The following is a 266,467-nucleotide window of genomic DNA, read 5'->3' as shown; positions in this document are numbered from 1 at the left end:
TTTAATGCTTATTTATTTTTGAGAGACAGAGCATGAGCAGGGGAGGGGGAAAGAGAGAGACGGAGACACAGAATCCAAAGCAGGCTCCAGGCTCCGAGCTGTCAGCACAGAGCCCCACGTGGGGCTCGAACCCACAAACCACGAGATCATGACTCACTTGAGTTGAAGTCGGATGCTCAACCGACTGAGCCACCCAGGCGCCCCTGCATAATATATATTTTTGACTTGATTAATTGTCCAGATGCTTTTGTTGTACTGTAATTTGTTTCTATTGAGCCAGATACCGTTATCCCTAATTTAATAAATATTTTATTGTCACCTTTAACTTTTTGTAAATTTGAACCTCTTATAAAAAACTTGGGCTGTCAGGCTTCTGTAACAATTTCCAGGGGGTTGTCACTTCCCTTCTTTAATCTGTGTAAGATTAAAAGAATAAAGCCTCTTGGAGATAGTTGAGGATGACACTCAGTGTGAGCGACTTTGAAGAAACAAGTCTGGAGAAATGCCTTGCAGTTATGCCCGGCCAACACATCCACTGCCATGTGCTTTGGGTTTGGGTTTGAGGCCCATAGAAAGCCATCTCCTTCAACAGAGCCGTCTTGGACGCCATTTCGCCTCTCATTTCAATCTGTGGAAGGGGAGGGGTGAGTAAGAATTATGCTTCTTTCATCAATGATCACTTTGGTGACATCAAAGGATTAAGGGAAGTGTGTGTGTGTGTGTGTGTGTGTGTGCGTGTGTGTTTTCTGGGCCTCTCACCTACCTCCCATCCTCTCCGCTCTCCATAAAGCTTATCTTGGAAGCCAGGCACCATTTGCCTTGTGACAGTAAGGTGTGCATAATACATGCTCTGGTAGGTTTGTGTTTGTAGCACAAATACATGGAGTTGTCACCGAGGCAGGAACTGCTTGTTATCAAGAGGCACATCCTGAATGGGGATTGCCCAGGGCTGGAGTGTGGTCAGGGTGTCTTCTTGACATAGCTTTCCCTCCCCCTTTAACACCTATGTCTTCACTGAGGAGATTCTCCCTTTTTCGGATACAGTTATTGTTCATTTTCGTCTCTAATCTCAACCTATGTGTGCATAAATTTTTGTTTCATACCCCTCCCCCTGCCCCACAGCCTCTTCCAGTTTCAAGGGGATGGAGGTGAAAACAAAATAAAACGGAAAGCTGGTCAGATAACCCAGGAGGATTTTAAGACCCCTTTGTTATAACAATCCTTTTATGTTTGAAATATTTATTGGGCCTCTTCCTGGTCATGATCGGAAGGGAAACCTGAATTGGTGCCCTCTAAGCAGCCTGGGCAGACAGAGGAGTACGTGTTTACAGTCAAGATGGTGCTTGATCTCCGAACGACAGGAAATGATTTTGCAAATCCAGATAAACCATTTTATCCTAGAAAGCATACATGCAAACACAGTTTAAAGTAAACACATGAGAATCCTTATGTTGTGCCCTGTGGGTGGAGCGTAGGGAGAAGCTAACGCTTCTCCAAATTAAGGACAATTTGGTGAAATGGTTGCCTCTAAGTGACTTGTTTTGCCTGTGTGGCCTCTTGCGGGTGTAAGCGCTTAGATTTCCATAATGGAGCAATGCATAGTGAAACGGTGGAATTTGTTTGAAGGAATGAATGGGATAGCTCCTCCTTCAGATAAACACTATGGGAGATCACCAAGAAACTATGAAAAGAAAGATTAGGGAGAGGGACTTGCCTCATCAGATTTTAAAATTTGCTGTAAAGCTAACAATAAAACAATACGCTATTCATATATGCATCAGTAGAACACAACAGAGTCTGGAATAGATCCAAATATACATATGTCAACTTTATATTGCTAAAAAAAAGGCACTTTTATTTGAAAAAAGTTTTTTTAATAAATGGTGACAGGGCCTTTCAACTGGGTCAGTTAACAGCTAGCATTTAGTGAGCATTTACTATGGGCCAGATATTATTCCAAGAGCTTTTCATGTATTAACTCAATCCTCATAACAACCTTTTGAGGTAGAAACTCCTAGTATCCCCATTTGAAGAAGAAAAAATGGAAACACAGGGAAGTTTAGTAACTGATTCAAAGTCACACAGCTAATAAATAAGTGATGGAGTCAGTATTTGAATTTGGGTAATTCAATTAGATCACTACCTGGTTTATGCCATATCAAAACTAAATTTCTTTTTTTATTTTTTTTATTTTTTTTAACGTTTATTTATTTTTGAGACAGAGAGAGAGAGAGCATGAACGGGGGAGGGTCAGAGACAGAGGGAGACACAGAATCTGAAACAGGCTCCAGGCTCTGAGCGGTCAGCACAGAGCCCGACGCGGGGCTCGAACTCACGGACCGCGAGATCATGACCTGAGCCGAAGTCGGCCGCCTAACCGACTGAGCCACCCAGGCGCCCCACAAAACTAAATTTCTAATGGATTAAAAATCTAAATGTATAAAATAACATTTGTATAACATTAATGCACTGTAAGAAGATAATCCAAAGGAGCAGTTATATAGTCTTGAAATTAAGGAAACTTTCTGAAGCAAGAAAGAAATCCCAAAAGAAATAAAGGAAAACATTGATCTGATATTAAACAAACAAACAAACAAAAAACAAAACAAAACAAAACAGGGGCACCTGGGTGGTTCAGTCGGTTAAGTGTCCGACTCTTGGTTTTGGCTCAGGTCATGATCTCATGGTTTTGTGAGTTTAAGCCCCATGTGGGACTCTTTACTGGCAGCAGGTACTGTTTGGGATTCCCCCTCTCACCCTCTCTCTCTGCCGCTTCCCCACTCATGCTGTTTCTGTCTGTCTCAAAATGAATAAACTTTAAAAACAAACACATAAACAAACAAAAAAGCCAAAAACCAAAACTTGTTGACAAGATACCATAAGCAAAATCAAAAGTCCAATGATTAACCAAGAGGAAATATATTTGTAACCCACTTAATAGAAGACTTTGTATGTATAATCTACAAAGAACTTTTGTAAAACTTATTTTTAAAACATCCAATTAAAAATGGGCAATAGATATAAACTGGCAATACACAGGAGGTAAAGTACAAATGGTCAATAAATATTTAACAGGGGCAATGTATGTGGTACTAATTGGCTTTTAGGGAAACTCCCAGTTTTTCTGTTTGGTTTCACTATGGTCAGGAAACTAAGGTTTTCCTTTAAGTTCTTCTCCCCGCTCCAGCTTTCTGACAACACCCTACCTTCCACCCCTATTACCTTTCAAGATGTGTAAGTTCCTTATCCTGTGTTTGGAGAGTCCAGGACTGTTGGGTGGAGAGTGGTGTGGTCAGTGGTTGGGGAGTGAGCTGTTGAAAGTACATTCTTGAGAACCACGGTGCAGTGATTTCCTGCTACTCTGTTTCCTTGTTCTCTTTGTGGAAGATATTTCTCCTTTCTACTCTGTGATATGGAATCCTAGTCTTTCCATCCCTTTCTCTGCCCCTAGTTAGGATGGATCCTCTGTTCCTAATTTCCGCTTTTTCTTTATTCTAGCCACAGTCCTATCTAGTCTTTGGGAGAGAAAAGCAGGCATTAAAGCCCCCTTACTCTGCCTTTAGGCAGGAGGTTTCTTTGAGTCTTTGTTTCATCTTAGATTGGGGGTGAGAGTGAGTGATGGAAAAACAGCCAGCAGAATCCAAAGGTACCAGTGAGAGAACGTGGAACGCACGTACACTAACATAACCCTCTGAGATATTATCTAGCTGTAGGTCTGTGTTTTTAACTTCTCCAGTACTCAGGAAATGCAAATAACAATGAAATGACCTCCCCCCCCCCCCCCCCCCCCCCCCCCCCCCCCGCCGCCGTTAGATTGCTCAGAGTTTAAAATATAATGAATCCAGTACAGGCCCGAGCTGGGGGGAAACATGCTCTTGCTATATTGTTGGGTGATAATATGCTGAAATTTCTTAGGAATTGCTAAAACATGTCTATACCCATTAAAATTTAAATTGACATAGATTTTGACCTAGAAGTACACGACTAAGAATTTAGCTTGAAGAAACAAAAGTGCCAGATACATAGGCTGACTTACAAGGATATTTATTGCAGAATTATTTACCACGGGGCTGTAGACAGCCCAAATACTTATCAAGGTATAACTGAACAAATTCTAGTGCATTCGTATGATAGAATATCATGCAGCTACTAAAAAGGACGTTAGTCATCAATCTACTTTCTGTCTCTATATAGATTTTGCCTATTCTGAACGTTTCCTGTAAATGGAATCATGCAATATGTGGTCTGTTGTGACTGGCTTCATTTGCTTAACATATGTTTTAAAGGTTTACTGTAGCACATATCAGTACGTCATTCCTTCTAATTGTTGAATGATATTCCGTTGTATGGATATACCACTTTTTATCTATGTATTCATCAGTCGATGGACATTTAGAGTGTTTCAACTTCCTGGCTATTATGACTAATGCTGCTGCTAACATTCTTGTACAAGTTTTTGTGGACATGTTTTCATTTCTGTTGGGTATATATATACACCTACAGGTGAAACTTGCTGGATCATATGCCTAGCCTTTTGAGAAACTGCCAGGCTGTTTGCCAAAGTGACTGTGGTCATAGAATTTCAGAACTTAGATAGAAGCACAGACATTATTAGAGATATTTAAGGCATTACTAAGTCTTCCAGGGAAGTAACTTAACCACAGTCACAAAACTAATTTCAGTAGGTAAGAACCTAGATTTTGATTCTTTGGCTTATTGTGTGTGTGTGTGTGTGTGTGCACACACGCTTATGTTTTATTCCTTTAACTTTTTTTATCTGAAACATTTGAAATAAAAAAAAATTATACATGTACTCACACATATGCATTGATTTCCATTAATATGATTATAAACATGCTATTTTTAGTATAAACTTTTCCATTCCTCCCCTTTAAAAAAAATTTTTTTTAATGCTTATTTATTTTTGAGAGACAGAGTGTGAGTGGGGGGGTAGGGCAGAGACATAGGGAGACAGAATCTGAAGCAGGCTCCAGGCTCTGAGCCGATAGCACAGTGCCCGACGTGGGGCTTGAACTCACGAACCGTGAGATCATGACCTGAGCCGAAGCTGGATGCTTAACCGACTGAGCCACCTGGATTCCCCCCCTTTTTAGTGCTTATCTTCTTCCTCCCTCCCACAATACCTTTGCCCCCTCCACAAGGTAATTAATACTAAAACCCTAAAAAATTATCTCATATATTCTCTATGATAATTAAATCCTACACATGCACATACACACATACACAAATGGGATTTTTGTCACTACTTTACAAGAACAGAATCATGTTAGGGGTGCCTGGGTGGCTCCGTCGGTTGAGTGTCTGACTTCGGCTCAGGTCACGATCTCCCGGTTCACGAGTTTGAGCTCCACGGGCTCTGTGCTGACAGCTCGGAGCCTAGAGCCTGCTTCGGATTCTATGTCTCCCTCTCTCTCTGCCCCTCCCCTGTTCACGCTCTGTCTCTCTCTGTCTCAAAAATAAGTAAACACTAAAAAAAAAAAAAGAACAGGACCATGTTTTACTATTTTTCTGTATGTTCCATGTGGAAGTCTCTCCAAGTCAGTGTTCCTTTATTTCAATATCTTAAATGCCTGAGTAATACTCAATGATATGGATATTTTGTAATTTTGGAGCCTATTGATGAGTGTTCACTCATTATTTCTGGTGATTAATTTACTTTTTTAATGGACGGTGCTATAATAAACAGCCTTGCTGCTCAGGTGTGGTCCATGGCTTAACAGCCTTGGCATCACCTGGGAGATTTACAGATCTCTGGAATCTCAGGTTCCAGCCCCAACCTACTGAATTTCAATCTGTATTTTAACAAGATCCCGGGTGATTCCTATCACATTGAAGACTGTGCACTGACCTAGTGCACACGACCTTTCATACTAGTGCTAGTGTTTCTGTAGTCAGATCCCAACGAGTGAATTCTGGGGCATACTTTAATTACAATAATTTCCTGGAGGTGCTGTTTCACGGTTGTAACTTAGCTCATCAGTTTTTAGAGACTCCCTTCCTCCGACTCTTCCATTTTCAAAGTTTCTCTTGCTGTTAAACAAGAAAAGCAGCTTGGCAACATGGTAAGGCGATGATGTGGCCAACAAGGGCTAGACACGATGCGAATGATCTGCAGAAGATGTGGGCAGACTGATGAAGTGCAAAAATGGGTCCAGGACACGGAGATGGGCAGGAAGTCATTGTCAGCGATGCTCATGTGCAGGTGACTGCCCTTGGACAGAAAAAAAAGGTCAAGGGTCAGGAAACATGTGGACCCTGAGGAGAGCAGAGAAAGTACTGAGTCTAAACCACTTTTCCTGACTTGATTCAAGCCAAGAGGAAGGCAAAGGGCTGCGTCAACTAACTTTCCCTGAACTGGTGCATCAGCAGAACGGGCTGAGCCCCTCCCATCTACCTCCAGATCCCAGACTCGGGGTTTGAGCCCATCTGGCCGCCCTGCTCAGAGCTCCAGCACACAAAGAAGTAGAAAGGCCACGTGGACATCTAGCACTCCTCAATCTTGTTCAAGGCCGGCAACCGTCACAGAGTGTCTTCAGCCAACAGAGCATCATAGCAGCATGTTTCCCGGTTTAAGACTGTCGCCTGTCAATTTGTGATCAGTTCCATGATCCACGTGTTGTTTCAGCTTTGAAATTCACGCTTCTGAGGTTTTGAACTCTTTCTTATGGCCAAGAAGTCAAAATATTCATTCATATATTGCTTGAGGGAAACTTGATCTTTTGTGAGGCAGTGACCAATACTCTCAAATTAAAATATCTGTGTGTAATGACCATTCTTCATGCATAATGTTTCTTTTAATGGCCCTTTTGTGGATCTTCTGCCTCACTCTGAGTGGACGATTCTAGGTCATTTGTTGATCAAGCACAGTATCTGAAAGGCCAAAAGGTAAATATTACACATGTACATACGTGCGTATTAATAACTATTTTCTTAAACGTATAAATGTAACATATATTTAACATCTCCAGCAGCACAGAAAATAATAAAAAATAAAAGGCAGCTGCCAAGCTCACAGATATCAGCATTGTTAACAATTTCTCATATTGCCTTCTGGACCTGGTGTGTGTGTGAAATGTGTTCATGAGGTACAGATGTCCTTCTTTGTTTTGACTAACTGGGATCATATGAGACGCATGTGCTTGGCAGTTGGCTTTTTCCATTAGCGATATAGTTAACTCCTCCCTGTTGATAGATATCGAGGTTGTTTCCATTTTTTAAGCTTTCAAATCATCTAATACCATAACGAATATCCTTGTTATAGAAACTTTAGACCTGTACGTGTATATCTTTAAATCCCTACATTCTGGTGTTTGTTCCACAACTCTGGTAATAGTTTTAAAAACTGGAAACAGAGTCTGGTGGCAAAAATAAAGGGTACGACATATCCCTAGAATTGTCCTCTTTAGTCTCTGTCCTTAACTGCTATAAGTAATTGAAAGCTGAGTATAGGAAAAGAAGAGAAGTGGAAAATAAATACATTTAGGAAATATGGACAAAGTTTTCTTGGATGCCCTGAGGTTCAGCTCTTAAGAGATATGTGACTTGGTACTTTTCATTTGGTAAACTAAAAAAAGTGATTTCATTTGTCACAAAATGAGTTATTTTTATTTTCTTCAAGTGTCTCCGCTGAAGGTTTACCTGTCATCTCAGCCCCACTTTTGCTCCTTCTAAGGAATGCCTGGGATGCTTATTACTCGTCCTGTAAATTTGATATGCGATGTATTTAGCCTTACATGTTTATCTTCTAATGCTATGTGTTCTGACGTGCTCATGTTATAAACATTTTGATGGCAAGCTTTCTATCTCTGTATACTTTGTAGCACCTCCAGGGTAACGCGCAGTGCTTTGGAAATGATAGTGAACACTTACTCACTTTACAAATTGATTTCTCTGGACTCCAGTCCTACCTTATTCTCTGTTAACACCAGCAGATGAATAAGGGACATTTTTCCCCCCCATAGCTCCTTCCTAAGGTGGACCAATGCTTGACATCTCATTTGAGTTTCCCAACCTGTGTTTCTAGGGTCTGGGTGGACCACAACATTTGGTAGACATTTTGGTAGACAATGACCATGAACCCATGAACCCATGAACCTTTGTTTTGTTTCTTTTCACAGGTCAGGCGGCCTTGGCTGGCACAGAAGTAGAAACAGATGTTGAGAAGGGCAAGGAGGTATGTGGTGCCAGTGTCTCAGTTCTGGGAAAAGGAAGCACTTCACAGGGAGTAGGTGCCACCCATAGGGGTTGTCGGCTGCCAAGCGAAACCAGTTTGGCTGAGATAGCTAAAAATAATTCCCAAGGGCATAAGGTGATGTTTGTTTATACATGTAATTGAATGAAGGGGTGTATGTGTGTACGTGTCTCTTTCTGTGTGTGTACTTGGTCCATGCTCCACTCTGGCGGAGCCTATTGACCTATTTATGAATCCCAAGTGCAGAATTGTTTTTAATTTAATGTTTGACCTGTTCAGAAGACTAGAGTTGTTAAATCTGTTATTAACAGGCAGAGAAGGAAGAATTTGAAATTTCCTTTGGTTTTCAACTATCTCACTGAGATTTGTTAAGCTTTCCAAAAAGGACTTGGGGCTTTGAAGAACTATGCAACTCCACAGAATGGTTGTTACTTAATTCCTCCTCCTAGCAGAGTTACGTTACATTTGGGGGATTCGTTATGCCCAAGACCATTAGATGCAGTTTCGTGCACAAGCTGTGTCTCTTTGGATAATTTACTAAACTTATTTGTGCCTCAGTTTTGTCATCTGTAAAATGGGTACCGTAGTGGTACATAACTCATGGGGTTATTGAGAAGAGTGAATGTTCTAAGAAAGTCTCAGTAAGTAGCACCTAGGAAGTTATCTGCTACTGTTACTATTTTACGACCATACAAATGCCGTTGCTATGACTACCACCACCACTCCATCCCTTCATCTTTCTCTCTCTCTCTTTTCTCCTTTAATTCACAAGGTTCTTCAATAGTTTAATTTAATTGTGACATTCCACTGAAATTTGTGAAACATCCTTGATAATGGGAATCTATAATTTTTTCTTTTTCTTTTTTAAAAGTTTATTTATTTATTTGGAGAGAGAGAGAGAGAGAGAGAGTGAGCATTAGAGGTGAGAGAGAGACAGAGTGAGAATCCCAAGCAGGCTCTGCGCTGTCAGCACTGAGCCTGAAGTGGGGCTCTAACTCACAAACTGTGAGATCATGACCTGAGCTGAAATCAAGAGCTGGATGCTTAACTGACTGAGACAGCCAGGCTTCCTTCCCATTTTTTTTTTTGAAAGAGAGAGAGAGAGAGAGAGAGAGAGAGAGAGAACATGTGGGTGTGTGAGCCAAGGAAGGCCAGAGAGAAAGGGAGAGAGAGAATATCAAGCAGGCTCCATGCTCAATGTGCAGCCCAAAGCAGGGCTTGATCTCACAACCATGAGATCATGACCTGAGCTGAAATCAAAAGTTGGATGCTTAACCAACTGAGCCACCCAGGTGCCCCTATAATTTTTTTGATGTTGACATTTAACTCATGAGTCAAGATATCATGGAAAGATCACTATATTAGAAGCCCAGGGACTTATGGATTTAGTTCTAGCCTGGCTACTTACCAGCTTAGTCACTCTGGGAAAGTTACCTTATTTTTCTAAGCTTCTGCTTCCTCAACTGTAAAATGAGGGTGGGTGAATGAATGAGATGATTTCAAAAGGTCCCTTCTGAGAGAAACGAGGAGGTCTTGGACTATGTTTTAAGATCAAGATGTGGAAAAGCATTGTAATATTTTATACTAAAAGCAGAACTCAACTGTTAATTTATTTTGCAGAAGGAAAGTTAAAATGATCTATTACAAATGAAACAGCCTATTAGAATTGAACAAAATATTTTCTAAAATTAATAAACAAGACTAAAGATAAGGACACCAGACTATAAAATCTTCAATGGCAAGGAAAATGCAATATATATGTATTCTTGTTATCTCTAGGAGCTAACAGAGGGCTTGGTACATGGTATGTATTCAAACAAAATTTGCCAAAATGAATCAAGCAGAACTTAGAGTCATTGCGGCTTGTGAACTAAATAATATTCTGTTTAGATTGAACCCAGGGTTTAAATTGGAGAAAGCTTGAAATCTCTAATGTTGGAGGCTTTACATTAAAACAGGAATTCTCTTGTGGTTGCTGGACCAGCATCATCATGATCACCCAGGAGCTCGTTAGAAATGCAGATTCTTGGGCTCTACCTCAAACTTACTGCATGAGAAACTGAGATGGAGTTTAACAACCTGTGTTTTCATTGTCAGTTTTTAAATGGATTTTATTTTTACAAGTGCATAAACAAACAAAAAGCAGAATCAAACCTATAAATACGGAGAACAAAGTGATGGTGGTTAGAGGGGAAGAGGGTGGGGGATGGACAAAATAGGTGAAGGGAAGTGGCAGATACAGGCTTCCAGTTATGGAATGGAGAAGTCATGGGGATAAAAGGTAACAACATACAGAATACAGTTAATGGTATAAAATAGCATTGTGTGGTGACAGATGGCAGCTGCACTTGTGATGAGCATAGCATAACGTATGAGTTGTTGAGTCATTAGGTTGTACAACTGAAAGTAACGTCACGTTGTGGGTCAACTACACTCAAATTAAAAAAAGATAGATTTTTTTTAAACAGCAGTTTTAGGTTCACACTAAATTGAGCAGAAAGTAGAGGTCCCATATACCCCCAGCTTCCATGCGCAGCTTCCCCCACTATCAACCTCCCAGCCAGAGTGGTACATTTGTCACAAATGGCAAACATTGACACATCATTACTATCCAAACTTCCTAGTTCACATTAGGGCAACACTTTTGGTGTTGTATGTTGGATGGGTCTTGACAAATGTATGCCATGTATCCACCGTTATAGGACCATGCAGAATTTTTTCACTGACCTAAACAGTCTCTGTTTTAAGAGGTCCTTCAAGTGATTCTCATGCATGTTAATATTTGACAACCATTGCATTATATGATAATATATATGATAGAATTTGTTAAGCCATTGCATTATATATGATAGGATATCATATATATATAATAGAATAAATATATATAATATAGAATATATTATCGAATAATATATTATTATTTTAGATAGAATAATATAGAATATAATATAGAGTGTGTATATATATATATATATATATGATAGAATGTGTTAAAGCTAGTTGAAATAGCCAAGCAATTAAGACTGTCTTAAGTCGCACATCTACATTGAAGTTATAATTGATTTATCCTACTCTCCTCTCAGTACATATTTGGATACTAATGACCAGTCCAGTCTTTAAAAGAATTGGGAACCCTCAGTGTCTAAGCCTCTGCTTCCCTCTTTGCTCAAATTTTAGGACACCCTCCTCTCTCAGCATACTAACTGGAAAGTAGGATAGAGCTGTGGAAAGGACACTGATTTATTTTTAAGAGGAAATATTGTATTATTGAAAATTTCATACATGTACCAAAGAGCAGAGACAAGTGTAACAAATCCCCATATACCTATTGCTAAACTTATTATAATAATTATCAACTTGCAGCCTATCTTCTTTTATTTACATTCACATTCATCCCTCCCTCTATCCCAAATTAATTTTGAGTATCTAAGATAATAATACCATTTCACTTGTAAATATAAATGATACAGAAAAATAGAAGAAAAGGGAACACTTCCCAACTAATTTTATAAGACTACCATTACCGTGATAATAAAACCAGAGAAAGATACTCCAAGGAAAGTAAACTATAGACCAGTGTTCCTCTTGAACATGGATTAAAAAAATCCTTAACAAAATAATTTCAAATCATAGCTAGCCAAATGTAAAAAAATAGCACATCATATCCAAGTGGAATGCAAGGTTGGTTCAACGTTAAAAAATCAATCAATGCAATTTGCCAGTACAATCATATGATTATCTTAAATAGATTCAGGAAAAGCATTTGACAAAATTCAACATCCATTCATAATAATTTCCAATAAATTATGAATAGAGGGGAACTTCCTTGGCTCTATAAAAGGAATCTATGAAAAATTTATAACATTATAGTTAATAATAAAAGACTGTGCTTTTTTCCTCATGTATGGATATGAGGTAAAGATGCCCTCTTCCATCATTTCTATTTGACATTACATAGGAGATGCTAGCCTAGGTAATAAGGCCAACAAATAAAAGCAGAAATGTAGAAATAAAACTGTCTTTATTCACAGAAACATGATTATCATAGAAAATTCCAAAGAACTTACCAGAAAGCTACTGAAACTAACATGTGAATCTAGCAAGGGCAGAGGTTACAAGGAAAATATAAACATTAATTGCACTTTTTATATAGTAGCACAAAATAATTATATATTAAAACTTAATAGTATTATTTACAATGGCATCAAAGAACATGAAATCCTTTGGGATATATCTATCAAAATATGATCAAGATTTGGATGCTGAAAACTATAAAGCACTGATGAGAGAAACGATACTCAAATCCATGATGATCCCCAATGACCTTGATCTCCTGATATTCAAGCCCTGGTATTAATGTCCTCCCACAGTGAATAGGGCCGAACTACGTAACTAGTAGGATAGTGTGCACATGACAGTGTATGACTTCCAGTTCTAGATCATAAAACACACTGTGGCTTCCACCTTGCTATCTTGGATCTCTTGCTCTAGGAAAGCCGACTTCCATGTCATGAGGACACTTCCGTAACCCTATGGAGACTGCCAACATTCTTCATACTGAAGAGTCCTTCTTCAGTAGTCATGTGAGTGAGTCACATTAGAAATGGATTCTTCAGCCCTAGTCAGACCTTCCCAGGACGGTATCCCTGGCTGACATCTTGACTGCAACCTCTTTAAAATTCCGGAACTAGAACCACTCAGCTAAACTACTCCCCAACTCGTGAACCACACTCATGAACAACAGAAACTTTGCAATAATGAATGCTTATTGTTTGAAGCCACTAGACTTTGGAGTAATTTGTCACGCACTGATAGAAAACTAAAACAGCTTTTGGTGCCTAGAAGTGAGGTGTTGCCATAATAAATATTTTAAAATGTGCAAGTGCCTTTTGAACGGGATGGTCAGAAGAGGCTGTCAGGACTTTGAGAAGTATATTAGTGAAAGCCTAAAGAATATTGAAGACATGATCCTTCATTCTGTTAATGTGGTGCACCACATTAATTGATTTTTGTATGTTGAAACATCCTTGAGTCCCAGGGATAAATCCCACTTGGTCATGCCGTATAATCCTTTTAACGTGCGGTTGAATTCAGTTTGCAAAATGAATTTCACTTTGTTGAGGATTTGTGCATCAATACTCATCAGGGATACTGGGCTGTAGTTTTCTTTTCTTGTGGTATCTTTGTTTGGCTTTGAGATTCTATCTTGGTTCATCTGGCACCAAAGCTCCCGGTCCCTCCACTATAGTACTATACTTCTACTTCCCTTTTAAACAAATATGGAAGACTGGAAAGAGAAAAATGTCTTTAGGACTGGCCATTCAAGACTAAATATTCCTATGTTGCTCCTATAAGAAATTAATTAAACAACAATTAATTATTGGCAGCCTTTACATGTAAGTTAATGTGAATCCCCTATATATTTTGAGGAAACTCCTCCCTTCAAAGTCATGCAGAATATATTTTAAGGAATTTCCCCCCTTTCCAGTCATGGGGATAGTTATTTAGGAGCTTATAATGAATAAAGGACCTATGCTGAAGAATTGAACAGGCATCAATAAAAAAAAATTGCAACCGATCAGCCAATATAAAATAAAAAATATAATATAGACCAAACCTTATATATTGAAGCTTTCCCACATAAAATTTTTGTTAAACCATTAAAATATATACATGTAGGAGGAATTGTATTTTTTTTTTTAAAAAGGAATATTGATGACATTGGAACAAAAGCTTACTGGCATTTGAGAATGCTGTCAATGTGAGCCTAAAGGAAAATATTGCTGGACATTAGAGGCAGAAAGTTTAGCAGAAAGATCTAAGATGTCTCAGAGCTTATTCAGTCAAACAACTGAGCTTCTGGGGCACCTGGGTAGCTGAGTTGGTTGAACATCTGACTCTTGATTTCCGTCCAGGTAATGATCCCAGGGTTGTGGGATGAAGCCCCATGTTGGGCTCCAGGTTAGAGGTGGAGCCTGCTTAAGATTCTCTCTCTCTCTCTCTCTCTCTCTCCCTCTGCCCCTCTCTCCCACTTGTGCTCTCTCTCTAAAACAAATTAAAAAAATTTTTTTAAATAATTCAAATAATGATCATAAAACAGAACAACAACAACTGAGCTTCTAAGAAACTTCAAGGCTATTATTTCCCAGCAATCTCAACAGAAGCCCAAGGTAGAGAAATATTCACCTCAAAGAGATTCGTGGATGTGGATTTTGACGAATAGAGTGAATCTCAAGAAGCGTTGTAGGAGAACTACACAGTGTTTAAGAAAATTATGTCGGCAGAAATATTGCCAACTTAGAAAGATATCCAGTTACTATTCAAAATTCTTGATTGTTTTGTAATTTTAATTTCTGTCCACTTAAGGACACAGATTTGTGAAGCCAAAAGATATAGATTTAAATCCCAGTTCTTCCACTTACCAGTGATGTTGGCTGTCAAAGATGCTTAAATTTTCTGAGCCTCATAGGATTGTTTTGAAGAGAAAATACAATAGTATATTTAAATTTTTTTTTTTTAACGTTTATTTATTTTTGAGACAGAGAGAGACAGAGCATGAACAGGGGAGGGGCAGAGAGAGAGGGAGACACAGAATCTGAAACAGGCTCCAGGCTCTGAGCGGTCAGCACAGAGCCTGACGCGGGGCTCGAACCCACGGACCGTGAGATCATGACCTGAGCCGAAGTCGGACGCCCAACCGACCAAGCCACCCAGGCGCCCCAAAAATACAGTAGTATATTAAAAAAAGTTTGTACAGCAGGAGCATGATACATTTCAACTTTTAAAGTGAATTACTAATGATAATTTATGAGTCCTCTGAGGTCAAGATTCTGCTTCGGCATTACCATGGAACACAGGAGGAAAGAGAGAGAACTATTCCATTCCCTGTAGGCATAAGACCTTGCGCTTATGTTCACATTCTCTTACCCACCTGGGCAAATGGAATGTTAATAAAGACACTTGCAGATTAGAGAGGATGAGTATGGTCTTAGGCCGCTTTTTAAAAATTCAGAATTTATTATCAAGTTTATTGTTACTTCAATTATAATGTAAAATTACAGGGTCGCCTGGGTGGCTCATTCAGTTAAGCATCTGACTCTTGATTTCGGCTCAGATTCGTGGCTTCAAACCCGGCGTTGGGCTCCATGCTGATGGTGCAAAGCCTGCTTGGGATTCTCTCTTTCCCTCTCTCTCTGTCCCTCTCCCACTCGTACCCACCGTACGGCCATACACATGCTCTCTCTCTCTCTCAAAATAAATACACTTAAAAAACTAAAAAAAAAAATAACTTACCAATGAAAATATTCATAAAGTGTAAGAGTTTAGTGTAACAAATGAAATCTCTTCTCTGCCCCCATCGTCATCCTGGTCCTCAGGGGTAATTATTTTCAAGTTTCATGTGCAGCCTTCAGGACTTCTATGCATACATGTATGAAAAGGATTATGTGATTCTTGAAGAAAATATAAATCATCCATATTTTTCTTACTGAGGAATAATCACTGTGAAAACATGATGTGTAATTTTTTGTCTGTTTGCACACAAGCACGCACATACAGACATTTTAAAACTTGTTTTTGGACATTTTAAAACTTTTTGAAACACAAGCTCAAAAAGAATTTTAAAGATTGTTGTAGTCTGAGGTTCTCATTTTAGACCCTGGAGAATTCTTGTAACTGGATATAAGAGCCAGCACTACAGATCGCTCCCATTCATTGGGATTTAGCTTTTGACTTTAGGAGCTAGGCAGGGGGAGCTACATTGCATTTAGCAGTGTTTCTAGATCAGAGAGTCTGATTGGAATGATTCATCTTTGTTAAAACTCAGTTTTGGTGTCTGCCTCCCTCCCAACCTCCCCCAAGCAGTTCTTTCATTCAGTATAGCTTTAACAAAAAGCATAACTCAGAAAAAATGGGAGAATTGCTTTGGCAAATGTAAAAAGCTTATCTTCTGTTTGAAGCTAAGACCCGGAGAGTTGTAATTCTTTCTATCAAAATGAATTGTTCTTACCAGACTGTTGACTTCAGACCCCCACTTTCTTGGTATTTTCTTCAGCCATAGATAGGACCATTTCATATAGTAAATATATTGAATTGTAATGTGAAATATTCAAGGGTGTTTTAAGACTTTCTAGTATTGTGGATATTCTTACTTTCGGAAGCTTCATGCTGGATCATGGCCGACACATTAAAATGCACTTACATTTCACATTAAATATATATATTTTTTTGCTACGTTTAGCTATTTTCTGTAGTTAGTTTTTTGTTGAATATTTTTAAAAATTATTTTGAGTTTGCTAAGAATAAGTTATTTTGTCCTGAGTCATACCTTTACAATTTCTCACATATTTTTGGTACTCTTTAGAAAGCTCCCTGTGACGATAGGATTCAATGGCTGAGGTGTTCTGGAGCTATAATGTTTTTGCTTCTAAGTTGCGGAAGAATATTTTCTGTCCTCACGAACGAGAGTTTAACAAGATGAGAATGATTAGAATCACATTCGAACACACAAAACAGTCTGTTGGCCAGGTTTTCCTCGTAGAGATTCTGATTCATTTGATGTAGGATAGTGCCAGGTACCAGTTTTTTCAAAGCTCCCTGGCCTCAGGAGATTCTAAGGTGAAGTCAGGATTGAGAACTCCTGGTTTGACATTGATAAATAGCCTAAGAAATGAATTAAGAAACAACATTTTGAAATAAAAATAAAATATATTACGTAAGTATATAAATAAATGTAAAAAATATAACATAAATAACACATAAATATATAATTGTATACAAAAAAATGTAAATATATACCATGTAAATGGTACATTTACTGTATACAAATAAATGTAAATATATACCGGGCAAAACCTCCCGGTATGGACATCTTGGGAAGACTCTGTCACAGTCACATGCTAGAAGAAATTCTGTGTTGCCCAGTGTGGCTGTGGAGAAGCACATGGCTCAAGACGCACATACAAATCTCTCTTTAAAAGTTCATGACTCATTGACTGAAGATAGGAGACTGGGTTGTATAATCTCTTGAGGGCCCCCATTGCTCTATGAGTTTCATCTCACAAGATGAATGGCATTAAGGAGTCAACTGACACACTGTCCCATGAGAATGATTGTTAGAAGGAACTCCAAATATGACCCAGCATTATTTCCTCATGGTTCTAATCTCTCATGGTTATGAGATGAAAGACATGAAACATTTGATATTGGACACTATGTCAGGAAGAAGAGTCTTGACGCACAGAGGATAGTTTGGGGTGAACATCTGAGATTGATTGATCCTCAAATATATTTTTCTAGAAGCCTAGTCAAGAGATGGTCAAAACTTAGATGGTCGATTTAATATAAGAACAAACTAGAAAGAACAGATATGTTAGAAAAGAGTAATCGACAAGAGTGTGAGATGTTCTGAATGGGGGAGTTGAAAGACAGGAAGTAGCTTTTGTGACTATTTACCCAGGAGGTGTTTTATTGAGTGATGAACAAGTGTAAGAGTCTTCTCTTATGTGTAACTTTGGATTCATTCTGCTCTCACTCAAGCCCTGGTTCTACCACACAAGCTACATGGTATTGGGCAAGTTACTTAACCTCTCTGAGCCTTACTTTCCATATCTATGAAATAAAGAGAGTAATAGTACCTACCTTGTAGGTTGGTGGTGAGGATTAAATGAGTCAACACATATAAAGTGCTTACAACAAGGCTGACACATGGTAACTTAGTAAATGTTGATTATTGCTATGATAATACCATTGGATGAGGGGGATGTATTTCAGTGCAAGAATGAAAAGTCATGTCTTCAATTAATTGGAAGTTTAGAGAAAACAATTATGAAAACTGCACTAAGCCTGACCTCTATCTCACAATATGTTGGGGAAGACAAGACACACATAACCCAAATAAATCTGATGTAAAGTAGAGTATCACATACGCTACAACAGATACTGAATAATGGGTTCTTGGAGCATGAGGAACATTGTCATTGGTTGGTTGTCTCCTTAACAACCATTCCCCCTTGCTCTTTAAAAATCCTTGAGATTTTTCTTTCAGAAATAATCCCTTCTCCATTTCAATGATATGTTTTGATGTTATCAACCCCACTCTGAATTGCAGGGGTGGACTCTAATTGATCTAAGCCTACTGGCATTCTTCCTGCCTCCTCCAACCTGAATGTTCAGGTCCTCCCATCCCTCCATATCCATATGTTGAAATTCTTACTTCCAAAGTTGACGGTATTGGTAGGTGGGGTCTTTTAGGGGTGATTAAGTCATGGGGGTGGAGCTCTCATGAATGGGATTAGTGTTTTTATAAAAAAGATCCCAGAGGGCCCTCTCAACCTCTTCCACCCTGTGAGGTTGTAGCAAGAAGATAGTTCCGTATGAAGCAGGAAGTGGGCCCTCCCCAGACATCAGCATCTAGAACTGTGAGAAATAAGTTTCTGTTGATTAAGAGCAACCCAGTCTATGGCGTCTTGTTCTAGTAGCCTGAATGGGCTAAGACATGGCCCCTGGTAACTGGTGTAGGGATGTAGGCAAATAAGATGCACGGAGACACTTGCTGAAGACAAAGAGTCTTCCTCAGTATTTCTCAAGCACTTCCGGCAAAGAACTTTCTCTTTCTACAGACAGTGTGTTGTGAGGATGTGCAACCATTTTTTTTTTTCACAACTATGATGAGACTCTGAGAGTAGGATTGAGAAAATCACAGAAAAATGGCAGGATGACACGCTGAGACTCTGGAAAAAGTATCTGAAGCCACTCTAACTTAATGCGACATGATCCTATACATTTAAGCTAGCCCAGGTTGGCTTCTCTGTTGCTTGCAACCCAAGAAGTCTTACTGTTTAGGCAAAGAGACAGTAATTCACATGGGCAGGACAGGAAAGGAAGGAATGGAGGAAATTTTCAGGGCCTGGTTTTGAAGGGATGCCAGCCTCCTACGGGCAGATACCAGAATGCAGTACATTCCAAGCAAAGAGAACACCTTGGGCATAAGCCTGGTGGAGATAAGAGACTATAAGACATTTTCTGGAAGTAGTCAGTGGACCCTGTCTGGCTGGAATATACAATATGTATGTGGTATACTGGAAGGTAACCTGGAAAAACAGGAAGCAGACAAAGAATGAAGCCTTTGAACACCAGGCTTAGGGTTTGGGGCTTTATGCTGTGTGTAAATGCCAACTGTCAAAGATAAAAGACAGCTAAACCTTGTGTTTTAGAAAGATAACTCTGGCAGCAGAGTGATGGATGGATTGGAATATTCCAGGACAAAGAAAAAATGGTCATGAATTCATGAATCAGGGCAGTCTGATGAACAAAAAGTGGGGGTGGAATATGAGAGACGTAAAGAATGCAGACCAGATTGAATTTGGGTGGAAGGGGAAAGGCAGGGGAATATTCATGCTTGCAAGATATGAAGTATAAGTGTCTAGAAGGACTCTGCACTTGAGAAAGCTGGAGTAGAGAGACAAAGAGTTCAGTTTTAATACATTGAATTTTAGAGACCGGTGGAACATCCACTTGGAGATGTGTAGGAAGGGTTGGGGATGAGAGTCTGGAGTTACAGCAGGAAATCAGAGCTGGAAAACATAATTTTGCAAGTGATTCCCACAAAGGAGATAACTGATGGCACAAAGGAGGATGAGATCCCTGAGAAAGTCATGGAAAAGCACACAGGACAATGACCGAAGTAGATATGGAGATTCCCTATGTTTAGGGTGGAGCAAAGGAGCCCACTTCCCTGAAGGGGGTTGGATGGAGAGGTAGGCATGTACAGTATTAGGAACGTCCAACAAAGGCGGAGCTTCAGCAGGGGGTGGACAGGGGAATGGATGGTGTGGAGATGCTGGGCAAGGTCAAGACCTAGAAGAAGCTATTGTGCTTGAGAAGAGAAGGTGAAGGATGACCTCTGCTCTTTCAAGAGCTTCTCTGATGAAGGCAAGGTAAAAGTAATAGACCACAAAGTAGCTTTAGAGAAAAACAGGGTCAAGCTGTCTTAGGGTAAGAAAATGTATGTGTTTTTGTATACAATCCAAAGACCATTTTAATGTCTAATATTTTCGATGTGTTGCTTTGTTACTAGACTCATTTTCTCCACATCTGGAACTTCTATTTATATTATGTGGTCAGATGCATGAAATGACTCCCTTATGGCCTTTCATCTGCCTATAACCAGCCTGACCAATTTTTGGATGATTATCAGTTAGATCTGAGTTTGTATTTTTTATCTTATTTAAAAATTTCCCTCTGTGTGAGGTTTTCCTTGGTGAGTTGTTTCTTTCTTTCCTTCTTTTCCTTCCTTCCTTCTTTTTTCTTCTTTCTTTCTTTCTTTCTTTCTTTTCTTTCTCTTTCTTCCTTCCTTCTTTCCTCCCTCCCTCCCTTCTTTCTTTCTTTCTTTCTTTCTTTCTTTCTTTCTTTCTTTCTCTTTTATGTATACCAAGGTAGTGAAGAATTAGAAATGAACATTCAGAAACACTGCTCAGAGAATTTTTATTTGTGTCTCAAGGGACTACTCACCAATGTTTTGGAAAGTCTAGAGACTATATTTATATACAAAGAACATAAAACTTTTCTGCTGTCATTGACTAGCTCTTAATGCTGGTGAGGTGACATTACTGGGAAACACTCTCTTCTGTCAACATGTGAATAGGATTTTTCACGTTTGCAAACACATATAACTAGGTTGGAAGTGTATACATTTTTCCTGTGAAGGATGAGTGACTTGTAACAATTCTCTGGGAAACAAAGGCTTTTTTTTTTTTTTTAATTCACTCTTCAGTTCTTGAAAATTTCGATAAGCTTTCAAAGGGCGAGATGGTCTTAATTCACTGGAAAATGGTTACAATCTGCAAAAGGCACAGACGTGAAATTCAAATCACACATTTCTTGCACAGAACATGCAAATCTAATAAACACTTTTTTTCTTTCCCTCATTACTCAAAATCAAAAACGAAACTCCAGTCACCACGGCTTAATAAATTAAGACCTTTTTCATTCTGTTTGTGTCTATGCTGCCGTTGTAGAGTTCTCCTTATGTCAACGACTCACTCTCTGTAAAGATAACTGTGATGGATACCCAAGAGGCATGCGATTCTAGGGAGGAAAGCAAAGCAGAAACAAAGACCACCAGAAAAGAAAATGACAAAAATTATTTGGAATTTGTCCATGTTATGAGAAGTGAGTATGCACAGACGCTGTTAGGTGCTGACAATGCAAAATGAATTTGATCTAATTTCTGCTTTTGAGGGAGAATCATTCATATAAACATATGACTATATTATGTATGATATATCATATCATATAAGTGCTGTGTGTACATAGGACAAGGAAAGAAATTTCCTAGCTCTGTGAATAACAAAATATTATTTTGTCTAGGACAAAGTATAAACTCAGTATAGCTCTGGATATATTTATTAAATGTATGACCATTATTTAAATGTGAATTTAAGGGGCACCTGGGTGGCTCAGTCGGTTAAGCGTCTGACTTCAGCTCTGGTCACGATCTCACGGTTCATGAGTTTGAGCCCCGCATCGGGGCTCTGTGCTGACAGCTCAGGAGCTGCTTCAGATTCTGTGTCTCCTCTCTCTGCCCCTCCCCCACTCATGCTCTGTCTCTCTCTCTCTCTCTCAAAAATAAATAAACATTAAAAAAATAAAAAAAATAAATGTGAATTTAAGAATGATCATGTAAGATACATACTACATACATAGCTAGCACATATAATTTTCACCCCATAGTTTCTTTGACAATAGCTCTATTTAATTAGACATATCAGCGTAAGTCTGTAGTAGACAAGATATATTTTATTAAATAAGCATCATCATCATGGATTTCACCATTCTTATTAAAACTTAGCAACCATTCTTTTAAAGTTTTACTTTTAAGCTTATTTATTTATTTTTGAGAGAGATAGAGTGTGTGCACATGAGCGAGCAGGGTAGGGGCAGAGAGAGAGAGGAGAGAGAGAATCCCAAGCAGGCTCTGTACTGTCACAGAGCCCAACGTCGGTCTTGAACCCACGAAACCATGAGATCATGATCCGAGCTGCTTAATAGGCTGAGCCACCCAGGAGCTTCTTAACAACCATCCTTTTAAACTCAACTACCTGCTCAGGTAAGATTTAAACCCTGCCTATTTCTTCTGGGAAGATTTCAATTGAAGAAAACAGCTGAACAAAATACTAAAACATACCACTTGGGAAGGACATTTGAGCTGCGTGATGAAGGTTGAATAAAAGTTTCCTAGGAGACTAAAGGATAAAAAAATCCATGATGGAAAAGAAATGCCCCAAATGCACAAATGGTTATGTATATAGGAATAGCTACCTTTCTTTAGAGGAAAAGATCAGTGGTACAGAGGTTGGGTAGAAAGTGAAGATCAGTCAAGCTGGGACTCCTGGGGTGGGTGATGGGGAGATCTAATTACCTGCCTTTCATTCTTTCTTGGTCGTTTGTCTGAGAGTGATTCTCTAAGTCACCCTTGGCTTTCCATCTGCTCAGGAAAATGGAAGTGATCATCCTAGAGAGGCTGAGGAAGCCACTGGTGTTGACTGACTCAGTGTCATCCCTTGGAAGGGACCTGCCCTCAGTAAGAAGCTGTATCTATGTGCTTGGAGGGGTCTGCCTTAAATGTTTAATACCTCTCTGCCTTTCAGTTCTGATTCTACCATTTGTTGTCAAATTATAGAAGAGTTAAACCTCGTGAATCTCACTCCTCGCCCCTGCCACAAGCCACTATGAGAATAATTACAGCATCTTCTACATTGAGATGGCCTTCTTACTGTGAACATTAAAGTAAGATAATCCAAGGAAAGTACCTGGCACATAATAAGTGTTCCCCAAATCTCTTTCTCTTTCTCTTCTTTTTAAAAAAAAATTTTTTTTTACGTTTATTCACCCTTGAGAGACAGACATGGCAAGAGTGCTGGAGAGGCAGAGAGAGAGGGGGACACAGAATCTGAAGCAGGCTTTAGGCTCTGAGCTGTCGACATAGAGCCTGATGTGGGGCTCGAACTCATGACCTGAACTGAAGTTGGACATGCAATTGACTGAACCACCCAGGCGCCCCTCCTACTTTAAAAGCCCAAAAAACATCTTGACTTTTATCAGGTCATTAACTAATGGTGAGCAAACTATGCATCAATTGTTTGCAAACAAATAAGACAACTTTTTTGGCAAGACTTTTAGGAAGGCAAAGGAATACTCAAGTAGTTAAAAATAAATGATTTCTTGTTTTTACTTTTCTTCTTCACTAAGAATTGCTAATAGTGCTTGCTGCCCTCTTGGGAAGTTGTAAGGATAAAGCAAGGGATGAAGTATTCAGAACAGTGCCTGCTCAAAGGATGTGCTCAATGAGTGTTGTCAACTTTTGTTATTTTCTAACTTCCGTCTCCGTGCTGTGTGAATTTTCAGTTAATTATTTGAATTCCCTGCATGCTTTCTACATGTAAAAAAAGTGTATTAATCCTTATGTAAGATCTAATAAAAAACTATATGGGATAGTTTCAGGAGTGCACATAGACATCTATATTTAACTGGCATTTTTCCTTTGCAGGTGACAACTAATGAAATTCTGTTTCATGTTTCACAAAAAGGATGAGGAGTTTGCTTTATTTTATTAGGATGTAAGACTTTACGAATAAAGCCAACCAGTGATAGGAATATGCAATAGGATATGGCATATTGCATATTGCATATGCATATTGCATATCCACTGATAGGAATAGCCTGCTTTGTGGTGCCATAGCCTTTTTCCCTCGAACATACAAATTTATTTTGAGTTTAAGTTAAAGATATAAGTCACACAGACGGTGAAATAAATATAAGTGTGTAATGAAGGTGAATGAGAGATGAAGGGTATGATAGTCATGAGTACTGACAAGCTATGAAATCAAGCCAACATCTGGCAAGGTCGTCACAGGCTCTGGTAAGTTACAGCATAAATGAATATTGGAAACAAATTAAATGAAGTAAACACGAGAAAGTGTTATGCAAATATGTAATCAACAAATGGCAGTATTTGAAAATAGAACATAGAGTTGATCTTGATTTATATTTTTTATCTGTAAAAGTAACACTTTCTCCTTTTGACAAAGTGTTATAGAAACATACGAAGTAAAAAGTGCAAATTCTCATCCATCTGCCTCTTTGCCTCAACCGTTTCCTAGAAGTAATGTCAAGACACCGACAGTGGAAAAGTTAGTGATAATGTAATAGATCAGGCATCAATTTGGTTATAGCTACTTAAAACAAATTTTTTTTTATTACAGCAAATTTTAAATATGTAAAAGTAAAGGCAATAGTAAAATGAACCCATACATACTTGGCATCCAACTTCCACAATTATTAAACTTTGGTAGTCTTACTTTAACATATGAAGTCCAAAATACTTGTGGTGCCAGAACCAAATTTGGCATCACAGAGTATAATTTATGTAGGGTGCTCTGGTGATATGAACAATGTATACTCTGTGTACACAAAACCCAAAGAAGTGGCTGGAATACAGAGCACTCCGTGATTAAGTTAAATTTGCCCTGGATGGAGCTACGTGATGACCGCTCATTTATGCTCATATTGCCTTTATTTTCACCATTGTCACTCTAGTCTCTATTATAGTGCTAGCACATAGTAGGTGCTCAAAAATGGCCATTGCAGATTAATGAGCCTTATTTGCAGTGTAGAGCTCTGTAGCATGATGGAGGCCACGCACTGTGGTATGACTGACCTTCACAGACTGCTTCCCACTGTATCAGATGCTGACTATGTGCTAGGTCTGGGCTCACCAGCTGTTAGGTCCTATTCTAAGTGCCTTACATGCAGTAACTCATTGAATTCTTACCAAAAAAACCAACAAAGAAGGTACTATTATCATCCTTCATGTTTCATAGGTAGGCAACCAGTAAGTGGGTCAAGATCACATGGATAGTAAGGGGGCTTAAGTCCAGTTAGTGTGGCCCCAGGGTCTGCACTTAGTGACGCTCTGCTGCCTCACTCCCAAATGTGTCCGAATCCCATCTAGGAGCACTGAATACACTTGGGCACTTTGATAGGGGGGTGGGTGTACCTGTACTGCAGGATTAACTCACAAAATCACTCCAGTGGTACCACATAATGGGAGGGTGTTGCCCAATGACTAGACCTTTTTCAAAAAAAATAAAAAATAAAAGAGAAACAAAAAAACAGACTTTGTCATTTTTCATGAACATAAGGCACTTCTAAGTACTGTGTGGGAGGGAATGTGGTAGACTGATTTCATTGCAACCCTGCCAAATTCTGGTCTTGTGACCATCAAAGACGCATCATTTCCTCTAAGACTGCTAAAGGGGGCTATTACCATGGGCCTGCAGGTTCTGGTTTGCATTGGGAGGAGACACTATCTTCCTAAGTGAGACCTGGAAGAGGAAGTGTCATGAATTGTAAATAAGCCTGAGCCTAAAGAATTGTTTGGAGATAGAAATGGAAAGAAATGGCCTCCTTCAAACCAGTTTCCACCCCCCCTCCCCTTGCCCTCCCCCCACCCCCATCCAGCTTTGTCAGGTCCTGCTTTATTTGCTAAGTTTACTAGCAGGAAGGGAGGGGATTCTTTAAGGATACTCCTGACTCTGACAAATATAATTACCTCCTAGATTAAATATGAGTACATCTCTACAGTGGAGCATCGTGTCACTATTAAAAAGAATAAAATGGAACCTTATGGGTCAATGTAGAGTGAACTTCAAGTTCTAATTTAAAGTGAAAGATGTCAACATGGTATTTATACCAGGGCCACCCTTGGCGATACACCTATACCTATATGTGCATAACATTTGCTTGGGAAAAAATAAAAAGGTGAAAGTCTTGCCTCTGCTGAAGAAGGGCTTTTCAGTCTCAACTGTTTCATATGATAAGAAATCTTAAGCATATACATTCATTGTATTTCAGAATTAAAATGTTTCAGTTGTCGAGTCTGCAAAGCAGAAGAGTACAGCAAATATAAACATAGAAGAAGAAAAGCAACACTTCACGGTGTATATTTCAGGAAGCAGGGTTTGGCCTAGATGCAGAAATAATAATTCTACCTCTCCATCTCTCCTGAAGGATGGTGCCTTAAGACAGAGGGATCTGTAAGATCCCTATTTAATGAAGCTGGGGGTTGTTCGATGTCACTTGCTAAGTATGGGGAGGCATGGAGAGAAAAGAAGGAAAAAAAATGTCTAAAGGAATCTGCCTTCTCCAAACAGCTCCACAAGGAGTCGACACATGCGGAGAGAGTCGTGTGAGGAGAGGTTTGGTAAGCTGTTCTGGATGCCCCGGGTCTGGGACCAGGGAGCATTCTCTTCATTGCTTCAGTGAAGCCGGCCTTCTTCTCCTGGGCCTATGGGTATCTTGGCTAGGAGCTCTGTTCTGGAAAGGGGCCTGCTCAAAAGCCCAGAAAGAGTCATGTAGTCCTTGTCAGGTAACACGGTGGACAAAAGCCCTTTCTCAAGGAGAACTTCACTCACTCACGGATGGGTGGCTCTCATGCCACGATGCTAGGGCCCTGGCTACCGACAGCTCCCTGGAGTCCTGATGCAGGTTTTTGGTGAAAGCCAGGGTCTCAAATTTAAATGCCTTTGGGGGCTAGGCTGGTAACTTAAAAACATTTGAAGCTGCCAGGTATAAGAGGAAATAGGGGGAACTTTGGAGAACTGAGCATGTGTATATTCTGACTACAGACATTCAGATTCAGATTTTTAAACTACAATTTTGCTGGCCAAGCAAAACACTCAGTACTGGCTGGAGTCACTGCCTGCCGGTTTGCGATCCTGCATTCGCCTGGGTTCTGTATCTGCTTTTCCCTGGTTGCTTCAACCTGCTGCTGCTGATCCACAGCCTGTCGCCCAGTCACTACGGGAACGCGAGGGCGCTGAAGACGGTCCCAAATTCTGGCGCGCCTCCTGAAGGCTCGGTGTCCCTCGCCTGCGCTCACGGCGCTGTCCCCTCCTTCTGCACCCCTACCCTCATCTCGGAGGGCCTCAACCTACTGAAGCTTGGAGTTTCTCAGAAGCCGTTACGGGCTACATTTTATCTCTACGGAGATAAACAACGGAGTTGTTGCACCTGGGACGTTCTGCCTCGGGCGACCCGGGGCCAGATGCAGTCCCAGGCCAGCGGGGAGACGGGGAGATGCAGTGGGCAAGGGGAGCCGGGGATCCAGGCCCGGTACCCGGCTGAGAGGCGGGACCTGCGGCAGAGGGGAGCCCCGCCCCGGCCCCGCCCCTCAAGACCCCGCCCCCAAGCTCTAGAGTTTCGGCCTCCGCTCCCACCCGGCACTGAGTCCCGGGACCCCGGGAGAGCAGGCGGTGGATGGTTGTGTTTCCTCTGCCCGCGCGGGGCATCACTTGCGCGCAGAAAGCCCAGAGCTGTAGCGCAGCCGGGATTTCCTCTCCTCCTGGCACCCGCAGACGCCCCTGCAAGTCGTGGCCGGAGCCAGAGCACCCTCCCCTTTGCGCCTCACAGTCCTGCGCTGCGGCGCGCGTTCCACCTCCGCGCCTTCTTCGCCCGGCAGGCCCGGGGAGAAAGAACCGGCGCCCGAGTTCTGGGCAGGGCGCTCGGCGCGAGGTGCGGGATGGAGAGCAAGGCGCTGCTGGCCGTCGTTCTGTGGTTCTGCGTGGAGACCCGGGCTGCCTCTGTGGGTAAGGAGCCCACTCCCCAGAAGGAAGACGGAGAGGTCGGGTGCGGGCGGAGAGATGGGGATGCGGAGAGGTCCTGGAGGCCGGATCTAACTCAGACTCAGAGAGCTGGAGAGTTGGAAGTGACCTGACACTTTGTGGTTTTTCATTTACCAATGAGGAAACTGAGGCTCTTTGGTGGGCCCAAGATGATCCAGAGAGCCGGTAGTCTCCGGAGCGCAGTTCCTTTTCCACGACTTTGGTCTGCGACAGGGGCCTCGGCTGGAGCAAGTCCTGCGGAGCCGACACACCCTCGGGCTTTCGGGAGGCGGGGGTGGGAAGGCGGGCGCCCGGGGCTGGCAGGGGAGAGGTGTTCCCGCAGGCGGGAGCAGGCGCTGGAACGCTGTCCGGCTGGGCGCACCGCACTAGCCCGGACTCGGGGAAGGAAGCCTTGCAGGGAGCGCAAGCCGGTTCGCTCGGATCTAATCGTGCACTAGGCTCTGCCTCTGTAGGAGTTGAGCAGGGACCCCGGTGTGCCGTTCCCTTCTGGCTGGAACCCACAAACACACCCACTGTATGAGCTGCATTTCGGGGAGGGAAACTTTTTTTCCTTGCTTGGTGCGGGATGCCGCTCTCCTTGCAGAGAGAAGGTGAAATTGGGCTCGGACTCGGGATTGTGACAGCTTCCCAAAGTGTCTCCAAGAAACACTCACCTTCTTATGTAAAAGAGTGACATCTTTTAAAGCTTTGGTCTTTGGGATAAGCGCATGATCAGAAGTTCACGATCTGAAAACTTACTCTGCGGGACTCCGTACCTGGATACAGCGCCACTCGCCACTTTCCTTGCCACCTAAAATTTCAGTCCCCTTCAGGATTAGGAACACACATGCTCTTGGTGCAATGAATGTCTGTCTTTCTCTCTTCGCGTTCCCCGTCATCCCTGCCCGCTCTCTTCTCGTATCTCTTTTCTGTACCCACAGTTTGCGGATTTCCAGATTTCCACTCTTTGGAGGGTGAGAAAGGAGAGAGGGTGGAGAAAAGGAAAAAAAAGAAAAAGGTCAAATGATTCAGGGAAAGTTCCTTATATTGAAATAAAAGAGTCTTAAAAAAGACACACTCGTACACTGTTAAGATCATCTGTCTATAGTTATTGAATTTTCTTGATAATGACTTGGTTCATCAGGGCCAGCTTCGCCGTGGACACTCATTTGTCCCTGACAAGAAGTCTCTCTCCCCCTTTACAGTGTGGAACATGTGGTTGTTCTGTATCCCACAAAGAAGTGAGTTGCTTCTAAGCCCGGGGTGTTTCATAGCGCAGCAGTGTAACTGTAATCGGGTTGCCCTGAATATAATGATGAGGTTGCCCTTTTGGAGTGTGTGACTTACTTAATTGGATTGGACTATAATTGGTGCCATCAAATTCTAGAGACAGAGGCACTGTTGTTTTTCCTTCCTGTCTTTGAGCTGGAAGGGTAATAGCACACACATGAATTAATTTTGGTTAGGGGATTTGAACATAGAAGGGCTTTTTATGGACTAGCAACATATGCGCTTCTTAGAGTTATTTCTTCAGAATTTCTGAAGAGCGGAACTTAAACCTGCCAATGAAAATGAATGAAGCTTAAAGGAGCAAAACAAAATTGAATGTTGGTTGGTCTACGGATATGAATTTGAAATTATCATTATTGATACAGTCTTGCTGAAAAAGATTTTTGTTGTGTGCACGTCTCTAGAATAGTGTGGTGTTGTCTTAGCTTCCTGTGAATGGAGAACATATCTTTAATGAATTTTTTTAACATAAGAAAGTGTGGCTAGAGTGTGAGATAATCTGTGACGATAATTTATGAGAGATCTTCAAGAACTCTTGTTTTGGCTGTAGGGTGAACAGAACTATTTAGAACTTTGCCTTTACTACCGTTTTTTTTCCTCACATAAATGTGCCCAAATAATGGGCTCTTTCTCATTTGGATCATTGTACAAATTGTTTTAAGTTACTGTTTTCAACACGTTTCTCAACCTAGTGCTTCCCAGTCATGTTTGATATTTGTACGCATCCAACTGAGTTGTTTTCATTTTCCTTTTCTTAAACAAAGTGAGACTCCATTGTTGGGAGGCTTTTCTATTGCTTTTAAACACGTTGCTTTATTGTTTGTCTACTTTGGGACAATTATTTCCTTCCATATTGAAAAATGCTATGCTGATTAACTGATCCTGATATCCCAGATCAATAGCTGTCCAAGAGGGTCCCATAGACCATGTATGATCAAGTCACCTGAAATACTTGTTAAAATGCAGATTTGTAGGGCTAGGGATATCTTACACATCCTAAAGTTTAAGAATTACTACCCCAAACACAAGTCAGTACCAATACCAATTAGTTTCTGAGATTTATTGATATAACTTAATTTCTGGGTTTTTTTTTTTTTAAACAAGGATATTGATCAACAAATCTACAATTATATCAGCAACTATTTTGCACATCTGGGTGAGTGTGTAGAAATATGTGTGATCAGTTGTTCATTTTACCTGTAGCTGTTCACACTGGGGTCCACAGATTCAGTATATTGGGTATTTGCACTCAATATGTGCTCATTCTGTTTACTCATACTTTTTCATATTTGCTAATACTGTCTTATTTACCCAACAAGATCAGTGCCAGTTTAGGCTTAGAGAATCACTGGGTCTCTTTTGAAAATTATTTATTTATTTATTTTGAAAATTCTAGTGTAATTAACATACAGTGATATATTAATTTCAGGTGTACAATATAGTGATTCAATAATTCTATACATTACTCAGTGCTCATCATGATAAGTGTATTCTTAATCCCCTTTGCCTATTTCATCTACCCCCTACCAACCATCAGTTTGTTCTCCATATTTAAGAGTGTATGTTTATTTGTCTCTTTTGATTTTCCTTGTTTATTTGTTTTGTTTCTTAAATTCTACGTATGGGTGAAATCTTTGGTACTTGTCTTTCTCTGACTTAGTTCACTTAGAATAATACTCTGTAACTCCATCCATGTCCTTGCGCATGGCAAGATTTCATTCTTTTTTATGGCTGAGTAATATTCCTTTGTATATATACCACATCTTCTTTATCCATTCATCTATTGATGGACACTTGGGTTATTTCCATATCTTGGCTAGTGTAAATAATGCTGCAATAAGCATAAGGGTGCATGGATCTTTTTGAATTAGTGTTTTCATTTTCTTTGGGTAGAGACTCATTTGTTCTTAGCTGATGCGACTTAAGGACCATATTAAGATTGGTGCTTACCCAGCATCCATCACTTTTTAAGGTAGTGTTTTGGAGATCTGGATATTAGTTAAGGCCCTATCATGGTGGGCAGTTTTTCTTTCTCTGACAGTTTTTCAATACTTACTAGCTCTTTGCATTTTGTTCACAGAGAACTCTGTTTTTTCTTGTTGTGGAGTGACCCATGGTGAGAATCTGTCCCATTGTATTTGTAGGTAAAGACAGCTTTCTTGTGTTACAAGCTTGGTATCAGAAAGCTCAAAGTTTTGTTTAATAAGTTGAGATTCCTCAATTGTAATTCATTAGCATCATACTTTTTTAGTCTCATTCTCTGAGGAAAAGTATATTAATGGGCATGTTACATGGACACTGGCAAATGTTTTCTTTTCCTCAGTTCTTCTCATCTAGTTTTAAATTTTTCTTTTTTTTAACATTTTTATTTATTTTTGAGACAGGGAGAGACAGAGCATGAACAGGGGAGGGTCAGAGAGAGGGAGACACAGAATCTGAAACAGGCTCCAGGCTCCGAGCCGTCAGCACAGAGCCTGACGCGGGGCTCGAACTCACGGACCGTGAGATCATGACCTGAGCCGAAGTCGGCCGCTTAACCGACTGAGCCACCCAGGCGCCCCTCATCTAGTTTTAATGTACCTACCATCTTCCAACTCTGGCAGTTCATTTACCAGAGGAAGGGCACTAGAAAATTGATAAAGGAAAATGAGACAATGTCAGGGGCACTCCTCCCCCCTTCAGGGTACATAGACGAACTGTATAGAAATCTCTCTAAGTAGTATTCATTAATCAGCAATTTAGTCAAATGTGTGCATCCTATGCTTTATAAGAAATGTCAGTGGGTCCTTTCCCAAGGGAGTGAGATCATCAGATGAAGGTTCATTTGGTTTCAATGTCCTATATCCTTTTGTAAGACCTTGAAGTTGGCAATGCAGGAAAACAGGAACTCCACCCTAGCTCCGTGAATTGCAGAACTTTTGTGTTGGTTTATGACCATCTGCCCATTCTTCCTGTTATGACACAGCTTGTGAACTTTTACTGGGAATGGTGAAAAGTAAATTCACAGTTTTACACAATGAATTGCTGAAGAGGCCTTTTAAAGTATAGAGTGTGCATTGTTTATAGAAGGTGTTTCCTATTGGGTCTGACTCAATGGCAACTACATTCATTTATTTAATTTGTTTCTAGGTTTGCCTAGTGTTTCCCTTGATCCACCCAGACTCAGCATACAAAAAGACATACTTACAATTATGGCTAATACAACTCTTCAGATTACTTGCAGGTAAGGATTAATTTTAGATTCAGATTTCCTGTGTTAAGTAACTCAGTGTTTATTGAGGGAAAATAATTTCCTTAAGCAGAATTATAATAGAGATGTAATTATATATGATGAGGTTTCTAATAAATGATTTAATAATGAAAAAATGAGAACGCACTTCTCCCACAATTTTTGTATGATTTTGCTGGCATTTTTTTCTGCTGCCCTCTGCCAACACACACACACATACACACACACACATACACACACACACACACACACGCAGAATAGCACCTGGCATATAGTATATAATAGACGTTCATTAAATATTGGATAAACAAGTGGAATTGAGGACTTATCCTTAAGGGATGCAGTTGAAGGAATTTGGGCCCTATTTATTATATTCAGGATGGCTCTTGGACATTTTATTTTATGGTTTTCCGAGAATTTTATTTTATGATAAAATTATGACTGGGGTAGCAATTTAATATTCAGCCATTAATATTACTGAGTATGTGTTCTGCACAAGTAATGGACTTCATGCTTTGGCTTGATGTGGTGGAATGCCTCTCTTCTCATTTGGTAGCAAGAAGTCCTGCGCTTGATTTTTGCTAACTGGGGAAGCAGGCTTCTTTGAAAAGAAGAAGAAGCATTTAAGTTTGTCTTACAGCCCCTGCCCGGAAGGAAAGGTAGAAGACTTTGGTGTTTAACGTAGCGACCCAGAGGCTTTGCAGGAACCTCTCAGTGTGTCTTTGGCAGAGACAAACAGGTGGAGAGATGGCTGGAGGGGATGCTGCCCTCTGAGAAGAGAGCTGGGGGTCCACAAAGAATCTTGGGCAGCTTACCGCCATTGAGAATGCTTGATGAACACCAGGTGTTCACCACAATGACACAGATCTATTTTAGACTGCAGAGGTGTAAAGGATACCCTTGTCCCCTTATCAAGGGTGGGTCACCAATACCCAGCCCTCGAGTAAAAAACACGGTAACAGTGCTATTTCTCTAGCTTTGCTATTTGAAGACATATTTCTTAGATTTTCCTTGTAACCATCCTCAATAACAGAGCTTATTTAAAATCCCCACAGATCCCTCATTCCCTTTTAAAAGTCATTCAAAAAATTTTTCTTATGTCCTAAAAAAGCTATGGAGTGTGTTAAAGTAACTTCATTAATGTAGCTGCAACTTCATGGAAATTTCAGATTCTTTGAAAGAAGAATCAATGATGTTGCATTCTTCTTTATGTGGACCATCTTTCATAGGGCTTTGCAGGGAAGTGCTGCAGTGAAAATAACCTTTGTTTGAATGCAGCCTGCGTAAGATCTACGAGGCTCTTAGAAAGTTGCGCCCTCTTCCTTCAGAGCCTCACTTCTTACCGTCCTGTGTGCCCACTCTTATCTGACCACTCTGGCTTCCTTGCCATTCCCCTGATACTCCAGATACTCCTGCCCCAGGGTCTTTACGTTTTCTGTTCCCTCTGCCTGGAACACTGTCCCTCCTTACATTCAAATGGCTTCATCAAGCCCCATCCCTCCAGAACTCTTTACTCTTTGCATATTCTATATTTGCTCCATAATACTTATCACCGCCTTACATTTTATTTACACCATATATTTTACTTACTTTTAAAGAATTTCGGCTTTAAAGAGGTTTACTCACTAAGTCATTGCCTGTTTCTTCTAACTACACTAAAGTTCCATAACGGCATAGATTTTTGTCTGATTTGTTCACTGCTGTATCCCCAGACTTTGTCAACATGTGGCACGTAGCACATGTTGAATGAATATTTGTTGAGTGAATGAGTTAATTAATAGTAAACCCAGGAATTCTTATCAGTGATGTCTGAAGCTGAGTTCATGGCTTTTTGTCATTGGTGGCTCCAGCCTGTCATTGTTGGTAAAAAAGGCTGTGAATCTGTCTGTTGAGTTTATAGATGTTTGAGAACCAAAACCTTCTGTTTTCTTAGAAACAGTCTCCTAGTGTGGCATTTCACATGAATACTTCCCTGGAATTAATTTTTCAGGGGACAGAGGGACTTGGACTGGCTCTGGCCCAACAATCAGAGTGGCTCTGAGAAGAGAGTGGAGGTGACGGACTGCAGTGACAGCTTCTTCTGTAAGACGCTCACGATTCCAAAAGTGATCGGAAATGATACTGGAGCCTACAAGTGCTTCTACCAGGACACTGACGTAGCCTCGGTCATTTATGTCTATGTTCAAGGTAAGTGGGTAAATGGAATTCACTTCCCAAGTTGATTTGCCAGTTATAAAACACAAGAGGCGCAAAGCAGAATTGAGTACAATGGAGTACAACAAAAGGCTCACTCCAAAGGCTGTCTGCCAACAGGAATACACAAAATTCTCTCTCAAGGCTTCCCCCGAGGATAAGACTCACTGATTTGTTCTGGAACTTGGGCCCTGTTGACATCTCTGTTGCCCACTTGGTGTGGTTCTGATCTTTGTTTCTGAGGGAAATCTGTGTTCACAATTGGCTACGGGGATTTATACAAAGCCTTCTGATGTTTGAGAAAAAGAACCTGCAATCCTTGAAAAGGAAGATTCAGGAGTGAGTTATGGAGAGGTTTCAATGGAGAGATAGGTTATCTAAAACAGGGTAGGAGATTTTCCCAGGAATGCACCGGGAAACAGCCAAGGGCGCTGAAGCTTTTTTTCTACCTAAGAACTTTTCTTTTCCCACTTCTACTTTGTGAAAAACAATTTTCATCCTCTTGTGCAAATGAAGACACTACCTCAAAGAGCGTTTCGAGGACAGTGTTTCTTTCCTTCACTTGTGTGGTCTGAGATCTTGGATGATGTGCCACATCTTTCTAGAGTTTGCAGTTTGGGATTGACATCATGGAGGTCAATTTAACATCCGTGTAGAATAAAACACAATGTTACATGTATTAAGTATTTATGATATAAATGATTTTTTCTTTTGTGTTTCAAAAATCTTACACTACCTTAATTTTCCTATGCAAACCTAGTTATAATCCTGTCAGATAATTTTGGGGAAGGTAAGTGTTATGTAGTATTTTGCTTGGATATACTAAGTATTTTCCTTTACAGTGAAAATGAGCTGTTAAGACATTTTATTTATACATTTATATATATTTTTTATATCCCAGAGGATTTGAGGCAGGTGAAGATGGTTTAGACTTATTTTCAGAAGCATCTTTTACAGAACAGGAATTTCATTAGCTTTGGGAAACACACTTGTGTCTCTCCATTTACATTTCAATAGTTCAGTATGGTCAGTGCAATGGAAGACCGGAGACTACATCAAAATAACGTTATGTCACTCCTGGACTGCACAATATTTGAGAATTATTTTTGCCCAGTGTAAGCACAGTCCAAGGTAGATTTCTGTGCCCTCCTCCTTCCTTTGCAGAATTTGAGAGAGACAGGGCTCAGATCTTTGAGAATTTCTGGCTCCTTTTGATCTGGCAGTCTTGGGAGATCAGGCTTTCTCAGAAGATTGCAAGGATTTCCTGCTTTTGGCCTGTCTGGAAGTACTACAAGATGAACCTCTCCCATAATATCTCGTTATTTCCTTCTCCCTGAGTCAGGAAACCTGGAGACATGTGAAAATTCATTTCATGAGTTACAGTAAATATTTTATTTTGAGAGGATGGGTGGTTGTTTGGGTTTCTTTTGTTTATTTCCTTTTTTTGGAATACTGAAATAGAATTGATTTACTGAATAGCTTTATTCTTACGTAAAGGGTTAACTTAGCTTCCAAAGACTTGTTCTGTAAGCAAGCTTGGTAATATTTCATAGCATGTGGCTAAAAGGTAGGTAATATTAAGAAGTAGCAGTCTCTGGCACTGTTTATTTGTGCACTGCCTGTCTTTGAGTATACCATTAAATTCTGCTTCCTGTCTAAGTCTAATGTTCTAGGAGGTGAGCGGTCCAAGATTTTGGTCATGAGGTTTAACAATGAGAGAGAAAGGATTGAAGTATTCCCTATGGAAAGCCCTTTAATGCCCTCCCCCCCATCCCTACCTTACTTCCTTAGTCTTCTGACCCCATTCCCTCCAGCAATGGATGGAGCCAGGAAGTGGGTCTTGGCCTCATAAGATAATGGGTATGGCATGTGGTGGGCTGGATTGGCTGCCTTTCTGTGCTTTCCAGCTGGGAAGGAAATCAAACCTCTGCTGTTGCAGGGAATTAGCTGCCTTTCTCTCCTTGGTTTAATTAACTCTTTCTCTACTTGGACCAACCACCCTGAAGGGCCCCGTAAATGCTTGATCACGTTTGTTGGGCATAGCAGTATGAACCATTATCTCTGTGAGATTTCAAGCGCAGTTTCACACCACAGTGACTCTATCTCTGGGGAACGGAGTAGTTTCCCAGCAGTGTATTAACATTGTATGAACCGGGGCGCCTGGGTGGCCCAGTTGGTTAAGTATCCGACTTCGGCTCAGGCCATGATCTTGCAGTTTGGAGTTCAAACCCCGCGTCAGGCTCTGTGCTGACAGCTCAGAGCCTGAAGCCTGCTTCAGATTCTGTGTCTCCATCGCTCTATGCCCCTCCCCCACTTGTGCTCTGTTTCTCTGTCTCTCTCAAAAATGAATAAACATTAAAAAAAATCAAGAAAAAAACCCCCATTGTATGAACAATGTTTGAATGACATGAAAATCTCCTTTGTTTTCTTCCCACTTTTTGCCACGGTGGCTTTTTGAGTTTTTGTCATTGAAGATATTAATGACTGCTGAAATCTAAGCTAAATTCAATAACCATTGAACATTATTTTATAACTAATCTTATATCTAGTCTTCACAGTCTTAAATACTCACATAAATTTTTCTCTTGAGTAATTGAATCCAAAAATGGTTAGTTATTTTATGCTTATTTTAAAGATCCTTTGGAAGCCATTAGTTTATTTTCATGGTACTTAGACATTATTTGCCTAAAGAAAGACTATGAATTCTTTTTAACATCGGTAAAACTCAGTAGGTAAAGTGTACACATTTACCTTTAAAATTACTTTAAAATTAAAAAAAAATTACTTTAAGATTTATGTACTTGAAAAACGTTTAGTGTGTATGAGGAATGCATATGTGTATATGAAAGTATTTATGAAAAATGAAGTATGCTTCTTCATTTTGAAAAACATGGTACTGATCAATCTGTTTAAATGTGCAGCCTATAAAATATACTCCACTTGTTGACGATCCTAGGGAGAAGAGTCAATTTTATTCTGGGAGTTTTCTTTCAGATTTTTCACACACACACACACACACACACGCACACGCACACGCACACACACTCCGACAGCCACATATCCCTGGAGCTGGATAGTTGCCAGCAGACCAACCTGTGGATTCCTTTGCCTGGTGTGAAATGTCATTCTTAATCGTTCACTTCTCCGGTTAGAGTTTATGAACTTGAAACAAGACCAACTTTTCTAGTGAGTACCATTAACAAATGGAATTCGATTTTCTTTTAGATTACAGGTCTCCATTTATTGCTTCTGTTAGCGACCAACATGGCGTTGTGTACATCACTGAGAACAAAAACAAAACTGTGGTGATTCCATGTCTTGGGTCCATTTCCAACCTCAATGTGTCACTTTGTGCAGTAAGTTACATCTTCTTCAATCATCTCTCATATTTTCATAATAAGAAGGGCAGCCTCTATATAATATATTATCAATCATGTGTGTTAAAGATCCTTTGGGAAGGGCCAACATGATAATAAATAAAGCCGATCTGTATTCTTTACTGATGAATTCTTTAGTGATCATTTTACATGGTTTTCACTTTTGGGTAGCACTTCATTCAATATTTGGCATTTCTTTCTCTACCCAGAGGTATCCAGAAAAGAGGTTTGTCCCTGATGGTAACAGAATTTCCTGGGACAGTAAGAAAGGCTTTACTATCCCCAGCTACATGATCAGCTATGCTGGCATGGTCTTCTGTGAAGCAAAAATTAATGATGAAAGTTACCAGTCTATTATGTACATAGTTGTGGTTGTAGGTAAGTGGACAGTTTCTTTCCGTATCATTAATATTAGACATTAAAGATTGGCTTCCTATATTAAGATCCTGAAGATTAAAGTATAGGGGGAAGGACAAGGGATATTGAAAAAGATATTAATTCAAGATCTGGTATGGCGCAATTCATTATATCTGCTCTTCTCTACCAAATAAACCTCTGTGCAATTGAGTTTTTCGCCTCTCTTGCCAAGACCAAGGATGGAAAAGAGTGTTATTATCGGAGCGTATTTTATGGAAAATTCAATGTTCAAAGCATTGCTTGGCATCCGTTCTTTTAATTATACCTATTTTACGGAAAATTCAGTAATTTACTAAAGCTGGCTTCATTGGCTTTTGACTACTCAAATTTTACTGCTTTTCTATCCACCGGGCAACATCTTTGAGATTCCTGCAAGTCTGCTTTGTAAGCCTCTGTGGGTGATTTTGCTGGGAGTTACCAAGTATTGCTGAGGCCCTCAGGGAAAAATGATGTGGCACGTTTTGAAGCTGCATCATTTTTGAGAAAAAATCCATGCAAAGTTATATTTGTTTTCCCCCTCTTTCTCTGTGTTTTCAATTTACTTGCTCCAGGGTACAAGATTTATGATGTGGTTCTGAGCCCCCCTCATGGAGTTGAGCTGTCTGTTGGAGAGAGGCTCGTCTTAAACTGTACAGCGAGGACTGAACTAAATGTGGGGATTGACTTCAACTGGGAATACCCTTCTTTGAAGGTAACACTAACAGTTCAAAGCCAGACCTCTAAATACTTTGATAATAAGCTCCAATGGAGTTTGCTTGAGAGAGATAGGGACTTGTCTGGCCAGATAAAATGCAAGGGCCTTAACTCTGTCTCTCTCCTTCTGTCTGTCTGTCTGTCTGTCTCTCTCTCTCTCCCACACACACACACACACACACACACACACACTTACTTTAAAAGAACTACAGAACGCATAGCACCCATGGAAAACAGATGCAATGCCAAAAACTCGGTTCCACTCTGCTATAATCAGGCAGTGAAGATTAGTTTTTTCTAGGTGATTACATCTTTCCAGGTTGCATTATTTCTCTGTGCTCCAAAGTCTTTGATCTGTTTTCCCTTTAAGGGAATTTGTCTTTAAGAGGGGGCATGAGACATACTTCTCCTTAAACAGTGGTCATACTTGCTTGTGTTTCTGTGGTACCTGTCCATCTCATTCCCACTATGTGAGGCTTCCAAAATCTTAATTCAGTTGGTTGCATTTATTTCTCTTGAAACCAAATATATTGGTAGCCTAGATGGTGTTAAAAGTTCTGAAGTACCTCTTATTAGCACGAATCGCATTCACCAAGGGTCAAGACTTGGTCCTGTGGGCATCTAGAAGCTACCAGGGGATGTTATGCTGGACTTTGAAAGTTCAGTAAACTCTTTTTCAGCATCAGCATAAAAAGCTTGTTAACCGGGACCTAAAAACTCAATCTGGGAGTGAGATGAAGAAATTTTTGAGCACCTTGACCATAGATGGTGTAACCCGGAGTGACCAAGGGTGGTATACCTGTGCGGCTTCCAGTGGGCTGATGACCAAGCGGAACAGCACGTTCGTCAGGGTCCACGGTAAGCGACGCTGTCCTTTGGAATCATGCCATGCCTTGAAAAGCGAGATCGTCTAAATGACGTTAGGTCAGCTAGAGATTCCTGTTTTGTTCATTCAGAAGACATGTCTGAGCTCTTGCGAGGGAGGCCACATGCCCTAGAGATCAAGAGCACAGCTTGGGTTCAAATCCCAACTTTGATGATGAGATGAGCCGAGACAGCAAGTGCTCACTAACTTTTACTTGTTGCAGTGTTTGTGGCTGCCGTTACTACAGTATACTAAGCAGAGTGTTGTTATCTACGATAGTTTTTACATTTTCATTTTATTTCGAGGCTGAGGGGCCTGTGTGAATAAGCAAGGGCTTTGCAATTGAGGAAACCTGGATTTAATTACTATCTGTGGGGCTTTGAGCAAAATAACTTCGTTTCTTTTTTATTCGCCTTCGCTGATAATCATGTCACATAATAACACGTCAGTGTCCGCGGTTAGGTGGTAATTCATTTGGCACTCAACCTTGGGCCTGGGTAATGATTTTGGATTTTATAATACGGGCATTCATAGAAGGGCTGGAGCCGAGAGAGCCACGCTCTGGTTGACGTTTCCATAGGATTGCTGCGTCTTTTATGTGAAACACTTTAGGGAAGAAAGGGCAGCAGTAGGGAGACCAGATAGGAGGCTTAATTGCATTTATCCCGGTGAGAGCTGGTGAGTGGCTTGGACTGAGTGGTAGAGACAGAAGTGGGGAGAACTGATCTGGTTCTGGATATGGTTTTGAAGATAGAGCCAACAGGACCCACCCATTGACTCAATGGCTGAGGGGCCTAAGAGAAACAGAATGCAAGCTGAGTTGAATCGTTAGCGTGAGGAGGTGAATGAGTGGTGGCTTTATCGACCGAGATGGGGAAGACTGAGAGGGAAGTAAGATTTGGGGCGACGGTGTTGGGTGTGTTTATTTGGACAGGCCCATCAAACGTCCGAGTGGAGATAGTTGATATATAAGTCTGGAACCCGGAGAAGTCAGGGGTGAATGGCACTTTATGGCTGAGCCTGGAGGAAGGTGCAGATAAAGAGAAGGGGTCCAAGGACTGAGTCCCGGGGCAGATGGTGGGTAGGTATCGGGTGCAAGGGGGACGGAGGAGAAGGAGCACCCGAGGTTCCTGGAGGACTTAGAGAAAACTTCCCAGGGGAGCAAACGCTTGAACTGAGACTGGAGCAACGAGTAGGCTTGCAGTGGCCGCTCAGAGAGAGAGAAAGGTAAATCCAGAGGCCAGTTGATGGGGAGAAGCTGGACCGTGACCAAGGACAGGCAGTGTGGAGAATCCCTGAATTGTGGCAACTCACACTCCCTAGATCACGGACTCTTCATTTGAAATGAAAAACCAAACCAAATGACCATTCACTGAAGAAGTTGACATTCGTAGGAGTAATTATTTTTATCGTTTTCCAGAAAAACCTTTTGTCGCTTTTGGTAGTGGCATGGAATCTTTGGTGGAAGCCATCGTGGGAGACCGTGTCAGAGTGCCTGTGAAGTACCTTGGTTACCCTCCCCCGGAAATAAAATGGTAACTATTAGGAATAACGGCAAAGCATTGTTCCCCCTGAAAGCAAACCCTTAAATTATACTAATTCCCGAGATTTTTTTTTCCCCCACAGGTATAAAAATGGAAGACCCATTGAGTCCAATCACACAATAAAAGTGGGGCATGTACTGACTATTATGGAAGTGAGTGAAAAAGATACAGGAAATTACACTGTCATCCTTACCAACCCCATTTCGAAGGAGAAACAGAGCCACGTGGTATCTCTGGTCGTGAATGGTGAGTTTGTTCCGCTTTCCTTCTCGGCCCCAAACCGATTATAAAGGGTATGATTACGGCTTCCTACACAGCGCCACCAGTCCTTTGTCACACCTTCTGCTTCACTCACATCAGGAACAGGCTTCTACGTATAAAAATGATCCAGGGGCGCCTGGGTGGCTCAGTGGGTTTAGCGTCCAACTTCGGCTCAGGTCAGGATCTTGCAGTTCGTGAGTTCAAGCCCCGCGTTGGGCTCAGTGCTGACAGCTCGGAGCTTGGAGCCTGCTTCGGATTCTGTGTCTCCCTCTCTCTGCCCTCCCCTGCTCACTCTCTCTCTCTCTCTCTCTCTCTCTCTCTCAAAAATAAACATTAAAAAATTTTTTATAGAAATGATCCAGAGCAGTAGAGTTGAGGTGAGGTGTAGGACAGCACGCTCTGGATGTACGTGCTTAAGAGGCCACGCAACTGAACTGTTCAGCAGTCACATGCAGCATTGATGTAGATGATACATTCAATGGCTGTATGCTGTGAAATAAGCACCCCTCCGGGAACAGTTGTTGTATTGCCTTTGACCTTGTCTCACGGAAGTGTGCACCTGGCATGCAAATGTTTAAGAGCCTTTTTGAATTTTGTGGGAAGCTGCTACTTTGAGGCATAGGCAGATCCCAGCTCAGAAGGCTTTTGCAGGTTGACATTGGCTGGCTGGAAGTTAAAAAAAATTTTTTTTTTTTTTAAAAACAGGAGTCTAAGATCTATCTGACTCTGAGGCTATAAAGGGAAGATAAAAAGTTTTTGATCTAAGGATGATTTGAACTTTGTTCTTTCAAGCTGAAAGTGTCCTGGATGGGGAATAAAATGGTATTATGGTCAAGGAAGTGTTTGAGATGCTAAGTCAATGGACAACAGGTGTCTATATGGCAGGACTTATCAGGACCTTTAATATGCTTATGTATGTTGCCATTCTCCAGGGGGAGAGACATAGAGTATTGAGGGCTTAACAAAATTATTTGAGCCGAGCATCCCCCTCCAACCCGAGAAATCCACTCATCTCTTGCTCTAGACACAGTTTGGGAAATGCTTCTCTGTTGGCATTCTTTGTTCTCCCTATGGGCGCAGCGCATTACAACTTCAGGATCTTCTCTTACAACGTTAGGGTGCTTCCCCACATATCCTGCCGCTGCTCTGTATGTCTGCTGAGGTTGACTTCATTTCTTTGCTGGGACGTCAGCTTCAGGGAGTATTTTAAAGAAAATAGGTTGCAGAAATGTCATTTAGAAGCCACTCGGGAGGAGGGGATTTGGGAAAGGCGAGAAGCTAGAAAGCTCATAAGTAGGGTAGGGAGAAGCAAATGAGCACAAAACAAAGATGTAAAAATGGATAGTGTATAAGCCCATCTCGAGAATTCATGAAGCCACTAACCATTTGATTCACCTTAGCATTTACCCTGCCAGATAAAATGAACATAAAAAGTCAAAATTTGAGAGTATAATCCGAATCTTTAAGTTGATGATGATGGGAGAATAGTTTTGCATTAATGACTTTGGAGCCAAAAAAAGGAAAGAAAAAAAAAAGGGTGAGAAAAAGGAAGAGGGGGAGGGAAGAAAAGGAAGGAAAGGAGGGAGAGAGGGAGGAAGGAAGGAGGGAAAGAAGTGGAAGAAGGAGACGGGGAGGGAGGAGGAAGAGAGGTAGGTGATCTTGGGCAAGTCATTCGACTTTTCTGTTTCATTCTTCTTATGTGTAAAAGGGACAATGATAGTGGCTATGAGGATCGAATGGATTATTCTGGCTAGAGCACTTAGAACGATGCCCGGCACATAATAAGCGTATTTACTGTGCTAGTCACAATGATTTTATGCCTTTCCTGTCCTGATCTCTTGAGACTGGAAGCACAGGGAGAGCTATCCCCAACATGTAGGGATAACATGTAGGGATAACAAGGCAGAGAGAGGGTGTCCAGACTTGTGCAAAGTCCTCCGCTGGCGAGGAGGATGACTTTTGCTAGAAGTTCCGTGTCCTGTTTCCAAGTCTAGCTGTTCTTTGAGAAAGAAAATGGGAGTGGAATCATATGCTTATAGAAACATAGGCCTTGGTTGATGAAAGCTTCCCCCTTCCGCTCCTCCAAGCCGATTGACAATTCAAAAGTGACTTTTCCCGTCTCCAGTCCCACCCCAGATCGGCGAGAAATCCCTGATCTCTCCGGTGGATTCGTACCAGTACGGCACCACGCAAACGCTGACGTGCACGGTCTACGCGGTCCCCCCGCCACATCACATCCGCTGGTACTGGCAGCTGGAGGAGGAGTGTGCCTACAGGCCTGCGTGAGTAGGACCCCGTCCTCTTTTGCCCTGCTGTTCTGCATTTCATGCAGCCATGCTGCGGTGTGATTCCATTCCCCCTGAGAAGGCCCTTCCTAAGAAAGTTCTGCCCCAAGCGGTGCTTTCCATCTTTCTCCACGTCTTAACATTTTAGGAGATGTCTTTCGTTGGTGTCCCACTTTGAGATCAGCTAGCTCTCTATTCCTAGGTTGGCACACCTCTCCAAATGCAGGCCCTTCCCTCACATTGCCGATCGCCAATCTTTGTTTCTTTCCCTTACTCCAAGCAACTGGTGAATACCACGTCTCTCCTTATCTGGGAGAAGGTCCATCTCAGAGGAAGAGCTGATGGATGAGAGCCTTTGGCTTCTCAGGCCCAGCTTATCAGGTTCTAACACGAGTCCAGACATCCTTAGGAAAAAAAAAAACCAGGCCACCCACTATCACCCTGAGCCGTTCACTTCCTGTTGTTGTTTTTGAGACGGCCTCTACTAGTTTCTTCCTCAGATGCTGACCATTTCCTACACAAAGGCCACAGTCCCAGGGAGATTGCTTTAAGAAGCCCAATGACTTCTTAGTTTCCTTGTCTTCCTTTGAACTAAATTAACTTGAATTGTCTTGTCGATTCAATTTATGAATGGAGGTTTGTTCCCAGAATAGCTGTTTCCCTCCTGTATCCTGAATGAATCTACCTAGAACCTTTTCCTTCTTTGCTGAGGCCTATTTTTATTTGGCGCCAAGTCTTGTAACATGGCAGGGTGCGCTGAAAGTTATTTCTAAGAACGTAGTAACCAAAGTCTGACTCCTTTCCTCGCTATGGATCTGAACTAAAGGAAAGTTAAGTCCTAATAAGAGCTGTTATTTCTTCCTTATAGCCAAACTGTCTTAATGACAAACCCATACACTTGTAAAGAATGGAGAAATGTGGATGACTTCCAGGGGGGAAATAAAATTGAAGTCAACAAAAATCAATTTGCCCTAATTGAAGGAAAAAACAAAGTGAGTTTGAAGTTCTTTAAATTGAAAATCTCTCTCTCTCTCTCCCTCCCTCTCTCTCTCTCTCTCTCTCTCTCTCTCTTTGATGGAAGGGTGGGGGGATGGAGTAGAAGCATGGTGTAATCAAACGTGAGGGATGTTAGAGATTGATAGTCACATTAATTGTACGATAAAATACTAACATATTAAGTCAGTTTGAAAACACCATTGACTGTTAGAAGCACCATCGCCTTATTAGTATCTTATCAGAGAAAGATAAAACACATATGCTGTTAGCTCTGTACATCGATTGTAAGGTGATTCTGATTTTACGAGTATGGAAATGAGAAAATGTGTGCAGTGTTAGGCTAAAATACATGATTTCCCTTTTGGTTTCCAAAGTCTATTTTGTGTAATGTGTGAGCCACACCAGCATAATGATAATTGTGTGGATTTGAGAGAGGTCAGTGCAGGAGTATGAATGGAGTAGGCGGGTCTTACAGGTTGAATTTGAGTCTGAATGCATGCGCATGAACACAGCCTCCATCGTTTACAGCCTGGGATTTGTTTTTTTCATAGACTGTAAGTACCCTTGTTATCCAAGCGGCAAATGTGTCAGCTTTGTACAAATGTGAAGCCGTCAACAAAGCTGGGAGAGGAGAGAGGGTTATCTCCTTCCACGTGACCAGTGAGTACTGCTCTCTGGGGGGGAGGGGGAGTTGGATCTCTTGCCAAGGGGGTGCTAAGCTGTCTGATAGTCTGTGGTCCTTGCCATTCTTGAGTGGCATGGTGGTTTTGGAAAAGGCCTTGGACTGACACTGGGGATGCTTTTGTTCGTAAATGAAGACTTCTCAGGGAGCTCCTGGGCTCATGTGAAATCAGCACAACTGACTCCCGTTCGCTCAGGGGAGAGAATGGTTTTACATATGTTTTTTTTAATTTTTAAAAAACTTATTTTAGAGTGCGAGTGAGAGAGAGAGTAGGGGAGAGGGAGGGAGAGAGAAAGAGGGAGAGGGAGAATCCCAAGCAGGCTCCATGCTCAGCACAGAGCCCAACACGGGGCTTGATCCCATGACCCAGGGATCCCGAAATCAAGTGTCGGATGCTCAACCAACTGAGCCCCCAGGTGCCCCTGTTTCACATATTTTTAGCCACTAGTCCTGGGTACTAGTTATGTCCCCACCATCTGAGTCTAGCATAGTGTGTGGCTTCTTGGGGTTCAATCGGTGTTGGTGGGCTTGCTGCTGAGCAGCTGACAGCATTGACTGGAGGTAATTGTAATGACATAGGGACAGTTTCCTCCCAATGCTGCTGATTCTGCCTGTTCATCTTAGCTTTATGGATAAGCTTTAGCTGACTGCACTGGGTGAAATAGTTCAACGTGGGCTAATTCGTTGTCGTAATTATAGCCTTAATGTCATTGAGTGTGATGTGTTGATGAGGAACTCATTTTTAAAATTCCGTGTTATAATTATCTGCTGTAAATAGGTCTTGGATTTTTTATTTTCATCTCAAAAACTGTGTTTAGGGCTCAAAGTGGAGATTTGATACATATCTGAGGACTGCACCTTAGTAAAATAACCTATTTTGAGTCCCGAGCTGTCTCGTGTGGTTGTTTCCCTGTGTGACATCGTCTGGGATTGCGAGGGCCTCACTTTTCTTGGTGCTTTATAGCAGTCTAGGGGTGGCAAGAAGACAAAAGCGCGCTGCCCAAATTAAATCGCCATTTTCTAGCCATGGGTTTTGTATTTCAGGGGGCCCTGAAATCACTTTGCAGCCCGGCACCCAGCCGACCGAACAGGAACGGGTGTCTTTGTGGTGCACTGCAGACAGAACTACATTTGAGAACCTCACGTGGTACAAGGCTGGCTCTCAGGCTCTGCCAGTCCACGTGGGAGAGCTGCCTACACCCATCTGCAAGAACTTGGATGCCCTTTGGAAAATGAATGCCACCACGTTCTCTAATGGCACAAGCGACACTTTGATCCTGGAGCTCCAGAACGCATCCTTGCAGGACCAAGGAGATTATGTGTGCTTTGCTCAGGACAGGAAGACCAAGAAAAGACATTGTGTGGTCCGACAGCTCATGGTTTTAGGTAGGGAGGCAACTCTGGATCATCAAAGACTGTTGGAATGCCTTCAGTGTAGGGCTTTTGGGGACTGTGAGAAAATAACTATCGTATAGGAGCCTATGAAGTAGACGGGTACACACTCAGCTTATTCACTGAAAGTCCTTGAGGCAGAAAGAGGCGGATAGTGGTGAAATGATGTATTAAAAAGAGAAAATAGCATGGTTCCTGCCAGCTCTAATGATAGGATTTCATTAGGATTTCCGAGGGATGAGCCTAAACTGGGGAAATTTCTACTTTATCCTTGGACATTTATTTATTTTAGTAGACACATGTTCATGGAATGCCTACTGTGAGCTAAGAAGGTTCCAGGAATTCAGAGTGGTGAGGAGGTAGATAAGAACACAGGCAACCACCAGGCGGTCGTAGCACGTTGAGGTCTCGGTGTCCATGAGGAGAGGAATTGTTTTGTTTTACTCCTTGTAGTAGCTCGCGTCAGAGAACACAGTGGCACATGCTAGGTGCTCAGTAAGATACCTACTACATGAAGAGTGTGACAATGGGGTTGTTTAGGGCCTGTGAGAGCCCATGGGAGGGGTGCACCACTCACTGCTTGTCCCTCTGGGTCATCCCGTGTAGTCCAGCATAAGATCAATGGGATGATAATTTTAGTGAGCAGATAGCTTTGTAAATTCCGCATGGAGCCACTCTCCACACCTTATCTAACCTTGTGTCTTGCGCAAAAGCTATGCGGCCATGCCTCTGTCTCTGGGGAAATCAGACAAACTTGGGAAAGTCTCTTTGTGCCGACTCCCTCCATTTTCTCCTCTCTTTAGTGTCCCTTTCCAGTTTCTGGGATGTGTGCATTCTCTGATTTTACTGTTAAGATGGGGAACTGCCCAGGTGAATGAATCTATACTAAGGTTTTGGAGGAATAATGTCTTCTTCAGAGGCCTTGGCATATTTTAAGAGGTATCCTCAGATAGACACTAGGGTAGTGTTTGCTAGTGTTAAGACTTAGGTGTCAAAAGAAGGAATTTTTTTGGGGTGAAGTCATTCCCAGGGCCCTTTGTATCTTATCACATATATGACCATCTTGGGGACCGGTCCTGTTTCAAATTAAAGGAAGAATTCAGAAAGAGATATGAAAGAGACCATGCCCAGGAAATATGTGCTCACAATGACCTGGTTTGCTTCTCTAAGGACTCCTAAGTCGTTTTCCTAAAATTATCCTTAGAAATAGAATAGAGCCCAGGACATTTGCTTAAATCCCAGTGTAGTTCACCACTGAGGTGATCCCATTTTGCTAAATATTGCAGTGGATTCTTTCAGCAAGATTGCTTTCAATTGCTTTGGACAAGACATTTCTATAATGCTTTGATGAAAGGGTACATCTGAAGTTTTGCTGTACATTGAAACAAATACCCATGAGCTTAATTTTTGAAATCTTTGACTTTCTTTAGGGATTATTGTCTTGCTTGTTTGTGTTTTAGTGGAAATGGCACCAGACTAGTCTTATAAGCTCATTAGTTCAAATGTTCACTGAGTTATAGGGACTTGGAGAAGTTGTTTAACCCCCTTAACTACAGTTATTTCATCTGCAAAAGAAGGTTAATATTCTTGTCCATCGTATGATTGATAATGAGCAACAGAAATAGTGTAAGTGAGTTTTGTAAAAAGTGCCAAATATACATAAGGCATTCTTTGTTGAATTACACTGAAGGTTTGCACTTACCAAGAGAAACATGCAGAATTCAAGGGTGTCACTGTCTCGAACTTTCATGGGAGGGAAAGTTTCCCCTTGGGGAAGCTGTGTCTAGTTAGAAGAAAACCCCATAAAAGTGACAACCTTTATTTTGTGATGTGACGACCAGCTAGAATCACTAATAAGGATGTCCAAAGTGATCTCTCTCAACTGTCCTGACTTATTTCTTCCATTAACTTTATTCAGTGGCCAAGAGTAATGTTATTAGCTTCTATGTATTTTCAGCTTAGTAAATCAGTGGTTTACTGTTTATTAAGTTTAAACTATAAGTTTACTGATGCTAAAACCATTTCAGAAGTTTTAACTACATGTTGTATGATTTTTGTATGTGTGTGTGTGCACAGAGCGTGTGGCACCCATGATCACAGGAAACCTGGAGAATCAAACAACAAGTATTGGTGAAACCATCGAAGTTTCGTGCACCACGTCTGGGAATCCCCCTCCACAGATTACGTGGTTTAAAGATAATGAAACACTTGTTGAAGACTCAGGTGAATAGACTATGTCTATCTCTGGTTGGTTGCAGAATTCTCAGAGATAGGATCTAAAACCCACCTTATGCCTTGATTTGTTTTAGGTAGGAAAAAAGCAATATTAGTGTCCATGGTCTGGCTCATTTCATAGACTCAGAATTCAGAGCCTTGTTGAATTCTCATGGGAGCTGGGACTGGTGATGAGTCAGCAGTGCCTCCTGTATCACTCTTTGGAATTAGATGCTCATCCAAGAAAAGACATCATTTATATTTTTAAATTTTTTCCTAAACAACTCCACCACATCACCTCATAAATGGAAACAACCATTTTTCTTTTCTTTTAGGTATTGTACTGAAAGATGGGAACCGGAACCTAACCATCCGCAGGGTGAGGAAGGAAGATGAAGGCCTGTATACGTGCCGGGCATGCAGTGTTCTTGGGTGTGCAAAAGTGGAGGCATTTTTCATCGTGGAAGGTCAGTGGAAATTCATGGACACATCGGGTGTTTTTAGAAAATAGCTTGTGTTGTATATATGCTCATACACTTTGGGTGGGAGGATTATAGGTGATTTTTTTTGTTTATTTTTTTTTTTGAGAGAGAGAGAGAGAGAGAGAGTGCATACACATGTGAGTGGGGGAGGGGAAGAGAGAGAATCCCAAGCAGGCTCTGCGCTATTAGCATGAACCTGACTTGGGGCTTGATCCCATGAACCGTGAGATCATGACCTGAGCCGAAATCAAGAGTCAGATGTTCAACCGACTGAGCCACCCCAGTGGGAGTATTTTGGTGATTTTTTATATTCTTTGTACTTTGTAAATTTTCTGCTCTAAGTATATATTATTTCAACTAGAAAAAATAATCAATGTTATTTTAATTCTACTTGAATCATATTTCCCATCCTGGCAGTACTCACTATGGGAAAATTCTTAGCCAGGCAGGTAGAATATCCTCCTTTCCCTTGTTTCTTTTCTTCATTTGAATGGATCGATTAACTTGTTGTAGAAGTGATACCTCTATATTTTCTTGGGAAAACACTGGAATTACTGCTTAATCGTCAAAATCAGTGCTATCCAGACAATCACAAGGGTTCATAGTTTTCATTGGACTGCAGATAATTAAAATTGTGAACAACAGACCATTGCTCCAATGGCATGGAAATTTTAGGGTGTCTAAATGTGAAAGGAAACTCCTATGTGTGTGCAGGAGTGATGTGAAATCTGGCATTTTCCCAGATGGGAAAGGTAATTTGTGACAGAAAGGGGAAGAAAGAAGGATGGTGACAGAAGGAAAAACGGATGGATTTTTATGAACTCGTCCTCACTTGTCTCTCAAACTCTAGATTTTATTTCCCTCAATCTATCAAATCTTGCATCTTGGTGACTTGTTTTCACATTTGTAGGCTTATCACCATTTTATAGATTGCACTTGCAAATAAAGATTTCAAGTGTGTGAAATAAATAAAAATTTCAAGTGGCATGGTGCTTTTGTCACTTCCAGAGGGCTTCATGTTAAGGGCAGGTCCTAGTGGGGGCTTCCAGCTCTTTCTCATGCCCTGCCGCATCTCCCTGAGCTGTTTGCAGCGGGTTACCCCTGCCTAAGTAGGAAACATTGGCACAGAACTTACATTTACTTAGTTCCCAAAAAGAATAATACTGAGAAGGAGAGAAGTAGATATTTAATGTGTCGGTTAGTCTTCCTAATGTTAACATGGAGATAATATTAACATGGAAGCTTTAATTACAGTAAAACCTTGAATTGCGAGTAACTTGTTCTGCGAGTGTCCTGCAAGGTGAACAAACATTTCTAATAAGTTATTCAATAAGCGATTGTTTAACTTGATAAACGAGTGATGTCTTGCAATATGAGTGTCACATGATCACAACTGAACCAATGGTTCTTGAAATTCTCTTTGAGATACGCATGCTTTGGATTACAAGCATGTTTCCGGAATGAATCATGCTCGCAAACCAAGGTTTTATAGTGTATTAATTATTAATTATATTAATATTAATTATATAGACAATTGAATCTTTGAACTCTTTACTAGGTATAATGGACTTTAAAATCTGTGTGTATGGGGCGCCTGGGTGGCTCAGTCGGTTGAGCGACCGACTTCGGCTCAGGTCACGATCTCACAGTCTGTGAGTTCGAGCCCCATGTCGGGCTCTGTGCTGACAGCTCAGAGCCTGGAGCCTGCTTCGGATTCTGTGTCTCCGTCTCTCTCTGCCCCTCCTCTGCTCATGCTGTGTCTCTCTCTGTCTCAGAAATAAGTAAACATTAAAAAAAATTAAAAAGTGTGTATAAAAAGAAAGCCACGAGGTGCCTGTTTGCTGAGTCAGTTAAGGGTCTGACACTTGATTTTGGTTCAGGTCATGATCTCACAGTTGTGAGACTGAGCCCAGGTTGGGCCCTGTATTGGTCCCCACACTGGGCTCCACGTCAGGCTCCGTGCTGGGCATGGAGCCTGCTTTAGATTCTCTCTTCCTCCCTCTCCCCCTCCCCCTTCCCTGCTTGTGCTTACACTCTGTTTCTCAAAAAAAAAAAAAAAAAAAAAAAAATTAATAGAAAAAATTAAAGAAGAAAGTTTCTTCAATAGAACCACCAGAGAAACAAAATCTACTTCCAGGCATAGTTGGTACTTGTCTCCAGACTGTTAACTCTTATTCGGCTAACTAGTTACTTACTTGGACTTCTGCCTTTTTCAGGCTGCCTTGGGCCACTTGAACGGCTTATTTGATTCACTCTGCACTCATCCATCGGGAAGCCCCATGTGCTAATTGCTTCCTTATCACCTCTCTGCTAATCACTCCTAGCTCAAAAGCTCTGGCATTTAATTTCTCCCACTCAGAGCGTCCTCTGGAGCCCCGAGCATCTGCCGCTTCCTTGCTGACCTCTACCTTTCCTTTCGTGGGTGGTTTCAACTCATCTTGCCAGGCCATACGGGACACCCTCATCTTGGATTTCTCTCTTTTCTTCACTCAGACTCCTGCCAATCAAGGGCAGGGTAGTGTAATGGTTAACTGGTGTTGGACAGACTTGTTTAATTCTTCGCCATTCCACCCACTTGCTGTGTGCCCTTGACGGAGTAGCTTAACCTCTTTGAGCTTGTTTCTCCATCTGAAGCCTGAGAGTTGCTGAGAACATCAAGAGGGATGACATATTTAAAGGACTGAGCACCTAGGAGGTGCATGGTAGCCAGTACCTTGCTGACCACTTGTTTTCTTATATAATCCTTTCTCAAACTCCATTCAGATGAAAACAGACTCTCTGTGCAAAACCGGGTATTTATTCCATCCCCCGCCAAATAACTACTTTTCTCCCCTGTAGAATGGAATCTGTTTTCTTTCCATCGAAGACTGCTCTTCCTTCAACCCTTCTTATGATTTTTTTCTTTTAAGACATCAACATTTCTATCCTTGATATCCTTAATTCCTGTCTTTAACTTTAGAATTTTATCGTTGGAGGGGCGCCTGGGTGGCTCAGTCGGTTAAGCGTCTGATTTCGGCTCAGGTCATGATCTCACGGTTTGTGAGTTCAAGCCCTGTGTTGGACCTTGTGCTGACAGCTCAGAGCCTGGAGCCTGCTTCAGATTCTGTGTCTCCCCCTCTCTCTACCCCTTCCACGCTCATGCTCTGTCTCTCAATAATAAATAAATGTTAAAAAAATTAAAAAAAAAGAATTTTATCTTTGGAGGTTTTCATGAGCAGTGTTTTGCAAACTTTAAATTATCCATTAAGAATGTTATAGACTCAGGGCACCTGGGTAGCTCAGTCAGTTAAGCATCCAACTTCAGATTGGTCATGATCCTCCCATTTGTGAGTTTGAACCCCACGCTGGGCTCTGTGCTGACAGCTCAGAGCCTGGAGCCTGTTTCAGATTCTGTGTCTCCCTCACTCTCTGCCCCTCTCCCTTCCATGCTCTCTCTCTCTCTCTCTCTCTTTCTCTCTCTGTCTCTCAAAAATAAACATTAAAAAAATTTAAAAAAAAGAATGTTATAGATCCCTTCAAGTTAGATGCTTGTGACTATTATTATCTAGGATTTTTTCCAAGTTGGTAAACTTGAGATCTTGCTTTATTGTTGAACTTTGTCCTCTTATATCAAAAGGTATGAGTTTTCAGCATTCTGTTGTGTCTTTCTAGGTGCCCAGGAGAAGACGAACTTGGAGGTCATTATTCTAGTAGGCACAGCAGTGATTGCCATGTTCTTCTGGTTATTACTTGTCATCGTTCTACGGACCGTTAAGCGGGTAACAAAATCATTTCCCTTCCATCCCATGTACGTTGGTTTTCATGATTAATGAAAGCTGACTGGGGCTCTTTGAGTTGTTTCTTCCCATTGTTATTGGCTCAATGGGCACAATTTTATTTCAATACAATAACATTCTTTCCCACTTTCTTTTGGCTGGACCACTGGGCTTTAATTGATAGAAGCCACTAGAGGAGAAAAGGGCTTGGACTGTCCAATGTAATTAAGATTTAAGTACTTCATTTAGAGCTCATTTGGGGGTTGAGGGGACACTGGATGCAGGATTATAATAGGACTGACTCTCAAACTCCATGAATTTTATTTGAAAATGAGACATCAGGAATGGGGCTTCCATAAACAACAATAATAAGCACACAAAAAAACAACAGCCAGACAACAGAGTGTATGTGACTGGAAGGAATAATGATTTCCAGGCCAATGGAGGGGAACTGAAGACAGGCTACTTGTCCATCGTCATGGATCCAGATGAACTGCCCTTGGATGAACACTGTGAACGTCTGCCTTATGATGCCAGCAAGTGGGAATTTCCCAGAGACCGGCTGAAACTAGGTGTGTTTTCAAGTGATATTAATTTGGTGTTGGGTTTACCAAGCCATCTCTTCCTCCTTTTGGACAATGACAGATATAGTCTATTCACATGTTGGATTCAGGTTCAGAATATTCATTCTGTCTGTGGAATTTGAGTCATCATCCTTTTGGTCACTTAGAAGTAGGGGCCCTCTACAATAATCCAAAGTAGGGCATTTATCTCTAAGCTAAGAGTGAAGCGGGGGAGATATTATTCAATGATTAAGCCAAGACAAGGGAGTGAGCTGGACTCTCCAAGTTAAACTGGGGTGTGCGGGTGATCCGATCTAGTCGGAATCTCTGTGTCACTTTGATGCTGTAATAGTCCAAGTCTGTTTGGTTTGCTGTCGTTGTTGACTATAGGTAAGCCCCTTGGCCGTGGTGCCTTCGGCCAAGTGATCGAAGCAGATGCCTTTGGAATTGACAAGACAGCGACTTGCAAGACAGTGGCTGTCAAAATGTTAAAAGGTAAAAGCAAAATTACATGGTGATGTATCTCTCTATCTGTTTCATCTGGTCTGCAGACGTAATGCAAGGCTTGTATCAGCAGCCCTGCAGTTAAGTGAGCCCACTAGCCAAGCATGTAGCCAGCTTATGCCTTTGTGCAAACTGGGGACAAGTTCCTCTTTCATAGCGTCCTGCCAGGGTACATGGCCTTCCAGGCAAAGTTGAGGATGGGTTTCAGCTTCATCCACTTCCCCACTTTGCCTGGGAGCCCATGCACAGCTGTACTTTGTGGCCTGACTCTAGGAAAAAAAAAAATACCTTGATTATGTAAAAATTGTTCTTTAATCTCTTATGGTGCATTGGTAAGATAATTATAGACCATGTAGAGACGTGGAAAGAAACTTAATATAATAAGTAAAAATAGTAGAGTGCAAAAATAGCATGTCTCCTAGGATTGGAGTATGTAAAAGATTTTCTCCTATAAAAGATAATGGTTGCACTAGGGACAAAAGGACCATGGGTGACATTTTAAACATTAAAAGCCTTGTAAACAATTGTTAATCCTAATGGTAATGGTGTTCTGGCCTTGTCGTTTTAATTTGGGGAGGTGGTGTATGTAAAGCTCTTAGCTCCAGTTGTGATGTGCTTTCGTTGATGAGGCACACTGACCCTTGGCCCATAGGTCTTGTGCATTGCAAAGCCATCTCTCTCTCTCTCTCCCTCCGCCTCGTTGCCCTTGTGGCTAAGGGAGTGTGCCATTCTGAGGTGGCTCATCAGGGTCTGAGGTGTGGATCGTGTCTGTGAATTAGAGGGAAGTGTACAGGATCACTCTCGCAGTTTTAGCCTCATCGGCCTCATGGGCCAACTGGCCTTGCCAGCTGGCCCTTGTGAAATTTCCTGCTTGGCACCGATTGGCGGGAACTTCAGCATAGCCCCTAACACATAAGGATATTTAATACATGGTGTTGCTTCCTTACCAGGAAGCACTGAAATAATCAGGCCCTAAGAAGCATAGTCAACCTGATACATGAAAATCCAATTTTGTAAAGGAAAGAAAATCTGGGCGTGATTCCATTTGCAGATGTATTCTCTGCTTTGCAAAAGACTTCACAATGGATTCCTTTAAATGTCAAACATTCTGGGTGCACTTACAGTAAGAATTTGATTTAGAATTGGAAAATATAATTTATATTTGACTTTTAATGCACTTAATCTGTAAATTGGGTTGGTTACAGCTGTGTTGTCCCTGGAGGGTAAGTTGTACACATGCATGCAGTGGGGCACTGATCCTCTTAAGCTAATGCCCACATTTATGATTTCCCTGTTTGCTGTGTATTTGTAGAAGGAGCCACACACAGTGAACACCGAGCCCTCATGTCTGAACTCAAGATCCTCATTCATATTGGCCACCATCTCAATGTGGTCAATCTTCTAGGTGCCTGTACCAAGCCAGGAGGTGAGTATCTGTGGAGGGTTTTGGTTGCCTGATGATTCTGGCATTTAGTTCTCTGCTGGTGTTTCAAGGAAACCACTCAACTCCCATGGCCTTGATTTCCTTAACTTAGGATACTATGCCAGATTCCTAGATACGAATATATTTCATGGAGGTTTAATGGGCTCTATAAGTTCTTCTGGAACTTCCTGTGAGTTAAAAAATGCTGCCTCACTCTACTGCAGTTTGCTACTTGTGTAATAGATGTTCAGATGAAAAAAGTAAACCTCTCAAAAAAACTTGAAAGCAAAGACCTTAAGAGTAGTTCCCCCTGAAATGGAGTCCTCTTAGGTGATTGTGTTGAAAAGCAAGAGGGTGGATTTTCTTCTGAAATTTTGGTTGATCAGGTTGTGGGATTGCCTTTTGGAAAAAGAAAACCTACGCTGTAAGGGCATTGTGACCCACTGATTTCTGTGATCTTGTCCCCAGTGAAAGGTTGTAGCATCTTCTATGGTATTTTCTTGTTCATCAGTGTATTAAACACTTGATGAGATACATGAGCGGAAACATTTTTCTCTCTGACATGCTGTGCTGTCTGCAGGGCCACTCATGGTGATTGTGGAATTTTGCAAGTTTGGAAACCTGTCAACTTACTTAAGGGGCAAGAGAAATGAATTTGTCCCCTACAAGGTATGTCATTTCTTAACTCAGCTCTGGTCACATTGTAAAACGGAAGAAAACACAAAGTGATACAGGTTAATCTTCTTTTGTTAAAACCCTGTGAAGAACTTGTGAGGGGGCGCCTGGGTGGTTCAGTCAATTAAGTGTCCGACTCTTTTGGTTCAGGTCATGATCTCAACAGTTCATAAGATCAAGCCCTGACTCGGGCTCTGGGCTGATAGCACGGAACCTGCTTAGGATTTTTTCTCTCTCTCTCTGCCCCTCCCCTGTTTGTTATCTCTTTCTCTCTCTCTCTCTCTCTCTCTCTCTCTCTCTCTCAATAAATAAACAAATAAACTTAAACAAAAAAAGAACTTGTGAGGAATCTTCTTGGCTGTTGTAACCTCTTTTACCTACTGCGGAACATATCTTCTCATGTTTTATTTTTTTGTGATTCTAATTTACTGAGCCATTATAGATGGTGCCTGAGGGGGCAGGAGGAGGAGGAAAGGGAAGGATGGAGAGAAAGATGGCTTTGGATTATTTTCTCTCTCTCCTAGCAATATTTGGCCCCATGGAATGTCAGCCCCTCTGTAAAGAGCACCCTAATGTTGGAAGTGTATCTGGGATAGACTTGAAACAGGCATTTATCTCTAAGCTAAAGAAGGAGCAGGGTGCCTGGGTGGCTTAGTCGGTTAAGCGTCTGACTCTTGATTTTGGTTCTGGTCATGGTCTCATAGTCCGTGAGTTCGAGCCACGTGTTGTGCTCTGCCCTGATGGTGCAGAGCCTGCTTGGGATTCTGTCTTCCTCTCTGTCCCTCCCTGCTTGCTCTCTCTTTCAAGACAGGTAAAAATAAACTTAAAAAATAAAACATAAAGAAGGAGCTAGGCTTCATGGAAGAAAATTTATTATGTAGAACATTTGCCCAAAATTTCAGCCCAGAGATTCCATATTCTTGCAATTGATGTCCTTCTTGTCTGCTTTTAATAGTTACAATTATTTTTATAGTTTACTACATTTTAGACATCTTGTTTGCATTCAAAGAATTTGTTCATTTGCTTCATTGTAGACCAAAGGGGCACGATTTCGTCAAGGGAAGGAATACGTTGGGGAAATCACTATGGATCCGAAACGCCGTTTGGATAGTATCACGAGTAGTCAGAGCTCAGCCAGCTCTGGATTTGTTGAGGAGAAATCCCTCAGTGATGTGGAGGAAGAGGAAGGTACCTGTCATTGCTTTCTTCATACGTAACGCATGCTTTTGCAGAAAAGAGAAGGTGATAAGGTGTTATGAGGAATTTTGTCATGGGAAAAGTTCAGTACTCCCTAAAACTTGAAAGAGACCTGAATTTTGAGACTCCCACCATTCAGTCTTTTAAAAGTGAAGTGTGGAAGCGCTGAATAAGCAGCTGACTAGGTTGTGAGGCAAAGCGCAGAGAGCCTGAGAAATCTCAGGACCCCACGAGGGCTAAGCAGCCGACCATTAAACCAGTGCTTTGAAACTCCATTCAACATGGAGTAGCAGGAGGGGCTCAGCGCTCTGTTCCTGAGGGACAAAGGAGGCTCTCTGGTGGTTGATTAGCCTCCCCATTACCCTCAGCAGTTCAGCCCCATCCTGCCTAAGTCACCAGCACAACACAAGACTTTCAATTAAGTATACCCAACCTCTCTGAGGTGGTGTAGGGGTCACCTGCTGTTTCTACCCCAGTCCAGGTGACTTATCAACCATACTTCCTCAGAGGAGTCTTGGTAAACATATTTTTCTTTATCAGTTATGCTTCCAATGATATTTTAGTGCTCTCTGGGAGTAGAGCTGTATTCCCAAACTTCCAAGACTTCTTTCAGCTCCAGGATACACTATCTGCTTCCCTCAGAAGGAGCAGAGACATCTCCATAGATATAGAGATGGGGCTTCCTGACATCTGGCTCCTCTTGAGGCACGAGCTTAAAAGAACCCAGTCGTGAAATAGTGGAAGAAACCTGCTTCCATTTCCCTTGACGCGAGGCTACAGATAGACCTTAAATCTGGCTTCTTCCTCTTAGAAGCCAAATGGGCTGTGCCAAGCTGGAACTTGGCCTAGAGGAATGTGGAGAGGCTATCTGGACCTCATGCAACCTCTGTCCCATCTCTCTCACAAAATGGTGGTCAGGGCACAGGAAACCCAAAGGATTGAGGAATTAAGTTGGAATAGAAAGGGTGATGGCCTGGAATGTGTCCTCCCATTTCTTCATTTGGAAAATGGAAGGGTTTCGCTAATTGTTCACTGAGCGCCCTCTGGCCCTAAGCATAAAGAAATCCTTGAGAAAATGGTTCACGGTCTTTTTAATACTTACGAGATTATTATTTCAACGGAGTTTTCATTTACTCCGGTATTTGTCTCTAGGAGAGAAACCATGTCTTATCTTATCTGACCAAAGTTAAGAGATCATGTCAAAACACCCATTAATGTCTTCGTGTTTATTTGTACCAGTTGCACGGAAGTAAATACTACCAGTTTACGCAAATCCATCTTTCCCTCGAAGTTCCCGTCATCTCTCATTCATATCCTTGGAGGGAAAAAAAGCATCCTCTCAGCCCTGTTTTAAAGTGTTTACAGCACTTTCTCAGCTTGAAAGTGAGAGAAGTAAATATATTTCTGGTATTTTTAGTTATCTGTTGTCGATTATAATCCGACCTTTGGCCTTTGTCCCAGGACAAAGCCTGGAGAGAACAGATTCAATGACCCTGAATATTGTTGTTTTATTTTTAGAGTTCTTGATAGGAAACTATTGTTTATCCCTCTGGGTACATGAAAAAAAACCAACAGTTTGAAACAGCAAACTTGAAAAAGTCCTCTCTCACTCCCTGCTATCTTTGCCAAATTTACCTCCCTTCTGCCTCCTGGATCTGCTGGTTCCATTTGACTAAGATGGAAAAACCAACATTTTTTTGCTAAGGAGTATGATGCAAGCTAATAATACTGGGATTCAGCAACCTTGCAGAAGATACAGGCATTTTCTCTCTGCTTCTGTTTCCAGAAGCTTAACTCCCAAGTTTTCAAATGAAGATTTTTCTCACAAACTTAGAAACGCATAGTTTCTGGTGGCAATACTGATCTCTGTCCTTCTGCATCTTCCAACAGTTTCTGAAGATCTGTACAAGAACTTCCTGACCTTGGAGCATCTCATCTGTTACAGCTTCCAAGTGGCTAAGGGCATGGAGTTTTTGGCGTCACGGAAGGTAAGACTGCTCAGGGGGAAGCAAAGTGTGTCTTCAGATCACAGATTCGGAAGTAAGGTGTTCAGTGCCAGCCGCTGATGTGTGTTTCAAACTGTAATTCATCGTCCATTCCTGGGCCTATTGGAAGAGTTCTGTTGGGGAGACCCCACTTCTGCTAACTTCAGGAGGTGTAGGGATTTCATGATATCAGTTCATGTGATCAACACTTACTGAACATCTACGAAGGGCAGGCGGTCTTGTAGGTACTAAGAAGACTGTGTGAACAAACAGGCAAGATAGGAGTTCACATCCTATCGGGTGGAGCAAACGGTGAACAATGTAAACAAGTCAAATACATAGTAGGTTGGATGGGAATAAGCACTGTGGGGAAAAATAAGCAGGAAAGGGCTATAGAGTATACAGGACTGGTATGTTTGTGTGTGCATAGGCTTCTGTGTTTGTGTACATCAATTTTAAACAAAGTGAACAAGGAAGGCTTTATAAGAACGTGACATCTGAGCAGTGACCTGGAAGAGGTGAGGGACTGAGCCTTGCAGATATCTTAGCGTAGGAGAGTGTATTTTTAATTTATTTTACATTCATCACCATCCATCAAAAAGTATTTGTTAGTGGTATAATTAGAAACCAGGAAGGACAGGCCTTAGATGTGAGCGATTAAAAAAGCTAAAATTAGAAAAGTAGGCCAAACAAAGACTGAGGTGGGGACGTGACAAGTTACAAATATTCCAAAGGTTGTAAACACCACGGATTCCAGCCTCTGGAAAGGGTAGAATGGATGGTTTTATATTAAGCAAGAAAAATTCAAATTAAGTTTCAGGAAAAGGGATCAGTTGACAAAATGCATTTGCTGCACCCTCCTGGTGGGGGAAGAAAGACTTAACGTTTTTGTTTTTGTTTCTAAATTAGAGTGAAATCTCTAACCCATTTTTCTCTGAATCTGAGAGCTTGTCACAGCTTTTCGAGCCTCCAGATCTCAGATGTTTCTGTGGGGGGAGGTCTTGTCTCCTTTTTCCCAAAGGGAAGGATTTTCCTATGGAGAAAGGCCCTTTGCCTTTCTTGGAGATTCTGATTTTATTTCACTATTTTTTTTTTTTTAAAGGCCAGAGCCTGCCATTTGGTCAGGATATCTTTCGACTGGGAAGGGAATCAATCAGGCAAGGGACCTTTAACTTTCCTCACATCTGTCGGCTGGTTTCTTGAACACCACCTGGTTGTTAGAGTAAAAAAAGGAAGCTCTTTGGTTGGGGAAGAAGTAGGGAGGACTGCCTGTTTTTTGGAATCTCCTGTCTTGCTCAGTCATGCTTGCCAGTGTGCTTTTGAATATGCCTCTTTCATTAAAAAAAAAAAAATTTTTTTAATTATCAGTTTTTGAGAGAGAGAGAGAGAGAGAGAGAGAGAGAGTGAGTGTGAGTGAGTGCACAAGTGGGGCAGGGGCAGAGAGCAAGGGAGACACAGAATCCAAAGCAGGGTCCAGGCTCTGAGTGGGTCAGCACAGAGCCCAATGTGGGGCTCAAATTCAGAATCGGGTGACCGATTGAGTCATCTAGGTGCCCCTGAATATGCCCTTTTCAGAGGGGAGTACTATACAGACTCAAGGTGTGGGTGTTCAGCAATGCCTGGCTCCCATGGTCACTCCTGCATGGACTTCAGAATCCTCTGAGCCTTTCATTCATTTATAAGTGTTCCCTGAGACTCTATTTCCTCATGAATCTACCAGGTGGAGCTAAAGTTGCTCAGTAGTAGGAGGCTACATGACGATGTGGGATATCGGGAAGGGAGAAACAGAGCAAAGGAAAAGAGTAGAGAGAAAGCAAGAGGAACTCACTTTTCTTCTTTGGTGCGCCTGAGAGCCAACTTGACCATCGAGAGGCTGAAATGTCTTTTGTAGACCTTTATGATGATCCAACAATTTGAAAACAGGATGAGCCCCACGGGGCATGGTTTATCAGAGCTCCTCAGCTTCAGTTCCATGTGGAATGGGGAAACCAACAAAGGGCACCAAACCGATGAGAGCCCCTTGTTCCTGGTTTCCGTGCATTCATTCGAAATAACTTCCATTCTAGGGCCTCCTTAGAATAACAGGTTTTAGCCGTATATGGTGCCAGGCCAAAGGGATATGTGGATGTGACCAGAAACACATTCGTAATTGTGTCCAAGAGAAGTCTATTTATGACTCCATGATCATACTATAACTTAATTATTTAATTCCAGAGTCTGGGGCTGTTTATGGAATAAGCAGATGTGTGTGTCTCAGCGAAAGTCAGACTTTTTTCCTGAAGTGTTGATGAAAGACATTAGCCCAGTGCTTGTTAATCAGTTAGTTTTCTGATGTGGATTTTTTTGAGCATGAGGTCACAACAGATGCAGAAGAGATCAGCTGTTCTGAGACCTAACACACACACGATTCTTTTTGCAGTGTATCCACAGGGACCTGGCGGCACGAAATATCCTCTTGTCGGAGAAGAACGTGGTTAAAATCTGTGACTTTGGCTTGGCCCGGGATATTTATAAAGACCCAGATTATGTCAGAAAAGGAGATGTAAGTTTCAAAGATGAACCCATTGATCTGTTAAATTGCAGGATCCAAATTCCTCTTTGCAAGCTTCAGGACCTGTGTTGGGAACAAAGGAAGTTTTTTCTTCAGATATGTGCTAAGTTGGGTTCTGATTCCTTGTCTTCTACCCTCTTAGGCTCGCCTCCCTTTGAAATGGATGGCCCCAGAAACGATTTTTGACCGAGTGTACACAATTCAGAGTGATGTGTGGTCTTTTGGTGTTTTGCTCTGGGAAATATTTTCCTTAGGTAAGTCACTTCGTTTTGTCCCTCCATCCATATTCCAAATAGAATGATATAAGTCAGTGGCCTGACACACACACACACACACACACACACACACACACACACACACACATATATATATGATGTTCAAGAATTAGGCTGAGGGTTTTCTATAAAAGAAAATCAAATCAAATAATGTCCTATTCCTATTTTATTCTAGGTGCTTCTCCATATCCTGGAGTAAAGATTGATGAGGAATTTTGTAGGCGATTGAAAGAAGGCACTAGAATGAGGGCCCCTGATTATACCACACCAGAAATGTAAGACTTTGGAAGTGTCTTTCTATCCTTTCTTTTCTTACAAAAATTCTCCCTGCCCAGAAGACTTTTCATGATACAGACCTCTTTTATGACCCAGTCTGTGTCCTACTTCTCCCTGGAGGTCTTCCTTGATAATCTGAAGTAGAGAGTCATCTCTTCTTGAAACAACAACCCTATATCGATACCCACCAGTTAGCTCCTATTAGATGTTGATTTATAGCATTTTCTGTGCATGATACTCCAAGTGTAGGACTCTGTGTTTTATACAGTGCGGTGTTACTGTTTAGCATCTGGGCTCATGGTGGACGTTTCATAGATGTTTACTCGTTCAAGTGTTTATTTTCAACATCAGATGAGGAAGACGGAGGCAGTTAATGACATTAGTGTTTTGCTTCTCTAGGTACCAGACCATGCTTGACTGCTGGCATGGGGAGCCCAGTCAGAGACCCACGTTTTCTGAGTTGGTGGAACATTTGGGAAATCTGTTACAAGCTAATGCTCAGCAGGTTCGTGACCTCCACCCAAGAAGCGTATACAAGGGTTCCTCTCCTCCCTAGATCTCACCGCCACCACTCTGTCCTCTCAGCCACTGAAAAAGGAGCCATATTCTTGCAGATCTGAGCAGCAATGATTTTTTAAAATCTATAATTTCTCTTTTAGATAGATGAGATCCTAATGAGGTCCTAATCCATAACCTGGGAGCAGACCACTCGTTCCTCCTGATATATCTTTTTGTTGTCTTCAGATGCTCTCCTAAAGTTAAAAAAAAAAAAAAAAAATCGTTGACCCACAGAATATCAACAATGGGTGGGATTTCAAGGAATTTAATACACTGTGAAGGCAAAACTGCATCTGAACCCTGCAAAATACAAGGCATTTTTCTTAGTAAAATCCCAGGCCCCCATAACTTTCATTGGAGGATTTTAGAATTGTTAACCTTTACCATTAGAAAGTTATTTAATCTCCAGTCAATGCCTCTTACCACCAGGAATGGAAGCCAATTTCCTCCTGCTTTTCTTTTGAACAGGTAGGGAACAATGGGTCAAATCTGTTTTTATCAGTAAACCTTTTGAACGTTTAAAGGTATCAAATTGCCCTTTATTTCTTTCTCTTGATGAAATAATGTTAAATTGTGCAACCTTTTCTCAGAAGACCCATTTTCCTGCACATTTATTGCTTTTCTCTAGCCTGTCATCAGATTTTCCATTGCCTTGAAATGTAGAGGCTAAAATTGGATGATCTGCCCTTTAAAAGACCTGGCTCGCGTAGGTAGGGCTTTGTGAAGAAATGGTTCCTCAGCTCTCCGTGCTTTGCCGCTACGCGTATGGCCCCAACCTGCTTTGTCTCCCTTGTAACCACAGTCCTCTATGGCTCCCTTACTCATCTTGTTTTTATATTATCTCTTTTACCGTACTTTCATATACGTGTCCCTTTCAAGTGCCCTTTTGTTTTTGACAAACCATTTTGAATGTTGTCTTAAAGTTCTACAGTCAGATATGAAAGCGACCTGCCCGCTAGCCAAGAAGCCCCCTTGGCCTTTGTTTTTCATGAAAAGGCTCTTGAGGGGCTGAAGCCATAACAATAGCATCGCTGTGTTTGTTGTTTCAGGATGGCAAAGACTATATTGTTCTCCCGATATCAGAGACTTTGAGCATGGAAGAGGATTCTGGACTCTCTCTGCCTACCTCACCTGTTTCCTGTATGGAGGAAGAGGAAGTGTGTGACCCCAAATTCCATTATGACAACACAGCAGGAATCAGGTACTGTATATGGTCAACATCCCCTAGGGGAGCTGGCATGTCAAGGTTCTTTGGGGAGGGGATGGAAGGAAGGCGTTTTCTAAAGCTGCTGCACCCCACTTCCACATTTAACCTTAGCCCCAAGGCTGCTATAAAGGGAAGTGCTCCTTGAAGAGGGCCGGGGTAGGTGAGTTTCTTCCCATCTGTGGTCCACATTGCTGCCATAGCTGTTCCCTTAGAATTCTAAGCCCTGCAGCTGCAAATAGCTGGAATGCCATAGTTTGTTAATCTCCAGAAAAAGAGGCCAGTTTTATATAGACATCTGTATTTAAATTATCCCCATGTACTCTTTTATTAATGTGAATTAAACGGCTTAGGAAAGATTCAGGAAGGAAGAGTTTTATGCATATATGAAAACACACTTGTGCCTCTCTGGCTAGGGTGCAGTCTGCCAGGGGGATGTGTCCTGAATTTGACTGGACCGCACATCTTCCGAAGCCCCTCCCCAGTCTGATTTTCAGCATTTTATTTGCATAATGGGACTTCTGGGCTTATTTGAAACACATGCACTGCAGTCCTCGCCTGATTTGTAAAGGGGTTCTGAAGGCAGCTTCCTTTCTTCTCTCTCCCAGCACCTGTGCATGAGGCAAGAGTCGGTATGGTTTCTGCCATATAATAGTCAAATTGTCTTTTACTAAGCCTGGGACGTCGTGTCTTTGCTTTGTTTCTTTTCCCACTCTTTTGGGTGTTTTCTTCCTATCACTGGACCCCCTGACAGCACAGTCCAGCCTGCCCTCTTGAGTGTGCTGTGGCTGTAGGGAGGGGCGCGGAGCTCTAGGTCCGCCAGGCTGCCAGGGAGTGGGGGAGGAGGCCCCCTGGACCCCTTGACCCGTGGGATCCCACGGGGTGGCAGGAACACTGCCGGAGTGGGTAGAAGCTGACAGGCGAGCTGCCCGTTGAATCTGTGTCAAGAACTTTCAGCATTTCTCGAAGAACTTTTCCTTACATTATCGGATTTTGCTCACGGGATAACTCTCAGTGTTAGGCAAGGTAGAAACTCTGATCTTTTCTTGATGTAGATGTTGAATCTGAGGATTCAACACAATTGAGGATTGCTCAGGGCAATGGCTTGGTGGAAAGAAAACTTGGTGGTTAAAGATCCAGATTTTAGAGGCAGGTAGAACTGGTTGGACCCCAAGTATGCCTCTTAGTGACCTGGCGCGCATCTTCACTGGGACCCAGGTGAAGACACTGGTGTTCAAAAATTATTATTTTGAGAATTACATGGTATATTGTATTTCTAAGTGGCTGGCACTCAGAGCACTCAGTGCACGATAGCGATTAAGCAAGCTGCTTAAAATCGCATCTCCCAGACAAATCCAGTTCCTCTGATACCTGTCTGAGTCCTATTGTCTGCCACACCCAGTGGGACCCTCAGAGAGAAAAATTAATGAACTGAAAACCAGTAATTCCACTCTCATGCTTAAAAACCTTTAGTTCAAAGAGCTTGGGTGGCTCAGTCGATTAAGCGTCTGACTCTTGGTTCCAGCCCAGGTCACGATCTCACAGGTGATGGGATCGAGCCCTCTGTGCTGACAACGTGGAGAGACAGTCTGTTTCTCCCTGTCTCTCTGCCCCTCCCCCCCCCCCCCCCCCCAAAATAAATAAACTTAAAAAACAAAACAAAACAACACCAAAACCCTCTAGTTCAAGCTTGGCTGGCCTTCTGGGGGTGGTAGTTATTCCTGCAACACCACTGCCTTCTGCCCGATCAGAAAGCCATTTGATCATCAGCCATATTCCTTGGGTTTTTTGTGACCAGGTGGAGTGAGGACCTGAGCCGGCAGCCTCTTGGCTCGCTTGGACGCTTTGCATATGGTGCCAAGAGTCGATGAAGTCATGTTGGTGTAATGGAAGTGCCAAACGCAATGCCGGATCTAAGTCAGGGCTGCTAACACTTATCCCCAGAAGCATGGACAAATGTGACACCACACTCTGAGCATAGGCCTGGCTCCGATTTTCTGTCTGTGATTTTCGAATTGGCCTTTTCCAGTCCAGTTTCTCTTTTAGCCAGCCGTAATTTGAAAAATAAAATGGAAATTGGAATCTTTTGTCTGCACCCTCTCAGCTGCCTCCACCTTTTTTCCTTTTGTAAAAACAAGACTCCACAGTCACAGTCGAATCATCGGGGTTAAAAGAAACCCAGAATAGAGGCATCTGCACATGGCATACCTCATGTTGAGGCTCTCTTTGGGTTCTGCTTCCCTGGGGAAGACCAGAGATGAGGCTGGGGTGCTTCTCGGCGGACTTGTTCTCTCTCCTTTTTCACATTTCCAGTCAGGTCGGAAAGCTGAGGAGTCTTTCTCATTCGTTTCCTCTTTATAGTTTTCAGTCTCATTGCATTATAAATAGAGCTGGACAGAGGCACTGCTGTGGGCACCGACCTCCTGATCCGTGGCCCCTTTAAATTATTTAAAAATATTTGTTCAACATTTATTTGGGGAAGAGGCTGAGAGGTGTGTGGGGGAGGGGAGAGTGGGACGGATCGCTGGTGTCTAGACTCAGCTTTGCCTCTAATTTCCCGTGTGGATCAGCTCTGGCCCCAAGTTTGCATGCCTTCTGCAAGAAAACACATATTAATTGGACTCATCTTTCTATGAGGGCAGTTTGGGGACCATCTGTGCTTGCTCCATCATTTCCCCAGGGAGTTTCACCTCCTACTCCAAGCAGCTTATCAAAGATTTCTTTTCTCTCCCAGAGAAAGGTTTTGGCACATACCATTTTTCTTCATTGTGGTTAATTGCTGGTGATGATTAAGCGCTCCTGTGGATTGATGTCTGGGACTGCCTCCTGGCTAGATGTTCCTGAATTTGGCTGTGAGATCAGATTGCTTGAAATGAAACTGTCCTTTCTCCACCTTCTGTCTGTCCGCTCCCCCGCCCTGTTCCCACTGCGTGGTCAGTGGGTGCGTGGGAGAGAGCAGTGCTGTGCACATAGTAGGTGCTCAACAAAGACTCGAGCAATCACATCCATTGTTCTTTTCTACTTTTTCCTTCCTGCTACTTTTCCAAGGGAGTCAGTGTGGAGTAGGGTAGCAAAACAAAACGAAACAATGGGCTTTAGAATCTGAAGGCCAATTTCATATCCCAATTCTAGCCATTTCCTCCCTAAGTCTCAGCTTCCTCGACTTTTTTCTAAGACAGCTGCATTTTTGCCCAAGCTTACCCTCTCTAGTTGATTCTATATCCTGAATATCTCTGGGATATGTCTACTTCTCCAAACCCTGTCGGCATCACCTTTCTTAGTCTGCCCTACTTTCTCCTAGATAATACGTGGAAAAGAGCCCCCTAATTGGTCTCATGGCCTCTGTTTTCACCTTCCTGTACCCAGAGCCATCTTTCTAAAGGGCGCATCTGACTTTGTTAGTCTCAGGCTTCAAATCTTTCAGTGGCTGCTTATAACCCTCAAAATAATAATCCAGATATTTTAGTTTTGTGATTTTGGACAAGTTCCTTAATGTTTTGATGCTTCGGTTTCCTCATCTGATCTTGGGATAATAATATCCACCCCTGACAGGTACCATTTATGAAGGTGCTATGAGATAACAGTTGAGGAGCATTTTAGCACAGTGCCTGGCATGTGGTAGATTCTCAGTAAAGGATTCCTGGATCAGGGAATGAGCAAATGAATGATTAACTGTATGGTACCAATCGTTTTTGGCAATAGTCCGGACTGGACTCAGGAGAAGTGGGCTTTTCTCTCTCTCCTTATTTATTAGGTCCTCCTTTAGGTGGAGTTTCCTGAGGGAAGATGTCACTGGTGAACCTCATTCTCTTCTCTCCGTAAGGGGAGGAACCAGCCTCCTGGGGCAGGGGAGGGAGACTCGATTTCCATTCTCCTCCTTTGGCTCCAGCAAGTCCTCACTCCACTTGGTCACAGAAAACACAAGGAATACGTAACATGTCCAGGAGCCTGCCTGGAGGGGGTGGGCAGTATGCAGGGACGAGCGTGAGAGTGAATTTGCTGTCCCTTGCTGTGAAACAGACGGACTTCCTTTCTCTCCACTTGGGCTGTCGGTGATCTTAACAGGATCACTCAAGACTCACCCAAAGCCACATGGTAGGGAAGGAGCACCCCCAGAAAACAGGTGATATGGTGTCTGACAAGTCCCATTCTTTGAACTCCTGAAGGAAGCTGGTATCCTTTGGAATTCAAGGAGGAAAACAAGCTTTGGCTGATAGAGCGTCATTCCTTCTGAGAACATTTGCCACCCGCCTCATCAGTCCTCCAGATATCTTTGTGAGTGAGGGAGAGAAACCTATTACCAACACATTTCAGAGGCAGAGCCACCGAGGCAGAGAAATATTCACGACTTTCCCAAGTATGTGTAGTCAGTGGTAGACTTTGAAATAGACACAATATCTCATGACTCTTAAACCACACTGCCTTTTCCCAAGACCAACAATTCTGTGGGCTGAAAATAGGGGATTGTGAGACAGCCCGCCATCCCATCTATGCACTAAGCCTCAATTACATGCAGAAGGAGGAGGTTGTCTCCAGATCCCGCTGGGTTCAGCGTCCTTTCCGGAACCCAGGTGAGATTCAGTAAGATCTTCAGGTGTCTCCTCTGCCCATCTTTCACTGAATGGTTGCTCTGTGAGCGTTACCTAGAAAAACGTTTCTGGAGATGGCCAGAAAGATATGTAACACTCGGCAGTATGTTGAGAGCCCGGTGGAGGAACCTCAGGCCATCAGGAAGCCAAGCAGAAGGCAGTTGATCACTTGCTTTGCTGATGTTGTCTTTAGTCCAGCCCTGGTCCTCAGAAATATGATTCAAAGGAACGGGAGCTCATCTAGGCCCCTCACTTATATTATACTTTTAAATAGGCTTTTACAGGAAATTAAGCCTTCAGTGTGCACTAGCAGAGAAAGATTTTTGTTTTGTTTTGTGTTTCTTTTTCCAAAGGATGTTTTGAAGGTTGCTATTAAACTTGTGGTTGAAAGATAATGAACTTAGGTATCACTTTTGGTATCTGCAGCCAAATATACCACCACTAAAATATAAATATTTGTTCTTTTGCAGTCAGTATCTGCAGAACAGTAAGCGAAAGAGCCGGCCCGTGAGTGTAAAAACATTTGAAGATATCCCGTTGGAAGAACCAGAAGTAAAAGTAATCCCAGATGTAAGTACATCTTTTAAAAATAGTCTTAAAAACAATACAAAGGGTGAAATGTTAGCTAGATAAATATTAGCCTAAGCGTTAGAGTCTTGGGGCCTCATTATAAGGCTGTCCTTGAGGGTATGTGTCATGGGCTCATTATGGAGGTGGCACTGATCAGCGCCCCCCTTGCTTTTTACATAAGTACAGTTCCTGGCCCACGTTTCTAGACAGTCTAGCACCATGCACAATTCCACTCAAGTGTAAATAGTATCGTTGAGAAAAGAGGGATGGAAACAGGTCTCCTCAGCTGCTTCTTCCTAAATTCTTTTCTTCCGGGCCTGGGTTTACTACTAGGAAGTAGTTGTTCTCCTTGTAGCTTGTACAGTTTCGGGCTATGATATCTTTACCTCCCCCTGTTGAACCCTGGAGAGTATTGTCTGATAGATGGGTTAAGAAATCAATTTAATTGGAGCTCCTGGGTGGCTCAGTCGGTTAAGCGTCTGACTTCGGCCCAGGTCATGGTCCCACGCTTCGTGGGTTCGAGCCTTGCATCGGGCTCTGTGCTGACAGCTCAGAGCCTGGAGCCTGCTTCGGATTCTGTGTCTCCCTCTCTCCCTGCCTCGCCCCTGCTTGCACTCTGTCTCTCTGTCTCCCAAAAATAAATAAATATTAAAAAAAAAAAAGAAATCAGTTTAATTAATTGGTCAGTGTGCACACTCATCAATTGTGCCATCTCATTGTCTCTTAAAAAGGACAGCCAGACGGACAGTGGTATGGTTCTTGCATCAGAAGAGCTGAAAACCTTGGAAGACAGAACCAAATTAGCTCCATCTTTTAGGTAAGGCTCAGCCACATAGAAAAGACAAAGCTCAACAGGAATTTTTGGAAGGAACTTAGGACTTTTTGTCAAAGAGACAGTTTTCCCTTTTTGTGTCTTTGGTAGGTAGTCAGATTTGCATCAGCTGAACCAATAAAGAACTGAAACTAATCAAACAAATAAATTACCTGGCATACCCAAAAAAGAATCTGAAATTAATTAGGGTATTTGGTCAGTTTTTATGAGAATTTATGAATACCAGGGTATTTTTATATTTATATGGTCAGTGATTTGTATGGTACTGGCTAAATAACAAAGGTCATTGGATGCAATCCATCAAATTGAGATGATGAAAATCTTTGTGGACTCCGAAGAATTTTCAAACCTGTACATAAGTGAGTGCATCTGTCTTTAGAAGTATGATGTATAAAAAATAAGCCAGTATCTGTTTGTTTGAGATACTTAAATATTATTGGGTGGCTTATTTGGCTTATTGTTATTATTGGCTAATTTGTGGGGAAAATACAAAATTTTGTGTTGAATATGATTTCCCCCATGTGGTTTTGTAGGAATTTGTAGTTGTTTTGAATAGACGTGTCTGCTTTTAACCTAACAAATAAATGAAAATCTGTGTAAAAATAGCGAGATGAAGAGCAGTTACCTGTTTGTGAATGAGCTCACTCTAGGTAAGAATAGAGAAGACTTTGATCTACTTGTAATTGAACCATTTTATAAAATGGGAATACCTACGGGTTATGAGGGATGTTCACTTAAAGAAAACAAAAATAAAATGAGCCACTGTGCAATTTTTTGTTGGCTTTAGGCCCAAGGTAAGAAATTGTTCGAGCCAATCATGTGTTTCACTCATTGATTTAAAATGTGTTTATTCAGCAGTGACTATGTGCCAGCTACGATGCCATTGTTTGAGGCATTAACCTCATTTGACTGAGGTTGGATTGAAAGAGAAATTGTGTTTCTAGTTATTTGAAATAACTTTCAAACTATATATGAACATAGAGTGAATGAAATATTTTTTTGGTAGTTTTTAACACGGATAATTTGGTAAAACACGTATTCGGGGGGGAAAAGACCCGTACCTCAGAATGGTTTGAGAAAATGTAAATCCTGAAGTTTTCCGCTTTTAGGCTTTGACATGATTATGGTTTGTCGTGATGCCATGCCACTGAAAACATTCTCTAGTTGCTGCTGAGTGATCCAGGCCCCCAGTCCTTCCAAAGAATGTGGTTTTGATGAGTAAAAAGCAGTTTTTGACAGTCTGGCTTGATTGCACACACACGCTTCAACGTATTCAAGTTTAAAGTTGCTCAAGAACTTTATTAACACCGTGCACATGCCTTGTAATCCCTAATTGACAGTGTGAGGAAAGCAGAAGTGGACTTTCAGAACCTCCCAATTTCCTTTCCCATCATGAAAGAGTCCCTTTGGCTCCTATCATTGTATACAAACCTGTCAATCTGCAAGGCCATAAAAACGTTCCATTGGTTGGAGCCTTTGCATAACTCAGGAGAACTGCCTTTCATCTCCTTGCAGCCTTGAAAGACTTGGACCTGAATAAGAGGACTTATCTGAAACTACTAGCTCATGCTAGTACCTGAAAATAGACATCGTCCGAGTGAACCTGATACGCTGATTAACAAGTGGGAAAGATAGGGGTCGGTGTCTCCAGGGAGATTACAGCCCCCCAGCCCCACCCCCGGGGTCGAGAACGGGGTTAGGATGCGAGGGGCAAGGACTGCCTTCTCTCCACCAACTCATTTGGTTTCCATGTCTTCCACAGTGGACTGATGCCCAGCAAAAGCAAGGAGTCCGTGGCATCCGAAGGCTCCAACCACACAAGTGGCTACCAGTCCGGGTATCACTCCGACGACACAGACACCACCGTGTACTCCAGCGAGGAGGCAGAACTTTTAAAGCTGGTGGAGATTGGACCACAAGCTGGCAGTGCAGCCCAGATTCTCCAGCCTGACTCTGGACCCGCGTTGGGCTCTCCTCCTGTTTAAAAGGAGGCACCCACGTCCCCCACTCCTGGAAATCAAACGAGAGGTGCTGCTCAGATTTTCAAGTGTTGTTCTTTCCACCAGCAGGAAGTAGCCACATTTGATTTTCATTTCCTAAAAAAGGACCTCAGACTGCAGGGAGCCAGTCCCCTAGGCATTTCCTAAGAAGATGTTTGTGACTCAAGAATGTGTTTGTGTTTTCTCCCAGTGTTGACTTTCTGTTTATGCGTTGAGAAAGCATGTCTGATGCCTCTTACTCTGGGTCTCTCCGTGGGTTATAACAAAAGGAGTTCAAGGAGTGGCTGCATCTTTCATGAAGTGGCAGGACCTTGGCAGCTGACCCGTCTCTGTAAAACCAGAAGATAAACCAGGTGATGTGAGTGCTTTAGGTGTTGAAGATGGGAAAGACCTTGAGGGCTGAGTCCGTCCGAGAAGCTCTGTTTGGGACACGTATGGGTCCTCAGCCAAGTCTTACGTGTGGGGTTTGGGTTGGCAGAAAGGAAGATGTTGGCTTGCTCTGAGAGCGGACCGGAGCTTTCAGATGCATTGTGTCGGCCCTGGTGGAGGTGGGCACGGGGTCTGTTAGGAAATGTAAAGGCTTCAGACGAGGTTACTGGTTTTAGAAGGTTGCGTGCTCTTCCCCGTTGGGCTAAATGAGAGCTCCTTGGGCTGTTTCCGACTCCTAATGAGAGTTCCTTCCGGACTCTTACGTGTCTCCTGGCCGAGCTCCAGGAAGGAAATGACGCAGCTCTGGCTCCTTGTCTCCCAGGCCGATCCTTTATTCAGAATGCCACAAAGAAAGGACATTCAGACGGAGGCTCCCTGTCGTGTGGAAGCGTTCTGACTGTATAAACCAGCTTCTGGTTTCTTCTGGATGAATACCCACCTATCTGTCCTGATGCGATATGTCTGAGCCTGAATGCAGTAGGTTCCGTATCAAGCTGTGGTGTCAAAGCTTCAGGAAGGATTTTACTCTTTTGTTCCTTCTCCCCTCCCTGACCCTTCCCTCTCTTCGCACCCCTGATCGGTCAGCATTTTAGTAATTTGGCCTCTACACTCTAGTCAAAGCTGATTTGGTTTGTTCACTCTCTGAATGACTGTTAGCCAGATTTCAAAATCATTTTATCACCAAAGGTTTAACCCCATCTCTTGTATTATTTAGGCTTCTAACACGTAAAGCTATTTCTACTGGTTTCTGCCCTTGTTCTTTCCTTTTTAAAAAAGAAAATGTATTTTTCATTTGGTATCATAGTGTGAGATGCTGGAACCATGACTGTAAAACATGCTGTGGCACATATATTTATAGTCTGTTTATGTAGAAACAAATGTAATATATTAAAACCGTATATTATATATGAGGAACTTTGTACTATTCACATTTTATATCAGTATTATGTAGCATAACAAAGGCCATAATGCTTTCAGCAATAGTTGCCATTTTATTAAAAAAAAAAAAAAACTGAAAAACTCCAATGAGTCCCTTTGCAAGGTTGTGTTTCTGTTCTTCTCATTTTGCTCACTTCTAAAGTGGAGGAGGGGGCGTCAGAGATAGTTGCCATGTGGTTTTTCATTTTTGCTTGTTTCCTTATTCTGATAAAGGATATTTTCATAAAGTAGTTTATATTTTTGAAACCAATAAATGTATTCTCAGTAAAAAAATAACACAACAGTGTAATATGATCGCAGCTATTTGGAGGGAAAGCACTTCTGCCTTTACCCCTTCCTCTTTCATTGCACAAATAATTCACGCACATGTGAACTCTCATTATATTCTGAGCATTTTTGAGATTCTTAAAACATGGATGGAGAGATATGTTCTAAGCACTCTAACAGTATTTGTGGCCTTCCAGTAAACCCTGTGCCTGTCACTAAAGCCAACCATGAACATCAGAGAGTGAGAGATCCTGAGACAGGTGGCCAGACCCAGGCATTGGCGGGAAGTGTGGAGCCTATTTGTCGTTTTCAATGGTGTTTTACTCCATACTTAAAGTGTCAGGACATCAGACCCAGTGCCGCCATTTTGAGTGATTATTTTACCTGAATTCGTTGTGTGATTATCTAAAGATCACTGGCATCCATGAGTGTCCCTACTCTTTGAGGTATTTTTTAATACAAGAGTTGTAATGTTTAGATAGTCAAATACACCTATCATTTTTTGTGGCTTCTGGGTTTTTTAATCTTAGTGCAGAAGTTTTTCTCAATGCTAAAATAAGTTCTCAATGTTCTCCTATCACACTTATGTCCGTGTGGCATTCATTTTTGTATATGGAGTGAGGTAGGAATCTAGCTCTGTTTTCTTCAAGCGGTCGTCAATCATGGCAGGACCACATTAAATATACCTCTTGATTAAATAACCTCTTTTCCTCCATGGTTGGGGAAATACACGTTGTACCATTTTCAAACCCTATCATCTCATGGAGGCATTCTGTACAGCTTTATGATGGAGAAGAGGGTGGCCATGGGTGTCTGTGACTCCCGGGGCAGAGCTTACAGATGTGGGCTGTTGACCGGGATTAGTGGGTTAGGGTCTCTGAAAGACTTTGTTTCACTATCCATCAGGCCTGACCTCGTCTTTCCCGTTAGGACAGTGTCATCCAGTAAAGGAATGGAAGAAGAGTCTAGGCGGTTCAAGATAGAGACGACCTCATAGGAAAAGAGAATTTTCTTCATTTTAGGAAAAAAAGAGATTCTGTTTCTCATAAGCAGCCCCTGGCACTGTCTCCAATGCCTGGAATTTGGATTCAGCTGAAACTTCACACTTTATAAAGAAATGCTTTCAGCACCTCAGGCAGAATGATTAGGAGGTGAGGTTTGGCGCTCTCCTTCCTCTCTCCTCTGTCTTCCGAGACCCTTGTTCTCAGCTCCTTTTCTCTCCTCATTTGCCCCTGTATTTAAGGGAACCTTGTGGCCTTTTAAAGTGCTTCCTTCATGGTCTTATTTTCAGAGCTTGAATTGGAGACATTTGGTGTATTTTAGGTACGGCTCCGTCCCCACTTGGCTCCTGGCCCCTCTCCTTCTCTCCCTTTTCTTGCTTTGTTCTTCTGCCTCCTTTCAAACTCCTCTGGCCCTTCACCTTCTGTTTCTCTCTTTCCACTAACCTTCCTCTGCTCTGCTCCCTCCGGCTCCACCCCCTGCAGCCTTTCTCTTACATCATGGCAGGACAGAGAGAGGTGTGGGGGATTTAAGTTCATTACCCCACTAAGTTTTCCTATGAAGGCACATTCCTTTGTCTTCTTCAATGAAAGAAAAGAAGAAAAGTAAAAGTCCCAAACCCACAACTTCGTAGTTAACCCTATTTTCCTGTTTTCCCCAGCAAGTCTTTTTACCTCTTGCTCACGTATCAGTCTCCAAGATGATACAATGTAGGCAAACACAGAAAACTAAAGCCTTTGAGAGACTGGCTTTTCAGATACATCTTTGCACATTTGCATGCCCTTTTCCTGTAGGGGCAGTAGGCGTATAACGTCTATGCTTTCTCCCATATGTAGTAAGCACCGCTCAAAGGGGGTTCTAATCTGTTTTTATAACATTGCATTTTCTTTTTCTTTCCTCTCTTTTTTTAAAATTTAAATTCAAGTTATTTAACATGCAGTGCAGTCTTGGCTTCAGGAGTGGAACCCGGTGATTCATCTCTTACATATGACACCCAGTGCTCATCCTGAAAAGTGCCCTTCTTAATGCCCATCACCCATTTAACCCACCTCCCACCCCCCACCCCCTTCCAGCAACCCTGAGTTTGTTCTCAGTATTTAAGAGTCTCTTATATGATTTCACTCATATGTGGAATTTGAGAAATATAACAGATGAACATAGGGAAGGAAAGGAAAAATAAGACAAAAACAGAGAGGGAGGGAAACATTGCATTTTCTACATGAATTTCTTCCACATAAGGGCTTATACATAAGTGAAAATCTGGGCAGTCCTTTTTTTAAAAAAATTTTTAATGTTTATTTAATTTTGAGAGAGAGAGGAACAGAGTGGGAGCGGGGGAGGGGCAGAGAAAGAGAGAGAGAGAGAGAGAGACATAATCCAAAGCAATTTCTAGGCTCTGAGCTGTCAGCACAGAGCCCAAAGCGGGTCTTGAACTCATGAACTGTGAGATCATGACCTGAGCCGAAGTCGAATGCTTAACTGACAGCCACCCAGGCACCCCTGGGCAGTCTTTTTGAAAGCAGTTTTAAGTCCAGTTGTTTTGGAATATGTTACAGAACTCTCTTAGGTGATAAAGAAATTAAAAAAGGCAAAAAAAAAAAAAAAGTCATTTACTCTGGGTTTGGTGAGAATACAGAGAAGTGGAAGAATCTAGGAGGAGGACCCAGAGAGAAATCAACAGCCAGGATGGCCAGAAGCTCTGGAGCGACCCTAGTAGAACATACCAGTCCCAGCAGAGGTCTGCTCAGAGATAAGGGCTCTGAGTTAGAAAAAAGTAGTCTAGGGACGACCACGGAGAAGGCAACTATTACGGTAAACTGTGATTCATATCAAACAAATATTAGTGAGAAGACATCAAATTGTGCCTTAGATTTTATTTTCTTCAGAATACTATGTGTGACCTCTGTGTAACTTCTTGACACAATTAAATTGAGTAGTTTCACTCAAATGTGTTTGTTTAAAAATAGGAATGAAAATCTGTGATTTGGTTTTTTAACTTTGACTTCATTGGTTTATTTCAAGGACTTTAGAACCTAGGAACAGGGTACTTAACCGATGACAAACGTGCTTACTAACACCAATGAGCGCATACCCTCATACCTTAATTGTTTGAAGCTCAACTTTTAGATACATCACAGCAGAAAAAGGGCAGGGAAGAAGAAAACCGGACTTTGCTCCAGTATTGTTCCATTCTTTGCTGTGTTCGTCCTCTCCCTTCTTCAGGAAGTGACATTTAGGGAGAATAACCTCAGGAACGTGGGTGGGTTCTTCAGCATTACAGGTTCTCTCAACTGCCTGAGCCCATGTGGAGCTCACAGGATATGGGGCACAGAAGGACTCATCCAGAACCCTCTGTGCTATCATGGAGCATCTCTGAAGCTGACATGCCTTATCCCGACAAAGGAGGTTGAAAACATTCCATTCGTTGCCACAGAGAGAACTTGAATGGAAATGAAAACCCAGATGCAAAATAGGGAATTCTGACTAGATATAGGGTGAGCGATGATATCTCACCTTTGTCCCCTCTCGCTGACAAGAAAATTAGCAGATGGTATCTTGCAGCATAGTTGGCGGCAAGAAAATCGAACCCTTGCATAGAAATCAAGTACCAAGATTCAAGTACCTTGCTACTAAATTTTTAAAGCGAGTAATATTTTATTTATTTGTTTGTATTTAACTATACTTACAAGAAGCTTACAATGCGTCCGATACTCTTTTTTTAAAAGTTTATTAATATTAACTCGTGTATTTCAAAAGGACCTTAAAGAAAGATGGAGGCATCACAAGGGAGACTGGGAGATGTGCAGATCACCTAAGCAGGCAGTGGTCCTAACTATTCCCTTAGCTACATGGGTCAAGAGTTACCAACAGGACCATCGAGAGGAGGAACCCCAATCTTATTCCACAGCTCTCTGCATATCCTTATGATCTCGCCTTAAATTGAGTGCAGTTCTCATTATTGGCACATTCTTTATTCAGTCCTTCTTGAGTAAAGACCTGAGTTCAAAAACCTTTTCAGGTATTATAATACATTGATTCCACCATGGTGGGGGAGGGGGAACTCAACCTGACTTTAGAGTCAGGGTGCGCAAGAGAAAAACCAGGTAAGAAGCCATCTCACAGAAGGCTGAAGAAATTAGGTTTATATTTGTCTGGTTCTCCTCATGTTGCAAAATTTGCATTTGGCTTGTAAAGCGAGATAAGATTCTGATAGGGCTCCAGAATTCCATGTTGGCAGGCATTGTATAGCAACACAGAAGGAATCTTTGGTTTCATCATAAGTAACATTGCATTGTCCTTTATACTACTGCTCTACGTTATAAACTTTTCCAGGAGGTGAAAATGCAAAGTGCAGAGAGAATACATTCCATCACTGTTGTTAGTTTTACTAGGAATTCTTCAAGAGGGATTATTTTATATAATGACTTCTTCTTGGGCATTTCAAACTATTATCAGGTAACATGCAACATTTCATAAGCACATCTGTTTCACAGATCAAAGTGTACTCCTGCATAAACTGCCCTGAGAAGCTTTTAAGTAGCCTGTGCTTGAAGTCAATAGAAGTGAATTTTCTTTTTAGTCAATCATCGAATAGATGATTGTGCCTTTTCCCCCCCTCTCTCCTGTGTGGTATGGTTGGCAACTTGCCTTGAGGATCTGTCACGAAGAGAGAAAAAAAGATCCTCATTCTTCTCTTATCACCTTATTCATCAGTGAATTTCTGCGTTCTGCCCAGCTTTCGTTCTCGTAGTCGTTTGCACCAGAGGAGAGCTTTTCTTCTTTGACTGAAGACCAAGGCACCAGGAGGTCATGCCAGAAAACATTCCTGAGTCAGATCTGACAGAATTAGTTACTAATGTTAACTTAAAGTACAGTGAGAATTAGTTTTGGATGACATAGGAATTACAGTAAGTTTAGTCATGACGGAACAGAATTTCTAGATAAATATATATTAATGGATTTAACTCTCATTATGCTTCTCTGCTTCATGGTGATAGATGTTTCAAGTCGCCCTGCAGTCACTCAGACCCGAGTAGCTGGAAGAACAGAGAACTAACCTTTATCATCTACCGTGGGCCCAGCATGGAGCAATGCCCTCCTCAGATATTACCTCATTAAATCCTTGCCATAGGCCCTTGTGTTAGGTGCTATTATCAACATGTCACAATCGAAGATTGGCAGTTAAGATGCGAAGCCCCAGCAGGCAAGGTCATGCCAGGATTAAATCCAGGCTACTTATACCTTGGGGACACGTTCACATTTGAGATAGAAACTAGGATGGAATCTTCTATCTTGATGGAAGGCGGTGAGCTGACTCATCCTCTGATAAATCAACTGACCAAACGAAAGGTACATGTTAAGGTGACATGGTACCTTTAAATGTCTTAGTTAATATGTGCTGACTTCAATATTCCCATCTTTCAGGCAGCTTTATCTGTAAGATAAATCCAGGAGACAATGACTGAATGTAAAAGCTTAGTGTTGCAATAAACTTCTAACTGCCAGAGGAAAGAAAGTGCTTTACTTAGTAGCTGTATGGCCTTGGGTGATTTACTTCACCTCTTTAGCCTTACTTTCCTCATCTGGATGAGGCTTGAAGGAGATAATGTGTGCAAAGCACCTATCACCCTACCTGATAGGTGGAAGGCATTCAATAAAAGTTACCATTATTTTATTCTTATGATGATGCTGGTGATAGGTAAGTTAGGTAGATTGATAACTTGTTGAATGACGTTTCTCAAAAACTTTTAGTTAATTTACCATCGACAAACTCGATGAGGGTCTAATGGTACTCACTGCTCTCCCTGGTACCTTATGTTTTAAAGCTTGCATAAGGATTCTCATAGCATGACGAACAAGTTGCTGGATGACAAGTGCCTGGGAAGACTGTAATGTGATAGAGTCAGGATTCGGAAAGAAGTCACCGGTCAGAATTGAAAGGCTGAGTCAAATAAGTCAATTTGATTTTTCTGCACCGTGTTTGGGATGGGGCACCATGGCTCAGCGACAGCTTTAAATTGGTTAACAAGTATCAGTTTGGCAAAATTGGTTAGACAATGAATGACCAATATGCTAAAACTCCGTTTGTCAAATGATCGGTTTGCCCGGTGATTAACTCATCAAGCTATATGCACCACTAAACGCAAATCTTTCAGTATTACTTATAAAGTTGACAACAATTTATATTGAAGATTTGTATAGGTGATTTCTGTGACGCTGTAATGGACTGGTTGTTACTCTGTCTTCATAGCAGAATTTTGTAGAATGCTCAATTTTTGAAAAGTTGATGGGCATAGGCTTAAATTTCCCATGGATATATTTAACTGTTTTTCAATTATTCATCCAAACTCACCGATTTCAGCAAAGATTCTATTATATGTTGCCATTAATATGAAAATTCTGTGAAGGGATCCAAGCTAATCATATCAGTAGGAAATGATGAAATTTTCTTACCAATTACTAGAAATGCCAAATTAAGGTTTGTATGCCAGTTGAAGCATTGTTGAAATGATATTCAAAAGGAACCAGAAGAACTCAAAAGTGGCTGGCGTGATTCCATTATATTAAGAATGTTACTTCCATCCAGACAGACATTTTTGTCTATTTTGTTCACGGCTTTATCTCCAGGGCCTTGAAAAGTGCCTGACAATAGTAGGTTCAATATTTGGAATGCAAAGATAATATCAGTCATTTGGTAAATAGAATTTCAGCCAACTGGTCCTCAGCAAATTGATTTTTAGCACTTTAGCTCACACACCTAGGCACCAGCAGGGGCAAAAAAATGCAGGGCTTTTTGTTGACTGTGTTTTCAGGGTATGTTGGGATTTTCAAAGAGGTGAGGAAAATTTTAAGCTGTGTAACTAAGCAAATACGTGGAGACCAAGGGAGGGAGTCATCCCGCTGTCTCCAAGCTGGTCAGATCCACTTGGATTCTGATGCTCCATTCGTGTAACCACATTTAAGAGGCAACTTGACAAGTGGTAGCATACCCGGAGGAAGGTTACCGGGATAATCTTATATAGAGAATGGTTGGGAAACTGGATATAATTAGATTGGAGAAGATTTAAGGAATATGCTCTCTTTTAATATACGAAGAGGCTTTCATGGAAAGTACTCTGACTTTCTTCGGTCTTCCAAAAGGGCAAATTCACTCAATGGATAGAAACCATGAGAATGGCAGGCACTGTGTTAGCAGGTTCCCAGTCATATGCCCTTTCCTTTGTGCTTCATGGATTCTCCCTTCCCTGGAGTAAGTAGATATTGTTCTGTTCTGTAAGGTTGTCAGAGAGGGGTTAAGAAGTTGTAAGGAGTTAAGGGATCAGAGCACCAGTTGGACAAGGTGACCTCCAAGTTCCCTTTCACCCCAGTGTATCAGAGACCAAGAAGCAGTGCTCTCAAGTAATACAGCGTCAGTTTCCTCGTTCATAAAATAGAGATAATAACACTGCATATCTCATAGGGTTATTGTAAATATTAAATGATGTAATGGATGTAAAGCACTTAGTTCAGTGTCTGGCACATAGTAAGCACTCAACAAATGGCTGACCTATTATTCTGAATCAACGAGAAGGAATGTACTATATCTCTACCTTTCTTTTTTCAAGGGGTGATAACCAAGGTTTTAGTCTCAAATGGTTAAGGTGGACGCTTCTAAGAGCTCGCAAAGTTCTTCTGAGGGCAGGGAAGTTATTTTTTTGTTTTCAAAATAGCTGCTTCCACAGATGACGCCAAATATATATACAACACTTCAGTCTTTGCCGTGGACTCCAGACTTCTGCTTTGTTCAGTGGTCTGGGCGGGATGGAGACAGGAAGAGGCACTGAGACACAGTGGCCAAGGAGTTGCAATCCAGGCTGGGTTAAGCAGGGAAGCAGTCCCGTGAGTCACAGGCTGGAAAGCGCCGGCAGGGCCCCTCTGGCTCCTGAGCTCCTCACACTGGGAGACATTTCCTGCTCTTTGCACTCCCAGGCCCTCCCCTCACCCAAGAGTTCCTTAAGACAAGGTCTTTAACAGAATCGTTACAACCCAAGGGAAGGAGTGTTTTTAGCGTCTGCCAAGGCTGGGAATCTCCCAGGCCTTGAGAAAACTGTTTGAGGCCAGATGATTCTCCTATTGGGGCCTGCATTGCCATCTTGGCCAAAGGAAGATGGGAGCATTCCCTTGTTTCCTCAGGGGTTGGAGAAGCTTAGCTAGCCTGTAAGTTAAAAAGCCAAGTGTTACTACCAAAGTAGTCCTTCCACAGCACCCTTGGAAAGGGCGAACACTTCACTTTGGCTTTGGATAAGGTACCCCATAATCCCCTGGGATTTGCACACTCCAGCTCCATGTTGCATGAAGGTCAAAATAGGAAGCCCATGTCACCTGGGGAGAGGAGCTAATGTGGGTCATCTTGGTCCAGACTCAACCTTTGACAGGTTTATGGAGGGTGGAAGGCTTTGGCCTCCCAGCTGGTTCAGGGGACTCTGTTCAGTCCCCTCTTTAGGCCTGCAGACGGATTAGGCTGCAGACTTTCCTGTGGTCATTTGGAAACTGCACAGGACCTCTAACATATGGCCCTGATAAGGATCTCCCTCTCAGAGATAAGGAACTGTTTAAGGGAATCCGGGGAAGCCTGGGGACTTGTTTCCATAAAGCTGGACAATGTAAAGTGTAATCCCTACACCGATGTAATTAGCTGTTAAGCATATTAAGTGGTGAGGAAGGGGTGCTTTTCTGGTTTACAAATTCATGCGAGTCCACACTATCCACACTGGGGGAACTGAGGGCAGGTATCTTTTCCTGCCAGATCATTAGAACTGCAACCTGATGATGGACCAAGAGGCTGAGCTGCTGGTAGCTGCAGGCGACCGCGAGACTCCATCGGACCTGGAGAGCCACAGCCAAGAAACATGTTTCTGTAATTTATAATACATGCAACATAATACGTGTAATTTATAAAACATGTAATATTACGTGTTCCTGTAACACTGGGGGTCCAGAGAGTCATCTCTGAAGGAGGTTTCCAATAAGTCATACCAGGGTTCACTATGGCGGCCAGCTCACTTAGTGTTTTCTGCTCACCCAAGAGCGGTGGCCCTGTGGTTAGGTTGCCAGATGGTCGCAGTGAAGGCTGAGAGCCCCACCAGAACCGTCAGTTGGACGAAGCTGCAGCCTGTCAGATGGAAGTCTCATTTGTGGCCAGTTAGCTCCAAAATGTGACCTCGCTGCATGTCCTGATGGCACCTCCATGTTCCTTCTGTTGATTCAATATAAATAATAACACCAGCAACACTAATAATGGATAATTATCAAGAGCTTGCTCTGTGCTGGGCAGAGTACTTAGCAGTTCTATATCTATTATCTGCTGTATTTCTCATAACAACCCTCTGAGTTACGTACTAATATTATCACCTCTTTACAGATGAGGACACTGAGGTTTAGGTAAGCTAAACTTATTTGTACAAAGCTCTACAGGTAGTAAGTCGTGGATGCAGGTTTTAATCCCAGAAGCAGATTCAGAGCTAAAATTCATAACAAATACTTTAAGGCTCATTCGAAACCTCTCTCTGTAAGCCTTGTAGAGGAATCTGCCATTTTTCAGACTCCAGTTGATATCAAGTTCCACCAAAAATAAAATGTACTAGAAAAATATGTTGGTAGAGTCTATGACGATACGCTCTTCTGTATCGCCTCTTTGTCTGCCTGGTCTAGCCTGATCTTTGGAAATTCCTTTGGGGATTTTCTGTCATAGTTGACCGAATGTTGTTTGGGACCTTTTCGAGATGATGAGAGAGCAAAGTGATCAGAAAAGCAATTGTAATCGTGTCTTTTGAGTGTCTTCAAATTTTATAGAGAGAGGGCATTTTAGGCAAATAACCAGCAGTTGGAGCGGGATGCTAGGGAGAGCCCTGCAAGCTAGAATTTGGGACTGGTAAGCAAAATCCAGAGAAAGTCTCTTTCCTTTGAAATGGCCCACTAGCCCTCCAATGGTCAGGCTCTCCAGAGGTCGTGTGCCTGGGGAGGATAAGATGCTTAAGGGTGGTGGTTGGCAGGCTACCTTTTTCGAGTTGACATTCTCTTTCTCTTCAGGCCTCCTTTATGCACCTTCCAATGAGAAATATTTGAACACTAAAATTGTCCAATCTGAGAATCCAATTTGTATTCACTGCAGAGGCAAAGTGCAATGTGACTGTTTAGTGACACAATTGCTCTCTTAAAGATGTTGGCTGGATCTTTGATCCACTGACTTGTGTCGGGAAATTCCTAGGGACCGAATCACTATAAGGGGAATGATTTCTCTGAAATGTCAGAGATTTTCCCACCAGGCACTTAATTACAGTTTAGTCCCAGGCTACTTCTGACCTCCGCCACAACCTGCGGGAGTTCTCAGTCCACGGTCTTGCTCGGGCCCTGCACTGTAAAGCACTGAGTTCACACAAGGGGGCAGTGGGCTATCCTGAGCCTTTAGCACAACAGGTAACAGACTTGGGATGGAGAGGAAGTGGCTTTGTGGACAGCAAGAACCAGGTGGGCCCGGAGTAGAGTGACCAGGTCAGCCAGGCTATGCCGAGACGAAAACACAGCTTACTCCGTATCTTATCAATTGCCATTTTGCGTGATTTACGACAGCCCAGTATTAAACGTAAGAAGTGCGTGTGGGGGCGAGGTAGGGCAGGCATGGAGGGAAATCTAAATGCCGAGGTACTCATTTCCAGAGCCTTCAGGAGATAACGTCCCACCAGGCGCTGCGTGGGGCACTTAGGGTAGCCTTGCCCTAAGGTGGAGTAATAATCACAGAGCGATCTTAACATTTTCTGATAAAGCTCTCCCTCTTGCCTACTGGCAGAAGCTGATGAACATTACATTTGAGTTAAGCGCTAAAAGCAGCAGGGAGCCTTGAGATAAACCACTGCAATTATTAACTCGCTTGCTGTTTAATGGCACGAAAACCATCAGTAGTGTGGTAAGCCCGACCGGGTTCCCACAGCGATCCTGCCTTCTCGTGGGCCTGGCTTATTATGTTTTATTGGCAACCCACAGCTTGTGTTAATTGTGCGGCCATCTCCATGAACAGTCAGTCGCTGACAGGGGCAGGGTTGTCTCTACTCAGACCACTTTGCTTCCTGGTTAGAGAGAGCGGTGGGTCAGTCGGAAAGCTGCCATTCTCACTTGAGGCTCTTCGGTTCCTCCACCCCCTTCCCTCCCTGTACCCACCAACTGTTGGCACACACATGGCGCTTTTGATAACCTGTGCTGAGATTGGATGCCGTGGCAGATTTTATCTCTGAGAGCTTGTGGAACTCCTCTCTTAAGCAGGCACTATGTGTAACAGCCTTCTCGCTAAGAGTGATTTTACGAATATTCTTGCGTGAGAAAAGCTTTTTGAAGCTTGTTGGCAATTTATAAAAACAGAATGTGTGAAGATTCCAGAGCCCTGTACCTACCACAATGTACCAACCAAACACATAACATATTTAAACATTGTATTCACTTGATAGTTATAACTAAACTCGATAGCCACTAAATACAGTGACATCGCTGTGCGAAAGATAACTCTAAACAAAATAATTTTTGAAAACAAATAAACACTTTCATAAAATGAGCAGATTTAGCCACATCCTTGATCCTTAACGTGTAACAAGTAGGCAGTCACATGGACAGGCTCTGGGTGGGTTTTCTTAGCCCCCCCCCCCCCACCCCCCACCAAAACAAAACAAAAACAAACAAACAAACACAAAAACCAGACGTCAGTAATAGTTTATTTTAGAAGCAAAGTCCTCAGTCTCAGGAGAAACCTGTGTGGGAAAACCCCCAAGCAAATCCTTGCCTCGAAGGTTTAAGGAAAACAACGATGGAGATGTCCGCGAAGGTGTCTTTATCAGTCAAAATACGTTCAGGTGACACTAACAGAAAACTCTGATGCTGCTGGGTTTGCCCCTGAAGACCCTGACTTGACTTTAGAATAATCTGGGGATCAGTAGTTTTTAAAATCTCCCTAGAGATTCTGCCACACAGTGAAAGATAAGAACCACCGGTTTAAACCACAAGAAATTGATTACCTCACATGACAAGTCTAGTGAAAGAGGGGGGCTTCAGCAGCACTACGATGCTCCCCACTCCAAAGGGCCCAGATTGTCTCCATTTCTCAGCCTTCCCATCTTCAGCGGCTGGTTCAGCGTTTACAGGAAGCAAGATGGCTGCAGCTGGCCCAGAGGAGTGTAAGACAGTGCTAGTGTAAGAAAGTGCTACTGTTAAGACAGTGCTAGTGTAAGAAAGGAGAGGAGAAATTATCTCATCCCGGGAGTCCCTCTTAGCAGTAAGCAAATGGTCCCCAGTGGTTCCCCACTCCCAGCAAGACTTTACCTGACAGCTCATTGGTCAGAGTTGGCCCATTTCTGAATCAATCACTGGCAAGGACCAATCAGGATCCAGCCCCCTTGGAACGGGAGGCGGGATGGTGAAGCCCAGAGCTTTGCCGGGAAGCCCCATTGTCCCTGTAAACCCGGTTTGTTACCAGGGAAAACGAAGTATGGATGAGTAGGAAATTCAGACTATACTCACTACGGTATATTTCTCTCTGAGTGATGAGGTGAACTAGAGTGACATGTTTGGCTTTATTTTTCATTTTACTACTTTGTTTTTCCGTCACAAAAGTAATGTATGTTCTTGGTGCAAACATTTTAATATACAGAAAATCGAAACCACATTGCTTTCTACCTGATAACATTATTAAATTTTGATTTCTACCCATGTATGTATTCTAAATACATGTATTTAAAATATATACATATGGTTCCTGTATATATAGTATATATATACGTGTATATATATATATATATATATACATGTACCATATATATATGTATATATATATACATATATATCCTACATATATATATATATATGCATGTATATATCCATATACGTGCATATATATATAGGATATATATGTATATATATATAGGATATATATATATATATATAGGATATATATGTATACATGTATATATAGGATATATATGTATATATATACATATATATATGTATACAGGATACATATATATTCAGAGTACAGATATGATTAGAAGCAAAATATATATATGGTTGCAAGTCAAATGTTAATATTGATAGCACACACATGTATTTTTTGTGTATATGTGTGTATGTGTATTTTATATATTTACACATATATATGTGTGGATATAATGGAATTATAATAAGCACGGTGTTTTGTAAATCTGCTTTTACACTAAAAACATACTGTGAACATTTCCTCATTTTATTAAATACTCTTACAAATTCTGATTTTTGATGGTCACAATATTCCATTGTTAAATGTACCATAACAGCCTATTATGATATTCGTTTTTTGACATTCGTTTCCCTTCCACATTTTCTTTATTATAAATAGTAATTTGATAAACATCATCGTGCTGCTCTTTCTTTCTTTGGGGGGGTCTATTCCCAGAGGTGGAGTGGCAGACTTCATTCAGATTCAGAACATTGTTCAAAGCCTTTAATAACTATTGCCAATTTATCAACTGATATGATTGGTACAATCTAGGAAAGCAATTTAAAGAATGTATTCGGTCAATTGTATCGAAAGCCTTAAAAATGTTTACATCTATTAATCCTGTTCCTGGGAATTTGTCCTGAAAAAGTAATCTGAATTAAGCAAAAGTAGGGGGAGGCTATCCGTACAAAGATGTTACCGGCAGGATCCTTTATAACAGTAAACTTTTGGAAACACTCTAAATGCTTTAGAAACACATTACTGGAAGAATTCTTGAAATCATATGACTCTTATCTTCCTGATGTGGAAAAGTAACATCCAAAGAATTAGAGTGAGTTTCCTAAGGTCACACCCAAATTTAAGGTGTTCTGACTTCCATTTTGGATTGTAGCAGGAGACTTCTACAACTTACACTTTTCAAAAAGTTACAACCTTTTCCATAATGAATACTCAGCCCTTATTGACCGAATCTCTTTTTGGGGGGAATTAGAGAGAGCTTTACCAAAAGTTTACCAATTTTTTTTTGTTTGCCATTATTATACACATTCATTTCTTATTTCTGGTTTCAATTTCTTCTTGCATCCATTCTTTCCTGTGAGGATTTAGGCATTAAAAATTTCCTCAAACATTGTTAGTCTGAAGATGTCTATCTCACCGTCAGTCTTGAATGATAGCCAGTTATAGAATTTTCTTCACAGTTTTTCATAACTATGAACATATTATTCCATTATCTTCTGGTACTTATTGTTGCTGATGAGGCTTTGCTATCTAACAGCCATTTCTTGGGAGGTAATTGGTTTTTATCCCATGCAGCTTCAACGCTTTTGTTTTTTGAATTTAATATTTGTAGCTTCACTACAAAGAGTCTAGGTCTGTAAATTTAGATTTATCTATACTCTCAGGACCTAGGGTGCTCCTTCAGTGTGAGGCCTCATTTATTTCTTCATTTCCAGAAAATTCTCAGTTATAATCTCTTTGGATATTGCCTCTCTTCCACTCTCTCTGTTCTTTCTGGAATTTTTTATAGATGCTTTGGAGATTGGAGATTTTCATTCTATCTTCCAAATTTCCCAGATTTTTCTCTCAGGTCTCTGATCTCTTGGCTGTCTGTATTGCATTAAGGCAATTAACATTTCTGTGCTTTAGTTTCCTCATCTGCAGCTTATGGATCAAATAGTTCTCACATATGATGGGTTTGTGGGAGGATAAAATAAGTTGCAGTAGGCAGCCTCGAAAATGGTCTCCTGTGATCTTTCAGGAGGAAAGGAAGGAGAAGGGGATGAAGGAGAAAAAGGACAAGAAGAGAGAGAGAGAGAGAAAATAAAATTATTACTCCCAACATTTTCTTTTTAAAGACATTCCTACAAGTCAAAGATGCAACAAAAATGTTCAAAACAGTGTGTAGCAATAAAGAATATCCATACTTACTATTTGGAGATTTACCCACAAAGATGAGGTCTTCAGTCCATCTATGCCAATATAGGAAGAAAAAAAATATGGAGGGGAACATTTACAAAATAGCTCAACATTAATATTTTAAAGCATTATTTGAGCCACAACACGGGTGAATTCCATCTGTAGATATAATGAGAGGCAGGCCCAAGTGACAAAAGGCTACCTATGGTGAGAATTCTTTTTGGGTGGCTCAGTTGGTTAAGCATCTGACTTTGGCTCAGGTCATGATCTCGTGGTTTGTGGATTTGAGCCCCACGTAGGGCTCTATGCTGACAGCTTAGATCCTGGAGTCTACTTCGGGCTCTGTGTCTCCCTCTCTCTACCTGCTCTCTCTCTCTCTCTCTCAAAAATAAATAAACATAAAAAAAAGATTTCTTTTGGTTCAAGTCCATTTATATGAAGTTCAAAACCAGTCCAACCCAAATTCATTGATTTGGGACATATACATACATACTAAAACTGTGAAGAACAACCAGGAATTTTTATCACTAAAGATTGTATAAAGATTATCTCTGATGAGGAAACAGGAGAATGTGACTGGGGAGAACCATGTCGGGGACTTTGGGGCACTGGATATACTCAATTTCTTGAATTGGGTAATTGTCCTCAGAAGTGGATCTCTTTGGGGATTTGGGTCCTAAGACAGGTATTAACTTTATAATGATTATTTTAGCTACATGTAAGTCTTGTGCAGTATTCTGGATTATGAGAGATCTCATATTAAGAAGAAAATATATAGGAATTTTATTTTATATTTATTTTTTGAGCAATTTTCCTATCTAGTGATATGTGTTTTCAGAAGTGGAACCCTGATTTATGATATTAAATCTGTACTTATAATAGCTTGACAGCATTTTCACTGTGGCTTAGAAATGGCTTGTCCTACCTCAGACCCATGTATTAGTAGGTATTCATTTCTAAACAAGGTCCAGTTGGATAGGAAGGGTTTTCAACATGGAGACCATGATGAGGAGTAGTGGATTGCTCTGGATACTTCTTGATTCTCTGCAGGATGAGCTTCTTCACCTGTTCTATGGTTCTTATGTCCCCATAGGGTACTATCTTAGGCTGTTCCTTGGGGGTGGTTATGAGCAGAGCAGGAACATTTATACCTGTCCAGTGTTCAAAATGACCTTCAGTGGGGAGAGACACAGGGCTCTGGAGTGGCTGTGAAGGGAGTGAAGAATCAGCAAATCCCAGGAGCAGTCCTTTCATGAGAACAGATATCCAAAACAAAACAACAACAACAACAACAACAAAAACCATAAAACTCTGCTGGGTGGAGAATAATAATGCTGGAACAACTATGTCTATTATGGGTAGGAAGAGCTTTCTGGTTTGGACAGGCTCATATTTACTAGAGGGTGAGGAAGGGAGAGGTCAAAGGCCAGGGAGGATGTGCTTCCTTCCTCCTTTTAATTGTTCAGGCAGTTACTACACACACACACACACACACACACACACACACCATGGTCAAAAGTATGTGCTTGCCAAGGGTAGACTCTCCATATATGTACATGGGGAAAAGCAAGCTAACTATATACTACTCTTTCTACTTATATTTATATGTTGTATTGCACAGAACACGTTTACCTGTGCTAGGCGCTGCTGCTGGTAAGCTTTGGTGTTAGGCATCTTATGTTTGAATGGTTTGGGTCTTACTAGCAGTATATACTTTGGTAAATTATTTATCTTGGCTAAGCACTGTTTTTCTCATCTCATTCTTAGTTTCTAGGATTATTGCAAGGATCTGCAATAAGGTAAGGTACTTAACACAGTCCCTAGCTTTATAGTACGTGCTCAATAAATGGTGAGCAACTAAATCATTTTAGTTGTTCTCTTATCGGCAGAACATACTAACCATTTAGACAAAGATATAAAATTGTAAATTTAATCAAGACCTTCCTGGGAAGTCCCCTGCCCCCCCCCCCCCAGCCACCATCACTGGAGCTGAGAGGGCGGTTGAAATGTACGGATCATTTATTTTGAAAGTTACCCCAAGATTTCCAATAGGAGGGATCATCATTCATTTGTTGTTAAACAAATATTTAACAAGACTTTATTTTGTGCTAGACATAATACTAAGTGCTAGAGATAAAATGGTGGACAAGACAGATACATTTCTTCCCTCATGGGACTTATAGGAGATTTTTTTTCTTCTTGTATCCTTTTTAGGGACATATAGGAAACAGTCTCTGGGCTATATTAGAATAACAGATCTTTTGAGATGCCCATTTATAGACCTTTTCCTTTCAATAGATCTCTTAGTCTGAGGATTTTGGGAATCTAATGCTTGCTGCATTTGGGGATCCCTAGTTCAATCCCAAACAGGCCACCAGCCATGAACTGGCCATGGCAAATTCAGGCAAGGAAATCTACAACCTCAGGAACCTGGACATTTCCGACCAATTCTGGAAGGATTTGAAAACCACTTAATATAGATATCCTGTAAAATTCTGTTCTCCTGGGATCTCCTTTTAGTCAGTTTTTATAGAAGCATTTTCTTCTCTGTGTAAAGCAAGAGTCCCAGCAAAGGAGTGACTCCCTAACTGCTCCCTGCCTGCCTGCCTGCCCCCTTCCCATTTTCTAAAGAATTTCTTGGGCTTCTTTTTTCCTTTTTTAAATTTCCAGGATTTGAACTATGAATATTTCATAGCTCAATTAAATATAATACTTAATTATATTTGCTTTCTTGTGTATCTATCCATCTGTTTATTTCTCAATCTATCCATTAATCCATTTTTCTATATTGCAAAGTAAATTACAGCAACTGTAGGCTTCCCTATAAATATTTCAGTTTGCCTAACATTAAGTAGAGTTCAGTATTTGTTTGTAGTTTCTCTTTTGATGCCAAATATACAAATAAATCTTAGTAAGTGTTTAGTATATATTTGCCAATTTTGACAATTCATGAACCTGTATAACCCAAACGTCTTTCAGGGAAAAAGGCAATACTATCAGGCCCAGGAAATTATTTTATGCCCTTCCTAGCCAATTTCTGCCAACTCCTGCTCCCACCAAAGTCAACCCTAGTTCTTATTTTTTCCTACCATAGAATACTTTTTTCCCTATTCTAGAATTTGGGATGAATGGATTTGTATAGAATATGCTCTTTGTGTAAGGCTTTTTTCCACTAAGCATAATATTTTTAAGATTCATCACATTGATGTGTGTGTCAGTAGTTCATTCCTTTATATTACTGTGTAGTATTCATTTTATTAATATGTCATAATCTATCTCTTTTCCTTTTATTTTTTTAAGTTTCTTTCATTCATTTGTTTATTTATGTAATGTTTATTTGATTTTTGAGATAGAGACAGAGCATAAACATGGGAGGGGCAGAGAGAGAGGGAGACACAGAATCCAAACCAGGCTCCAGGCTCTGAGCTGTCAGCACAGAGCCTGATGTGGGGCTTGAACTCACGAACCAGGAGATCATGACCTGAGAGAAAGTTGGATGCTCAACCGAGTGAGAGAGAGAGAGAGAGAAAGAGAGAGGGAGGGGCAGAGAGGAGGAGGGAGAGAGAGAATCCCAAGCAAGCTCTGCGCTGTCAGAGCAGAGTCCAATGCAGAGCTTGATCCCATGGACCGTGAGATCATGACCTAAGCCAAAATCAAGAGTCAGGCACTGAACCGACTGAGCCCCCCAGGCATCCTTCTATCCTCCTGTTGATGAGCACTTGGACTGTTTCCAGTTTGGGGCTATTTTCAATAAAGCCCCTGTGAACATTCTTGCACAAGTCCTTTGCGAACATGTTATTTCTTTTGGGTAAATACCTAGGAATAGAATTGTCACATCAAAGACAAGTTTATGTTTCACTTTACTAGACATTGCCAAACTGTTTTCCATAGTGGATGTACAATTTTACCCTCCATCAATAAATGCACGGGAGTTGTAGCTGATTTACATTGGGGGTCGGCACGTTTTTTTTGTTAAAGGCCAGAGAGTAAATATTTTAGGCTTCGTGAGCTATATGGGCTCTGTTGCAACCAATCAACTCTGCTGTTGACAGTTTATGAACATATGAGTTTGCTTGCGTTATAGTAAAGTTTATTTACAAAAACAGGGTGCGCTGGCTTTGACCTGCCAGCAGGAGTTTACCAATCCACCTTCAGATCTTCACTAGCCCTGGTGTCGGTCTTTTTAATTGTAGCCATTCTAATTGGTGTGAAATGGTACCTCAATTTAGTCTCAGTTTTAATTTGCATTTTCCTAATGACTAATGATGTATTTAATGAAGTGTCTGTTTCAGTCTTTTGCCCACTTTTTAACCATACTATTTATTATCGAGTTGTATGAGTTCTTTATATTCTAGATGCAGTCCTTTGTTAGATCAGTGAACTAAAAATATTTTCTACAAGTCTGAGCATTGCCTGTTTATTTGCTTGATCGTTCTACTTGGCATGTAGTAGTGTCTCATTGATGTTTTAATTTGTATTTCTCTGATGAAATTTGATGTGAAGTATCTGTATATCTTCTTTGGTGAGGTGTCTGTTAAGATATTTGGCCCATTTTGGGGAGGCACCTGTGTGGCTCAGTCGGTTACGCATTTGACTTCAGCTCAGGTCATGATCTCACGGTTCCTGAATTTGAGCCCACATTGGCTCTGTGCTGACAGCTCAGAGTCTGGAGCCTTCGGATTTTGTGTCTCCGTCTCTCTCTGCCCTTCCCCTCCTTGCTCTCTGTCTGTCTCTCAAAGATAAAAATTAAAAACAATTAAAAAAGATATATGGCCCATTCTTAATCATGTTTTTTTTTTCTTGTTGAATATAAGAGTTCTTTGTATATTTTGGGTAATAGTCCTTTATCAGGTGTTTCTTTTGCAAATATATTCTTTCAGTCTGTGGATTGTCTTCTCATTCTTTGACATTGTTTTTCACAGAGCAGAAGTTTTTAATTTTAATGGAGTTCAGCTTCTCAATTCTTTCTTCCATGCATCACGCCTTGGTGCTGTATCTAAAATGTCACTGCCATAACCAATGCGATCAAGGTTTTCTCCTATGTTCTCTTCAAGGAACTTTATAAGTTTTGCATTTTACATTTAGGTCTGTAATCAATTATATTGAGTTAATTTTTGTGAAGGGTGGAAGCTCTGTGTCTAGGGGTCTTTTCTGAGGGTGGATATTCAGTTGTTTCCACACCAGTTGTCAAAAAGACTATCTTTTTCTGTTGTAGTGTGTCAAAGATCAGTTGAGTAGAGTTGGGGCTTTATTTCTGGGCTCTTTGTTCTGTTCCATTGATCTACTGTCTATTCTTTTGCCAGTGCTACACTGTCATGATTGTTGTTGCTTTTTTTTTTATTTTTTAATGTTTATTTTTGAGAGAGAGAGAGAGAGCAGGGGAGGGGTAGAGAGAGAGGGAGACACAGAATCTGAAGCAGGCTCCAGGCTCTGAGCTGTCAGCACAGAGGCTGATGTGGGACTCGAACCCAAGAACTGGGAGATCATGACCTGAGCTGAAGTCAGAAGCTCAACTCACTGAGCCACCCAGGCGCCCCTATTGTTGCTTTATAGTAAGTCTTTTTAAAAAAAAAATGTTAATTTATTTTTGAGAGAGAGAGGGAGAGAGAGAGAAAGGACAGGACAGAGAGAGAGAGAGAGAGAGAGAGACAGAATTCCAAGCAGGCTCCATGCTGTCAGCACAGAGCCTGATGTGGGACTCCATCTCACAAATCATGAGATCATGACCTGAGCTGAAACCAAGAGTCGGACACTTAACTGACTGAGCCACCAGTGTCTCTATAGTAGGTCTGGAAGTTGAGTAGTTTTGGTCCTCCAACTTTGTTCTTCTCCTTTAATATTGCGTTGGCTATTCTGTTTCTTCTGCCTCTCCACGTAAACTTTAGATTCCGTTTGTTGATATCTGTAAAATAACTTGCTGAGATTTTAATTGGGATTGCATTGAATGTATAGTTCAAGGTGGGAATAACTAACATCTTGACAATATTAAGTCTTCCTATATATTAACATGGAATATCTCTCCATTTATAGTTCTTTGATTTTGTTAATCAGCTTTGCAGTTTTCTTCAATACAGACCTTGTACATATTTTGTTACATTCATAGGTATTTCATTTTTGGAGGCGATAATGTAAATAATATATTTTAAGGAAGTATGCACAACTTCGAAAAGGATCTTCTGAGATGTTCTTGGTCACCTGATGGAAGCAAGATAGCAGCTGGCTTAGCTGACAGGTTTGTGTATGTGTGGGATACCACAAGCAGGAGGATTTTGTATAAGCTGCCTGACCACACTAGCTGCATCAATGGAGTGGCTCTCCCCCAATCCCCATGAGCCCATCACTCTCTCTGCTTCCAGCGATAAGAAACTGCATATGGGGGAGAGTCAGTGAAGATATGAAATGGAAGACTGTAAGCCTGCTTGACCGTGAGACCTCAGAATGCATAAGCAGCATCAAATGGTGCCCAGGGCAGCATCCTCCCTTTGGACAAAGAGCATTACTAGCAAGAAACAAAGGGTGGCCATATTCCAATGGCCACATGTATCCCATTTCATCAAGTTGGTTAAAGCAAGCTTCCAGTGGCCTCTAACAACCACCTGCCATATTTCACGGACTGTTTTTTTTTTCCTCTTCTTTTTTTTTAAATAAAATTTTTTCAAAGGAACAAACATTGGCTGGTTCCTGTTTTCTAATCTAGGCTGAAGACAGGGAATTTGACTGAAATTTATTTGTTGGGAATTTTTTTTTCATTAACTGGCTTGTATGATATTTTCTTTCTATGCCTCTCTGACTTTGTATTAAAAGCCAATTAGATCCGTTTACAAGGTGAAAAAAATGTATTTTCAATTCAAGTTTCATTTACTCATTGTTGGTTTATAGGAAAGCAATTGACTTTTGTTTTTAACCTTATATTCTGCAAACCTTCAATGATTGCTTATTAGTTACAGGAGTGTTTTTGTTAATTCTTTCGGATTTTATACATAGAAAAACATGTCATCTGAGAACAAAGGAAGTTTTATGTCTCCTTGTCAATCTGTGTAGCTTTTATTTCTTTTTCTTGCCTTATTGCATTAGTAGGACTTCCAGTATGACGTTGAAAGGGAGTGGTGGAAAAGGCCGTCCTTGTCTTGTACCTGATCTTAATGGGAAAGCTTTGAGTTGCCTACCATTAAGTATGATGTTAGCTATAACGTTTTGTAGATAGCTTTTGTCAAGCTGAGAAAGTTCTCCTTTATTCTTATTTTATCAAACATTTAAAACATTCCTTTCTCGTGAATAGAGGTTGGATTTTGTCAAATGTTTTTCTGTATCTGTTGATATGATCTTGGGATTTTTCTTTTTTAGTCTGTTGAGGTGTTGAATTACAGTAATTGATTTTTGAATGCTGATCTAGCCTTGAGCGACTGGGACCCCTGGAGTTTTTAACTCTCAGAGTTGTCCACACTCAGCCTCCAGCAATTCACCAATTACACAGTTCAGGTGTTTTTACCTTGCCACCGGTTCCCAAGGAGGCTTCTGCTTTGTGAGTAGCTGGCCCAATAAGTTATGATTCTCTGTATTCACCTGTTTCTCCACTTGAAGGGGGCAGTGTTTTGCCTGTGACCTCAATTCTCTGACAGATCTGAAAAGAGTTGTTAATTTTTCAGTTTGTTCAGCTTTTAACTTGGTAGGACAGAGTGACAACCTCTAAGCCCCTTGCTGGAATAGAAACTGGAAATATGTTACCTACTTTCCTCTTTTTTTCTTCTTTCCCATATATCCAAGTTCATATCTAGTATCTTTAGTTTGAATTTTTTTTTAGCATTTATTGTAATATATGTGTGCTTGCAGCAAATTATCTCAGTCTTCTTTCACCTGAAAATGTCTTGAGGTTACCTTCATCTTTTAAGAATCTTTTAGTTGAGTATAGACTTCTATGGTAATAGTTTTATTCTCTTTAAAAATGCTGTTCCAGGGGCGCCTGGGTGGCTCAGTCGGTTAAGTGTCCGACTTCAGCTCAGGTCACCATCTCGCGGTCCGTGAGTTCGAGCCCCGCGTCGGGCTCTGTGCTGATGGCACAGAGCCTGGAGCCTGCTTCCCATTCTGTGTCTCCCTCTCTCTCTGCCCCTCCCCTGTTCATGCTCTGTCTCTCTCTGTCTCAAAAATAAATAAAACGGTAAAAAAAAAAATTAAAAAAAAATAAAAATAAAAATGCTGTTCCATTATCTTCTGACACATTTTCTGTCTTGCATAATTGCTAATGAAAAATCAGCCACTGTTCATATTACTGTTCCTGGTATGTATGTCTTTACATTTCCGTTTATTTTTAAGATGTTATCTTTCTCTTTATGTTTCAACAATTTGATTATCATGTGTCCAGGAAGGGTATCATGTGTCAAGCAAGAGTATTCATCTTGCATGAGACTTGTTGAACTTCACAGATCCATGGTTTGATGTTTTCATCAAATTTGGAAAGTTTCAGTTATTATTTTTTCAAGTATTTTGTCTGCCCAATTCTCTTTCTTCTCACCTTCAGGGACTCCAATTACATATAGGTTAGAATTTTGATATTATTCCATGCTTATCAATAACCTATCTACTTTCCTTTTTTCTCCTCTTTCCTCTTATTTGAATAATTTCTATTGATTTTTCTTCCCATTCACTGATCTTTTCTTCTCCAGTGTCACTTGCTACTTGTAGGCTCCCAGATATCTTAGATATATATTTTCAGTTCTATATTTGTAATTTTTTTTACTGTTTGAATTATTTAATTTCTTTACATATTATATCCATATTTTCTATAAATTATTTAACATATTTATAATAGTCGTTTTAAAGTCTTGGTCTGAGGGGCTCCTGGGTAGCTCAGTTGGTTAAGCGTCCAATTTTAGCTCAGTTTACGGTCTTGTGGTTCGTGGCCCCACATCAGGCTCTGTGCTGACAGCTCAGAGCCTGGAGCCTGCTTTGGATTCTTTATCTCCCTCTCTCTCAAAAATAAATAAACATTAAAGTCTTGGTCCGACAATTCTCATAATTTGGCCATCTTTGGATCTGCTTCTGTTGACTGCTTCTCCATCCTAACCTGAAGTATAAGCTCCCTCGTGCCATTTTAAAAAATGCCAATTCTGCTAAAATGAAGCCTTTTCATTGGTGTCAGCAAGACTCCAACACGATCTGAAATGTCAATGAAGTTATGGCCCAGAACTTACCGAGGAGGTAGAAAGAAACAGAGTGGGCCCAGAGATGGTGGAGGTATTTGAGTGGCTCTAGGCCTCTGAACAGTACTGGCTTGTAGATTCCTGGGTTCAGTTTTAGACCCCACCCTTTTCTAACTCTACATACCTTTACTGGACGATACATTCTTATGACTCAAATTACCATATATATTCTATTGAATTCCAAATCTGTACCTGTAGTTTGAACCTGTCTCCTGAGTTCCAGACCCACATACCCAGAGATGTACATTTCCACTTGGAGATCATGAAGGTAGTTCTAACTAAGTATGTTGAAGACTTGACTCACATACATATTCTCTCTCTCATTCTTTCTCTCTTTCTCTCCTGCTAGACTTTAGGCTTTCACAATAAAAAATTGATAAAATATTTTGCATAAAATTGTACATAAGATGTTTATGTTTACTAAAAATATTCGGGTACCAATACTAGATTCGTACAGTGTGCACTTTAAAAATTAAACCGACATCCTATTTTTACATTATTTTACATTAGAATTTTTTCATTATTTAACCTTTGAATATCTGTTACATTATCACAAATTTAAAAAGTCTATTGAATGAAGTTATTGGCCAGGAGGAAAAATGATTTGCAAGGAACATAAACAAATGATTGTTTTTGAGTGTGTAAAGGGATTATGTGCAGAAATGCAATATCTCTCTGCCACTTCATCCAAAATCAATAAAACAGTTCTGCTAACCTTATTGAGTTGGTGTGAGTTGGTAAATACTACGAAAGTAGAATGCGAGTATCAGTAACATCTTTATCACTGAAACTTGAAAAAACAAGATTTTGTTAGGTACGTCCTAGGAAACCAAAGGGCATGTGTCACATTCCTCAGCCTGGGATATGACATAGTGCCCCAAAATGTGACTGCTAATGTGATATTTACAGGTAAAACCATCATGCATTTCTTTCAGTGTGAGATTACTAGAAAAGACATTCTTTAAACAACACAGGTGGCAATTTGAGGCTCTGTTGGCAGTAGTTGGATTAGGCTGTTAAAACAAGGGTACTTAAAAAAAAAATCTTTAAAAGCCTTTTCTGAGATTCACTTCTGATTTCCATGCTCTTCTCCTATTGTACATCTTAAATGAGCGTGACAACAGAGACGTGGTGTTTGTCTCAAAACTGCCTCTAAGAAATTGCAAGTCTTGCATCCAGGAAGACTCTTCTTTTTCTCTAGAGAAATCCAGTGTGTATCTCTACACATTCCAATCCAATTAGACAATTAGATAATCCAATGTGTATCTTTTGGAAGGCCAGCCCCAAGGGACCAGACTGAGCCTGTACCCATGTGTCCAGAACTGGGGCCACAGTTGGACTTTGTTTTTCTAGAAGTCAATGAAGTAGTAGAAAAAGCACAAAATCAAAAAAATTTTTGAGCATAAAAATCTGAAGTCAGAGACCTGTATTCATAAAGCATTTTTAAACTTTTTTTTTTAATGTTTATTTATTTTTGAGAGAAAGACACAGAGCATGAGCCAGGGAGGAACAGAGAGAGAGGGAGACACAGAATCTGAAGCAGGCTCCAGGCTCTGAGCTGTCAGCACAGAGCCCGACGCGGGGCTCCAACTCACAAAAGGTGAGATTATGACTTGAGCGGAAGTTGGATGCTTAACCGACTGAGCCACCCAGGCGCCCCCCCCCTCCCCCCGCGAGACCTGCATTCGTATTACAGTTCCAATACCCACTAGCTGGGTAACCTTAGGTAATACTTGCCTTTCCTTCTCTAAAAAAATGGAAATAATAGCACCTCCTTTGTATGGTTGCTGTGGTAATTCAATAAGACATTCTCGTACCTCAAAGTTGGTAAATGCTAATTTTCTCCCCCATCCCTTTTCCTTCTAGCCTCTAGGTAACTTATGGGAAAGAGTGGTGAAAATCATTAGTGACAACCATCAAGACATTAGTGAAAGAAAGTCCTGTGGAAGTGAATATCGCATATGTTTGCAGTTTTATTCCCCTTTATTCTTTGTTACTCCTACAGTTTGGGACAGAAAGAAAGAAAAGAATTATGCTCTCCTACTAAGGTTGGCTCCGTTCACCTACACGCAATCTGTTTGGCAAAATTCCTCCAGGCAGAGAGCGGCATCTTGTTGCCTCTTTTGTACAGATACCTCAAGCTCTGAGGATATACCCCTTGCAGAAAAATTGCTTTCCTTAGGCATCCTCTCTACCAGCGGAGAGTAGAACTTGGGAACCACTCGTGGGAAAAACAATCCTGTTAGCAATGCCAAGGATATAACATCGACTCAGGTTTTTCTCGGTTCAGTAGCAGCAGCTTTCCACGTTCAGCCTCCAAGAAAAAAGAGGCTATATGAGGAAGGTGAATTTGGACTAGAAAAGCAAAAATTTCTGAGATTTTTACACACATAAACTGTTTTTTTTTTTTTTTTCCCCGCAGTTCACACGGAAATTCAAGAACAACACTGCTCTTCTGAAAGCTGTTTCAGGATTCCACGCATCTTGTTGACGTTTGGATACAAGCTTAAGGGGTGGTGTGTACCTGCTGGCTCTCTGGAAGGACATAAAGCCCTATTTGTGGCACGTGCTGACCCCCGTGGTAAATACTGACACCATGGCTGGTTGCAAGCTACCAGCATGACATCACTGAGAGTGGAGTTGGGAACAGCCATGAGTAATTGGCTCTCTTGAGTTGGTGCAAGCTGGCTCTGGCACCCCACGGAGCTTGAGGCTCGTGTTTAGGGATAATAGCTACTGGCACATTCAACACTTGTTGAAAATAGACATCATCCAGTTCTAGAATTCACTGCCTTTCCCTCTGTGGCCAACATTTTGGTCATTGTTTCTCCCGCTTTTGGAGGCAGCTCAGTAGATTTCACGGCCACGGACCCCAGACTCATTGACTTAATGAAGATTGATGTCTTCATCAGGTTTTGAAAAGGAGTGCTCGAACATTTTATTACCTGGTTGCTGGTGCCTAGTACTCTCTGTTCCATGGCCCATCTCCCCCACCTCCTGTGACACATTCCTGAAAGGGCTCCAGGAAAAAAATGTTACGGCCTTGGCAGATCGGCGTTTTCTGATTGTGCAATGTCCTTCCTGAGAAACCCCATTCTCCAAAGACAGTCATTCTGAAATAGGAGCAAGAAATGGGGATACAGGTCAGCTACTGAGGGGACAGCAGAGGAGGCCAGATAACAGTGAACTGGGACAGAAGAAATATGTGGGAAATGGCATCCGTGTCTGTCTCACCAGTTTTATAGGTTAACTGTCAGTATATATGTAATATAATAAATATTAATAATAACATGATAATATGATAATTTTCCCTGTCAGATGAAGACATTGAGACTCAGAGGACATAAATTATTTGCACAGAGTCACATAAATGTCAGTGACCGTGGAGGAACTTGAACTCTGTGTCCGATGCCCGTCTAGAGCTCTTTCCATCAGACTGTGTGTATATATGGTTATCGGAGCTTTCTGTCAGCTCTGATTATTCAATCGCTTGTGCTAGGTGGAATCAGAATGGTCAGAACATTTAAAAAGGCTGAGGTTGTATGGAAACCAATTTGGCGATAAATTTCATATATTGAAAAAAAAGGGGGGTGGGAGGGGGGAGGGCGGGTGATGGGTATTGAGGAGGGCACCTTTTGGGATGAGCACTGGGTGTTGTATGGAAACCAATGTGACAATAAATTTCATATATTGAAAAAACAAATAAGTAAAAAAAATAAATAAAAAGGCTGAGGTTATGCTACTGTCTAAGAAGTTTCAATAGGCTCCTGGGGGTCAGATGTTGTCCACGGTGTATTTCAGTGACACATCACTTATCTAGGGCTGGCAGGGAAGGAGAGATTCTGCAAAAATAAAATGTCTATGTAATTGTTCACATACCTAAAGCTTCCACATTTCAAATGAAATCTTCTAAAATTACATTGCACATCACCCTGTGTTCTTCAACATAGAATGCCAAACATAGCTTATTTAACCTTTTCTTGTTGACTTAGGGCATCATTGTAAATCTCAATGTTTTTGGACTTTAATTTACAACCCTCCTAGGGCTTTACACTGTAAGGTTCCAGACTGCAATATTTTTTGGAGTTCCTGTTTGTTTTTTGCTTCTCAATTGGTGCATTTACCTTTAAGAGTTTCTGCACTCTCTTCTCTCTTGCTGTTTCTAATCTGTTAAAGAGTGAGGCTCCAGTCCAAAGAGACTTGTTGACCAAGTAGGAGTAGATAGGTTTTAAATAAAGTCTTGGATAATCCTTCTAGGAGTAAACACTGTCTACTCTCTTTATTTTTAGGGGTGTGGTAAGGGCTTTTGCTGTGCTGTTCAGATTCTTTCACCAGACTAGTTCTCTTGCCACTCAGCTGCTCTGAGTGTTGGTGACCAATGGCTTACAGCTGCACCCTTCCCTGAAGACTTGCTCTTGGCCCATGGGAGCTGCTCCACCCAAAACTGCCTGCAGGTTGTCCCCTGACCTCTGGGTGTAGCTTGCAGACAACTACTGATGAAGCAATATAAAAGCCCAGCCCCTTTGCCTCCAGGTAGGACAGTTCCATGAAGCCACCCTTGTCCCAGAATTTCCCATGGGATTGAGTTAAGGGTGGAATACAGCTGAACCCATGTCCTCACTTCGCTTCTCACACGCCCTTTCTTCCCCCCCCCCCCGCCCCCCCTTACAAGGTCTTGCGGTGAGAATTTGCCCAAGACCGCTGTCTCAGCCTTATTCCAGGGACTGTAATCTGAGACAGGCTCCCCCTCCTCCTGCTTTTCATATTCTCGGCTATACCCTGGATGGGTAAGGTAACAAAAGATTTCTGATCTCTTTCCTGTCCCTTCCCTCCACCCAACACTAATTGAGGACAGGCTAATCATGCAATAAAGAAGGCATAATGAGAAAAAAATAACTTCCCCAGAAGATATATTAGAAATTCACTAATTTGTCAAACTTTGACTTGAAGCCTACCTTATGAGTCACTGGGCTAGGGTCGGAGACACCAGATATAAAACACACAATTTCTTGTTACCTCACCCTTCTGAGAAGTTCACTGTTGGATGAAACCAACAAGTAAGTAGGACACTTACCACATATTGCAATGAATGCCGTTATTGAAGTCAGAACTCATTCATTCATTCAAGAAATATTTCTTTTTTTTTTTAATTTTTTTAAGTGTTAATTCATTTTTGAGAGAGAGAGACACAGAGTGTGAGTGGGGGAGGGTCAGAGAAAGAGGGAGACACAGAATCTGAAGCAGGCTCCAGGCTCTGAGCTGTCAGCACAGAGCCCAACACACGAGCCTACAAATGGTGAGATCAGACCTGAGCCGAATTCGGATGCCCAACCAACTCAGCCATCCAGGCGCCCCCAAGAAATATTTCTTAAGCATCTATTGTGTGTCAAACTTTTGGGATCTAGACAACCTGGAACAAAGGACCGTAGAGTCCAAAGGTTGGAGACCATCTGATCATTTTTAGTTTGGAATTGATATTGGAGTTGTTCTGGTAGAGTGAGCAGGAGTTTACCGGGAAGGTTAGGGAAAATGTCCTGAAAGAGTGTGGTGTTTGGGAGAACCGAGGAGAAGTTTATTGTGGCAGGAGATGAGTAGGAGGCAGAGAAGACAGGGATGGATGTGAAGACCTTTATCTGCCAGGCTAAGGAGTTTGGGTTTTATTCTGTAGGTAATTTGCCAAGAGAACCTTATGAACCTAGGGATATGGCCATGAGGAATATGATTGTCATATATAGGGTGAGTTGAGCAGGAAGAAGGATGGAGCTCTCAGCTGGACAAGCAGAAGCCTACATCAGGCTTTTGTGTGTGGTGCCCAAACTGCACAACAGTCTAATGGCCTGTGACATCATGGTTTCGCTGTGGTGCCTGTGGCCCAAGGGGTGTCACTGCCAGGGAAAAAATGAATTCTTTCAGTTCTCCTGAAACTTTGAAACTCTTCAAAGTTTGATCTGTGAAGGAACTCATAATTTTCCTGCTGAGTGCTCCTTATGTTAGAGGAGGTTGGCTATCTATTTAAGACCTGATAGGATCAAGAAACATCCAAGAGAATCTCTTTCCCCAGACCCCTTACACTGTCATTGTTGCCAGAAAGGCTAAAATTGCAGAGTCCTTCCTTATGACTCACCAGGCTCTCGTCCAGCCCTGGGCAAGGGGGCAGGGGAAATCAGTGGCAGAGGGAGGGCAAAGAAGAGGGATGATGCGCTCTCTGTGGCACAGTGGGGATATGGAGGCAGTGGGGGGTGGGGGAGGTGCTGACAGAAGGAAATTAGAGCTTGAGGAGGTAATATACATTTTTCTTCCTTCCAGTGGGCAAGTTCTGTCTGCTTGAATTCATATGAATCACACTTGAGACCAAGTATATTGATTATTTTATTACAGACTAAGTGATTCCTGCCTTTGTTCGCATTTTTTCCTGATGGTAACAACAGCAACAACAAGTATTGTTTGAGCCGCACTACAGGCTCAGCAATGTGCTAAGAGCTTTGACTATATTTACCTCATTCAATTCTCCCCCAAACCAATGCTCGAGGTGTTCTTAGTACTCACTTATCATGGAAGAGGAAATTAAAGCTTAGGGATGTTACTGAACTTGCTCAGAAACACAGCTGGGGTGTGGCATACCTGGGTCAACCCGCCTCACTCCACAGTCAGTACTTAAACTACTGTGCTACGTGGCTTTTCCAGCCATGGCTATCTGCTCCTTCTTCCGCCATTTCAAATGCTTTTTGTCTTTCAAGGCCCAACTCAAGTTTCTTTCATTTACTTAACTGACATTATTGGGCACCTTCTGTGTGTATTGTGTCCTTGTCCTCCAAAGAGCTTCCCCACATGGATTTCTACATTCTTTAAACACCTTTGAGTTTTTAATGTAGAAAGCGAATCCTATTATGAATAGATACGTACTGTTCACTAAATGTTTTCCGTGACTTTGTTTTGTTTTCTTTCACCAAAGATTGTAAACAATCGCCAGGTCAGGATCAAGTCTTCAAGGTCCCTGTTTTTCTCAGCAGCACCCAATCCCGTGCTGGGTGGATGTGGTAGGAAGCCCCTGGCTCTTAACCAATCCAGTGACTGCATTTTAAGGAAAAAGAAATGCATTTGTGTGGATCTGATAAGATCTGAATGTTATCTGGAGAAGAAGATGCCCCTTAAGTGACAATCAGCTATGTTTACCATTGAAATCCATAGCAGCAAGCCAAGATAACTGTCACAGAGTCTGTGGACAGAAGTTCATGAAGATCACTGCTTGACAGGTCAGGGTAAAGGTCCCTTTCTTTCAAAATATGTGAAGGGGCAGGAAACGTGTGCACCAGGTGTTTCGCGTTCATGGCTGCCTGGGAAAGATAATTCTGTCTGCTCGATAAGAACATTGTGCTCTACACACCAGGTTGTTTTTCCAGCAGCTATTTTCTGCCTATAAAAAAGAGCATCGCTGGCTCTCAACTTCTTTCCGCAAATCCCTTGGGCTATAAACAATAACAAAAGGTATCTTATATTTATACAAAGCTGTCCTCAGAAAAGCTCAAGGACCCAAACGAAGCTTGTTTTCATATATGAGTTCTTATATAATCCCCAAGGGGGAAAGAAGAAGAAGGTGACAATTTAGTTAGGAATGCTGTCATTCCCAGCTAACAAAAGGGAAAAGTGAGTTCTGCACAACGCGCTCACGGTCATGACAAGGACAGGAAGTCCTTCTTCCCCACTTCCTGTCCAGGGTTCTGCAAACTGGGCCACTGCCTTGTCCAAAATCTGAAAGACACTGGAGGGGAAATATTGGGAGAGAAAGCCCAGACACACAAGAAGCGTTGCTGCAGTCTCACTGCCTTTAGTGACTCTGTCTTCCCTGGTCAGGATTTTGCAGCTGCAACGGAGAGTGTCCCTCTTGTCCTTGGTAGAACTCATCCTGGGGAGAAATTTCATCACCCTCATTAGGAGTTATAGCTGTATCACAGTAGATTTAGGAGGTCTGGGTGGTTTGGGGAAGAAGAGCCATCTGAGCAAAGGGCATTCTGTAAATATTTATTGCATGCTTGGATACAGAGATGAGTAAGGCATAAGCCCTGCACTCAGTAAATGCATCGTCTAGGAGGGGAGATAAACACAGGATAAAAAGCTCTAGGAGTGCTGGATGAATACAATAATGGGAAGGCAGTTATTTTGGACTCTGAATTTGAGTCAGGATGCTGTCGGGCAAGGAGGGAGGCATTTTGGTTGGAGCTTGAAGGGGAAGCAGGAATAGTTTTAAGGGATATCTTCTACCCTGCATTGAGGTGGTCACTCTGCATTCAAATCAGCTGAGGAGCTTTTAGAACATACCCTACCCTTAACTAATTGGATGAAATTGATCTGAGTGTAGGCTGGATATAAGTCCAGAGCTCCTAGGTGATTTCACTGAGCAATCAGGATAGACAACCAGAGAAAGAGCACCAGCTTTGGACTTAGACAGCTCCGTCGTAGCACCTGGTGATCTTGGGCAAGGGCCACTGGGGAGCGGAGCAGCGTGGGTCTTTCACAACTTCACTGTTTATTTCCCCCTACTTCTACCCACACCTGTGAAGAAACTCTGCCATGGGAGAGTCCCTCTTTGACAAACTTTCCTTGACAGAAAAACTCTGGATTGGGCATCAGGAAATCTGGGCTCCATCCCAGCTCTGCCACTGAGGTGCTGCGTGGGTGTGCTGAGTCACATAAGGAAATACAACAAAGACACTTAGAATTACTATTTGCAAGACACTGTGCTAGGTACCCCAGGCATCTCTAGGTCTCAACTTCCCCATCTGTTGAGGTTTCTAGATCAGGATCTCTAGGTCATAAAGGTCTACTTAACAGGCCATAACCAGAATTATGTTAAAAGAAAGGTATAAAACATAGTAGAAAAACATAGAGTATGGCAAGTATTGTGAAGTAAAATTTCATTTCAGTTATTTATGCGTGTGTTTACTGGGTCACGATGTAAAATATGTCTCATGTTGTGGGTTGGAAGTTAAAAAGTTTGAGAGTGCTTGCTTCAGCAGCATGTATACTAAAGCTGAAATGAGAAGATTAGCATGGCCTCTCCACCAGGATGCCATGAAAATTCGTGAAACATTTCTGTCTTTCTTTATGTTATGTGATTTTTTTTTCACCACAATTTTTAAAAAATGTTTGAGAGGGGCGCCTGGGTGGCTCAGTCGGTTAAGTGTCCGACTTCGGCTCAGGCCATGATCTCGCGGTCCATGAGTGCAAACCCCGTGTTGGGCTCTGTGCTAACAGCCCAGAGCCTGGAGCCTGTTTCGGATTCTGTGCCTCCCTCTCTCTCTCTGACCCTCCCCCGTTCATGCTCTGTCTCTCTCTGTCTCAAAAATAAATAAATAAACATTAAAAAAAAAAAAAAAGATTTAAAAAAGTGTTTGAGAAATCTGGGGTTAGATGTTCTCTATGGACACCTCCCTTCTACTCGATAGCCCGTGACTACTCTAGCCTACGGAGAACTCTCCTTTCTGTGAGAAACCTCCTTTTACTTAGTATCATGTAGTTCTGGCCTATCATTTCTTTTTTAAAGAGGGAGACAATGTGGTGTAGTGGTGAAAAGCACCCTCTTGAGTTAGCCAAGTCTATGTTTGAAATGAATTGCTTCACTTATTAGTTGAACGACCTAGAAAATGTACCCAACCTTTCTCTGCCTCGGGTTTCTCATACGGATGATAGCACCGAGGACAGATGATGCTAATAAGATTAAATAAGATGGTGTAGGTGAAACTCTTAGTGCAAATGACCTCGTTCCCAGAAAGTGCTCCAGTGTATGGCAGCAATGATCTGACTTCTTGTCCCACTCAGATTTTAAGGCACAGTCTATAATTTAGTGCCTGGCATATACAAAAGTGTAAATACCGTATGCTTATCTGATTGGAAAAACAAGGATTTCGGCCTCATGGCCATCTCCCTGATGGTGGAGAACAGCAGTTCTCTGTTTGCAGCATTACCATACAGGTCTTGGGAGGAGGGGCAGGGCATTCTGTGTGTTCTCTGCCTATGCCTCCCTTCAGCCTTTTTCTCTGATATGGTCAGCTGGTCCTGGGAAGATAAGCAAAAGAAGGCACATCCTGGCTGTGATTTCTTTCAAGGATCCCAACGGCCTTGACATCTCAGTGCCATCAAAATGAACAGATAGATGGAAATTAAGGATCTACTGTACCACAGACGGGGGCATCTCTGTGAGAAGGCTTCAGAAAGAAGTACAGGAAAAAGAAATGAGGAAGAGCTGGTGGTCAAAACCCTGAGAAACGAGGTACAAGATTCAGATATTATACCAGAATCAATGGCCCTAATCAAACAGTCAACAAATAAGCAACTCATTAGGTCCTAATTGCCTCAGAAATAGGCTGGGAACCAAGGCTTTGTCTTGTAAATGATTCATTTCAGAAAATGCCCACTAATCAATTACTAGGACTTCTGTGTAATAGTTTCCCCAGATTTATAGGTGGTGAGCCTGTGAATTGGATCATTGATTCTAGAATGAGATAAGCAGTAACACTGGTAACCTAATCTACTTACTCGAAGTAGCTACCAAGAAATTAGGTGCCCTTAGTAGAAGCCAGCTCATTACCGAAGAGTGAAAAGAAACCCATTCATCATGGCAGAACCTCACACCAGCCCAGTCTCCCTGGAGCATTCAGCTATGCTGAGAAGATGTTGATGGAGAAGAGAGGATAATGACCCATAAATAGATATATGGGAACGGAGCAGGGGGTGATGAGGGGGATTGAGGGAAGCCTTATGAGATCACGCAGGAAAAAAATGGGCCTTAAAATCACAAGTACGTTAAAGTACAGTATTACAAGGACTATATAAATAGTGTTACAAAGAATAGGACTGTTGAAAGTAGCCCTCGATGCTAGTGTGGTTTTTATCTGGAAGAAAACTTCGATTGGAAACTAGCGAAAAAGAAAAGAAAATGTATGTGAATAATGCAGCCCCACCTAAAAATATGTTACAAACACAATGGTTTTTCAGGAAAGAAAAGGCAAGGATGCCTGGAAATAGCTGCATCTAATCAGCCCCCATCCCAAGCAATCAACTGAAGTCCAGGAAATTCCATATGTAACCAGAAGAATAGACATCCTGGAGCATTTTGCCACAGTTAAGATTAGCGGAAACAGACCCCCATCAGCACTAGTAACAAAAAAGAACTAAAGGTGAAGAAACTGCTGCAGATCCCTGTGCCTCCCTTCTGGGAAGGCGGTGGCCTCCAGGCGGCAGGGATGGGACAGAGGCCAGTCCTCGGGGCTGCACCAACAGCCCTTTGCCCTGAGACCACCCCTTCAACAGCAGTGCACATGGCTGTGGTTCTCTGGGGAAAATAAGAAAAAGTGGTGAGGGCTCAGCTTATCTTCCTGATTTATTCTAACAGTCCTTAAAAATGTTTGTTAACACAGCAATGACTTATGATAAGCACTTTTGGGGTCTTGTTTAAGAAATCATTCTCTCCCCAAAGGTCACAAAGGCCATTCTGCCATTTTTTCTTCTAAACAATTTCAAGTTTTCCCTTTCACAATGAATTCTTCCTTCTCTATGGGAATGAAAGACAAAAAGCGCAAACTAAAAAGGAAAAGATGAATAAGTTTCACTTCATTAAAATTAATAACTTTTGCTTACTGGAAACATCATAAAGACAGTAAAAAGATCAGCCACAAACTCTGAGAAAATCTTGACACCACATCTGACAAAGAAATAGGATCCAGAAAATATAATGCATGCCTGCAAACTATTAAAAAAAAATGTCCAGAAAACATGATGTAATTCACAAAAATAAATATAGATGACAATTCAAGATACTAAAAGATTCTCTACACTGTTAGTAATCGGGGAAATACAAATTAAGATCATAGTGAGATATCATTTTAAATCTACTAGATGGACAAAAAATTATGAAGTCTGATAATACCAAATGTTGGCGTGGATGTGGAAAAACAGAATCTTGTATACTACTAGTGGGACTGTAAAATAGCACAGTTTCATTGGAAAATAACTTAGCATGTGTAGCACAGGTAATGATGACATTTCTGTGGCCCAGCAGTCCCACTCCTGGGTGTGTACCCTCAAGAAACTCTTGCACGTGTGCATCGGAGACATGTATAAGACTGTTCATAAAAGCACTGTCCATATTTTCAAAAATAAGCAGAACTGAGCAAATATTGTTTGGGGAAAACTACATTGCAGTCAACTGTTTTTTTTTTTTTTTTTTTAATTTAATTTTTTTTTTTTAATTTTTTTTTTAACGTTTATTTATTTTTGAGACAGAGAGAGACAGAGCATGAACGGGGGAGGGTCAGAGAGAGAGGGAGACACAGAATCTGAAACAGGCTCCAGGCTCTGAGCACTCAACACAGAGCCTGACGCGGGGCTCGAACCCACGGACCGCGAGATGGTGACCTGAGCCGAAGTCGGACGCTCAACCGACTGAGCCACCCAGGTGCCCCTGCAGTCAACTGTTTTTAAAAAACAAGGGTATGATAGGGGCTCCTGGGGGGCTCAGTTTGTTAAACGTCTGATTCTGGATTTTGTCTCAGGTCATGATCTCAGTTCATAGGATCGAGCCTTGTGCTGTCTCTGGGCTAACAGTGCAGAGCCTGCTTGAGATTCTCTCCCTCTCCCTCTCTGTCCCTCTCCACTCGCACTCTCTTGAGCGCTCTCTCTCTCAAAATAAACATTAAAAAAAATAATAAAAACAGGGTATGATAAAGACAAAATTCAGGAAAGTGGTTATGTTTGAGGAGAAGGCAGGAGAATGGATATTGGGGAGGAGGGCGCAACTAATTTCAATTATATTGTCAATGTTGGGATCTTGTGTTTGCCGGTGGGCTTATGTATATTGCACATATTCCATTGCAGGCACAGAATATTACATAATAAATTGCTTTTCATTTGTAAAAAACAAACAAACAAACAAACATGGGTGAACAAAGAACAGAAGTTTCTACTGGCTCAGGGCCAGAAAAATGAGATCTTGGTAACATCAGTCTCACTAAAATACGGGAGGAAGGTCATTTGGGAAGTGATGGATTGCTCTGTGTCAGGGAGGGTCTGCCTAATGTGTGTGCCCCTGGAGGTCCTCCCAGAACATGGGCAGCTGGCCTTGTGACTAGGGCCTGTGCCCAGGCTTACACCCTATTATTCAGGTTGGCAAGTGGCCTGGGTGGACAAGTGGTGATCAGTTATGGAAAAGACTTGCCACTTAGCAGATGAGTGTTGTATGTGGTGAGATCTATTTTAGATAATTTTTCATGCATGAAAACTTTTTCATGCAGAAAAAGGGCTGTTCTGGGTGGAGCAAGCCCTTTTGATCCACTAGTGGGTATACTCTGCTTTTCACCTTGACTGCATAAATTTGACATTGAACTAAGGCTGTGTTTTTCAATAGTTATCATTTTGAATTGTTATTCTAAAGACTCAATACTTGGGGCTTGGTGCTCTTGGACTTTGCAACCCCAGAACTACTCATATAGCTGCAACCCTTTTTTGTTGCTATTTGTATCTTTAACATATTTGAGTCTTACCCACTCCCTTACAAGGAGTATAAAGTGGCAGGATTTTCTAAATCCGTATTTTGTTCGTCCTTGATGTCAAAACTTGGCAAAACAAGTGCTTAATAGGTTTTTTATTTTGAAAAAAATTAAAAATGCACAGGAAGTTGCAAAAATAGTACACAGAAATCTCAGATACCCTTTACTCAGTGATTATACCTTACATAACTATGGAACAATGTCAAAACTAGGAAACTGACATTGCTGCAATGTGTGTATACAGTCGAATGTCATTTTATCATGAGTGTAGATTCATGTAACCACCATCAGAGTCAAGACGCAGAACTGTGGCGTCATCGTAAAGATCTCCCTTTATAGTCATACCCAGTCCCTCCCCACCATCCCTAACCCCCGGCAGCAGCTAATCTGCTTTGTATTTTCATAATTTTGGCATTTTTAGGTTATATAAGTGGAATCGTTTGGTATATCACCTTTTGAGATTGGCTTTTTTTCACTCAGCAAAGTGACCTTGACCATAGAGTTAAGTCATGCTTTTTAATTGACTCTGCCAGCCTCTGTCTTTTATTTGGTGTATTCAGAACACTTATATTTAATGTTATTATTGATATGTTAGGGTTTAAGTTATGTTTTTATTTTAAATTTTATGTTTTTATTCTATTTTCTTTCTGCTATTCAGATTGTAATTGTTCTATCTCTAAGCACTAATTCTTTCGTCTGTCCTCTCTATTCTGTCATTGACCCCATCCAATGAGTTTTATTTTATTTTATTTTATTTTATTTTGAGAGAGAGCTAGCAAGAGCATGAGTCGGGGGAAGGGTACAGAGAGAGAGAGAGAGAGAGAAGCTCAAGCAAGCTCCATGCTCAGCATGGAGCCTGACACAGGGCTCGACCCCATGACCCTGAGACCATGACCTGAGCCGAGATCAAGAGTTGGACACTCAACTAACTGAGCCACCCAGGCGCCCCATCCAATGAGTTTTTAAATATAGATTATTATTTTCTTTAGTTCTAAATTTCTATTTGATTCTTCTTTATATTTTTTATTTCTTTACTGCAACTTCATATTTTTCATTTTTTCAGGTACGTTTGTAATTGCTTTTTGAAGCATTTTTGTGATAACTCCTCTAAAATCTTTGTCAGATAATGTCAACATCTATGTAATTTCTGTGTTGGCATCTGCTGTTTGTATTTTCTCATTCAAGTTGTGATTTCCCTGCTTTTTTCCCTCCCTGGTTTTTAGTATACTAAGTAGTTATTTTTTAAATTTTATCTTGGATATTTTGAATATTATGTTATCAGATGCAATATTATTTAAATCTTCTCTTTTAGCAGGCTGCCTCTGATACAGCGCTGGTAGAGGAAAGTGGACACTGTCCCACTGCTATCTGGTGGGAAGAAGACCAGGTTTTCCTCTTGACCTCTGTGGACACCGAGAAGCATGGTATCTCATTACTGCTGGGTAAAGGTAGAAGATCAGACTCCTTACCAGGCCTCCAAGTTGGCTGGGAGCCGAAGGGGCACCTTGATATTGTTCCACTTGGCCTTTGATAATGGTGGTGGGACCACAGTTTTTTCCAAGGTGTTTCCCTAGAGTGCAGTAGTTATTGTCTAAACATTTACTATCTTGTTAGGTTGTCCCTTTCCTGCTCCTTTGTAGAGAGAATAGACTTTGGGAGGACATTTTTTGTCGGTGCCCACTGGCACTTCCTGGTTGTCAGCTTCTCCACCACCCACCATAAACAGGAAAAAGAAAACCCTAGAAATTTACCCCTGTGTCATTCCTTGGGTCATGAGGTCCTTAGACAGTCTGCCTTTTCTCTAAAGTTCAAGTCTTCTTATATTTCTTTTACATATAATGTTCAGTGGTTTTAACTCTCTATTTAGTGGGAACAATAGGGAGACGTGCGTCTACTCCATTTTGTCCTGGAACTAGAAACAGTGAATAGGTTTTAGTTGAATGGATTGGTGAATCTCTGCCTTCTTTTCTATTTCCCAATGTTCATAGAATGGGAAAAAGCATACTAGAATACATACTAGCTTGGAAGAAGCAGAGGGTCACCTTTATAGACATGGTAAGAAGTTGATAGAAAGTCCCTTTTTTCATCCAGAGATAAGAAGGCCACATACTATTTTTTTGTTTGTTTCTCTCTTTAAACCATCACACTGCAAAAACAAAACAACAACAACAACAAAATCACAGCAGCTGGATCTATGTTGAGAAGTCCTATATCATTATAGTTCCTGATTCCCTGTATGTAACTGGCATAGTACACAAACAGCACAGGCACTTGTTCTAGTCACTAGGGATACAGCAGTGAGCATAACTTGGTATTTTGACATTTGGCAATAATGTGATGTGGTGTGGTCTTCATTTATCATAATGGATACTCAATGGGCTTTTTCAATCTGGAAACTTCTTTCTTTAGTTCTAGAAACGTTCTTATTTTATTTATTTCCTAATTGATTTCCCTCTATTTTCTCTTTTGGAACTTCTATTTGTGGGATATTGAACGTACTCTTTTGATTTTCTATTTCTTACCCTTTTAATTCTCTTTGGTTTTCAAATCTTTTCTTATCGTCTCTCTCATATTTTATAACTTTGTGTCTTTTGAAATATTTTTCTCAATTTTATTTTCAGATGTTTCATTAATTTTTTATTTCTGCTCTCTTACTTTTAATTTCTAAGATTTATTTCCTTATACTATCTTATACAAAGATAGTCTTACACCATCTTTTTCTGGTTTTGGTATCAGATTATAATAGTTTCATGAAATGATGTGAGTAGTTTTTCTTTCTTTCTTGTTCTCTGAGTCTGCGCAAGATGGCCATTATCTGTTCTTTGAATGTTTGTAGAATGCTCAAGTAAAATGTTCAAGGACTAATTTTTACTTTGTGAAGAGATTTAAAATTATTGATTTTATTTCTTTAATAAATGCAGGATTACTTAAGTTATCTATATCTTCTGGAGTTATTTTCTTTTTTTCCTTTAAATTTGTTCTTGTTATCTATGCTTTCAAATTTACTTGTTATTGATATTCACTGTTAACCTGCCAATCTATTCTGCATTAGTAATTACATTCACTTAGTTATTTTAAACATCGTTAATTAAGTCTTTTTTTTTCTCTTCTCAGTTTAGTCAGAAGTTTGTTGATTCGTTAGTGTTTTGAAAGAGTCAACTTTTGCTTTGATAATATTCTTTTTTATTTAATTAACTTAAGCTTGTACAGTTACTACTTCTTGCTTTCCACTTTACATATTTTATGTTTTTCTATTACCATGTTCCTAGGTTATGTGCTTAGCTAGTTAACTTTTCAGTCTTTCTATTTTAGAAAAGCATTTAAGTTTCTAAATTTCCCTCTAAGTTTTGCTGTGACTGTCTCACACGAGTTTCATTATCTTTTCATTATAAGTATTTAACATTTTTCCTTATAATGTTTTTGACTAAAGTTATTTAGGAGAATGTTTTTAAATTTCAAAACCAAAAGAGGTTAGTGTTCTTAGTTTGTGACATAATTATATTTTATTCAGATAACTGTTTTATATAAATTCTGATTCCTTGAAATTTATTGAGATTTATTTTATGCTCTTCCACATGGCCAATTTTCATATGTATTCTGTGTATATTTGAAAATAATGTAAATTTTCCAAAATTTATATGTATTGTTCTATAGATGTCCATTAGATGAGGACTGTTAATGACATTGCTCAAGTTGATATTTTTACTGGTTCTTTTGTTTATCTGGTCTCCCACTTACAGAGAAAGATATATTAAAATCTCTCATTGGGCTGATAGGTTTGTTAATTTTATAGTTACTACACCTTGCTAATAAATTTAACTTTTAAAAAAATTATGTAGTAACTCTTTGTCTTTAATATTGTTTTGTGCCTCAACGTTGATTTTATCTGATGTTGACTTAGCTTTTATTTAATATTTTCATGATAATGTTCTTTCATTCTTTTACTTTGAACCTTTTTGTGTCCCTAATTTTTATTTTTAAAAAATGTTTATTTATTTATTTTGAGAGAGAAAGTGCATGCAAGTAGGGGAGGGACAGAGAGAGAAGATCCCAAGCAGGCTCTGATGCAGAGCTTGATCTCACAAACCATGAGATCATGACCTGGGCCAAAGTCAAGAGTCGGATGCTTAACTGACTGAGCCACCCAGGTGCCCCTGAGTCCCTAACTTTTAGTTGGGTGTCTTGTAAATAGCATATAGGTGGATTTGTTTCTTTATCCAGTCTGACAGTCTTTGACTTTTAATTAAAGAATTTATGCATTTACCTTTATTGTGATTACTGGTATATTTGAATTTATTTTGCCACTTATATTGTGTTTTCTCTTTACCTGTTTATATGTCCTTTCTTTTTTATCATGTTATTTTGGATTTAGTTTTTTTTCCTCATTTAATTTTCCCTTAAATAATTGGAAATTATATCTCTATTTTTATTTTTAAATGATTCCCTAGAAATTATAGAATGGATTTTAATTTAGCAAGTCTAAATTTCATTCATTCATCTATTCCTTTCTCAAATGATATAAACAACCTAAAATGCTTTAATTTGGATTAACCTTTCCCAACTTAAGAGTATTTACTATAATTATCCAATACTTTACTTCTTCTAGTCATTAACCTCTCAAATTACAATGTTGTTTTAGATTTACCCACTTATTTAACATTTTTCTTGTCTCAGCATTTCTTCTTGCATCTCAGACTTTCCTGGGGCTCATTATTCTATCTTGTGTACATCTCCTAGAAATTCCTTTTGAAAAGGTCTTTCAATTTTTATTTTCTGAAAATGTCTTGATTTTATTCTTGTTATTGATGGACAATTTCTATGGTAATATCATTCTTGATGGTTATTTCCTTTCTGCTTAAAAAATTCCATTATGTTCAGATTTTTCATTGTACCTGTTTGGAAATCAGATGTCAATCTAACTTGTTCCTTTGCCAGCTGCTTTTAAGATTTTCTTTCTTTTTCTTTCTTTTTCACTTTCTTTTATTCTTTTTCCTTCCTTTTCCTCCATCTCTCTCTCTTCTCTTTCCTTTCCTTGCCTTTCTTTCCTTTCCCTTCCCTTTCCTTCCCTTCTTTCCTTCCTCCCTTCCTTCCTCCCTTCCTTCTTTCCTTCCTTTCTTCCTTTCTTCCTTCCTTCCTTCCTTCCTTCCTTCCTTCCTTCCTTTGATGCTCTGTAGTATCATTACAATGTAAATATAAGTTTATTTTTATATAAGAAATATAAGAAACTTTTATTTCTTTTTATTCATTTTTCATGGGATTCATTGATTCACCTGAGGTTTTCTGTCTTTTGTAAATTCATAAAAATTCTTAGTCAACATCTCTTTGAGTACTGCCTTCTTCTACATTTTCTCTATTATTTATTTCTTGTACTGTGATTCGATAATGTTAGATATCTTAATTATAGTCTCCATGTCTTCTTTCTTGAATATACATGTCCATTTTAATTTTTTTCTTTAAAGTTTAATAGCCTAAAAATTTCAGATTTATGTTAGTCTTATAAGTAAATGTATTCAAATATTTTTGATTAAGAGCATTTTAATCACAAACCAGCATATGTTACTGCAAATCCAGTTAAAATCTTGCACAATGGAACCAACGGCAGCAATAGTTGAGCTCTTACCCTAAATGTATTTGGTGCACACTTCTTGAACTTTCTCAGTATCTGCAGCATTGAGTCCAGATTTTCTTTTGGTATACCTTTGCATTGGGTCCAACTTCAAGCTCAGGGATGGGAATTCTTCCATTATAGCATAACATTTACCTACCAATATCTTTACAAATTGGACTTGAACATTAGATTTGCAACAACATGTTTGTTTTTAGAATAATTTTGGCTTGTACAATTTTACTTTCAGCGATATGTGTACACAGTCACATCTAATTCTTTTTGAACAATACATAACATGTCTGTAACAATGGCTGATTCACAACTCACATAGATGCCCCACAATCCTATATCTGTGTAGGAAGTATGGAAAGACTGGAAGCTATGGCAGAATTTGCCATGACAGATGAACTTGGCTGGCTGGCCAGATAAATTTATTCCTTCTCTGCAATGGCAATTCTTAGTTGCCAATCAGCGTATTTACAACTATGAAAGAGATTGTATCTGGATGTGCCCAACCAACAGCTTCAGAAACAGCTCTTGCAAGATGTGCCAAAGCCAATCTTATTATTCCTCATTCAATTCTTACTTCCTATGAATTTGCAAGTAGGCAGACTTTGTATTTCTCCTTTGTGTGTAGACAAAAAGTCACCAAAATGAAACCTTGCTAACTCAAGCTGTTCATCATAGGAAAATCCTCCAGTTACAGCAAGGACTATTCTTGGCCCTTTATAATATGTGGTTACATAGTTCACTAAGTCTTTATGATTTTTAGGTTTGATATTTTCCATTGGTCCCCAAATTGCCCATCCAAGTGCAGTATTTTGATAAGTCGTGACATGTAGATAATAAAAAAACAAGTTCTTATAAATTTGCTTTCACGTCCTTCCATACTTACGTTCAATCTCTGTTTCTCTGAATGTACTTTTTTTTTTTAATTATATCAACAAGAATGTCTAAGGCTCTTGGCAAATCTTTAAAGAATTTTTTGGCAAAGATGTGGTCTACTTTCTGGAGGTATAGGTATTGAAATAAACACCCATGTTTTCATTTGAAGTTCCAGATCTAATTTAAGTCTCTTTTGGATGCCCTTTAAATCCGTATGTTGTAGAGAATAAAATATTCCATTATTCATCTTATTTTAATTTAAGTTTCCAAGATCAATCAGTCAGAACCCAGCTGTATATGTCAAGAACCTAGAGCCTTCAGAGGCAAGTGAATCCATTTCCAAACATGTTATTCATGTTTTGTAAACACCTAAAACAACTTGTGTAGTGGCCTGTGTATTTCACAATCTGTTCTTTTCAAATTATAATGACTGCCCAATGGCACCTCTGACCAGGAGTTTCTCAGTGAAACACCAGAGCCATGGGCAACAGCAGTGTTCAGATGTCCACTGTTACCCTCCCCTCTCCATGGTTTAACTTCCAGTTAATTTTTTTTCAATTTTGCTTTCCCTCTTCTGCTCATTGAGTAACTCTCTAATTCTTTCTTCCAGTTCATTAATTCTCTCTTCCATTGTATCTAATGTTATATTTGTCTACTGAGTTTTTCATTTCATTCATTATGTGCGCTTTTTTTCATGTGGAAGTTCTATTTGGTTCTTTTATCAAAGCTATCTGATCATATTTCATAGTTTTCATACCTTGTTATACTTCAAGTATTCTTTTTAAAAAATAAGTATCAAACTTATTTATTTTATATTTCTTAATTGATAATTCCAACATCAGTCATTTTTTGTAGCTATATCCTGTTGTTTGTTATTTCTACTTATTCTCATTTAAATGACTTGTTTCCTCTTGTGTTTTATATTTTTATATTTCAACGCATTTATAATTACCTGAGGAAAATACTTGAGGCTTCAGTTTAAGGTATGTGTGTATACCTGGGAAAGCATTAGTAATCTTGAATTACTTTAAATTAAATTTTAAGTTAGGTATTTGGGGACCACATATGTAGTGTGAATTTTAGATTCTCATTCTAAACCCTCATGAGAACCATTTGTGAATAGGAATTTTAGACTCTACTCAGAATCAAGATTGAGACGAAAATATTTCTTTACTATTTTCCTTTGTGGGAAAGACTTTCTTCTTTTGGTTTACCCTTGCATTAAAAATGTCACCTTCTGGGTCCTGGCCTATTTAGGGATTTTTTTTTCCTCTCTCCACCCTGTTGAGAGCCTAGGGATTGCATCTTTACTCCTGCTTGGTTTATATTAAAATAAAGACTATAGGCTACCAGGAAAAAGTAAATGTCTTCAGGGTCCCATTGCTTCCAGTGGTCACCTCTGAAAACTTGTGCTTTCTTGTATTTTTAGATTTGATGATTTCCATTATTTTTCCTAACAGCTCATTTAAGCATTTTACATTTTTTATACAGCATTTTTAGGCACTGTAAACCAGGGGGATTCTTCATGGTATTTATTCCCTAATATTGTGGGAAGTGGAAGTTTGGGCAGTATTCTTAAATACTCTAATTCACAAAGTTTCTATTACAATTAAGCTAAATTGAGGAATTGATCAAGTTCTCCTCCTGCCTCAATAAAAAATCTTCTGAACACATCAGACACAAATACCTTAGCTTTTGGGGCCAAGTTATCATTGTACCTTATTATAGCAAGGTTGCTACTGTCCCAGTGCAACCCTGGACAACTTGTGCCATAGAAGACAGACTAAATATAGAGAGAATGATAGGGAACAGTGTCTGGTTCGTGGATAAGCACCCAGCATCAGTTACTTATTTGGAGCTTCAAAAACCTAATGAAGTGGGTAGCACTGCTTTCATTTATAAATAGGAAAACTAAATCTCAATGATGTTAAGTAACTCATCAGAAGGACACAGAAGGAGCTGGAATGTTCTGAAAGATCATCCAAGAATATCTTCTTAGAGCAGGCCTTCAGGGGATCCTGTAAGTCAAGAATTTACTCATTTATCAATACATCCAGCCACCCATTTGTGAATTCATTCAGTAAGCCCTTCCTGAGAATTTTCCTTGGGCGCGACACTGTGCTAGATACTGACATACAAAAATGAATAAGACAAAAAGCTTACGTTCTCATATGGGAAGACATATAAATAATCATAATATATTGCAGTGAGTTAAATGATAGGGATTATGAGAACATTGGGAGGGGCATCACCACTGAGAGCAGCTCATGTAGAGCTTTGGGGTGGGAAAAGGGAAAGTGGTTGCTGATTGAAATGGGTGGTAAGATAGAGGTAGGAACATCAATGGCAAGTAAAGAGGGAGCAGTCTTTTAGGAGCTGGCTGATAATTTTTCTCTAAAAAAGGGAGGGAAATAATAACTTCAAACTATTGCCTTTGAAAAAGATTTATTCTTTTTTTAAAAAATTTGCTTAATGTTTATTTATTTTTGACAGAGAGAGAGAGAGAGACAGAGCATGAGTGGGGGAGGGGCAGAGGGAGAGGGAGACACAGAATCCAAAGCAGGCTCCAGGCTCTGAGCTGTCAGCACAGAGCCTGATGCGGGGCTCGAACCCACAGACCGTGAGATCATGACCTGAGCCGAAGTCGGATGCTCAACCAACTGAGCCACCCAGGCACCCCGAAAGAGATTTATTCTTTACAGTTACCAGTACAAAAGCTGTTGCAGTTCAAGTTTAGCCACTTGCTAGATGGAACAAATCAGTAATGGTTTGGTTATCCACTTGTGATCTTTTCTGGAATTGAAACATCACACAGAGGAAAGACTTGTCTAGTACAACTGCTTATAATTGCACTTTCCTCTTGATTGTTCAAGCCCTTCTATCAGGAGTTCTAATCCAATTTTCTCATACCCTATCTCCCTACTGGCCAACAAAGTTTCCATGCTGGGTCTTGCAAAATTAAGCTATAAGCTTTTCTTCCACCAAAGGTTCAAATCTGAGCACGGATGTCAGAGTTAATCCAGTTACCCTGGCATTCTTAAACCCTTAGAAAAGTAGATTTGTCTTGCTGTCTTTTTAATGGTGTGGAGTTTTCCTCTACTCAGCAATTTTCTTCACTTTATTCATTATACCTAATTGGGTTTATCTTTGTCTGAACCAACATGATGGACAGACCTTTTGGCAAGTGGACTGTGTTTATTTCTAGGGCTTAAAGTGTGGGTCATAGACATTGCTAGAGACTAAATATCCACTGGGAATCCTTATCCCACTCTAGCTGTTTGTTCTGAAAACAAAACTGTCATCAATGACCCTGGAAAACAGAACCTGGAGTTTTAAGGATGTTGTAGAAGTTACATGATATTACAGCTAAACCGAGTATGCCCAGTGGTGTTAATTGGGGTCAACTTCCAACACGCTTTTGAGGTCTGATTGGTACCACTACAGCCTAAGTCTCTTAAAGGCTGCATACTTATCAGTAGTCTAACCCAATCCCTGGTCTTTTAGATAAGTCACTTACCATTATAGTTGAACATAGAATTTGATATTGAGGTCTTCCCTCCCTAAACTTTTGCTGAATGATTGGTAATGAGAACTTTATATCCATAATGCTTGGGAATACAGTTTGGACAGGACAGAAAGACATGTATCAAATCCTCACTCTAACACTTTTTAAAGATATGGTCTTGGGCAAATGACTCAACCTTCAATAACTTCTTCATGGGAAAAACTGGACAATAGTGTTCACCTCAAAGGTTTCTTGTGAGGACTAAGTGAAACGTATATAAAGCACCTAGCATGGGGCATGGCTTAGAGTAAGTGCTCAATAAGTAAAGTAAGGCATGTCATTCTGATTTCCTTACTAACAAGGGCATCATGTCTGAGGTTTTACCAAGAATAGATTGCTAACTGATTGCCAAGAAGAGAGAGACTACATATTTAGGTTTAAGTTTTTATGGAGAGTAAGAATGACAAGTCCACCTGGAAGCTGGTAGACTGATTCCCTCCACTCACCTCTGCCCAGTCTTTGGCAAACACTATGCAATATCGCAAGAAATATCAAATAAAGGGGAAGACCTTCAGAAGGTGAGAGAAGTTGAGATTATGCCATTGTTTTGCAGCCCTGGTCCTGTCTGTTGCTGCAGCCCAGGTCCATCATCCCCCATTGTGAACAGGTCTCTGTCACCTGTAGTGCCTCTTCGCTTCTCACTCCAGCATTCTTGAGATCACTTTGTCTTGTGTGCCTGAAGTTGGGTCCTACACTCAAGGAGCTCTGCTGGGGGTGGTGCCGAAGAGTGACGATAAGAAGAGCCCAGCCACATTTGTGTGCCGATGCCTAGGAACGATGGCCACGAGACAGCACCTCTGTCCTCAAATTGCTCACCACGGTTCACTACATGAGACAGACCAGCACACGGGCAGTGCCACACAGCTTTTATGTAAGATTCTAGGAGCCACAGCCTACCCTCTGGAGAGGCCAGAGATAGGAACGTCCATGCTCAGAGATAAAGGTGTGAATAAGGAGTCGACCAAAGGGGCTGACACGTGTGCCCATGCGTGCACGTGCCCCTGTGTGTTTAGTGGGATATAAAGCAGGGGTGGGAAGGTGAGGAAGAGACGAGAGAAGGAGCATTTGGAAAATGCTTCTGGTGTGGAGATACATGTTATGCAGTGGTACTCGGAGGTGAGAAGAGCAAGGGATGTTTGAGGAACTCTTTGCCCAAGTGCTTGGTGTCTCACCTCTCTGGTGGCTTGTGAGGGGGTTCTGTTGCCTATTGGAGATTCCCTGGTGACCTGCCCAGCAGCAGTGTGGAGGATCCCTCTTCTCTGAAGACCCACTGTGAGAGCCAAGTCCTTTTTTCACTTCGTCTCCTTGGTATTTGTTTCTTCTCTTCCCTCCTCCTCCTCCTTTGCTTCCCAAAATGTTTCTACTGCAATTCTGTGCTATGTCCAGGAGTTTTCTGCCACGTGGGGCTCTAAGGGAACCGCAGATCAGGTCTGATCTCACCATTTGTGGGCTCGTGTGTTGGGCTCTGTGCCGACAGCTCAGAGCCTGGAGCCTGTTTCAGAATCTGTGTCTCCCTCTCTCTCTGCCCCTCCCCTGCTCGTGCTCTGTCTCTCTCTGTCTCAAAAATAAATAAACATTAAAAAAATAATGATATAAAAGAAAGGTTTTTTTAGGGTGCCTGGGTGGCTGACTGTTTAAGCGTCTGACTCTATATTTCGGCTCAGGTCATGATCTCACAGTTTGCCAGTTCGAGCCCTGCCAAGCCTGCTTGGCATTCTTTCTCTCCCTCTCTCTCTGCCCTCTGCTACTTGTGGGTGCGCACGCTCTCTCTTCCCTCTCAAAATAAATAAATAAACATTTCTTTAAAGAAGGTTTTTCTTTAAGCTTCTGTGTTCAGAAAGAAACCAGTGTTTTTTTTCCCTATATCCCAGTTCTGTCTCTCAACTTCTGACTAAAACTGTTTTACAGTGACCTGAATCCTGGCTAAGAAAAGCATCCATAATCCACCATTCACAGAAATATCTCTGCAACAATGTCAATCTCCCTCCTTCTTTCATTTTCTCTTTCTCTTTCTCTTCCCAACCTCTCTCCCCTCTGTCTCCTTCTCTCTAGCTCTCCGTCTCTCTCCCCTTTTCTTCTCCCTCCCAACACATGCATAAGTTCGCTTTAACTGTCTCTCTCCTCAACTTTCAAAGCTTTTACAATGACCATTGTATGTCTTTCTAAAAGTGTAACCAATATGTATTGAGATTCTAATATGCCATGTACTATATATACATATATATTCATATATATAAACTCATTTAATCCTTGAAAAAATCATGAGAAGTAAATGTGATTATGTCTACTTTTTTAATGAGAAAATTAAAGATCAGGGGTATAAAATAATTTGGCTAAGATCACCAGCTAGTATCTAGCTGAGAATTCATTCGAGTCTGATTCAAAAGCCCAAATCAAGTCTGACTCAACAAGAACACAATATTTCTTTTGTATTTTATAAATTATTTTTTTCTGATTATGAAATGTTTATGTAGAAAAACTGAAAGATACAGAAAAACAAAGATACACTACATCCTAACTTACTATTAACATTTTATGGTTTGTGTTCGACTTTATCTTACACAGTCTTAAATATATATATTTACAAAATTAGCACATATAAGTGTGTGTATATATTTTTCCAGCTTGAGATATATATAACAATACACACACGTATAATCTTGTGTAAGTTTAGGGTATATAATGTGATAACTTGATACACATATATATTGCAAAATGATTACCAAAACAATGTAAGTTAGCACATCTATCACCTCACATAATTATCGTTTTTTGTACAAAAGTTTTGGTGAAAATATTTAAGTACTACCTTCTTATTAAGTATACAAAGTCTGTTGTTAATATACTAGTCGTTAGACCCCCAGAACTTATTCATCTTGTAACTGGAAGTTTGTACCCTATGACCAACATCTTTCCATTTACCCCAATCCTCAGCTCCTGGCAACTACAATTCTACTTTCTATTTCTTTTTTTTTTTTTAAGTTTATCTATTCATTTTGAGAGAAGAGAGAAAGAGGGTGCACACATGAGCAGGGGAGGGGCAGAGAGAGAGGGAGAGAGAGAGAATCCCAAGCAGGCCCCAAGCTGTCAGCATGGAGCCGGACATCGGGCTCAATCTCATGAAATTGTGAGTTTATGACCTGAACTGAAATCAAGAATTGGACCCTTAAGCGACTGGCGCCCCTCTACTTTCTGTTTATGAGTTTGGCTTTTTAATTCCACATGTAAATGATGTCATAAAATATTGTCTTTCTCTAACTTATTTTACTGAGCATAATATGTATGTATAGATTATACACATATATGCATAATTTCCTACAGATTAATTTCAAGCTAAATTTCACCTATTCACACTCTTATCTGAAGTATATAAAATCATCCCATTGAACCTCTTCTAATAATAACCTCTTAAGAAATGTTTGTCAGTAGTTTGTTGATAAACAATTACATCACTGTTTAGATTCGTAATTCTTGGATTCCTAGTAAATTGAATATTTTTCAAATGTTTATTGATCATTTATATTTCTTAATTTCCTTTTCTTTTAAAGCAGGGGTTGGCAAACTACAGTCCATGGGCCAAATCTTGTCCTCGGTCCGTTTTTGTAAGCAGAATTTTATTGGGACACAGCCACACCCCTTTCACATATGTATTGTCTGTGGCTGCTTTTGTGCCTTTTTGCAGAGTTGAGTAATTGTCACAGAAACAGTATGGTCTGCAAAACCTAAAGAAAAATTTCCATCTGGACCTTCACAAAAAAGTTTGCTCACCCCTGCTCTAGATAATAGACTCCTGTACTGTTAATCTCCTGTTCCCTTGATCTTGGATTTTCAAGACTTTTCTCCTATGTCTTGAGTTGATTTTTTTCATGCTGCTCATCCTCAGTAAGACAAATGTCTCCAGACTATGTGTTTGCCCATTAGCAGGATGCAGGGATTTCCTTTGATTGTCCTTGCTGAACACCAGCCTTCTGGTTGAGTCCTTTCTCAGGGCTACAAAAAAGTGATTGTACATTTTAGGCCTAAGTCCCAGTGTCCAGATGGTGCTCATATAACCTGGCTCTGGGATTCTAAGAGGAGATTTCCTATCTCCATCCACAGTTTGTTTCACTTATATAAACCATTTATGAAATTTCTATTACTTCTGAAAGGCATTAGAATATAATTTTTAGAAGCACAGATTCTGGAATCATGTTGTCTGGTGAAAGTATTAGGTCTACCACTTACTAACCGTGAATTTGGATAAATTGCTTTTACTTGTTTGTCAGTGTCCCATCAACTGTAAAAATCATGGGGATTGTGCTATTACCTTTCAAATAAGGCTTATAAGTAAAAGAGTGCTCAGTGGGATATCCATGGGCTCTTCAACATTTCCCAGCCTCCCTTGCTATTATTGGGGTCATGTGACTAGTTATGGCTAATGGCCTGGGAGTGCAAAGGTCACGTGTTATTTCAAGACTGCAGCAGGTGAGAGCTAGTTTGCCTTCTGCGTCCTTCTCCTTCTCTACCACAGTGCCCTTGAGTGGTATCTCTAGATGGAGGGATCCTGAATCCTTGAGTTCCCAGATGAAGGAGAGTCTCTGCTTACCCAAATCAAACTTTGAATGAGCAAGAAATAAACTTGTGCTGTGCCAAAGATGGAGATTTTGGAGTTATTTATTTTCTTTTTGCCACAACACAGCTTATGCTATTCTGACTAATGAAGGGTTGTTCTAAACACTAATTACTATATAAAAAGCACTTGAATGAATGTCTAGCATGTTAAGTGCTATAAAATGTTTTCCTTCTTACCCCTCTTCTTTTTATTAAAAAGACCATAATTCTTAGCATGGACTCTTTTGCTTTCCACTAACATCTTTATTCCTCTACTTACTGCTCTATTTATAAAGAACCACCTGCACAAAGATGCATTTAACACACACACACACACACACACACATTGAGTTGTCTTAGAGGTTAGTAGTCTACAAGTCCGTCTAGAATATGACTTAAAGTAAGTTTTAAGTAAGTCTTTTTTAATTTTTTTTTAACATTTATTTATTTTTGAGACAGGGAGAGACAGCATGAACGGGGGAGGGTCACAGAGAGAGGGAGACACAGAATCTGAAACAGGCTCCAGGCTCTGAGCTGTCATCACAGAGCCCGACGTGGGGCTCGAACTCACGGACCATGAGAACATGACCTGAGCCGAAGTCAGACGCTTAACCAACTGAGCCACCCAGGTGCCCCAGGTAAGTCTTAAATATGACTCTGTGTCTGTGTGTAAGAGAAAGAAATGTGAGTGTCTTGCTACCTTCTCTCAGGTTGCTAGGATTTCTCTGTTTCATGTGGGAATGCACAGGCAGACTACCATTTTGTTTTCCCAATACACTTCCATTCACCTTATGGTTAGTAGAAATTTCTCCCAGATGCTGCAGTAGGCTGTTTTTATCTCTCAGTGTTAATTATTTTCATCTTTCTCTGAGTCTTCATTGAGTCTTTATCAAACCATCAATCATGTTTCTGACCTCCACTGGTATTCTTTCACTCATGCCTCTTACACAGATTACATTCAGTCCATACATTCTTCATAAAGTTATTTTCATTCCAAAGCTGTTTGCTTTGATTACTCTTTCATTAGTTGGAACATGGAACACAGGAGAACAGATACGATTAAGAAAGTTGCTGAAGTTCAGTATTTTCTATCCCCTATATTGTTGCTCATTTCAAATAGCAAGCCATCCTTTGTTTCTTCTTGGACATATCAGGTATGCACAATCTAACTTTCTGGTTCTTGGAAAATGTGACCCTATTATTCACTGTCTACATCTGAACTCTAGCGTGCATCATCTCTCCATGCTGTTCTGGAGTCAGTAGATTTAAGGAAGTAGAAATGGGCCAACGATTTAATTTTGGGTGGAAAAATGAGCAGAGGGAAAATCATGAAAGTCTTTAAATGCCAAAGTAAGGACTTTGCATGAAGTAAGAAATCTAGAAACCTAGAAGACAGTAAAGAGGAGGAAAATGAGGAGGCCCAGAACAAGGTGAGTAGAAATGTAGGTGTCACCTCGCCCATGAGCACTTGGTTTACCCATTCACCCCTCAGGGAATAGAGAGGAATGACAGGACAGTTGTGGGGAAGGTAGAACTGATAATACTTGGCATCTGGTTGGAAAAACCACTGGGCAATTCTAGGTTTCTGGCTTGAGTCACTCTGAGTGCTGCTGTTATTGATCCATCAAAACTCAGCCCACGAGAGGCAAAGAAGATCTTTGGAGAAGACAGTTTCTCTTTCCGATGTGTTGTGTTTGAGATGTCTCTAGGACATCCTGTTGGGATGTCTGAAAGGTGTTTGGAGGTCAGAGAAGGTAGAGGAGGGAGGAGTGGAGAAGTAGCTCAGAAACCTGCAGTGTAGGCAAGACAGCTGAGAGACAGCAGTGCTGCTGATGGAGCCCTGAGGCATGAGAATAGGCTGCTGGGACCTGAGGAATAGCAGTGGTATTACTAAAGGATAGCATTAGTCTGCGGTGCCCATGACACCCTGGGGATCCCTGGAGATTCTAAAGGGGGAGAGAATCTTAATGGAGAAGAACTAGATGTTCAGCTGAGGTTGATATGCCCTGATGTTCACTGATGGGGCTCTGGAGCCAGCAAAAGCTGACATATTAAAGTGATCTCATTAGTACCTACATTCGGAATGGCTTACCCCCGGAACATTCGTTCCCCCGGGGATCATCTTCCTATTCAGTAACAGAAAAGGCCTCATGTTCTCTTCAAAGCACTATGCTGGTCTTCTTCCTCTTTCATGCACACAGGCTATTGCTCCATATGGAGGCAGCATGTTAGGAAAAAAACAGGGACTCTAGAAACGTTCAATTTAGATCTAAATTCTGGGGAGAAACTTACTAACTAGGTAACACTGGTAAAACTGCTTCGCTTCTCTGAGCCTCCATTTCCTCAATAACCTCACATATTGTTGAGAAGATTATAAGATAATATAAAAACATTTGACACAGCTGGCTTTCTTTCTTTATTTTAATTGACTGGTACTTTTATGATTTTGATGTCAGGTTGTCATCCAGGGACCTTTTTTCCCCCCACAAAAGAGCACCGATGTACCACCTTCTGGCAAAGGTTCCAGTGCTTTTCACTGGGGTCCAAGAACCTTACCTTCATTTTAATGAGTGTTGGTTTTAGCTTCTTTTCAGGTGTATATCTGATAGGCTCTGACTAATTAAACAGGATCCTCTTTCACTTTGATGAAGTTCCAGGAAAACATTTAACAAAACAGATGGATTCCTTCCCCCTTTTATGTGGACCTTGGAAACTGCATTCAAATCCTCTGATAGTTCAGTTTTGTCTGATGCAACTTCGTTTTTCTGAGCACCACGGACAGTGATCACTGCTGCCTCTGTTTCTCTTTCGGATCATGAAGGTCTTGTCTATCTCATTCATCTCTTTGAGACTTGTGATTTCAAATTCCTCTTTTATTTATCCCTGTGCTGATTGATTGAACTTTACATCTTCTCAATAGTTCTTGTTTTGGGGACTTCTGTGGATTCCTCTAATCTTTTGTAAATGGTATAGCCATTTTGTTGATAAAAGGTAGGGCTCTGTCCACCAAAACACTTGTGGTCATGGTTTGGTTGGCCTCATTGAGAAAACCAGTCTTCTAAATGTTCTCAGATGAATTTCAGTGGTTCTCATATTCTCTATTCAGGTTCTTCAAGCTGGATTCTTAAATTATGTGGCTCCTTCCCTTTGTCATTGTTAGTCTAGGACCAAGGGCATTGAGTACACTTGGGAAGGCTGACTCACAATCCCTGACCTTGGACCTCAGAGATACGATAAAGGTGAAACTTATGTATTGGAGGATTTCCAAAGCAATAGGGAAGAACCGTTATCTTTTGGCCAGTCTCGTCGATTTTCCAGGAAAATGAGCCATTACCACAACCTGTCTCATTCATGCCATTGTTTGATATCTCTTTGTCCCTTTCGAGAGTGAAATACTTAGTATTTTATATCCTAAAGTGACCTGTGTCAGACTATAGGGTACTTTGTTTTATCTTAACTACCTTTAGAAAAATGACTGAAGGTACTATCCTCCTGGGCATCTTTCCTTCCAAGTCCTACTGCTCTAAATTACTTTAAGATTAATAATCGGTGGAAAATTATTTTACAATTTCTGCAAACAGCACGATAGCCTACTGAAAGGCTTTTAACACAATCATGGCCTCCTTTTTTTTTTTTTTTCTGTTTTTTTTTTCTCTGGAGTTTCCCCTCTGTTTTCTGTAGTTACTTTAAGGATCATTTTTCAGAAGGAAAACAACATGGCCTATAAACCACTTCCAAGCCTGTTTATCCAGAGCTGAGAGTGAGGACACTATTCAGTGTGAAAAAAGGAATTAATTTCATGGGTATTAAGCAGTAGTTCCAGGATTCACCTTCTGGGACCAAGTATCTCAGGCCACTGTTGTACAAGAGGATATTGACACAGTGCCGCTGGAGAAGACAAGAGGTTGGATTGAATACTGCTGGATTTGTTTCTTGAATAAATATTTAGAAAGATGCACCCTTCACTTTTCATCTTTTCACCTGTACACCTGATTAAACATCTATAAAAATGACTGCAAAGTTGAATGATCACCACAATGAGGACCAGATGCATTGTACCTCCTGGTGGAGAGAAGAGGGGTGGGAGAATAGCATGGGGGATGACAAGGAAAAGGAAGACAAATGGGGCAGCTAGAGATGTGCCTCAGGAGAAGCCTGGGGAGATTATTCTGGAATCTCCTCAGTCTCTGAACTAGACCAGGCAGGTTCAGGGTAAGCCAAGAACTCATAAACACCACTGGTAAGTGAGTTAATCATTTATTTGAATACGGAAACTATGCACAGGCGGCAGGGTTAAAGGTTAACAGGCAGGGTTTCAAAAACAATTTCATTAAGTAGACAGTAGTGGGCTACAACTAATGTCTTGTGTTCCCATGTTAAAGCAAGAAATGGAGTCAAACAAATGAATGCATCCTGGATTCAAAATTATAAAAAAGCTATCATTGAGAAATCGAGGAAAGCTGAAATCTTAAAATAGAAATAAAAGCACCATATAGTATGAAATCAGTTCAACTCAATGTCATACTTGCATCGTGGCTGTACATGGTGTATGCATGGAAAAAAAATCAATGAAATTGTTTATAGTACCAAGAATTCCCTACAATGCAATTAATTCACCTGTACCTTCAAACTGGAAAGAGCAGGAAAAAAATGACACCTTCATTACTTACTAAAATTAAGGTATATGTTTTAAGGAACTGGAAGTAAATCCAGCTGTTACGTTTCACCCCAACCCCCAAAAATCAAGTGGACTGAAAATGGATTGCTAACCACCACAACCACCACAACAATAGCAAACACTCAGTAGAGACCCTATTCCAAGGTCGTTTTTTTTTTTTTAACATATTTGTGCATTTAATCTTCAAGCTAATCTTCAAGCTTCAATCTTCTCACATAAAACTCTGTAAGATAGGTAATTATTGTCCTCATTTTACAAAGAAAGAACAGAGGCACAGAGAGGTTCTTTTACTTGCCCAAGGTCATACAACCAGTTAGTGGCACGATCTGGATTTGAATCAAAGCACTTATGCTCTAGACTGCTGTGGACCCTTACTTCACTCCTTCACTATGGTACTGTGAAACGAGCTGAAGTGAGCTTAGGGAAAAAAATACCGTAAAATTACTAGATAAGGAGCATTTCATTCCACCTGGAGCATTCAAGGAAGACTATAAAGCAGGCACCATGTGAGTTGAATGAATGAGTTGGATGTCAGCAGGTAGAGAAGGAATGAGGTCATGAAGGATGGGGTGGGTCTGCATGGATGGATGGAAAAGAAGGAGGGTGTTTCAGAAGAGAGAAAAGGAGGAGAAATAATAGAGGAAGACAATTTGGGGAAATGGTGAATACACCAGTTTGGCTGCAGAAGACAAATGTAGTGCTGACACAGGAGATAACCTTGGAAAAGCACAGCCGGTAGAGGGATGAATTTGATCCCTAAGGCAGTGGGGAAGCTATTGAGAACTTTTGAACTGGTAAATGACATGAATAAAAAACCTTCCTGGCTTCCTCTAGATCGAGAATGGGCCTGGAGACTTGGAAGCCAATCCTGCCCCCAAACGGAATTTAATTAAAAGTCAAGCCCAAATATACAGCACGGTTTCAAGGGTCTCAAATCTTCATGGTACAGTGGTGTTATTTTATTTACTTTCCTTTTTCATGTAAAAGCATTGTGGTAGGTCCTAAGAAGATATTAACGATAAAAACAAACAAAAGTAGCTCTGTCCTCAGGGAACTAACAATCTAGTGGGAGAAGACATAATGCACAAGACAAAATAAGTAAAAATAATGTATGAATGTTAGATAGTGATAGATAGATAGATAGATAGATAGTGAAAGAAAGGGAGAAAAAAAAAAAAGAAGGGAAGGGGGACAAGAACAGTGAAGGTGTTGAATTTTGGACAGGGTTTCCAGAGCAGACCTCTCTAAGAAGATGACTTTTGTTTTTGTTTTTTAAAATTTTTTGTGGTTTATATTTTGAGAAGCAGAGAGACAGAGGGTGAGCAGGGGAGGGGCAGAGAGACAGGGTGACAGAATCTGAAGTAGGCTCAGAGCCTGACGTGGGACTCAAACTCACGAATTGTGAGATCAAGACCTGAACCGACGTCCGATGCTTAACTTCCTGAGCCACCCAGATGCCCCAAAAGATGACTTTTGAGTAAAGACTTAAAGAGATTAAGGAGAAAGCTGTGTGGAAGAAGAGCTTTCTAGGAAGAGGGAAGTACAAGTGCAAAGGCGGTTGAGTGGCTTGAGTACAGGGTATAACAAGGGTGAGATTAACAATGATATAGTAAGCAAGATAACTTAGAGGCAGATAACGTAGGTAGACCTACAGGTAATAATAAGAACTTAGGTTTACCTCTGAAGACACTTTGTTTTTTAAGCAGAGGATTGACATTATCTGAAAAGGTTTCAAGGAGAAGAAAGTTATCAACTTGGTCCTGTTGCTAGGGCAAGTCAGATAACTGAGAAATAAGCACTGGAGGTAGAAACACGGAGGCCATTGTGAACTTGAAGAGCAGCAAAGGTCAGAAGAAGAGAATGTAGCTGAGTGCGTTTGAGAGGCTGGACCAGTCTATTTTAGCAATTCCATTTTCTTGGCCTGACATCTTCTTAGGTAGGTACCGGGTGGAGAAAAGGTTCTTAAAAAAATAAATAAATAAAATGCTTTCATGGAGTCCTGCCTTTGCATGACTTTTATCATGTGTTCATTTGTGGATTCAAGGGTTTTCTTGCCAGTAAACTCATAAACTGATATCGATGGAGCCTTCCTTTGGGCAAAAGCATGGGAATGCAGAGAAATGGGAGATCTGACTCCAGGGGTCACTACAGTGACCTCTCCCCTCAGGCTGGAATCATGCGTCACTGTGGCGTGCATATGGCTTAGATTGCCTCACCTCCAACCAATAGTGGGCAGGTGACTTAGGCTTGGCCAATCAGAATGCTAAATTTCCTGTCACCATGATTGGTTCAAGGGCCAGCAGCCGCCATCATGCCAAAAGCTCCACCTTCTAGCTACTGAATCCAATAGTGTGCTTGGCTTGGGGTGGACGGGGCATGGGGCGCAGAGGAGGGAGTGGCTAGAAAGGAGAGAGATCTTTAGCTCCCCCTAGCGGCCCCAAACTGTCAATGTGCATAAGACAGGAGGCTGTGTGCCTTCCGAGGGCAAATGGCAGGTTCCATCAGCAAGCGGGCAGTTGTCACTGTGGGGAGATCCCTGGCAGAAGGGCAAGTCACACAGGGAACCTCCCTTTCCGACTTGGCCCCCAACAGCTGACTCAGTACTTTATGGGAGCGACCTCAAGAGCTGCTTGGCTGTTTTGCATTATCAGCATCCATTACAAAGCCACATGATAAATGATGGCCTGTTTCCTCGCTTCTGTTTTTGAGGGCACCACAAAAGGACATCACACTCAACAGTCATGCTGGCCCAGAGTTCCCCCTGCCCCTACCTTCCCACCCCCACCACGAGTAAGATTCCCTCCAGTGCATGATTGATCACAGGAATGGCAGGACTCCAGCTGAAGCTGGAGAGGGAGGAAGGATGGGCAGTGGGATTAAAGTAGATGGAAAAGTTAAAAGAGTGAAAATTTTTATTTTTGCAATGTGCCCCTCTGCTAACCATTATTTCAAAGCTTCCTGAATGGAAACGAATCAGGAAACAGCAGTGGGACTAATAAAACCTTACAGGGAACAGCTGGGGATAGCATCGGTGATCATTAATAATACCACTATTGTGTGGGGCCTTTGGTCATACATAAGCTTGACTAACATCCTTTTTTCCCCCCAAATGGCCTCAAGTTTATTTTTTTGCACAATAAAAGTGTAATTCAGAAAGTTAAGTGACTTACCCAAGATCACCACCACAGTGGATCAAGACAGAGCAAAAAGTTGAAATTATGTTCTTGTAATTTAGTTTCTTTACCCCTGCAAACTGGATGTGTTTAACTTTCCTGGTTGTGCCCTTGTGTTACCCCCTCAGCCCCAGGGGGGATCCAGCTCATTTTCAGTGTCAGCTAACATGGCTAACAATGTTACTTTTGACAGAAAGCCAGAAAATGAATGTCCTAGAACAAATCCCCATTGCTGTCTCTGGTGATTGACCTCATTGACCTAGCCTGAATATTGCCTTACGCAAAAGCACTTCAGACCTAAAGACTTCTTTTTCTTTGATTTTTCCATTCTTTCTCTTTGTCCTCCTGGTTCTCAATTTTTTTTAAAAAATTCACATTGATCTTAGCTTCTCTTTCTGATCATTTTCTCATTCATTCATCCATCAAATGAAGTCATAGGTAGCAATCTTTATTGAGCACTTACTATGGGCCAGGTGTTGTGTTAAATTCTGGAAGGACGGGGGCCCATTCTAGTTTAGGGACTAGGAAATCTTTCCCTAAGGAAGGATTGACTCAGCTGGCAGTTGAGTCATGAGTAGGCTTTAGCCAGGTGAAGACGGGGCTCGAAGAGTCTTCTGGGGTAGAAGGTACACATACCTGGAGACAGTAGAAAGCAGGGCCCCTCAGGGAAGTGTCAAGATATTCAGTTAGAAGAGGAGGACTCTGAAAGATAAACTATAGAGTCATAAAGACTGTTAAGGATTGTGAACTTTCTTCCAAGAATGATGGATAGCTGGGAGGGTTTTAAATACACATAGTTCTAGTTCCATCTCTCTCTCCCTCTCTCTCTCATCCTTGAACTGGAATGGCTATGGGAGAAAATCAAATGCTTTTTGATAAATACCTGAGTTCCCAGGCCCTGGCCACTCTCATGCCTCTTTAACCATGGGTATGAATTCCACCCCCCCCCCCCCAGGACCTCAGATTACAGTAAATTAATCTGCCTTCATAGAAAGAGGAGGGGGCAGTCTTAAGAGCTACTGATCATCCGATGGCTAGATCTAGTTTCAAGAGTGGCCCTGAACAGAAAATGATTAAGAGAACTCCAGGGACCAAGGCGATGCAGAGAAAGGGATTAGGGAATAAGCACAGCCAGGAAGAAACAACTCAGTCCTCAAATTCTGTGATCCAAGGCCAAATTCCACGAGTGCTTCAGAAGACACCAAGCAGGACTTGTAACTGCATGAGGAATCAAAACCCTGAGACTGGGGCTCCTTGTCTCCTGCTTATTTGTTTTGGGTGTGCCCTTTAGATTCTAGTTCTTACTCTCCACTCAGGGAGTGGAATCTTGGAACAGGCTCATTTTTTTTTTTTAAACTTCTTACTCCTCCTTTTCACCCATGCACACCCCAGTTCCAAAGAACCGCTCCTGTTAAAACCATCTTCATTATTGTTCCTACTGCTTCAAAATCATCCCTTCTGCTGCCCATGGAGAATAACTGTCTTGTCTGAGGCCTCCCTGACAATAGAAGAGAGGGAATTCAAGTTTCAGGGTGACTAATCACAATGGTTCTGCCTCAGGACCTTTGCTTGGGCTGTTGTGTCAGCCTGGACCCTTCTTGAGAGAGCTACCTAGCCACTTGCCTTTGTTTCTATATTACCTTCTTACCAAGGCCCACTTTACCTAATTTAAAAGCACCCACCTGCCAATCCTCCTTGCCCTACCTCCCTTGTCCTTTTTTTGCTATACATCTGTCTTATAATATGCTATGTCATTTACTGATTTACTATACTTATTGTTTATTGTCTGTTTTATCTAACTACAGTATAAGCTCACTGAGGGCACAGATATGCCCCAAGTGTGTAGAGCAGTGCCTGGCATGTAGGAGGTGCTCATTAAATACTCACTGAGTGGAGGAATGCTCTCTCGGCCGGATGATTTTTTCCATTGCTTCTTTCACACCATGTTGGCTGTGGATGCAGATTTCAAGGGGAATGGTGTTATGCCCAGGTACCATCTGTACTCCAGGCTCCTCTGAATGATTCTCAATATTCAGTGAATTCTCTTTAGACACAGCAGTGAAACAAAGGATAAGGACTTGATCTCTGATAGGCATTGAGAACTAAGGAGAAAAAGTTTGATGCCAATAGCCAAATTTATAAACAAATGCTTTTAAAATGGGGAGGGGGGATTTCTGAACCCTGGAGAACTGTCCCTTGGTATGAACCCTCATGAAGTCAGGGGGTGGCAGGCCAGCAAACATTGACCACACTCCAATCAACAAGGTCAGTGAAGAATTTACAAGCAGGAAGTCATCTATTTTTAATATTGCAATTGCTTTCCTGTTTTCCTTTATTCGGTATGTTACCGCAGGAGCCCAGTTCCAAGAGTTTTGTTTGAATGCTTTCCTCTCCAATTTTTCTTTTTTAAATTTGGATGCAGCCTGATATTTCCCGAGAGCAAATGCTTTCCCATTATTTAAAGAAAACCAGGAGGCTGGGTCATCTGTCAGGCTGAACAATGCTAGACTGATGCAAAGGGTGAGGGTCACAAAGGTGGTGATCCTAAGTGGTCAGGCCGAAAGTGAGCTCTTCTGGGGAACAGTGTGAAAGGTTGTACACGAAGCAGGGAAGGGTGGGATGTGGACAGGGTGAGCCAGCCCAGAGAAGCAGGAGACTCCTTGCTGAGCTGGCAGGACTTGAAGTGAGTCCCCAGTTGTCCAGCTCCCGCCCAGTCCTACCTCACCACACCCCGTGGTGCTGAAGGGAGGCATTCCTTACACACCCAAAGCAGTCCAAGCCCCTCCTGGATGTATGTTTCTGGCCAATTATCTGTTATTCAGCTGATATTTTGTAGACTTTGTATTTTTCAGGCCCCCAAATTGCAACGTTTCACAATTGTTTGATTGTAACTCAGCAATCGACCTTTGTTTGCTTTATCCTTTGGTTAGCCCTTCGCAGAGCCATGATTGGGGAACAGAAGCAAAAGCAGTCAAGAGATTTCCTGAACACAGATTCTTCACTGTAATTCATTTAATGGTGAGCTACGTCTTGGCCCTGATAATGCAATTCCCTGGGTCCCCAAATCCTAAGGCTTGTCCTCCCCTCTGTGTGGATGAAGGGCTTGGGGTCGGATTGATGGACTCTTGGTCCTTCCTGGCATCTACTCCCTGGTCTTCAGCAGGCCTCCCGGGCCCTGGGCTAGGCAGCATCTCAGCGCTGCCACATCGATCCCAAGAAAGGCACTTCCGTCTCTGAGAAGCAGCCCTGGACTTCCTGCTCTGACCTTGCAGATGTTTCCGTAACTTCTCCTAGAAATCTTGATGGTCCGGTGTCCCTGTGAGTCCTAGATTCTTGCCCCAACCTCTTTCTATGTCCCTTGTGTGGTGTCTCTGAGTCATATTCAGATGTCCAGATTGGGTTCCTTTTTGCCGATAGCTGGCTCTACCTAATTTTTCTGCTGGTGACTTCAGCAGACTTAAAAAGGAAATGGTTTCATAGAACTGAAGGACTTTAAACTCACTCATCTGTCACAAAGAGAAGGATCGACATTGCAACTCAAATAGGAATGACCCAGAATTTTTCACATTCAGAGTGATTACAGACATTAACTCACTGATCCCAATGGAGCTGAGCAATGAGCAACGCTAACCCCATATTAGAAAAGCGAACCTGTCAAGGTCGAATCACTTCTTGTTGCTCGGGTCAGCGCAGAAGCCCAGCAAAGACCCATTAGTACCACCCTCAGAACAGGAGTCCCATTCTGTGAAAACAAAGCATTCCACCTGATAAGAGTCAAGTGTCAATAGACACTCAGTGCTATTACCTCAAGCATCTACATACTTTGAAAAACTTGTGTTATTTGAGCTAGAATTGGCTTATTAATAACCCGTACCTTGTCCAAGAAACAGTATAGGAAAGATACACAATAAAATACAAGTTTAAAATTGAATAGCAGGGCCAGAGAAATGTAAATTAGAACAAGTTCAAAACGAAGATGAGAGAACTAAAAAGATCTTACAGAGTTACAACAATTGAGCAATACATTTGCTTTGGTGTCCTGATGGCCAAAGCAAAGAAGGAAAGATGGTCATTTGCAAAGATATTATTATCCACTAGGAAAAAATGCTCTTTCCTCAAGAAGCAAAGCATTTTGCCTTTAGTTCTGAAGATGTTTCATGGGAGGCTTCAGAAAATGAAGTACGACTTTCATAAAGTTATCGACTTAGGATGTATCCATGAAATGAAACCTTGGGTAGCTGTAGAATCTCTCAGACTAGTTTACCGTGGTGTTGATCTATTTTAGGGGATCCATCACCCATGTTCGGGCAGAGCTGAGGTTTACACATTTTGTTAAATGTATCTCAAGGTGTCATGTGTGCAACATGCTCTGGGAATATAAGATTTAAAAGAGAGAGAGAGAGATGTCGTCTTTGACCCCTGCATCCATAGCCCAGGGAGGGGGGGCACATAAACACATGAATAATTCTCATACAAAGGAGCTTGTTGTCTTAGTGGGTTTGGGTTGTTAAACAGAATGCCATAGGCTGGGTGGCTTATACAACAGACATTTATGTCTCACAGTCCTGAAGGTTGGTAAGTCCATGAACAGGACACCGACAGACCCAGTGTCTGGTGAAGACCTTCTTTCCGGTTTGCAGAGGGCCATCTTCTCGTTGTATCCTCACATGGCGGAGAGCAGAGAGAGGGAGCAAACTCTCCTATCTCTTCTTATATAAGGGCACTAATCTCGTTCATGAGGACTCCAACCTCCCAATCACCTCCGAAAGCTCAACTTTCCCCAATACCATCACATTAAGGGTTAGGATTTCAACATCTGACTTCTGGTGCACACAAGCATTCAGTCCATAACATAGGTCTTTAGTGTTTAGTGTTATGTTTAGTGTTGTCATAAAGTGTGAACAATAGAGCTTTGGGGTAATTCATTTTCATAAGAAATTTTTGATATACTTATGATATAACTATGTTATGAGGCTGGACTCAGACATTTCTGAAACCACTCTAGAATACTAGCAGCTACAGACTCCAGGGTTTCCTCTCACTGACTTGGTGAGAAATGTGCCGATCCCTAAACTAACCTCGCCAGCCAACGGTGCAGTCCTCTTGGATCTCTGGAAGCAACTTGGGCCACATGCCCACCCTGGTAGCCTGGGCTGACACCAGGGAGGTGCAGTTGTCCAAGGAAAGGTGTGGTTCGGTTGCCAAAGTAAAGGCTGCTGGGAAGCTCAGAGCCTCAAATGTCTACTACCTGCTGTTCCCTTCTTCAAACATGTCCCCTGTTTACTAGCCAGGACAATTTAGTTTCTTCTGAGATACCTATGACCTAGATTCAGCGGTTTATTTAAACCCGAATTTGGGGGAGACACAGTGGACATATGTCATTTACTTTTCTTCTTACTGGGAGAGAAACAGCTAACTATAAGGAAGCAACCGTTCTGCTTCCTTTTCTGGGTAAAGCAGCTTAATTTATAAAATGTTGGGCTTACCACCCTATCACCTCGCTGCGTTACCAGGGGAGCTCAGTGGAAACCCTCCGGCGTTTGTGCAATTCCTTAAATCCTATTCCCCTATTAGCCACCAAACCCCACTTGGGTCACTTAACCCCAGAAGAGCAAGACTGAAAAACAAATACACACAGAAAGAACCCCGCTGTGACAAATTAATCAGCTCTTGATGTGAATTATGGTGTAAGACCAAGGAAGACTCTCAAGTATGTCCTGGTAGGGTGGGGGGCAGGGCGACCCTCTGCACCCAGGGGGACTTGGGAGCTGAATCTTTGATATACATTCTTATTCTTCTCCCTGACGTGGCTTGGATGCTCGCTCTCATTCCGCTTCTGACTGCAGGTATAGGACAGGTGGCTGGACAAAACTTGTCCAAGGAGATTCAGCTCTCCATTCAGACCACACAGTGGTCCAGAATATTAGTACCAGTAGGGAATGTATGAGCAGGGGCGTGGGTAATGTGAAATAAAAGATACTGGTCAAACATCATTTCTTTCCAAAGCCAATTTTTTATGCTGCGTATGTCATAAGTGATCATGGCAGTGCCTGCTTGAGATGCGTTAGTCATCACACATTTATATAGAACAGGCTTAACTTGCCTAATTCCGCAGAACTAGAAATGATTTTTCCCGCATCTCCCAAAAGTTGTTGGAAAATTTCCCCCTGAGACATCCCTTTTGAACCTCAAATTCAGTATGCTGATAAGACTTCTGTATGACCCAAACCTCAGAAGTATTTTTATTATCTTCATTTCCTTTTCTCTATCAAATTACGCATCAGTCTGTTTATCTTCCCCTCAGTAAATATCCACTGAGCTCCTTCTCTTCAGCTGGCACGGGGCAGGGCTCCGGGTGTGTGAGGAGGGGAAATGGCAGACATATCCCTGCCTCCTGGAGGCCACTGTCTGACAGAGGAGACAGACGTCACTTAAATCATCACAGACACAAATAAGGGGTCCTAACCAATACAGGTGCTGAGAGAAGTAAGCTCAGTTGTTGTTTCTTACAGAATGACCCCTGAATCTCGTCCTTATTTCCCTTCCCCATGGCCACGTTTATCCTCCCGCGGCTAAGCTTTCTGCCTTAGCCCCCCTTCTCTCTCCCTCTCAGCAAAATCTGAGGACTCATCCTTGCCAACACCCCTGGGGTTTTTTGTTTTTTGGTTTTTTTTTTGCTTGGCTGCCTCAGTCTCTGAATGGCCTTTCCTATCTGACCCAACCCCCATTGTGATCTATCCCAATTGTAGCACCCAATAGAAGTGTGACAATTCTTCCAGTCTGTCCCATTATCTCCAGCCAGAACTGATGTCCTACCTCTCCCCACAAGTGGCACTCCTTGTCCACGTCATTTTGGTGGCATATCTTACATACAGTGGTCATTTGTATGCATCTTTTCTCCCGTCAGTTTGTAAGTGCCCAGAGGTCAAGGACACGATGTAGTGGTCACGCGCTATTGTTTTAGATATACCAGAATCTGAAGTCCCTTCCTCTATTTTGAGAATTCAGTCTTTGTTGAAGACCTATCCCACCTTCTACTGTAGAAGTTCGCACACACTCACGTCCCCAGCTTTCCTTGTATTTAGGATGTGTACATGTGACATATTATTCCAAACAGATGCCCCAAATGCGGCGTTGAATGGACAGCTAATGATAGAAACCGGCAAGGACAGGAGAGATTCTCTTTGCCAGAGGTGGCAGTCCAGCAGGACTGAGTCCCCAGGGTAGCAGTGGTCATGCTGTTGGTGGCATCTTCCACTGCCCATGATGGTGAAGTCCGTGTGACAGTTTCCTCACTGGATTCGGTCTGTGATGTGACTTTAGGCTTTGTCCCTGTTGGCATAACCACATCTCCCCAAGATTCTGTGAGCTACTTAATAATCTTATGAATCCCTTTCTCTTTTCAAGCCAGAGTCTGTTTTAGCCTCCAAAGATACTAACACAGACACTCAATCATTGCAGGAGATTTGTAAGTATGTGCTGCAAAAATAAATGAATGAATCTGTCATTGCTAGCTCTAGTAACCTGAGACTGTGTTTCTTCATCCATAAACAGGCCACTAATTCCTACTCCAAATGGATGTTGTAAGGATTGAATGAGATAATGTATGCAGAGCACCCGGTACTTAGTACATAAGCAGTAAAGAGTAGTTATTATTGGTAGATATATGAATCTGATGATGGTGGTAATAATAAATCAGTGAATAGCTCCTTGCTTGCTCAGGAGGAGAGAGTTTGAGTAGATTCTCCCTGTGGGATGCACGTCCTAGACTTCTAACCTTGCTTCATTCATTGCATATTTAGACGCCGGTAGCTTTTGTGTTCCATGAAATGTGCAAGTTGTATGTATGGACTTGTCACCTGGCTGGACAGGTGAGAATAGCTCTCTGTGAACAACTCACCTGAGAGTGAGAGTACATTAAAGCAGGCGATTCTTCTGACAACATTTCACCACCTTGAGAGCCTCAGAAAAAGCCAGCTGTTTGGTGCAGGAGTCTAACATCGGGAAAACCAAGTTTAAAGAATGAACCCTGGGCACCAAATCTTGAGCGAAAACAAAAGGCTTTTCAAAGAACCAGAGCGCCCCTTGCAGGACAGCAGAGAAACTTGAGGCAGGAAAGAATGGCCAGAAAGGCGACCGTGTAACCACAAGGAAGAGAGAGCCGGCTCAAGCACACGGCAAGTTCAGAACAGCTTCCAGCTGACCAGGCAGGGAGGAAGCACAAGCAGATGGCAACCTGGCTCTGAAACCAGTTGCTGAAAACAAAAAACAATCTTAAAATGGTGTGACGGTGCAAAGACCATTGGTCCAATGTCCTTGATGGCTCTACCAAATAGAGGATTATAACACATTCTCATACCCAGGGCGAGCAGTTTTGAGATTTTGTTCACATGGATTTTTTTTTTTTAAGTTTACTTATTTATTTTTAGAGAGATAGAGAAAGTACAAGCAGGGGAGGGCCAGAAAGAGAAGGAGAGAGAGAATCCCAGGCAGGTTCCATGCTGTCAGTATGGAGCCGGTCCCAGGGCTTGAACTCATAAACCATGAGATCATAACGTGAGTGGAGACCAAGAGCTGAGTCTTTCAGGTGCCCCATGTTCACACGGAGTTTCTTTTACATCAGGTTTGGCTTTTAAAACATATTGCATTAAGGGGCTCCTGGGTGGCTCAGTCTGTTGAGCATCCAACTTCAGCTTAGGTCATGATCTCACAGCTCATGGGTTCGAGCCCCGAGACGAGCTTTGTACTCATAGCTCAGAGCCTGGAGCCTGTTTTGGATTCTGTGTCTCCCTCTCTCTCTCTCTCTGCCCCTACCCTGCTCACACTCTGTCTCTCTCTCTCTGTCTCTCAGAAATAAAAAAATATTGCATTAAAATATTATGTATCTTGATTGCTGAAGTGCGGGGGAGGGGGGGAGGACTTAAATTTTGTTCCTCGCTCCCCTCACTTTGGTCCTGGTCTTGCTCACAGCAACTGAAGGGCAAACATTCACACGTGTGACCACATTCACTCCTCACACAGCCGGAGACGTAGGGATCACTCACTTCATTTTACAGACCGAGCCGCAGAAAGATGAAGCGTCTTGCCAAACCCTTAAATTGAAAAATTAAACCTGTTCAAGTCGAATTTGAACACACGCGGCATTCTTTCCACCAACACATAGCTGCAGTCCAGGACAATAATGTGAAAGACAGCAGAAGGAATCTAGTTATAATGGATTGCAATACAGGAATAAAATTCACTCTAAGGAGTAGGCTAATTGAAATTGAGATATCAGGATGCTCAAAGCAGTATGCCCCGGAGGGGTGAGGGTGGGGGTACAAGCCATTGTTTTCCAAGGGGGACTTGACCCACACCTCTCTAGTTCTGCCGAATCACCAGCTTCCTTGATATTCTTTGCTCTGAGCCACCACCTTTCTTAACACGTTCTTAAAGCCTTCAGCTGGATGCGGCATGCGAGCCAGTTCAGGGTCTTGAAACCCTGCTTGTGCTCTCCTAGCCCATCATAGCAACCTGCTTTAAGTATTCATTTCTTCCTTAGTTAAAACCAGGAATTGGTTTCCCTTGGATACACACCACCAAAGCCATTTTTAATTAAATTTCGGAGACACTTGGCAGGACGAAGGAGAAAACATTTGACTAGGCTGGCAGTCTTCATGGGAATGATATCCGCAAGTTCGGCAGAAAAATTGTTTTCATTATTTCATAATTACAGTTAACCCTCGAACAACACGGGTTTGAACTGCGTGAGTCCACTTACTTGCAGATTCTTTTCGATAAATACAGTACTGTAAATGTATTTTCCCTTCCTTATTTTTTTCATAACATTTTCTTTTCTCTAGCTTACTTTGTTGTAAGAATACAGTGTATAACATATATAACATACAAAACATGTTGATTGACTGTTATCAGTGAGTCATCCAGTCTATATGTAGATTTAAAAAAATTTTTTTTACATTTTATTTATTTTTGATAGGCAGAGAGAGACAGAGTACAAGTGGGGGAGGGGCAGAGGGAGACAGAGACACAGAATCCGAAGCAGGCTCCAGGCTCGGAGCTGTCAGCACAGAGCCCGACGCGGGGCTCGAACTCACAAACCCGGAGATGGTGACCTGGGCCGAAGTCAGACGCTTAACCGACTGAGCCACCCAGGCGCCCCTATATGTAGATTTTTGACTGCATGGAGGGGTCAGCACCCCAAACCCTTGTATGGTTCAAGTGTCAACTGTATAGTTTATTCTCATTCACATATTCATCTACAGAGAGCTCTCTGAAGCATATCGGCAACAACCTGCAAAAACTCCAGTCAGTTGGACTTTGACTAGACGTGGAAATATCCCTAAGGAGCCCATGCAGCTTAGACTTCAGCACTAAAGGTATCCAGGAAAGACAGAGTTCCCTTTCTAGGGCTTTCTTTGCAGTTTAAAAAGTGCAGCATTTTATTAGGGAGAGTAGTGGATAAATTTGCCATGGAAGGCCCCAGAAAAAGGACTTACCAACTCCTTCATGTGTGTGCTCTCAGTCTGGGTTTCAGTGATACTAAGAGATTTCAGAATTATATGTGGATTCTACGTGTATAGTCCAATTTTTGTGCAGACAGAACAGCCATTTCAATTAAGTGAATGAGTAAGAAACTATTTTTTTCAAGAGAAATGGTTGTGATAGTGATACTCTCTTCAGGTAGCTCTGGGGAAGACACTGTTATTAAATGCTCTTCAAAAATATAGTTCAATGTTCCCAAAGGAAAGGTTTGTATATATTAGATGACCCCAGTGAACTGTTCATTATTTATTTATGAAACAAATACTGATTGACATTCAGGCAGTGTTCCGAGAGCTGGGGACAGAGCAGTGATGAAGGCAGGCAAAATCCTTGCCTTCTGGAAGCTTACATTCTTAGGGCGAGACAGACTATAAGAGAACACACAATATAGTAATGTAAGTTCAGGTACTAATAAAAAACAATTAATCAGGGCCAGGGGATAGAGACTGATGTGGTGGTAGGGGCTGGCTATTGTAGATAGGATAACCAGGCAAGATGTTTCCAAGAAGGTGACAATTGAACAAATACCTGAATGATGTGAGTGAGTGAGCCATGTGAGAATCTTCAGGGAGAGTCTCCGAAACAGAAGGACCATCTAGAATGTGAATCCCATTAAAGTAGAAACTTTGTTTTGTTCACTATATCCCCAGATAGAGTGCCTGATACATATCAGGCATTTCATACATCCTTGTTGAATTTTTGCTAGTGCAACGGCCTCAATGTGGGAACCATTAAAAAAGAGCAACACAGCCAGCGTGGTTGGAACTGAGGGAACAAGGAAGGCTTAAGTGGTGATGTCACTTTTCCTGATGTCATTACTTGCAGAGCCTTCTGTTAGTCTCAAAGGTGCCTGGCTTGGATAGATAAATTACATGGTCAAGTTCCCACCAGGCTCGTTATGGAGTTTGGACATAATTGTGATGGGAAGGCAGTGGAAGAGTTTGAAGAGGGGAGCAGTGTTATTTCCTTTGTTAAAAAAGATATTTTTACCACACACCTATTAGAATGGCCAAATTCCAGAACACTGACAACACCAAATGTTGGTGAGGATATGCAGAGCAACAGGAACTCTCATTCGTTGCTGGTAGAATACAAAATGGTTCAGCCTCCTTGGAAAGATCGTTTGGCAGTTTCGTAGAAATTAAATATACTCTTACCATGCAGTTCAGCAATTGCACTTCTTTGTATTTCCCTAAAGGAAGAGAAAATTAATATCCACACAAAAACCTGCACACAAATGTTTACAGGAACTTTATTCATAATTGCCAAAACTTGGAAGCAAGCAAAATGTCTTTCAGAAGGTGAATGGATAAATAAACTGTGGTATATCCAGACAATGGACTGTTATTTAACACTAAAAAGAAATGTGTTTTCAAGCCATGAAATGTATATTTCTCAGTGTAAATGTATATCGAAATCTGAGAAGGCTACATACTGTATTATTCTAACTCTATGACATTCTGGAAAAGGCAAAGCTATAGAGAAAGTAAAAGGATCAGTGGTTTTCAGAGGTTGTTGTGGGGTGGGGGAAATAGGGGATCACAGGGGATTTTTGGATCAGTGAAAATACCCTGTGTGAGGGGTGCCTGGGTGGCTCAGTCAGTTAAGCACCTGACTCTTGATTTCAGCTCAGGTCATGGTCTTAAGGTTCATGAGATTGAACCCTGAGTTGGGCTCTGTGCTGACAGCCAGGGGCCTGTTTGGGATTCTCTCTCTCTCTCTCTCTCTCTCTCTGCCCCTCCCCAGAGACACTCTCTGTCTCTCTCTCTCAAAATAAATAAATAAACTTAAATTAAAAAAAAAGAAAATACCTTGTATGATACTATAATGATGGATACGTGTCATTATACATTTGTTCAAACCCACAGAATATACAATGCCAAGAATGAATTATAATGTAAACTGTGGACTTTGGGTGATTATGATGGGTCTGTGTAGGTTCATCAGTTGCAACAAATGTATTACTCTGGTGGGGAACACTGAGGATGAGGGAAGCTGTGCATATGTGGAGAGAGGAGACACATGGGAATTCTGTACTTTTTGCTCAGTTTTCCTGTGAAGCTAAAGCTGCTCCAAATTTTTTTTTGAAGAGTATCAGTGAGGCCAATCTAACTATATTATTATTAATAATAATAGTACTAATAGTCATAATAATTTACATTATGACAATGATAATATACCATTAAGAAACTCTTACCTCCAAAAAAGCAAGGATGATTCAATATCAGAAAATCAATTCATGTAACTCACCACACCAATAGACTAGAGGAGAAAAGCTATATGATTATGGTAATAGAATCAGGAAAAGTACTGACAAAATTCAATAACTATCTATGATTAAAAATTAAAACTCTTGGGGCACCTGGGTGGCTCAGCCGGTTGAGCGTCCAACTTCGGCTCAGGGGCGATCTCACGGTTCGTGGGTTCAAGCCCCGCGCTGGGCTCTCTGCTGTCAGCGCAGTTTGTTTCTGATCCTCTGTCCCTCTCTCTCTGCACCTCCCCCACTCATGCTCTCTCTCTCTCTCTCAAGAATAAATAAACATGTAAAATTAAATTAAGAAATATTCTTAGAAAATCAGATGTGGAAGGAAACATCCTTATTTTGTAAAGGTCATCTGCCAAATACCTACAGCGAACATTATGTTTGCTGGAGAAATTCTAGAATTCCATCCAAGACTGGGAACAAGATAGAATACTCACCATCACTGCCACTGCTTATGTTACTTTTGGAGCTCCTGGGCAAGTGCACTGCAAGAAAGTAAATGAAATAAGAGGCAAAGGATTTGAAGGACAGGGAAATAATTATGATTTGCCACGGATAAAATAATCTGTCTAGTAAAGGAAAAGAATTATCAACCATTAGAACAAGTAAGTTCAGCAAGGTGGCCAGATACTTCTTAAAACAAGCAGTAGCATTGCTCTATCAGTAACAACTATCTACTAAATATGTTTTTAAAAAATAGGTTACTCTTCACAATGAAAACAAAAGCTATAAAGTTCCTGGGGACTAATTTATCAAAGAACATTCAATGATCTCTCTGGTATATGACAATGTAGTGTTCATTTTATGAATATTCATCAAGATGTAAAAGTAAAATTTAGTGCACTCTTCTATATGGAGGTTATGTATAAATAAATAAGTATAAAAAATAATAGCTAGGAACATTCTGAAGAGAAAACAAATAAGATAACAAGAGGAAACTAGACGTAGCAGAAAGAAGTATTTTAAAACAATAGTTACTGAAACAATTCGATTAAGAAATGACTACTTAAGATCTCAGAGAAGAAAATATGCAACTCTATTAAGAGATATAGATAAGATGTGAATACATGAAAAATTATTCCATGCTCTTGGATGGGATGACTTCATATAATAAAGATGACAGTTCTTTCAGTGGAATCTATAAATTCAGTGCGATCCCAATTGAAATTCCAGCTAGATTTTCTTTTTAGAAACTCAACACGTGTATGTAAGGCTGCTTCTTTAGGAACCAAGTCAACTTAGAAAAAGAAGACCAAAGGGTAGGGGAACAGGGACTTGCTCTATCACAGAGTAACAGTAATAAAAATAGTACAGTTCTGATCAAAGAAAAATAGTTCAATGAAACACAACCGGGAACTCAAAGTGAAAACTATTCCTGCCTACCACCACGTACATAAGTGGTCCCTAGCTGGATTAAGACCTATTATATGAACAGTAAAGGCATAAAGTTAATAGAGGGTAGGTAGGAGAATATTTTTGTGACTCAGAGATGGGGATGAAATTCTAAAACAAGATCTTCAAAGGGCAAACCCTGAGGCTAAAATGGATTTGATTATATCACAAATAAGCTTTTCTGTTCGGTGAAAATAATCCCGAGAGAACAGATGGGGAATTATTATCAAGTAGAAACGTAACGACAGGAAAAGAACACTTGACTCATAAAAAGAGAAAACTTACAATGGTGCCAAGCCAATGATGGGCTGCCCAGACTCACTGAGGTTTACAAGGAATGCAAAGCAAAACAAAAATTATGACTTTACACGTATGAGATTAGCACAAATTACAAAGCTGGAGCTCAGGCCACGTGTCGTGGAGAGGTCGGGGTGTAAATATCCTCATGCCCTCCTGATGGGCCTGTGGACTGCGAAATATGGCGCCCCGTGCTGGAAAGCCAATGTCCTATTTGGTCAGATTATGAATATGCCGATATTATGACCAGCCATCCTGCTGTGGAGTCGAGGGGTTTGTTGTTGGGAAGGGTATCTGGGTGCCTGTCCCAGAGAAAGTCTGACATAAATCTCTAAGGGGACCTATGTGAAGATGTTCATTGTTTTTCAGGGAGGCGGAGGCAATGTGGGATCCCCCACTGAGAGAATAGAGAGGTACTTACACTACCAGGGAATTTATAAAGCAGTTGTACAAGACTTGACGGATGTGTAGCGACACGAAGACAACTTGAAGCCAGAACGCTGGGTGGAAAACACCCAGAGAAACAGAATGAGGTGTATGGCTAGCCTCTAGGAAGTTGTTTGTTGAAGAAATAACTGAAAGAGGGGCATTAGAGGCCGATCGATCCATAGAAGAGTCCAGCAGAAGGCGAGTGTAGAGAGGTAGTGGGGCAAAGTTTGGAAATCCTATTTAAGTAGGTGCCAGAAGCAGAGCAGCTCCTGCGTGATCTGAGATAGAGACGTGTGCAAAGTGGATCCATGGGATCTGGCAAAAGTGTCAAGAGACACGGGAAAGACACCTCAGGGCCAACTCCGCGGATGCTGTGCAGCACAGAAATCACTTCTTATTCACGGCGGCTGCAGAGGGGCCCAAACTGGCCAGATGCACTGAGGCTGAAAGGTATGTTATAGAAACAATAACTCAAAGTGAATTTAAAATGTAAAGTTGGGTGCACAGGGGCATAGTTGAGAGAAGTAATCAGGTGTAAAAAGAATTGATAAGGTTGTATATGTACTGAAACACTTCCCTAAAGGACCTGCAAGTCTTGTAAAGTGAGGCTCCAGATAACGCATCGAAACAATTCTCTGATATACAAATACTTATAGTCAATCACTGTATATTTTGATTATGCTATAAACAAAACCACGCCTGGATATTCCTTTCGAGCCTCCTTTTAGAGTCGTATATCTATCACTTTTGTACCAGAAGCAGAGGCTTTAACATTTCTTCTTAACTTAGATCCCTTTATCTAGGCCAGGCAGCCCTGAAATAATTTATTTTAATTATTCATGTAGTTGGTCTTAAGGACCAGTAAGTACTCCGCATATCACCATGGAAACCAGTGCAAGTGCTGTCAGATTTTATCAATCTTTTCGATCTAAAATCCTCCTGCTGATTTGACCATTAAAGACTGGAGACCAGGCAGTGGCCGGAATGAGCTCCAAATATAACCCAGTGATCTTGAGACCCTCGAAATGCCACCCGGGAAAGCAATGCGATCAAGGTGAACTGTTTCTCCTTCAGGGATGCCTAGACACATCGGAAATGGATCCTGTAAACACACTTTTCCTCTTTCCGTGATGGGGGCAGAATTTCTGGGCCACACCTAAACTTTCCTAGTCTATCTGGAGCTCTGTCTTCAGAGCGATTTCATTTTATGGCACACTACACATAGGGAGCCGATCAGTGCCTTGGACAGAGACCCTGGCCATGCTCAGGGTGGGGAGGGCTACGTGTTTTTAAAGTAATTCAATAGTAAAAGACATTCACTTATGCAACTTTTATTTTTTACTTATTTATTTTTATTTTAGAGAAAGAGAGAGCAAGCAGGGGAGAGGAGCAGCGAGAGAGAATCTTAAGCAGGCTCTGTGCTCAGCGCAAAGCCAGATTCGGAACTGAATCCTACGACCCTGGGATCGTGAGCTGAGCTGAAATCAAGAGTCGGATGCTCAACTCACTGAGCCACCCAGGCTGTCTCATGTACTCGACCTTTTGGAAGAAAAAAACACACCATTCATCCCAAGCTGGCTTAAAAAAAAATAATAAAGTGCTGAATTTTACAGAAGATGATAAAAATTAACCCACATGCAACCACAAGGATTGTGGACCCCATCATCCTCAGTATGGTCCTTCCCTTTGGCAGGGGCCTTCCAGCCTTCTCTCTGCCTCATCCTTTCTTGCTGGATGACACCCACTCACAGGAGGGACTCAGCAAGTATTTGTTGAATACATGAACGAAGAACACCTAGCTATTCCTCTCTTAAACAGGTTGTTGCCACAGTAGTTCTCAGACTTGTAGATTTCTCAGACCAGCAACAATTCCAAAAATATGTTTCAGGGGCCCCACGGTCCCAACTTAGAGTGAGGATGAACTACAAACCAATAAAATAACATAAACAGCTCTGTGATGACCACGTCATAGAAGTAAGACTTTTTTTTTTTTATTATAGAAAGACAGGAAAGATGTAAGAATAAAAGCACATTATTTAAATTCAGTGTATTTAGCTTTTTTGTTTTGTCTTTTAAGAGAGAGAGAGCACAAGTAGGGGAGGGGCAGAGGGAAAGAGAGAAAGAGAATCCCAAGCAGGCCCCGTGCTCACTGCAAAGCCCCAGGGGGGGCTCCATCCCATGACCCTGGGATCACAACCTGAGCCAGAATCAAGAGTTGGACATTCAACTGACTGAGCAACCCAGCCCTATAAAGTACTTAGTCTTTAAAAAAACTTTTTACAATGTCCTTCTTGATCCCTTTTCATCACAGTCAAGTGAAAACCTTGTCGCAGATCAGGACTGGTTCTGACATCAATGTCTGGAAACCATATAGAATTGACCTGCTTGCCGAAAATATTATCAGGAATAAAACATGTTCTCCTTTTTTATTTTCTGCCTGGTGTCTTGCATTTATTCTCTGCCTGGTTGGCTTCTTGTTTGCAGCATTAAACAAATGTCCCATCCCTTTTACATACAATGAGATCTACACTCCTCTCCCCTATAATTTACCTGTTTGCCTAAAATACTTGCAGCTGTAATTATTTCCTTCTTTGTTCTTCTTTTCCTTGTGCTATCAGATTCTTGCTGCTTTATGAGAATGGCTTTAAGAGGTTAGGTCTCCCCCTTATCTTTGTCATCTTTGAGACTTACTGCTAACATCTGGTGTTCTCATAATTTGTTTAATTCAAGGAGCTTAACGTGCTTTGCATAGTATCCCCTAATCCTCTCATATAGCATTTTTCTCCTTAGCAGAGTGGGAGGCAGGCATTCTGTATCACCCAGCCTCGGTGATTTGAGTGTTTAAGTTTTTCTAACCACTTTTCCCAAGTTGCAAGCTTCTCCCCAGAGACTATGAAGTTGAGTGATTGGTCAAAGTTGCCTGAAGGACCTTTAAATATGAACTCTTGGGCTTTATTATACAGAGGCATTGCTACCTTTACAGAACAGCTGGGCTGAAAGGGCCTGAGAGAATTTTTCCCCGCTAGGGGTCCACCTCAGTATGCAAGGAAAATGTGACCACAAGAAAACATTTACTGTTAGTATAAGGTACATTTATTGTTCATTGTAGGGAAAGGATACCAGAAAGCTATTATTTCTTCCTATAAAATCAGTTTCATAATGGCTGTACTCAGAGTGTGTTTTGTTTTGTTTTGTTTTGTTTTTCCTGGAAAGAGTGAACCTTCCGTGGCTGGCTCTTTCCCTGAGATGTGACAGCAAACTATGCTAAGAACGCCACCTAGCGTTTAACTTTGAAGTTAACCGCTATGGGGGAAGAGACCACTAATTTTTTGTTTTGCCCGTCGGCTGAGAGGAGAGTATGTTTTGTGTGCTCAGCTGTGTTGATTTTTCCTTTTGATCCTCGCCTTGAAACTGAATTTGCTCATGACCTGGGATTTTGCTTACCCATATTGTGTATGCTTTTATTGTCCAGGTGGGTGCATTAACACATGATTTGCTTTCATTGGTTTCAATTGAGGATTGATTGATTTTAAAGTGTGGGTAAAATGCTCCTGATGGCTGATCCTTCAGGACTCATTTACTTCGCCACTTCCAAGAAGGCTTCCACGATCTTTCCTCCAATTCTATTCTCTGCTGGGTGGTTGCACCGTCTTAGCCTTTTTAGGATGGTGCGGGTATATCACAGCTCTTGTCATTCAGGATTACAATGGGCTACTCACCTGTTTCTCGTCCAGTAGATGCAAGTTCCTCTAGGACAAAAACTGGGTCTCATAGTACGTTGTATACCCTGAACCTAGCACATGGGGGCGTTCGATCAATATTTGTCCAATGAAATGAATAAATGAGTTAAAACAGTTTTCTAAATAAAATGAAAGGGCGAGCCTAATCTTTTTCCTTGAGACTCTCAGCTTTCTTCTGTGCTCAGTAAAATATCCTGTCTTGAAATGGCTGTGTTTAGCAAAACTAACCACCCTATGTAAGATCTGACAGCATAATAAAAATCCTGATTTGAAGGCAAAATCTTGAATTAAAGGCGAATGCAATTCTGATGACAATTAGGATACGTTTGCCTTCCAAAATGAGATTCCTTGCTTGCTGTAGTAACATTTAAAGGTGGGACATGACTTTCCCCCTTATACCAAGGTCCTGATCAGCCCTGACTTGTTTAAAAATGTGCATTTGTTCGTTTGAAGCAGGGATCAGAGCCTGAATGAGAAGAGAGTGGAAGAAATGGGGGAGGCTGGCACAGGAGGAGGTCTCTAAGCAATGTCCAGGTCTCCTTCGTGGAGACCCTCTGCTGATCCGGTATGAGTTCCTACATCATTCTCCCAAATTAAAAAATTCAATCCTCCTGTTTCTTAGGAGAGATGCTCCTGTGCTAAGCTTAAGGTAGTTAATCCCATGTGTGATACTGGGTAAAATGTCCTGATCCCGAGGAGCAAGGGTCCTGGGGCCTCCAATCTACGATTTGGGGTACACAGTTGAGTAAAACCACATACTCGGATTCATTAATGGAAGACTATATCTCCCCATCCTTCTTGCAAGGGAGAGGTAGTTTAGAATATGAGATTTTGAGTCATATTCCCTGGGGCTCAAAACCTGGATCTCTTATATATTTGCTCTATGATTTGATAAATCATTTAAATTACGAAGCCTGTTCCTTTGTCTGTCAGATGGGGTGTATACACACAGTACCAACTCATAGGATAGCTGTAAGGATTAGGTGAGGTTTACTGCATATCACATGCTTAGCAGAATGTCTGGCCTATGAGTAAGTGCTTAATACAAATGTGAATCCCAACAAGGACCTGCCATGGGCAGTTCTGTTCCCAAATCCTCCACCGTGTCCACGAGACAGCCAGTTGATCCCTCAGGATCTGTTGACATGTGGCTACTAGGAAAATGGCTCCCGAAGGCCTACTCTCCTGGCTCTTGCTCTGCCAGACGGCACCACCACTGCGCATGTCATGGGCTCTCAAGCCTCTGCCTAGCTGTTCAATTTGCCTCAGGCAAAGCCTCTCTTCATCTCCACCCCTGGTTTCTTATTCTTCAAGAGCTCAAGTCACGTGATGCTTCCTTTCTGTAGCCTTATGTTGGCACCCAAGAATGACAGGCGAGTCCTTCCCAGAATACACTCGGCACGCTTTATCCAAGTTAAGAAGGTAACAAGGCTTTTCTCTGTCTCCGCTGCCAGTCTGTGACCACGTCTCTTCTTTATCTCCCAGTACTTATTTTGCGCTTGGCATTTAGTAGGCCACCAGCAAGTGTTTCGAAGAACAGAGTGTTCAGTGTTGTGAACATTTATTACACCTCGATGGAATTTGAGGGACTCCTTCCACCTCTCAGCCTCCACTCCTCCGTTTTAGTCAAATCCCTAAGAAGAACAATGCAAAGGGAATGGAGTGCAGGGAGCGATGGCCTTTCAACATAGTCTAAGAACGTAAGTGAGCAGCAGAGAGGTGTTAACTGGTAAGTCATCGATCCAAATGGCCCTGGAAGAGAGACATAAGGGAAGTTCTCCGGAGACACTCCACACAGCCAATACGGAGCTGTGGTTGGGATGACTTTAGCCAAGTACTTTGTCCTCTGACACAGACAGCTCTCTCTTTCTCTCAAAGAGTGGTCCACAGGGAGGCATGCTCTGGATTTTAGATGCTTGGAGCTTTGAAACAACTACTGGTAATTTTTACCTTTCAAGTCCCCTGCCACTATTGTGTTAAAAGAGTAAAAGAGGATACATGAAGTTCAAAGGAATGTCAAGATGGGACAGAGCTATAGCACACACACCGCCATCGCAAAGAATGTATCCTTGGAGCTGCGGAGGTCAATCTGGGAGTAGATTGACTCCAGTGGAGGAGTCAGCTGTTTCATTTAAGAATAGATTTACCTACGGGTGCCTAGGAGCCTGCGGGGAGGTCCTAACTGAGATCTTTTTCTGCTCTGGAGGTTACACACCATGGAGATGGTCTCCCAATAGGAGAAGCCTCTCCTTTTCTAGTGCCAAATTCAAATAAGAGATAATTTTTGGCGTAAGACTCTCCGGTACCAGAGGTAATAGATACTGACTGGGTGGGGTCCTAAACCGTCAGGGGATGTAAGGTAGAGGTCAAGGCCAAACTTCCACTGGGGAGTACAATAAAGAGAGGCCATTGCCTCACTTCTCTCCCTCTGGGGGATGAGAGGGTGAGCATGAATGATACCCATCCCTAAAGTCCAGAGAAGGCAACCCCCCAAATTACTTACCGAATTGTGGGTTCTGTAAAGAGGGAAGATGCTCCTTGCCCTGGTTAGCGGCCACCCAGATTCCTGATGTACCTCATCTGACCTGAGCAGGGCAAAGCCAGATGGGGAAGAAGGGTCAAAGAACACCATTTTGGGTGCTGGTTTCTGAGAGTCCCTAAAGGTGTACTGAGTTTGTACCCTTGATTAGGGCTGCAGGTAGTAGGTGAGCTTGGGGGGCACAGGCTTGCCAGGAACTGCCAGAGGGATCACCAAAGAGGCTTGTTCTATCAAGGGAATGGGAATGGGGGGCCAGCATTTGTGGATCAGAAGTTGATGTTGTCAAATGTCTCTCTTTTTTAAAATGCTTATTTATCTGTTTTTGAGAAAGAGAGAGACAGCGTGCACAAGCAGGGGAGGGGCAGAGAGAAAGGGAGAGAGGGAATCCCAAGGAGGCTCTGCGCTGTCAGCACAGGGCTCAAACTCATGAACCTGCGAACTATGAGGTCATGACCTGAGCCGAAATCAAGAGTCAGATGCTTAACCGACTGGGGCACCCAGGCGCCCAATATTGCAAATTTAAAATACACAGGATTGAGTCTTGGTAGCCAGAATGACACTGTTTTAATTACCAAAAGTAAATAAAAAGTTTACAGAATTGGATGGAGATGCCTGAAAGGGAGTCACCACCCAGTGGGAAGTGGAGCCTTGACAGAAGCCAATGAGAATAGCTAACTGGGAGAAACCTCACTTTTCACTTAGATGCTAATGAGTTAGACTCCTCGCTCCGCTGGCTGTGTGTGTATCTATGTACGTATGCATATATGTGTGTATATAGTTGTACTCTACTTTTTGAAAAAAATTATTTAAGGCCACCAACGTTAAAGGATGATTGTGTGTAAACTCTGAGCATCTGTGACCAGTACCCTGACCGATCTTTAGTTAAGAACTTCCTTAGAAGGACGCCTGGGTGGCTCAGTCGGTTAAGCGGCCGACTTCTGCTTAGGTCATGATCTCGCGGTCCGTGAGTTCGAGCCCCGCGTCGGGCTCTGTGCTGACAGCTCAGAGCCTGGAGCCTGTTTCAGATCCTGTGTCTCCCTCTCTCTGACCCTCCCCCGTTCATGCTCTATCTCTCTCTGTCTCAAAAATAAATAAACGTTAAAAAAAAATTAAAAAAAAAAAAAAGAACTTCCTTAGAGCATGAACGTCGTCCATTAAATTTGAACATTAGCCAGCTCATTGCTTTAGCCAAAGGGGCATAACAAACATCTCATTGATAAGAGTAAAGACAGGGGTGTGCTGACAACCTAAGTGTTAATCATTTTCTTTGTAAGTAGGCTACTGTTAATGAATTCGCATTTTGTACCAGTAACGAAATGTCCACAGAAATGCTTCCCAGATGTGGCCTTTCTGACCCTCTCCTAGATGTGATCGCTGACTTCAGGGTGGTTTGGGGCGGTGTCGGCTTCCCCTGGGTGATGCCTCATTAGGTTGACAGTAGCATCACAGGTCCTCTGGAGCCTCCCCTTGAAGCTAATGGAAGAAACCAATATAGAGGAGGTAACTTAAATTCTTTTTATAATTTTGAAATAAATTTAAATTTCTAGAGAGAAAATAATACAGAGTATTCCCATATACCCTTCCCCTAGCTTCCTCTAAAGTTAACCTCTAACATCCATAGCACATTTTGTCAAAACTAAGAAATTAACACGGGTACAATCCTATTGACTAAATTAAGACTTTACCCAGTGTCTCTGCTATTGCCCCTTTCTGTTCCAGGATTCAGTCCAGGCTCCCAAACCGCATTCTGTTGCTTTGTTCCCATAGTCTTGCGGGACCGAACTTCTAAGATGAGGAATCGTTTCCCAAGTCCAGCTTCCCGGCTGCTGGACTTGTCGCCCAAAGTAAAGGGCAGAGGCCAAGATGGCGCAGCGCACACCCCTTTCCCTTTCTTGGAGGGTCATCAGTCAGCAGGAAGTTCCCAGCACCACCCATCCGAGTTTCCTGCACCCTTCTTCATCTTATGAAGTCAGCAAAGACAGATCGGTGTGGTTCTCACAGCTTTATTTGGAATTACCTGGCTAGAGTAGCTAAGTGCCAAGATTCTACCTCTGTTAGGTCCAGGATACTCCCAAGCGCCGGAGAAACAATATGGCGGCAACTGGCTTTCCCGTTTAGTCATGCCATCTCCCTTTCCTTTCCCATCTCTTTCCTCCCAGCTCCTGCTCCCCTGGGCAGGCATTTACCTCCCTGCTTTTAAATCTACTTCCCTTTTTTTCCCCTGTATGTTCTGCATTCAAGGAGCTAGTCCCTGAGAGCTACGTGTCCCAGGCTCCCTTGCCAACTGGAATAGGATTAGGTTCAGCCAAAGGGAGATACTGTCAGATTGGGGAGCAGTGGGAAGGGAGAGTTCCCCTCCTTCCTCTCTGTCAGGGTGAGGGGCAGTTCTAGGAGTGACCAGGCAGCCCCACATGGCCTCTTCTCCTGCTGGAGCCTCTGGCACTGACTCTGGCAATGCTCCATCTACCCTTGATCCCTCCAGAAGGCAGGGGTGTAGCTACTCTCCGCTGTTGCTAATCCCTGGGTTGCTTCAATGCCCCCTGTATGGATTTTTACCTTTTCTTTCTTTCTTTCTTTCTTTCTTTCTTTCTTTCTTTCTTTCTCTTTCTTTCTAAAATTATTTATTTATTTATTTATTGAGAGAGAGAGAGAGAGAGAGAGAGAACATGAGCAGGGGAGGGACAGAGAGAGAGGGAGACAGAATCTGAAGCAGGCTCCAGGCTGTGAGCTGTCAGCACAGAGCCCTACGCGGGGCTCAAACTCACCAACTGTGCTATCATGACCTGAAGTCAGACGTTTAACCCACTGAGCCATCCAGGCGCCCCCCCCCCCCACCCTTTTTACGTTTTCCAGTGCCTATGTAACTAGTTTTTGATAGTAAATTCCCTATGGAACTACCTGGAATAGGTTCTGTTTTCCTGACCAGGCTCTAATTGGTACATACACTCCAGTCATGGCTTCCCCATGCCTCCTAGGGGCCAACAGGAGGACTAAGGGGATTCCCAGTGGACTTAGTCTCACTTGAACTGCTCAAGGGATTTGTCATTGCAGGTGGCAAAGGGGATCTAGGCTCACTGACATAAATGTGGATAGAAAGTTCTATTTTATTCCTCTTAGACTTTTGTCAACAACCCTTAATGTGATGTGGAGACAAACATTGGTCTGTATCAGATTAAACCAAGACGTTATTTCATTGAAGTATTTTTGAGCTACAAAAATGGCAATTTCACATGGCTCTCCTTAAGAGAAGATGAAGCAGGTAGAAAAGACAAGTAAATGTGTCCACGATGACTTACAGACAATAATAAAGCTAATATTCATAGTAAAACCTCGGATTGCAAGTAACTTGTTCCGCAAGACGCGCAAACATCTCTAATAAATTGAAACTTGATAAATGAGTGATGTCTTGCAATACGAGTAGTACGTGATGCCGAATGTCACATGATCACAACTGAGCCAATGGGTTCTTCTCTCTCTCTGTGGGATTGTGGGTGATCGTCTCCCATGCTTGGATGCTTGGTCGCAGGCCACAGTGTTTGGCAGAAATCAGTGATGTTTCAGAACATTGGAAGGTGCCCAAAACTGGCACTAGTATATTTTTTGTCACTTCAAAGCACCTATGGACGGTCCTTTGCTTTTCCATTCAAGAGTAAGCTTAGGAATGCTTTGCTTCCTTCTAGGTCAGGCTGTCTGCAGATAGACTATTTTCCTCTGCTGCCTTAGTGTCAGTTACCTTAGACACAGTATATGACCAGAGTTTCTTAATATTGTGCTGCAGTCAACATCTGTGTGAGCACATACAATGGCCCCCACGCAGAAAAAGATTCCATTGAGCCAATAGAGAGCAGTGATTCGGTTACTGATAGCGAAAGTTGTCCTACATAATAACCCTCCCCTCTCTTGTCTCGCTCACACCAGCCATGAAGGTTTTCAAAGGTAAGTGTAGGCTAATTTGTTTACTTCTTAAAATATTTTGTATTTTCTTTATTATTTTGTATTATATTACAGTATTGTAATTATTTTTATATGAATATTTTTGAGTAGTGGAATGAATCATCTGAGTTTCCATGATTTCTTATTGGGAAATTCGCTTTGATATACAAGTGCTTTGGATTACAAGCATGTTTCTGGCACGAATTATGCTCGCAAACCAAGGTTTAACTGTATTGCGTGTTTACCATGGACAAGGCATTGTAGGGCTCTTTAAATTTTTTTTTTTTTTAACGTTTATTTATTTTTGAGACAGAGAGAGACAGAGCATGAGTGGGGGAGGGGCAGAGAGAGAGAGGGAGACACAGAATCTGAAGCAGGCTCCAGGCTCCGAGCTGTCAGCACAGAGCCCAACGCGGGGCTCGAACTCACGGACCGTGAGATCATGACCTGAGCTGAAGTCGGACGCTTAACCGACCAAGCCACCCAGGCGCCGTAGGGCTCTTTAAGCAGTAGTAATGTTGGCAAACTCATCCGTGACTCCTGTTCTAAGTATTTTATGTATCACTTAATCTTCAAAACAACCAAGCAAGGTCAGTAGATTTTATCCCATTTTATGGATTAGGCACAGTGAGGTTGAATAACTTACCCAAGGTCACAGAGTAAGTGGCAGGATCAGGATTGGAAGCCACATAGCTTGGCCCTGAAGCATGTGCCCTCAACCACTACACTATATACATTGTCTTGAAGTAGATGCTGTAATATTCATTTTACAGATGAGGAAGCTGAGAAACAGAGAGGTTGGGTAACTTGCCCTAAGTCATACAGCTAGGAATGTGCTCAGATGGCATTTGAACCCAACACCATCCAATTGCCATCCTTAAATGCTTTCTCCCTTCCATAGCTCCTCCCTCCGGGTTGTCCTGTGAAGTCTCTTCACTGCCCTCCACTGGTTATCTTGTCTTTGCCGACAAAAAATATCAACGTGCATGTTTCCACACATTCCACCTGCTCGTTCTGCTTGCCATCCTCTTGGTGCATTCATTGAGTCTCCCTTGCTGTGACACTGGGGGACCTTATCTGTGTGTGTAACCAGTTCAGAAAGAAATGATTGTGGTTTGCGTTAAGACCCCTGCCATCTAAGGGATCTAAGTGTCTCTTTCAACTGATCACACTAGACAGGCTTACATCTATTCTCACGCCCTCTACGTACACCTCAAAAAATTGGGTAGTTAATAATGACCTCGTTTACACGGTTTGTAAGTGTGTTTATGCTATACAGGGACACTTTGGAGATATTACAGGTTCGGTTCCAGACCACCGTGCTAAAGCAAGTGTCGCAATAAAGAAGGTCAAATGAATTTTTTGGTTGTCTGGTGCATATAAAAGTTATGTTTACACCGTACTGTACTCTATTAAGTGTGCAGTAGCATTATGTCTAAAAAGTACATTGTTGGGGCAGAGGGCGCCTGGATGGTTTAGGGGGTTAAGCGTCTGACTTTGGCTCGGGTCATGTCATGATCTCCCACGGTTAGTGAGTTTGAGCCCCGTGTAGGGCTCTGTGCTGACAGCTCAGAGCCTGGAGCCTGCTTCAGATTCTGTGTCTCCCTCTCTCTCTGCCCCTCCCCGCTCATGCTCTGTCTCTCTCTCTCTCAAAAAATAAATAAACATTAAAAAACGTACACTGTTAAAAATTACTTCATTAAAACATTTAACAACGCTTTATTGCTAACTACTATTAGCAATAGTAGCAACTACTATTTAATACTAACTACTATCTGAGCTTTCAGTGGGTCATAATCACGGATCACAGATCACTACAACAAATGTAATCATAATGAACAAGTTTGAAATATTGTGAGAATTACCAAAATGTGACTCAGAGACATGAAGTCAGCAAGTGCTCTTGGAAAAATGTTTGCCAATAGACTTGCTCGATGCAGGGTTGTCACAAACCTTCCATTTGTAAAAAACACAGTGAAGCAAAGCGCAATAAAATGAGATATGCCTGTATTTGTATAGTGCCAAGAAGCACGGGCATAACTTCTCTGGACAGTATACTTCTTGTCTGTTTTCTTGCAGTACCAGGCAGGGTCCCTCAGGAATCTGTGTCCAAAGATCCTGTGGCCTCGTAGGAGGTTAATACCGTCTATGCTGAACTGCAAGGGGTTGTAGTATTCGAGTTAGCCACAAGAGGGCTCTATTTCTTTATCCCACAGATCCATTGCAATAACCGCTTTTGGGGCCACAGATGTGAAATGCTATTCTGGACACAGTAATTAAACCACATTTAGTGCAATTTACCAAAAATAAGCAAAATGGTTTGTTTGGTGGAATAATAAATTCTGTCATTTCTTTAACCTCCAAATACAAAGAGGGAAACCTTTTAACAAAATGAACTTGTTTTCCAGCAAGCATTCAGAGAAATTTCTCCCGTTCCTATTTGGATGGTGGTATTTGACAAGTAGCCATTCCATATTAAATTTTCTTAAACTATCTCTCTCCTTTTTTTTTTTTTTAATTTTTTGAAACTACGTGTCCGAATGGATCTTTCTGAAGAACTGATAGTAAGTGAAATGTCAAATCATCTTGAGTGTCCTTCTAATGACGGGTGTCGGTTGGGGTCCAGTCAGGAAAACAAAAACCACGGTTGTGGCGAGCAGAGAATGATGTATAGAAGTGTTGAATCGCTATGTTGGACACCGGAAACTCATGTGAGTCCACTATCCTTCAGGAAGAACAAAATTTTAAACCCACACTTGATGTGTCAACAGAGGGAGTTTAATATGGGGAATTGATTACACAGGTGAAAGGGGGTAAAGGAATAGAAAGCGACCATTGAAGTCATCAACGCTACCACTGCTGGAAGTAGCAACTACTCTCGGGGCCGAGGAAACAAAGACAAGCAGGTGGTCTTACTAATAGGTAGACACTCCGGGGAAGGACCTTTGAACTGCTCCTGGCAACGCTGAAAGTCAATGTCAGGGTGAAGGGGCCTTGTGAGGCAAAGCTTAGAGGAGCTGCGGGTCCCGGCCCTAGCTTGGCTCTGGCCTTTTGACGTTGCTCTAGTGCCCCCTACCGGCCGGTCGTAACAGAGCGTCAACTGTCAAAAGGGCTGTAGACATCACTGAGTGGAAATTAGAAAGGTATAGCTTCTGAGCACAGTTCACTCCCTTGGCTACTCAGCTACTCAACACACTTTCTCAATATATCTGAAATTCCATATAAAATAATAACTTTTTGCCGTGGCTGTGGATGCTACTAATTTCCATTACCTTTTACTATTGCACGTGGAGGTACTTAACGTGCAGAGCCCCCTGGGTTCCAGAAAGACTTCTCGTATAGTAGAAATCCGACATCCCTTAGTTATCCGGTTTCGCCAGTACCAGTGTAGAAACCCCTCCTCTACCTGCTAGTTCAGCAGGGCGAGGAGCGCCCCCTGGCTGATTGGCAGTCTCAACTCCCAAATCAGTGGAGCAGATTTCAGAGCCAGAGAGCAAACGTTCTGTGAGTGGATATTTGGTGTAATTGTGACAGAAGCCACTCTCACTCCACCTTTGATTCCTGGACCCAGGTCACATTTTTTTTTTCCCCTGAAAATTGAGTTCTTTGGTCAGAAGCAATGCTATGTGGAATTCTATGCATGTGAATAAGGCATTATGTAAATGTGATGGTGGGAAGCTTTGTTAAGCATGGGTTTTGTAACAGCCAATACTCATCTTGGCAGAGAAAAATCCATTGGATGACAGTGTCCTAAAAATCTAGATCTGCCCTCTGTCCTGCCCTTCCCCCTCTTCCAGATTTTCTTCTTTGAAGGTGGCATGTTCTATTTATTTGAGGACAGATATTGTACAGGCCAAGAGACTCACTGATGGTGAGTTAGGTTTTCACCATGTCTACATTTCCACCTGAGTCTCTGTCCAGAAGAAAATGACAAAGGACAACAGGGAAGAGGTCCTACATGCACTTAGAGGCAAATGTTCACCTGAAGTCAGCTTGACCTCAACATCACTACTGAATTCCCTAAGCAGTATGATTTCATGAGGAATAGCTATTCTGCACCTACACACATTCAATTATCATTTACATTTATGCTTACTTTGAGGAAGAAGTATGTAAATGCATTGCTTTTACTCAAAAGGACCAAGCACTTAAGCAGATTTCCCTCTATTCGTTTCACGTTGTGATGGCAGCATCGTTCATGTTTACTTTTCAAGATGGTGATGCCTTGAATGGGTCGTACCACTACCAGATCCAACACTAACCCTGCCTCGTGTTTTTACAAGCATTTAAAGAGCTGTGAGCTCACTCCATCATTGAATGTTTTCACGCTGAACTGACAAGGACTAATTCTCAAGGGAAGGTGGATCTACAAGGCACAGTCCCCAAGCATCAATCCAATTCCAGATGGTCACTCAGTTTCCTGCAGAACAAAGACTCGCCTCCTCTCCCTCCACTTGGGTTGATTGACTCTTTCACATTTCAACAGCTTGTGTTGTGGCCAAATTCTCATCACCTTTATTGGCTATGGACAGTAGAAAGTTGAATATTCTTTTGACATACATACTCATGGGGCATCTGGTTGTCTCAGTTGGTTAAGGGTCTCACTTCTGCTCAGGTCATGATCTCAGGGTTTGTGAGTTCGAGCCCTATGTCGGGTTCTCCGCTGTCAGAGCAGAGCCTGCTTGGGATCCTCTGTCCCCCTCTCTCTCTGCCCCTCCCCCCTCATTCTCTCGTTCTCTCTCTCTCCCTCTCACAATAAATAAAATTTAAAAAAACATGCATCCTCGTGATTTTTTTTCAACAAAAATGTAATGAGGACCTCCTTTATGCTCAGAATTGCTTTAGACACTGAGTGTACTTCTGTTATGGGTATTCTTCCAGGTCAGGCCAGTGTTAGTGGCCCCATAGGATGACAGTAACTGGAACAAAAAGTTCCCTAGTTCCTCTGCTCCTGGGAATCCCAGTCACAACCTAATCCCTCTTTCCGGTTCGAAGTGTTCTGTGGGGCGCGTCAGACTCACTGCTTGCAGACAGTAGTCTTTCTCTCCCTGTCCTCTCTAGGGTTACAGACCTTGCCTGGCTGAGGATTCCCCCCCTGTGACCTCACTCCTGGGGAATATGTAAGCTATGCGCTGGTAAACACCAAGTGTTGAGACCAGAACACCCAGGTCTGTTGTCAGATTCGAAGGTAAAGGCAATGCCAGAAACAGGAAACCACACTAATGAGCTCAGGAGCCCTGAGTCTAAGATCTTTGCCTTCACAGGGCCTGGAGGCAGGGCTGCCCCCCAGAATGCCTCACATCATGCACGGCCAGGTCCCATGTGCTCCCTTCACAGAAATCACAGCATGATGGGTCCTCCCTCAAGGTGTGTATTGCCCAACCTGCACAACTGAACAAGCTATGCTCTGAGGTTTGTTTTTGTTTGTTTGGTTTGCTTTTGTCTTGGGCACTGACGACACCATGGTCCAGGGAGGGCATTACTTACAGGTCAGGATGGAGCAGACACACCGGCTTCTTCCTTGTGTCTCCATTGTCTGCTCCATCAGAGGAACTCTCCTCTTCCCATGTCAACGGTCTTACCCCCTCTCAGAACCACCTCTGTGCTTAACCCTTGATCTCATACAGAATCTCATGATAACTGCATTGTATTTCTCTCAGACTTATTAAAAGGTACCTCTTCCTGGAAGAAGGTGGTCTATTTCCCCCGTTGCGGAACATTCCATTGTCCTGACGTAGCCTACTTCACCTCAGCCCTCGACAATCGCCTTTCCTTGGTGAGTGCTGTTTTCATCTGCTGCACATCTAAAATATTCAGAATCACTCCTGTTCCCAGGGCCTTCAGAATCATATCAGCACTCAGCTTCTAATTATGCATCTTTCCGGTGGGGATAGTTGACTCTTCGTGCCAACAGATTCCCCTGGCCCTTTATTCAGGTCCTAGAGTGGTCGTTAAGCTTGCTCACAATTATGTCATCCTTTCAGGCACTTGGTAGGGTCCACTTACCCACCTTCTTGGTCCACTTACCCAGCCCCCCTGGCATAGGGCTGGTTTGATCAATGAAATGTGAGCGGATATGACGCTTCTGGGAAGAGAGTTCAGGAGTCAGGGCGTGACGCATCACTCCCCTTTCTCCTCATGAGGTGACCAAGAAGGCACGTGTCATGGTGGAGCCAGCATTATCTCCACCCCCGAATGATTATAATGAGTATGGCCTGCCTGAAAACCCTTGTTGGAAATGCGACATCAGCAAGAAATAAGCTTGAGATGTGTTAAGAAACTGAAATTTTGAGTTTGTTTGTTATTGCAGCCCAAACTTACCTATCCTGGCTGACATAAGGTCTTCGAATGTTTGGAATTGCAACGAATACACACTGTCAGGCCTCTGTGCTCCACACTCTACGAAACTAAGACAGTAGTCCAGAAAACAGCTGAAGTTAAGGCGACAGTAATTATCATTTCCTAAAATCGATGCTAAGATTCACCATCATGACTTCTGCCATCTTGAAAGAGGCCAACAGGCACATCTTGGGTTCCTTGATTGCCACAGTGAGGTGTCTGTGGTTGAGGAGAAAACAAGGTGAGTAGAACACCAGATTGCAGAGAGGGCTGTTTAAAGAACAGCTAACCCCTTACCAAGGGGTGTTAGCGGTTTATCTGAGCCAGAACAGTAGGAATTTGGCTCGCTGTCTGGAATGATAAGAGCAAACACCATTCCTGAGTGCAGGAACATAACAACAGAGCCAAAGCTGGAGGGGGTGACTGTGCTCAGGGACCCTTGTTTGTCACTGGTCTCCATTGCTCCCAAACTTTACTTTCTGCTGGTCCCCGGACAGGGGATATGGGAATCTCAGCCCAGTTGTGTTTGAGATTCATGACTAAAACTAATGGAATGTGTTTGGTTAAAATTGTTAAGTTGGCAAGTTTGATTTCTATTCTTAGCCTCTGAATGTAACCCCCCTCCCCCACACCGAAGCTCCTTCTGGTAAAATTGGCCACCAAACAACTTGTCTTGAACTGCTGTCAGCTGATAAGTACTTCCACAAACAGCATTTTGAATCTCTTCACTGTGTGCATCATGTGAGAGGCACTGGGGACAGAGAGAGGCTCAGGAAATGTCACTGACTTACAGCCTAGGGCTGGGTTGGGGAATCACAGCCCAAGGGCCAAGTGCAGCCTGCAGCAGGTTTTGGAAATGAATGTTCCCGGGATGCAGCCATGCCCATCTGCTTACACAGTGTTTGGGGCTATATCTGCAGAGGTGAATAGTTGCAATAAGGACTGTATGGTCCACATGGCCTAAAGTAGCTACTATCGGACCCTTTGCAGAAAGTTTGCCAACCCCCGCCTAGCAGATTATTTGTCTTTCTAGGGAAGTTTGCGTTTTATTAGCATTCCATAAAGGCCAACTCTGAGACTCAAGGGGACAATGTTAACGGAAGAAGTTCAGGCAATAGGGAGCTTTTTTTGAGAGAGAGAGAGAGGGAGAGAAGGAAAGCATGCTCTCACAAGCTGGGGAGGAGCAGAGAGAGAGGAAGAGACAGAATCCCACGCGGGATCCATGCTGTCAGCACAGAGCCTAACGCGGGGCTCCAACTCATGAGATCACGACCTGGGTAGAAATCAAGAGTCAGAGGCTTAACTGATTGAACCACCCAGATGCCCCAATAGGGAGCTATTGTGAAGGATCAAGTCTTGTCTAACTGCTGTCAAATCATACCCTATAGGCAGCTGTCTTCTCTGTTAATCCAAGATAGTAGACTGCCTCTTCTAAAGCCCTTCATAAAGCCACAAGTACTGGGAAGGAGAGGCAGTTCTCCTGGCTGGAGCTGGTCCCCATGGAGCTGACCTAGGGCACACCTGCCATGTGTTTCCAGGAGCGCCCTTGAAGTCAGAGTAGCCAGCCCAGCTCTGCGCACAGACAGGAGCCCAACTTTGACCTCTTTACTCCTCTGGGTTTTCTGATGACAACAGAGTGAATTTTTTTGCAAACCCCAGAGAGAGGCTTCACTACTCTCTTTCTCTCCATAGGCACCAATAAAGGGGTTTGAAGGGGGAGCTTCAAAAGATTCGATCGAAGGGAAATTGGAAAAGCTGAATCAGGCTCAAGGCAGGAAGCCACTGTGCTGTGCTATATTCACCCCCCTCCCCACCCGCGAGAGGATGGCCTTGCGCCCACTGAAATGCCCAGCCTCTCTCATTGGTAGAGAAGAACCCTGCCCATGGTACCTGGGGACAAGCACGTTTCTCTGCCAGAAGGACTAGACTCTTCCAAGAAACTTGAGGACTTGGCCATACTCGTCAAATGGGGGCTAGGCTGAAAGCTCCACCCACTGAAGGTGGCCACTCAGTTGAAAAGCACCTCCATGGGGAGCGGGTCGGCTCAGCATCGGGACCCACCTCCTCCCAAGGCTGCAAATGACACATAGGGCTGGAGTGGGGCGGAGGAGGGAACTTTCCCAGTCAGTGATGCTAACCTCAGCGGAGAGGAAAGAAAATCTTACAGGGCCTCAGAGCCCTTCTTCCTCCCCTGGCGTTGTCATGGAAACTTAGTCATCTGCGCACACATGGGTGGAGCGTCTGCGGAGCATGGCAGTGTCCCAGCAGAAGCTACCAGAGATGCAAAGTTGTCTAGGATGCGATTGCATTGACCTCAGAACCACGAAGCAGAGACAGCGGGGAGTCTACAAGAAGAAGGAAATCCCGGAGTTTGGGGAACGACACATCTAGGTTTAAATCTCAACTCCACCCCTTACTAGCTCTATGACTTTGGTTATATTCATTCATTATCCGGCGAACATTAAATGGAGGCCTACTATGCACCAGGTATCCTGCTAAGTGCCAAGGGTACAGAGTTGCCCAACCTCGAGGAGGCAGCCATTCTCCCTCCCATAGAACTTGCACGTTCTTTTCTTAAAATTAAAAAAAAAAAAAAAGATGTTTATTTTTGAGAGAGAGAGAGCAAGCAGGGGAGGGGCAGAGATGGGGTGGGGGGGACAGAGGATGCAAAGCGGGCTTCACGCCAACAGCAACGAGCCCAACGGGAGGCTCGGACTCACGAATTGCAACACCCCTGAGCCAAAGTCGGAGGGTCCACCAGCCACCCAGGCTCCTTGAACTTACACATTCTAATGGAGGAAGACAGACAATAAGCATATAAACAAACAAAAACCATGCTTCCAGAGACTGGTAGAGGCTATGAAAAACAAGAGTAATATGTAAGAGTGACTCAGAGCAGTAGTTCTTTAAGAATGAGTAGTCAAGGGAGGCTTCTTGGAGGAGGTGGCTTTTGAACTGAGATCTAGGGAAGGAGGCAGCCAGATGACCATCCGGAGGAAGAGGATCCTAGGAAGAGGGAAGTATTTGTGCAAAGGTTTGCTAGCTTGAGTCTCTGAGTTTCAGTTTCTTTGTCTGTAAATGTGAAATAGTTTACATAATGGGATTATTGTAAAGTCTCAATGATATAAGCTCTATCTTTAGTACTTAGCTCAAAGCCTAGCATATATAAATGCTCTTTAAATTACTAAGTACATAAATTACTAACTGCACAAAGGCGCAGTTCTGATAGGCACGGGCTGAGCTGTGAAGGGCTAGCATTTGCCCCAGGCCGCGCAGAATGGGAAAGGTTTTGGCAAACAGGTAATAGATGAGATCTTTCAGCTGGTGTGGTTCCTACTTTCCTAGGAGCTTCTCTCTCAGATCCTGAGCACACAATTCATTATAATAACTTGAATAGGTTTCTTTCCTCTAATCTGTAAATTACATCACAGGGGACTTCTTGGTTTTTTTTCAACAGGGTGACTTCAGTGACACAGTGGCACAAGGACACAATGCGTGCCAAACATTTGAAATAGTCTTTTGTACGTGAACGAATGCATGAAGGGAAGGACCTTGAGGTAGTAAGTCTTTGGGCCTGGAAATATACCAGCAAAGAATGAATCTGGAATCCCAAAAGATGGCCCTCCTGATGAGAGAATTCTCCCTGCCTGACTACCTTGAACTAGGACATCAGCTTTTCTCCTGCCTTCCGGCTCCACCAAAACGTCAGCTCTTCCTGAGCTTTTGGCCCACCAGCTTCCTGCTGGAACTACACCATCATGTCTCAAGTCTTCGGATTAGACTAGGACTACTTCATCAGCCATCCTGGGGCTCCAACTTGCTGACTCACTTTGCAGATCTTGGGACTTGCCAGTCTCCATAATCGTGTGAGCCAATGCCTTATAAGAAATCTATCTATCTGTATATCCTTCAGGATTGGTTTCCCTGGAGAACCCTGACTAACATACAGGCCCAGCCCAAGGGAACCATTTTAATTTAATCACCTCTTTAAAGGCCCTATCTTCAAAGGCAGCCACATTCCGAGGTATTGGGGATTAAGGCATCAACACGTGTGGGGGAGGAGGAACACAATCAACCTGTAACCGTGAACAGATAATCCTGTCTTTGTTCAAGCCACTGTTACCGCAGTGAGAACATATTTAACTGTTCACACCAGGTGTGGATTCACATACCACGTGTGATGGTCCACAAGGTGTCTTGCTGTATTTCCATAGTAGCATGTGACAATGTCTTCCATCTTGGGTGAGTTGTTTAATGGTTAGAATGTGGGCTTGGGAGAAAGCAGGTCTCAGAAGGATGTCAGTTTGATGACTGACTTTTGGGGCATCTGCTGACCATGGTTCAATTTGTCCATTTCCAGCTAACACTAAAATGACACCATGCACCCTTGATGTGAAAATCATCCCAAATAGAGTCATCATCTGAGCTTCGGGGTGAGGGAGGGGAGGCTCGGCAACCATGAAGAGGTGGCTCTCTTAGCCAAACTTACTGAAATGTCCCGATGCGTGCCTTCCAGCCAATGTCAGCTGCTAATCTGTATGAATCAATGCAGTACTAATTGGGCAGTATTCAGCAAGCACTAATTTCTTTCACTACATCAAATCAAGCCACATGATTGTTTCGAAATAAACACGTCCTCCCTCGAATGCTGAATTCCAGCACCAGCAGCTGGGTCCTGAATGGACTTGGAAAGGTCCAGAGAGGAGGCTGGATGGCCCAGTGGCGGGACTCACTCCTGAGCGGGTAAGACCCAACAGAGCCCAACCACATTTTAAAGGATCAGAGGAAGCCGAGCTTGGATTCTGGCCAGTGTCCAAGGAGAGTTCACTCAGGAGTATCCTTCAGGGTTTCTGCCCTCTTTAGAAGCCTCCAGCTCGATGGCATGCAGAGAATGCCTGGCTGTCACCATCTCCATGCTGCTCCCCATGTCTTGCTGAGGGGGCGCCCCACAGTGTCACTGGAGCAAGAGACCCTGAGAGAGACTACTTCCAAGATTCTCAGGTCCGACTGCAAGTAAACCTCAGAGGAAGTGTCTAACAGACTCTTACAAGAGAGAAAACAGGAAAACCGAAGAGAGGGAGAGCCTTCAAGCCAGTGAGCGGGGGATGCTTTCCTTTGCTCTGTCTGCAGGAGGGCAAGAAGGAGAGAGAAGAAGAAGGTCAAGAAAGATGATTAGGAAGCAGGGCGAGGATTGGTGAGTTATGCTGGACAGAGGCACGTTGCTTCTCCACGTAAGATATATCACGATCGATTGGTGGGACCTTCAGATGTTCGCTTTATTCGCTGGGCAGTGCTTTTAGTAAAATCATGAAGGTCAACATCACAAGCCTTCATGTCTTCTGTCCCTCCCACGCCCTCTGGTATTAAGGAGCACTTCCTCCATGTCAGGTGCTGCGCTTGACCCTGGGATCAAAGTTCCTGTCTTCCCTCTGTCCTTCCTATCCCCTCTCCCCTCTCCCCTCTCTCTCTCCTCCCTCCCTCTCTCCCTCTCCTCCACTCCCCACTCTTCTCCCCCTCCCCCATGTTTGCTGCCTTGCACCCCCACTCCTGATGAGCAGCTTATCTACCCACAAGCTTAGAATGTCAGCGCCTATAAAGCTTCTTTAGATTTCTCTCCTCTTCCCTTCTGTCCTTATCCTGTCAGTCAGGATGAAAGAAATTAAGTTGTGTAAGTCTCTACATTTCTCTGTGATCCCAGCTTTCAGGCCTTAGAGCCGCCTGCAAGCTGCCACATCACCTGGGTCTGGGTTCAGACACGAAAAGCTCTAGGGGTTCTGGGAAATAGGTGCCACTGGACTCCCAAAGCTCCTATCTTCCAGGTCAGAACTGAAAAGCAGAAAGGAAGCTGTGAATCAAAGCTCCAAGGAAATTGCTTATAGCAATGGTGGCAATGAACCAGAACCCAGTACATGATGAGATTCCAGAGTCGCCTTCCCGTTTCTAGAGCAGCGCTGCTGTCTGTGGTGTGCAGGCCACACTGTACATTGTGCCTCGCTAAGGGGGCAGCTCTCCAAGGTGCCAACCTGCATGCTCTTGGGCAGAGCTGTGTCTTGTCCCCTTGTTATGTACTTGTCGTGCTGTTGGCTCTGGGGCTGCACCTACTTAGAGGGGACACATCTCTTTGAAATTTGCATAGAGGCCCCGGCGAATGCTGGTCAGGCGTATCAATGACAGGGTAACAAATGGTTGGACTTTTGAAAGTAGGTATTTTTTTTTTTTTTAAAACATTACTCTTTAGGGTGTATTTTAGAATCATTGTAAGTTTAATGTCATCTCTTATGCCTTTCACATGTGAAGAGTATATGATAATAATGATAGATATATTTATTAGATAATATAAATAAATACAATAACTCCCATTTATGTGAACTTTCTAGGTGGCTGGGACTGTACTGGGTGCCTCTACATTTTGTTCACAATTCTTCCTTCCCTGCCTGCCTTTGCTGTGGTTCACTGTGGGTGGAATATTCTTCCTCCTCCATTGACTTTGGCCTTTGTGGTATTTTGGGCAATAGAACTGGGCAGAAGGAACAATGTGCCAGTTACTTATAGCTGGGGCTATAAGAGACCTGGTGAGGTTCTGCCAGTCTTCTTGAGGCTCCATCCGCCACCATGAAGGCAACATGCCCCCAGGTAATTTTTGCTCTTTGACCTGCAACCAAGACGTGTGGAACACACCCTGAGCCTGACCCAAAGCTTCGAGTCCAGCCAAGTTCAGATAAACACAGCTGAGTGCCGCCAAATCACAGCAGACAGACCCATGAACATGAAATAGATGTACATTGTTTCAAGTCATGGAGCACTGGGGATGGTTTGTTATGTGGCACCATCACAGCGATAGCGGATGCCTACGATGGCTGATGTTTTTCTTTACTTTTTTTTAAAACAAATTCTTGTTTCTTAATTTTTTAAAACTGTTTATTTCTGAGACAGAGAGAGACAGAGCATGAGGGGGGTGAGGGGCAGAGAGAGAGGGAGACACAGCATCCGAAGCAGGCTCCAGGCTCTGAGCTGTCAGCACAGAGCCCGACACGGGGCTTGAACTCACGGACCACGAGATCATGACCTGAGCCGAACTTGGACGCTCAACCGACTGAGCCACCCAGGCACCCCTTAACAAATTCTTATAACCATTCTGTAAGGTACATGTTTCTCTTTTACATAAAAGAAAACCAAGGCTCTGTGGGGTTAAATAACTTATTTAAGTTAATAACTATCATTAACATATTAGCCAGTACTAACATCCAGGTCTGTCTGATTCTAAGTCTTTCATATTGTGTCCAGAATATTGATGCTCTGCTGCCTCTAGAGATCCTCAACTAGCAAAAATGACACAACTACATAAGTTTGTGTTCTACTTACAAAGGCAGTAGAACCAATGGATTTGGGTTTTGCAAGATTGCATTCAAAGTGTCTTTCTGCTCCACTGTCAGTGCCACACAACCTTCTTTTGAACAGAATTCGTCTTTCCCTCCTCTTCTATGCACCCCAGACTTCCTGTTGTTGAACTCTTTAGGAGTTTTAAGGTTCTAAATGTGATTTCTATTTCTCCAGGCTGAGATGGCCTGAGGCTGAGGTAGAGTTTAACCTGGCATCTTATTTGTTGTCAGTAAGATAAGCCAGAAGCAGATGCAGATCACTGAACTGAAGGATGACTTCTCTCTCCTGATAACACTTTAGGCACAAAAAAACAAAAGACAGAGCCCTTTGATGTATTGTTAAGTGAAAAAAGCAAAGTGTAGAACAATGTGTGTTGTACATAATCAATTGTGTTTTTGAGACGTATATGCATGTATAGAATGTTTACAATCTACATAGCATCTCTCCAGAATACTCTGGAAACTGGTAATAATGCTTACCTCTGATATGGGAACTCAGGGCTTGGTGGGGGGCAGGGGTACAAGAGAGAATTATTTTTCACTGGATGTTCCTTTAAAGCTTTCTAAATCAGTGAGCATTTTCATATCCCTACTCAAAATAATGAATAAATTTTTTAAAGAAGAAAGCACGCTTTCTTCAGTCTACCTGCACTTTGCACGGCGGTCAGGTTCTGTCTCTTAGGTTTCTGATCCCTTGACTTTTTGAAGAGACTTGGAAGGAGGAGCTGGCCCAAGAGGAAGAGGCCCTTTCTGGCATGGTATCTTCCCTGTATAGTTGAGGTGATGCTGTATAAACGTCTTCGAAGTCTCCAGAGACAACAGAGACAAACTGAAGGGGCATAAACTAGAGCCCATAGGCTTCCACAAGTGAAAGTGATGAGCTGTTATTTTTTAAAAACAAGACCCCCCCCCACTCCCACCCCCCAAAAAATGTCCTCTGATTTAGCTCTGAGTTACCTTTACGAACATTCCAGAAGTCAAAGTCCTTAGATTTCCACCTGAAAGCCAAGGATGTTTTTCTCTTAAATTCTAATCATAACACTAGAGTTCATTAATTGTTTCAACAAACAGACATCTATGTCCATTCATTTAAAAAAAAAAAAAAAGGTAAATAAATCAACTTTCAAATCATGTCCTTCTGCAAACACCAGCTGCACCGGAAAAGGAAGGCAGCCTGCTAGCAGGCTCTCAGTGCAGGGCTGGGCTGGAGCTGTCCGCATACATGCCCAGAGCCTGTTAATGTGTCCTACAGCCCACAGGAAAGAACCTCAGCGGAAAGCAAGAAGGCAGAACAATTGTGTGAACTTACCTCCCCTTCTCACTCTCCAAACATCTGGCTCCCGCATGTGTCACTTCTTTGGTTCAAGCCTGCTCTGGGGTTATTGATAGGGAAAATCTCCAGCTGGGTTAGGAGCAGGGGGGTATGGAGCGACTACTTCTCCATTAAAGAACAATTAGCACAGACTCAGGTTCTGTCACAAAATAGTGGAGCAGGTTGGTTATAAGCCATGTTTCTGAAATTGCCCGTCTATGTCTCTGCCAACTCTTTATGGAGTGACTAAAACAAAAGCTGGAAGCTGAGAGACAGTAAGGAAAGCCCTTATGATTAGGGCTATAGAAAAAACAAAACACGCAAGACGCCATCTTGGTATTGGCTAGCCGTGGGGAAAATCTCTGCTGTTTAACATAATGCATTTATAAACACAGATGTCAGGGACGAAACCAGTTTATTTTTGTAGTTCCGCATCTTACGTTTCCCTAGTTGATTCCTTTTCTTATCTTCGACGTCAGAAAGGCCAAACAGGATTCAAGTGATGCATTTGGATGGCTTGCTTCCCAGAATTGTGTCTTTAGTCATTAATGGGACAGACACTTAATTCCACCTGTAGACCTGGCAGTTTTGTGATCGTCACAAGTGTCCCCATTGTCGTGCTCCTTGTCTCGTTTCACTGGGGTATTTTGAATCACAACTTCCCGAGCTTATTTTGATGGCAGCTAAAAAATCAGTTTGGTAGTAGTATTGGCTGGAAATTGATCCACTGTTAGGTTTTGTTGTCTGTCAAATTTTAACTATCTGCCTAACTTAACAGTACTGAGAGCCACTTACATTTGGTTCGGCTACAAACTTAAGTTGCAAGCAGAGTGTGTTGACTGACTGCAGACTGCATGCATAGCTTGCAGAGGACTTCTCTTTTACACCTCTCTTATCGGCACCTGCCCTGGAGGCTGGGTGGCTGGGTGAGTGGGTGAGCACAGAAGGTCTCGGGGGAGGAGAGTGCCCCTGAGTCAGCACCACCAAAGGGAAATCCAACAGGGCTCAGTGCAAAGTCTTATATTTGGGGTGGAAAAAAGAAATCAACCACCAATAGATTGGGGGTCTGAATCGGCAGCCACATACACGAAAGAGATCTGATAGTTTAGTTAACTGCAAGCTTACATTTTTTTTTTTTTTAATTAAACATGTAGGACTTACAGTGCTCTAACAAGCACTGCTCTGAATATTTTACAAACGCCAACTCTTTTCACTCTGACAGCAACTTTATGAGGCAAGTATGATCATTATACCCAGTTGTCAAAGGGAGAACTAAGGCATGAAGAGAATCCATCACTTGTGTATGGTTACGTAGCTGGAAAGCACCAGAACTGTCATTCAGATTCATATAGTCTGGCTCTCGACACCATGCTCTTAATGCTGGTGTAAGACCCTTGGATAGAGAATAAGGGTATGTGTGGGGTTATGTTGCAGGAAGATGCACAAAGGTTCAACACTGAACGGAAACTTCTACTCCCAACGCTATGCAATGCTACAGATTCATTTTCTGGAAATATTAAGGAAAGAACAATATAATGATCTTCCTAGCCTATTGATATTTCCTTAACCCCATGCTCTTAATGCTGTACCTTGGTGTAAGCCAGGGGTGGGTGTAACTGTAAAAAACAAATTTAGAGTAGTTCTTGTTAATGTTGTCACTGCCTGAAGCTCATTAAATGAAAATCATGAAGATCAAAGCCTCTCCTAAAAGAAAAATAGATGTCCAGAGTCTGTTAATTGTTTCAAATGGCAGTGCACAGAGTGAAATTCTAGAATCTTAAAAATAATTAATATTATCTTTTAAGTGCGAGATGATGATGTTACACCCATAATTTTGTGATAATTTTGGTGGAACCTATGAACTAGAAATATCAGTGTGATGTTTCAGGTCAAATTAACCTTCTGGGTCTTGAGTCTCATTTGTCCAATGTGTAGAATGAGCTCAATAATTTCCTAATCCCTTCACCTTTTAAAAATTGTAATATTCCCCCAAATGATCTTTCAGTCATGAGTTCGTTTATTCAGTCACGGAACTGGCATTTTTCTGAGGATTTACTTTTTTACAAGGCAGACTGCTGTCATTGTGGAGAATGGTCTGATGGGAAGGGGAGCCTAGGGAGTGATAATGCAAGCCTGTGGAAGCTTTTGGACAGTGCATCAGTTCATGTTCTTAGTTGCAGACAACATTATCACTCTACTTGCTTTGTATAAGGAGAGATTTCATAGGGGGATATTAAACACTCACAGAATCTTTGGAAGAGCTAATAATTTCCAGACTGATGCTCTTGGAATAATGCCTAAAGCCACTCTAGAGAACTGGCCGGACACGGGTGATGCCTTGCACTGATGCTAGAAACAGCTGGATGTCTTCAACTATCAGCAACAGCAAAATGGGTGTTCCATGCCACTATTGTTTCCAAAACTCACTTCCAAATCAAATCCTGTCATGGGTATATAGGATTAGAAGAAACTGAATAATGGTGGTGTTTTGTGGGGGGAAGGGGCTATGTGGGAAAAATAAACTTTGGGAGCACTCTATTTGGGATAGGCAGGACCCATAGTTTGGAGAACTATCAAAATGTAGAAAGAATGTTCAAGAGGCTTTTGGCAGCCACAGATAACAAAGGTCTACTACAGATATTTCTCTTGATTCAGCATTGTAAAGGCCTCTTATTTAAGAACAGTGCTGAGTGGGGCACCTGGGTGGCTCAGTTTTTAAGCCCCCAACTTTTGGTTTTAGCTCAGCTCATGATCTCACAGTTCGTGAGGTCTAGCCTTGCATCAGGCTGTGCACTGACAGCACTGAGCCTGCTTGGGATTCTCTCTCTCTGCCCCTCCCTGCTCCCTCAATAAATAAACTCAAAAAAAAAAAAAAAAAGAATGGTGTTGAGTTATGCTTGTTTGAGATATCTACAACTGAAACTTAATCCCCATAATGATGGTAGTAGTGGTGATGTTGATGGTGGTGAATTCTTTAAGAATTTTTAATTCATTAAAAATTCATTAAGAATTTTAAGATATTTTAGCCACTGTTTTACATATTATAGTGGAAATATTATTTTATGCTTGGGTGGAGTAGACCCCTCTTTAGCTCCCAAGGTAACCAATGATCAAAGCTTAAGTCAATCAGCATATTCCATTCCCTGGCCAAGTAATAAGTTCAAGGATCGGCATTTGACCATCTTCAGACCAATGAGTGTCAGGCTTAGGACTGTCATTTGATTGTTGGACTGGAACATAGAAGAATGGGGGCTCTGCTTCTCGGCTGCCATCTTACCACCACGTGGAGACTTAAACAAAGCCAGAAAAGGAGAGTTGAGCTGGAAATGGAGAAAGATCAAGTTCTGATGACGGCATTTGAGCCCTCGGATCAAGCTACATCTATAATTGGCATGCCTCCCGAATTTTCATGTAAATCAACAAATTCCCCTTTCTCCTTAAGCCACACTAAGTCATGTTTTCTGTGACTTCTTTCCAAAGTTGTCTTTATTTCCACACATACATTAGCTCTTTTGATCCCCCCAAATACCCCATAAGATTAATAACAGGATCACATTTCATGGATGAGGACACTAAGGCTCAAGAAGATGAGTAGCTTGCCCAAAGTAACAAAACTTGTCCATATGACTTCAAAGCATAGATCCTTAACCTCTTATGTTATGGAAGGGCACTGGAAGGTTGGGTGGGTGATAGCACTGTGATTTAAAGTTTGGAAAGAAGACCACATGGGGTGATAGTAAGCAGCTGTGGATGACAGGGGAACACTTTCCATTTCTTTTGTATTCCTTGCAATGTCTAGATGCATGGTCTGCTCAGGCTGGCTTTCAGAAGACACTGCTTGCTTGTTGAGTGAAACAGCAAAGGGGGGAACTGAATGCCTCCAGTCTGGGAAGATAAAGAGACAGATCAGCAATTTCCACCTATATGAAGGGATGTCACATAAATGACAAGGACAGTGAGTCTATATGACCCTTGGATAGAGAACAAGGGTATGTGTGGGGTTGTCTATGTTTCAGGAAGATGAACAAAGGTTCAACATCAAACGGAAACTTCTACTCCCAATGCTATGCAATGGTACAGATTCATTTTCTGGAAATATTAAGGAAAGAACAATATAGTGATCTTCCTAGCCTATTGATATTTCCCTAACCCCAGAAGCACTTTCATATTTTCACTGTGTGTATCATTCCCTCTGCTAGAAAAGCACCTCCCACTCCTTGTTTGTCTAGGAAACTCTTACTCATCCTTCAAGATTTAGCCCAGATGCCACCTCCTCAGGGAAGCTCTCACTGAACTGCTACCTTTGGCTCAATTCCTGCTCCCTCCCCACAGCATCTCATGCTTATGTGCATCAATATTAGCCCTTAACATACTTTGTTTCAACAATTTGCCCTACTTTTATGAATATACATCAAGGGGCATGTTTTATTTCTCCTGATATTCCTTGCTCCTTGCACAATGCCTGCAGCTCTGGGAGATGTGGCAAATCTTGCTAAGAAAGCCCTTCCTCAGTCTCTTTATCTGACGTTATTCTTATTTGTCTTTTAGGATGCTGCTTAGAAATCACCTCCTTGGGAAGCCTTCTTTGACCCCCCTAAAGCTGAGTTACAACTTTTCTCCTGTGTGGTCCCCAAAGCAACCAGAGCAGACACAATGATTAAGAGAGTGGGTGTCAGTGTCTGATTGCCTGAACTTGAATCTCAGCTCTGCCATTTGGCAACAGGATCTTAGCTCTGCTCTGCGGCAGTTTGCTCATCTGCAAAACAGGAATAATAATAATAATAATAATTATTATTGTATTACCTCGTAGAGTTGTTGCAAGTTTCAAATAAGGCTGAGAGGAAGGGTGAAATCTGTGCAAGGTCCCCTGTACGTGGCTGCAGTGGAACCACAAGTATTAACTGAGGAGTGACCATGTGGAAGACACTGCTCTGGCCACATCAGCAGGGAATGAAACAGACAAAGATTCCTGTATCATGGTGTTTACCTTCTAGTGTAAGAAAGTAATCAGGATAGAGATGGTGTGATATGCAATGAACAATCAGTAAGCCTCGTGGTGTATTAGACGGTGATCACTACCATGGAGGAAAATAAAGTGAAAAGGGGCAAGTCACGTGGGGGAACACGTATACTTTGCGAGATAACAAGTGATTAAAGACCTGAAGGAATTGAGTGAGAGAGCCATGTATACATATGGGAACATACAAGGGAAATGCAAGGGCAAAGACCCTGAGACAAGAGCATTTTGAGTGTTCAGGGACCAGCAAAGAGGACAGAGTGGCAAACATGGATTGAGTGAGGGTGGTACAATGGGGCAGTTCCCTATGTTTGCCAACAAACCACTATAAAACTTAATAGCTTAGAAAAAAAATCATCTTTTTGTTTATGTACCTTCAGTCTGAGCAGGGCATGATGAGGATGGCCCATTGCTGTTCCATGTGGCATCAGCTGGGGAGACTCAGTGAGGGGCTGGGCACCATTTTCAGGATGGCTCACTCACATGCCTGGCAAGTAAGTGCTGGCTGTCAGCTTAGAATTCAGCAGGGACTATTGGTTGGGGGCCTCAGTTCTTCTCCATTTGGGATATTCCACAAGCTGCTGGATTCCTGCACACATGGTGGCTGGGTTCAAAGAGGAAATGTTCCAAAAGACATAAAATGGAAGCTGCCATAACCTATTGGTCTGGCAGTCATAGAGGCTAGATTTAATGGCAGGAGACAGAGTCCCCTGGCTTCTCATCAGGAGGAATATTAAAGACTTTGAGAGCCATGTATAAAAACTGCCACAGAAGAAGAGAAAATGAGGTTAGAGGGGACAGCCAGATCATCCAGGGCCTTACAGGCCATTGTCATGGATTTGGTGTACCCTCAGGAGGAATGACAAGCTACTGGAGGATAAAGGTATGAGCTATTTTGACTAGTGTTTAGCAGGGCCACCCTGCTAAGGTAGATTAAGAACAGACTGAAGGTGGACAAGATAAACCAGTTAGGAATTTGCAAGTATCCAGGCAAGAGATAATGGTGGTTCATACCAGCATAATAGCAACACAGAGGATAAGAAGTGGTTAGATCCCAAACGTATGTTGAAGGAGGAGCCAATAGGATTTCTTGATGGAGTGGATATGCAATTTGAGAGAATGAGAGGAATTGAGGATGACAAGAGTTTTTGTCCTGAGTAATTGGAAGAATGGGGTTGCCATTATTTGATGTGAAGGCTGAGGAGAAGCAGATTTGGTAGCTAAGAGCAGGAACTTGCTTTTTGACATACAAAGTTAGACATCCAAGCAAAGATGTCGAGTAGGTAGACAGATCTATGAGCCTGGAGCTCAGGGGACTTATCCCAGGGATGGAGATACAAATTTGGGAGATTTCAGCATAGAGATGGCATTGAAACCGTAAGACTGGATGAGGCCACCAAAAACGTGAGTGTGGATGGAAAAGGGGAAAAAGTCCAGTATTATGAGGTCTCAGTCAGGGGAGGAAGAGGAACAAGAAAGGATGCTGAGAAAGAGCAGCAAATGAGTAGGGAAAAAACCCCAGGAGAATGTAATATACTGGAAGGCAGATTGAGGGAGTGTTTCAAGGAGAAGGAAATAGTCACCTTGGCCAATTTGATGATAGGGCAACTATGACGCGGGCTGAGAATTGACAATCAGACTTCATAAAGTAGAGAAACTATTAAAATAGGATAAAAGCCTCGAGGGGGTTCAAGAGAATGGAGAGAGGGGTGGTTGGAGAATGTGTAGACAGAAACATTTTTCAAGAAGTTTTGTGATAAAGGGAACAGAAAAATGAGGGGCCAGATGGAGGGGAAAACGGGATCGAGAGGTTATATAGGGGAGAATAATAATGTTTATATGCTGGTGGGTAAAGCTATTAGAGAGAAAAAATAAGAATCCAGAAAAGAAAAGGAAGAAGTGCTGTAGCTATGACTTGGGTTAACAAGCGAGATGAGATCTAGTGTACAATTGGAAGGGTTGGCCTTGTCTGGGATTGTGGACTGTTCATCCACAGCAACCAGAGAGTAGAAAGATATATGCACCTAGATGCTAGCAGGCTGGTCATTGTGGTGGTGGAGGTTCTCTTCTGGTTGCTTCTATTTGCTCAGTGACATAGGAAGTAGGGTCATCAGATGAGAATAAGGACAAAGTAGGAGGTTTAAGGAAAGAGTGATCAATGAAAGTGGTCACTTGATATTAGCAATCATGAATTTAAAATGAGATAATTCAATCATTGAGATCATTGACTATGATCAATGTGATTATTGACTGTGAATAACGAGATCCTTGACTGTGGTTTTCTCTGGCCACAGTCAATGGGTGCAGGCACAGAGTAGTCAGAGAACTGGATTTAACCAGGGTTGGGGTTTTTTCAGGTTAGTAAAATGAAATAGGAGAGGGGCACCTGAGTGACTCAGTCAGTTAAGTGTCCAACTTTGGCTCAGGTCATGATTTCATGGTTAGTGGGTTTGAGCCCCTCAATGGGTTCTGTGCTGACAGCTCAGAGCCTGGAGCCTATTTCAGATTGATTCTGTGTCTCCCTCTCTCTGCCCCTCCCCAACTCATGCTATCTTTCTCTCTCTGAAGAAATGAATAAACATTAAAAATTTAAAAAAAATTAAATAGGAGAGAGACGCAAGGAATTGAGTATCTACACAAGGAAGCGACTACAGTAATTGACCATGGAATTTAGGCTGGGTTAAGAGGGAAGTAAGGACATGGCAGAGGTAGGGAACAGTGAAAATGTGGTAGGATCACTGTATTTGAGATCCCTGTGGATTGAAGGATTTTGGGGGGAGTCCTGTAAAGACAGGAGGTGATAGTAGGAGAGTGGTATACCTGAATTGAGAAAATGGAGAATTTCCATTATTGGAGTGATAAACTCTACGGTATGATCATGGGAGTGATGATACCATGGGAGATAAAGTAGATAGAGGCCCATACCATGGAAGGAGAAGAGGTCAAGAAACTGAGAAACCAAGATAGAGGAAGGCCCATCTCCCTCAATGTTGAACCCACAAATTGTTATGCCCAGAGCAGTGCTGGAAAGGGTGACTGTGAGCCAGGCTCCGAAGTCTTCCGGAAATGAAGGGTGTGACCTGGGGTTAGTTCGTGGACACGACAAGGAGGGGTAGTGAGTGATGTGATCTAAGGACATAAGATTTAAAGCCAGGGGCACAGAGAAGTTTGTGATCAGGAAAAGAGGAGGAGAATGGTCTAGAAACAGCAGCAAGAGGGCAAAAGGACACCGCAGAAAGACCAAGGGCAGTACCCCATTTCCTCTCATCTTACACTCAATATGCAGAAGATCTAAGTGTAGCTTTAAACCTGTTAGGGAACTGAGAAGTCTGAGAGATGGGTGTAAGAGAGAGGCCTGGGTCAGTGTGAAGAGGCTGCAGGACACAGGGACTGCTTTACTGGAGTCCGTGTCAAGGCATGACACCCAAAAAAGATGGAGGGGGTACCTGTGCCTCATATCCAGTGACAAGCTGGGATCAAGAACATCTCAGTAGAGGCCAGTAAGTATAGAGACAACTACCTGTAAACCAGAAGCTCCTCCTTTCTCCATAAGGCTATGCCATCTTGTACAAGAGGGGTTTGGGGCAAGAGATAAGCCATAAAAGATCTTGGAGAAATTCCTACGTGCACACGTGCTCAGAGCAGTACTGGTTCTGTATCTTCCTAGCCCAGTTCGAGGGCTTTGTTTCCTTGTTTCATCTGTTGGTAAAATGGCAATAATAGTTATAATTTTGAAAGGTGACTTTAATCTCTACTTATTCTCTTCCCAATCCCTGTCCCCACCCCAGAGACCTGGGAAATCACCCACAAAGTTTTCAGGCCACAGATGACTTTAAAAATACTCCTTTTAAACATAATTAAAACAACACGTGTTTATTGTAGAAAACTTAGAAATTAAAAATAGATATAAAGAAGAAAATGAAAGTCCTACATTATCACTCTGTCTAGAGATAACTACCCTCAATATTCAGGTGTGTATATTTCTGTACACACATTGTACAAAAATGGGATCATATATGTAGCTATATAATTCTTTTCAATCAAATGATACAAAATTGGCAGTTTCCCTGCTAAATAATATTCTCACACATCAATTCAATGACTGCATAGGATTTCAGTTAGTATATGTAATAATTGCTCATCCAATCTGTGTTATAGACAACTTAAATTGTTTCCATTTTTCACCATATAATAACAGCAGAATGAATGCCATTTTAGCTATACCTTTGTGCAAAACCATGATTGTTTATTTGCTATGAATAAGATCTTGTAATTGGGTCAATTATACCTTAAATGGGTCAAAGGATGTGCAACATTTTAAGGATTTTAGTGCACATTACCAAGCTGTCCTGCAGAAATGTTTATCAGTTTACTTTCCTCCCAGCAGGATATGACAATGCCTGTTTTCTGACACCATCTCTCTTCCCGTTATCATTTAAAAAGTCTTTGTCTTGGATGACTTCTTGAGATTTCTTTTGATCCTTGATTTGTGTTTCCATGATAAAAATGAGACTGCTTCCATTTGACTTGTCTTCTCACGTAAGTGGACTGATCAATCTCTGGCAAGAAGGTTTGGGCCACCATTTTTAAGCTACCGGGAGACCTGGACCCCTTATTGAGGATGAAGGCCAAAATGGTTGCAAGTCAAAAAGTACTGGCCTGGGGGCCATTTGTCTTGTCCTAGGGAGTTAACTCATATCTCTCACCTCAAGACACCTCATCTGTCTTCCGTCTCGCTCTTAGTTTCTATGATCCATCGTCTTCCTGTTTCAGGCAACATTCTTGCCAACTCATCCTCAGTATCCGTGGACAGGAAGGTCAATCCAAAGTCAAGCGTATTTGGACAAAATTCTCCTGCCTCCTTATCCTTTCCTTGCAAACATACATCCTTAATCGAAATTTGAGTTCTCTCTTTGCTTTTGTTCAGACCGATACAGATCTTTCAATTCAACTCAAATAATATTTATCGAGCAGCTCCACGGTTCATAGTGACACAGTAGGCCTAAGAGAAACCCAAATCCACTCTTCTTTCCTCGTGATGTCTTTTTCTTGTCCTCCTCTGTAGTAAAATCTCACTCACCCACCGAAGTTTCCTCTTTGATCGCCTCTCTAGACGATTCAAAATATCATGGCTGTCGTCATCTTCCTGCAGTATGATTCACTGGCTGTTTCTGCGGCTGATGCATTGACTCTGAGATCACTGTAAACAAGAGCTCCTGATAACATGGGTGACAGGTTCCTCCTCTGACAGCCCCAGTCATATCAGATGCATTGTTCTGTGAGCTCACCCTTTAGAACAATGGCTTGTAGTTTAAAAAAATAATAAAAAATTAAAAAGACTAAGAAGAATGGGTAACACCTGAATGAATGAGGCAATTTGGGGGAACTTTCTGGTTTACATAGCATTTTCAGGGGCTCCAAAAGTTGAGTCACGTTTTCTCTTTCACTTAGAGCTCATTGGAGACTCTTGTTAACGGGACTACAATGAGTTTCAGCAGAGGGGCGAAGACATTTTGGCTTTCAAGCAGGTTTTTAGCCTTTTCACTGGGGATCGGGGAACAAAAGTCTGAGTCCCAATAACGGAAAACTGAATCTGTTGCTCGATGCGGCATTGGGACACAGTTTGTGGGAAAATAACCTGTATTTTTATATGCTGTTTATCCACATAGGCATGCATATGTGAATACGCAGACACATGCACAGATACATGCTCAAATAATGCCACAGTATTTTTGACAGAAACATATGGAATATATATATATATATATAATGTGTGTACGCACACATTATATATATATATATATGTTTGTGAGTTTTTTTTAAAGTGTGAGTTGCATCTGCAAAAGTTGCGTAATCTCGTCCTAGAAAGAGGAGCTTGCGTGGAGCACGGAGATTTTGGAGTAACCCTCTTCTCTCCTTATTTGAAGCACAAGCCAGTGATTGTCATTCACACTGAGCAGAGGTGTCTGTGCCAAAGGGTGACAGAATAGATAAGTAATCCCCAATGTCAGCTGTCGGGTGTGATACCACAGAGATGTACGCCCTCTGTGCCTGCCAGGCCCCTCTCTCTCTGTTCTGGAAAGTAGAATCCAATGATAAATGTCAATACACTCACGTTGCCACATGGAAGTGAGCTGTAGCTGTCTGGGTCACAAACAGAAGCAGCAAATCTCAAGATGTGGGTGCCAGATGGCACTTAGGAGTTGGGCACGTGGGATGGCTACTGAGGGAGGTTTCATTAGCCGAGACAAGTGGCCTGGCACCGCTGAGTGCCACCTTGGCCCCACTGGGGGTTCCCTCCGGAGACCGTTATCCAGTTTGCTTTTAGACGTGCATGAAACGCATCTCCCACCCTCCCACCCTGCCATTTAAGGGACTTACTGGGATGTGGTTGGAGGTGCCTTGGCTAAGACGGGTCACTGGGATCTGTAAAAGGAAGGAGGGTGGTGTTGGGAGCGAAGCCTTGTCATAGAGAAACCGTCCCACCGACAAGGCAGAAGGGACTTTTGTGACAAGTGGTGACATTTCTTTCACAGTGTGTTGAGGCACGAGCGGCAGGTGAGACGTTACCTGAATCACCTTGCCACTTGACCGCAAGCAGGTCTTTGGGAAAGTGTGTGGCGTCCCACAGCCAAACAGTCTCATTTTCTTCTTACCACGAGGGTGGGAGGGGGATCCCGTCACAATACGAAAAACTTCTATTTGCATTTCTGAGCTTTACAGTTTATTAAGCATGTCCATGTGTACTCATTTCTCTTCCCACCCTCACTGCTGCCATCCCTGCATTATGGATGCAGAAACGGGGACTCGGAGAGGCAGCAACCTGCTTCCAGTCACACAGCTAGTGAGTGCCCTGTTCTTGCCGTGGAGCTTGGACTTGACCTTTTGGCCGCAACTACCACTCACTGGTGCCCACTGTCTTAGTCTGCCAACGTCTCAGACTGGGGGCTCATAAACAGAAATTTCTTACTCATAGTTCTGGAGTCTGGAAGTCTGAGATCAGGGTCAGGCGAGGGCTGTCTTTGGGGTTTCAGACCACTTGCTCTGTCTCACACAGTGGAAGGTGGCAGGGGCCAGGTAGCTCTGTAGGGTCTCTTTTAGAAAGTCACTAATCCCACGCATGACGCCTCCATCACCCCCACCCCCCACCCCCCACCCAAGACCTCACCTCCCAGTGCCATCACACTGGGGGTTAAGATTTCAACGTGTGAGTTTGGGACAGACACCAACATTCAGACCGTAGTTCCTGCTGTGTACCACGTGCTTTACACATATTATTTGGACCCTTTCAACAAGTCTGTAGAGTAGGCCTCATTGTTGTTATATACAGATGACAAAATCAAGGCATATTTGAACCCCTGTCTGTCTTGACTCCCAAACCTGCATCTTCCCATTCTAATAATTACAATAGCTAACAATTGATGAGAACTTACTCTTTTCCAGCCACCGCCCTAAGTGCTTGATTTATATTAACTCATTTAATGTTTCTCACAAGACCACGAGGTAGGTATTGCTAACATTCCCATTTTACAGATGGAGAAACTGAGGAATAAAAAGGGTAACTTGCTGAAGACCACATAGCTGGCGGTGGGTGGAACCAGGGTTTGAATTCAAGCAATTTAACTCCAGCAGCCACAATTTTTTTTTTAATTTTTTTTTAACGTTTATTTATTTTTGAGACAGAGAGAGACAAAGCATGAATGGGGGAGGATCAGAGAGAGGGAGACACAGAATCTGAAACAGGCTCCAGGCTCTGAGCTGTCAGTACAGAGCCTGACGCGGGGCTCGAACTCATGATCATGACCTGAGCCGAAGTCGGCCGCCCAACCGACTGAGCCACCCAGGCGCCCCAACAGCAGCCACAATTTTTAACACCACTATGTCTGCTTTAGCACTATGCTAGATGCATACATCTGGTCAGTGGGTGTGATTTAAGCAGGCTTTTGGATAAACCCATTTCTTTATGATTTTCGTGCCATTGCGCACTCTGTACAGAGTCAATACCAACTCCTGTATCAGTTTCAGAACTACCCCAACCCTCCGGGGTCTATTTTGGATCAGAAATGACTAGGCTTTTGCTACTAAAAATGTCCTTGCTGACTAGCAGCCTCGGCATCTACTTGGGAGCTTCTTAGAAATGCAGAGTCTGGGGGCGCCTGGGTGGCGCAGTCGGTTAAGCGTCCGACTTCAGCCAAGTCACGATCTCGCGGTCTGTGAGTTCGAGCCCCGCGTCAGGCATCTGGGCTGATGGCTCGGAGCCTGGAGCCTGTTTCCGATTCTGTGTCTCCCTCTCTCTGCCCCTCCCCCGTTCATGCTCTGTCTCTCTCTGTCCCAAAAATAAATATTTGAAAAAAAAAATTAAAAAAAAAAAAAAAAAAGAAAAAGAAATGCAGAGTCTGAGCACCAGAGCTACTGAGCCAGAGCACGCCCCATTAGCAAGATCCCCAGGTGACTCAGGCATGTGCAAGTTTTAAAGCACTGTTCTAAGTGGGAACTAAAGCCTTTAAGGGCATAGTTCTGAATCTCAACCACATTCTGGGAGCCCTAGGAAGCTTTAAAAAGTACTGATGCCTGGATCCCTCCTCCCGAGATCCTGACTCACTTGCAGCCTGCACATTGGGAATTGTAAAAGTTCTCCAGATGATTCCAGAGTACAGCCAATGTGGAGAGCCACTGCTCTGGGGATGCCTTGTGGTCCTCAGGAGTACCTCAGGGCTCACCCACTTCCCCATACCCAGACGCCTGAATCTGCCCCTGGGTTTGGGGATCAGAGAAATCATCAAAAGGCTGTTCGTCTCGTAGATTCTGATCGTTATTATCATCAGTAGAGCAGTAATCGTAATAGAACTGGCACTGTTCAGACTAGACTGGCCTGGAAAGCTCTCCCTGATCCCACCTTAATAATTTTGTCTCCTTTTCTTTTAATCACACATGAAATAACTTACCCTGAATGAAGAAGAGAAAGGTTGAGACATGATGCTAATTACCCTGACCCTCCATGTTTGGAAGATTTGTCATCCAATCATGAGGCCCAAGTGTTATTCCCACCAGCCCGATGCAAATCCTGTGTGGCAGAGGATTTGAGGGTCGAAGAAGAGCTGAGGTTTGAAGTAGACCCCCACCGTGTCCTTGAGGCAATTATGTCCAATCCACTGCGCAAGAACCTCTGACTGCCCATGACACTGATCTTGTAGTAGAGCCATGGGTTGTAATAAAAATGCAGAAACTTCCTCTCTAGGACAGGGAACTTCCTTATAGTCTTATTTTCACCCTAGAAAGTAAGTTCCAAGAGGTCAGGGACTTTGTGACACTTGGTAGTATCCTTGGTGCCCCGTACCCAACACATAGTAGGTACTTTGTAAGCATTTGCTGAATGAACTACTGGAGGAGATGACAACCCTCAGTGCTATTTACTGAATGTTCTCTGGGTTCCAGACACTTCATTAACATTATCTTGCTCTGTCCTCTGACAATCTTAAGAGAGAAATTCTTACTTGTTCATTTGTTTTTAATTGTGCCCTGAAGTTGAATAACTTACCCATTGGTTGTTACGTTCTAAAGTAGCAAAACCTGGATTGATCCATTCAGTATATATTTATTGAGTCCCAGACAGTGTTCTACGTAGTTGAACTACATCAGTGAACAGAACAGAAAAGATTAATTTCCCTTTGTAAATTCAAGGGAGAGGGCCATACAATAGATAACATAGTAAGTAAATTATATAAAATGTTAGAAGGTGTTAAGAGCTATGGCAAAAAGAAAAAAAAAATTAAAGAAATAAAGATCCAGATAAGGGATTAGGAGTAAGAGAAGGGCTAAGTCAGTGGCGAATGCTATTGATGTGCTACCTTGGCTGGGCTATAGCACCCAGTTATACAATCAAACACGAATCTAGGTATGAAGGTATTTTGTAGGTGTGGTTACCATATGCAATCAACTGACTTTAAAGTGATCACAATTGATAACGTGGGTGGGTCTCACCCAACGAGTTGAAGGCCTTAAGAGCAGAAACTGAAGTTTCCAGAGTAGAAGAAATTCTGCCTCAAGACTGCAGTCTTAGCTCCTGCCTGAGTTTCCAGCCCATTCGCCTGCACTGCAAATTTTGGATGCAAGACCAGAAAGCAACACCATCTCCTGCTTGGGCTTCCAGCCCGCTGGCCAACCCTATGAATTTTGGATGTGCCAGCCTCCCGATTCCTTAAAATAAATCCCTGGAGAACCCTGACTGATACAGATTTTGGTAGCAAAAGTGGGGTGGTGCTGTAATAAATGCCTAAAACTGTAGATGTGTCTTTGGAATTGGGTTATGGCAGAGGCGAGGAGAATTTTAAGATATGGGATAGAAAAAGCCCAGATTGTCTTGATGATTGGTAGGGATATAGACACTAAAGACAATTCTGGTGAAGACTCAGAAAGATGTGGGGAGAATTACAGAGAAAGCTTCTATTGTCTTGGAGAACACATATGCCGTCAGGAACAGAAAGTTGCCACAGATGTGAATGTTAAAGGCACTTCTGGCGAGGTCTCAGCTGGACATGATGAACGTGTTATTGGATGTTAGAGGAAAAGTGTTTCTTGTCACAAAGTGGCAGGAAACTCGGCTCAATTTCAGAAGCCCCAAGTACTTAGGGCTAGCACATTATTTTAATGTAAAATAAGATCGCATGCAAGCAAGGCCAGTTGGTTCTGTACAACTGATGCTTTCGTCCCTGCAACTGATAATTCATGATGAGGGGTGACTGGGTGGTTCTGTTGGCTGAGCATCTGACTTGGGCTTAGGTCATGAGCTTCTGGTTTGTGAGTTCGGGCCCCACTGCTAACAGCACAGAACCCACTTCAGATCCTCTATTCCCCTCTCTCTCTGCCCCTCCCCTGCCTCCCCCCTCTCTCTCAAAAATAAATAAACATTAAAAAAAATAGTAATTCATGAAGAAAGTGGAAAAGAGAGGTAGAATGGGATAGTGGTTAAACACTATGATGGTTTTATGTTAACTCGATCAGGTCACAAGGTGACCAAATATTTGGTCCAACATTATTCTGGGTGTATCTGTGAGGGTGTTTTGGGATGAGATTAACATTTAAATCAGTAGACTGAATAAAGCAGATTGCTCTCCTTAATGTGATGGGCCTGAATAGAACAAAAAAGCTGCCCCTCCCTCAGGTAAGAGAATTTTCCCTGCCTGACTGCATTTGAACTGGAACATTTCGGGGTTTTTTCCTGCTTTGGACTTAAACCAAAACACTGGCTCTTCCTGGGTCTCAAGTCTGCCAGCCTTTGGAAGGGAGCTATACCACCGGTTCTCCTTGTTCTCTGGCCCTCAGACTTGGACTAAACCATTGGCTCCTGGGCTGAAACTCAACTGTGGGTCTTAACTTGTTAACTCACCCTGCAAAACTTGGGCCATGCCTGCCTCCTTAATTGTGCGAGCCAATTCCCTGTGATAATGCTCTTAACACACACATATGCATGCACACACACCTTCTATTGGTCCTGTTTCTCTAAAGAGCCCTGAGTTAAGACAAGTGGCCCTTCAGCACAGATAGCTTGTGGACTCTCTTAGTTTAGCTGGTCTCCAGTTTCAGTGCACAAAGGAACCCTGCTAAATACGCAGATTCTGACCCAGCAGGTCTGGGGTGAGGGTGGAGATTCTGCATTTCTGACAAGCTCCTGGGTGATTGTGGATGTTGCTCGTCCTTAGGTCACTCTGAGTGGCAAGGCCCTAGGTAACTTCTATTACCACATATTTATTAATTAGTGTCCTACCTTTTTACAAAATGGAATTGGGGAGCATGAGAAAATTAAGGTGACCTCTGAGGTCTTCTAAACCTGTCACTTCTGTGGGACTTTTACATACTTTGTGCAATTTTTTTAAAGGAGCTTTAATACTGTAATTTAGGTATGGTCACCATACACATTGTTTTCCATTTTTATCAAGAAGTTTGAGGCTAGATAACTCTATCTACTTGCATCACTAAGTACTCCTCATTGGGATTATAGGAATGTGGTTTTTTAAAAATATTTTCATTTATTTTTGAGAGACAGAGAGAGACAGAGCGTGAGTCGGGGAGGGGCAGAGATAGAAGGAGACAGAATCTGAAGCAGGTTCTGGGCTCTGAGCTGTCAGCATAGAGCCCGACGCAGGGCTGGAACCCACCAACTGTGAGATCATGACCTTAGCCGAAGTTGGACGCCTAACCCACTGAGCCACCCAGGTGCCCTTATAAGAATGCGTTTTCATATAGTTTGATTCAGACCAACGAATTTTTAGGGAGACAAATTATCCAGACCAGATGAACTATCAATCCAATTAAGGTATCTGTCCTTTCAAAGTCAGGGGGTTTCATTCGGCCAAAGGGGCCACATGCTAGACTCCCGGACAGCTAGTAGCCTTGACCTTACTTAAAGCAGAGAATACAAAGGGAAGTGTAGACAAAATGTGACCAATAAAATGCTTTAAAGTGTATGTGTATGGGGTGAGAGTGGAGGGAGGGTGTCCCTTTTCCTGGAGGTTCTAATTATGGAATTTGCAATAAAAAAGACCAGAACCTGGCCTTCATCACATGATGGAGCAGGAGGTGGGAACGGTATTGTTGGAGCTTGAGCAGAGGAAGAGACGCAGCTGTAGCCACGGGAGCCGACCACTGTCAATATCAGAGCAGAGAGGGTGAGGGCGTGGAGAGAATAAACACCCCTGCCTCTCTTCTACCTTCCAGTCTTGGTGCCTCCTATTGGCCAAACCAACCGGCAGCCAGATGGCAAGCGATCCTGAGTCTTCCCATCTGGACACCAGTCTCCTGGGACACAGGACCAGGCTGGGAATGGTGGAGAATAGGTTCAGAGAAGCTCATGGAGACCTGCACAGATCCCACGTTCTATAACCTGATCTCCTCACTCTTGGGCTTCTCATCGAACTTTTTATACACACACACACACACACACACACACACACAAATTTGAAACTCCTGCCAGTCACTTACACACCACATTGTTTGGGGATCAAATAATACAGGACATACTGTGTCACACGAGTTGTTACATTTGAGTTGGTTCAATCCAAGATAACTTTGTGGAGATAGTGCTTTGAGGTGAGCTCATATACAGCTGAGAGATATGAGTTGGAAGAAAAGAGAGTTGCGACAGAGATAATACTGTGAGTAGTCTTTTAGGTGTGAAGGGGATGCTAGGAAATAGAGGCCAAACAAGTCGGAAGGGGGCTTCAGGTCCTGATTTGAATGGTATGGGGGGAGCAATGGTTCTTGAATATGGGAGTGACATATGGAGAGATAGAAGATTAATAACCATTACCATAGTAGTAATAATAACTGTGCCCCTCCCCTGCTCGTATTCTGTCTCTTTTCTCTCAAAAAATGAATAAACATTAAAAAAAAAAGTTTAGGGGCTCCTGGGTGGCTCAGTCGGTGAAGCGTCCGACTTCAGCTCAGGTCATGATCTCACGGTCGGTGAGTTCGAGCCCCGCGTCGGGCTCTGCGCTAATAGCTCAGAGCCTGGAGCCTGCTTCGGATTCTGCATCTCCCCCTTCTTTCTCTGCCCCTCCTCCACTCGCACTCTGTCTCTGTCTCTTGAAAATAACGAAATGTTTAAAAATTTTTTTAAAAAAAATTTAAATGTGTTTATATTAGAGAAGTTGAATTCTGCAGTGTCTGGGCAGACGAACCCATTTGTGGTCTGCAGGTGAGAGCAGCACAGGTGTTCCCACAGTGAGAAGTTGGCATCTCCCCTCGCCTTTGTTCTGCAGGCGGTGGGGGTGGTGGCCCACGGGTGGATGCAGACATCGAAGACTTTGATTACTTCCTCAAGTTGAGCACGTCCCCAAACTGGTCTCATTTCTCTTCTGCAACAACAATCCACTCTTCCAGAAGTATTCTGGCTCTCAAGAGGTATTTGGAAATGTGTGTGGGGGGGGTCACTTTTTGGATGTCACAACGGCTAGGAAATGCTACTGGAATTTAGTGGACTGGGGCCAAAGATGCCAAACATTTTAAAATGCACAAGAGAGTCCCACACAGAAAGGTTTGTCCTGTCCAAAATGCCACTAGCACCTCTATTAAGAAAGACTATGTGAATGTCAGCGTTGGATACCCAATTGCCCAAGAGAGAAACCTGGAAGTCGTCCAAGATCCCTTCTATTCTCTTCCCGTTCCCTCACCCTGCTAACTGGTCACTGAGTCCTATTAATTATACCTCCTAAATATTTCTCAGATCAACATCCTTCTCTTCAGTCCCACTGCCCTGTCCTGGCCTCCAGGTCCTCCTCTTGTCTCCAAACTAGGCCGCAAGCTCTAGCTGTCAGGAGCCCTGCCTGCCAGATGTGCACCGGGCACCCAGAAGACGCCTAAATAGGTGTTGAATGAGTGAATTTCAACTCTCTCCACTGCTTTCTCTTCCTTAGTCAGAGTGAGCATTCTAAAATGCATGCCTCGTCAGGCTACCCTTATTTTTAAATCCTTCATTTGCTTCCTACCATCTTCAGGGTACAAATCAAAACCTTGTTATAGAATGCAGGCCTCTTGCCCTACCTTCCAGCACTATCTCCTGCCATCCTCCCATAAGAACCTTTGCTCCTGCCTTTTCAACCTAGCCTCTTTTGACTTTATCTATTCTGTTCTCTGTGCCAGAAGTCCCCTCCTTCCCCTTCTTTGAATTAATTTATAATTTCAGACCGAGTCAAAGTGTGAGTTCCTCTAGGAAGCCTTCCCTGGTTGCTCCTCCCACCAATGGCTAGACTTGGACCCCCTACGGTCCCTCCACAGTGTCTCTATCACACGCCTCCATCACACTGCACAGATACAGCTCTTTCTCATGTCCTTCACCCCCACTAAGCTGTGGGAGCCTTGCAGCCTCCAGGCAGCCTCTGTGAAATTCATTTCTCCATCTTCTGTGTCTTGACGAGTCCTTGACTCATCATCACTCTGTCGGTGCTTCTTGCATCCGTGAAGAAACCAGCCAAGGCCGTAGTCAGGAAGTGGCAAAGCCGACCCCCATCCGAGCTCCAGGCTCCCATGCACTGCGCTGTCTCTCATGGACCTCAGAAACAAGAAGTTGGCTACTGGATTGATGCATCAATTGTGGAATAAAGGACTATTAGTAAAGCCGTAAAACAATGAGCAGAGTCCATCAACTTTCAAAAAATATCTAGTGAGCGCCGTTCCCCAGGAACAGGAATAAGAAATATTCTGATGAAATAGTGCAAGAAATCTAACAGATAGATTTTGTGGGGCTGCGGTGGATGCACGTAGGGGAATCCCAGAGTCACCTGAGTACCATCCTAAGACCAGGCGCTCCGGGGAGAGGTGGCCTGGCCTCAGGAATTCGTTAAGTCGGGTGAGGCTAGAGTGAGCGTTGGCCACCATCAGAAACAGCCTCAGGGACTCCTGGCACAGCCAGCTCACCATTCCCTTTCTCTCCTCACTCTGCGGGGCATGGAGATGAGCTATCAAAGGAAAAATGTCTGGAAGGCTTAGCCAAGTTTCCTTCCAACTCGGTCATCAGCCAGAAAAAAAAAAAAAGGAGCCGGAGTTCCAGGAGGAAATCTTGTATCAGAACTTGTTTATCAACAGCACCACCTGGCACATCTTTAGCCACTGGTTTCTGTTGAAAGGGGAAAAGGGAGCTGAGTAAATAGCAGCTTGTCATTTCAAACACCTGGATGGGAGCGGCGGGCAGGGGAAGTCAGCCAGCTAGGGGCTCAGAGGTCATAAAAAAATCTAAGACCTGGAGTGTTGATAGCATCTGCGTTATGGAAGCTCATGGTTCCACGGGACTCCTTCAAGGGCAAGCAGACAGGAAGCAGGAGCACAGAAGCCGAGATGCAGAGAATAGTCTGGCTGGCAAACATCATGGGTTTTCCTGCCTCTTGCTCTGGATCGCCACCGGTGACCTCAGTGGCTTAAAAAACCACCTCGGGGTTTTGACAGGTGCTGGGAAATAGCAGCGTGATGACCGATGGCGGGAACACAAAGTCCAGTCCTGGTTATGAACCGAATTTAGGAAAAGGGATGGATCGGCTTGCAGGCAGTGACCAACAGCACTGGCTAACAAAGCTTCATGGAAATGTGCAAATGAAGAGTTAATGAAAGCCAGCCAGATCAGCAAAATGTCATATTCCTATGTTACCATTCATTTTGATTTCCACACTCAAGTTTTACTGGGACAATGGGACACACAATAAAATGAATTTCAGCGGAGAAAATAAACTTCATTAGTTACTAAATATGTTGCTTTTGGAACGTCTGTGTGTCTATAATCTTTTTTCTGAAAGTTTAATGATCTCAGATGGGTTTGTTTACTCGAATCTGGACATATAAAATGGTATTTCAATTTTTGAGTGCAAGATAAACTAAGGGAAAATAGCGCTCTTTACTATTACATTACTTTACATTAACATAAAAATATTTTACAATTAAAATCAATTAAAATTAAAATTCATTTATGCCTTATCATTTGTCTCAGAGGCTCTGGAGATTGGAACTCACATCTGATGCCCACGTTTGACTTAGCTTGACCTTTGGAATCCACTCCTGCAGGCTTTCTCTTTGTGCATTCCCCTTACCACTGGCTAAAAACTCCTCTGAGAGTCAAAATTAAGTCCAAAGCAAATCACACTGCAAAACCTTTTCCTAGGGCCTGAGAAAAGAATTCTTAATAGAACAAAATTACAAGAGGGAGGATAGTTACTGGTTAAGTGCATATTGAGTTGGATCTTTAAAAGTCAGGAAAAAATGAGGGCCAATCAGTGTTTGATGACCGAATTTCATTGTGTTGTCAGTAGTAAGCAAATAGTCTTAAGCAGTCTTAAGCGGAAGGTCAATTAAAAAGACAAACCTTGGAACAGGCTTTGTGGAAGGCCAAAAGATTTAGATTTTGCCAGTCCAGGAAGGAAGGGATTCCAAAGATAAAGGGCATCCATCGAAAACATTTTGTTTCCAACTCCTGGGAGCCCTGCATCAGGAAATGAATAGGGATGTGCTGTTTCACACACACACACACACACACACACACACACACAGAGAGAGAGAGAGAGAGAGAGGAGGAAGGAAGAGAGAGACAGAGAAGGAAAGAGAGAACATCTCTAAGACAACCATTAACACAAGCCCCTGGAATCAAGGTATGTTGGTTTCTAACACCTCCAGAGAAAGTTTACATCCATCAAATGCTCTACATTAAAGGGTTGAGAAGCGAATATTTCCCTTGCATTTTGTTTTATAATCTTCTTTTTCTACTTTTCACTTAAAATTAATTTCATTCACTGGTCCAGACTCTGCTGGATGATGTGGTCCGAGGAGTGCCTGGTGGTGAGCATGACTAAGGCCTGGCTCTTGCATCTGGACCGTTACTCTGGTGTTGGAGAGGGAGACAGACTTGCTCATGTGTCTGGACTTCCTTTGGGAGCGGCTGCGTGTACCACCCAGGAGGTGAATGTTGGAGCACTTGAATAAAGCTGTTTATTCAGGAACCACAGAACGAAGCAGCAGCGGTGGCAGTGGTGAAAGGCCTTCATTCGAGAGCCAGAAACAGGGAATTATGTCTGAGACAACGTATGCAGGAATCAAGCTAGAAGTTTCTCCAACACAGCCTACTGCATAGAAGTGTTCTCGACTCCCCCACTGGGTTTGAATCCCATGTATTTATTTGCTGCGTGGCTCTGGCGAGGTACTCAGCCTTTTTCTCTTGATTCTTATTGACTGCAAAATGGAAAGAAATACTAGTGACTTCCTTATAGGGTTACCTAAGGATTAACTGAGATATGTATGCAAGTGGGTATAATTCACAGCCAGGGTGAAGGTCATCTACAGATAGCCAGAACTTCACCATGAACACTTAATCTTATACGTTCTCCAGGCTACGTCATAACACCTGCTCATAAAGTAATTGTTGTGGTGTCGTGACCTCGGGCAAGCTACTTGACCTTTCTGTTCCCCGGGTCCGTTCTTCTGTAAAACCTTATAGGATTGTCGTAAGGATTCAATATCTGTGAGGAGCTGAAAACAGTGCCTGGCACATAGTAACTGGTATGTGAGTGCCCGTTAAATGCACAAGACTACGTCTGCAACATCTAAGAGTCTAACGCACGTGAGCTATCAGTGTAAACACGGTCACCTTCAAGGAGAAGGTGGTGCTATCTGAGCTCTTGACCATCCTGAGAACTTGGGAAGTCGGTCGGGGAACACCGGTGAGAGAAAGTGCCTGCGTGCACATGCTGGAGAGGGGGTGGGGAGAACGCTAACACGTCTCTTTGATGATAATCTATTACCATGCATAATGACCCCCTTCTTGGTGTGGGAGAAGAATGAAATCTAGGCCCAAGGCAATATTAATTAATATTACTTATGGCCATGTCTTCATCATGATTAAACAATTAATTTTTCTAGCACCATTGTAAAGAATCGGGGATTCACACCGCAGGATTACTGGACCTTTGAATACGATGGTGGCATTTCTGTAATGTTTCATCAGCTTTGATCCTTAAAATGTTTCCCTTTTTATTTGGTTTTAATGGAGCTCCTGCTGCTGATTGGGAAGCATTTAATGTAAGGTTGCCTTAGACAAAATTGAGTCACCCAAGCATGCCTTTTGAAATACAAAGTTTAAAAAAAAATTTTTTTTTAATGTTTATTTTATTTTTGAGAGACAGTGCGTGAGCGGGGGAGGAGAAGAGAGAGAGGGAGACACAGAATCTGAAGCAGGCTCTAGGCTCTGAGCTGGCAGCGCAGAGCCCGACACGGGGCTCGAACCCATGAACTGTGAGATCATGACCTGAGCTCAAGTTGGACACTTAACCTACTGAGCCACCCAGGTGCCCCTGAATTTATTATTTTTTTTAATGATGAAGAAACTACTGGCCTAAACCAGGGTAGAATGGCAGTAGAAATAACCTCTCTTTTCCTTGACTTTATCACCATATCTGGAAGGCCACAAGTCAGGGAAGCATAACCCACAAGGAGAGAGAAGGAAGGTGGTAGGATTCTTCCCCTATCTGTAGGTAGCTTAGGCCTTTCATTCCAGGTTTCTATTATTGGATTTGGCCCTTTCCCTTTATAACACTCTATAAGTGTCTCCAGATTCAATTTTCCTGCTCCAGGTGTGGTCAAGCGGGTCTGTCCCATGGGCTTCTAGGCAGCCGTCCCCAAGCCCCGCATGGGCTGCAGGAGGGTTCTGAAGCCTTGCCTGGGCTCTGCAGAGCGGTGCGCCGGGATCCATGAACGACGCCTTTCACGGGTGGAGGGGATGGTGTCAGGGGTGAGATTTGCACATTTTATTTTGACATCCCTGTTCTAATTCTTCTGTTTAACTAAGAGGCAGGATTGCGCAGTTTCCAGCCGTGCAGTTTTGGGTGTATTTTTCAAACTCTCTCTCAGTCTCAATCCTCATCTTTAAAATGGAGAAACTAATAGTCACAGCAATAATAATTCATACATACCAGGCCTGTTGGTAAGAGCTTTACATAGATTAATTCATTTAATCCTCATAGCAACTTAGGAGGTTGGGCTATCGTTACCCCTTTCTGCAAATGAAACTGAGGTTCCAAATAAGGGTCCCTGCTAGGAAGGGGCTCAGGTCTCCTCTTTCAGGAATATGGCTTCTTCCACGTGGACGTGAAAGCACTGGGTACATGTCACCGTTTTGCTCTTACTTCCTGATTATAAGGGCTTCTAGAAAGCACAGGAGTATGCAAAGGAAACAAACAGGAAATGGGTTACTGGATTCTGCTACGGTCTTCAGCTGTCATATTTTGTTTGATTCTCATGTCTCTTTGAAAGAGGATATTAACACTTAGGTGAAGGCCACAGACAAATCTCTTCAAGCCATATTTCCTGTCTACATAACCCCAGACTGTTCGCGGAGTTATTGTTACAGTTCCTCCTAAGTGTGTGATACACGCAGGGATCTTAGTTTCTCCTGGGGACTTTCGCACTTTATCGGAAGATAGCACAGCCAGCATGAGGACTCTTCCCACCGGCCCGTACATTTGGTTTCTCAAGCTCAGTGGTTCTCCAAGAGGAGCCACTGGATTATAGCATCAGCAGCACTTGGGAACTTGCTAAACACGCAAGTTCTCTGGCCCTACCCCGGGCCTCCCGAGTCAGAGATCCTCAGGATCGGCCCAAGAATCCATGTGGTAAGAAGTCCTCCAGGTGATTCTGATGTACATTCAAGTTTGAGGATCATGGCCCTATTTGAACCTCTTCTAGAAGGGAAAGTTGAAGGAAGTTGAGGTAACTAACTAAGGAAATATGTTTGCCTGCCATGAAAGGTTTGAAAGACATGTATGTAGAAGATGGGTTGTTCAGTGCTGCTGTAAAGGGTTTTCGATAAACTGAAGAAAGAACGTTTTATGGAAGATTCATTCTAATTTGAATGTCTATGGAGACATTTCTGCTTATTAGAGAGAGTCAAGCTGAGAGACCGAAGGCCTATCCATGCCCACAGAGAAGGGCAGGAGAAATTCTATTGGGCAGATAAAATTGGAGGGATAGGGGGCCGCTAAATACAATTTTTCCCTTCGGAGTTTGGAACCAACTTTTACTGAGAAACAAGAAAGAGGAGTCAGATAAAGGGAGATCAAGCTTCATTACTGGTAAATGGAATTCTCCACTGGAGTGAAGAATATGTATGTTCCAGATATTTTTTTCTGTTGAATAAGCCACCCCAAAACAGTGACTTAAAATAATCCCCATCACTTATTTGCTCATGATATGGGAACTGGCTGGACTCTGCTTGATGAGTTTCAGTAGGGTACCTCATGCTGTTGGAATCAGAGGGTGGCAGGGAGTAGGAACATTCATTCGCGTGTCTGGCTCCTTGGGCTGGAAAGACTCCAACAGCTGGGGCTCTAACAGCATCTCTCCCCTGCTCCCATATACTCTCACCATATGGTGACTTCAGGGTACCTGGACTTCTTTCATGGTGACTGAAGAGTCCCAAAACGATTATTCCTAGAGAAACCAACAAGAACCACATGGCTTTCATAACAACCTTAAAAATCACACTGGTCCCTTTCCGCAGCATTTTGTTTATTAAGGCAGGTCAGAAAGCCCCACCCAAGTCTTAAAGATGGTGACATAGACTCCACCTCTTGATGGGAAGAATGTCAAATAATTTGCAGACATGTTTTGAAACCGCCAGAGTGTTCCATCACCCGGTTTCTAACACCTTCTCCCCTGAACTGAATGAACTCGGTTTCCAGCCATAGTGTTCCCCTAGCAGGGACAAAGTCTGCCACAAGAAGCTGGCTCAATGCCACTGGCTAAATGCCAGCAGGCAGGCTGGGCTACACTAGAGGATGCTCAGTTTCGTTCTCAAATTCGCCAATCAGGTAAATTGTTCCTGAGTTGGGAGAGGGCGAGGGGAAAGGCCAGCAATGTGACACTGGAACAAGTCCCCACGTGGAAACGTGCGGCCACGGAAGGGGGGTTACCTCCTTCTAGGCAGTTGGATTGGAAAGAGCTCCTTTCATTTTTAAGCTTTTGAGAAGTTATGAATTTTGAAACGTAAACATCATTTGTATACTCAGTTGCAGAGTAACTTAACAACTTTGATGTCTTTGCTTATTTTCTCTTTCCAGCAAGTGGCCTTTGAAAACATTTTAAAGCTTTACTGAGATACAATTCACACACCATACATTTCACCCATGTAAAGAACATAGTAGAATGGTTTTTTAGTATATTCACTGATATGAGCAACCATCACCACAGTTAATTTTAGAGCATACCATCACCTTTAAGAAATCCTGTACACTTAAGTAATTACCTCCCTGTCCTTCCATTCCCTCTGGCCCCAAGCAACTGCTAGTTACTTCCTGTATTTTTAGACTTGGACAGTTCATCTAAATGGAATCACGTGCTATGCGGTCTTTTGTGTCAGGCTTCTTTCATTTGGCATAATAGTTTCAGGGCTCATCTATATTGGAGCACGTGTCAGTGCTCCGTTCCTTATAACGGCTGGATAATATTCCATTCTATGGAGAGCAAACCACATTTGTTTATGATGTTAAATACCCATCAACTGATGAGTGTTTCCACCTTTTTGTGGAACATTTGTGGACAAGTTTATACAGACATATGTTTTCGTTTCTCTTACGTATATGCCGCCGAGTGGAATTGCTGGGTCTTGTGGTAACTCTGTGTTTAACCATTTGAGGAAATATCCAACTGTTTTCCAAAGTGGCCGCGCCATTTTACGTTCCCACTGGCAGTGTATGAAGGTTCTGGTTTCTCCACATTTTCATCAACACTTGTTATTATCAGACTTTAATTTTAGCAATCCTAATGACTGTGAAGTGGTATCTCATTGTAGCTTCATTTGCATTTCCCTGATGACTAATTATGTCAAACATCTTCATATGTGTTTTGCCATTTGTATATCTATCCTATTTGGAGAAATGTTTATTCATTTCACTTTCCCCTTCTTAAATTGGGTTATCTATCCTCTTCTTGAATTGTATGAGATCTTTATATATAGATACATGTCCCTTATTAGATATTTGATTTTCAAATATTTTTCCCCATTCTGTGGGTTGCCTTTTCTTGGTAATATTCTTTGAAGCACAAAATTTTTAAATTTTGATGAAGTCTAATTTATTTGTTTTTTCCTTTGGTGCTCAGCGTTCAGTGTCACATCTAAGAATCCATTGCCAAATCTGAGGTCATGAAGACTTACCCCAATATTTTCTTCTAAGGGTTTTGTATTTTAGTTCTTATGTTAGGTTGCATTTTAAATTAATTTTGTTGCATTTTAATTAATTTGCATTTTAAATTAATTTTGTACGTGATGTGAGGTAAGGTTCCAACTTTTTTTTTTTTTTTTTTTTGCACATAGATATTTAGTTTTTCCAGCACCATTTGTTGAAAAAAGTATTCTTTTCCCATTAGATGGTCTTGGGACCCTTGCAAAAATGTGTTGACTGTAGACAAGTGGTTTATTTTGGGGCTTGCAATTCTATTCCATTGGTCTATATGTACATCTTTGCGCTAATATCACACTGTCTTGATTACCATTGTTTTGTAGTAAGTTTTGAAATTGGGAAATGTGAGCCTTCTATCTTTGTTCTTCTTTTTCAAAATTGTTTTGGTTATTCTCAGTCCCTAGCAATTCCATGTGAAGTTTAGAATCAGCTTACTAATTTCCGAAATGAAGTCAGCTGGGATTCTGATAACAATCATGTTGAATCTGTAGATCAGATTCTTAACAATGTTAAGTTTTCCAATCCATGAACATGGGATGTTTTCCATTTATTTAGATCTTCTTGTTTTCCTTTCAAAAATACTTTGTAGTTTTAGTGTAAATTTTGCAATTATTTTGTCAAATTTTTTCTTAAACATTTTATTCTTTTTGATGATGTTAATAAAATTGCTTTCTTAATGTCATTTCTGGATTGTTAATTAAAAGTATATAAAAATATAATTGATTTTTTGGTAGATTGATCTTGTATTCTACAAACTGCTGAATTCACTTATTAGTTCTAATAGTCTTATTGAATTCTTTAAGATTTTCTATATATGACATCATGCCATCTGTGAATAGAGATTATTTTATTTCTTCTTTTTTAAGTTAGATTTATTTATTTATTTATTTACTTATTTACTTATTTATTTATTTTTGCCTAACTTCCCTGGCTAGAACCTCTAGGACACTTGAATAGAGGTGGTGAGAGTGGACATCCTTGTCTTTTCCCAATCTTAGGGGAAAAGCATTCAGTCCCAAGTTTAAGGGAAAGCATCATTCACCATTAAGTATCATGTTAGTTGTGGATATTTTGTAGATGCCCTTTACCGGGTTGAGGAAGTTCCTTCTTATTCCTAGACATTTTGTGTCTTTATCATGAACAAGTGTTGGATTTTACCAGATGTTGTTTGTGCTTATTGAGAGAATCATGTGTATTTTGTTTTTTATTCTATCAATAATGAAAAAGACAAGCAAGAAGAAGGGATGAATTCCTTCTTTCTGTTTTTTGTTCTAGTCATCCCCAGTGGATTGGATGATACCTACCCACATTGGGGAGGGCAATCTACTTTACTTTGTCCAGGAATTTAAATGCTAATCTCATCCTGAAGCATCCTTACAGACACACAGAGGAGTAATGTTTATCTGGGCACCCCATGGCACAGTCAATTTGACACATAAAAATAATCATAACAGAAGAGTTCCTTCCTGTTTTGTTTTTTGGAAGTTTGTAAAGAATTGGTAGTCAATATTTTTTAATGTTTGGAGAATTCAGCAGTGAAGCCATCTGGGCCTGGGATTTCCTTTATGGGTAGTTTTTTAAATTATTATTATTATTATTAATTCAATCTCTTTACTTGTTATCAGTCTATTCAGATTATCTGTTTCTTTTAGGTCAGCTTCAGTAGTTTATGTCTTTCTGGGAATTTGCCCATTTCATCTGAGTTCTCTAATTACTGGCATACAATTACTTATAGTATTCCTTTATAATTATTTTTATTTTGTAAGGTTGATAGTAATATTCCCTCATTCATTTCTGATTCTAGTTATTTGAATCTTCTCTCTTTTTTTCTTGGTAAACCTAGGCTAAAAGTTCATCAATTTTGTTGATCTTTTCAAACAATCAGCTTTCAGTTTCATTGGCTGTTCTCTATTTTTCTGTTCTCTATTTCACTGATTTTCATCATAATCATTATTATTTCCTTCCCGCAAGGGGGTTTCCATTATTACTGTCTCCCCGAAGGGACATTGGTAGCCCACATTTATAGTGAAAACACAAGACAATCAGTTTTATCACGGTATTATCTTTTCCCCACTCCTGCTTTTCCTCCTATAGCGTCCATTTTGTTATCGCATTGCAATCACCCAAAGCGGCAACCTGGAGCCTTTATTTATTCTTTTTTGTTCTCTTGCCTTACATTCAATCGGTCATTGAATCCCTGTAAGGCCTACTTCAGAAATATCTCTCAAATCTGTCTGCTTCTCTCTGCTTCCACTCTTTTCCACTAAAATTTATTCCCCACAGTTTTCTGGCTAATCTGATAGAACTCAGACCCACCCCTAACATTTGCAGGGCCCGAAGAGTTAAAATGGAGGTTTCCAGCCCATTGCTGCCTCCTACTGCAAAGGGTCTCACATACATATATAGAGACTTTCCAGCTTCCACGTCCAAGGTCTTTCTCACATTCCTAATGAACAACCACCTCTGAGACCTAGAGAATTGACCAGTGGAAGTCTGAACACTTTCCGAACCCTAAAAGCAGGCTTGGGATGCTTTGAAGAGGGAATTTCAGTTCCTGAGCACCCAGACTGGTTTAGAAGTGGGAGAGAGTACAGGGTCTTGGTGGACCCATCCCTGTGGCCCTGTGTCCTCCTTAGAAGAGGGTCTCATAAGGGGTAGGTTCCAGTGGAGGACCTCATGTCTCTGTGTAAGAGTGGAGCAATACCACTCCTCTGCATAAAATTCTCAAGTCGTATCCTGTAACCCACTGAATTGTGTCTAAACTCCTCAACTTGGTATGCAAGGCCTAACACAACCTGATTTCAGCCTATTTTTGCATCATTTCTCATTTCCCCATGAACTTGTCACCTCTTGTTATGGTTCTACCTAAACCTCCAGGCAGAATTAATTGCTTTCTCATGCTTTGATGATCCTCTGCCTTACTATTCAAAGTACTTCCATTAAAGCATGTATAACATTGCATTATTATTACTTGCTTGCATACCCGCCTTTCCTATCAGCTAGTAAGCTCCTTAAAGTAGGTCTTGGTCTTTCAGCTGCCCTGTAGCCAATCTTTATTCAGGGAACAGCATCTTGTTCTTTTTAGGAAAATATTCCTCCCTCTCTCCCCTGACATACCCCTCTACTCTAATATGAGATTCAAATGGTAGCTGATGTACAAACTCATCAAATTATACACATTCAATATGTGTAGTTCTTTGTGTATCAATTATACCTTAATAAAGATGAGATTTTAAAGAAGCAAAGCTGGCCCCTCGCCTGTGGCCACAGTGAATGACTGGTAGCATGTGACCCATGCTAAGCCAATCAAATTCTTCCCCGGGATTTTTAAGCCTGCAACTGTGTGGAGGAGACTTGTCTTCTTGGCTAGTGAATTTGGGAAGGTAGAACCTCGAGTTCCTGGGGTTCCTGGTTGTTATTGTGTCAGCTTCATGGGGAGACTTGCCAAAACAGAAAGGGAGCTGAGATAAGAGATGGGAAGAAAGTATCTTGAAAGCACTCAAGACCCTGCTTCTTGTTGTTTTGGCCACTATTGCAGTTTGAATATGTGAGTCAATGAATTCTCCTTTTGGTCTCAGTTAATTCAAGTTTGATTTTTGTGATGTGCAACCCACAGAGTCCCATAAGGTTTTCCTCTGGTGTGGAGGCCAGGGTTTGCTCACTTATGTATGACAAAGTCTAGTATAGACCCTGGCCCAAAGTAGGCACTCAAGATATTTATTTATGGCTGTAAAGTGAAACATAAATTGGCTGAATTAATTTATTGAGAACCATGCTTGTCAGTGTAAAATGAAAATAAAGCATCCAGTGGTTACTTAGGTGTATTGGGAGAATAAGAACCTGATGGTTTGTATGACTAAATGTGGGGGAAAAGAGTGAAAAAGTAAAACAATTCCAGAAAAAGAATAAATCTGCTGCCAACTTGGCAAAGTGAACTATAGGAAGCCAGAAATATTTATTTCCCTTCCCTCTTCTCCAATAGTTTTCAAACTAAAACTTCTTTTTATAAAATATAACACTTCCTTTTATAAAATAATGTAATTGTGCTTTTGCTTATTAAAAATGGAAACTAGAGAGTGTGACTTCCCTGCCTGAGCCTTGTTGTATCTCACCATCACAGGTGGGCTTTAGAAGGCAGGGGAAGGGAGGAGGAAAGTGAGGCTTGGAACAGGGATGGCTTTTACCACAAATGGACTTACTCATTCCCAAATAAGAAGAATGGGATCTTCAATGTACCTCCCCTTGGGCATTCAGTACAATGAAGGCTGGCTATAACAGTGGCAGAAAGATGTAACCATATCTTCACCAAGCAGGACTGGCTGGTTCAGGACCATGTATTTTGCCAACTCAAATGGTTGTGCCAATAATAAGGTCATGAAGAGTTCAAACCAAGGGTCATTTATACCTGCAGCTGAATGGAAGCTCAGAGTTCATCTGTTTTCAACCACCATCTGCTGTCTGATCTTCTCCATATTGCCCTTGAATTAATCTCTAGTTCCTTCTTGATCCCACTCATGAAGAGACCCAAGTCTCCAAATAGCCAATTCCATCCATGGACGGTAGAAAATTCTTGCGATAGTAGGCTAAAAGCTATTTTATGACACTGCTTGCCAGTGATTCAAATGCTCTTGCTTAAGTTCTTGGAAAATAAATCTAGCCCTCTTCAGTCCTTTCAGATACTTGAGGCAGCTACCACATATGTCTAGGAAAAACATTCCAAGGTCCTTCAGCAGTCCCTCACAGGACAGTAGGGCTTTAATCCCTTTTAGGGTAGGCACTGAATCATGTGGCAATTAGATGCAAAGAGCATGTGGCCACATAGAGCCAAGTCGCAATCCTTGCTCCACGACGCCCCTCACGTCTACTGTGTGACTTGTGTACATTACTTAACCTTTATTGACTTCAGGTTTATCATTTCTAAAAGAAAGATATAATCTCTCTGAACTTTAGTTATTTTATCTGTAAAATGAAGACCGTAATAACTACATGATGAGTTGTCTTGAAGATTATGTGAGGTAATCTGTATAAAATGGCTAACATGATGCCCGGAACACTCAAATTACATAACTGTTGTTGTGGCTATTATTATTATATTATTGTATTTTAATACTATATATATTAGTCATTTTTGGCTGTCCTAACAAACATAACATGGACCAGGTGGCTTAAATAATATTTTTCTCACAGTTCTGGAGGCCAGAAGTCCGGGATCAGGATGTCAGCAAGGTAGGTTTAATTTGGGGGTTGCTTCCCTTGGGTTGTAGGTAGACACAATCTATCTTGTGCACACATGGAAAAACAGAGGAAGAGAGAAAAAGAAAGAGCGAGCTACCAGGTCTCTCTTCTTAAAAGGACACTAATCCCATCCGACTAGGGCCGTATCCTTATGAGCTCATTTAACCTTACTTACCTTCTAAAGACCCTAATTCCACATATAGTCACACTGTGGGGTTAGAGTTTCAATATACAAATTTTGGGAGGACACAATTCAGTTCCTAGCATATAATATTATGCAATACTTCTAAAATTTAAAAGAAAAGTATGCCTGCCAGAAAAGGGGTCAGCATCTATAAAGGCTCTCAGGGGAAACACTGACTATAATCCAGTGTGGCTGAGGTAGAGAATACAGGGGAAAGATAAACTTGAAAAGCAAGAAAGTGTATGACTGTAATGGGACCAGGACCAGTGGCCAGTGGTTCACTTGTTGGGGAGTTTGCATTTCTGTCCTAAGGGCAATGGGAAGACTTTGAAGGGTTTTATTTTATCTTATTTATTTATTTATTTATTTTTGAGAGACAGAGAGAGACATGGCACGAGCGGGGAAGGGGCAGAGAGAGAGGGAGACACAGAATCTGAAGCAGGCTCCAGGCTCCCAGCTGTCAGCACAGAGCCCGACGCGGGGCTCGAACCCACTGAGCTGTGAGATCATGACCTGAGCCGAAGTCCGATGCTCAGCTGACTGAGCCACCCAGGCGCCCCAGACTTTGAAGGGTTTTAAATGGAAACATGACCTAATACAACTTGAGCTTTACTGGGATAATTCTGCCTGCTGTGCAGAAAGGAGATTGAAGGGGAGAAACCTAACATGTACACATGAAAGAGTTGTTATCGGTGTGGTAGGAAGAGAAGAGAAGTATTAAGAATCTGGGCACAAATCCTAAGGATGGAATTTGAACTCAAACCTTAATGGCTATTATTCAGCCTTTCTAATAGCTAGTAGCACCCCACCCCCTGCCTTTCACCCCCTCCCACAGCTTTTCTCCAATCCCCAATTTTCTCTGATGGAAGAAGAGAAAATTGTGGAAGAGTGAATTTTGGGTGCTGTTACTAATTAGCATAGTGTAAGATAAGCAGCAATTTGGTTGGAACATTTTAATAATAGTTATTTTCTCTTTTGCCTGTATTTAAAAGTTCTAATCTAATGAATAAATTATCTTCAGAGATCTAAGTTATTTCTAGTTTTGTTGTTCCATCTGATATGTTAATTTCGTCAACAGATTTATTTTAATAATGGAAGAGGAAACTAAAAAAAAAACACACACAAAACACCACCAGAAAACCTTCCACCTTGAACTCTAAACTAACTTGTATGTTAATACCCCAAGGAAGTTTGGTAAAGTAAAGAGGTTTTTGCACAGAAGGGTTGGGATGATGAACTTCACAGAGCATTTTTCATACCCAAAGATATGAATCAGAGTCACCTGAACTTCTGTTGAACAATTTTTTTTTAAACCACTCAGATGAGATTGCGTTACCTCTGAATAAACAGCTGGAAGGTGTAGCAGAAATAGCAGTGGAACAGAAACTCTAAGACTGAGTCCTAGTTTTGGCTTCGTATTAACTGACGGTATGATGCAGCACAAGTCAATGACTTTCTGGATCTCAATTATTAATAGGAAAACAAGGGAAGGGAACTAGATAGTTTCTAAAGCCTTTACAAACATGTGTCTATTATGTCAGATTCTTCTCAAGAGATGTGGGAGTGAACAAAACATATAAGATCCCTGATCCTATTTGATCACTCATTACTATTACAGAACACAATTTGTAAAACAGACCTATTAATTGACAAACAAATAGGATACATTCAGATGGAGTAAGTGTTTAAGAAAATGAAATAGGTTAATGGTATATAGAGAGATGTGTATTCTTGGGATTAATTATTTATACAGGATGGGTATCGGGAAAACTTCTCTGATTGTTTTTTTTTTTTAATTTTTTTAAGTTTGTTTATTTTGACGGGGGAAAGGTGGAGAGAGAGGTGGGGAGAGAGAGAGACAGAGAGAGAGAATCCCAAGCAGGCTTCGCATTGTCAGAATCCTATGCGGGGTTGTCTCATGAACCGTGAGATTATGACCTCAGCTAAAACCGAGTTAGCCCCTTAACCAGCTGAGCCACCCAGGGGCTCCTGATAAGGTTTCTTCTTTTCTGAGGCCTGAATGATAAGAGTTATCCATACAAAGATATAAGGTAAGAGCATTTTAGGCAACAAGAGTAGCTAGCAGAACAAGGTCCCAAATAATGACTATTCTAGGGATGAGGCATCAATGTGGCTTAAGCATAGTAAATGGAGAGGAAAGTGATTTGAAATGAGGTCTGCATAGTGGGCTGTGGCCAGATCCTATAAGGTATGGTTGGCTATAGAAGGGGGTTGGATTTTATCCTAGTAGTCAGGAGCCATTTTGACCCACTGGATGGTTTTAGGCAAGAGAGTATGTGGTCTGTTTTTGTCTTGGTTTGATTTTAGAGATGATTCAAGGTGCTGGGTGGAGATGGGCTGTGCTAATGGGTAAGAATGAAGTGAAAACACTAAGTATGAGCCAGCTGCAGGAATCCAGCTGAGAGATGATGGTGCAGTGGAGGTTATGGGACGGAGTTGGGACATGTCACAGAGTTTGAGCAAAGAGTGCTTGCTCAGGAGTGGACCTTTATGACTTTTTGATCTATTGGTCTCTAGAAGTTTCCATTATTCTATGCTCCCATCTGAGTTCGCCTCTCTCCCCTCCTACATGTAGGAGATGGTTGAGTGGGGCGAGGAAAGTGGTTTGTGGTTGTGAGACCAATTTGAATTAGCTGCAAAGAGATCACAGACTGACCTTGCATCTGCTAGCATGATGCTTCATCTCAACGAGTCAATGGAATGTCCAATGGGAGAAATATCTTTAAAGGTAAATAAAAGTTGAGAGCAGCTGGTGGTATTGAGACAAACCTGAACCCTCTGACAAGGCAAAGACTCCTTTCTGCTTTCTTTCCCTTTCAAACGTTCCCAAGAATTGGGTACATTCAATTCGGCTGTAGTGGGGGCAGCTGTTTCAAAGGGAATTAAATCCAATTTCCACGACGTTTTGCACACATGCAGATCTTGGCGTTCAAATGATTCATGAGTGCAGTTAATACATGGCAGTATTGTTTTGGAATATTTGGTGCATTATATTTTTAAGAAATGCAGGCTACCTAACTTTTGACTACTTCTACTCAGTCTTCATTTTTATTACAGTCATGTCACTGTAGTGTGGGCTACTTATACCTACAACATAATTATATTCTTTATCAGGCTAAATAGTAAGATAGAATTCTCTTCTTACCATGGCCCAACTAAGGGGATGTGTCCATTTTTGAAGAACTAAGATTTCAAGCCCTAAAAGATCCTAAAAATGCCATGTTCATTTTAAACCTACTAAGAATGTTGTTGGTATCTTTGGGATCTGGCTTTGTCAACGATTTTCTTGCACAAGTGATTCTGCCTAGAATGTCTGGGAGACCTAGAGATTGAATACATTCATTCAGCAGATATTTGAGCCCCTTCCTCAATGCAAGGTACTGTGCTGGACACCGGGGGAATCACAAAACATAACGACATCTCCATCCTCCATCGAACTGACTGTCCGCTTTGAAAGGTTGTGCGGAAAAGATTAAATAGCAGTGCACGAACTAAAAACGCTGTAATAATATAAGACATCCCACAACCAGAGGATAAGATCCAATGACAAATGATGGGTTATAACCGTGCTTCTCAAACTGTTACATGCATACACATCTCTTAGGCATGTTATTGAAATGCACATTGTTTTTTTTTTTTAAACGCACATTCTGATTCAATACATCTGGGGAGGGGTGGGAATGAGCTTCTTGCTGGTGTCAATCAGGGATTAGATCTGAGATCCCAAGACTGTACGATGAGTTTGGGGAATTCACAGCGAATTCACAGGGGCACTACGGGTTATTTTTATATTAAAAAAAAATGATAATGTTCATCATCTGCCGTGTGAGCTGCTAGCAGTTCATAGTTTTGACATTAGGTCAGCTACATTGTTTTAATCTTATATCTTTGCAAATCTGGATTCTTGGCAGTTAGTGTGATAAATATCTAAGCACGGTACAAAAAAAACACAAAACATGTGGAACAGGCAAGGAGGGTGGTGGGGTCCAATCTGATTTCTAAGTTTGAGAAGTTGTGCAGTGCCCAAGAGCCACATACATCCATTAGGAAGTAATTACAATTACATGAAAATAAAACTGTAAATAGCAGTTTTCTTTTAATTTACTGGCACTATTTTATTCAAACAGCTGCTAAATTGCTAGGACACGATTTATTAAGTTGTTTGGCTAGAACTACTAAATGATGAAGAGTATTAGGTATTTCTTCCGGCCAAGGGACCTAATGAAAAAAAAATTGAGAGATACTTAAGATGTTGTGAACAGAGAAAATTTGGAAATCTCTGGGTTAGATAATAGGTGCTATGCATTCAGAGGGGTTTGGAGTGGTCAGCAAAGAACACATGGAGGTTGTAGGACCTGAGTCAGGTCTGCAAGTAAAACAATATGATTGCACTCTCCAGATTAAGAAATGCATGAACATATGCTTAGGTTCACATATTGATTCTAACCCTCCACTTCCCTGTTTTCTTTGGTGCCTCTTTGGATGCACATAGATTTCTACTCAAGATTCCCTTTGTGGGATGCCTGGGTGGCTCAGTCAGTTAGGAGTCTGATTCTTAATTACAGCTCAGGTCATGATCTCATGGTTTGTGAGATCAAGCCCCAGGTCGGGCTCTGTGCTGACAGTGCACAGCCTGCTTGGGATTCTTTCTCTCTCTCTCTCAAACTAAATAAATAAGCATTTTTTTTTTTAATTTTTTTTTTAACGTTTATTTATTTTTGAGACAGAGAGAGACAGAGCGTGAACAGGGGAGGGGCAGAGAGAGAGGGAGACAGAGAATCCGAAACAGGCTCCAGGCTCCGAGCTGTCAGCACAGAGCCCGACGCAGGGCTCGAACTCACAGACCGCGAGATCATGACCCGAGCCGAAGTCGGACACTTAACCGACCGAGCCACCCAGGCGCCCCAAGCATTTTTTTTTAAAGGCTCCCTTTGTGTAGGGCAGTACCGTCGGCCAATAACCCTGTATCAGATTTACCGCCAATGTCTTACAACACGTGCTCTAATCTGGAGAGCGGTACTGGTCTATGAGTTTTGTACCAGTATAGTCCTTCCTTGGTGAATAATGCCAATGCCACCTGACAGTCTTCTGAAAGTCTGCCAACCATGATACATTTCTGTGATTCAAATTTTTCAAAGAATCGTCATTTTCGTTTTCATTGTCCTGGCAGCATTAGTAGTTGTTAAGTAGATTTATTTTTTATTGTCCTCTTTTATTGGTTTTATTGTAGGAAAAAGCCTGTTCTTTTTTTTCCTCCACAGAATAAACTTATCTATGTCTAAACAGTACTCAACATGAACATGTTAATCAAGTTTGTGGTTGGTTTCACTAGTCCTTTTACTCCCTGACCCAAATGGTGTTGAGTTCAGAGCAATAGGCAGTGGGGGGCTGGTACAAAACAGGGGTGAGGTAGAACGGTAAGTGTTACTTAGTGTGGATTGGAAGAAGGAACGACCAGGGAAGCTGGTGGCAGAACTCTAGTGTGAGGTGACTGTGGCAGCAGAAAGAAAAAGAAAGACATGGCTATGATAGTTACTAAAGGGACTTTAGTGCCTGGTTGTACCTGAAGTGAGGCAGAAGGAGGAGGCAGAGATCATGCCAAGTGTCCCGGAGGTCTGGGTGGCTGGGATAATGATGGAGGAATATTGGAAAGCCAAAGAGAAGAACCCATTTTGGAGGGAAGAGGTAAGTTTGGTTTTTGACATAGATTTTAGGTGATGGCAGAACTATGCCATTGCAGTTAGGGCTGGAGATAGGAAGGCAGGGAGCAGAGGTTTGGTCAGGTAAGGGGTAAGAATGGACACATTTTCTGAGGAAGGGTGGGGGTACAAGGCCAGTCACGGTTGATTCTTGGGAAGTATCTAATCTGATAGGACAGCTGGATAAAACAGAGCCAATGAATTAAACAAAGAAGGGAGAGTCAGAATGCTTGGAAGCTAGAAGAAGAAGGCTGTGGAGAGAGGAATAAAAAGTTCCATCTACTGAGTGCCTCACAGATGTGAAGACCGATCTTAGTTTCCCACATGTTGTTACATGGAATGCCCACAATAAATTCTGAGGTGGGTATCACCATCTTCATTTTCCAGGTGAGGAAATCGATGGGCAGAGACACTATGCAACCTGGCTACGGTCATTCAATTAGTAAGTGGAAGGCTTTGCATCCAAGTTCTTAGTTTGAACCCAAAGTGCTTCCTCTTCCCCTAGACCTTTCAAAAATGAAAATGAAGATGTGACCCGTTAGAGCAAAGGGTTGTAATCTTTTGGTCCTTAAAAGCTCCCTGCATAAGCTTCAGGAAGTTTATGAATTCCTAAAGTTATGTGGAAATCCTTGTTGTAACAAAATTAACTGGTTTTTTTGTTTTGATGAAGTGGTCTATACCTTTCACCAGATTTCCAAAGAGATTTTGAATTCTCCCCCGGATTCTCACTGTTTTATAGAGCAGTGAATTGTCAGGAGTTGTGGACTAAACAGGTAGTGAGGAAGACAGAAATAGTATGTGAGATATTCAAGAAATTTGGCTCTGAAAGAAGAATGCTATGGTAGTTCAAAGAGGCTGAAGAGGCGAGTACTATATATATGTTTTTATTATTGGGGAGCTATGAGTCTGTTTGGCAACAGGGGAGAAGGATCCAGTGAAGAGACAGTGATGACATGGGGTGGGAGGGGGCAGGTGCTAACTGAGGAGGAAATCCACCAGAGACGGGGAAAGAGGCTGGCATTCTGTCCTAGGGATGTTGGTGGGCTTTGTACCTCCTGCTAATCATTGCTGTCATCCCATTAGCTGGTTCAATGATATTATAGGAACATTTTCTTTCAGAAATACAGTCTGGAAAAAAGGAGTGTGGGAGAGAGAAATGAAGAACAAGAGAAAGAGAAAGAAGGAGGAAGGGAGGCATATTGGAGGAAGGGAGGGAGGGAAGGAGAAAGGAGGCAGGAAGGAAGAAGAAAAGGAAGCAAACCTATAGTCTTTCTCTAACAAAGAAGCGAGGAGGAGGGGAGGAAAAATTGGGGCTGGAAAGAATATATTCCTAAGCCTGTCTTTATTCTCAAGGGTCAAGACCAATTCCATGACAATGTCTACCTCATGCATCAAGAGGAGGTGGAGACTCCCAAGGACAAAGCCCACACTAAGCCTTCAGTGATGCTCTAAATGAAGAGCCCACTCTGTCTTCCAAGGACAGTCATTTTTGAACTTAGAAGGAGGGGGAGGGGATCCAGCTAGGCTGTTTTTATTACAAAATTCTTCATCTCTTTTTATCTCCTGGGTTTCAGATGCATTTAATTATCCTCACCAAATGCCATATTCTGCTCTTAATGAAAATCCTTTTTTAAAATGTCTTGATGCAAATGCAAATTAAATTTGGTGTTTTGTTTCCATGACTGAAAATACAGAGTACCATGGGCTGTGAGCATTGTGTTTTGGAGCTTGCTTTTAAACAAAAATAGGATTTTATTATTCTTATCAATAGATGTTCACGGAATATCAAAAATCAATTTAGTTCATATTTGCAACGTCTGGGAATTATTAAACAATTCACTGAGGAATCCATAGCTACAGGAGTTTCTGGGGTAGAAAATGTATACACACACACACAATTTTCATTAGCGTGAAATGTATATTCAGGTTCTATGATGTGCTAGGCATTATGCTGTCTTTAATTCGAAGGCCCTTAGAATCAAATAAGGAAACAGAAAGGTAAGCAAATTAATAATTATAATGAAAATAACATTTATTAAGCATTTACTATGTGTCAGGCACTGTTCTAAATGCCTTATAAGTATTACCTATTTAATCCTTACAATAAACTTAAGTTATAGTTGTGATTATTGCACTTATTTTCCGAATGAGGAATCTGGGAGACAGAAGAGTTAAATAGCTCGGCCAAGTTCACACAACTAGTGAGTGATGGCCCACACACTTAACCATAAATGCAGTTATGGAAACAGATGCCCAGGACGGAAGGGGTTGAGAGGAAGGACTAATGGGGGAGGAAGGATGCTTCCTGGTGGAGGTGACCTTCGAGTGGGGTTCTTCAGGATGATGTAGGTGGTGGATTATATAAGCAGAGAAGTCTGAAATAAGAGGGTAAGTTCTAGAACTCAGGCAGTTTGGCATTATGGAGTATGTTGCAGGAGAGGTAAGGGTTGGGTGGGAAGAGAGAGGGAAGAGATGATCAGAAGGCAGATCATGAAAGACCTTGAACGCTGCCCCAAGCAACTTAGACTCTGTCCTGTGGCTTGTGAAAGATTTCAATAAAGGAGAGTCATGGCCATATCTGTAGTCAAAACAGTGAAGCTGGGTATGTGAGTGTCTTATTCTCTGAACTTCTCTGGATTCTTAGTTTTCTGCTTTGGGGGTTTTTAAAAAATCATACTAAAAGAAGAAAAGGCGGGGGAAGGAAAACACTGAAGGAATCACAAAGGTTCATTAAAACAATACAAGTTTAGGAAATTTTAGCTTATTATTGACTTTAACACACCTCCTCTGTGTCCCTTAAATTGATGAGATTAATAAGATTGTTTAATTAATGATTGATAAGATTAATAAAAAATAAATAAGAATAAATAAAAAGAGGGATAGTAAAAATATTCTATAATCAACTTAATTGTCCTTCATGCTTTGGGAAAGAGCATGTTTGTTGAGTGTTTATACAATCATTTATACCTTCATTATAGGTTCTGCCCTCAAACTCAATTCAAAGCTGTATTCTGGGTCCAAATTTCAGTCCTGTACATATTGTGTGATCTATATATTTCCTGACCATGTGCCTCCAGGCCCACGACCTTTCTAGGGACATGCTTTCTTTGAATATACACATTAAATAGTACGTGGCCCCATATGTAGCAAAAATTCACCTTCTCCAAGATTACCAAGGCTTCCCAAGGGGTTTCACAGGCTCTGCGTTCCCTCCTGTTTTGAATTCCAGCTCCCACTGGATTCCTTTCTTTTCCATAATCATACCTGCTGATTTCGGTTTTTTCCCTCCTCAACAAAAGAGCTAGTTTCTTCTTAAGAAGAATTTTGCCTTCCTTCTGGGCCAAGGTAAACTGCAAACAGCTTTTAAAGTAACAATGTTTTCTTTCTTATTACAATAGTAGCTTACAATATTACATGCATTATAATTCCATAGTACATTATAGCTTTCAAAACATTTTCACAATAGAGCAGGTATGATTGTTCACATGTTCGGGGAGAATGGAGGAGGGAGCTAACATTTATAGACTGGCTTTTATGAGCTAAGGATTGTGCTTCCGGCTTTATGGGTTTTAGCTCATTAGCATGTATAATCTAATTAAGCACATTTCCCCAATTATTCTTCACAACAATTTTGCAAAGTAGGCATTTGTATTAGTATCTATTGCTATATACAGATTACACCAAAATTTAGCAGCTTAAATTAGCAATATTCAGGATTTCACAATTCCTGTGAGTCAGGACCCCAGGTATGGCTGAGCTGGGGGCCTCTGGGTCAAGAAACTTTCAAGAGGCTCCAGTTCTGCTGCCGGTCTGGGCTGGAGTCTCATCTGAAGGAAGGGGAAGATCTGATTCCAAGCTCACGCACATGGCTATTTGCAGGCTTTAGTTCCCAACCCAGGAGACGTCTCCCTCCGTTTATGGCCAAGAGGGCCTCCTCACAAATCAGCTCATAACATGGCAGCTAACTCCCCTCAAGGTGATTGAGCAAGAAAGTAGGAAGAGCTCTCAAGTTGGAAGTCATAGTATCTTTGTAACATAAGCTTTGTAACAAAGCTCAGAAGCTTTGAGGATTTCACTCTAGTCTGTTTGTTAAAAATAAACACCGGCTCCAGCCCATATTCCAGGGGGATGGATCATACAAGGGCATGAAGACCAGAGCAAATGATCGAGGGTCCTTGGAGGTTACCTCCCACAGCATACGATCCCCACTTTGCCCTGGGAGAAAAACGGACAGTAAAGAGATTAAGCAACTGGGGCGCCTGGGTGGCTCAGTCAGTTAAGTGTCCGATTTTGGCTCAGGTCATAATCTCACGGTTTGCGGGTTCGAGCCCCACGTCGTGCTCTCTGCTGTCAGCACAGAGACCACTTCGGACCTTCTATGCCCCTCTCTCTCTGCCCCTCCCTCCCCCTTCAGAAATAAATGAACATTTTTTTTTTAATTTTTTTTTTTAACATTTATTTATTTTTGAGACAGAGAGAGACACAGCATGAACGGGGGAGAGGCAGAGAGAGAGGGAGACACAGAATCGGAAGCAGGCTTCAGGCTCTGAGCCATCAGCCCAGAGCCCGATGCGGGGCTCGAACTCACGGACCGCGAGATCGTGACCCGGGCTGAAGTCGGACGCTTAACCGACTGAGCCACCCAGGCGCCCCAACTTTTTTTTTTTTTTTTTAAAGAGCGATAAAACAGCGAGACTGAGGTCTTACAACTGGCATATGGAAAACTCTGCCAGCAGTGAACTCTGATTTTAATGTTCCAAGTAGAAAATATACACCTATTGGCTCCAAAAATTCTCTTAAAAAAGAAAAGAGGACAAAGAGCTAAGCCATAAGGAAACAATTCATAGCAGCAATTTATTGAAAACAAAACAGAACAAAACAGCCCTTCCAGTGACTTCCTGGGGCCAGAAGAGTTCAGCCGCTTTCTTTACTCCCCTGGTTCCCAAATGCTGGTCTACACCTAGGAAACAGTTTTGGCCAGTCTGCAGCAAACCAAAAATAAGAACCATGTAGACTTTTTTTTATAAAGGGAAATATTCCACTGAAAGGGCTTTTTTTTTTTTCTCTTTCTCTCTTATTGTAGTAAGAACGTTTAACCTGAGGTGTACCTTCTAAATACATTTTTAAGTGTGCAGTACAATATTGTTGACTACGGGTCTCCTGTTGTACAGCAGAGATCTAGAACTTACTCTCCTTGCCTAACTGACATACTCACGGAACAACAACTCCCGACTCCCTGTTCCCCCAGACCCCGGCAACCACCATTCTACTTCCTGTTTCTAGGAGTATGACTATCTAGATATCTCAGATAAGCGGAATCATGTAGTATGTGATCTTTTGTGACTGGCTTATTTTCACGTAGCACAATGTCCTCAAGTTTCATCCGTATTGTCGCACGTGGCAAGATGTAGGAAACCTTAAAGTAAAAGGGCTTTCCAAAAAAAGTAAACGGGCTCTCTTTCCTCTTATTTTTATTTGGGGATGTTAAAAGATACTTTTATAATATGCTGGCAGTAATAGGTTGGCAGTTTTTCTAAGAATGTATTGTTCTCCTTTGACAAAATGAATAATACACAATACTCTGAGAGATGCCTCGATTTTACCTGAAATTTGACTGGTTTCTCAAATTCAAGAATTTTGAGGCTTCTGCTCCACATCATAGTTAAATGACCCTGTCTATGGCCCTGATATTCAGAATGATGACCCTGAGTTGGAGATAAGCTCCTCGAATAATAAAGAAAGTGTCAAGTATGTTTAGAACATTTAATGAGGAAAGAAAAGTGAGATTTTATTTATACAGAGTAAAATAAAATTGGTTCCCCCCAAACTTTTTAAAAATAAACTTTAAAATATTACAGTACTTTTAGATTTACAGACGCAAAGATGGGACACAGGGTTCTCTGTACCCCTTCCCCAGCTCCTTTATTGTTAACATCCTACACTCTTCTGATTCATTTGTCACAACTAAAGAACCAGCATTAATACAATACCGTTAACTAAGCTTCACTGTTTACTCAGATTTCACTGGTTTTTCTAAGATGTCACCATTTGTGAAAGATGTAAGGAATCTGAGTTCTAGATCCTTAGGATGTATCTCCAGACCTCTGCAACAGTGATCTTTCTAAAGCACAAATTTTGTGTCTCCACTTTCAGACCCAGAAAATCATTCAGCGGCTCCCAAAGACTGCAAAATTAATCATTATTCAGTAATTACGTACCAAGATTCAGGGATTGTATTATTCACTGGCGAATCAAAAAGATATACACCATGTGTGTTGGGTCTCAAGGGGCTTAGACCTCCCATCTTTCTTTTGACTTCTGGATATATTGTCTTCCTCTGAGAGTGGTTCACTCCATTTCCCATTAAATCAAGTTAGCCACCTGGTTTAGAATCTATGAGTTTTGCAGCTCTGCTCATTACTTTGACCGGCACGAAATAGCTCACAACACAAATATACGTATCTTTTGGAGTGGGACAAATAGGGGGAGAAAGGAAGAGAGAAGCTCTTAATACTGATGCCTGAATATCTTGACAGGGACAGACAGCTGTAGGATATAGGTGGCAGAAAACTGAACAGAGAATCAGAGGGAACACAAAAAGGGAGTGGCCGATTCTACCCAGGAATATTGGATCAGGAACATTTTCTCTGAGGGTACCATTACGCTAAGCCCTTTTTTTTTCTTTAACAAAATTTATTATTTAGCCATTTTAAGTGTACGTTTCAGTGTCACTAAATACATTCAAGTTGTTGGACAACTATCACTAGTGTCCATCTCCAGAACTTTTCATCATCCCAAACTGAAACTCTATCCATTTGACAATAACTGCCCATCCCTCCCCATATATATGTGTATGTATACACATATACATGTGTGTATTATATATATATAATATTCAAATATATATATGTGTGTGTGTGTATGTGTGTGTGTGTGTGTGTGTATCTTCAAAGCTAATAATTTAATTAAAACCTCAGAATGTTAGTGCTTAAAGCCTTTCTGTCTTAATGTGTATAAGTATATTATAATCCCAGGTATCTGTTATACAATTACAGGAGACATAATAATTCACTTCTGGAAAGACAAGTATAATTTTATTTACTAAATAAAGTACTTTGAAAGGATAGACAGAAATATAATTCATTAATATATTATTTGCTCTCTACTATCATAACAGTTGACATTTAGTCTTGGACCAGATATATATAAAAATTAAAGATATGTATGCTGAGAAATAAAGGTATACTGATATGGTACTTATAATAGAAAATGTTTTTGTTTCTTCTATTTTTCAAAAAATGCTGTCTTTATAATTGGTATTGAAAATGTATCCCCATCACATTAGGTAAAATAAGAATTACTGAGGCTCAATTTTGAATACAGATTGAAAATGGACTTAATTCAGAACCTATAAAACCCTCAAATCCATACAGTTCTTAAGTTTAGTAAGCTGAAAACACAGGGAAAGAGGTAACTGGCTTGGCCATCAAGAGGGAGGTTTGAGTGGGAAAAAAAAGGAATTTTGGAACCCAGGAGACACAGTTATGTTAAAAAGTATGTTTGGGCCATAGTTTTTGACCTGACTAAGCTGAGTCGTTCAGGTAGGTGCGTGCTAACTGGAGGTTGTTGTGAGTTGAATTGCGCTCCCCGAGAGATATGTTCAAATCCTAACTCCCGCTATCGAAGAATGTGGTCCTAGAGGGTCTTTGCAGATGAAATCAAGTTAAGATGAACTTAGAGTAGACCCAAAGGCGATGACTGGTGTTCTTATAAGAAGAAGGAAATATGGACACAGAGACACTAGGGAGAATGTCATGTGATGAGAGAGGCAGAGATAGGAGTGATGTGTCTACAAGTCCAAGAAAAACCAAGAATTTCTGGCAACTACCAGAAAGTAGGAAGCAGCAGGGAACAGATTCTCCCCCACGGCCCCCAGAAGGAACCCATCCTGCTGGCAACTTGATTTTGGACTTCTAGGCTCCAGAACTGTTTAAAACCATGCAAGTTTTTGGTAGTTTGTTACTGCAGCCCCAAGAAACTAATACAGATGGAACATGGAGAACAGGGAAGAAGAAAAGTAGACAAAAGACCCAACGAAATAAAGGCATGGGTTGCAAGACAGCCTGGGCAGCTTTTTATGGAAAGATCCTCAGGAACATTCCATAGGTGGGGTTTTAGACTCCAGAACCTGCCATTAGTGACCTATTACTGCTATCTAGTGTCCTTAGGCAAAGTTCAGCTAGACTTTCTATAGCATGAGCTGCATATCTACAATAAGGGGGAATATTTAAGGTCTGAAAATACGCTATTATACATACTTGCTTGCTTTAGGCATTTCTTGAAAAATTAGGAAGACTTTGTCCTCTTATATTCCAAATATGGTAAAAAGAAAGCTGTAATTGGATATGTGCCCTAGGAAAAGCAATAAAAAGAACCTTCTCCCCGCTCATCTTGCTAGAACACAAGTGCTGACTTGGCTGCAGGCTGATGGTAAATTCCTCTGTATCTGTCCCTTACCAAGGAACTCATATAGCGCTGGGACCTAGGATGACTGGGTGGAGTGGAAGGACAATGAGTGGTCCCCAGGGAGAAGCTGAATGCTAGAAATGATAAGCTGCCTTCTAAGGAGAGTGGGTCTGATCAGCTGCCTTGATGAGTGAGATGAATTCAGGAGGGGAGCACCCAATATCCTCCTGAGCAGGGTTCAACTCCCCTCCAAATGAGTATTGAACAAGTATTTGAAAAGTATTGGTTATGAAGTGGCCTCAGGTTATTCAGTTTTACTGGAGAAAAGTTGGGGGACAGGCAGACACTTGCATGTCTCCATCTAAAATGGACAGCCATCATATGACAGCCATCATAAAATGAGCTTTTTGTATGTGTCAGGCACAAGGCTAAGTAATTTATGAACAAGATTAGTTTTGATCTGCAAGTCAACCCTAGAAGGTAGACATTATTATTACTGTATATGATAGATAGGGAAGTTGAAACTCTGAGGGGCTTAGCAACATACCCAAAGGCACATGACCATATAAGTGGTGGGGCTAAAAATGGTAACCAAACTTCAAAGCACCACTGGCTCAGAAGATGACTTAATCAGGAGAGTGATGAAGGACAACATTGGAAAGGAGAAGTGGCATCAGGTTTTAGACAGACTTGGGTGTCCCAGTAAGCACTTTGGACTTTGCAAGTAACAAGAACTAACTGAAAAATTTTATGCAGAGAAATCAGAGTGCCCAGCATGTGACAGGTCTTTCAGAAATATCTGTTGAATGGACACAATCAAGCTGTGGTTTACAAGCTCTGGAGAACAGATTGTGGGAATGCAGGGCTGGAGCAAGAGAGGCCAAATAGGAGGCTGGTGAATAAACAAGGTGAAAAAGAGGTGAAATTTCTTAGCATACCACAGTGTCCCTAATGAGCTTCTCCCCCTCCTTTTTTTTTTTATTTAAAAAAAAATCTTGCAGATTTGAGCAAGGGTGTGTGTGGAATGACCCATGGCCTCCTGTACCCCGCCCAACTCATCCTAGAATATTTAAAACCCATATTTCCAGTATCAACAACATGAATCTTGGTTCATGGAGAACTGACAGTCCACCGTGGAGCCAAACGGAACAGAACTCAGATTTATGCCTCATCTTGTATACTTCCTTCTTTTCACTCTATATCTAGTCCTTTCTGTTGGGTAAGTGGCTGAGCTTAACACCCGAGTGTCATGTCTCCGCTTTGTCAGGCAAGCAGTAAACACAGGTGTTTCACATTGCTATTTGGTGGGTTTTCTTTCCTCCCAAACCTCTCCAGCTTGGACTCCAGCTACCTGCATATTGGTAAATCCTATCTACCAGCCCTTCCCAATGCCTTGCATGTCCCAGAGTATGGTATACTTACCCCACATTTATGCCTTTTCATATGTTGTTTCTTCCACCTGGAACTCTATGTCTTCACTTATTTGATTCATGGATTTGCCATTAATCCTTAAAGATCCAACTCACGTTTCACCTTCTCTCTAGGGCCTTTTCAGAGGTCCTGCTTGCTCATCTTCCAAGACCAAGATTGTCTTCCAAGACGCATTGTCTTCTTGGTGCTCATGTCGACATTTCTTTAATTACACTGGTGTGCATAAAGCCTTCACACCAGGTCATATCATGTCATCACGGTCCACAGGCCTGTTCGTGCACTCAACAAACATTCATTGAAAACCTACTATGTGCTAGGCAATGGGTGCTGCAGTAATTTAATACTTGTGATATGGGAGCTCTCACTTCTAGAAATCCGTATGGTTTCATTGCATGTTTGTTTTACTATTCTACAATGTTTTTTATAAGTATTAACAGCTCCCTTACATAGCCTTCTTTGGATTTGTGGACAGTGGAACCAAAGCAATGTCAGGAGCATAGAAATCGTTGGTCCGTGTAAAGTGGCCCAAAATGGCTCCATTATTCTGCTTTCATGCACTGTAGCTAAATACAAATTTCCCGTAAAGCATCTTTATTTGTTCAATCAGCTTGTTTCTGATTATAAAAGCAATATGGTGAGTATGAGTTAATGAACAAATACAAAAACACGTAAAAAAAAAAACTAAAGCCATCTATAACGAAAGCTGTCATAAACTGGGTGGCTTATAAGCAACAAACATTTATTTCTCATAATTCTGGAGGCGAGGAAATGCAAGATCACGACGCTGGCAAATTCAGTGTTTGGTGAAGTCCACTTCCTCCTAGCACCTTCTGTGTGTTTGCCTCTTTGCCTGCATCGGGCTCTGCGCTGACAGTGCGGAGCTTGCTTGTGATTCTCTCTCTCTCTCTCTCTCTCTCTCTCTCTCTGCCCCTCCCCTACTTGCTCTCTCTCTCTCAAAATAAATAAATCAACTTTTTCAAAAAGTATATAAAATTACAATAAATTATATTTAAAAAATGAATACACAAACCCATCACTCTCTAGATAGTTTTCTGCATTTACCCTAAGGTTACTTACATCCCTGGTGTTTGTGTGATGGAAATCCTGGAGAAGGGTATGCCACTCTACATCCCTTCCCACCTCCATGTGCACTGACTTCACAGTGGTGGCTTGAAATTGGCCATCATGGGAGGATTTGCTCCTTAAAAATCGGCGGATATTTTAAGTAGGCTCTTTTTTCTCCCTGAAGAACAGATTGTTAAAATTTACCAGGAAGCAACCGTTGGTCACAATGACTGGGGCCACTCATCTTCTACCCCTCCCACCCTCACCATGTTTTAGTAGCACTGTCCCGCCCCTTGTGCCATCTGGTTGAAGGCTGATGACAGCTTCTCCTCACAGCTAACACCTGGATTCTTGTTGGTTCTCCTCTTCTGACCACATCTCTCAGAATAGTCCCTTCATTAAACTCACTTCAGTTAAACTCGTTTGAGTGCATCATCTATTTTGTACTGGATACCTGACTGATGTCAGGGAGCCATGGCCAGAGACTGGTAGCATTTCCCAAAGTGCCACTGATGGAAGACGAATACCATGAAGTGGGGACACTTTTTTAAGTTTAAAAAGATTCATTGGTCCAATAAGTTTAAGGAAGAAAGGGTCTGACCAAATTAGGACATTGTTTTCTTTACTCAGAGACCTTAATATAGCTAATATTCATTGTGAATAAGACTTTAAACTTTTTGGCCAATTTTTTTTTTTCTAAAATACATCTTCTGGGGGCACCTAGGTGGCTCAGTCAGTTAAGCGTCCGATCTCAGGTCATGATCTCGTGGATCTGGTTCGTGGGTTCAAGCCCTGCATTGGTCTCTCTGCTGACAGCTCAGAGCCTGGAGCCTGCTTAGAATTCTGGGTCTCCCTGTTTCTCTGCCCCTCCCCTGCTTGTGTTCTCTCTCTCTCTCTCTCTCTCAAAAATAAATAAACATTAAAAAAATCTAAAATTCATCTTCTGCAAGCAATTTTCCAAGAAACGCTCCCATGGAGTCATTGTAGAAATGCAGTATTTGGACCTACATTGGAAACTGACCTAAAAGGGAGGATTCTTTAAGAGTCCTTACAGTAAGGTTTTATTTTTCTAAACTAATTGAGCTGATGCTGCCATTTCTATAAATATATGGTAACATCTTTTTTAGCCATTGGCACTGTAGAAGAAGTCCCATACACCTAAGCACAAAATTTAAATGTCTAAAGATTATCCCTGTGAGCAATGGAAATCAATTTAAACCCTTTGGGACGGAAAGCATTTTTAAACGTACGATGGCTCTAGGGCGCCTGGGTGGCTCAGTCGGTTAAGCATCCGACTTCAGCTCAGGTCATGATCTCACAGTCTGTGAGCTCGAGCCCCGAGTCGGGCTCTGTGCTGACAGCTCGGAGCCTGGAGCCTGCTTCCGATTCTGTGTCTCCCTCTCTCTGACCCTCCCCCATTCATGCTCTGTCTCTCTCTGTCTCAAAAATAAATAAACATTAAAAAAAAAAAATAAACGTATGATGGCTCTATGATGTATGTATGATGGCTACTTGAAACATTTGTCAACAGGGGCGCCTGAGGGGCTCTACGGGTTAGGCGACCGACCTCGGCTCAGGTCATGATCTCACGGCTGTGAGTTCGAGCCCCGCGTCGGGCTCTGCGCTGACAGCTCGCAGCCTGGAGCTGCTTTGGATCCTGTGTCCCGCCCCCCTCCCTCTGCCCTTCCCCTGCTCACGCTCTGTGTCTCTCTGTCTCTCAATAATAACTAAACATTAAAAAATTTTTTTAAAAAAAGAAAAATTTGCCAACACAGTTTGGAGGTCAGTAGCTGGTGATGTGCCCCCACATTTAACGACTCCAAACCGCTGGTTTTGCGTTTTCATGTGTGTGCTTTAGGTATTTCTTCTTATTTCGCTCTGTCAGGTTGTCAGCCATCATAGCTGCTAATTGTCAATGTGTCTAATTCCAGCTACCCTCCTGCTTCTAATCTTCTCTAATGTGGGACTCCGGACATCCCAGCTGGCTGGAACTGTGTAAGCAGCAGCAGGGGACATTTATTTTCTGTATTCGAGTTTGATAAGGTTACCAGATAAATGGCTTTTGCAGAAGAGATGTAATAGACCAAACTTTAGCCCAAATTTAAGCTAACCCAAAACTCAGTTGAGTTGGTTCAATTGTCATACACATGGATAGCAAATTGTAAATGTAAAATGATAAATTCCAGTAAATGGGATATGTTTTGTGGAAATTAACCCTTTAGAGTGAAGTTTCTATTTTCACAAGATACCTTCCAAAGTACTGACAACTCTTCATTATTTGGTGAAACTAAGTCTATTTTCTTGACAACAATTTTGTGAATTTCATGTCAGACAAATTAATGCTGAAGGGAAAAATAAATGTTCACTTTCTGCCTTTTTTTTTTTTTTTTTTGGACTGGCTTTTCAATCCAGGATTGAAATCATCTCTGTGGGATGACAGCTCAGAGAACCCAAACATCTGAAGGAGAGAGAACACAAAATCACAAGAGAAACCCCCAGGAGCTCTGAAAAGGCACCCGCCTGAGGCAACACACACTTACATAAGCTTCCATTATGCATGAAGTTACAGAGGATTTTTGCAATGGCTCATGGGAGACCTATTTACATGGATTTTGTTACAGAAGCTAACCACATTTTGAGCCAGGCAGAGTGGTGCCTGATGTTAAATAAATAAATAAACATGTCCTCATGAAAAAACATCTTTACCAGTAAGGAGTGGTCACCCGTGTGACTCATGACCTTGAAGCTGTATCTGGACTTGATGAAGGATAGTCGTTAGTCCAGCTCAAGGGCTGATTACAGTTATTGATTTCTAGAGAGGTGTCATTTTTTGGTTAATGCTGGGAATGTGGAGTGAGGCCTAAGTGCGCGCACACACACACACACACACACACAGATATGTTTATTTTGTTTTTTCTTACTTTTATATACTATTTATTTGGGAGAAGAATTTTGAAAGAGCTTTCAGTTGGTTGAAGGAGACTGCTTTCTTTTTTAAAAATTTTTATTGAAATGTTTTATTTATTTTTGAGAGAGAGAGAGACAGAGTATGAGCTGGGCAGGGGCAGAGAGAGAGGGAGGCAGAATCCACAAAGCAGACTCCAGGCTCTGAGCTGTCAGCACAGAGCCCGATGTGGGGCTCGAACCCGTGACCCACGAGATCATGACCTGAGCCGAAGTCAGACGCCCAACCGACTGAGCCACCCAGGCGCCCCGAAGGAGACTGCTTTCTCAAAAGTTGATATTCAGCTTCTGGGTGAAAAGAATCTAATTTAGACTAAATACAAGGAAACTTGAGGTAAGGTTAGTTAGGATGGTACTAACAATGATGATAATGACCACTGCTATTTATCAAGTTTCCATTATGAGCAGTTTACTAGATACCTTCTATTCATTTATATTCATAATCCTTAGAAAATCCTGTGTTAGCCCCATTTTACAGATAGCCCAACAGTCAAATGAATCAAGTTTCCACATCAGTGAAGGGGCAGAGCTGGGATTCAAACCTCAAACCCCCTGGACTGGTTTGCTCTTCTGCTTGATCAGCTCCTCCAGCCTGTCACATTGTAGGTGTATGGATTCAAGCATTTAACACCTCGGTCCCGGATTACAGCCGAGGTCCCTTACGTGGCTGCCCCGCAGCTGGCTTTCCCACCTATGATCCGATAGCCATGGTGTCGCTGTCTTGTCTCCCTACAGCGCAGTTCTTCGTTCAAACCCTACCCTTGGCAGATGGAGCCTGATCTCAGTAGCCTGACAGTCAGAGACATCCAGGACTCGGCTGCAACCAGTTTTCTGCTTGCGTTTCCCATCTTTTCCTACCACATTCTTGTGCTTTGTCCGTCTTAAAGCATTTGACTTCTCTGTCCACCTGTCCACTTGACTTCCCTGTCCACTCATCCTATTGGTACCGTTTTCTCCATCTACAGTATCTTCCGTCATGTCTTCATATCTAGATTGTACCTGCCCCGCATGGCCAGGTGGTCCTGCATGACACCTCCTCTGATCCCCCAGCTGGAAAAGATCCTTCCCTCCTTTGAGCTTCTGTGACAATTTGCATATGCATCTTTTATGGGCATTATCGCTGACTACCCAGAGCACTAATTTTTAATGACCAATTCCTGTCTTGGTATACTATGGGGGACCATGCCTGCCATGTTCAGCAAAGAAACCTCATCTTCACGTTCAGCATATCGTAAGCTCCTAATAAATAGCTACACACATGGATGAAAAGATTTTTTTTACTGCAAACATAGAACCTCTTTTTGTTGAAATGCAACCTACATGCACAAACAAGAGAAAATGATATGCAGAGCAATTAATTATTACAAGTAAATATATCCACAAAACTATGACCCAGGTCAAGAAATTGAACATTAAATGCATCCCTGTAAGTTCTCTTTTTTCCTTCTCATTATTACTTACTTCCTCTTTCCCAGAGTTAGCCACTGCTATGACATCTAATACCACAGATTAGTGTGACTGTTTTTAAATTTTATGTAATGTACTTGTACATATGTATTCTTTTGAGAGATCTATCCAAATGGTTGCATGTGGCTGTAGGTTGTTTATTTTCATTGCCAAATAGTATTCCACTGTGTAAATATACCTAGGTTTATTTATTCTTTCTACTCTTGATGGGCATTTGAATTGAGACATTGGGTGTTTTTTTAATTTTTAATGTTTATTTTTGAGAGAGACAGAGCATGAGTGGAGGAGGGGCAGAGAGAGAGGGAGACATAGAATCCGAAGCAGGCGCCGGGCTCTGAGCTGTCAGCACAGAGCCCGATGTGGGGCTTGAACCCACGAGCAATGAGATCATGACCTGAGCCGAAGTCGGACGCTTAACCGACTGAGCCAGCCAGGCATCCCGAGACATTGAATCTTGATGGACATTCTGGTTTGGGACTATTACAAATAATGCTGCTATGAACATTCTTCCATGGTGTTTGCATTTCAGTAATGATTATGGTATTGAGTTTAACACAAACCAAATTGATTTCAGAATAAACTGTGATATATATGAGTAGTTAAAATATTTCCAACATTGTGTCGGAAAATGAACAGCATTAATGTAAGTGAAAGGAGTACTGAAAGAGAAATTCAACACCCAATCAAAAGGGTTTTAAATACCAAGGCATCTGGGAGTTAGCATAAGCCCATGCATGAATGCCTGCAAGGTAATGATGGTAAGAAAGAGAACCTCAGAGCTGTCTCAGATCATGTTCTGTGCAGCAAAAACTATGCCTGCGTGTCATTCAGTACAGACATCAAACTGAAATTCCGCCCAAGGACAAATCATATATTGTTTTAGTTACATCTTAATAACCTTATTAGTGAGAGAGGGATTCCTGCTCAAGGGTCGTGGGGATGGTTGCACACTGGACACATGAGGACCAGTAGGAGTTTATTAAGCACATACACTCACAGAGTGGAGTAGGAGGACCCCCATACTCTGCAGGACCACACAGGGGCTGCACTCAGGAACGTTTAAACAATTAGGGGCTGTGAGATAGGCTTTGTAACATCAAGAGGGCAGGGTGACTCCTGCTTCCCATAGGAGGATGTGATTGGCTTGTTTAAATAATTCTGTAGGCTGGGGCGCCTGGGTGGCTCAGGCGGTTTAGCGTCTGACTTTTGATTTCCGCCCAGGTCATGATCTCACAGGTGTGGGTTCAAGCCCCATATTGAGCTCTGCACTGACAGGTCGGAACCTGCCTGGGGTTCTCTCTCTCTCTCTCTCTCTCTCTCTCTCTCTCTGAAAATAAATAAACTTTAAAAAATATTTAAATAATTCTGTGGCTGAGAGGAAACAACCCACTGCTCAGAGATAAGTGGGAACGGTACCTGATGTCTGGACAGGAGAGACTGTCACTGGAGCAGAGAGGGGAAGTAACTTGCACTTAAGCACTCAAAGCCCTCCTTTTTGTTCTAGATGTCAACGCAGTACAGAATATTGGGCCCTAATATTAGGCATTATACCACATATATGCACGAAGAATGTTGAGGACAGGACCTGAGATGTGATCAAATTCAGCAGCAAAAGCATAGGAGATGCCCCTCTGGGGGACCCCAGATAAGAGGTTTTCAAAGGTAATTTGAAATTTTTTAAATTTTCAGTGCTTTACATTCTTGCCTTTCAAAGTCTATCTGAATGGTTTCCTCCTCACCCCCCCCCCCCCCACCCCAAAGAGTCCGGGTAAGTGCTGTGAGCAGAAAATATAACTAGTTTCTAAGAATGGAGAACATGTGTGTATGTGTGTGTGTGAATGGAGAACACATGTATGTGTGTGTGAGAGAGAGAGAGACAGAGAGAGAGAGACAGAAAATTTAATATATATATTTTAAGTTGATTAGTGTGGATTTGGCATATATCCCATGTCCTCATTATGAGGGCTTTTTCACATGATAATTATAGTACTATTCTATGTCTTTGCCTTTGATCTGAGACATTGTTAATAAGCTTATTGAGGGCAAAAATAAAATCTTCATGTTTTTCCCAGGACCTCGGAGAGTGGTTCTGTCTGAAACATGAATGTCAGTTCAGCGCGTAGGGCAGAGCATAGTGTAGGTAGATGCTTAGCAAATGTTGCAACATATGCTGCCAGTCATTCTAGAACCTTCTAGTGTGGTCCATAGATCAGCCGCATTGGGGCTTGTTAGCAATGCCATCCTTCCTGGGTGTCCCCAGACCTACTGAGTCAGAAGATCCTCAGGTGATTTATATTCTCATTAAAGTTTGAGAAGCATTGATGTAGGAGACCATCCTCTCCTGAGGACACCTTCTCATTGCTGTCAGGACAGCTTCCATCATGATTCAGGATGTTCCCTGAAAACAAGGAAGTGCTTAGGAAGCAGACATGTCTTCCCACCCCATGCACACCACTCTGGTGCAATTGAAAACAAATTGACTATAGTAGTATGACCAAAAAAAAGAAAACGAATTGAAAGACCCAAAGATTTCATCAGCATATGCATTGAATTTCTTCCTTCAAGCAAAAAAGAAAAGGAAAATGGCTTGGGAAAAGGCAGCAGGAGAAGGAGACATGAAGAAACCTTTGGTCGCCGCAAGTTAGGATGCAATCCTGCCTTACGATGTCCCCATGCCTGGGATTTGATCCTTGTAAAGTGAAGAAATCTTGACAGACTCGCTTCTCGTTTCCACTTCTCTTCTTCAAGTCTTACTTGTATAATGTTTTGTTTTGATTTACATAGTGTCTGGCTCCAAGATGTTTGGTGTCAAACCAGAAACTCGCTGGGAGGACAAAATTAGACAAGGGAAAAGTGAGAAAACAAGAGCTTGGAGGCTTTCCCTCTGGGGTAGGGAGGATATGCTCAGGGAGCTACTCACAGGCCACTTTTCCTTTGGCCCCAAACTTGGTCTCCCAAGGCAAAAGTGTACCTCTGACTCATCTTGCTCACGATAAGGTCAGTCCTTACAAAAGTTCCAGATGGTAACATGAAGGTCCTAGAAAAAAACCCTCCAGGTCCAGTACTCCAGCACACCCTCAACTTCAGCTATTTGAGAAATAGTCGTATGTATTTTTGGTCATGTCAGCACTACGTCTTTACTATCATTTACCCAATACTTTTCTTTAAATCAACTGACTTTTAAGCAAATAAACCTAGGAGTGCTTGGGCGGCTCAGTCAGTTAAGCATCCGACTTTGGCTCAAGTCATGATCTCATGGTCCATGAGTTCAAGCCCCGCATCAGGCTGTGTGCTGACAGCTTGGAACCTAGAGCCTGTTTCCGATTCAGTGTCTCCCCCTCACTCTGCCCCTCCCTCGCTTGCACTCTCTCTCTCTCTCCCCAAAATAAATAAACATTAAGAAAAATTTTAAACAAATAAACCTAAATAATTCCTGCATGTACTTGGAATTATTTATCAAAAAATTTATTTTAAAAGGGCAGTTTTAATAGAGTCATGAATAGAAAACCAGAACCACTTGTTCTAAATGAGAAAAATAAATGTAAATGCAGACCTACCGTCATTAAATTCCAGCCGGATGGTGGTGCCTCATAAAAGCACAGAGACTGAAGTCTGCTTTGTCTTTGTTCAGAAAGTGGGATGGTCGCTGCCCTCATGGATTTTACATTTCAGTGGGGAACAGAGGCAAGCAAAAACAAACCTAAATGTATAGGGCAGTGGTAAGGGTTATATAGGAGCCCAGGAAACAAGACCTGTGAATCGCCCAGCACTGTGCCCAGCTCAGACAGATGCTCAGTAATGTTTCCTACACTGTCCCCAGGCTTTAAATATCTTCTGTGATCCCTAAGAAGACTCAGGAATGTGGTGTGATCATGCTTATTTTATAGATATTGAAAATGAGGCCCTGAGGAGTTAAGTAATTTGTGGACTCCCACTGTTAATAAGGGTCAAAGTTACTACTTGAACCCAGCCTAAAGAACCTTCTAGTAGATGCTCAACTTCTCCAAATTACTGTTATTCACAGTCACTTCCACCCCCTGGTCCTCAGAGAGGCCTTAACCATGACTCTGGCACATGTATTAGAATCATGCTTGAACTCACCCTGTTTATTCTATTATCTTTGTTTTCATTTTTCATCGGAAGCTGTGCTGTTGGGAAATCACGGGGTACTTACTTTAATGTTTCATGGCCTTGAGCATCAGGAAGTTTTTTTTCTTGTTTTTAATATACATGATAGTAAATTCCAGCTTTAATAACTTATGAGAGCTGTTAATATTACCTTTCAGGTGACACTGCATCTAAATGATACCATTCAAACTGTTCAGTGGGGCAATAAACAGATCTTGGGCCTTGCTTTGGGAAGTTATGAAGAATTTGTATGCAGAGAAAGTCTGCTTTCCCGGGAAGGAGAATTTAGAGTCAAAATCAAGTGGTTCCAAGGGAACCTGGACACTCATTCATTCATTGAATTTAAAAGTTGGCAAACTATGACCCTCAGGCTAAATCCATCCACGTACCTGTTTTTGTAAATAAAGTTTTATTGGAACATAGCCACGCCCTGTTTTTGTATTGTCTACGGCTGCTTTTATGCTACAGTGGTAGAACTGAGTTGTCATAACAGACACTTAGGCTCTGCAAAGCTAAAAATATTTATTTTCTGCCTCTTTACAGGAAAAGCTTGCTCATCTCTGATTAAATTAATTGTTCAGCGAACCTGTTTTGAGCACTTACTGTTAGCCCCACATAGTGCCAGATAATGATGACACAGGATGGGTCAGAGAGACTTCTTGCCTAGGAAGCTCACAGACAAGTGCAAGCATCTGAGGTTAACTGTGGAAAGGATTTTGTATCCTGTGAAAAAGTTAGGGGAGGCTTGAGAGACCAGAGGAGCAGGGTCATAGGAGGTGGGGATGTTCACAGACTCTCAAGAATGTCGGGTTTAATATAGATAATGAGAAGCCACTGAAGTATTTTCAGCAGGTTGGTCAGATTTACCTTTTGGGTAGGCGAAGCTTGGTGGCAGTGTGAGGAAACCGTTTCATTTGTTAGGCGAGTTCGTTTTAGATAACTGGTTGCACAGGACATTGTTATTTGGCATTTCCACCCCCCCCCACACACACACACACCATGTTCTTGGTGATATTGATATATAGCACAAACACTTACATGGGATTATATTAAGAAGTTTCATTAACATCAATGACTAGATCATATTTACCTGAAACAAAAGTGTTCGAACCACATACACATACTGAGAATTCTTAGGTAAATAACCTCAGCCCAAACTGCTCCTCTCACACTTTATGCATTTTATGGACCAGCCCAACCTTGCTTCCTTCCTCCTCATACAGCTGAGTCTTGGAGTTCACCAGGAATCCATCTGAGGATTTCTCAGCTGAAACCCCTTGCCCACCTGTCAGCACAGGCTCTCATTCTCTGCCCTCTGTGCCCTAAAAAGACAGCGGCCATCAGAAGCTGTGGGCTGCCTGCCCACCATCTACCCAAAGCACTCTTATCACTAAAACTGTCTGCTCTCACTAGAAGAAAAGGAAGCATATTGATTTCTGCTGGTGCTAACATTCTCATTTGGGGGATTTCTGTATTACCAGAGAGTTACTTACTAACCCCATGGTTCCTGTTTAACTTAGACCACAGTCCAAGTCTGCTGTCTGCCCTCTTGAAGTTATAACCCTTGCCCCAGTCCAAAGCAAGATCAGAAATGAGGAGACCAATTAGGAATCTACTGCAATACCCTGGATGAGAAATCCCGAAGGACCAAACCAAGGCAGAGGTCAGATGGAGAGGAGAGGCGGGACTCAGGAAATAAATGAGGTATAGAGCTGGCAGGATTTGGTGGGTAGTTGGACCTAAAGGGTGAGAGACAAGCTTCATGTTTCTAGTTTGAGTGTTGAGAAAGGTGGTACCATTCCAAGAAACAGTAAATATAGAAATAAAATTAGGTTTTAGGGGAAGATACAAAGTTGAATTTTGAATATGTTCTTTGAGGTATCTATGGGTATCCAAGTGGAGATTCCAATTAGGTACATGCGTCCGAATCTGGTGAGAAGTCATGACTTGGGGTACAAGCGTGGGACTTGTAGTTCATAGGAGGTAGTGAAAATTATGAACCTGAATGAGAATGCCCACTGGGGATAGGCAGAGGAGAAAGAGCCAGAAAATGAGGACAGTGCTCTGGGGAACCAAAATGTCTATGGAGAACACAGAGGATGAAGTGCTCATGACAGACTGAAGAATGGGTACCAAATGAGGGGACCCAGGATAATTTATAGAAACATTATATACATTGTATAATACCATGCCTTTTAATGCAAGCTGGTATCTAGAAAATGTAAAAGTGGTTTGTAAACTATAGAACATTCTAAAGATATAGGATATTATTACAAGCTTGTAGTTTGATTTTATGCAGTGTTTTATAACTGTATATGTGCTTATATATTTGCGGATGTAAATTATATATATACACACACATATATATATATATATATATATATATACATAATGATTGGAGATTGAACAAAAGCAGATGGAAGTTGGAGGGAAAGTCCTTGAGAGAAAGGAGCCGCAATAGGAGATGCTGAGGAGAGGAGCAAAACTGAACAGCTAGAAGTCTGTGGAAGCTAAGCAGAGTCTTAGCTATTGTCCAACACAGGGGCACAGGCTTGGGGGTTTGTATCCCACCAAGTTGGAGGAACTTGGTAAAAGCTTGAGGATTCCCTTTTTTTTCTTCTTCTAAATCTTTTATTCTGAACTAATAATAGATCACAGGAAGTTGCCGAGACCGGTCCCATGTATACTTCACACATTTTCTCCCATGGTTGTATCTTCTGTAACTGTATCACGATGTCAAAACCAGAAAATCAACATTACAGAATGTGTGCAGTTCAGTGGCATTTTATCACAGGTGGAGATTTATGTAACCACTACTGCAATCAAGACACAAAACCATTCCATCACCACAAAGAGCTCCCTCGCGTTACCCCTTTATAGTCATGCCCCCCACCACTATCTCACTATCTCTAATCTTGACAATAACTAATAAGCTCTCAATCTCTATAATTTTGTTATTTTGAGAATGTCGTATATATGGAACCAGATAGCATATAGCCTTTTGAAACTGGCTTTTTTCCACTCAGCATAATGCTCTCGAGATCTACTGAAATCATCGTGTGTTTCAATAGATCCAATGGCTCCATTTTGTTGCTGAATAGTGTTCCATTAGCCATTCACCTAATGAAAGACAATTTTGCTTGTTTCAAGTTTCCATTTTATTACAAGTATTCAAGTATTATGTTTCATTATAAATAAAGCTGCTATGATCTTTTGTGTACACAGAAAATTTCACTTCTCTGGAATAAATGTTCAGGAGTACAATTACTAAATATGGTTTTCTTTTTGGAATACCATGACAGCCGTGCTTTGGTAGTAAAATCTATGTTCCAGGACTAAGTAACAGCCTTAAAACTTAGGAAAAAACTGAATAAGATCACTCTAAAAAAGCTTAACATCTCTCTAACAAAGCTTAAAGCCAAGCCTCCCCATGTTCATGGTGAGTGATCAGTAACTGAACCGCCTGGAAAATAAAACAGACAGTATGAATAGGCTTATATTTATAAAAGAAATTTAATCAATAATTAATAACCTTTCAGGGGCGCCTGGGGGGCTCAGCTGGTTAGGTGTCCGACTCCAGCTCAGATCATGATCTCTCGGTTTGTGAGTTCAAGCCCCACGCCGGGCTCTGCGCTGACAGCCCAGAGCCTGGAGCCTGCTTAGGATTCTGTGACTCCCTCTCTCTGTGCCTCCCCTGCTCATGCTCTGTCTCTCTCTCTCTCTCTCTGTCTCTCAAAAAATAAATAAAAGTTAAAATGATTTTTTTGATAAAAAAAAATAATTAATAACATTCCAAAACAGAAAGCACCAGGCCCAGATGGGTCCACTGGTTTATTCTACCAAACATTTAAAAAAGAAATGATATGAATTCTCTACAACGTCTTTCAGAGGCTATGAGAAGGAATGGTTCCTAGCTCATTCTGTAAGGCCAGCATCACCCTGATATCAAAACAAGACAAAGACATTACAAGAAATGAAAACTGCAGGCAATCTCTCATAAATACAAATGCAAAAAAAAAAAATCTCAAGAAGAGAGCAAATGGAATTCAGTAATGTGTAAAAAGAATTATATACCTCAACCAAGTGGGATTTGTGCCAAATATGCAAGGCTAGTTTAACATTTGAAAATCAATTTATGTAATCTATCATATCGTTAGGCTGAAAAAAGAAAGATCACATGATCATATCATAGATGCAGAAAAAGAATTTGACAAAATCTAATACCCATTTATGATAAAAAAAAAAAAAACCTCTCAGTAAACTGGGAATAAAGGAGAACTTCTTCGACTTGTTAAAGAATATCTACAAAAACTCCACAGCTAACATCATACTTGATGGTGAAGTGTGGTTTATCCAGACAGTGGAATATTACTCAGTGCTACCAGGCCATGAAAAGACCTTAAATGCATGGAGGAGCCTTAAATGCATATTCCTAAATGAAGGAAGACAATCTGAAATGGCTACATACTATATGATTCCAAAAGATGACATTCTGGAAAAGGCAAAACCAGTGAGACAGTAAAACATCTGTGGTTGTCAGGGGTTGAGGAAAGAGAGTGGAGAATGGGAGCTCAGAGAATTTTTAAGGCAGTGAAAATATTCTGTATGATACCCTAATGGTGGATGCATGTCATTAGACCTTTGTCCAAAGCCAAAGAATGTATAACACCAAGAGTGAATCTTAACATAAAATATACTTTAGACAACGATGATGTACCAATGCGGATTCGTCAGTTGTAACAAACGTACCACTCTGGTGGAGGCTATGTGTGTGTGGGGGCAGGGAATATATGGGAAACCTCTGTACCTTCCCCTGTGAACCTTAAACTGCCCTAAAAAAAATAAAGTCTTAATGAAAAGAATTTTTTTTTAAAAGGTAATTGTATGGGTCATGTATAGTGGTTAGAGTGTGGGCTGCCTTGACTTTTGTTCCAGCCCTAATGCTTCCATATTTCATTTTTTCCCATGCTTTTCCATTTGACCTTGGGTCTTTCTATCCCTAGAGAAAACTCTGAGGTTCCCGAGGAATCATGGCATGACTGCTGCAGTATTCCTCAGCCTTTGCATTCTTTCCTTGAACCCTCCAGCTTAGCTCTTTACCTTTTCAAATAAGATGTGCTTTCTGAACACTTTGCTTCTGAAGAGGTTATCACCGGAAAGCCTTCGAGAATTTCTCTGTCGTGTGTGTGTGTGTGTGTGTGTCTGTGTCAACATGTTCTTATAAGGTAAGATGATATTAATGAAAAAAGAGAGGCAACTCCTTCTCAGCTGGGCCCAAATCCAAGGCATCTTCCTCACCTAAAACACCGACTATGCAAATCCCGTTTCGCATGCTTAAATCCTTTGCCTTGCTTCAAGCTAATGGTTGATGGTACAAGCAACAAGCTTGGAAATTCAGGTCACAGCCTGACATGCAAACCATGGGGAATGACATATTCGGTAGAGTATGAATAACATCAAGCCGTCAATGCAGTAGTATCTGCTGGGCTCCTGTTCCTGCGTTTTGGAGATTGTATTATGTGCAGATATCATTACCTCCTGTTATTGTTTGCTTCTTTTCCCCGTGCTTTGTCTAACACTTGATCTCATAGGATGCCATTCAGAGACTGACAGGGCGGCCTCTGGAGTGGAAAGGGCTTCCCATGCAAGTCTAAAGGGCAATGGCTATTCATAATTAGACCTGACAGTTATTAAAGTTTGCCAGTGTGCCTGCCTTTGTGGAGAAGAAGACTAATGGGACCACTAGAGATGGCAAGATATTCTGCTACCTATGGTGAGTTCCACCAATGAGTCTGCAACTTGGCTTTAGAAAGGTTGCAATGGGAATTCGGGATCCCAGGGCTCCCTGGAAAAGTTGCAGTTCCTGAGTCTAAGCACGTTAGATTGCCGGTAGTTAAGATGGTCATACGGTTCACTTACATAAAACACGTCATGACCTCTCACCGATTTTAGGAAACAAAGGAAAAAAAAAGAAAAACCTCCTTCACCTGCCTGCCCCTATGTCATGTGAAATATTTACTAAATATTTCTCCAGCCTCATCTCATAGCACTCTCCACCTTACGATGTAAATTCTATTTCAATCCCTCCTCCTGTCACATTCTGCCTTCCACAGGTGCTCTGCCTCTGTTTCTCCCTCTGTCCACAAGTCTCTTTTTTTCTCATTAACTCGTACTCACCCACGTCTTAGCTCAAGGGAAGCTCCCTCAGAGAAGCTTCCCTTGATAACTGAATGGGTCAAATCTCTTTTAATATTTGTTTCCAAAGATTAAGATATAGGAAATGAAAATGGTCTTCTTCCTTCTCTAGTTGGGAAACTCCTATTTAGACTTCAAACTCCAGCTCAAATGTCCCCTATGCAATGGGGTCAGTCATTTCCAAATTCTCTTGTCGGTCTTTGTGTCATGAGCTATTCTTATCTCTTCTACATCCCTTAGAGATTTGTTTGGTTATGTATCTGCTCACAATTCTGTCTGTTCACTCAATTTTTGGCTCTTGAGGGACAAGAACTTTATCTTACTCATCCTTATGTTTCTGGTTCCTATTCGTTAACAAATGTTTGTTGAATGAATGAATGATTGTGTGAATAAAGTGAAAAAGTGAAGGAAAGCGTACAAGAAAACATATAGGGTGTTAGTCTTTATTTATGAACATGGTGATTGTCATATTCCTGAGTATTCATTTCTTTTTTTGTTTGTTTAAACCAGATACCTCTGACTATGGATCAAGACATACCATTTGTAGTGGACTTCCTATTTTTTTTTTTAACCTATGCTTCCATTTTTTTAAAACCATAATTTATAGTTTAAAATGTTCTCTTATTCCCTTACACTCCCATCTGGTAATGACATATCGTTAGCATTTCCCCACCCAAATCTCGATTCTAATCCATGCAACTTTACCTCTCCTGTGTTTCATTCAAGGTAATGGCTAGTCGATATGATCATTTAAGCTCAGCCAATTTGCTAATTGGAAAAGCGCTGCAGAGATAGGTCATCAGGCCCCTCACTCTTCTTCTTTCTGGTGGCCTAATCCAATAGTGACCGAGGCTGTGGCAGTATCAGTCAGGAGGAGTGCATTCAGCTTCAAGTGACTGGAAACTTGACCAGATTGGCATAAACAAGGAAGAGGTTCATTGTCCTCTTATATTAAGAAGTCTGGAGGTAGCTAGTCCAAGTCTGATGCAGCTAATCAAGATTGTCTTCAATTGTCCAGAGTCCTTGTAACCTCATGCTCTACCATTTTTTTTTTAATGTTTATTTTATTTTTGAAACAGAGAGAGACAAAGCATGAGCGAGGGAAGGGCAGAGAGAGAGGGAGACACAGAATCCAAAGCAGGCTCCAGGCTCCGAGCTATCAGCACAGAGCCTGACGCGGGGCTTGAACTCGTCAACCACGAGATCACGGCCTGACCTGAAGTAGGACGCTCAACAGACTGAGCCACCCAGGCGCCCCTGCTCTACCATTCTTAATGTCTTTCATCATCTTGATTACAAGATGGCTCCTCCACTATGAGGCTTTGCATCTTTATTCTAGCCAGGAAGAATGGAAAAGAGTGAAGGGCAAATCAGTCAAGAAACATGCCAGCCAAACTGATCCCTTTATAAGCTTTCTCAAGAGCCAAACATGATGGCTTAAGTCTCATTGGCTGTAACTGTGTCACATGACCGCCCTTAGCTGCAAGGGAGGCTGAGAAATCAAATATTTATTTAGGCATTGTTGATCAAGACAAAATTAGGATCCTTTCAGTAGGGAGGAATAAGAGAGATGGCTATTGGATCAAGACCTAGCATTATATACCACAGAGCCCTTACTAAGTATCCTAATGAGCCACAGAGCCACATGTTTGAATCCCTTTCCTTTTGGCATTTTCTCAAATTGTGAGGAAAGGCTTGTTCCTGCCCAGGACCTGGAGATATGTACTGTTCTCTTTGTAAAGCTGTGTCACCTAGCTATCATTTGGGGTCTCCCTGTGCTTATATTAGTCAGGGTTCTCCAGAGAAACAGAATCAATGATAGATAGATAGATGATAGATAGATAGATAGATAGATAGATTCAGGTATTATTTATACATCTACATCAAGAGATCTATTTTCTATCTATCTATTTAAAGAAAGATTTTAAGGAATTGCCTCATGTAATTGTGGGGGCTAGGAAGTCTGAAATCCATAGGGCAAGCTGGCAGACTGGAAATTAAATTAAGAGTTGATGTTGCAGTCTTGAGTCCAAAATCTGCAGGGCAGAGCATCAGGAGAGAAACTCGGGCAGGGTTTCCATGTTGAAGTCTTTAGGCAGAATTGTTTCTTCCTTAAAAACCTTGGTTTTTGCTCCTGAAGCCTTCAACTGATTGATGACACTCACCCACATTATGGAGAGTAATCTACTTTACTCAAAGTCTACTTATTATAAATGTTAATTACATCTAAAATGTTTTTACAATACTGTCAAGACTGGTTTTTGACCAAATACCCAGCACCATAGCCTAGCCAAGTTGAGACATAAAATTAACCAACATACCCCTCGAGATCTAGTTCAAAACCATAGCCTGAGGAATACAATGCCCTTTTCAAGATGGCTATACATTCCTTGAGGATTTTGCTTTTAGGGTCACCTCAGACTCCATAGTACATCCTGCTGTGCAGCTTCCATCTGACATCCCAGTTCTGCCCTGAGATTCAAACCTGCTCTCAGTATCCCGTCACAAAAACATCACTTGCATACTGCATTTGTGGATTTTACAGACTGCCCTCAAGATTTGTAGAGTACGGAGCTATCCTTCCACCATTTCCTAAATGCTTCTCCCTTCCCTTGTCAACACCTCCCCTTTGGACTGATCCCCCACCAAAAACGCAAATTCTCTCTCCCAATTTAGGCAAAATTATTTCCTTTCTTGGATATTGAAAATTACAAATTTTCAGGTGTCTGGGGTCTACCTCAAGACTTTATCAACACAGTTGTCCCAACAAAGACATTTTTCCAATTGGAATTCTAGTGCCATCACTAAGATGATAACACTTTTTTAACCTCTTCACACCCAGGAGTGTGAGACCAATACATGTGGCTCTTGAGAGAGTTCAAGCTTTCCAGAGAAAACAGAGTAATAGAAGCATATAGGGAGAAAGGTCCCAAGAAGGCATTACAACACAGAATAGTTGCCATGTTCTTGTGTCAATGAGCCCAAGCTCCTTAGTGTGGCTCACAAGGTCCTCGCCTTCCTAGCCACTTTTCTCATGCTGTTTACCCTTGAATTAAACACGTAAACATGTTCCATGTTAAACTACCAGCTATGCATGTCTTTGTCCCTGCTGTTGCTTGTGTCTATAATGTTCTATCTACCTCTCTCTTTCTTTGCCAGTCACCCTGGTGAATTCATCCTTCTGAGAAGCTTTTCCTGACTCCTCCAGGGAGAATGCTCCCATTGCTCCTCACACAATAATTCTCTCCCAAGAGGACCAGGAACTTTAGTACTCTCCATTCCCTTGTGCCTGCTATAGCATTAGGACCACAGCTCAATAAATACTTGTTGAATTGGATCGAATTCAAATGAGTTGGCACATGATGTGTTTTATCCTTAGAGATTTTCTACCCAAAGTCATTATGAAGCCAAGGAAAATTTCATCTCTAGGTCCTATATTTAAAACTACTGTTACATTGTAATGCACTAAAACAGAGCTTTTCACTTTTAATAGGAAAAAGAGATCTTTCATATAGACCCGTGAGAATATATTTGAAGACCCCTTGATATTTCTGAAGACTACATCAGAGAGACACTGACTTAAAAAAAAAAATCAAGTTTTATTCTATGGAAGAAGACGTACAAATGGGAAATATTACTCCAAAATACAAGTGTTGTCTTTATAAATGGTAAAACTTTTGTCTTAGATTTTTCTTAAAATTCAAAGGAAAATGTCTAGGATTCCTAAATACCATTCAGACCAATTTCAGAAACATGGAGGTCATAGCTCATGGGGCAGGTTTCATGACAATGTAAGAGTGAGACCTTAAGACAGAGCATCTGGTCTCCATACCAAGACAGTGTTGATATCCATTTCACGGATTCACATTCAGCAAGGCCAAAGGCAAATCTGTGAACTACAGCCCCAGGTGGCTGACAATACCATTAGGACAAGACTCCCAGCTGTCTCCCCGATCCCCAAAGGTTTTTTTCCCTCTTCTCTTTAGTCCTGCCATTGTCCCTGAGAAGAGCACATAGAAGCCTGGAAGTTTCATGAAGACCCTCCACATTAAGGCAGGCTGGCCCTACGAGCTTAGTTCATTGTTCACCCAAGCTTCACTCCTTTTCCAAATCCGCAAACTGCTGTCTTCCCGAGGTCTTACAAAAACATTTGAAAGTTGAAAACTGTTATCTCCTGTGTCAACAGGATGCCACACATGCCAGTCCCCTAAAACCTGCCATCCACCAAAATGTGGCTGGCAGCACCACCTACACTGGAATCACTTTGGGATTTTGTTCAGAATGCAGATTCTTGGGCCCTACCCTTGGCTGTCTCCCACTACTTGCCTCAAGGAGCTCCTTCATTGGCAAGGAGATGCTCTGCAGTCTTTCTACTCACCTGGGTTCACTCCATTAGCTCATAGTGTCCTGTTTGTTTTCACAGGCAGCCTGCAAGCCTTGCCTTCACTGCAGTTCTGGCTCCAGGATCTCCCAGGGATGCGGCAATGGATTATTTCTGTGTGTGCAAACCACTCACCCTGGACATTCAGAGGTGGGTTCTGGCTGATGAGCTTTGAGATCCTAATCTTACCAGAGGGCAGCCTGCCGAGTGAAGCCTGGGGCAGTCCGCTCAGCTGCCAGTGCTCTTTTACTCTCCAGTAGCTTTCTGACTCCGAGGGGCCCTTGGGTTTACACCAAACACAGAAAGTGAAGTCCAAACATTTTCCTCTTCACCAACTTCTCCATCTATGGCTGCTTCCAAGGAGCCTCTGTAAGAGGGCCCAGCTCTCTGAATTGGTGCCTCAGCCAATTTCCCTGTATCTGTCTGCTCTTGGCCTTCCTGCTCCCGTTGCTCAGGCAGATCGCAGATGCCTCCTTTGGGATCTGGAGCTTGCCAGCCCACTTTGGATTTGGTTGTACCTTTTGCCGGAGTCTGTGTTTGTCCAAAATGGTGCCATGGGTTTTTCTCATGCCTGGCAGTTGCAGACCAGCCCCATGTCCCTTTGTCCTCTTTCCAGCCCTTACTCCTGGGACTGGAAGAGGAATTTACAGCAACCAATTTGGGTCCTTGGCTAGAAAACTATGTTAAAAAAAAAAAAAAAGAGTTATATAACCCAAGGATGGAATTTTTATTTTATTTTATTGTTTGCTTGTTGTGTGCCATTAAGATAAAAGGATTTGTTCATGCAAATGAATGATGTTGATAGATTTCTAAAGAAAGAAACAAAAGGAAGAGCCACATATATTAATTGATATGAACCTATAACAAAGACACTTGAGGACTCACCTCCTTGGCCTTATTGGCTACGTGGTCACTCAGGTTCCCAGAAATTCCAACAATAGCATATGCCTGAGCTTTCAAGGGCAATGGCAGTAACCTCATCTGAAAGGACAGGCTCTCATGTTGCCTTATCTACCATTGATGTTTCCCTAAAGAGAGTATTTGAGTGGATTATCCAGAATATTATGCCTCCATGGGGGAGAGTTCAGAGCAAGCTTCAGAGCAGAGGGGCTCCCTTGGGCTCAGGTCATAAATGATTGCCTTCAGCTTACAAACCTTTTCTTAGCCCTATAAATGGGGACTGGTACAGCAGGTTGGTTTCATCTGCACAGCTCATACAACGCATTGAGGTCACTTCCACAGGGAAAATAACCAATATGGAGGTTTTCCCAGAGGCAGGATATGTAGGCAGCTAACATATGTGGCCTCAGGAACTCCTTCTGGGGCCTTCCAGAAGATCCCTCCAAGGAGAAGGGGAGCGCTGGCTAGGAACATGAATGAGATGGACTTAAGGAGGTTCTCTGAGTCCCCACTCTGCACCACTACCCATCACACCATAAATGGAAGTGGCCAGACAATTGGGGTTATCATCAGTGCTAGCATGAGAGAAAATTATAGGCCGAGATGTAGCCATCATCCTGACCTCTACATGCCCTTCACTCTATTCACGACTTTGGGCAGATTACTCCGACCCACCTGAAATAGGTGATGATAACATTCGGTCATTGCAATGAACAAACTGGAGGGTTTGTGTGTATAATCCCCTCTAGTTCAGCTCCATAACTGTTGATTTCATACTTTTCATGATGCCCCTTGACCAAATGTCACAGGCACCGACCTGCCAGCAGGCAGGGGTTTTGTTTACATGGAGCTTTAGGCTGGTATTCCCCAAATGCTCTATACCCACCTCCGTCATCCTTCTCTCAATGAGATAATTCTCCTAGAAGACAAATACCAGCTTCAGAAACAACTACTGAAATGTGTACCTATTGCTTTTCTTTGTCAACAAATTTCACCAAAAAGGTCCAAGAAAGTCTAGAAAAAAAGACCCTCATAAAAGCATCCTATTCAGTAAGCAGAGAGGTTTCCAACTCTGTGAGGACCTCTTTATAACCTTACATGATAAAAACAAACAAACAAACAAACAAACAAAAAACATTGGCAGACCACGGTGGCTTCCCTCCCCTCCCCCCAAATTATGCTAAAAATGCTTTGAGGAGCTGTTGATTTGAGGAAATATGTAACGATAAAATAAATTCAGTAGCCCTTTTTAATTGAATGTATACCTTACGGATCACAAGACCTGCATACATTTCTAAAAATAGCCACACACACCTGGGAGAGAAGTATTCTGCAGCAGTTTGCAGATACTGCTGATATCACAGACCTCTCGCAGCAATTCTATATTGGAGCCCATGTCAGAAAATAGGTACCTAGGGCTTTTGCTCTGTTCTAGGGACCTGTGTTTCTTCTACTCAGAATGCAAGGGCATCCAGACAAGGAAGTGTCCAAAAGACTCAATATGTTTCCAAATTCTCTCCAATCTGGAGAACTCCAAAAAGCTGAACGAGAGGATTTATTCTGGGGTAAAACAGGGATTCTGATCTCTTCCAGAATAAGAATGGATTATCTGATCAAAGTCCGACTTTTAAGCTGTAGAGAGTTATCTAAATGTCTCACCTTTCCCCATCCTCAAGAGTCCTGTAGATCAGCTCTGTAGACGGATTGGGCCATAAGTCTGAGAGCTGTGCTTCTGTTTTAAAGCCAAGTTAGAGAGTCAGGAGTCCCAACTTTGCTACTTAGAGATGTAACGTAGAGTGTCAGTGGTAGTCATTAATGCTAGATGATAGGATTATGGGTCTTGACCTTCTTGTGTTGCGGTGGGGCCATGTAACTAGTTCTGGCCAGTCAATTTTGAGAAAATGAGATGGTGTCACTTCCAGGTCAGATCATGTCATTGCCATTCTGAGAACCTTCAGGGATTTCTTCCCCTCGAGCATCTGACCCATGGCATCAGAGATGGTGGTAGTTCTGCTAAACTGAGTCTCTGAAGACTGATGAACGAGCATCCCCGCTGAACTATGACGGGCAGGTAGTATGATGCAAAATTAACCTTTGTTGGGTTAAGCCATTGTAACTTTGTAATCACGTGTTCCTGTAGCACAACCTAACTTCACTTGACCAGACAGACAAGGTTATGTTGCATCATGGTTTTATGTTTTAGGTTCCTCAGCAAAATTAAATGGAAAAGTGAAATTTTTTAAAAAATTTTTTATGAAAATAAAATCCTATCACTCCAACCTCCCTCTGATTTGACTCAAATTGAGTTGGTTTTTAGGAGAGGGGAGCTGAGAAAAGGCAGCATTGCCAGAGTATGGGTCTGTTGGCAAACCTCTGGCCAGATTCCTTCTGAAGCAGCACCTTGTCTCTGTCCCTTCAGAGTGAGCCACACAGGCAAGGCAAAGAGGGGCAGACCCTCTCAGAAACTCAGGAAACATGGGACTGAGCCTTTTGTGGCTGTATAGTTGTCAATCTAGTTCTTTTCATGGGCACAACCTTTTTTGTGCTTGAGTTTAAATGGCATTTTGAATCTTGGCCAATTTGAATCATTCTAGCCCCTCACCCTGATCCTCCCTGGGACTCATGAATACACTTGGGTTTGTGTTTGGACAGTTGCAATGATGTATTTCAAACCCACTGTTTAGCTGCACACTCTAATGACGGGCAAGGACTAATTGGGCACTTTGGCACATGTCAGGTTCTAAATGCAGGGATGAAGGTTCTAATGGTAACAGAGGGAGAAATAGATTTGTCCTGAACTTGGTAGCAATGTCACCACGTCAAGCTCTGCCAGCATGATGTTTGAACATTTCCAGACCTGGGACTTTTCTAAAAAATGGAAAAGCACCCTGGAACCACTCATGAAATAGGAAAACAAAACTCTGCTTTAAAACACCTTTTACAAATCCCAGTGATTTGGGCCTGACCCTTTTGGGTGAAGGCTTTTTAAATAGCATGATATTTAAACTTGGTCCAACATCATTGTTTCCCCATCGCCATTTCCCTTCCTCTGATAGACATCTCATTATTAAGCATCATATTATTAGCACAAATGCTTTCTGTAGAAACATAAAGGAAAGGATGCTTATTAATCAGAAGCCAAATTTTCTATTCAGGCTCATAATCAGGGATCTTGGAAAATGTGAATACGCTTATTTAGTTGGAGAGACTGAGAGCAGCATCTTTCCACGGTACTTGATCCCCTAGGATGATAATGTTCTGGGGAAGGTGTACTGAGACAGAGGAGAAGCTACTTAAAGCACAGCAGCCCTGGGGTATCTACCAGGGAGAGTCTTACAGGAATCAATGGACTCCTATGAAGTGTGATGTGAAGAGAGCCAAGAAAGTTATGCCACTGAAAAATCTCTCCCACTGGTTTGCCTGCATTTCCAAGGTTAGAGACTCATTCCTTCTTATCTTAAGGATTTTGCATTTTAGGAAATGCGGTCAGTTAGTAAAATCCATAAACTCTGAGGTCATGCTCCCTGCATTTGGATCCTAGCTCTGCCACTTACTGGCTGCTTGACCCTAGGGAAGTTATCCATAAATTCTCTGAGCCTCAGTTTTCTCACTTATAAAATGGGATGAAAAGTGTCCTGCCTCATAGAGACACCGTAAAGATTAAACTGAGCTGATGTACGTAACACACAGAAGTGATCTGATGATATCAAGTTTCTAATGTGGAGCTCAAGTTCTGCAAACAGCCAAGGGTGGTGGCAAGGTCATCCAGTAGAGGAGGAGTTACTTCTGGGCCCAGAAAGTTCCCCTTGACAAGGACTTCTGGGATTTCCTGTTGCTGCATAACCTTCCCAAAGTCAGTTCTAAACTTCCCAAACACTGGTAATGTAGGTGTGAAATGTAGTGGTGAGGAGGGTGAAAAGACAGAGCCATCCCCTTTCTCTTGGAAGGTGTTGGGGCCACTAAAGAAATCCTGGGCCCCATCAGCTGAAACTGGTTTTAGAAAGTAATCAATTAATGTGTTAGGCTAATTTTCTGACTCCAAATGCTAAAGTGACAGATCTTCTTTCTTCCATACATTCTTTTTTAAAGCAAAAGACCATTAAAAAGGAACGATGATTAGTCTACCTTACCCAAGAATGTCCAAATACCTTTTCAGAAATTGTAGGATCTCAGCTCCCGGGGAGGGTGGCCAGCTCCCCAGCCCTTCTCTGCACTCAGTCCCGGGGACCGAGCTCACAGGACGCGTGCTGACCATCTCTCATCACATAAAGGGCACTGGCAAGAAGAGGCTGCTCCTCTTTCTCCACTTTTTGAGGTTAAAGTCACAAAATTGTGGCCCTCTTTCATGAGTGGCTGTGGCCTCTGTCCTATGCAAACTGCATGGGAGGCTTTAAAATTCACACTGACCTTTTTTTTGGTGTCAGGGACGAGGCAATCCCTTCAGCCAGTCATGGAAAATAAGTTACGCTATCTACCTAGCTGGTTTTGTAGGGAGCTACTGCCTTCCCCTCTTTAATGTCCCCCTATCTTTGCCCACACTCTCCTATTTGATAAACTCCCTTGGACTCCTTGGACTCCTGTTTGGGTTTGCTTCTCTCCTGAAGCGAATCACCAACTTTCTCCCATTTCCGTCAGCTCCTTTGTTCACATTGTAAAAGTTCATGTTCATTGGCTATCGATGGTTGAAACCAAGGCAACAGGCCCACAAAACAAAACAAAACACCCTATAAACTTTTTTAAGAAGACATTTTTCTGGGCCTGGAGTCTTTCCATGTCAATTTCTCCAGCGTTTGGTTGGGTTGAGTTTTGCTTTGTGTTGTTTTTTTTTCTTTCGCTCCTTCTCCAGGTTAACGGAGCCTTTGAAAGCCAGTTGACCCATTGAACCATTCCTCTAAAATGGCATTTTGTGTTTTCTTCCAAAAAGACTCTTGACTGGGGCAGGATGGGGTAAACAGGATCTTCTTAAGGAACCGCCTGCTCAGAAGACATTTTTGGGGGCTATGAAAACAAATGGGAAACTACTAAATAAGCATAAATCTTTGCATTACTCAGTTTTGAAAAAGTAAAGAGAAACATGTATTTATTCAATGGCCCCACCCCACTGCAAAAGCTCAGAGTACCAAGAAAACATATGATTATGATCTGAGGGAAGGAGCCTTCCTACAACTACCGTTTTCTTTTTCTCTTCTACTTCCAAATCTGCAAATAAACTTGCCAGTAATTTTATACTTTTTCTCCACTAAAATGAGATTTCCCCGCATGCACTGCCAGAGTGCGTGTGTACACATCCAAATTAGAGCAAGTGCATGGGGCGCCTGGGTGGCTCAGTCGGTTAAACGTCCGACTTCGACTCAGGTCATGGTCTTGTGGTCCATGAGCTCGAGCCCCGCATCTGGCTCTGTGCTGACAGCTCGGAGCCTGGAGCCTGCTTCGGATTCTGTGTCTCCCTCTCTCTCTGCCCATGCCCCACTCACACTCTGTCTCTCTCTCTCTCAAAAATAAACATTAAAAAAAAATTAAGAAAAGAAGCAAGTGCTGGGACGCTGTTTTAATGATCCCACTCTGTCAGGCCCTTTCAGAGTCATTGATCTGAGCTTTATGGCAAATGCAAGTAGGATATACTTACTAATTTGACTATCAATAATAATTCCTTTTCTGTTCAATTTGGAAAATTTAAGCTTTGTCCAGACTTCACAATGGCATCGACTTTTGTTGAGATATACGCCAGATAAGGAGCTAAGTATGTTCTGTATATCAATTAGTTCATTTAATTCTCAGGGCAACCCTATGAGGTAGATATTATTCCTCCATCTTACAAGTGAGAAAACTAAAGCACAGCGAAGTTCATTAATGTGCTCAAGGTCACACGGCTGATAAATGACAGAGCCAGAACACAAACCCCCGTTTTGCTTTGGAAGTCGGGGGCCTTACCCACTATTGCCAGGATGCTTCATGAGTTGGCACGTAGCGGAGTAACTCTTGCATGGTGGATTTGAAACAAGTACTTGTTGGATAAATTAAAAAGCAAGCAAATAAGTTGATCTTGTATTATTCTTACCAGGAAGGCTAATACCCGTAGTATTCAAGGTAAGTAAAGGTAGCTGCTGTAAGAAATGACCTCTGCATCTCAGTGGCTTTGCATAGTAAAAGTGTATTTCTCAGTCTCATCACAGTGTAATACGGTCGGTAAAGATTTAATGGGGGAAGACTGTTCTCTGCAGTCATTTGGGAGCCAGACCCCTTCTAGACAATAGCTCTGCCATTTTCAGGGCTTTTCTCCCAACGTTGGCCTGAGCACCACTGGGATCTCCAGGCTTGCGTTGTCCTCCAGGTGGCAGATGGGAGATGAGGGAGTGGAAGATGGTTTGGAGAGTTGTAGGGCTAGGCCCAACAGTGTCATGCATTCCATTGGTCAGGACTCAGTCAATGGCCCCCCAGTCAATGGCAAAGGTTGGGAAATGTAGCTTGCCTGCGAGTTCAGGAAAAACATGATGTAGGGCTGGTCAGCACCCAGCTTTGTCTCTGCCACAGACCTATTCCCTTCTTTTATAGATGGAAACTATACACTTGTGCTGTATTTCCTTGACAAAATCCTTCTTTGCTACCTCAATGGAAATTTCTGTAATTTGAGTCATTCCCTTGAGCTTAATGTCAAAGATGGGAGTTTTGCACACTTAAGACCAGATATAAAATGAATAAACTTTCAGGGGCCCCTGGGTGGCTCAGTTGGTTGAGCATCTGACTCTTGATTTCGGCTCAGGTCATGATCTCACAGTTCCTGAGTTCAAGCCTGGCATCGGGTTCTGTGCTGGCAGCATAAGCCTGCTTGGGAATCTCTCTCTCTCTGTCTCTGCCCCTCCCCTGCTCGCTTTCTCTCTCTCTCTCCCTCTCAAAAAAAATGAACAAACTTCCTAGGACCACCATCACTAGTTTTCTCGTGTTAGCACAGAATAGATCTGTTGACAATATTAGAAAGCTCTAGTGTTTGTTGGGACATTTTAACAAGGATAGACTCGGTGGAAAACTCTGGGTGTTGAGGACAGAAGAAGCATCCTAAAAGTATCGCTTGGTGAGGGAATGCCTCGTTTAGGATAAATTATATGTGTGTGGCACAAAAACTTCATAAGTTTATCTGTAAAGAAGTTCATTATCTTGTTCAGGATCACAAGGAGAATCAGTTGTTAAACGAGATCAGAAGTGTAGTCATCTCTTTATTTATCTCAGACTTGACTCAACTAGGTGACCTCATTTTGAAGGAGTTGGATTTCACTGAGAGGTGTGTTTTAAGCTTATCTAAGTGACAACTGGCAGCATTCTCCTCCTATTTAAAATTATAGCCCATTAAAGGCAGGCTACTGTTTACTCTCCCAAGTATTGGGGCTCTCAGGTTTCTAATTTCTAATGATAGGCTAAATTATTTATAAAATACGTCTATCTTTCTTACTCCAGTTATTAATCTCTTGATGCTATTGGTGGTCTCGAGGCTATGCCGTAAAAGCTTAATGCATTTTGCCTCCGTGGGTCACACTTGCTGGAGATGTCTTTGGCCTGACACAAAGGGGTTAAAAAAGAAGACTTGAGGTGGTGCCAGACGATTAGATAATTACAAAACAATTCTGCACATTAAAGTAATCTTACAAGCATTATGTTTGGAGCCACGGCTACCAACTTTTCCTTTCTTAATTGTGCCCTAGGGCTTTTCAATGTCATCATCAAATTCAAAGATGAAAAAAATCATTTCCTATTTTTAAAGCATACTGTGATACTTTTTCTCAATACCTTTTCTTTACTGGTATGAAAATATTTCCAAATCTATAATGTTCATAATAGCCGACACTGAGTGCTCGCTATGTGCTAGGTTTCGTACTAGGCACTTTGCAAGTGCTATCTCATTTAGCTTTCTCAGCCTCCCTGTGAAGTAGGTAATAATAAACAGCTAAGGTTCAGATACTGCTGCCTATGCTCCAAGGACTCATTTAATACCATTACAAATCCTCTGTGGTTTATACTCAAAATCTTATTGAACTAAGAAGCCATCAATAGTAGGGCAGTGTTACGGAGTGAATTCTGTTCCCTCGAAATTCATTATTGAAGTCTTAACCCCCAGTACCTCAAAATGAAGTGCATTTGGAGTTAAGAGGTTTAAAGGAGGTAAAGTGAGGTCATTAAGGGCCCTGATCCAATATAACTTGTGCCTTTATAAGAAGAGGAGATTCAGACACTGGTATAGAAAGAAGACCATGGTATAGGGAGAGAGCGGCCATCTTACAAGCCAAGGAGAGGTGCCTCCGAAGAAATGAACCCTGCCAACACTTTGATCTTGATGACTTTTAGCCTCCAGAACTGTGAGAAAATAAATTTCTGTTGTTTAAGCCACCCCCTTTGTGGTACTTTGTTATTGCAGCCTTAGCAAACTAATTATAAACAGGCACTGTTGTTTTATACAGGCACTGCTAAGAAAATGCCAAATTAAATTATGACCAAAGCTTTGAAATTTTTAGATGTATCAAAAGAATGCTTACAGACAGACGAACTTTCATAAAATATAACTCTTGCATGTACATAAAAAAGGAAACCATCACTGAAATACATGAGTTAAGGTATTCCTAAAACTTCTTCACAAAGAGTACGACTTTTCTTAAATACTTTTCTATTCAGGTCCATGAAAATCTATGATTTTTCACGCAAAATTATCTTCTATACCATCAAGAGTGTTGGTGATGCAGCATTTCTTAAAAGAAGCATTTCCACTATTTTCTCCAGGATGTTCTTCAAGCCACAGACACCCATCCTGTGCATTTTGGTGCTGACACAGTTTTGACCCTGCTGATCTGTTTCACCTCTGTGTATGCAATAAGTTTTTTTGTCAATACTAACTCATGATGTAAGATCTTTGCACTCAATAATCAGCTACACAACAAATAGAAAGAAGGAGGACTCTGAAGTGGAAGAATGACCAAGTCTGGGGGAAAGGCCTGAAATAGGAGAAAGGAAGGACCCGCACCCAACACCAACAGTCGTGGGTGATAGCCACCGTCTGGTTGACATACAAAACCGCCATTGCTGTGAGGGAATAGAGTTATATTCTGTGTGTCACCGAGGCATGTGGGGTGCTCACTGCTGAAGTGATCTGAGCTATCCCAACTGAACCCCAAAATGATGTCATAGGGAGGAAGGCTGGTGGGGGGGGGGGAGGCATTTCGTCCAGATCTGTACACACAAAGAATCTCAAATTAAAAATTTGGGATTTTTTTTTCGTTTAAAGAATATTCCAGTGGTCTCAAAACATAGAAATGACAATTCTTCCTTGATTTGTCACAGGCCCTAATCCCAAACGCAAACTTACAATTTGTCCATCTTTGCAGCAGATATCAATAGCGTGGTTATTGTGGTTTGTACAACTAAGCAGAGTGGGCGTGCTTTAGATGCCCAGGGGACTAAAGCTTGGTCTCTTGCCTTGGAGGGCCCACTGTCTACCAGGGGAAAGACACCTGAAAACTTGCAATTGCCCTGGTGTGATGAGTGGTTTGCTAGAGGTATGTAGAGGGGGAAAAAGTGAAATACGATTTAAAGAGTTGGGACCATGTCGGAGAAAGTTTCATATACAAGAAAAGGAGGCCGTAATGTGTGGATTGAAAGAGTAGGTAATTTGGTGTCCAGACATGGGTGGGCAATTCCTTACAGAAGAAGCAGTGTAAGCAGGTAAGTGCAAACACAACACTAGGATGTGGGGTGTACATAGTAGGGGGAGGAGACGTCGTGGGAAAGGTAGCTGGAGAATCTTATATATCGGTGACTCTAAGTACTGGCTTCACATTAGAATCACGGAGACACTCTGTAAAAATACAGATGCTTATGCCGTGGCACAGATCCAGTGACTCAGGTCAGAATCTCTAAAGGTAAGATTCTAATGTACAAGCTGGAGCTGGGAATCACTGCTGTTATGTTCTTAATGTGAATGGACTTTATCTTGAAGCCAGGTGTTCTGAACCTTCTGGTTTACCTATTCATACCTGAGAAAAAGGACCTATTCTCAGCATTATGACGATATATCTCAGGGGCACACTCTGCTGTGGAAGCATCTCGGTTTTGGAGAAAGCAGTCGGGAGCGATTAATTTGAAAGAGCCCCCTTCCCCCCAGATGATTTTAATGTGACTAAGCTCATGTGGTAGAAGACATACAGCCAGTTATCCTGAGTTTCACATTACCTGGCAATAGGTGGTAGAGATTGTTAATGTCCTGAGAACCAAGTGAAATTTCCACTTTTCGGGGTGCCTGGGCGGCTCAGTCGGTTGAGCGTCTGGCTCTTGATTTTGGCTCAGGTCACGATCTCACGGTTCATGGGATTGAGATCCACATCAGGCTCTGGGCTGACAGAGTGGAGCCTGCTTGGGATTCTGTCTCCGCCCCTCCCTTCCCCCCCCTCCCCCGAATGCTCTCTCTCTCTCTCAATAGATAAACTTAAAATTTTTTTTAAAAGTGAAATTTCCACTTTTTATATTAATAATCTGGCACCATTTGGAGGCAGAGGCATTGACCTATATTATGAAGAGCAGCATCGTTGCTCAGCCGTGACCTTGGCAGTCATCACCATGACTTTGGTTTTCCCTCAATCAGTTGCCACCTCTTGGGATTGTAAATATTGACACCCACCCTCAGAGAAATCAATAGCTGTGTATCAGCCTCCAATTTCATATATCGATGTGCAGATCCGAGGGCCCCTGGAAAATACGAGATGACTTCAGCATTTGAGAATGCTGCCTTGGAGCCGAAGGCCCGTGGATTTACATTTCCCTCAGTGATTCTTGGCTTCATGACTTCTCTCATTATTATCTCTCTGCAGTGTATCCGTATGCAAAATTTTGGCAGAAACATCCTAGGAGCAAGCAGAGAAGAAAGGAAGATCTGCTATCTCAGAGCTCAAAATTAACCTCCCCAAATTCAGTAGAGAAAATTCTCTGAAATTACTACCCAAATTAAAAAAGAAATTAACCCTTTGATTGAGAATGTGTTTTGAATGGGACTCCCAGTTATCTTTGCTCACCTCGAGGGGTCAGAGGATCCCGGGATGGCCTTTCCATCTTGGCTCAAGTGCCAAGTCAATCAGATTAAAAGTGAATGTTTCAAACAGTATCGCCATCTGGATATACTTGCCATACAAGTATGGCATCAGTGTGGTTTATTTTACTATAGAGATGGCTGATGTTTTCGTGTGAACGGCGTCTACACAATTCCCACAACAACTAGGCTATGCAGTCAAACCTGTCAGGCACTGTATACACGAGACTCCCAGGTTGTATTGGATTGGCAGGTTGTTTTGGTCAAAGGGACGCAGGCATTGACAAAGACCTGTCCTCTAGCTTTTCTGAGGTGATAAGCCACCTTAATTCCAGCTCACGCCCCTGTGAGACTGCTTAGAAAAAGTAGGAAGAGCCAAAGGGTGTATCCAAAAATAGCTGACAGGCCCCTCAGCCTTCGCTCTGGGAGTCCTGTCATTGTTCCCGTAGGCAAAGTTGGCAAAGGTTTAGTGGGGGCAGGTAGGACTCACTTCCCTCCTGGGTTTGAAGATCAGCACTGTCTCATCAGGAAGCCTGAGCTTGCCAGCTGTAACCGGACGCAGGGCCAAGGTTCAAACACTGGCCCTGCTCAGGGAGGTTTGCTAGAGCGGCCAGTCGCCCGGGTGCTCGGCCCTGACACTCCGAACTTGCCTCCCTTCGAACGAAGCTCCCCTTGCCTTCCCCCCTCCCTCATCCACACACAAGTTAGGATTTTTTTGTGTTCAACAACTACTAAATAAGATGACCTGTTCGTGCTTTTAAGAAGTATAGAAATTATCAAGTCCTCACGGTAGTAACTTTGGAAAGTACACAACCCACACCAGGAAAGAAGATGGGCCCAGAGACCCACGGTCACCAGGCAAAGGCAACCACTGTGTATATTCTGGCTCGGTTGCAGCCAGTTGTTAGTGTGTGCGTGCGTGCGTGCGTGCGTATGCGTGCGCGTGCTTGCACGTTGTGTGTACGTGACTGCGTATGTATATATTCCAACTACAAAAGACAAAGTAAAACAAAGTTCACACCCAAGCGAAAGCCGTGATGGGTGAGGCTCAACCACACCTATTTGTAGTTAAGACCAAGGACCACCAGGGCCACGTGGTCCAACTCGGGAGGCCGTTGTGGTTCTAATTTACAGTTTGGCTACACCAGGCGGCTGGGTGATAAGCCGTCTGCTTATTTGTCTTTGACGGATGCCAGGTGGATTGTGGTCGGACAATCTTCCCTCGGCAGGCCCAGCACTTGGAATCCACAGAGCCAGCGTGAGTGAGGCCCTCCCCCGGGCAGAGCGCAGGTCACACAGTGGGCACCCACCGCAAAGGGCCTGACCCGGTGACAGCCGTCACTACGGACCCGGATGCCGTTGGGCAGAGAGGAAAGAGGCAGGAAGCCGGGGAGCCCAGGAGAGGCCGCGGGGTGGGCTGACTGGCTTTTCCGTGGCGCACAGGTTTGCCCCGAGAAACCCAGCTCCCACGCACCTTCCCCTTAGGTGACCCGCATTGCTTCCAGGCATGCGTGCAATTTGCTGAGTTTTGACATTTTCCGCCCTCTCTGAGAGCTGTCAGCGTGTGAGGCAGTATCCGCTCGTGGGCAGAGTCTGGTGCCGGCTGCAAAATTAAAAGCAAGAGATAACCACAAATAAGAGGGCACCAGTAGCCAAATATCTCTCGACGCTGGCGAGGGCTGCGGAAGGCCACGTGAGTCTATGTTTTCCCTCCAGCTGGAGCCAAGAAGAGGCATCCGGAATGATAGCATCCGGAGGCCTCAAGAGGCAGGGCCTGCGGCTGGACAAAGGCAGGGAGAGGCCAGGGGGCGTTCTGCTGGCAGGTGGACGTGGCCCTTGTTGAAGCCAGTGAAGCATGCTGTGCTATCCGGAAATTTCTCAGGGCTGGCCTGGGCTAGTCATTGGAGGAAGGGGCTGGAGGACCCAGGCTTAGTCGTTTTTCCCTCCCCCATTTTTGCTGATTGTGGGCTGGAATGTGACATGTTGTTTTCTTTTCGAAAAGGGTCATCGTTTTAAAAAGCGAATGCTTTCTCTGCCTTAAGGAAGCAGGTCTCCATATCAAACTAGGGGAAATTGTGCCATGTAATTGGTGGTGACAAAAGAAGTCCTGTGGAAGATGATCCGTGTCCTGAGCAGCCAGAGAAAGGACAGGGGGTTCGTTACCCACTGATGCTCCAGCAAGGGTGGGACACACTTCATGAAGTCCCCCAGGGGCAAATATGAGGCCTGAGTGGCAGATCAGTTCAGACACCATACGATCCATCGAGATCCAGGCAGAGCTCAGTAAACCAGCCCCGGGGCAGGGGTTCCCAGCTTCCTTGAGCATGTGGGTTTCCTTTTCATTAATTTTTTAAATGTTTATTTATTTTTGAGACAGAGAGAGACAGCGCATGAATGGGGGAGGGACAGAGAGAGAGGGAGACACAGAATCTGAAGCAGGCTCCAGGCTCTGAGCTGTCAGCACAGAGTCCGACGCAGGGCTCGAACTCATGGACCGCGAGATCATGACCTGAGCCGAAGTTGGACGCTTAACCGACTGAGCCACCCAGGTGCCTCGTGGGTTTCCTTTTCAAATTCCAAAATCATCCAGACACCTACAGCACAGTGTCAGTGGCGGTTGACCGGGAAAACGAAAGGTGATTCAAAAATAATTAAACACGTTTAAAAGCACATTACTTGACAATCAAGCTACATAATAGCACACAGTTAAAACCAAAGCTGTAAAGGAACGAGCACGATAATTCCTACAATCGGGTGGGTGTTCAACATACACACCTCCCCGGGGCAAGTCAGCCTGGACTCCACACAGTGCATCCTGCCAGGTTTTGAAACGGCAGCCATGATGAATTCCTTCTTTTCCTCAGGACTGTGAGATTCTTCATGTATCCCCACAAGATAGTCAATGGTGTGATTATCTGAGGACCTGGGCAGCCACTACTATTCCCGAATTAAGTCAATATTGAAACAGAAAGCCCCCGACTCAGTGCCCTGAAACATATTCATGAAAGAAATTTTCTGGACCGCACAATGGAAGTGAGGGGAAGCTTCATCCTTCTGGAAAATGTGATTTCCAAAGACCACCAGAAGCTGTGGGAAAACCTCTTAGTATATCCTGACTCATGAGTCCTGACCCTATGTTCTACACACACACACACACACACACACACACACAATGGCCCACAGCCCCTTTCGTGTGATATGGCACAAAAGGCATTAACTACTGGGGAATCCATGTTCAATCACGACATGTTAGCGTGTGGTGCCTTTATGTGCGTGATTAACCTTTTTGGTTAAATGAATGTGGCCTTACCACATTATGTCACATGATTAACTTTTTTGGCTACATGAATGTGGCCTTATCACTGAATTTGAGATACCTGCAAAATCAACTTCATCTTCCAAGTGAGTCTGAAAATGGCAGCTGAGGTTTTATCATTTTTTAAAAAAAATTTTAGTGTTTATTTATTTTTGAGCGAGAGAGAGACAGAGTGCAAGCAGGGGAGGGGCAGAGAGAGAGGGAGACACAGAATATGAAGCAGGCTCCAGGCTCTGAGCAGTCAGCACAGAGCCTGACGGGGGGCTCGAACTCACGAACCATGCGGTCATGACCTGAGCCAAAGTCAGACGCTGAACCGACTGAGCTATGCAGGTGCCCCAACAGGTTTTTATCATTTTACCTTCTCTGCCTACAACAGAACCTGCAAAGGGTGCAAGAAGGTTTCCCCTTCCATCATTTAGGGAGAAGGAGCCAAGTCGTGGCTGAGGAACTCAAGGCTCTCAGCCAACCCTCTTTATTGATTTCTCGGGGCTGTGTCGAATGGGACAGAAAAATGATTCAGTTTTCTGAAGATACGTGAGACGCAAGAGAAGTTACAAGTTGGTGCCTACTACATGTTTATTTGTCATTGAGGAGTACAGTTTTCCCTAATGTGTTCAATTCTTTTTGAATCGCCCTGAGTATACTGGCCAAAGACTGTAAGAGTTCAGTAATGCTTTCAAATTAATTCATAATTTTCTAGCCACCAAAGCACCTAAACACATCATAATATAGTGAGACATATAGATGTGTCATGCCACAATAATGTGTCACTTACAAGGTGACGTGCCCTGTTATTCTTAGCTCAATCGACCCTCAGGACAATCTTGTAACATAGGTACCGTGCTCCCCATTTTATAGATGAGGAAAAATGAGGCTCAGAAAGACAAAGTCACTTGAGCAAGGTTTTGCAAAGGGCAGGTTGTAGAACTAGCATTTCATTTCAGGCCCGGTTAAATTTGACAGCCCTGGTTCTCAGTCCTGAACCACGTTGCCTTCTCAAATAAGAAAAAAACCCTTTATTTTCTTAAAATCATGTTGTGCTGTCATTCTCTTTTCTTGGTATGTAAAAGTTTTGAATCATGGACTGTGTTTGTGGAATCAGGCTGAAGTGTAGGAAATTGCTGATACCTGATCATTTCTGATTCAACATAATAGTTTCCTTCTTTGAAGGGAGGAAGGAAAGAAGGGAAGGAGGAAGAAAGAAGGAGAAAATGAAATACAAAAAAACCAAAGTGATAGAAAAGAAGAGAGGAAGGACAAGAATAAGGGAAGGAAGGAGGCATAAGAGGAAATTAGAAATCACTAGCAAAGCTCTGTCACTCTTTCTTAAATCCTGCTGCCTCACAGCCTCTCTCCCAACAATATTGGCTTTATTGTCTCTTGCCTTTGATCAGGGTTTTCACAGTCACCAGACTCCTTAAGTAATCAACAGAGACCAACTGTATCATATTGTCTTTCATTCTTTACTTTTTTTTTTTTTTTTAAACGCGGATTGCGCAGATTTCTAGCCACCGCCCTGAGGGATTAAGAAGAAAGGAAAGATCAGCAGAACAAAGTCTTGCATTTATTAGGAGCGTATAAATACAACTTTCTCTTCCCAGGGGGAAAAACACTGGACCAAAACGAAATGCCCTCAATGTGTGATTTACAGAAACGTACAGTTAGCACACATTGATGAATTTCTCATCTGAAATTGAAGTTTCAGATGAGAGACATAACCTCAATGTTGAAAGAAGAGAGATGAGACAACAACAACAACAAAAAATGAAAGAAACCCTTTTTTAATTAAACAATTAGCTTGGAGATGAGATGAAGCGTGAATCTAAATGAATCCACTTATAGGAAGAAATAAAAACATTTGGGCAGTTGAACACATATGAATAACAAATGATAAAGCCAGTGAGCAGTTGAAGTCCTCGAATCGGAGTCTTTAAAGGACAAATGGTCTCACCCCCTCATGCTACCTCTGGAATCTAAATATGCTCAGCAAGGGCTGGTGGGAGAGAAATGTTCTCTAAAATGGTTATTACGATATTCCTATTACCCAACACCACCAGCATGTGAGACTCACATTTGGCCCCAGCCCAACGTGATGCGAAGGAAAAAGGACTTTTCTTTCCTTTTAAATGTTAACAAACGGGATCAGAATGGCAAATCTCGGAGCCAGAGAGCCCTGTTTTCTTTAGAAATGTCCTCCCAGATGGCACTGCCCTGGATAGCAGTGCATCTTCGGCTGCCCGCAGAGAAGGACAATGGTGAGACCGGCCCCAAGGCATGATGTTGGTTACCTCTGTGCCAAGGCGCATTATTAAAAGTGTCTTTGTAAGGAGATACTTGCCAGAAGACGTCTCCCCATAGCACATGGCCACTTTTTTTTTTTCTTTTTTGATCTTTCATATTCTCCAAAGGAAATGGCCTGAAAAAATTTAAGGGACTACATTATTGGTACTATCACTATTAATTATTATTACATAAGGCTGTGTTACTTTGCCAGGGTTGTCGTAACACGGCACCCCTAACTGGGTACCATAGGCAAAGTCATAGATTGGGGGGTTCAAATAACAGAAATTTATTTTCTCACAGTTCTGGAGGCTAGAAGTCCCACATCAAAGTGTCGGCAGCACTGGTTTCTCCTAGGGTCTCTCTCTCTCTTTCTCTCGTTGGTTTGTAGATGGCTCTTTCTCCCTGTCCTCACACGCTATTCCTTCCACGGTCATGCATCCCTGGTGTCTCTTTTTGTGTCCAAGACGCGTCTTCTTGTAAGGACACCAGTCATATTGGATTAGAGCCCACCCTAATGACCTCATTTTAACTTAATTACCTCCTTCAAGGCTTTATTTTAAATACAGTTACAGGGGCGCCTGGGTGGCTCAGTCGGCTAAGCATCCGACTTCCGCTCAGGTCATGATCTCCCAGTTCGTGAGTTCTAGCCCTGCGTCCGGCTCTGGGCTGATGGCTCGGAGCCTGGAGCCTGCTTCAAATTCTATGTCTCCCTCTCTCTCTGCTCCTCCCCTGCTCACGTTCAGTCTCTCTCTCCTTCAAAAATAAATAAAAATATTTTTAAAAAAATTTTAAAAAATAAATAAATAAATAAATACAGTTACATTCTGAGGTCCTGGGAATAAGACTGAAGCATGCAAATTTGGGGGAGGCACAATTCAAACCCTAATAAAGGTCTCTGAGACTACTTTTGACTTGGAAGTGCACCATTTTGTTCTCAATCAAAATTTGTCTTAGGTTGAACATGCTCTAGCTACGTCTATGCAGTTAAAAGATGTGGAGACAGACATTTGTACCAGCTTGCCTTTGCTCTCCTGGACCTGTTCTGTCTTCTACCTCCCTTACATTTTCTTTTCTTCTTTTTTTTTTTTTTTTTTAACTTTGAGAGACAGAGACAGAGACAGAGAGAGAGGGAGAGAGAAAATGTGCATGGGTGCTCATGAGTGGGGAAGAGGAAGAGAGAGCGAGAATCCCACGCAGGCTCCGCGCTTTCAGCAAAGAACTTGACCCCGGGGCTCCAGCTCACGACGGTGAGATCATGACCTGAGCTGAAATCAAGATTCGGACGCTCAACTGACTGTGCCACCGACGTGCCCCCTTCCTCCCTTACGTGTTCAATCTCTCCAGTGTTGTTATGTTTTAGAGATGTCTCTTGTGAGTAGCATAGTACTGGCGTTTTACAAACCTCTCATCTGAAAGTTGGTATCTTTTCAATTTGGGGTGGAGTTTACTACGTTATTGTGGTTACTGATCTGTTTAATCACCTAGTCTATTAGTCCCTCTTAGGCTGAGTTAAGAATCTCATTCTGTTTGCCCACGTTCTTCACCCTAAACCATACATTTGTTAGGTACCTTCTTTGCCTTGGAAGTGAGCATACGCCACTATTTTTACTCAGTGTTTTACCAGTACATAACACAGATTGCCTCTCTCCAGATTCTGTAAATCTGAAAGCCAACACCATATATTGTAAATTGGGGGTTGTTTTGTTTGTTTGGTGTTGTAGTTAGCACTTTATTTCTAGGTAATAATTCCTATGGCACTCACTGGAGACCACTGTGCGGCAGCCATGAACGATTCCAAAATTCTAAGTGGTTTTAATGCAGGTGTACTTCTTATTCATATTACATGTCCATTTCTGCTTATGCCCTTCATTCTGGGCCCAGGTCAGAGGACCAGTCCCTTCTGAAATACTGCTGGAATGTGGCAGAAGGAGAGGAGAGATGAGGGAACTTCACAATGGCTTTGAAAACCTCTGCTCAAAAAGTGACATATTTTGGGGCATCTGGGTGGCTCAGTCGGTTAAGCATCTGACTTCGGCTCAGGTCATGATCTTGCGGTCCGTGAGTTCGAGCCCCATGTCGGGCTCTGTGCTGACAGCTGGGAGCCTGGAGCCTGCTTCAGATTCTATGCCTCCCTCTCCATCTGTGTCGCTCCCCAGCTCACAAATCTGTGTCTCTCTCAAAAATAAACACACATTTATAAAAAAAAAAAAAAAAGTGACATTTTACTTTCACTGACAGTTTACTGGCTAAACAAGTCACATGGCTAAGCCTGACATTGTCAGAGTGTGGAGATATAGTCCTCCCAAAGAAGGGACACCACAGATTATGTGACCAAACCTGATGTCCGCGGGGCGGGAAGTATAATCCTCCCACGAAGAGGGGCAGCCTATATTTGGGGATAAAAATGCAACTCACTACACATTAATCACTGCAGCCTCAAAGGCTGAAAAATGATCGTGTAGCCAGCTAAAAACTGAAGTTTCATTATTATATAAGAAAGGGACAATGGCTACACGGGACAGCTCGTGTCTTCCTAGAGTGCCCACTCTAGATATTTTACCACTTCAGATCTGTATCTTCCTTCCAGGCAATACAAGACCTGAAAATATTTTAACACTTATCACCTTCTCCACGGCTTAAATGCTTTTCTTTAGCTGTACGTTTTATTGAATCATACAACTTGCACATTCATTTATTGTTTTGTCCAATCAAAATATATTTAGGTTAAACCAGTATCTACTAGCGTCTAGAATTTTCCCCTTGAGGTGAATCTTTTAGGATTTTCCTTGGCGAGGATCTGGTGGTGGCAAGACTCTCAATTTTTGTCTGTCTAAAAAAAAGAAAAAGTTTTTTGCCTTGATTACTGAAAGATATTTTGCTTTCTTTTTTTTTTTTTTATAAATTTTTTTTTTAACGTTTATTTATTTTTGAGACAGAGAGAGACACAGCATGAACGGGGGAGGGGCAGAGAGAGAGGGAGACACAGAATCGGAAGCAGGCTCCAGGCTCCGAGCCATCAGCCCAGAGCCGGACGCGGGGCTCGAACTCGCAGACCGCGAGATCGTGACCTGAGCTGAAGTCGGACGCTTAACCGACCGAGCCACCCAGGCGCCCCTCTTTTGCTTTCTTTGAAAGCCGACACTGATAGCACTTTTTTCTTTTAGCACATTGCATATTTTATTTCTGTCTTGTGTCTTTTATTACTATCATTGAGATGTTAGCCAAGGGTCTGATTGCCATTGCTTTGGAAGTGATGTTTTTCCTTTCTGGATGCTTTTAAGATCTTTTCTCTGCTTTTGGCATCCTACAGTTTTATTAGATCATGCCTAAGTGTGCATTTCCTTTTATTTTCTTCTTGGGACTTTTTTGGCTTCCTGGTTCTGAGGTTTGGACTCTTTCAATGAGCATTTCTAGAAAATTCTCTGTTATTTTTCCTTCAAATACGCTTCTTCTCATTTTGTCTTATATCTCTTTCTGGAACTCTAGACCACCTCACTGTATCTCTGTGTATTTTAACTGATCTTGCAGATGTTCTCGCTCTGTTAAGGCCCGGGTAATTGAATGAGATCTATTTTCCATTTCACTCATTTACTACTCAGCTGTGTCACATCTGTTTAACCTATCCAGTGAGTATTTTTATGGGGGTGAAATTCACATAAGACAGAATTAGCCATCTAGAAGTATCCAGTTCAGTGGCTTTTCGTACATTCACAATGTTGTGCGACCACCACCTTTATCCTGTCTCATCAGAACATTTTCATCAACCCAAAAGAAAACCCTGTACAGAAAGCTGGTCGCTCCCCATCACCCATTCCTCCTGGGAACCACCAATGTGCTTTTGGTCTCTATAGACTTAACTATTGTAGATATTCCATATGAATAGAATCATATAACGTATGACCTTTTGTGTGTGGCTTCTTTCACACAGCATAATGTTTTTGTAGGATGTCTCAGTATTCTGTTCCTTCTGATGGCTGAGTAATATTCCACAGTCGTGTATATATCACAGTTTGTTTTTTTCCATTCATTCATTTTTTTAATATGAAATTTATTGCCAAATTGGTTTCCATACAACATCCAGGGCTCATCCCAACAGGTACCATTCATTCATTGATGGGTATTTGGGTTGTTTCCAGATTTGGACTGCTCTGAGCCCCATTTTTCAGATGGGAAAACTGAGACCCAGATTGGTGAGTAACTTGCCCAAAGTCACACATCTGATGAAGTAGGGAGCTGGGGTTCAATTCCAAGCAGTCTATCTTCAGAGTCCTTTTTTCTTTTTTTTTCTTTTTAAAGTTTCTTTTTATTTATTTTGAGAGAAACAGAGACAGTGCAAGTCGGGGAGGGGCAAAGAGAGAGGAAGAGAGAGAATCTCAAGCAGGCTCCACACTGTCAGCAAAGAGCCTGATGCGGGGCTCAAACCCACGAAACTGTGAGATCATGACCTGAGCCAAAACAAGAATCTGTTGTTTAACCGACTGAGCCACCCAGGTGCCCCCAGAGTCTTTCTTTTCAAACATCCTCTCATTTGATAAATGATAAGGAACTACTATTTTCCAAGCACCATAATGTTTCTTCCACTTCCCCAGGCAAAGTTAATTGTTTTCTTTTCTGTTTTCCCAAGGCAATGCTGATTTGAGATCAACCGGCCCCCTGAAACTTAAATATTCCTGGGTACTAACATTCCATTGATGTGACTTCTAGCTCTGGCTTTATCAAACTTGAGCAAGATAAAGAAATGAAGAGTATAAACTGAGACTTATATTTAAAATTATCGGATTCTTTCCTTTTTTCCTCATAATGACCCTGTGAGGCACATATGATTATTTTGCAATGGAATGTGTCAACACTACTAACCAAAACATATTACAAACCAATAAAATGGAAGAAAATTAGGAGAGTAATGCTCGACATCATACCTCATCAGGGAAATGCAAATTAAGAAAAAAAATAGTGAGAGGGCGCGTTAAGCGTCCAACTCTTGATTTCAGCTCAGGTCATGATCTCATGGTCATGATCTCGTGATTGTGAGATTGAGCCCCGCATTGGGCTCTGCACAAGGATGGAGTCTGCTTCGGATTCTCTCTCTTCCTCTCCCTCTGCCCCTGCCCCTCCCCTGCTCAAGCTCGTGAGTGTGTGTGCACGCTCTTTCTCAATAAAAAAATAAATAAATAAATAAAACCCGTGAGATACTACTATAAATCTACTGGAATGGTCAACATCCCAAACACAGACAAAACCAAGTATTATATGAT

General features: G+C 42.0%; 1 protein-coding gene, 1 non-coding gene and 1 pseudogene across 3 annotated transcripts; 2 read left to right on the top strand and 1 right to left on the bottom strand.

Annotated features, from left to right (window-relative positions):
• The first annotated feature begins 27,503 nt into the window (after positions 1-27,503).
• Positions 27,504-74,090, top strand: KDR (kinase insert domain receptor). 2 transcript variants are annotated; one of them, XM_049630477.1, is made up of 30 exons: positions 27,504-27,858; positions 32,293-32,386; positions 34,383-34,579; positions 37,811-37,941; positions 38,172-38,340; positions 38,931-39,070; positions 39,753-39,930; positions 41,358-41,472; positions 41,564-41,727; positions 43,868-44,024; positions 44,896-45,019; positions 45,575-45,683; positions 46,750-47,091; positions 49,174-49,320; positions 49,647-49,778; positions 53,445-53,551; positions 53,985-54,120; positions 54,502-54,606; positions 55,928-56,041; positions 56,619-56,707; positions 57,748-57,901; positions 59,801-59,898; positions 62,315-62,437; positions 62,589-62,700; positions 62,897-62,996; positions 63,397-63,502; positions 64,605-64,756; positions 69,819-69,918; positions 70,650-70,735; positions 72,513-74,090. In XM_049630477.1, the coding sequence occupies exons 1-30, from the start codon at positions 27,792-27,794 to the stop codon at positions 72,733-72,735; spliced, it is 4,071 nt and encodes a 1,356-aa protein (XP_049486434.1). In that variant the 5' UTR covers positions 27,504-27,791; the 3' UTR covers positions 72,736-74,090. The 2 variants fall into 2 exon arrangements, with proteins under 2 accessions (XP_049486434.1, XP_049486433.1); XM_049630476.1 differs by lacking the exon at positions 72,513-74,090 and adding an exon at positions 71,860-72,504 and having other exon boundaries at positions 27,597-27,858.
• On the bottom strand, positions 73,024-228,458 carry LOC125922345 (mitochondrial-processing peptidase subunit beta-like; annotated as a pseudogene).
• LOC125924128 (U6 spliceosomal RNA) lies at positions 107,489-107,589 on the top strand. The gene has a single exon (XR_007458301.1). It is a non-coding gene; the product is annotated as a U6 spliceosomal RNA (small nuclear RNA).
• Positions 228,459-266,467: the final 38,009 nt, after the last annotated feature.

The sequence above is a fragment of the Panthera uncia genome, chromosome B1 (genome assembly GCF_023721935.1).
Source record: "Panthera uncia isolate 11264 chromosome B1, Puncia_PCG_1.0, whole genome shotgun sequence".
NCBI lineage: Eukaryota > Metazoa > Chordata > Mammalia > Carnivora > Felidae > Panthera > Panthera uncia.
The sequence above is the reverse complement of the archived record's forward strand: the minus strand, read 5'-3'. Positions and strand labels throughout refer to the sequence as shown.

Excerpts from the sequence above, each read along its gene's own strand:
- KDR (XM_049630477.1), top strand. The coding sequence starts at position 27,792 with ATGGAGAGCAAGGCGCTGCTGGCCGTCGTTCTGTGGTTCTGCGTGGAG. Across the intron at positions 41,473-41,563 it reads CCTCCCCCGGAAATAAAATG|GTATAAAAATGGAAGACCCA; the intron begins GTAACTATTAGG and ends TTTCCCCCACAG. Across the intron at positions 59,899-62,314 it reads AGTTTTTGGCGTCACGGAAG|TGTATCCACAGGGACCTGGC; the intron begins GTAAGACTGCTC and ends TTCTTTTTGCAG.